Source organism: Xyrauchen texanus, chromosome 17 (assembly GCF_025860055.1).
Source record: "Xyrauchen texanus isolate HMW12.3.18 chromosome 17, RBS_HiC_50CHRs, whole genome shotgun sequence".
NCBI classification, from domain to species: Eukaryota; Metazoa; Chordata; class Actinopteri; order Cypriniformes; family Catostomidae; genus Xyrauchen; species Xyrauchen texanus.
Genome location: NC_068292.1, coordinates 25797771 through 26023673, shown reverse-complemented (window position 1 = coordinate 26023673; position 225903 = coordinate 25797771). Strand labels below are relative to the sequence as shown.

Sequence of the window (225903 nt, the reverse complement as noted above, 5' to 3'; positions counted from 1 at the left end):
CATATAAATTAATGGAGTGAACTGGAATAATGTTCATGCAGAATTATACCAGATCCTGCACTTAAAGTTCTAACATGTTAACCTGTTAAACAGTTAAACATGTTAACCTGTTTTCTGTTAAGTTTATGTTTCTGATTACGTAATTAATCTATTTTTGTGAGCTGCTCTGAACCATTCAACCAGATGGAGCAGACTTAAAAATATTCCATAAATTGACACAAAGACACTGCACTCAATGCACTCAACTAGTACACATAAACACTGTAAATAGATACAATAATAATAATAATAATAATAATAATAAAAACATTTATGAAGCGGATACATTTCACATGTTTAATCGTACACCATATATTTACACCAAGTATCCTGGCAGTGGGTTTGTACTTTGGACCGTGCTTTGGGATTGTGAAGTGGTGCTCTGAAAGGGAAAATGTAATGTGGTAATGTGATCAATATCATTATATGATTAAACGGCTCCAGAAAAATGCCTCCAGTGCATGAGCTCAGACATGCTGCAGAAATGATACTGCCCTGTCGGCATGGCAACCCAGCTGACACGCCCTTCCGGTCTCCTTGCTTACCTCCTCAGGGTTCGCACTCTTTTCAAGCCACATTTTCCAGGACATTTTAAGCACCCAACAAGTGTAATATTTAAGCAAAACACGTGTCCATTTAATTCAAGTGTTTATTTAGCTGTTTCTGTGTGTTTTTTAAAGACGTTTCTCACCTCCAGATAAGCGGTAGGGCCTATGCTCAATAGCATTGTTTTTTTTTTCCTGACTTTATTTTAATGAAAAGAAACAATTTGCCCGTTTTCTCATTGGAAATAGGTATATTTCAAAATATCACTGTCCTGGTCACAAAAGCAAATTTGTGGGTAATAATAGCCATTTTCTATACTTTTGAGGCAAGCAAACGCTTACTACCCAGGAAAATTGTGTTACTTAGTGTAATAGTGATCCCTTCTGGAGATGCCACTATCTGCCAAGAGACTTTATAGTGTTTAAGCATCGTAAGAAAAAAGCAGATCTATCATTTCCATTCAGTTTGTGAACGGCTGAGTGTAACTTTTAATCTAAAAAAACAACAATAATAATAATAATAATAATAATGAGTATCAATAACGTCCTTACCTTCTACATTATAAAAATTTGCATGTCAAATCTACTGACTTCAGTAAAATGTTTAAGCATTATAAAAACAAAGCAGGTGTACTGTATCATTTTCCTACATTATTTAAACTGCTGAACATGACTTTTATCAGATAAGACAACAATAGCGTAATAACAATAATTTTGAGTTTAAATTATGTCCCTTTGTCATTGTAAAGTGAATTTCACATGAGTTGAATTGAGTCGAGGCGGCATGCGGCGCTTTACCCTCTACATTAGGGTGCCTGTCACTACACACTGACTAGAGTTTATGCTGCGTCAGATAATGCTGCGAATGCATTGATTTCAAAGGGGATGGTACGTCGGAGGAACGAAGAGGGAAATTATGAGACGTTCAAAATCTCTTTCAACCATTTAAAATATTTAATATAGCTTTGTACTCTCAAAGACATCATTAGTGAGGCAAAACGTGTGTGAAAAAGACTTTGATGTGAAGTTGGAGCCGAGGTTGTGCTGACGAGTCACTTCATAGGCTTCAATGTATTCGGGCAGCACAGACACGAGTCATGTGACATCTCCTCTACGTGTAGAAGCATCAGACACTTTTACACATTATAGCTCTTCCACCCTTTTCTCTCCATGATGAACAAGGTACACTCACATGCTGATGCTGAAGTAAACGAACAACCAGCTCCTCTCATTCAGTCGGTCTGTACAAGTACCAATTCAGTTTATGAATGAGAAGTTTCACGAATTCCGCTTCTTTGCACGCGCAGCTGAAGCAAAGCACGTGATTGGTCGTAGCTGTAAACAATCATGAGATCTGCCACGATTGCCACACTCATGATTGGCTGCTGCTGTAATCAATCATGAGGGTGTAAGCGCCCTTAACCGCTGATGTTGTTACACAATGCGCACCCGCCAGCATTGAAAAAACTATACAAATTTGTATATTTGACTCCTATTCCGAGTCAAATCATTACCATGTTTTTGTGCTTGTAACGAAAACCTTGCTAGCAACACAGTCAAATGGTTATATTAATATTTTCCAGGACAGATCATTATTTTTCCAGAACATTTAGGTATTTTTTCAAATTTTCCATGACTTTTCCATGACTGGTGAACTGCAGTACAAAATTCCAGGTTTTCCAGGACGCGTGGGAACCCTGCTCCTTCACAACACCTTGCACAAATACACACAAATTAATTAACATCAAATTAAAATGATAAACACAAAAAACAGACATACAGTGAACCAAAATGTATTTGGAGGTATAGTTAAAGGTATAGTTAACTCAAACATGAAAATTCTCTCATCATTTACTCACCCTCATGCCACCTCAGATGTGATGATCCATGTCTTCAGAAGTGATGTAATAAGTGGGTGAGAAACAGAACAATATTAGTAATACAAGTCCTTTTTTACAACCCCAATTCCCAAAAAGTTGGGACAGTATGAAAAATGGTAATAAAACAAAAAGGAGTGATTTGTAAATTATATTCACCCTTTGCTATATTGAAAGCACTACAACTAAACATTATATGATGTTTTACCTAGTGAATTTCATAATTGTTTTATGTACACTAATTTAAATCAAATGATTACAACACACTCCAAAAAAGTTAGGACAGTCGAGTGTTTACCACTGTGAAATATCACAATTTCTTCTAATAACACTTTTTTCGCATTTAGGTACTGAAGACACAAGTTTAAGTTGAAAAAGTGGAAGTTTCCCCCCATTCATCCATTATGCAGGTCTTCAGCTGCACAATTGTAAATTGTCCTGCTGAAAATTCAGGGACGTCCCTGAAAAAGAGTGTGCTGGATGGCAGTATATGCTGCTCCAAAATTTTTACATATCTGTCTCTATTAATGGTGGCCTCACAGATGTGCGATTTACTCATGCCATGGGCACTGACACACACCTGGTCCATACAAACACTTGTTTTTTGACCTGATAACAGCTCGGATGGTCCTTTTCCTCTATGGCCCAGAGAACACGATGGCTGTGTTTTTAAAAAACTATTTTAAATGTGGACTCATCAGACCAAAATTAAGGGTTCTAATGATTTCCATCTAAGATGAGACCGAGCCCAGAGAAGTCAGCAGTGCTTCTGGACAGTGTTGATGTATGGCTTCTGCTTTGCAAAGTAAAGTCTTAACTTGCATCTGTGGATGCTGCGGTGAATGGTGATGACTAACAAAGGTTTACTAAAGTAATTCCAAGCCACTGTTCATGATATCCATTACAGATGAATGATGTTTTTAAAGACAGTGATGTCTGAAGCGATCAGAGATCACACACATTCAGAAGTGGTTTTCATCTTGTCCTTTACACATTTGACCATATTCCTTGAATCGTTCAAATATATTGTGCTCTGTAGAGGTTAAAATGGCCAAAATCTTCCACTTTTTCTTTGGTGAACATTGTTCTCAAAGTGCTGGATTATTTGCAGAAGTATCTTTTGGTAAATTGATAAGTTTCAAATGATCTCTTGGAGCTCTAGGCTGTTTTTGGAGGCTCCTTGTGTACTTTAATTACATGATTGCCTCACCTGTTTAACATCTCCTGTTTCACATTTCCTTGTTATTTGAACTCGCCATATTGTTATTAGTCTTAAATTGCCCCTGTCTCAAAATGTTTGGAGTGTGTTGCAATCATCTGATTTGAAATAGCTGTACATAAAAAAAAAAAACAAGGAAATTCAAAAGGAAAATCATCATATAATGTTTAGTTGTAGTGCTTTCAATAAAGTGTGGATTTAGTGTCCGAATACTTTTCGAAGCCACTGTAAATATGCATATGGAAAGGGAATCATCCAGTTCCTCAAGAGTGTGTCCAACACTATGTATATTATGCATTTATATACCTGGTGTGTTTCCATCTCCTGTGCACTGGCAGCCCAGAAGGCTATGAGTAAGGCAGGTGGTATCAGGATCAAAACTGAAAAGGTCCCGTAGCTCCTCAGAGGAAAAGCTAATGTGCTTTGCCTTCTTGGTAAGGTCCACCACTGTGCCAGTAAGCCTGTTTAATCACCTGCCTCTGATGAATCTTCTCTTCTATGGAACCTACAAGAGAAACATGCACACTTCTGCACCATCAAACTGATTTGCGACCTCTGTAAACAAATGCAATTTTCCATCCATGATTCATCAAACTGAAAGCCTTTTTAAAATAAAGAGTGCGTCTCATCATATGATGTGTCATAACACAGTGTATTGGTAGACGAGAAACAGTTTATGTGGTTTATGATATATGAAAGACAGCAAGATGTTAGTTTTAGGTCAAGTACTGCTTGTTATTGCACAGTTATAACATGGAGCTAAATTTAAATATTGGCTGTTACACTTCACAGAGGTCCTGATTACCTGTTGTAAGAAATCTGTAATTGTGAACTGTTTTCCTTTGTCCATATTGCCACACTTGTGCCATGGCCTGACAGATAAATATTAATAATTACTAGACAGTCAGAGCACAAAATGTGATCATAACAAATGCATATGAATGATGATGAAGTGCATTGCAGACATAAAACAACTTGATCAACACATAATGGGAAAGCAAAATGAGCTCAAGGGATTTTTTTTGTATTCACTGACATCTAGTGGTAAGCATTAAAGGTGCAACAAGGACAAACACGTGGAAATAAAAGGGGGTAGTCTAAATGCAATATGTAATACCTGATCACACTATTCTAGTTTTATTTAGCATTATGTAGTGCTATCTGGTGCTGTGTTTATGTGTACTTTTTGTAATAATGCATTTTTGCTTTGCTGTTACATGGCAAATTATTTTGTTGTTGAATTCCACTGACCTGATTGTCATTGACTGGATTCCGGTCTATATAATACATAAAACAAGATGGGAGGCACCAATGAGATTGATCCCTACCCCTCCAGCCTTTGAGCTGAGTAGCAACAGGAAGTTGGAGGAGTGTGTGCTGTTGCAAGAGTCAACATTACATAGACCATAAATACACTTGAAAAAAAAAAATTAATGGGTGTGCTCATCATTTACTCATGCCATCCCAGATGTGAATGACTTTATTCTGCAGAACACAAATTATGATTTTTAAAAGAATATTTCAGCTGTTCAGGTCCATACAATCCAAGTGAACGATTGCCAAAATGTTGATGCTCCAAAAAGCACATAAAGTCATCATAAAAGTAATCCATATGACTCCAGTGTTTGAATCCATATTTACTGAAGTGATATGATATGTGTGGGCAAGAAACAGATCTATATTTATGCTTGAAATTATTCTCCCTGCCCAGTAGGGGGCAGTATGCATGAAGAATGTGAATTACCTGTTTCTCACCCACACCTATCATATCGCTTTTGAAGATATTTATTTAACATGGACTACTTTTATGCTGATTTATGTTATATGTTGAGCTTCAAATTGGCATACATTCACTTGCATTATATGGACCAACTGAGCTGAAATCGGAGTCTTCTAAAATTAGAATTTGTTTTCAGCAGATGAAATAAAATCATACACATCTGGGATGGCATTAGGGTGAGTAAATGATGAGATATTTTTGGGTGATATATCCCTTTAAGTAAGCTATTTGGAGGTTGAATTACCAGGAAAGTGGCTGTGTGGCGCAAGCAATATATTGCTCTAATTGTTTAAACGTCCCAACCAGTCTGACATAGCAAAATTGTCTCATCCAATGGCATGAGTTTGGGATGGGGCTATCTGTCTGACAAACGGAAGAGTTCAGGAAAATTGTTTTAAATCTATAATTATTTTTACACTTCTGTTTTGATGCTTATGGTGTATTATGTGTATGAAAATTACACACTTTTTTTGTGTATGTAATATGTCTGTGTACCTATGTGTGATTGACTTGTATTGCTCAGAGCAGGTCTGTTAGAACTAGAAGCTTCCCAGAGTCTGTGGTGCTGAAGGCTAACCAGGAAAGAGTTCCATCATTCCACTCACATACATCTCTTCCTTCTTTTCCTGAGGCAAATACCACAAATAACTAAATAAATAACCTAGCACAGCAAGATAACAGCCCCTATTTCAAACATCCTGCCCTAGGCATACTACATTTCAGTAGAGTGTACCTGTAGAGTGCTATTGAGCAGACCGGGATGGTTGCAGAATTTCTTGAGAGTGTTGATGCATGCTGGGTGTGGGCTTTGTGTGAAAGTGTGTGTGCTGCCACTAGAGTGGCAGGCTCTGATGGGTCATGTGGCCAGCAAGACTACATACAGATGTAGCTGCAGCTCAGTGGGTTTGCAGATTACAGTCCACTTTATCCATTCTGATAAATACTGATTAATGATCTCCTGAGTACACCGTAATGTAAACACACCAGTTAGATAAAAGAGTTCAGCTGCTAGCTTCTCTCTGATACACCTATCTTCCTGAAACACACAGTGACTGTCAATGCACAACACTCTACATGTTGGACGCACACATAGACACTTAGTGGTAAATTCTCTGAACCCATCAGCTCAAGAACATTGCTGAGACATTGTACACGGAAGTCATATTCCTTTTACTAAAGCCAAGCGCACACTCCACAACCTGCAGTCGGTGCCCTGTGACTGTTTTCAGTCATCCTGGCATACACACTGCACGACTGATCGCAGACTAGGTGTATCAACTACACGACCATTCGTCCTCAACAAAGGTCCTGTTCACACCTGGTATGATGTGTTGGGTGATCCGATCACAAATGTACTGGAAAGACACATCAATCTTATAACTACTTGAGTTCGGATTTCAAGGAGAAAGTCTCCCATTTAATTATAGAAATAAGTGTATTACTGTATGACAATAAAGCACAAAAAAGTAAAAAGAGAAATATAAAGCACCAAAAATGTGCATTTAATGTGCACATTCTTACATTTAATATCAGCACGAACATGAATTATTTTAATGTAGAGTTACTAAAGTATTAACCAGGATTCTGATATACATGCTTATCATACAGTAGAGTCATTCTATGAAACGGGTGCCATTTGGGTCCGCAACGTTTGATGAGATGCATAAGGCACAAAACATTTCCCAAAGTGTGTTTTCAAAGCTTAAAGTTATTCAATCAAGTGTTCTTGTTAACATGATATATGATAAAAAAAATACTATTCTTAAAGAGTAACATACTATTTTTTATAATTTGTCATTAGTACATAGCTAATTTCACATGTCCGTGTAGACCAACATGACATTTGCATCTAAAATATCACCAAATAAGTTATATATTTTTTTTATATAAACATTTATTATTTTCAGGATTTGATGTGTGTCCCTGTATATATAAGATATATTTATTCAAAATAAATGTAAATATTTTATGATTTGTGTCCATCCCTCAGTTTGACTTACCACCCTGTCACACTAACTTGTTTTATCTATAAATAATGTACAGTTGCTTTAAATGACATCACAAAGTGAAAATTACATAATTTGAGCCTTGTAGCCACCAATAACAAAAGCAGGCAAGTACTGACATTCTTTTACTTTGTTTTTTTGTTGCTTTTTCATGTTAGGCAGGATCCGTCAAGCTCAAACCATCCACCCCGTCATGCTAAATAGATAGGGAAAACTGTTTTTTATTAAATGTTTTACATTATTAATGCAAAGAAAATTATATTTCAGATTGAATGCATTTATGCTATGTGAGGAACTTGACTACATGTGAGATCTGCAGCCATATTGAGATGAAATTTTCCACCCCGTCACGTTTTATTGATGGGGGGATTCTGCTTCCCGTTTGAATGTGAGTATGTGTGAAATCAAGGATTCTAATATAGACTAATCAATTTATTTTCTGTTAACATAACCCTGTTTGGTTCACTCACTCACACACTCACTATCTCTTTCACTCACTCACTCATGCACTCACTATATCTTTCACTCACTCACTCACTAAAGAATTTCACAAAGTTCTTGTGCATGTACATGTATTTTTTTTATTTCAGTTATTTCCCTTTAAAGCCATAAATAACTGGCAAAGTTGAAAAGTTTCATTGCGTTTTCGACTGCCTATGAATGTGCTTGAAGTGTTACAGCTGTCAGATGTTTTTAACGGATTGCCCAATAGGCATTTTAAAATTAAAATAACAAAATTAATTCACAAACTCACGCACAGTTTATTTGTGATAACATGTCAACATACATTAATAAATGGATTACGCCCATTTAAAAAACAAGAAAACAGCTGAAAATAATGATGATACAGCGGGCAGGGAGATGTTGGTGAGGTTTTATTTTATAATATTTTTGTCTCCTGCTTCCCAATACCTTGCTCTCCTTGTGCTCTCTGTCAATATTTCATTGGCTGTTGCTCATTGCCGGTCTCTCACTCGTTGGGACAGTGCGCACCCCTGGCAACTCATCTGCCAAATTTCAAGCAGGTTTGAAATCCATCATAGCATCTGCGACTTGTCAGAACGAGTCGCAGGAGAATGTACACCGCACACTACATGACCGTTGGTTGCGGGATCTGAGGCTTATAGTCGCAGACAATTAACTGACTGAAACATCAAAGCAGACAAGCTTGAGTTGTGTAGTGTGTGCTAAGCTCAAACTATGCTTTATTTAAAAATCAGATTTGCCTAAATTTGCATGAGCATGTTTAGTGTGAATTTACAATGGCCCCAAAAAATATTTGGATTATGAAAAATATTTGAATACTGCTGTCGATACAGCAGTGCTGATGTAGGGCCATATAGCACGATTGTGAGTGTGATATTGCTCATATACAACAGTTCAATGAACAAGTAAATAAAAATAAAATTAGGAAATACTGAGAACGGTCATAAAAACGCATTTGTGTATGGAACTACTTTATGGCGCGACCAGAATCTGCCGTTGCTGGTTCAAAACAAATTATGTGTTCAAGCCTCTGTTAAAAATGTTCACTTCAGAAATTGTATCATGGCTTGAGCTGTTTCTAACAAGTCATTGGATAAACAAGGATAGACAGATGGTTGTGTGTGTTTGTTTGTCTGTGTGTGTGTGTGTGTGTGTGTGGGTGTGTGTGTGAGAGAGAGAGAGAGAGAGAGAGAGATGGAGCGTGTGCGATCACCTGTTGCCACACCCAATCAGAGATGCTTACAGCTTTCCGAAGGTCAGCTTTCTCAGTGGAATATAGACATCCAAGCGGGGTATTCCTCTCTATTTCAAGGTAGCCGATGCGCAAATGTCATTCACTATAGAAACAGTGATGTCCTCCGCCATATTAAACAGTATGTATCCAATGTGGAAACTCACTGAGTGCTGTTCTATGTAAACGGATTAACTTTACGTCACCAACTGGCTCATATTACATACAAAAATTATCTTTTGCCACCACCTGCTGGCTAACATATGTAATTTAAAATAAAAAATACAGTAACTCCTAACACATATGCACTATGCTTACACTTTAGTTTAGAACAGCACAAACACAAGCAGAGTGATACACACACAGCATCTGAGTGCTGATGCTGTCACACCATCAGTGCTCATGGAACATCTCTCATCCAATCAGATTCGAGGACCGGAACTAACTGTGGTATATAACAAAATATAAAATCAAGTGACATATTTTAAAAAACAGCACAAGCAAAACATTTAACAAAAATATATTTGTTAATTTCAATTTTTAACCAACAGATTTGCTTTTGAAAATTAAGACAACATTTTTTGGATTCTTTCAGGTTGTCAAACGTTATTGGAACATGTCTATAGGTAATGTGATGAACTACACCTGGGCTTACTCTGCTTGAACACCTGTGTGAACTTAAAGGGGAACCAACTTTATACAGTACATCCACTAAAAATAACCTTGACACCTGATTGTTAAAAGTCATTGCAAAAAGGACAAGGAAAACTTTGATAATATCTAATGTAATGAGATGGAGTCATTTTAAGTGTAACTTAAGTGTCCAAGTTCTTTTTGGGATTTTGTGCCCTGTACCTCAGTGCAAGTGGGCTGGTGAGATCTGAGGATGGGCTCTTCATAAATCTAAAAGATTTACAAACTCAATGAAGTAATAATACTCCAGCAGGTCATTCTGCACTGAAGTACCTGGCAAAATAATGATTACTTTATTATCACTTAATAATTATTACATAATATAGTACTACTATGCCCAAATATAAACAGTGTGTGCCTGTGTCTGAAAGAGGAATAGGGAGAACAAACCCCTTAATATAAGATGCCATTGAAATGAGAGGACAGTGAGTGCATTGACCCTCATCACAGATGAACACACCGAAGTCCAGGTCTATCAATTTGTCCATGGAGAGCAGAAACATCTCGTAATTGATCACCATCACAGAGCAAAGAGGGGAGGACACAAAAGGGATCCTATAGAGGCAATACATACTTTTAATTAGTACTCTCCCTATTTATTATCATACACAAACAGTCACACATACACACCTGGTCCAGAGTGTACACAGTGATCCTCTCTCTGCCCAGCCACTTGTTGAAGTCAGCAGCCCAGTTCTTGACCAAACTTCCTGGACACTGCAACAGAATTTTACAGATATTCAATTTATACCATTAAGTATTCATACAGCAAGACCACACCCTCTTTCTGATGTAGCTGAAGATTATTGGTCAAGTGAAGGTTGACAACCACATCCACCAGTGGAGAACCGGAATTATTATACAGCCACTGGATATCAGTTGTTGGTCATGGCATCACCAGGGCTCCTAAGGACAAATACATAACTAGCTTTATTGAGACTGAAAGCAAGTACTGTATATCTTCTATATTAGGCTGTGCATATGCAATACCTGGTGCATTCATGTCATGTTGGGTTTACAGACCGGTTCTTCAGGCTGGGAATCACGAAGATCTCCTTCTTTGAGTGCTGGTCTGGTAAAGGATTTTTGCCCACTGGTCAATATATAGGAGCTTTCACGACCGTCTCTGCAGGAGTCCCAACAGCAACGTCTTGAAAACAACGGCCCTTGGCATTGTCCTCATTGGATATGACCCCATTACATCGATTTGCTTCCCTCTCACCACAAGTGACTGACCCTCACACAAGCTCTCCAACTCAGAAGCCTTGTAACCTTATCCTAACAAACACAAATTCAAATACATTTGAAAAAGTTTTCAAAAATATTTCATGAGTGAGATAAAATGATAATAGTGGAATTAAATATAAACCACAAATTCAAAAATAGAACTTCCTTTCTTAACAATACATACTATACTCCACAACAGTAGCTAATTTTACTTTAAGCATGTGTTGGGACAGGCTAACCTTGTTCAATGTCCCCCCCTTCCATGTCTTTGAGGACAACGATCTGCCCTCTGACAATCAGCACAGCGTCGCCATTCCAGCGCTTTTGCTTACTTGATGATGCCTTGCACCATATTAAACTACAGTAGCATGCTTGAAAATAAATAAATACATGAATGAACAGGGATACCAAAACATACCAAAAGCCCATATTGAATCATAAAGAGAGCTTTACAATGTCTTCATATTTCAACATATGTTTAATTCCTGGTATTGTTTTTTTTTTTTACTGTGTCAGATAAACAACAAAAATTAATGGCCAGGTGTGAAACTGTAGGATAAAAAATTATTCACATGAATTAATTTGCAAGAATTTCACATTAGCTTCGGTAAACGCATTACAATGTACAAACAAAACATTTTACTACACAAGTCTACACAAATAGCTTGAGAGTGAGATCTTCATTCTATGCTCCTGAGAAGAAATAATAAAAAAGATACACTCAAAACACTGAGATTAAAGGAACTACAATTTTATTAGTAACTGCATACAAAATAAAACCTCTTTCTTGTCCAATCAGACATTCACACTGAGGGGGGGGGGGTCTGTAACACTTTACAGTAAGGTTTTATTTGTTAATGAATTTTACAGCATATCTTAATTGATGCTGTTAATTTATACATTTCCATTTGTTCATTGTTCATGTTAGTTCATACTGCATTAACTAACTTTAAATGTTACAAAATGTACTAGTTTATGTTGAAATTAACATTAATCAAGATTAAGTGCTGAAAAAGTATTGTTAATAGTTAGTTTGTGTTAACTTTTGTAGTTAACTATTGTGAACAAATACAACCATTTTGTAAGTGTAAACAGTGGTCCTTGTAAAAATGTCAATAGAATAATATTATATATAAAAAAAATGAATAAAAAAAAAAAAAAAACTGTACAAACATTTCAACAAGCCCAGACTGTACAAACAAAAAATTTACAATGTCATCAGATCGGCCATATAACTGTGCCGTAGTTCCCTTTATGCAACTTTTTTAGATGCAACACTACATGTCACAACAATGGCAAACCATGGCGGAGTCTGGCTGCCCTCAGTTTCTCCACTTTGACCTTTGACCTGAGTAGCTCCTCCTCCAAATTTTGCTTTCTTTTAAGCCCCTCCCTCTTTTCCTCCAGATACAACCCCAGTTTTCTGTGATTGGCCAGAAGCAGCTCATGTTCCTCTTGCATCATCTGCAATGTTTCTGCCTCAAAAATTTGATTTTTGAAAGCCGAGCTGACCCTCTGATGAAGACTTCTCCTTGGGGCCGGTGCTGATGGCGAAGGTGAGAGGTGTACGGAGGAAGGACATGGAGAGAGGGAGGCCGCGTACACGTGGGAGACTACTTCCTCTTCCTCCTCATCTTCATCCGCTTCCACCACCTCATTGTCCCTGTCATTCTGTCCATGGTGGGCCTGACTGCTTGGGGTGGTGATAGTAACAGGGGAACCATGAGACGTAATAAGGTGGATATCAAGAGGCGGTTTCATGTCTTCTGACTCCACCCTCATAGCCGCAACAGGTGGATAGTCCGGCATTACAGGGAGGGACAGACTGCTGCCTGGCTGCTCTAATGGAGAGTTCCTCTTGAACTGAAGCCTAGCAGAAACACATACACATGTGAAGTCAACATTTGAAAAAATTTGATATTTAAAATCTCAATTGTATCAAAGTCCCTTCAAGTCAAGTCAGGTCACAGTAATGCCTCCAGACAACCTGCAGAACATTATTTTCTACGGAAACAAGAATAGCTTCTACTTGAATGGGGAAAGGCCAAAATCTCCAAAATGGTTGGTCAACAATCTTGAAATATATCAAATAAAATCTGACCACAATGGTATCATAAATTGTGCTACTTTAGCTCAGATCACGTCAAAAAACACCTTTTTTAAGGCATGCACATTCCGCATGCACATTCCCGATGATAACTGACAAGCAATGTTCTTATCAAAAAGATGATTGGCTCTTTTAACTATAAGGAGCTTCCATTCCTAGAGCAATCATATTCAGTATTATGATTTCTCTCATTAATAAGTACACCAGTGACCCATCTCATTCTATCCAGTCTCAAGTCAAGTCATTTTAATTTGTATAGCGCTTTTCACAACACACATTGTTTCAAAGCAGCTTTACAGAAAATCCTACATTAACAGAAAATGAAACTGTAATGGTGTATAAAAATAAATAATTAATTGTATTTAGAACCCCAGTGAGCAAGCCGAAGGCGACTGTGAAAAGGAACACAAACCTCCATAAGATGTTGGTTAAATGGAGAAAAATAAACTTGGGAGAAACCAGACTCACAGTGGGGACCAGTTCCCGTCTGTTTAAACAACATGAATATAATGCCAATATTACTTATTTATGTGCAGTGCAAGTCATGTTTTTTAAATGAGTAAACTAAGTATGTTTTAAGGGCCAGTGTTTAAACAAAGATGTTTGTATGTCTCTGTAAAGGTATTCAATGGAAAGGAGGAGGCGAGAACCGGCTTTTCAATATAAATAATAGTTTAATGATAAACTTAAAAGAAGACACAAACACACAAGACGGACATGTCCGTAAACAAGCTCTCTCTCCCGCACGATCCCCTGCGGTCAGCCTTTAACCCTCACTGAGGCATAATTAGCCTAATACGGGACCGCCCTGCCACAGTCTCTTTTAATAATCAATTGACTCTATGCACGGTCACTTCTGCGCTTTGCCTCGTGGGGCACAGTTACTTCTGGAGCAGAACCGGAATCAATTTCTTTCTACGTTGATTAATGCTGACTCAGGAGAAAATTACTTTTTAGGATGGGTTAAAAATTACTTTTTAAGTTTCTGCGGTTTACATTGGACAATATCCATCGCACATTGAGACACGTAGCTGTTGCTCTATACAGTAAAAGGAAGGGGTTTTGTTTGTTTGTTTGTTTCATTATTGTTGTTGTTGTTATTATTAATGATAATTAAATCAAGCCAAATCACCTACACCAAAAGTGTATTAAAAGTGTTGCCCATCTATTCACACTGGTCTTAGAGAATCATGTTGCTGGTACATCAAGCCAAAAATCCAAGGCACTCACATGGGGTATATACCTTAATATTAAAACGCCAGCTATGGGGCCTGGGTAGCTCAGCGAGTAAAGATGAGTAAAGACTACCACCCATGGAGTCGCGAGTTCGAGTGACTCCAGCCAGGTCTCTTAAGCAACAAAATTGGTCCGGTTGGGAGGGTAGAGTCACATGGGGTAACCTCCTCGTGGTCGCTATAATGTGGTTCTTGCTCTCGGTGGGGCACGTGGTGAGTTGTGCATGGATGCTGCAGAGAATAGCATGAAGCCTCCACACACGCTATGTCTCCGCGGTGACGTGCTGAACAAGCCATGTGATAAGATGCGCGAATTGTCTGTCTCAGACATGGAGGCAACTGAGATTCGTCTTCCCCCCTCCCGGACTGAGGCGTGTCACTACGCCACCACAAGGACTTAAGAGTGCATTGGGAATTGGGCATTTCAAATTGGGGAGAAAATCAAAAACAAAACAAAAAACTAAATAAGGCCGGTTATTATAATGGGGTGAAAAAATTGTGGCTAGAAGAGTTTTACTTAGGCTATGCACAACAATTATTTTACTTAATTCCTATTAAGTTTTTAACACATTCTTTATCCATAAATATTATTTTTTTGTGTTATGGTTGAACAAATATGCATATCACATGGTCCAGATGATGAAGAGAAAACTGCATAATAGATAAGGGTTTCATTTTATTCAATCAGTTCATGGTTGATGTTGTATCCTAAAAATAAAATGAAAACTATTTGTAGCCATTAAAAATGTAAGGTTCATTCTGTTCGGTTTAAAACATAGCCAACTGTATATGGACTCAAATTTACACCCCACCAATATTTCACTTTTAAAAAGGTATCCAGATAGACATGTCGGGCAAAATAAAGTCTTTTCTGACTAATGCTATGACAACGTGCGACCCAGAAACCGCATCAAGAGCACCGTATTAACTGTAAAAAAAATAGAAGCTTTGCGTTCACTATCAAAGTTTATATTTATATAATGTTTATATTTTCGCGGGAGTTTGGCACGAGCCTCTGCTGACGATTCACGCGCTCTTCCGGACAGGAGCTGCTCTGGTTGTCATAATGACAAAAAATTAGCATATCATGAAAAGGGTCTCTAAACGAGCTATTAACCTAATCATCTGAATCAACTAATTAACTCTAAACACCTGCAAAAGATTCCTGAGGCTTTTAAAAACTCCCAGCCTGTTTCATTACTCAAAACCGCAATCATGGGTAAGACTGCCGACCTGACTGCTGTCCAGAAGGCCATCATTGACACCCTCAAGCAAGAGGGTAAGACACAGAAAGAAATTTCTGAACAAATAGGCTGTTCCCAGAGTGCTGTATCAAGGCACCTCAGTGGGAAGTCTGTGGGAAGGCAAAAGTGTGGCAAAAAACGCTGCACAACGAGAAGAGGTGACCGGACCCTGAGGAAGATTGTGGAGAAGGACCGATTCCAGACCTTGGGGGACCTGCGGAAGCAGTGGACTGAGTCTGGAGCAGAAACATCCAGAGCCACCGTGCACAGGTGTGTGTGCAGGAAATGGGCTACAGGTGCCGCATTCCCCAGGTCAAGCCACTTTTGAACCAGAAACAGCGGCAGAAGCGCCTGACCTGGGCTACAGAGAAGCAGCACTGGACTGTTGCTCAGTGGTCCAAAGTACTTTTTTCGGATGAAAGCAAATTTTGCATGTCATTCGGAAATCAAGATGCCAGAGTCTGTAGGAAGACTGGGGAGAAGGAAATGCCAAAATGCCTGAAGTCCAGTGTCAAGTACCCACAGTCAGTGATGGTCTGGGGTGCCATGTCAGCTGCTGGTGTTGGTCCACTGTGTTTTATCAAGGGCAGGGTCAATGCAGCTAGCTATCAGGAGATTTTGGAGCACTTCATGCTTCCATCTGCTGAAAAGCTTTATGGAGATGAAGATTTCATTTTTCAGCACGACCTGGCACCTGCTCACAGTGCCAAAACCACTGGTAAATGGTTTACTGACCATGGTATTACTGTGCTCAATTGGCCTGCCAACTCTCCTGACCTGAACCCCATAGAGAATCTGTGGGATATTGTGAAGAGAAAGTTGAGAGACGCAAGACCCAACACTCTGGATGAGCTTAAGGCCGCTATCGAAGCATCCTGGGCCTCCATAACAACTCAGCAGTGCCACAGGCTGATTGCCTCCATGCCACGCCGCATTGAAGCAGTCATTTCTGCAAAAGGATTCCCGACCAAGTATTGAGTGCATAACTGAACATAATTATTTGAAGGTTGACTTTTTTTGGTATTAAAAACACTTCTTTTATTGGTCGGATGAAATATGCTAATTTTTTGAGATAGGAATTTTGGGTTTTCATGAGCTGTATGCCAAAATCATCAGTATTAAAACAATAAAAGACCTGAAATATTTCAGTTGGTGTGCAATGAATCTAAAATATATGAAAGTTTAATTTTTATCATTACATTATGGAAAATAATGACCTTTATCACAATATGCAAATTTTTTGAGAAGGACCTGTACATGCTGTTGATGGATTTTAAATATTTGCTTAAAATTCCCTATTTAGTTAGGCATTAAAATGCGATTGGAATTTGACATGCACAATAATCACGATTATCTCAAATAACCGTGGTTAAATCAAATTACCGCGATTAGGCCATAATTTAATAATCGTGACAGGCCTATCTGCAGCATTTATTAATCTTTCTTAATTTTAATTAATAAAAAAACATTTGTTCATTCAACGTCAGTTCATAGTGCCTAATGTTAACTAATACAACATATATATATATATATATATATATATATATATATATAGAGTATGTTTAAATTAACATTAACCAAGATAAATAAATGCTGTAAAAGTATTGTACGTTGTTAACTAATTTTAACAAATGGAACCTTATTTTAAAGCATTACCCTTGCATTTTTTTTTAAATAAAAAAAGTAACTTGCGTTTTACAAAGGCAGTACATTCACTCATCTGACTTATTATTATATAATCATTAGCTGCAACATCATCCAATTCCACAGCTCAGCTGGACTGAATTTGTGATTAGTGGCAATCTGAAAGACCAAGAACCCATATTTTTGACAACATTACAGAAAGGCCTAAGAGGGTGCAGACATGAAGATGACACTGGAAAGTAACTACTCTGGCACCCGATGGCAAACCTGGCTTTAGAACAGCGTCAGAAATATGGTTAATGACATTCAAATCCCCTCAGTGCTGCAGCTTACCTCTGGTACAGGACACAGAGTGAAAGGGCTGTGAGCGTGAATGTGTCTGCCACGAGTGTTTTGTCCACAGACTGTAGAAACAGGCAACTGGCAATGGAGATGTTTACTGTACATGTCTGTCTAACAAATTGGCTATGTGTAACACATAAAACTACAGCTATTTAAAGAACTTACATTTATGTATTTGGCAGACGCTTTTATCCAAAGCGACTTACAGTGCACTTATTACAGGGACAGTCCCCCCAGAGCAACCTGGAGTTAAGTGCCTTGCTCAAGGACACAATGGTGGTGGCTGTGGGGATCAAACCAGTGATCTTCTGATTACCAGTTTACCAGTTATGTGGTTTAGACCACTACACCACCACCAGTTTACTTTAGGGGTATAGATGAAGTTCTTGATTTGAATTCTCCATTGGATGATATTAATATTTTTGAGTTGTGGATGCACTGCTGAAGAGGCAGTTTTGTTTATGTGTCTGTGTCTGCATGTACATGCATGTGTGCCTGTAAGTGGTGTATGAGGATCTGTTTGCTCAATCTCACCTGTGGAGTGCACTCTGCTCTTTGTCTCCCACACGAAACAGTTGTGGAATCATTTCCATGATGTGTTTGGTTGGCTCCGAGATGCTGCCCCGGTACTCAGGCTGGGAGTGGCTTCGTTGAAGAACTTCCTGTTTGGCACTTTCTTTAAGTCGTTTATAGAGGGTCCGAAGGCCCTGAGCCGTTCTGGTGGGCCTCTCACCTCCTAAACTGTTATAGCGCTCAGCTATGCTGTCCCAGCACCGGTTCTTATCCACAATCACTGCATGCTTGTTGGTGTGCACCTCCAAAATGCGTATGTGAGGCTGTACCAGCCGCAGAAGATCCAGTTTCTCAGACAAGGTGAAGTTTGAGGAGCGGGCCTTGCCAACCATGCTGTTTGTCACAAACAAGGTTGACATCTTGGTTTTAAGCTGGTCTCAATGCTCTAGTCCCACTCTTCTTCTCTCCTTCTTTCACCTGTGCTGTGTGTCTGTCATTCTCTGGAAGACACTCACTTGTGTGAGCAGACTGCTGCACTGCTTACTTCAGTTAAACAACACACACATGCACAAACTGGATCCCGAGCACACAGACATAAGAAAAAGAATCAGGCTTAACTAGGCCAGCCTCGATTAGGCCCACGCCTACCCGGGGAGGGCTTTGCTGGAATTCCTTTTAGCTTAAGCTGACGCAGTTTCAGTAAAGCTGCTTAAGCCTGGCCTGACCTACATAACAAACCGGACTACATTAGACTGGGAACACAACAGAGCTCTCTTATGCCGGTGTAGACAGTGACATGTAATGCTTTACTTAGCGGGACAAACATAAAAGTGTGTTTTTGAGCATTTAGTCATATTTTAAACAGGAAGCGTCAACTCCGTGTTTAGACTGTATAGCGCGAGTCTGTGTCTGATGCTGGCTGGCGGACGCGGAATTGCAGGATTTTAACAAAGGGAACATTATTTTGAAGAATACGCTAATACTATTTGCGTACAGACAGCGCGCGCGAGAGAATTGTGTTCAGAAAAAAGACACCGGTTGCTGTAAATATGTTCTTAAACCAGCCAAATGCCGCACAGCTCGATGTATGAGGGAGAGTTTGCTTTGAATCTGATTGTGCGACTCGGTTACTCGTTCGCAATAGGACACATATCACCTGTCAATCAAGCGAAACTTGTGCACGGATTGGTTAGTTTTACTTAAAGCCGAAGTTAAAGGAGGGTAATAAAGTTCCAGTTTGTTCAGCCGGAGGTCTCGCTCAACCTTTCGGTGCTTTTAGATAGCCATATACTATGGATTTAAGTTAACCCTATTAGATATTTCTAGTCATACAATCAGTGATAATGGTTCAATCATTCTAGAATTATTTGCATATCCCCCTGTAGATTCTATTAGCATGTATTTATTGTTAAAGTGGTATACCAGTTTCCAGTACCAGTGTTCACAATTACATCATAAAATGTAAAACCATGGTGCACATATATCAGCGAGGCTTTTAAAGCACACGTTACCAGCTTGTGCTCCTGTTGTGTGGGACAGAGTTATAAAATATACAAATCTAAACTTTTTCCTTGGAGTTCTAAAAACTTCATGCATTTTTGCTCCTGAAATGTTATGCTTAACTAGGTCAAATCCAAATGTGTTACCATGTGGCAGAAGATATTCCTTTTGAACACAATACAAGATTTCAGCAGTTTCAGCCTCACATTACATATCTGTCATACATGTCTATGTTTTATTCTTAAAAAAGAATGCAAGCTCTGTATGTTTAACATAAATGTAATAATTTATAGCTTTGTTTTTAGCATGTAAAATTATAATGCACTCTGTAATCACTGATCACAGTTATTTTGAATATTACATATTATTCAAATCTATATACAATATAATAATATAAAGTTTATTTTATATATATATATATATATATATATATATTTTTTTTTTTTTTATTTATGCATGTGTATGTGCAAGGAATTATCATTTTAAATAAACTGTTTTTTTAATTGCTTTGCGGGACAAAGATGGCATAAATGTACATGAATGTAAATGTAATGTACACTTTAGTGCAATGTTGCCTTATAGGACAAGTGACAACTCCCATCAACTGCCTAGAATCTTTCTTATTCTGCCCATCCTTATAGTTAAACCCTAGGTTATTTGTTAACATTTCAGTAACCATGAATGTTAATGCCCATTTAGTATTTCTGTCACTGATGTATCTTACCTGAAGACACGGTGTTGGCATGCGTATTTGGCTGTATTGAGCAACGTTCTTTATCTGCCAGCTGCTTCAGGACAGTAAGATGATGAGCTAAAGCTGTTTTTCTTACATTTCCTTGAGGAACAGCGCTCAAGACCCTAGCTAAAGCTTTACTGCCTTCTGGAGCTTTAGAAAAAGCTGGACAATCTCTACTAGTCAAACACCTCTGGACCTGCTGAGAGAAATAACTGTTGAACACGCCAGCAGTGGAAAATGTAAACACTCATAATACTGAAGATGAAACGCCATTGTATAATTACTATTTTATTGGTCGCTTTCTCTATTCCTATACCTCTACTTTCAATTAAATCTTGCTTACAACTGTATTATTCTGAATACATTACTGGAAAAACATATAGATAGAAAATTAAGAGAAAACATTCATAGCAGTAATAATGCATATGCATTATTATGTATCTAATCAAAAACTCTGCATAAACAAATAACATTGTCACCATGTCTATTTTTTCAATTGTTCACGTGCTTTGAACAATTGAAAAATGTATTCATCACCTTTACCTTGTTGTTGAACACATTCCCTAATGCTAGAGTGGATGCTGTCAATGGTTCTGGTTGGGGGCTCGATATGGTAGGAATGTCAAAGTCCCGGAGGCATAAATCGGGGTTTCTTTGCAGCATTGACACTGAGCTGACTTGGAGCTCCAGACCAGTACATTCTGTCAGTGAGGATGCCACTTAACTGAATTGAAACATACAGGATAAAACTCAGATATAATGTCATTAACCTCATGTGAGCACGACAAGAAATAATATGAAACGGCAACTTTTTTTTTGCACATTAAAGAATTGTACTTCTTAAGAAATGAAAAGTAATTTTGAAATGTGTATAAATCAAGAGCACTCACATGAGATGAAGACTCCAGTCATATCATTAACCTTATAAAAGCTGTTTTATTCTACATGGAGAGAGTTCCTTCATGGTGGCGGCAGCCATGTTAAGATCACATGACCAGCATTATACGAATCGTTTAGTTTAATAATCGCCCTGTTATTGGACACTAGCACTCATGGATAAAACTAATCATGGCTAACTGTGTATAGTGAATTTCCACAATGACTTCAATAATTGCAACCTGTTGTGAATAAAAGTTGAATCCAAACCCCTAGGTGTCACTATAAGTCCAAGACTAAGGATTTGAAAAATAACTGAGTGAATAACTGAGTTCCCCTTTTAGAATAATATACTTGACCCAAAAATTAAAGTTCTGCCATCATTTACTCACCCCAAACCTGTACCACTTTCCTTTGTGTAACACAAAAGAGACAGACAGCCTCAGTCACCATTCACTTACAATGCATCTTTTTTTTCTATGTACAATGAAAGTGAATGGATACTGAAGATGTAATTAGGCCAATCATACTTTTTTTTTTTTTTTTTTTTTTTTGTATTACGTGAAAAAAGGTCATACGAGTTTGGAACAACATGAGAGTGAGTAAATGACGGGATAATAAACATTTAGCGTGAACTGAGCTATCCCTTAAGCTAAGCAAAACCATCAAGTAAACAGAGTACGTAGAGTTGCCAAAGTAAACCTCTAATTATTCTCCAAACATTGATGTAAAATGTATCTACATTTAAAGAACTTGTAGTAGACAGAAAAGCACATTAATCTCTTACCCTTTATTTGTCTACTCTTCCTTGATTTGTCGCTGACTTTTTCTGTTTTCTAAATCTCCCTCTTCTTCTTCTTCTTCTTCTTTAGAGTTTATCGGCAGCTTGCATCCATTAGCGTTGCACTACCGCCATCTTCCGGCTTTATTTCCTGTCATGTCCAGTTACATCATATTCTTCTCATCAGTCCTGTTCTTGATAAAAATAATAAAATATTTCCTCTGCTTTGTTCATTCTCCCCACTTTCCAGTATTTCCTTCATTCCTGTCCCTATTGCTCCAATTTTTCCTAACTCTTCCATCATATTTTTCCTCTGTTCTTTATATTGTCTGCAACTCAACAACACATGCTCTATAGTTTCTGCAACCTGACAACAACCACAAAAACCAGTTGGGTGCTTCCCTATAATGTGTAGTGTGCTATTCAAACTACTGTGACCTATCCTTAATCTGGTCATAACTACTTCTTCTTTTCTATTCCCTCCCCTATTCTTCACAGCCCCAACTTTACTTTGAATAGCATATAAATGTCTCCCTTTAGTTTCCATATCCCACTGATGTTGCCATTCTCTAATGGCTTCTTTCCATATTATGCTCTTTCCTTCAGACTTTGACAACTTAATATTTTCTTCAATATTCTCTTTTTTAACAGCTTGTTTGGCTAACTTGTCCACTCTCTCATTACCCACAATGCCGATATGAGCAGGAATCCAAGTCAATTGAATCTCATAACATTTTCCCCTTATTCTTGTGTATATTATCAATACTGAATACAGTAAATCCTGATGACTATTAGATATACCAGTCATGAGACTGTATAAATCTGACACTGAATCACTTCCAATTAAAGCTTTTTTAATTTTGTTTTCCTCAATCCATTCTAGTGCCATCTTAATAGCGTATAATTCAACTGCATACACACTCAGATCATTTGTGGTTCGTCTGCTTATCTCACCTCTTTGGTTGAAAATGTAAACTGCAGCTCCAGTCTTTCCTGTTTCTGGATCCTTTGATCCGTCTGTATAAATCTGAATATACTCTTTATATTTAAAATCTATATTTCTATAAAATTCCGCTACCAGATCTGTACTATTACTTACTGTTTTAACTCGAAGTAATTTAAAATCAACTAATTTCTAGCTTCCATACCGGTGTATCAGGCCATATTATAGTTGGGCAGAATTCCTTTTCATACACTCCCAAATCTCTAGCCGCCTCATCTCCGACCCACCCAAAACTGAACTTTTGTGCTCTCTCCCTTTCCCAATTATCTTGTAATATCATTATAGTTGGATGACTATCTCCATGCCCTTTTAGATTTACCCAACAATTTACTAAATCTCCCTCGAAAACCACAAAGCTGAATATACGCGCAAGCGTAAAAAGCGAATTGACGTGTCTCGACAGTGATTGGTCAAACCACGTCCACGATGTCGCATGAAGCGGATGGAGTGGAGAAGCTTATGAGAGGAGCAAAAATCAACAGACCGAAGAGTCACGCTGTCAGGAATGTGGATCAAAGAAATAGATCCGATCTAAAAACTAATAAATCAGAAGTAAATGAAAATACATAAGACGTCTCAAAGTTGTGATCCCTGTCAAGCATCAAACAGCCAGGCAAGTACTGACTGCTACCTACATACTGTACTACCCTTGCTTGTGTATAATTGATGTGCAACAAACATGTGACGTTTGTAGCATGTATGGCTTTACATTAAACTATTCACTGCTTAGAATGTATTTTTATGCAGTTGACACAATCAGAAATTATCTTTTTAGTTCATTTAAAATTCAGTGTTGAGATTGATAAAATATTCTACTGGATATAGTGTGTAGGATTTTTGTCATTTTCATTTTAGTACTTCAGTCATTTGTTACTGGCATGATTGCCATGCTATTTATATCATATGGTGTCAGAAGATATATCTCTTGCATGTGCACAGACAAATGTTTTGCTGTGCTGTGTCCAATTTTTATGTGGCTGCATTTCTGAAAGTGGATCTATGATGTTGCAGTGTAGAAAATAATCCAATCAGAGTGTGGGAAACTGTAATCCTGTCTAATCCCACCACATCCACGAAGAACGGAGATCATTCTGGCAGTAAGAGTGTCATTGACACAAAGGTCCTCTCCTGTAAAAACTCAGACTTGCACAATATTTCTCCTGACTGTAAATGTCTTGAATGGCAATGTGGATGTAGCAGGTGTGGATCTCTGAGCTAGGGCAAAGTAAAACCTTGTGTTACATACTTAAGAAACACGCTGATCTCACTCACATGCCCCTCACCACAGGTCACCAGCTACTTATAAGGCAAAGCTGTTGAGGACACTAACAGGATGTCCTTGGGAGCAAAATGCTTGAGCCTACTATTGTTCACAAGTATGCACTTTTTTGTATCAGTTTTGCATTTTTTAATTGTCCATATATATTTTTTAGTCCACTGAAACCACACACACAAGAGTTGAACAAATGTTGGAAGAATTATTTTTAAACTTTGTAGTCCCCTGGGCCTTGTACCTCTGTTTTTAAGGGTCTGTTTGTATGGATGGTTGCCAGGCACTACAGCTACTATGTATTTAATCACAACATGAAAAAATGTTTCCCAAAAGGTCACACTAAGGGGTTTTGGCAGGTGTGTGCCATGTTCTATTTGTTAGACATTTGATTGTTTGAAATATAAGTAAGTGTTGCACTGCAAAAGTGTCTCATAAATTTCATTTTACATAACACATTAAAGGGATAGTTCACCCAAAAATGAAAATTCCCTCATCATTTACTCACCCTCATGCCATCCCAGATGTGTGTGACTTCCTTTCATCTGCTCAACACAAACAAAGATTTTTTGAAGAATGTGTCATCTTATTTTACTATAAATTCTCCTCCCTGGCTGCTCTTTATGTGGCGAAACGCTTGAATATTGCGAAACCACAATGTGAAAGTGGACATTGATTGTAAAAAAGGACTTAAATATTGATTTATTTTTCACCCACACTTATCATATCGCTACAGAAGACATGGATTAAACCAGTAGAGTCATATGGATTACACCCTGTCAACACTAGACGTGAACGTTCTACACCTTTTAATTTGTGTAGTAGCGCCAGCGCAAAATGAAACGGGACACCCATTTACTGTCGGTGTGATGGACATGCCACAACAGACGCTTCCAGTGTAGACAGCAACATTTATTATAATGGGTTAAATGGCTTTTGACGTGCCGTGCCACTCGTGTCTGGGGTAGATAGGATGTTACTTGTATACTGCATTTGGAGCTTCACAATTTTGGTACTAAGTCATTTGCATTGTGAAAACCTACAGAGCTGAAATATTCTTCAAAAAATCTTTGTTTGTGTTCAGCTGAAGAAAGAAAGTTATACACATCTTGGATGGCATGAGGGTGAGTAAATGATGAGGTAATTTTCATTTTTGGGTGAACTATCCCTTTATGGAGTGTCTTTTCAGAGTTTAGCATAAATATTATATAAATATCCCAAACTGACTGCTGCTCCCATAGGCCCCTCCCTTGTGAATGTCAACCCTCTCAACCACACCCACTCATGTTTCTGTCCCAACAGCTGCAACCTGGCTGTCTCTACGATAACTGACCAGACCAGCTTCAACAACTGCACCTGAGAGAAAGACATCACAGACTCTCTCAGATAAAGTGTGTTATCATAGTGTATATATATATTTATATATTTCATATGATGCTGTTAAGCTTATATTAGTTCATTTATTTAATATGAAAAAATATAAATTATTATAGTTTTAGTTTATATGTATAATAATGTATTGTTTATAATGTACAATTATAATTTTAAAAAGTTATTGTTAATTCTGTATTCAGAAGTATAACACAAAAAAAAACCTACTAATGAGAGTAATATTTTAATCTTTATGTGCTGTTCATTATTTTTCTTTTAGAAACTGGGTCAAGATGATTGCGCCCAAAACTGTAAACATGTTATAACGACTCGGTTACTAACGTAACCTCGGTTCCCTGAGAGGAGGGAACGACTATTGCGTAAGTAGCTTACGCTATGGGAAAACTCCGTTTCTCGAGAAATATTGAAGTCTTTATGTAAAACACATTGCAGCTGCACAGCAGACAGTGATGAGCGAGGCAGCTCGGTCATTGGCTGTGCTGCGGCAACTGCTCTAACCAGTGACGGGGCGACTTAGAACGCGCGACCAATGAGGGCGCGTCCCGCATTCGCGCGCTCAGAGCCTGCTGAAATTAGCATATGAGGGCTATATAATGAGCGTCCCGTCACGCCAGTCCTTTTAGGTTCAATTGACTGAAGCGAACTGACCAAGCACAGACACGGCAGCTTACGCAATAGTCGTTCCCTCCTCTCAGGGAACCAAGGTTACGTTAGTAACCGAGTCGTTCCCTATCGAGAGGTCTCTCCTATTGCGTAAGTAGCTTACGCTATGGGAACACCATGTAAAACGCCGTGCGTGCTGACTTCACTCTATAAAGCCAGAGGCAGGTGCCTGAGCCTTAAAGCAAAGTGATATTCCACGAGCCGGCCAGCGGCGAGCTATATAGTGGGGTATGACAGGGCGCCCTTGCCTTCAAGGTGGGGCGCTCCTTGTACAAACACAAGCACATATCTCATGTACTGAGCTTTTGTGTACTGGTACGCATAATAAACCCTCTAAGTCGGTCAGAGACGGACCTTATAAGGGAGGAGATGATGCCCAGCATATACATACTCCAGTTCATTCCACAGTCAGACTGATAGAATGTTGGAATGCAGTGAGGGGACCTGTAGGTTATAAAACCTGATAAATGTCGAAGGCGAGGCCCAGCCTGCCGCTGCACAAATATCTTCAATGGGTATCCCACTCGACCATGCCCACGAGGAGGCCATGCTCCTCGTAGAGTGAGCTCTGACGCCTAAGGGGCATTGAAGGCCCTTGGCTCCATAAGCTAGCACTATAACATCCACTATCCAGCGCGATATTCGTTGCTTTGAGACAGCGAGACCCTTAGTTCGGCCGCCAAAGCATACGAATAATTGTTCCGTCTGTCTGAACAGGGCAGAACGTTCCAAATATACTCTGAGCGCCCTGACCGGGCAGAGTAAATTTGCATCACCTTCGTCTGCTGAGGACGATAGCGCTGCCAGAGATATCACCTGTGCTCTGAAGGGTGTAGAGAGCACCTTAGGAATATACCCGTGCTTTGGCCTAAGGACAACTCTGCAGTCGTTAGGTCCAAATTCCAGGCAAGCAGCGCTTGATGACAGCACGTGCAGGTCGCCCACTCTTTTAACTGAAGCGAGTGCCAGCAAGAGCGTGGTTTTGAGCGAGAGCTGCTTGAGTTCAACGGTTCAGAGAGGTTCGAACGGGGCACCTTTGAGTGCATCCAGGACCGTGGCCAGGTCCCAGATCGGCACTGAAGGTGGGCGAGGAGGGTTCATCCTCCTAGCACCTATTAGGAAACGAACGATCAGATCGTTTTTTCCTAATGAATGTCCTTTATCAGGATTGTGTGACGCCGCTATGGCAGCCACATAGACTTTGAGCGTGGAGGGTGTGCGGCCCGCCTCCAGCAGCTCCTGCAAAAAGGCGAGTACACTTGGTATCTCGCACGTTTTGGGGTTCAAGCTCTTGGTATCACACCAGTCACTGAACACTTTCCACTTTTGGGCATACAAGCGCCTCGTAGAGGGGGCTCGCGCCTCAGTAATGGTTTTCCGAACTCCACTGGGGAGGTTCTCGGGAACCCGTTGAGGGGCCATGCATGGAGGGCCCACAGATCGGGGCGGGGATGAAGAATCATCCTGCTGGCCTGTCCGAGGAGGTCTTGCCTCAGCGGAATCGGCCATGGGGCAGATTGCATCATCTGTACCAGCTCTGGAAACCACGTCTGGTTTTTCCAGAGTGGGGCTACCAGGAGCACTGCACATTTCACCTCCCTGATCCGACTGATGACCTGAGGCAGCATCGCGATCGGGGGAAAAGCATACAAGGGGCGGCTCGGCCAAACTTGGGCGAACGCGTCCGTGCTTTTTGAGAAGAAGAGAGGGCAGTGCGCGTTTTCCTTGGGGGCAAAGAGGTCGACCTCTGCCTCGCCAAAGGTTCGCCATAACCACTGAACCGTCAGAGGGTGGAGAGACCATTCTCCTGGGAGAACTTTGTCTCTGGATAGCATGTCCGCTCCTTGGTTCAGGACGCCTGGCACGTGCGCTGCCCTTAGCGAGCGCAGGTGGTGTTGTGACCATAGGATGAGCTCCCCTGGCCATAGAGTGCAGGGAGCTCGACCTGAGTCCACCTTGGCGATTTATATACGAAACTACTGTCATGTTGTCCGTTCGGACCAGGACGTGTTCGTTTTGCAGGTACGGAAGCAGGGCTCTGAGAGCCAAGGCGACCGCTTTCATTTCCAGACAGTTTATGTGTAGGCGCTTTTCCGGGTTTGACCAAAAGCCGGAAACAGGCCTGCCCTCGTAAAGGGCCCCCCCATCGTATTTTGGAGGCATCTGTCGTGATCATTTTCCTCCGCGTATTCACGCCCAGACTCACGCCGGTTTGATACCAGTTTATGGCTTTCCAGGGCGTCAGGGCTTTTATACAGCCGTGATTCGCTCTGATCAAAAAGTGGCCCGAGCGCCACGCGTGAGTGGGGACACGGCTCTTGAGCCAGCGCTGGAGAGGACGCATGTGCAACAATCCTAGCTGGAGTACAGCTGATGCCGAGGCCATGAGACCGAGCATTCTCTGAAATCGTTTGACCCGTTCTGAGCGATGTTGCAAGGCGTCGAATAGAGAGCGCGCGCTCTGATGAGAGGCGCGCTGTCATCTGCACTGAGTCTAGCACTATTCCCAGAAAAGAAATATTCTGGCTGGGGGATAGCACGCTCTTTGCAAAATTTATTCTCAGACCCAGGCATTGTAAATGGCTGATAGTCCAAGATCTGTGTGTCATTAACTGAACCTCTGATTGTGCTATGATTAGCCAATCGTCGAGGTAATTCAGTATCCGCACTCCCGCTGTCTCAGGGGAAAGTGCCGCGTCCATACATTTCGTGAATGTACGGGGGCCAATGATAGGCCGAATGGTAGTACTGTGTACTGGTATGACTGTCCCTCAAAAGCGAATCTCAGAAAGGGCCTGTGGTGAGCGCTATCGGGATGTGAAAGTAAGCGTCTTTCAAATCCACTGATAGAAACCAATCCCGGGCGAACTTGCGCGAGGATATGTTTGGTTGTTAACATTCTGAACGAGCGAATCATTAACGCTTTGTTCAGATGTCTGAGATCCAGGATGGGGCGAAGGCCACCGTCCTTTTTCGGGATGAGAAAATAACGGCTGTAAAAACCCGCCTCGCTCAAAGAGGGAGGAACAGTTTCTATAGCGCCCTTCTCTATCAGTTTGAGCACCTCGGTGCGTAGAACATGTGACACATCTTTCCTCACTTTCGTCTCGACCACCGCTGAAAAGCGGGGTGGTCTGCGAGCGAATTGAAGTGAGTATCCATGTTTTATTATGTTCAAAACCCATTTCGGCATGTCTGGGATTTTTTCCATGGCTTCTGCTCGCACAGATATGGGCTGAATGCCGGCTGGGGGCGTGTCGCAGTGACTGGGCCCCGCCGGCAAATCGCTTTGTGCTAACACAGAATCTACGGCTCTCAGAGGCGCAGGTGCGCGCTGAGCAGCCGTATTGAGTGCCGAGTGCAGAGGTGCGTGTGAGAGTACAGGCACATGCGCTATTTCCGAAATGCTCACAGCATGAGTCGGAGAGGTGCTTGAAACTGTATGAACAGTGTTTTGAAGTGGGGGTGCATTCATCATTATGGGCACGCGCGCCACATTCATAAAGCTTTCCGCATTTAGCGGGGAGTTTCTTAGCTCGCGCATTGCATCTGTGATGTTTGCGGCATAGCTGTTTGAAACTCTGTGGGTAGCTGTGTGTAGGGGTGCGTGCAATACGGCAGGCACACGCGCTACACTTATAGCACTTCCCGTTTTTACTGGGGAAGTGTTTATAACTGTGGGAACAGTGCTTGTGTGTAGTGGTGCATACATGACAATAGGCACACAAACTACATTTTTGAGACATCCAGCCTGAGCTGGGGAGGTGTTTGGCACCGTTTGGACAGTATTGATATGTGGGAATGCGCACTTTAGTGTGGACATGTGAACCCTTAGTGACACAGGCAGAAAATGACTCTTTTGGTGATTTCTGTGTGTCGCCGTGAAAACGGCGTTTGATTGCAGGTGAGCGAGTTTTATGACTGGCCCATTGACTGCTGTATAGACATTTCCAGCCGCCTGTAAGGGGACTGGGTAATGTTTTAAATGTTTGCGAGGGAGCGGTCCGGCATTTGTGAGACGCGTACTCCCTCTCTTTCTTCCTGCTGCTAGGAAGACTTACGAGGCTCTGTGTTCAGGGTGATTCTGGGTCGAGGGCCTCGTTGCTCCTGCGGCTTTCTTCGGCCAGCGGAATGCGAGCGGCGTCGAGCATCCTTTTCAGGTCTGCTCTTCGGCTGGGAGACGGGCGGCTCTGCCCTGGCTCGCTGCTGCTGCTGGGGCGGTTTTTGAGATGAGCTGGAGCGCTTAGGCAGGAAGTGATGCATAGCTTGCGAATCCTTCCGCACCTCAGTGAAGCGCTCCGTGAAATCTCTCACCGTAGGCCCGAACAGGCCGCTCGGAGTGACAGGTGCGTCAAGGAAGGGTGCCTTATCCGCGTCCTTCATCTCCATTAGCGTTAGCCACAGGTGGCGCTCAAGGACGATCAAATTAGCCATGGCCCGGCCAATGGATTGGGCGGTGGCCTTTGTGGCTCGCAGAGCTTCGTCCGTAGCACTGCGCAGGTCCTTAAAAGCGTCGGGTTCAGGTCCAGACTCGTCCATAGAGCGGAGAAGTTTGGCCTGAAACACTTGTAGAACCGGCATCGAATGCAGCGCTGACGCAGCTTGACCGGCGGCGGCGTATGCGCGACCGGTGAGAACTGATGTGGTTCTGCACGGCTTCGATGGGTGAGAAGCTCTGGCCTTCCATCCAGCGGTGGAGGGTGGGCATAGATGGTTGGCCACAGTCTCCTCTAGGGGCGGAGTTGCCTCGTAGCCTCTTTCTCTCGCGCCGTCCACTGAGGAGAGCGAAGAAGAGAAAGAAGGCTTTAGGCGAGCCGAGTGCGGGGCTTTCCACGACTTCGTGAGCTCGTCGTGCACCTCAGGGAAGAAAGGAGAGGGTCTCTGTCGGGGGGCCTGCTGGCGCCCCTGCAGGAACCACTCATCCAGCCGGCTGCGGGCGGGTTCTTCCGGAGAAGACCAGTTGAGCCCGAGGTCTTCCACGGCCTTAGACAGGATACGGATGATCTCCGAGTCCATGCTGGTGCCCGCGCTCGTGTCCGCTGATGCCGATGGCGCGGGGTCGAACGAGCCCGGCCAGTCGTCGGATGCAGCGTCAAGAGAGAGGCTGTCATCCTTTCTGTCGTCGTCCCCTGATGTGCCGAACGAGACGAGACCCACCGCTTTGTTGGAGGGGTGCAGGTCCGTTCTCGTGAAATGGACCGGCGGCGGGGAGACATCTGGTAGCGGTGATGCCCGCGGGGACTGAGCCGGCGTGACATCACCGGAGTCGGGGTGCTCTGGCAGCCTCTGTGAGCGGCGCTTTTTCTTGCGCGGCTCGAACAGAGGTGGCAGCACGGGGGCAGCCGGCTCGCTTGCGGTGAAAACGGCAAAGCGAGTGCGCAGCTCGGCGAGGCCCAAGGAGTCGCATTCAGGGCATCCGCCCTGAATGAGTGCAGCTTCTGCGTGGTCCAGACCCAGGCAGCGAGTGCAGATGATGTGCCGATCTCCGTCGGAAAGAGGGCCTCTGCACGAGGCGCAGGCTGAAGGCATTTGAAACAACGCCTGAAAAATAACTCTTTTACTTTCTTAAAAAGCGTCGCGGGGGCGAACGCTTGTTCAGTAAAAGGATATGCGATGCGCGCCGGATGGCGTAGCAGAAGGCTTCGAAGGCGGCTGAAGATGCCGGCGTCCTCTCAGCAGTCCCGCTGTAAGCTTGTCCACGGCGGCGAAAGACTCCAAAAATCCGGAGGATCCAGCGAAGAGAAGGTCTTCGCTGAAGGAGATTAAATCTAAAAGAACTGGTGTGACGGGACGCTCATTATATAGCCCTCATATGCTAATTTCAGCAGGCTCTGAGCGCGCGAATGCGGGACGCGCCCTCATTGGTCGCGCGTTCTAAGTCGCCCCGTCACTGGTTTGAGCAGTTGCCGCAGCACAGCCAATGACCGAGCTGCCTCGCTCATCACTGTCTGCTGTGCAGCTGCAATGCGTTTTACATAAAGACTTCAATGTTTTCCCATAGCGTAAGCTACTTACGCAATAGGAGAGACCTCTCGATAGGGAACCGCATAATTACTATTTAATGAATAGCATTGAGCTACTTCACATCACGTTATTTATTGTGGTTTCGTGCATGCTTGTGTGTCCTTTAGGATGGGCTACGATCTGGAACGCTTTGTGGGTTATGTAAATGAGGGTCTGCTGTGCTGTTTTTGTCGGGATGTTTTGGAGGATCCTTTGCAGGCTCCTTGTGAACATGCCTTCTGCAGCTCCTGCATTCATGGATGGCTCATCCACCATAACAGTTGTCCAGAGGACCGCTTACCTTTAAACATCACACAGATACGGCCATTATTCAGGTAGCAAATATAGAATCATGCACCTGTAACTCTTATACAATTAATATTGAAGACATAATCACTTGTAAATAATGGGGTATCAGAACTGATGTCTTTGTGCAAGTGAAATCCTTTTCATTACTATTCATTTGATTAATTTTCATTATGCTCTTCATTATACTGAATCATACCTGTCAACTGTTCTGAAAGGGATAGTTCACCAAAAATTAAAGTTGTCATCATTTGCTCACCCTTATGTTGTTCCAAACCTGTATGACTATCTGTTTTCCATGGAACATAAAAGATGTGAGGTAGTATGTTAGTCTCAGTCACCATTCACTTTCATCGCATCATTTTCCTACAATGAAAGTGAATGGTTGCGGAGTCTGATATTCAACTTAAGTTTGTGTTCCACAGAAGAAACAAAGCCTTACAGATTAGGAACAACATGAGGATGAGTATATGATGACTGAATTGTAATTCATTTTTTTGTGAACTATAATTTTAATAATGTAATGTGTAATGTGTGTTGCAGATACATGAGAAACGATTTAGCAAGGTTGCAGGTGAGGTGCTTGTTTCAGCCACAAGGTTGTGAGGTCATTTGCACCCTAGAATCTATTCATAGGCATGAGCAACAGTGTGACTATGCTCTTCTGAATTGCAGTAATGCAGGTACACATAATTTTACATTCACAGTATTAAAATGTATAGTTGTCTTAGTACCTGTACTTTTTGTGGCAGGGAACAGGTGGCATATACGCTGATCAGCCACAACATTAAAACCACCTGCCTAATATTGTGTAGGTCCCCCTCGTATTGCCAAAACAGCACCAACCAGCATCTCATATTAGCATTCTGAGATTATATTCTTCTCACCACAATTGTACAGAGCAGTTATTGGGAGATCAGCAGTTACAGAAATACTCAAACCAGCCCGTCTGGCACCAACAATCGTCCATGCAAGATTCAGCCAATCGTATGGCAGCAGTGCATAAAATCATGCAGATATAGGTCAGGAGCTTCAGTTAATGTTCACATCAACCATCAGAATATTGAAAAAAATTATCTCAGTGATTTGGAGCGTGGCATGATTGTTGGTGCCAGATGGACTGGTTTGAGTATTTCTGTAATGGCTGATCTCCAGGGATTTTCACACACAACAATCTCTAGAATTTACTCAGAATGGTGCCAAAAACAAAAAACATCCAGTGAGCGGCAGTTCTGTGCACAAAAATGCCTTGTTGATGAGAAAGGTCAACAGAGAATGGCCAGACTGGTTCGAACTGAAAAAGTCTACGGTAACTCAGATAACCGCTCTGTGGTGAGAAGTGTTGGTGCTGTTTTTGCGGCATGAGGGGGACCTACACGATATTAGGTTTTAATGTTGTTGCTGATCAGTGTACACAGCCTCATTCATTCACACATACAATACAATTCGTAATTGTAACAGCAGATGAATGAGCATTGTGAAAGCAAGATAGAGTGCCTACCTACCCAAGTAATCTCATCTATATTAATGAGGGACCCACTCAGGCAACCAATGAGGGGAAGCATTTACCTTTAGTGGTTAAATAATTGTGTCTTTGCAACCAAAAATTACAATTCCATCACTGTTAGCTCACCCTCATGTTGTTCCAAACTGAAGAAAACAAAATATTTTCGGCAGAAGGTTAGCCTGTCTCCATTCACTTTCATTGTAGGACAAAAGAGCAGCCAATCATACAGGATTGGAACAACATGAGGGTGAGAGAATGTTGACAGAATTTACATTTTTGGCTGATCTAACCCTTTAATTACACATACACTCATTGACCACTTTATTAGGTAGACCTGTACACCTATTTATTTGTGCAATTTTCTAATCAGCCAATCATGTGGCAGCAGTTCAGTGCATATCATCATGTAGATGCAGGTCAGGAGCTTAAATTAATGTTCACATAAACCATCAGAATGAGGAAAAAAAATTCAATTCATCTCAGAGATTTTGACCGTGGCATGATTGTTGGTGCCAGATTGGCTGGTTTGAGTATTTCTGTAACTGCTGATTTCCTGGGATTGTCACGCACAACAGTCTCTAGAGTTCCCAAAAACAAAAAAACAACCAGTAAGCGGCCGACAGTTCTGTGGACAAAACCACCTTGGTGATGAGAGATGTCAGTGGAGAACAGCTAGACTGGTTCGAGCTAACAAAAAGGCTACATTAACTCCGATAGCCACTCTGTACACTTGTAGTGAAAAAAATATAATCTCAGAACGCACATGTCGAACCTTGAGGTGGATGGGCTACAACAGCAGAAGACCACGTTGGGTTCCACTTCTGTCAGCCAAGAACAGAAAGCTGAGGCTCATCCCATGGTCAAAATCACTGAGATCACATTATTCCCCATTCTGATGGTTGATGTAAACTTTAATTGAAGCTCCTGACCTGTAGCTGCATGATATTATCCATTGCTCTGCTGCCACATGATTAGCTGATTAGATAATCGCATGAATATCTAGGGTGTACAGGTGTACCTAATAAAGTGGTCACTGTTTACATGAAAAAGTATCAGTTAACTAAATTTCCCTAATCCTGGAAATGTGTGTTTGTATATAAATATGCAGGTGGCGAGTACTTATGTTACCGCTGTGGTAGGTGTATTGTGCAAACTCTGTGTATCTTGCTAGATCCTTAGGTGAGAAGTTCTCAGTGATATTGTGCATGAACTTTTGCCATGTGCCAGTATTTCTTCATGTTTTGTTTGTGATTCTCTACCTTCATTTTCTATTTCTGTCTTTGGCAACATTCAGGCTGCCCAGTTCAGGTGTTGCGACGCTCTCTGGAAGCTCACCTGTGTGTCTGTGAGTACAGCAGTAGAATCTGTGCAAGTGGCTGTGGATACACAGTACTAAGCACAGAAGAAGCCCAGCACAATTGTGTATCTGAGCTCCGAGCTGAGCTGGACATGCTCAGGTATAAAAACACTTTACTGAAGCAATGAGGACTGTAACCATGTTATTGATGTTATGCTGGTCTACAGGGTTGAATGGAAAAAGTGGGGAAAATGTGTGTTTGTTTATAGGGCAGAGTTAGACTGTAAGGTTGAAGAGGCAAGGCATGAAATGGAATCTCGCTTGGATTCCCAAAGACGACACATGGTACAGAAAGAGAGTTTGCTGAGGAGTGAGGTGGATGAACTTAAGGTAGGATATGCAGAATGAATAATACAATCTCAGGCTTTTTTCTGATAAAAAAAAATGGGGAGACAGGTAACTGACAGATGTGTGTTTGTTTAAAGGGACAGCTTTCCCGTGTGATGTCAGAAGTCCGCGTTCTACTGGGCGCAGAAAGAGCACGCAGACAAGAGCTGGAGAGGGCGGAGCTTGAGAAGGCAGAGATTCTTGAACTGTTAAAGAAGGAGGGACTTAGACCAGCCACTCCCTCTGAACCAGCAACAACAACTGCTGAGGGGCCAAAAAAGTCAAGCCCCCGAAACCTGGCTTTGGACTGCATCAAGAGGAAGAATAGAGAGGTGACCGTTATTTGAGGACACTTTAATGAGATTCAGGGAGAACAATAAGGACGATTGAGCTTTATGCAGGTTAATGCAAATAAACATCACTACCCAACATTACTTATTCCCAACTCCTCACTCTTAAAGGTGCAATCTCTAATTTTTGCCCATGGTACAGACGTGCTACGGTTTGGCAAATTAGCCTGCGAGGAACAACGGATGGAACCTTTCTTCCATCGCATCAAAGCCCACTCACTCTACTTCTGTAACTCCCCCATTTTGTGACACTTTCGGGATTTATGGAATGAATCATGGCTGTGAATAATGCATTTTTATAATGGTATCTGCAACTCATAACTTTAACATGTTGCTGCATCCATGCTGCTAAGTGTCAGTATAATTCCAAGATGACTTTTAAAATGACAAACACAATGTAAAAAATTACTGAGTGCACCTTTAAGAAGCCCCATAATTGTAGATCCTCTGAACTAAATTGAATTGAGTGGATGAACCAAATTGTGTAGTAAAAGAGTTTGACATGTTACATTTGAACAATCCCAAGTTAGTATATTGTTGAATTATGTTTTAGGGTTCAAGAGTAATGTCTCAACATTTGGAAGAAAAAAAAAACAGCATTTAGCTGTGTCCATTCTCTGTAAGGTTGATATTAAAATCATTTTCTTAAAACTCAAGTTACACTGTGGATTTTTATATGAAAATACACTCAAATATATACTCACAAAAATTTAATCATTTAAACAGTTTAAAAAAAATTGAGAAAAACACAAAACATGACAATGACAACAATATCAGCCAATGGTTGCAAAAGACAAAGCAAATCCACATCCTGATTGGTCCTTTAGCGCCTGATGGCTAAGTTTGTTTTGCTCATGACAGCATCTAGCGAGTGAATGAGCGGACATGCCGGCCCCGCCCACCTCCACTGCTGAACTTCCCTTGACCACGTCCTCCGCCGCTTACTCCTCCCATATTAACTCCACCACCACTCATCCAGGACAGATTAGTGCCTCTACCTCTGGTGGCTCTGTCTCGAGGAGCCAACCGGTATGCACCTGAAGAGTTAACAGAGAGTGGTCAGTAATTAAACAGAGTTGCAGAATAAGTACTATTTGAAACATTTCACTAAATACAAAGGTAATCTTTCAAGGGTTTCCATAGTAATGGAAAAACTGGAAATGTCATGGAATTTTAAAATTCAGTTTTCCGGGCCTGAAAAAGTTATGAACATATATAAAATCTTGGAAAAACCATGGAAAAGTCTACAGTCAATATGCATTTTGTTTGTAGTTATGCTGAGCTCTAAAGCATTTAATCAGCTACTTATTGCTCATGTGTAGAGTAAAAAGTAGCTCACAATCGCAAGCCATAATGATGTATGCTTTGTAAGTGAATCATTCTTTTGAGTTCCTCAGTTTTTACTTAAAAACAAGACTTCATCTAATTCTAAAAATTCTATAAATAATTCTACAAATCCCTGTGCCAAACCTCCAAAAATAAAGAAAAAGACAGATAGACACAGAAAAATAGACAGACCCAGTCCATGCAGAATAAAATAACTTTTATAATGTTACTAAAATGGAGACTTTGTCTCATGTGAGTGATCGATTTTATACATGCATTTTAAAATCACTGTTGATTTCATTGAGTAAACATTTGCAATGAGGAAAACAATGACTGAGTGCACCCAGTTATGTTGATTTGAGTCACCATTTGTGTGTGTGGAATGTTAAGAACTGTGTATGCCAGCTTGATAATCTCAGTGGTAACTTTATTTACACCAGGCAAGTACGCTATTGTTCTGAAAGCAGGCTGTCATCTACTCAACCACACAGCACAACCAATGCAAAGCAGACGCGTTTACTCATGCAACCCTCCTCTGCAGCGGTGAACCTGATGTCTGTCACACTTTGAGCGGCTCGTGATGAGCAGCAAGCGCATGAAGGGTTTGTCCAAGCTGCTGCTGGCTAGTGCCGTTTAGTCACAATAAGATTTGGCATGCAGCTGCGAAGGACTTCAACATGTCGATAATTCATACTACTGTCTCTCACTATGTGAGTGAGTGATTAATACAAATGCCGCCAAGTTGGATCAAACAATAATTTGCGGACCCCCTGTGGTACCACCGTGGACCCCCTGGGGGTTGCGGACCCCCTGTTGAAGACCCTTGGTGTATTAAATAATTTGCTTAATCTAGACAATATCTGTATAAACCGATATTGTCTAGATTAAGCTAACTTAAACAAGTGTGTGTGGACTTACCTGCAGGTGGTTGTCTGGAGGGTAATGGTCGTGTGAAGTTGCTTTGTCCTCCGCGAGGTTCACTGTATGTCCCTCTGTGAGTGATGGATGTCACTGGAGTGCTCCAGGCAGAGCCACGTCCAACCTCACGGCGAGGGTAGTTACCTAAAACAAAATATTTTTAATAACATGTCACTGGTTTCATCAGCCATGTATAAAAGGAGTAATATATGCATGTCAACAAATATGTGCCTGTACCAGAAAGCAGAACACCTTTGGGAGCTGGTGGCGTGAAGAAGCGGGTATGGCTTTGGAAGCCCCTCCCTCTGGTTCCTCCAGTAAACAAGCCTCTGGTTGGAGGCTTGGCTCCTCCTCCTCCTCCTCCACCCCCTTTCGGAGGTCGTTTGGGCATGGCAAGGCCAGTGGGCGGATCCTTGAACTCTGCAGCAAGGAAATCGTCCACATGCATGGAAGGAGGACGACTGGTGTTCTGCTTGCGCTGACGGAAAATGTCATGTGGCCGACAGAGCTGGCCAAATGCACCACGACCCCGACCTCGAGGGGCTGCCATGATATGAGCTCGTTTTGCAGGCTCCATATAATCTGACTTGCCACTGCAAACAAAGACACTTGATTTGTAGCTATTAATACATCTGTCAAGATTATATATATATATATATATATATATATATATATATATATAAAAAAATGTAAGATTAAGCATGCATTCCCACATCTTGTCTATGCTATGTTTTAATTGTTGTTCTATGTAGAGGTCTGCACAGGACAGTTTTTTCCCTCCCACTCCTGCAACTAACGTTTTATTTTTCTGTTATTACTATTGTAAGATGCCATGAAAATTATGCCATTTTGCATAATTGAGCAAAATGGCATAAAATGTTCACAAAATAAACCATTTTCAAGTCCTAGTTTTACATCCTTTGATGACACAGTGTGCGCTATGCTCTGCCATTCTTCTAAAGCCACGTTGAATAACTGCCTGCTCTAAAAACCGGATAGGCCTAATTTAATTCACAAGCTGTGTGCACATTTATTTTACGTTATAAATTATTATAATGTTTTTTGCATTAATGAATTATGGATTTTTCAGGCTATTCTCTGACCTCCAGCTCCTGTCCACATCTCACGGAAGTACCGTCCGCACCCGCCTTCAACTCGGAAATTTTATCCCCCACCCGCAAGAAATCTAATTGGGGTCTATGGTAGTTCCACGGGAATGCAGACCTCTAGTTCTATGTACATTGATATGCACCAGATGTTTAACATTGCACAGCCTCTTGCTTGTCTCTTGGCATGAGTGCCACGTTTAAAGAACTTAGAACCTTGACATGCAGTGAAAAGACCAATAAAACAATTTAATACAATGGACAAATCTGATGAATCTGGGGGTGGGAAAAACATCTTGAGTGTATTGAATGTGTACATTAGCTACAATACATGGGAGATAATGTACCTATAAATGCACTTTAAATTCTGTTGTACTTCATTTAGCCATTTTTATTGCAAGAACTCATGGATGCTTGTGTACCTAGATGTGATGAAAGTCTCATGTTTGTGCTTGCCCAGTCTGAAGCCTTTGGTTGGTTTGCTGTGCCCTGGGGAAGCAGGTTCACAGAGGAAAGACCGTTCTAACTCCGCCTTCAGATCCAAGTCTGGACAACACTGCTGGGCCAGTGCAACTAGGTCTACTTTCACCTGCAATACATAAGATTACAAAGCTGACAGATAAACCATTAAAAATTAGCAGTAATCTATGAAATTTTTAGTGTCCAAAAAATAAATAAATAAAACTGTGAAAACCTTAATATGTACAAAAATGTTAACCCTAAAGTCTGCCACAGGCCAGCAGCTGCATTTAGCTTTTCAAATTTGTTCAAAAATACAATAAAACTACCTGCCTAATATTGCGTAGGTCCCCCTCATGCCACCAAAACAGCGCCAACCCGCATCTCAGAATAGCATTCTGAGATAATATTCCTCTCACCACATGCTCACTGGATTGTTTTTGTTTTTGGCACCATTCGAAGTAAATTCTAGACACTATTGTGTGTGACAATCCCAGGAGATCAGCAGTTACAGAAATACTAGGTTGTGGCAGCACGAGGGGGACCTACACAATATTAGGCAGGTGGTTTTAATGTTGTGGATGATCGGTATATTTCTCATTCCTGCAAAAACATGCTGTTACTCACCATGTCTACTTCTGTTTCCATCTCATCTGACTGGAATGGAGAGAACCACAGAGCCTTCAACTGCTCGTCCAAGACATCAGAAAGAACATAAACTGTCCTGAAGGCAAAGGACCAGATAAAAAACATTTCAAACTTGGTAATGCCAAGGACACCTCTTGCAACGGACCCCTGTCATAAAACATAAGGGCAGCTATATATTTTCATGTACAAAGACCCCTAGTTCACTGAATGAAACACACAGTTACTCTCCTTCTGTGTTACCTGTGGTTGAACTGTGTCTGGAGTGGCTCTGGCAGAGGCAGAGTAGGCTCAGTTTCAGGCTCTGCATTAGTAGGGGCTTCTCCAGAACTTTCTATAATCTGTCGCAGTCCAGCCACATTCTCGAGCAGAGTCTCCAAAGACTGATCTTCTTTGCAGAGCTCCTATGCACAAGGGGCAAAAATGCAGCATAAGATAAGGATTCGTATGAGTTTCTCCTTTTTTTGCAGGTAATAATAGGGCAGAGCTCAATTGTGATAACAATAACATAATTATCTCTGCCATATATACCGTGATATGTTTTTCCAGTTCTGGTAATGGATGCTCCCCTGATTCCTCCTTCCACTGCAGCAGGTGTTTCATATCACTCACACTAAGAGCCAATGAGCGACTGTCTATGTCTTCATCCTGTTATGGCATTAAGAATATATGTAGGCACTTATACACTGGCAGCCAAAAGTTTGGAATAATGTACAGATTTTGGTGTTTTGGAAAGAAATTGGTACTTTAATTCACCAAAGTGGCATTCAACTGATCACAAAGTATAGTCAGGATATTACTGACTTTTCAAAAGTAATTTTTTATTGAATCTAGACAGGCCCCATTTCCAGCAGCCATCACTCCACCTCATCCTTAAGTAATCATGCTAAATTGCTAATTTAGTACTAGAAAATAATTTGCCATTATATCAAACACATTATTTGGTTCATTAAATGAAGCTTGCAATAGACTAGTCAATATTCAAAGTAAAAAAAAAAAAATGGCAAAAAAGAAACAGCTTTCTCTAGAAACTTGTCAGTTAATCATTGTTTTTAGGAATGAAGGCTATACAATGCTTGATACTGCCAAAAACTGAAGATTTCTTTCAAAGGTGTACACTACAGTCTTCAAAGACAAAGGACAACTGGATCTAACAAGGACAGAAAGAGATGTAGAAGGCCAGATGTACAACTAAACAAGAGGATAAGTACATCAGAGTCTCTAGTTTGGGAAATAGACACCTCACATGTCCTCAGCTGACAGCTTCATTGAATTCTACCTGCTAAATACCAGTTTCATGTACAACAGAAAAGAGAAGAGTCAGGGGTGCAGGCCTTATGGGAAGAATTGCAAAGAAAAAGCCACGTTTGAAACAAAAAGAAAAGATTAGAGTGGGCAAAGAAACAGAAAATGGACAACAGATAATTGGAAAAGAGTGTTATGGATCTTAACACCATTGAGCTTTTGTGGGATCAGCTAGACTGTAAGGTGTGTGAGAAGTGCCCGACAGGACAGTCACATCTATGGCAAGTGCTACAGGAAGTTTGAGGTAAAATGTCACCTGAGTAACTGGACAGACTGGCAGCTAGAATGCCAAGGATCTGGAAAGCTGTCATTGCTGCACGTGGATTTTTTTATGAGAACTCTTTGAAGTAGTTAAAGAAGTTCTGAAATTTCTTTCAAATTGTAATATTAATATTTCAAGTTGTTAATGTCCTGACTATACATTTTGATCAGTTGAATGCCACTTTCGTGAATAAAAGTACCAATTTCTTTCCATAAGATCAAAATCTATACATGCATACACAAATAAATGTCAACAATTTCTCTCGCAGGCCTACCATAGTTTCAGTGTTAAGGATCTGTCTCAAAAAGTCAAACAGGGCTGAAAGGAGCTCTGCTGATTCTTTATTAAAGAAGGCAGTTTCTCTGCAGATCTTAGATGAAATGGCCAAGCTGTGTTTGTTCAGAGAGCTGCAACACAAACACTGCACGTTAAAGACACCATGAAATCTAAACTGGAGTTTTGTGGCTAGTTAAATGTCTGTTATCTTTGAAGCCTTCTATGTCCTAGTGTACTCATAAATGATGAACTTTTAGCAAATATAAACAAAATGTAGTCTTAGTCTTCTGGGAAAACAAACCACAAATATTGATGACACATGCTGTACTCCACAGATTTTTGCCCAATCTTATCCTCTCCAGAATGAGAATGCCCTCCCCTACAATCTAAGACTAGCAAGTCATGGTTCATGGGTGTGATGTAAGTAAGCCTAGTTTTTTTTGGACAAGCCCTTTGATTTGATATGATGTTCCCAAACTTCTTGTCTAGTAAGCATGTAAAAATGTACCAGAAAACTATTCTCGTAAAGCCATTTCATGTATCAAAAACATTTTCATGTTTAAAATTACTGTAAAGATGCAAAAGTGCCATCAATCATTTTCATACCTTTTCAGGTGATAAAGCCCATAGTCATGCTCTGTGAGAAACATCATGGTTCGTAGACATGTCAGCTGGAGTGTGTAGGTGCTGTGTGTATTTCCCAACACTTCCAACATTCCGTCACATATACACGTCAGCATGTCTCTGGTCGGCAATGCGTTGGCCAGCTGCTCTAATTCAGACACAGACGACTCGCCCGAGCCACTCACGACCAGTGACACATCCTGATCACATAGTGACTGAATGATGGAAGCTGTCAATTCAGCTTTCTGCTGTGCTGCTAGGCTGGCTTCTACTGGAAGGACAAGCATTGCCAACAGGGGGGAAAGAAGGTCTGGAAGTTTGTCCTCCACTTTCCCATCACTACGCACTTCACTGTGTGTAGATCCACCCAGAAGAGCCAACATGGCCGTCTTGCAAGCACGTTGAGATGCCAGTGAGTCGACAAGGGCTAGTAGCCTTATCAAGCGTGAGCCAGCTGCCTCTCTAAACACACAAGACACAATGTGTAATTTGAACTGTTCGATATACACACATTTTTACTGTATTACAATTCCTTGATTTGTAAATTATAATTTTTGTCTATTGCTAAGCACTGAAACTTAAAATTATTTTGTGACATTGTTTTATTTAAAAAATATTATTGAAAGAAAAAGCGTAATTTTTCAGTTGAATTTGTGGCATGAGCAGGGCATCTTTTTGAAAAAAGGGAAGAATGGAAGGTGTAAACACAAGGAAACGTGTTACAATCTAGTAAACTACTGAAGGTTAGGGGAAAATTCATCTTTCAACCAGACAATGAACCCCAACAATATACCAAATTAAAATCAGAGTTACTCAACAAAATGATTGAAGACAAAGTGAATGTCCAACAATGGCCCACTATTAATCTTCTTGAGAACTAGAGGCCGACCGACAATGGATTCTGCCGATACGGATAACTAAGGTAGCAGAAAAGGTCAATAAATTACTAATTGGTAGAAAGTTTTTAAAATTGGTTTATCACATGTTAAAAACCTTTTTAGCCTTTCCTTACTGTTTCGAGGACAGACATAGATGCTGCAACAGTCCAAAACAGGGCCAAAGATTTGGTGCCTAACGTGGGATTTTTTTTTATTAGGGATGCACTGATATGAAATGCTTTGGCTGATACCGATTTTGACAAAAAAACGACATGCCGATATTTTGATACTTACCTTTTTTGTCATCAGATCACTGTTTTGCTCAGGAATTATGCTTTAAACATTTACAAAGAGGTACAAAAGCCTTTTTATTGTTCTAACAATAAATAATTCCTATTGAACATAGATTGGATCTGTTGAACACATGACAGGCCAAAATTTTAAAGAGATCAAGCCAAGCCACAATGAAAAAAGGTTATTTTGTACTGCTAAAACACTTTTGTTTTTATTTTGCTGTCCAAAATAACAGAACTCACATTTTACATGTATGTACTGTATATTATTGAAAATTACCAATCAATTTGTGCGTATTTTGTGCAATTCTACTGAAATTTCCCTCATCATATATAGGTAAGTATTACTTTCACAACTGTCATGTCTGTAATGACAGTTTGTCCTCATTAATGTGAGAACGAGAAAGAATAAAAATGAAATATTAGATGTTCTTAGGAGTGCCAACCCTTCTACATTTTTATCATCATTATTTCTGGATTGTGCATTTGAATTCTTAAAGTGTGTTGATATTTAATTATAAATATACCATTGTTTTTTCATATCATAATTGTTATGCTTATAACTGATATGTCAATGGCCAATACATCAGTGCATCCCTACATTTAATTATAAACAACTCTTATTTTGTAATGTATGTGCTTCCAGCTAACATAGACACACAAGGGAAACAATACATGCCCTCTTATAATCATCTACAATGAATTACAACAGAATCATTATAAACATTGTCATATGGGCTAATACATATTGTATGAGCAGTCATTCATTAACAGTAGATCACCAATCACCAACAGTAGATCATTAGTGATCTCTAGTCAATTGTCATGTGTCTTTTAATAAAAGAAAATCAATATAATCATGAATTACACCAAAAAAAAGTCTTGGCTCTGTTACAATACATTATATGTAAATTTTTGCCAAATTAAGCTTTTTGAAGCAATTTATTCTTCAGGTTTGGCCACAGAGGAACACAGAGGAATTAAAAAAAACTTTTTGCAATAATTCCAAAAAGCAACTATCCGCATCAATTATTCAGCATAACTGATGTATCTGTCAACCCCTTCTGAGAGCCAATGACATTATTTTAAAATCACAGAGAACAAACCTGGAGCAAATCTGCATAAAATAATGGGCTAAAATCAGACCTGAATAGTGTAGCTTGTACATGCTAAACCACGGAAGGTGACAAAATATTATAATTATAATATATTATAATTTATTTGAACAAAATTTGTAAAGATCTTTTCAAACATTTAAACAATGTAACATTATTTATAATACAAAACATTATTTACATGCAATTAATACATTTGTGGTTTATTGCCAGGAACAAAATTTCAATGTAGATTTGCTAATTTTGTAAAATGATAAAATCGGTGAGGTTCTGAGCACTTTCAAGCAGTGTATATTTTTAAGCCAGATATAGCCAATACACAGTTAAATATGAATTCAAAAGACTCGTTGTGCATAATGGTTACAAAATGAGGTCTCAATAAAATAGGTGTATTCCGGGTTCTCACCCTTTCTGACCAATGAAAATTCCATGACCTTTTCTGTATGACTGATTTCTGGCAACTCATTTTGAAAAATATTTTTTAATCAGATTGATTTGCTAATTAACAATTCCGACCGTAACTAGATATGTGTATATTCCCTTTAGAAATTTCCATGACTTTTAAGATTTGGCTAATTTCATAAAAATTTAATGAAAGAGATTCAATTGGATGACATCCTTATTCATGCAAAATCATTTGTAATGTTGGAGCGTCACAATATTAAGTGTTCTCTGATTGTAATTGTAATCTTACTGTTGCATCTCCTCCTGCAGCTGCTCCAGCAGTGTTCTCATCACCAGGGTTGCAGTGGGTGCAGAGAGATCACAGAGCTGCACGCACACCCGGCGGAGCATGGACAGGAGCGGTGGACAGCTGCTCCCACACACGCACCTCAGCACTTCCTGTAACACTTGGGCCTGAGCGTGTAAATGCACACTCCATAACTTTCTTGTGTTCATCGCAACTCCAATGTCTTGCACAGAAAGTGCCTGGAAGAGAGAGTGAGAGATTGAGAGAGAGTAGAGACAGGAGTTTGAAGTCCTTTATGTGTGTACTTCACAGCAGCACAACTGGCTTTATAATTTAGGGATTCAAGTATATCTGAGCAATAATACTAAAACTAGGTCTCACAGATAAGTATGGTATTCAAGTGTACAACCAGTAGAAGGGCACACGAAAGATCAGTGGGTGGAATTGTTTGTTATTTATGCATGTTTATGGTTGAGTACCTGTGTGGTCTGCATGGGCAGAGGTAGAGGCAGCAGTTCAGACAGCAGACTGAGGCTGCTGTAGATGTTCTCTGGAGCAGCCAGTATAGAGTTCAGCACTTCCTTCAGCATCAGAGACCAGCTGTTTCCTGCCACAGTCTCCTCTGACCCCACCTCCTGCTTGCTAACTGCATGTGTAAATGTTAACAAAATCTCAGTCATGTCTCCCTGGATACGTAGCTCCTCCGCATCCAAGCGACCGGTTGTCGGGGTGGAGCAGAGAATCTTGTGAAGGGTGACACAGACGGAGGGCACGCGTGCGTCACGGAACTCGCAGGTTCCCCCACACAGCAGCTCTGTTAACATGGCTCGAATGAGTCTCAGCGAGCAGGAGGCCACTGACAGCACCATGAGTCGTTGTTCCGCGGGGCCTATAGCCCCATGTAGTCGCCATGGCAGCAGCAGCAGTGATGCAAGCTTCTGGAGGACTTTAATAAAAGTGTCCATTCCCTCTGCACTGAAGAGGGCTATTATGGCCTGGTTCCACTTCAAGTCTTTCTGCTGACCTGCACACACACAATGTGCCATGTGTCAGGACACATGGCAATATTTTTATTGTAGGACTTGCACAACTATTAATTTTAACTAGTCAACTAGTTGCTCAGAAAAGTTGTCGGCTAGTCAGTAGGTCAACAGCCTTATGTAAATAACTCAACATATGCTATGCAGCTTCAGCAGGCTCTGCTGTTTGCAACTCTGCATTGGCAGATTCAAGCTGTTTGCATTGTCGTGAACAGTGCTTATAGTTTCAGTATGCCTCTGGGCAACACTTGATTAGATTCTGGTTGGTTTATAAGTTTTTTTACTTTTGTGTGAACACTCCAAATGAACTCAGACTTGAACCCTATTCAGACAGGGCAAGTTTTTCCAGAGGGGGTTAGGGAAATTTGTGTTTCACAGGTGTACTTTGTGATTTTAATCCTATCCAAATCTGACAAGTCTGTGTTTTTCTCACACAACCTCTTTAAAATTTTCAGAGCAAATTACATACTGTTTTTCGGCTAACTCAAGGGTCCTCTGAGAAGTCTAATCACGTCCAAATGTCTGTGATTGCTGATACTGAATTTTCACAATGCTTCTCCACACGTACTTTGACCTACAAAAACTACCGACAAGATAGTACTTTTGTGCTCCAATCTTCTGCTTGCTGCATACCTTTCAATATGGATGTAGATTTTTTGCCATATGACAAAAGAAATAAGAAATAAATTCAACAAATTCAAATAAAAAATAAAATTAAATAAAAAAAACAGAAACTGCTAAGACTGGCCACTGTAATATCAGCGTCATATAAGATACTTGCCATAATTTCTCAGCTCAGTTACATAATGTTATAATTATATTATTTACAGATAAGTCCACTTCTTTAAACTTACCTGAAGTTTATTTTAATAGGGTTTTTATAATAAGTAATTTATCATGTATAATTCAATTAAAATTAAACAAAATGAAATCACCTCTGTAATAGACACAGAAATCTGAGCCCCCTCCGAATCTGTACATGAATGAAATCAATGGATTTGGGTGATAATAAATATCCACTAAGACCCAAGCATGACTGCTGTGTACATTTTTAATTTCTCCTTTTGATTTGTAACTTGCAAAAAATGTAACATGCAAAAAATACATATATATATATTTTTTTTAGAGCAAATCGTTTTGCAAAAAGTTTATGTCCTCATATGTGGACAGAGACATTTTAAATAATACCAAGTTATAGAAAGTCTGATCTTTTTTTTTTTTATCAAATTGTTTGTTTCTAGGAGTGTTGTTATTCCTGTTTTAAGACGTTACAGACAGTTACAGAAACTGAACTTTTGGTCGGATGTTAAGTGTGAACACACTTGGCTGCATAAGAAAGCTATAGGATGCTCCCTTGCTCCCTACGTAGTGAATGACTTAATCTCCAGTGTACTGTCTGTCTGCACTGGTCTCTGAACAGTTTGAAATGCACATTATTTTCATCCTAACTCCATATACAGCTTTTGAAAGCAACACATTTCAGGTTTTGGATGAATCCATTGTTTCTTAATATGATAATGCACACTGGATATAGGATTTTTAAGGGAAAAAAAGGCTTATAGACCTCTTAAGTAGTTATTGTGTTTAACAATTCGCCGTTTCACAATAAATTGCTCAAATGTTCAAAATTACATTTTGGATGAAACTAGAGACTCTGACTCAACAGGTTTCAATGTAGAAACTTAAAGAAGTTTCTTACCAGATGTAGTTTTGTTGCCATTTCTCCCAAAGACAATCTTTGCAGTTATCGGCGTTTTGTCATATGACTCGGTGCGTCAAAATTTTAACCCTTTACTGACAGCTCAGAGTGTTAGCGTATAGCGAAGACTAAACATATAGCAGACAAACACAATGTCCATTCAGGAGGACACGGGGTCACACAAGGATATAACTCAAACATTGATTAGAGTACTAATCACGTCCAAACAGGGCTGTAGTTTATTTGATCTTAGATATCAGGAGCACCAGCTTTGTTTACTTATAACTTGATGTAATCACAAAATGCTTTGGGTTCCCTTTATTTACACTTTTTCATATGTTTGGATATTACAGGTTATTACAAAATTAATGACACCACTAAACTGGCACAGTTTGTGGACAGGAATTTGTATAGAACAAGTGCAACTGAAGAACGTTGACTAGTGGCAGAACTTATCAACTAGGCATGCAAACAAATACATATTCAACAAAATACATATTTTTTAGGCATGAAGGTTACAATGCCCCAGTGTGTGTGTGTGTGTGTGTGTGTGTGTGTGCATGTACCTGGCAAAGTAGGTGGAGGACAGACAATGTGGCACAACACTCTGAGAGAAGTTACAAGACCCACCCCCTCTGCTGTCATCAGGTGCTCCAGATTCTGAGGGAAAAAACATAACAAACATGAGACATTCTACACCATATTTGGTCATACATGACTCGCATACCGGTCTTTGTGTTTATATGACATATTCTTATTAAAATGGCATCTCTTAATTATAGTGGAAGAATTAGTGTTTTTTTATTAGCTTTATTTGCTAATTGCAAGAGAGCATCAGGTTGAGTCTCATGATGAAAACTGAAAAGACAATCATTCCTTCAATGTCTTGATCAATTTCTAACATGCAGGGTTACCAGAGCTGAACTCTACATATTGTAAATCCTCCCCCTCTCCTCTAAAACTCCCAATAACTGAAGAAAAGTGCTCCAGAGGTTCTGTGATAGTTAAAGTTACCTGTTTTATGTAGTCAATAAGCGTAGGGATGCCACTAATGTCAAAATGTAATTTTTCAAGAGGTTCCAACCACTTCGACAGCTCTGAAATACATTTATGTAAAGATGTGAACAAACTTAAATTTACAAATATGATAGAATGGCTTTTATGCTTTGCTTATGAACAAATTAAAGACTTTGCGAAGCAGACTCACCCTGAAACTTAGCATTGTTTTCATCAGCTTTGCAAAGACTAAGAAGTGGAGTGGCATAATGCTCCATCATCCTCAGATCAACTGATGTCTGAACCATGAGCAGTACAAGCATGCATGCATAGTTATATGTCACAGACTTCCTTGCTTTGCCCTCTCTGGTAGAAAAAGTGTGAGGAAGAATCAGACATTGTTTTGCATTATCTAGATTTGCTGTGCGTTATTAGAATTTTCAGTGTGAGCTCTAATACATATTGATTAGAGGTCGACCGATATATCGGTTTTCAAGAATAATCAGCACCGATAACAGATTTCTGGAACTATTGGTTATCGGCAAAAAATCCACACTGTTTTTCCCCATTGCGTCCGGTGCTGCAGCGTTTGGGAAGGGGGCGCTGTCGTTATACAGTATGAGAGCGGCCTCTAGAGATGAAATAAAACTAATGCCTTTTGGCTTTTGTTTTGACCCGTGAGACTAAAGTCTGCATGGAGCAGAACACTACAGACACAAAGTATTCATTGTTGATTTAAACATCAACAACGAAAAGGTATGTATACAGTACACATTGTCATATCATTATAAAGTAATTAATTTGTTGACTAGATGCTGCATTAGTAGAGAACAGTGGTATGTTTGCAGACAAGGCTGAGAGGACACTAACATTAAAGCTAACCTTAAGCAGTTAGAACAATGTGAGAAAAATACACGCAAGTCCTACCCAAATATTTAAATGTCACGACCATCTATTACCATCTATTTGCATTCGTTTATATCCAGCTGGTCACATTTATGCATTCGTTAGCCAGCTAAATTGCATATTTAAAGCTAGTGACGTGAGAAACCAAATTAACATCTTCACGCAACTGAGAGAAACGTATAAACAAATCAGAAACGTATCTGATTTAAATTTAAAAAAATTATTCTCACTGTAATATGATGACTTCAGATCAATCACATTCTTGCGCTAATAAAGGCTAGAAACAGTGCACATGTTGCTTTTCTCAGATTAAGTAATGCGTTTCTCAGATTAAGCAATTAGTTGTTTAAATGCTTTTCAGGAAAGATGTTCAACTTGGAAATATGTGTGTGTGTCTCTCGAGATCCTCGCGTTCGGTTCCTGTCTGATGTGTTCCGTCTGTTTGAACAGCCCCTGGCCTGGGTTCATATTCTGAGCCGTTCACTACCGAGTTCAGCCGAATACCACTGCTGTTTGTGAATATTGCTACTCTACATACAAAATTAATGAATAAAAAACAATGTGCTATTTCGCTGAAATTATAGCTTGAGTCTGGGGTATTATACTGTGGCATCAGTGCAAACGTAACACCATGTGAACTGTCTATTGAAGCGTTTTCCCCCCTCATTTTACTTATGACTTAACATTGTAGAATATGGACCGACTACATTTTTTTATTTATTTTTATGCACATTAGTTGAAAATGAAATGCTACATTTTTAACAGCCAGGATAGGACTGTTCTATGCAATAATATAACAGTGCTGTATGGTTGATGTATTTATTGTGCCCTCTTGTGGACTAAGGAATCAACGGCAATTTAAAAATCAGCTGACTTTAAAATTCAAATATTGGTTCATATATTTTAATATTTATATATTTATTTCATTAACAAAAGTATGATAAATTTTCATGGTTCAGTCAGTACTGTTTATTGTTGGTATAAATTTCAGCACTATTTTACTTTGAGTGTTTTTTTTTTCATTCAGTATCAATTTTAAAAACTATCGGTTGGATTAATCGGTTTTCGGCAGGTACTGACCAAATTAGTTATCAGTATCGGTAAAATCCACTATCGGTCAACCTCTAATCTTGACGTTATATGTACGATTGGTGTACTGGTATATTCTCACCCGAGGGCCTCTTTGGCATGGAACTCCAGCAGGTTGACCAGACAGCTGAGGTTATTCTCCAAGCTAAATGCATGTGTGACAGCATTTCGGCCTGTGCTGCTAAAGCTAATGAGATACAGGCTGTGAAGTATTGCCAAAACATCTGGATTATCACCATCTTCAAGCTCTGCCCCATTCAGCTCAGCTACACCCTGCAGTGCATGTAGAGTTTGCATAAGCCACACCCAAAAACAATCCTCCATCGATCCCTCTGCACCTGCTGGTACATCTTCACCCTCACCCTCTGAAAGGGGTATGAGTGGAGCCAAGTGAACGGGTGGAGTAAGGTGTGTAAGGGGAGTGAGGAGACGAAGCAGCAGGTTGGTAGGTTCGTGGTGGCTGAGGAGGAAGATAAGACCCTGCTGAGACTGTGACAAGAAGCGCATCAATTCTCTGACAGACTGCAGGACTCCGATATGGGCACATGTAGCCGAATACGACAGAACAACTCCCAAGGATTCCAGAAAGTGGCATGCATGCATGTATCTGTAAAAAAAAAAAACATATATATTTTATTAATAATATTAAATAATTAAAAAGATCTTAGTTTAGTCTAAATAACATGCAAATATCTGGCAGTAATTGGGCTGTTACAAAGACAGCATGAAAACCACATTGAGTGGTGCTTTGCTTGCCATAGGTGTTGCTACACTCTTTTTAGGAGGGCTTCAGCCACTTGAATGGCTATTTTACCACTGAGAAAGCTGAACTTCAGAAAGCTGACAGCATCTCTGCTGGGGGGTGGCAGCAGGTGATCGCACACACTCTGTGTCTGTGTCTCTCTCTCTCTCTCTCTCTCACACACACACACACACACATCTATCCTTGTTTATCCAACTAATTAGAAACAGCACAAGCTGTGATACTATTTCTGAAGTTACATTTTTGAATTACTAATGAAGACTTGGATGCATCATTTGGTTTGAACCAGCAACGACAGATTCTGATCTGATCTGCCGCAAGAAAGTAGTTCCATGCACAAATATGTTTTTTATGACCGTACATTTTCCTATTTTTTTTATTTTTATTTACTTGTTTATTGAACTGTTTATATAAGCAATATCACACTCACAATCGTGCTATATGGCCCTATATATATATATATATATATATATATATATATATATATATATATATATATATATATATATATATATATATATATATATACATACACACACACACACACACACACACACACACACACACACACACAGGCAGCAAAAGTTTGGAAAAATATACAGATTTTGCTCTTTTGGAAAGGAATTGGTACTTTTATTCACCAAAGTGGCATTCAACTGATCAAAATGTATAGTCAGGCATTAATAATGAGAAAAATTACTATTACAACATTAAACTACTTCAAAGTGTTCTTGTCAAAACATCCTCCACGTGCAGCAATGACAGCTTTGCAGATCCTTGGCATTCTAACATTTTCATCATCTCATTTTGTCTTAGATACTCAAGTGACATTTCATCCCACGCTTCCTGTAGTCTTGTTGGGAACTTCTCACGCACCTAGCTGATCACAAAAAATCTCAATGGTTTAAGATCTGTTGTCCAATGTCTGTGTTTCTTTGCCCACTCTAAACTTTTGTTTTTGTTTTTTATGTTTCAAAAATTGCTTTTTCTTAGCAATTCTTCCCATAAGATTCTTCCCTAACACCCCGGAGTCTTCCATTAACTGTTTAACATGAAACTGGTGTTAAGCGGGTGGAATTCAATGAAGCTGTCAGTTGAGGACATGTGAGGCATCTATTTCTCAAACTAGAGACTCTGATGTACTTATCCTCTTGTTTAGTTGTACATCTGACCTTCCACAACTCGTTCTGTCCTTGTTAGAGCCAATTGTCCTTTGAAGACAGTAGTGTACACCTTTGTATGAAATCTTCAGTTTTTGGCCATTTCAAGCATTGTATAGCCTTCATTCCTCAAAACATTGATTGATTGCCCAGTTTCTAGAGAAAGCGATTTCTTTTTTGCCATTTTTGACCTAATATTGACCTTAAGACATGCCAGTCTATTGCATACTGTGGCAACTCAAAAACAAACACAAAGACAATGTTAAGCTTCTTTTAAAAAAAACAAATATCTTTCAACTGTGTTTGATAAAATGGCAAGTGATTTTCTTGTACCAAATTAGCAATTTAGCATAATTACTCAAGGATAAGGTGTTATTTTTTTTAAATAGTGATGGTGCTGTTTTCTTTACATCAGTAATGTTCTGGCAATATTTTTTTGATCAGTTTATTGCCACTTTGGTGAATTAATAAAAATAAAGTACCAAGTTCCTTCCAAAACAGCTAAATCTATACATTATTCCAAACTTTTGACTGCCTGTGTGAGTGTGCATATATATATATATATATATATATATGCGCCACACACACACACACACACACACACACACACACACACACACACACACACACACACACTACCAGTCAAAAGTTTTGAAACATTTACTCATTCTTTATTCTAATATTTTTTTCACATTTTAGAATAATATTAAAGTCATCAAACTATGAATTAACTTAAATGGAACAATGGGAATTATGTTGTGACTAAACTAAACTTATGTTATATTTTAGCATCTTCATAGTAGTCACCCTTTGGCAAGAATTTGCAGAAATGCACTCTTGACACTTTCTCAACCAACTTCTTGAGGTATCATCCTGGGATGCTTTTTAAACAGTATTGAAGGAGCTCCCATCTATGTTGGGCACTTATTGGCTGCTTTGCTTTATTATTCGGTCCAAGTCATCAATAATAAAAAAAAAAAACTATTTAAATGTTAGTTTTATAACTAAATAAATTAATATGGTGGCAAAATTATATTTTTGTCAACAAAACTAATTTCAAACATTTAAGCATACGCCTTCAGATCAAAAGATTTTTAAGATCATGAGAAACATTTCAGTCAAGTTTTTCAAAAGTTTTGACCGGTAGTGTGTGTGTGTGTGTGTGTGTGTATGTATATATATATATATATATATATATATATATATAAAATAGTGTTGTGAAAAAGTATTTGCCCCATCCTGATTTCTTTTATTTTTGTGTATATCTCAAATAAAATTGTTTCAAAAATTCAAACAAAATCTAACATAGGCAATCGGAGTAAACACAAAATACAGTATTTAAATGATAATGTTATTTATTGAAGCAAAAAAGTTATCCAATAACAAATGGGCCTGTGCAAAAGTATTTGCCCCCTAGACGCTAAATCCAGTGGTGGTAGTGTGATGTGTGGGGGATGCTTTAGTTTTAGTGCCAGGGTGACATGCAATAATTGAGGGAAACAATTCTGCTCTCTACCAGAATATCCTAAAGGAGAGTGTCCGGTCATCATTCCGTGAGTTGAAGCTCAAGCGCAACTGGATTATGCAGCAAGACAATGATCCAAAGCATAGGATTAAGTCTACCTCTGAATGGCTCAAAAGAAGCTAAATTGAAGTTTTGGAGTGGCCTAGTCAATGTCCAGACTTAAACCAATTCAGATGCTGTGGCAGGACCTTAAATGGGCAGTTCATGCTTTATCAGCATTGTGAAAAACTGATCTCCAGTTATAAGAAGTGTCTGTTTGCTGTTGTTGCTGCTAAAGGTGGCACAACCAGCTATTAATTTAAGGGGGTAGTACGTTTTTCACATGGGTGATATAGGTGTTGTATAACATTTTTGCTTCAAATTAAAAAAAGAATTCTGAATACTGTATTTTATGTTTACTCATATTGCCTTTGCTTTATGTTATATCTTGCTTGAAGATCTATAACAATTTAGTATGAAAAATACAAAAAATAGAGGAAACAAGCTAGAGTGTTGCCAAGTGGTTGCTTACTGACCCAAGTCATTCAAGAAGTGATGGCCCTGCCCCCTAGGTAATATACCGGACCCTACATATGGCTCAGTGCTCTCCTTCAATGCAGCATTTAACTAAAAGTGACTATGGAGTACCTCAGACCTCTGTATTTGGCCCTCTTGTGTTCACTAAAAACATTAAGATATGGTGTCCCTACATATAGCCACTTTAAAGCCATGGGATTTTTTTTCCGTCTGTTATACTGTCTGCCAGGTAAAACCTTTAGGTTTGATGGCTTTAGGACAGTAATAGCACACCATTCGTCAATAAGCCACACAATTTGATGTATCATTCATGTCCATAGCATGAATGATACCTCTAGGGTTATGGGTTTAGAACAAAGTGTGAGTATGCAAGGTATTCCATAGCAAGCAGCACTAATGATTGTCAAATATAGCTTTTATTATCATCATAAATAAACAAGATGTATCAGTTTTATAGCTATATGATTCTGACCTGTACAGTGTTGGGTAGGGATCATCTCGTTCTGGTGGCCCTGTGATGCGTGCACTGGTAGGAAAAGCTTTCCCCGGTGGCTGTACCATACAGTGAGGTGCTGTCTCCAGCAGATGGAGCAGTTCCTCTAGGAGACCCTGCAGCCTCTCCAAGTCACCCTCTGACAAAGAGGCAGATTCCAGCAGAGTATCGATGTCCATTGGGCTTTCCTGCTCTGCCTCCTGGGTTTCCCTCTCTTTCTCATCTCCGTCCCTCGCCATGCTTTCTCTGTCTCTCTCCCTCTCACTGCCCTCTCTTTCGCCCATCTCCCCTCCTGCATGATGCCGTTCAGCCCAAACGCTTGCCGTCCTCTGCAGATCAGTCAAAACCTCAAAAAAATGTCCCTTTTGTAAAATGGCTGCACCTGCCGTTGCAACACGTACGGTCTGGTCCAACAGAAAGAGATCTAGCAGACGCTGGTAACCACTTGTTCCTTCATTGTCATGGTGATGGTTTCTAAGCAGGGTCTCAATGCCCTGCGGCTCACTGATGATGCTGTCAAGGGAACGCAGCACATAGAGTTTCAGAGTGGATGAAACATGCTCTGCAAACAGCAAGCCCAACAGACTTGCAACAATCCCTCTCTCCAGAAGATCCTTCACAGGCTGTGCACCACATTCGGCCAGGGCAGAGGTTAGTTTGCTTCCTGCTTTGAGTTGGCGTAGATTCAGAGCTATGGGTTGTGCCAGAGCAGAGTCTAAACTAAGTGCTTCACAACTCCATTCGACTAACCGCTTTAACTTTTCTCTCTGTCCATGAGGGTCTTTAATAAACAGGAAGCTCATCCCTTTTACAAGGGAGGCAGGAATTTCCTCTAATGCTGTTATCCAGCCTGCCCCTCGCTCCGCCCCCTGCCCTTCCTCCCAGGCCTCTAACAGTTCTGATAATTTAGCTGCAGACTCCGCCCATGGAGAGGTAGAGTCCTGGATGTCTACCGTTTTGAGGCGTTTTAGTTCAGCCTCATATTGTGTGACGTGCGGTGGGGTGAAGTGCTGAAGGGGTCGGAGTTCCCGTTCATATGGATCGTATTGAACAGTTGGTAATGAGGCAAGGTCCTCGGCTGTGTAGTCCAGGTCAAAGGCAGGTAGCTTGAAAGCCCCACTCTCCAAATCTTCTTCGTCACTGGAGATCTGCTCATACCCATCATCACCTATGGACAGGAACAAGACTCATCACACTAGGGCTTGGCAATTTGTAAAAACTATTTTTGCAATAATTGCCTTTAAAAATACTGCAATATCCGATTACATCGTCAACCCCCCTCTGCAGAGGGTTGGTGAATTTTTTATGCTTTATTGATTTTGCTTTAAACATTTTATTCATTTATTGAAACACGAAAAACAAACAAAAGACATTTTGAATTTCAAAATGCACTTTAAACTAATCGTAACAAGCAATAAAATAACAAAGTAATCAAAAAATCTTATTTAACTACCTCCCCATATCCAAACATTTACCATCTTCAATAGCTCAATTTGCTTGATGGAATCCGCAATGAATGCCAACCACGAGGAAATAAAGCGTATTAAACTCACATCACCTCCCGAGATTACCAGAGATAATTTGCAGCATTCTCATAGATGACATTATTCTTGCAAACAGTTTTCAGACAAATAAAATGGAGAGAAAAAAAACAGGCTCGCGCTGCACTGCCCTGAACAAACAGAAAATCAGACACAATCATTGATGCCATTTTTTTTTTGTCTGTTCTTAAAAATAGAATTAAGTGTGTTTTTTGAAGCGCATGTCTTTGTGACTAACAGCGTATATTACCCGCCTGTTGCGGATAGATGAGCAAAATAACCTGTGTATGAAGTACATTTGGAAGAGGAGCTTGCGGACTGGTTTCAGACTCGTCGGTTTTGGCGGGTGCTAGTTTCACACCATGGCCATTGTTTAATATATTTGGCGGCTTCCCAGATCCATGGTTTTGCCATTTCCCGATATTGTCAATCATCGTCTGTTCGCAATCGGGATCTTTGTAAGACATCGTCGATATCTGATTACATAGTCATATTGCCCAGCTCTACATCACACTGCGGTTCAAGAGCACAAACAGAAAACCTGTTCCACTGTGTCTCCACTGAGTCAGCAAACATGGCAAGTTCAATCTTGATCTCAATAAAACGTTGTTGAAAGCTTTCATTGAGCTGGCCATCTCAGCTAATCTGAGTTTACTTTTTTAGTCTTGGTGAATGCCAGAGAAGTCTGCAGAGAGAAAGACATGCTGCACACTTACAAGGAGTGATAACTGTCTGGTCAATGGATAATGCACAATTTCTGTTTTCAAATATAGTAAAAAAAAATGTTTTTAATAATTTTTAATAAAAGCAATTGAGAAGTGTACATCTCAATTGCTATTGGCATAAAAATCACATAATGGCATTATATTGGCCAATGGCCACTCCATTCTCTAGTTTTCAGTATCGGCCATTGAAAAATCAAACCACTACTTACAACCTGGTTTAAAAGATAGCAGCTTGAGAAATACCAGACAGTTTAGCAGAGACGGACCACTGGGATTAAAATCAATGAGAAAAATTGGAAAGCCCAATGAATGTAAAGAAGTTCCACCTTAAAGTTAAATGAGCCAATCACCTTTTAGATACATCACCTGTCAGACAACTTGAAAACGTGCATGCGCATTAGCTGAAACAGCCTGAAAAATTACGTTTTTTTAGCATGATCTGAGCAAAAGAAGACATTTTATGATACCATTATTGTAATTTAAATAATTTTGAAATATGTTCTTTGATAGTAATCTTGTCCAACCGTTTTGGAGATTTTGGTCTTTCCCATTCAAGTAGATAGGACCTGTACTTTTATGGCACTTGTTTACATTGAGAATAGCGGCCCAGCCTGCCCTAGAGCATGCTGAGTAAACTGACTTGAAAGGGACTTTAGACATACCAACACACACTCATCTGATGAACCCCCCACTGTATTGTGATCCCTCACCTTCTCCATCTTCATCCTCCATCTCATCGCCCACTTCTTCCTCATCATCTTCCTCCCCCTCACTTCCCTCTGACTGTGCATCAACATCATCAACAGCTGGAGCCTCATCCTCCTGCTCAGCGTCCGAGTAGTTCTCATCAGCAGGAAGAGATCCTCGCTCAGGTGATACCGGCTCCAGGTAATCATCACCCTGTTCTTTGCACTCCTCATTAACTGGACCTACACCACAGAGAACACATAGAGGTTCAGTGGTCACCAATGCTATTTTACCAGTTAAAGGACCAGAATATTACTACAAGAGGCAAAATAATATACAGCGAGTTATAAAAGTCTGGATCCACTTTGCAAAACATTATGATCTGTGTTACACCAGCGTGATTGGAGAATGTTTCAAAAGCTAGTGTGTTTCAATGAACACAAAGAAATCTGACCTTTTGTACAAATGAGTTAACATAGTCAATATCACAAATCTGCTTTGTGATAATTGACCTAGAAATAGAGCAGATTGTTAAATATTTCTTATTGAGTTTACAACACAAATATATATATATATATTTATTTATTATTTTTTTAAGTTCCATGTTTAAATTAGATTTTGAATCACATATTTCCCATGTTGACTCTCTTGAACACTACTATATATGTACACTGACCAGGTGCAGGTAGAGCTTCCTCATCATCATCGTCTGGAGGTGGAGGCCCTGGTGGTGTCCGTGGCCCTCTGGGCTGCGGTCTGGGTGGACTGCCATTGTATTGCTCTTCATTGTCCCACTCTGAGAGAAATTTACACATGCTGGTGTTTAATTACATGTCATGAAGGATGGCAGAGAATGAAATATACGTGTAAAATGTTTGTGCTGACCATGCTTAATGTTCCTCTTGGAGCCTGGCTGTTGCTGTTGGGGAGGAGGAGGTGGAGGAGGGGGCGGAGAATCCCGCTCATGGCTGTGGGGACGATCAGCTGTGCCATACACAGCCAATGTCAGGCATGTGTACCATCCACGCAGAACTAAACCATCTGTGTTTACCTTCAACAATAAATTAGAGTTAGACTCACTTGACCCAAGTGTTATTATATAAACTGTGCTGCACATAATCACGTATATTATAGTATAATATTATAAATTACAATAAATCTAAAGTACATGTATTAATGCAATATAATACAATTATTCTAAGTATTTAGAAGAGCAACATATGAATAGTTGATATTAGGCAATGACAGAAGTGTGACAAGCTATTCTTTATGTAAAACCATTTTAAAATATTGTCTAATTAATATGATAATCCTGTACTGTGACAAATGCATTTTTTAAAGTAAACTGCAAAAAAGCTAAAAGGTGATAAAAAGAAAAAATAGCAAAACACTTACAGGAAATGGTGACCAGCTGTAGCACCTAAAAATAGTGCTCTTATAGTTTGGAATTTTTAATTTAGTTTTTACTTCTATTTTATATTAGATTTTTCATTACAGTTTAGTTTTCACAGTTTGTCTGTTAGTTTTAGTTTACTCAATATTTTAGTTAGTTTTTGTTTTAGTATTTTTTATGGCTGCCAAAGTTAAGCATTTACTGGTGTAATTTAAAAAGTCTAGCATCATTATGTTTCTCTGCGAAATCTTGTGTTACGTCTATCTAGTGGTATTTTCATGTTTAATGTGGATTGTAAGAGTTGCAAAATTTATAAAATAGGGCGAATATAGGCAAAGTGACAAAATACATTTAAGCTTGATCCACATTGTATCCATATATATTTAATTAAATGATTACAAATCATTACTAAACTAATCTTTGGGGAGTAAACAATTAAAGGGACACTTCAACCAAAAACGTTCTCATATCATTTACCCTACCTCAAGCCATCCCAGATGTATATGACTTACTTTCTTTTGCTGAACACAAATTAAGATTTTTAGAAGAATATTTCAGCTCTGTAGGTCCTCACAATGCAAGTTAAAAGGGGCCAAAAGTTTGAAGCTCCAAAAAGCACATAAAGGCAGCATAAAATGAATGCATATGACTCCAGTGGTTAAATCCATGTCTTTAGAAGACATATGATAGGTATGAGTGAGAAACAGATCAATATTTAATTCCCTTTTTACTGTATATCAGTAATCTCCTTGGCAATCATGATTTCAAGCTTGATTATATTTCCCAGCGCCATCTAGCACTCTGCGAACTGTACTAGTAAGTGTAATCACGCTTGAAATCATGATTGTACCTGTAGACTGTAATTGCAAGATTTACAGTGAAAAAGGAGTTACATTTTGTTCTGTTCTCACCCTAAACAGATTAGATCACTTCAGAAGAAAAAAGTCTTATGGATGACTTTTATGCTGCCTTTATGTGTTTTTTAGAACTTTAGAGCATTGTATTGACCTACAGAGCTGAACTACTCAACTAAACATCTTTGCTTGTGTTCAGCTGAAGACAGAGTGTGAGTAAATGATAAGAGAGTTTTATTTTTGGGTCAACTATCCCTTTATCTTTTTGAGGTTTAAAATTGATGATTTTACTTTGGAATGTGTGGCAGAACTCACTTCATGTCCACTGGTGTGAAACGCATTGACAAAGATAATGTCAGAAATTTGAGGTAAATCAGTTAAGCTTAAAAACAAGTAAAAGTTAACAATGTTTTGATGTGAAAGTGTCAATAAAAATATTATTTTAATATATATATATATATATATATATATATATATATATATATATATATATATATATATATATATATATATTTTTTTTTTTCAAGAGAACAATTTATCCTCTGTCCCACTTTACCAGTAGGCCCTGCTGCTTAAATATCTAGGATTTGGTCAAAAGACGATCTTCAAAGGTGCTACTTCCCAGTACTGCATATTTCTTAATTTTTGCTTTTGACTAAGGTAGAAGACATCCTAAGCTTTCTTCAAAAGGTATAATGTTAGGGTTTGTGTCGTTTGGATCATAAAAGTGTCAAGAATATACAATTTTCCAAAATTGTCCCACTTTGTCCATATTCACCATATGTCAAAAACAAAATATATATATATTTCAGTTAGTTCTGGAGTTATAAAAAAGTATTTTAGTTTAGTTTAATTTTTTCCAATAATTTCAGTTTTTATTTTAGTTTTCGTCAACCATAATAACACTGCCTGAAACATACACTTTCCCTTATACAATAATATAAATTCTAACCTAAAAGCTTGATGTTGAATAATTAAAAGACAAGTTTATGTCCGTGTTATTCGTCAATGATCCAAATATCTCTCTTTATCAAAGTAGCTCAAAGCCCTTCTGAGAATCTAGAGGGGAGGAGCAAGACTTCTCAAGAACATGAGAACAAGAGCTGACAACTTTAGTCATTAGAGAGGCATGTGGAAATACATTGTGGATTAGGAAAAATACTTTTCAAGTAAGCACTGAGGAAACCTGCAGTCAGAAGTTTTGGAGAAGCATGATGGTAACGATAATGATACCTGGTGTGAGTGAAATTAATTTCTAATATTTGGGTCAATATCACCACAGGTTTTAATATGGGAATTTTATGATGGGCTGTAATGAAACGGCTCTCTTACCTTTCCATTGGGTTTGAAGATGATTGATTTGTTCTCATCATACTCGAGGCTAGTGTGAAATTAACACTGGCATCAGTGATTTCAACAATCAAAGAATACATGAATCTATTCCACTAATTAAGTATAGAATTAGGAAAAAGTGCACTGGATTTCTTGCTGAGTTTGTCAAACACAGGTGTGTGTGTTTATACGTGTGTACATGTGAGTGCATGTAGTACCTGCCCAGCCTGTCAAAAGCTGGGGCGTTGGGTTTGGACACATTGTTGAAGAACAGGTCCAACTGGAATGCATGAGGGGCCGTCTCCCTGCAGATATACAGGAAGGGGCATTGTAACTGTCAAACCCAAACCAGAAACCCCATTTTCCATCAACAGCAAACCACTCGCTGTCTAATCAAACATCTGCATATTTGTGACATTATTTAATGAATCCCTCAATTTCAGCACGGCTCTCCTGATTTATTCTACCAATGGAACATGATCCTTTAAAAGAGATAATAAACTAAAATACTCAAGCCTATCAAAACAAACATTTTCTTTTCTCTAATTGTTCTTTTAAGGTCTGGAGACAAGACAGATGAGGGATGAGATCATGGGAAAAGCTGAGAGTGGTCGGAGAATAGGGGGTGTGGTGGATCTGTTTTTAAAGAAGGAACAATAGGGGCCAGAGAAACCTTTTCTAGTTTCCTCAATGTCCCCCAGCCATTTCATCAGAGGACACCACAGTATTACTAATTTACTTACATCCTATTGTGTACTTTAGAAGCAATAGGGCAGGTAGTACACACAAGCTTTAAAGATGATCGAATCGCTGTTAAATGTCACAATACGTCCAGTTAAAACACCTCTGGAGGTGCAGTGTGAATGGCAAATACAAATAACTTGTGCATATGAAGAGGGATTTTAATGTTTATAAATTAATTGCATGATTTTTCAAACACTAGGTACAATTGAAGATTGTTAAGATATACACTGTGTGTATATAGGTGTGTGTGCTCTCACCCAAATGCTCTGCTGTCAGGAAGGTTGCTGTGTGCTTTGATGCCAGGGGGAATGACCCGCACTTCTGTGATCAAGACACCATATGGAAACCGCACAACATCCACATTTGTCAACTTGTAAGAGGACAGACACAGAAGAATTTTAAGAAGTTCATCAAGATAAATGTTATCATGAATAGACTGATGAACTGGCCAGATCTCTATCTCTCTCTCTCTCTCACACACACACACACACACACACACACACACACACACAAACACAAACACACACACACACACACACACACACACACACACACACACACACACACACACACACACACACACCCTTAGGCAACCAACCAGAAAAAAAACACTCAGGCTTATTTGACCGTTTAATGTCTTAGAATTAAGATTCCAAAGGTTCAAGGACTTCTGAAACACAAAAGCATTCTCTGAACGTCTGTAATGAATCTACAAATGGCAGAACGGTGAATAGTCACTCTTTTCCTAACAAAATGTCATAGGGTAACAGGCTAGTCTAACCAGTTTGAACCAGGGCTGTTGGAATACACCTGTGCGGCAGCAGATGGGAGCAACAATACAAAGCACTCACCCACCACATTCACACACCCAACCAAGACAAGAGATCTTTTTCCAGTCTTTATGTAGAACACTGGAGTGAGGAGAGATTGCATGTGTAGAGATTCCCACATGTTTATTGTCAAAAAACAAAACATGATCAAAGTTGCACCTCTACCCAAGACATTTAATATGACAATTAATGTATCTGATAGGGCACTCTGTTATGTTTATGTTTAAATAGTTATTGGTTAGTAATCTGACACTCCAATGTAAAACAAAATATGCCCTATTCCTGATTTTTTTTATGTTAATTTGCTTTGTGATTGTGAGCTTCAAATGGTATATTTAGATAAAAACAGAAACAGGTTAAACATTGTTTTTACTCTGTGGTCATCTGTAAACATAAAAATAAAATGTGTGTGCACTGGTGGGGGGTGGGGGGGTTCACTGTAACTTCAAGAATATTTGTAAATATAGCAAGTAATGAATCTGGAATTTAAAGCTAGCTTTATAAAGTTACCCCATTAAACTGTGCTAAAAACATATGGGGCTGTTATCTCATTAGTTAGGGGACATTGATTTAGACCAGTAGAAGTAATGCATTTATAATGCTTAACATTAGGTCATATTCATAAGAGGGTGTTCACGTTTTGGAGAATATCAGGCTCAGGACAAATAAAACTGGTCAATCACAGGCCAGTGATCTGGATGAGCACAACAACAAACATCCAACCTGACTTAAGTAAATGTATTATAGTACATGATCATACAATTTAATCTTCATCCTCAACTGTCAAACATATGCATGCATTGAACAGGCAAACAATCATACAATACTCCAAACATGCAAAACATCCCCGAAGTCAACCACAATAAAAAATAAAAAAAAGAGATAGGACAAAATATTAGTTAAACTAGACAAACAAAACTAAAAAACCTGAATGACACACATATTAGAGAGGAAATATCAAAAAGGCACACACTTTAAACCCCGGCTTGCACTGTAACACATACGGACTCTGTATACATTCACACGCTTGTTTAAATGACAGCACCAGAGACGTTCCAAATTCTACTGAGCACCTGAATGGCTGACACATTTACACCGATATCTGTGCACATTACTGTTTTCAAAACACATGCTATAAATCTCAACGCATTGGTACATAACAGTACATTGGGCTTATTAATAACAACTGCACCGACGCATCTCAAATAATATTATAGTCATGAATTATCTTGTACATTTTACATGATAATGTAAGAATTTATCTTAGTCATAAAACTGTAGCCGGATCAATTCCGGGATAATGTAACTATCTCAAATGGAGGGTCTGAAGTGTAAATATGATATTCAGTATCTTGTCTGGAATGAACTGAATGTGTATGAAATCATGTGCTAATGAGCTACTGACTGTTTACTGCGCTCAGGGCGTTACAATTGAAACTTTAAAACCCGCACGAAAACAGTTAGACTATTCGTCGGACTTTAAAGTCTCTGCAATTTGCGGTGAAAAGACATGAAAGAAGAATGGGAAACACGACAAGTTTACCTCAGCACTTTGATGCTTGAACGTATCTAAAAAGAGCAGCTCCATTGCAGTTTCCCCCGCCATCTTTCTTGGTCACATTAGTACTTCCGTTAAAAGAAATACTTCCGGAGGTGTCAGTGACGCTGTAGGAATCACTCGATTTTTGCTAGAATGTAGTAATTATTCATTACTAGATTTAGATACTTCGTTTGTATATCAAACATACAATAGGATCCAATTTGTAATATAGATTTACTGTCAATCTGCCATTTTTGAGTCTCTGACTCCTGCACAAATTATTATTTCAGAAGTAATATTTTGTTTCTAAACTAAAACAAACTTTGGGAAAACTTGCATTTCTGGCAGGCTTCACCAGTTCCAGTATTAGTGGCCACCCACTAGTAGCCTACTGGAACTGGTGAAGCCTTTGTCTGTTACCCTTTTGTGGGTATCAAGAAACTATTTTTCACTTACCTTTGAGCTGCAAAAAATACTTAAAGTACTGAAGGGGTGGTGTTATGACAAGCTCAGGGTGAGAGAGAATCTTGCTTTGTTTATCTGTCCTCTCAGGTGAGCAAATACTTGGTTATCTCAAGGAAGGGTCATAACAATACAGATATGTTTATTTTGTTTTCATTAACTTCTCTGCACTAAATGAATTAGAAAGATTTAAACCTGCTACAGATTCACTTTTAAACAACAATGTCTATTCCCCCTCATTTTATCTTAATAAAGTTAGGGCAAAATAATATGTTGATACATTTTAATGAAAAGTTAAATCTCTCTCTCTCTCTCTCTCTCTCTCTCTCTCTCTCTCTCTCTCTCTCTCTCTCTCTCTCTCTCTCTCTCTCTTATTTTCTCTCCTTCTGTATCTCTCTCATTACAAGCTCTCTTCTGGGAAGGATAGTCACAATGCTGATGATGGTCCTATATGTGAAGGGTCCAATGGGGCTTAAGGCACATCTTAAGGAAAATTTACTTTTTCTGGTCACAAAATGTATCAAGATTCAAGAAATACATTTTATGAAATATTGATGGAGCAATATAATTTGTGTGAAAAGAAAGAATAACAAGGTTGTTTTGAACAAATTCATTTAATTAAAAAGGTGGCGAAGGGGCCTTTTACCTCACACCTAGGGCTACCTCACTTGGGGTAAAAGCCCCCAGGGGGATTATATCGATATTGTGTAGATCCCGGGCAATAGTTATGGGACACAATTTGTCAGTTTATGCAAATAGAGACAGCAAGATGTTTTTTTTTTTTTGTAACGAATTAAGATAATGTTTATTCAAAATAACCACTTCAGAAAAGGGGGCACAATTTCAATTACATTATACATTTCATTACATCTCAAGTATTCTATAAACAAATTATCTTTATTATGATTGGATCAGTCAGTGTGTGCCCACATTCTTTATCACAAATCTATTCCCCCACTTAAGAAAAATTATATGTTTTATGGGGACCTCTAGCCTCTGCAACAGGGGGAATTTGTACCACAAAAGTGCTGTGGTAGTTTTTGATGCTATTTAGTGTTTTGGGAGAAAATCAAATCAAAGGAGCCTTTTACCCCGCAGAGACTTTAGCCTACACTCAATTTTATCAGAGTGTTTACTTACTATTTACATTCTCCAAAAAAATAAAATCATAGCAAACTCCCTAAGGCCTAGTGTGCAATGTTTACAGTCTTAGTTCCTGCATTTTAAGGCAGATGAGCAAATGTTTTTTTAGATAGTTCTTCTACTGTCAGTGTGTTGTAAACATATCCAGAATTCCCTCACATCGTGTTAGATTAGCTCTTTTTTGGCATGCCATGCCACGTACTTGTTTCTCAGGAGTAGGAGGAGGGCTTTCGCTTTGGGCAGGTATCTGTATCACGTGGGTGTTGGCCAGGTAGGGCGCTCACAAAACCAGCGCGATCTGATCAGCCATTACGGAGCAGAGCCAGGGGTTCCGGACTGGATTGCATCGACACTCACGCGATTAAAAGTCCACGGAACACGTACCGGCACTGATCTGCCCGTAGGTGTGGGGTCACTGGGGTCTTCGCTTCTCTCTCACCTGGAGTTGAGCTCTAGGGTTTTCTTTTGGCATCGAGGTGGTGACAATAGTTTTTCCTTCTTAAAATGACGGTTAATCCCGATTATCTGGTGCTTTTATTCACCATCACATCTGGCGCAAGTGGGGACCAATTGGGATCGGATGAAAAGGAAATCGTACAGTTGATTTGGCAAGTCGTGGATTTGGCGACTAAACAGGTATTTTCATATTTCGTCCTGATGGTGTACCTGTGCGTGTTTGTGTATGTGTGTAGTAATTGTGGTGGGGGCGTTAGAGTTAAACATAATTAGAAATAATACTAATAGTTTTTCAGCCGTCTTCATTTTATATTGATATAGGCCTAATACCATAAAAGAAAATATGACAAGAGTCTAAGGCCGAGTGTTTATTTATTTAAGGATTTTTTATTATTATATATATTTTTTACAGTTGGATACTCTTACAAATATGAACCTAAAAAAATATGCTTTATGAGGTAATTTAAATAAACTGGTTTAAAGTCAAACATATTATTTAACATTTAGGTCACTCCAAAAAAAGTAATAAATTTAAGGGTTAGATCAGGTAACAATTGAAGGCCACTTTTTTATGTGTATACAAGAACTGATCATCCATCCTGTCTCCTTGCTCTTAGGCTGGGCCAGTAAATGAACTGCATGTCAAACCGGAGCACATTGAGCCCTCTGAGGAGTGTCAGGAGGTGAGTGGACTCACCGAGGAGGTCTTGACAACTGCTGCTCCACTCGAGGAAGCCATTGACCAGGTGATCATTCTCATATTTATCTGCAGAGAGAAAAGTAACCCAGCATTTATAACAAAACAACGGGGCTTATATTCAGTCACATAATACAGCTAACAAATGTCAAATATACAGTTATGAGGAATGTTTTTCTTGAATTGTGTCACTACTGTTTAGAAGTCCTATTTCATACTTAATTTGGTTGTTCTGAATGCATAAAGGATGTTTGCATTTGTGAGTTCTTAGTTCCATACTTAAGACATCTCCTTAAACCAATGGATTTCAATGGATCCTTTGAATAGACAGCTGAACTATTTGACTTGTCTACACACCATGTAGCATATCTTAGCAATAAATGATTAAAAACACATTATTAGACAGTTTGCGGTTTGATGCTTGCACAAGCAATAATTTGTTGGTGTAGATTAAACACCACCACATGAAAGTGGGTGACTTCCTTTACTTAGTGAGCATGAGCAACTTTAAATAGTTTCTACATGTGTGCAGTTGAATCAGCGGTTATGTGCGGAGGTGGACACAGGTGCAGGGAACACCTTCTGCTTCTGTATGGATGGACAGCTTCACATGCGTCAAGTCCTTCATCCCGAGGCCTCCAGCAAGGTATGAAACTGTAAACACTGCAACTGAGTGGGTGATATATGTAGTAGAGTATTAAGGGATTTGTAAGCTTGGTTAATAACCTTGTGTGGTTTTATTGTTTTTCAGAATGTTTTGTTGCCTGATTGTTTCTTCTCATTTTTTGATCTGCGGAAAGAGTTTAAGAAAAAATTCCCGTCTGAAGGGGAATTGAAAAACTTGGATCTTCAGGTCATGGCTGACTGTATCCTTAAAACATGTCAAATATAAATGTTTGTCTTTTTTGAAAATCTCAAATAGGTCAAAGTTGATTAAAGCACATGTTAGTTCTTTAATTGTATTTGCAACTGACAGCCAGTGTAAGGAAGTTGAGTTTGAGTGTGCATGAGAGAGAGAGCGAGAGAGAGAGAGGCAACAGGGTGTTGGCTTCAGGATCCCAAGGTTTTGAAATGCAAATAGACTCACAATAGTGTGGGCTCATTGAGACAGCAAGAGAAAGCCAAGAGTGTTTAGCCAACAAGCTTAACCTGTCACACCTACGCTGTAACATTTTAATGACTACACACACAATGCAATAGCACAGCCCTGTCTGCACAGTAAGAAAGGTTAATTGAAAGTCATGCTCTACTTCCATATTTACATTGTGCTTTTATGGAAGACCTTTGCGTTTCAACGGTTCTTTTACTTTTAAAAACCATGCCTTTGTTGTTCCTTGTGTCATTACTGTGTTATTAACAGGTAATTAAGGTGTCGACAGTAACTAAGCACTAACTCTGACTGTATTCCTTGACTGTTGTGATCAGATCTAAATGTGGTTGTAGATTCATCTCTTCATGCTTTCACTTCATACAAGGTTGAACAGATGTCAAAAATTGTTTTAGCATTCCTCTCTGAGCCTGTTTGTAAGTTCTTTTAACTTATAGAGTGTATACTGTATATTATCATCTACATATATGAATTTAATATCCTGTAGTGTTTTTGGTATGAACATGCTTTGTTCTCGTTCATAGGCCATACATTTTCCTGTCCTGAAAAAGTGAATGATAAGTTTGAGACTGGCACCTGGTAAGAGCTAACAAACTTTTGTTGGCAAACGTGTTCAATTTATATGAGAAACATTTTTTGCAGTGCTGCTTGTTCAAGTTACACAAAAGGATCATCCAAAAATGACATTTCTGTTATCATTCACTCACCCTTGTAGTTCCAAACCCATGTAGTTCCAAACCCATGTCACTCACAGTGGAGCACAAAAGGAAATGTTAGTCCGTGTTCGTCTCAGTCACCATTCCCTTAAATTTCATATTTTTTCATACAATGAAAGTGAATGGCGACTGAGGCTGCCAAACATCTCCCTTTGTGTTCCATGGAAGAAAGAAAGTCATGTGGGCTTGGAACATCATGAGAGTGAATAAATGGCTGAAATGTTATTTTTGGGAGAACTGTTCCTTTAATATATTTTTGTCCTATGTGTGATCTGTGTAGTAGTAAGATGGAGAGGGTAGATGATAACACAGTGATCAGAGCTCGAGGTCTTCCCTGGCAGTCCTCGGACCAGGATATTGCTCGCTTCTTCAGGGGTCTCAACATCGCCAAGTATGCACACAAAACCTGCAAACAACCCACAGCCAACATTAATGCATAATTATCATGCAGTCTGTGTACAATGGCAATCAAAAGTTGACTACCTTTCTAACGAAGAACTCTTTGTGTGTGTAGAGGAGGTGCTGCATTGTGTCTGAATGCTCAGGGCAGGAGGAATGGAGAAGCACTGGTGCGATTTGAGAGTGAGGAGCACAGGGATCTGGCCCTGCAGAGACACAAGCATCACATGGGCACCAGATACATTGAGGTGCGGCAACCCTATACAAACTAGTAATAAAGATAAAATTGTCGCCAATAGAGGGGTTCCTGAACTTTTTTTGCCACTGAATCCCTATGATCTAAATTTATTTGTATTATTCTGTCCATGCTCACTAATGAAATATTAATGTTGTTTTTTTTTCTTATTTTTATTTGCATTTAAATTAACATATCTTTTTTTTAACGTCATTTCTTGTTGTTATTATTATTACACATTTGTGTTTTATTTAATTCAGCATTACCATTTTTATCACAATCTCATGAGCTGCCTTTTCTAATGAAGACCTGTTTGGGAAGACCTGGTTCTTTAAAAACAAATATCCTTTTGTATTCTGGTGAACTGAAGTCCAGTTGCATGCAGCTTACATGCAGATCTGATTGTAGTAATATTGATGTGAACGCTTTTCACATGTATACAGTAACACTATTTTGCAATGCAGGTTTACAAGGCAACAGGTGAAGACTTTCTAAAGATAGCAGGAGGTAAAAATATCACATCTTTGTCCCTAAGTTTGCATGTGTGTGAGATGTGGATACATTATTTAGCACCTTCAATGGGATGAATGCAAATGTAGCATAAACTGCTGTCAGTTATAGTATATGGTTAGTTGACATGAAATACCTTAACAAAGTTTACATTTCCTGCGGTGTGAATGACATACTCCTTCTGAAACTAATTTAAACAGCATTTTTAAAATTCTCTTGTAATTATTATTATGCATAAAGCTTCATGACTTTAATTGAGATATTACATGGAGTATTTGTACTTTTAAAAATGATCTGGTCACATCAAAGAGCCATTTAAAATGCACTAGTGATGGCAAGAAGTTGTTTAAGAATTGTAAAAAAAAAAGTGTGTCCATTGTCAAAAGTCCATTGACACATTATGCAATTACCCATTTATCACATTATTTCCTTTGTGTTTGTGGTGAGTCAGTAAGATTTGAATGAGTTTTATTGTCTGTTTTGTATGTTTCTAGCTTTCATCTATTCTGAAAAAATGTTTACCTAAAAATATGCTTCATGTGGTATCATCTAAATTAGCTGGTTTTATTCATGTAAAAACATTATTAAACATAACTGAATCAACCTGAATACATTAGGTTTCACCAACAAAACTATTATAAGGGTTAGATCAGGAAGAAATAGCTTTTAAAGGTAACTGTTGCAGGTTTCAACTTTTTTCAGTGTACAGTATGTTGAGCGGCTCACTCATATGTGAATGTTTGACTGACAGGTACCTCTAATGAAGTGGCCAATTTTCTGTCGAGGGAGAATCAGGTTATTGTGCGCATGCGTGGACTTCCGTTCACTGCCACTGCAGAGCAGGTGCTGCAGTTCTTCTCCCCGGCTTGCCCCGTGACTGACGGCAGCAATGGCATTCTTTTTGTACGCTTTCCCGATGGCAGGCCCACTGGGGATGCTTTTGTCCTGTTCTCCTGTGAGGACCATGCTCAGAACGCACTTAAGAAACACAAGGACATCCTGGGCAAGAGATACATAGAGCTCTTCAAGAGCACTGCAGCCGAGGTGCAACAGGTGAGAGAGCAACGCGTCTTGTTTGGTTTGATTTACTGTGAGAAAAAAAAAATGGTCAGATAACCTAAAAACTATGCTTCTTGTGCTAACATCTAAATGAACTTGTTTCATTCAAGTCTAATAATATTAATATAAATATGATTTAATATGACTAAATGAAAATTAATACATTAGGTTACACCAACAAAAGTAAAATTAAGGGTCAGATCAAGTGGAATATGGGGCAGTCCAACCAAAACTGGAAATTCTGTTATAATTTACTCACCCTGATGTTGTTCTAAATCACTATGACTTTCTTTCTTCCATGGAGAACAAAAGGATATGTTTGGCAGAATGTCAGCCTCAGTCACCATTCACTTTCATTGTGTAAAGATGCAAAGAAAGTGAATGGTGACTGAGGCTGACATTCTGTCTAACATCTCCTTTTCTGCTCCATGGAAGAAAGAATGTATTTTGAGTATAGAAGTATGTTCATGAGGGTGAGTAAATGATGACAGAATTGTCATTTTTCAACTATCCCTTTAAGCTATTAAGCATTTATGACCTATTACAGTGTATGACCTGTTATTTAGATTGTATTTTAGTTTGTTTGAAATGTCATACAGACAGAGAAAGGTTGTGTGAGTGTGTGTACAAATACTTGAATGTGTCGCTCACTGAACAAACACTCGACTCGACAAACTGTAAAAAATTTGCTTTTCAATGCTCTCATAACATTATAATCCCAAGCCAGGTTCTCTAAATCCTCACCTTCTTCAGATTAAAAACCTTTAACATTGCATTGTGGTACTGAATTTGTAGAATTACTTGGAATTTCTTGTGTGTTAATATTTAGTTGTTGTCCGAAGTATCTGGTCAAAAGGAAGTGGAGGGTTAGGCAGGCCTGATCGGTTCCAACAAATATAAAACCTGAACCCCTACCTAAAACATAGTAGGAACATGGTCTTTTTATATTTGGGTGTGCTTGAAGACACAGACTAGAAATAGACCAATAATGGGTTTGATAATAGATATTGTTTTCCCAATGTTCACACTTTTCCACTTAACCAGTTTTCGGTTCCTTAATATTGAGAAAATAACTGATAAATGGCCAAATATGTTAAAAATCTCTGTTAGGAAACATTCTACTTTGTCATAATTGATTTTCGTCTGCTGTTATATTGTTATAAGGTTGTTACTGTTATAATAATAATAATGATTAAAATACTAGTAATGCACATAATATTTTTGTTGTAGTCTAATGATTATTTAGTTGTGTCAAAAGGCAGAAATAAGACAAATGAAAATAATTTTTGCATATGGCAGAGTTACCACAGTCACTCGACAGCATTTGTGGCATAATGTTGATTACCACAAAAATGAATTCCGACTAGTCTTTTCTTTAAAAAATGCAAAAATCTGGGTTACATGGAGGCACTATGAAAGTGAATTTGGCCAATTGTTGAAGGGTTTAAACAGAAATGTGAAGCATAACATTTTATAAAAGCACTTGCATTAATTCTTCTGTTAAAACTCATGTATTATTTGAGCTGTAAAGTTGTTTGAATTGTAATTTTTACAGTCATTTTAGGGTTTTAGGGTTTGTTGACATTACATTGTTTAAGTTGTAAAATTGTCTTTAACTTTACACAGAAAAGGTTAATAAGTGATTTTTATCTCACAAAAATCTTGTTTACATGCATATCCTTTATGTCTTGTGGCTATTACTTTTAAAACAGTGAGTATTTTAACGTAAAAAAATTGGCCCCATTTACTTCCATTGTAGTGCATCACTGTAACCCAGATTTTTTTTTTCTTTTAAAGAAATGGAGGGACGAGTCGAAATAAATTTCTATGGTAATCATATTATGCCACAAATGTGTTGATTGAGCATTAAATGTATTGAAAATTATGGAAATGAATATAATTGGCATTGGTCATGAGAAAGAATTCCAGATGATCTCTGCACAGACACGCCAAAGTTTTCTTATCATGTGCTTAAATGATCGGAAACATATGTCTGAACAAGTACAATTAAGTACAATTCATCCCTCATCTCTGTTCCTGAAGCTGTAAACAAGACAGAAGTCCTCTTGATTATATGTGTCTGTGTAGTATTGTCTCTGCTTTGGTTCAGGTCCAGACATTTTACTCTTGCATGTGTGTATTTGTATGTGTCAGGTACTGAACAGATACTCATCGGCCCCATTAATACAAGTGGCCCCCTCCCCCATCTTATCTGTGGTGCCACCGCCAACATTCATACCCCAAACAGCAGCAGTGACAGGTATCCGGGACTGTGTGAGATTGAGGGGTCTGCCTTATGATGCCACCATCCAGGATATATTGGTTTTCCTGGGAGAATACACAGCTGACATTAAACCACATGGAGTGCACATGGTGTTGAACCAGCAGGTAATGCTCTCGGATCCACTTATATTCTAATAAACGTATACACAGAAATCAGAAGTTACTGACTGTATTTGAATTCACATAGAATTAATTAAATACAATAAAGAATAACTCACCTATGTACTTAATAATGTGTTCTGTCAGGGAGTTTTCCCCCTTCGGCACTGCCAGAACAACCGTTCCATAAAAAAGATGATGAATCACTCAGTGCAGCTGCTTCTGTCAGGACTTGTGTTTCTTCATTCCTTTAAAATGTGTCCCTGATTTGACTGTCATGCCTCAATCCATATAATATCTTAAAGCACTGGTGGGTTGTGACCCAAAATTAATACATTAAAATGTTATGTGAAATCATATTATAAATTACATTTAATTAATTAAAATATGTAATTATGTTATTTAGATTTTAAGAACACATTTTTTTTATATAACATTTTGACCAAATAACAATTTGGTACTGTGTTGGGTCACCACTTGATGTCTAATGTAAAATCTAGGTCCCAAATAAAATACAGCATGCTGCATGCTCCACATGATGTAAAGCCAATTCAAATATTTTCCATATAAACCCACAGGAACCTAAAGAATAGGCTTGTACATCTGCAGTCAAAAACAAAGAAAACTTGCATGTAATACATTTAGTGTCAGGGTCCAAGCTGATGGCTTTGTGCTCTTGGTCTTGCATTTTTAATTATATAGTACACCCAATTAACAATCTCTCATTATTTACTCTCCCTCATGCCATCCCAGATGTGTATAACTTTCTTTATTCTGCTTAACACAAAAAAAAAGATTTTTAGAAGAATATCTCAGTTCTGTAGGTCCACACAATGCATGTGGATGGTGACCAAAAATTGGAAGGTCTAAAATGCACTTAAAGTTAGCATAAATGTAATTCATACGACTCCTGTGGTTAAATACACATCTTTAGAAGCAATATGATAAGTGTGAGTGAGAAACAGATCAATATTTAAGTCCTTTTTTACTATAAATTCTCCTCCTTGCCCTGTAGGTGGCGATATGCACAAAGATTGCGAATCACCTAAAAAAGGTGTGAAAGTGGAGATTGATAGTAAAAAAGGACTTAAATATTCATTTGTTTCTCACCCATACCTATAACGCTTCTGAAGACATGGATTAAAAAACAGGAGTCACAAGGATTACTTTTATGTTTCCTTTATGTGCTTTTGTAGCTTCAGAATGTTTGTACCTATTCACTTGTATGGAACTACAGAGCTGAAATATTCTTCTAAAAATCTTAGTTTGTGTTCTGCAGAAGATTGTCAAACACATCTTGGATGGCATGAGGATGAGTAAATGATGTGAGAATGTTTTTTTTTAACTTTTAAAATTGATTTGATATACAGGGTTTCATCCTTTTTTAAACTGAGTTTATATCAACAATTGTGTATGTGTGTTTGGTCAGGGTCGTCCATCGGGTGATGCTTTTATCCAGATGCGTTCGGCCGATCGGGCATTCCTGGCGGCCCAGCACTGTCATAAACGAAGCATGAAGGGGCGTTATGTGGAGGTGTTTGCATGCTCTGCTCAGGAGATGAACATCGTGCTGATGGGGGGAACGCTCAACAGGAGCGGCCTCTCGCCGCCACCATGTAAGTTACAATGTAAGTGCTGCTGGGCTCTGGGTCTGCTTCTCTCAGCTGTGTGTGCGGGTAGGTGGCTCTTCACATCTTCCTGTTTTTCCCCTTCTTCTCGTTCATTCATTTGGTGGGTGTCCTGTCCAGATTTTTTCAGTAGCAGTAGGAATCTCATTGGGTGAATGTTTTTGTCAATTCAGGTCTGATGACTGTAACATATAGCCTCAGTTACTAAGATGCTTTTCCACAGTAGGGGAACTGTGGGCTTTGAATTGGGTGATTTTGAATCTTTCTAATTTCGCATAAGATTTCAATCCACATCATAATGTCATATCACCAGTCACACTTTCTCTGAAACACATTGTGTAATGAAGGCACACGTGGAGCACATGTCTCTTTGGTGTAGTATAAATGTATCTCTTCTTCTGTTCTAGTCCTGGATAGATTGTCAAATCAGTAACTTTCCTACTGTAATAACTAAGGCTGGGTGATTTAAAAAAAATATTCACAATATATTTGCAATGGTTTTGCTTGATATATAAAATTAAGCAATGCCAAGAGTATTGCAGAGATTTTAATGCACTTTTTTTTAAGATTCCTAATGATTAGTTATTATACCACTTTTGCAATATCCAGTGTTGGGCAGTGTATTGAATAATCACAATATTTGATTTTGCAATGATTTTGCGTCTGATATCAAATTAAGCAACATAGAGAATACCGATTTTAAATGCACATTGCAAGGATGAAAGCATGCAGGGTTTTTCTTGGCTCAATTATCTTCGTTGGTGGTTGACGTACACGTTTGGTTCTTAACGATGCAGTTTTGTTGTTTACATAATTGCAATTAATATTTAGAATAAATTGTTGCATTTCATGTTTGTAATGAATACTATTTATTTTTGATCATCTGGAAATCAAACTAACTTAATACCTTTTTGTATAGGGCTTGTTATAATATTCATGAGAAAACCACTTCACTGATTTGTGACTGTGCTTCTATAGTATATATCCTTCTTTTTTCATTACATATATTGTTTTTGTTTTATCAGTCTCTTAATCATTTAGGAATATTTGAAGCCAAACCAGGCCAGTATGTTTCCTAATATCAAACATAATTAGAACAGGAAATATATTACAATATTACATATGACTTTCTTAATAATTTATATTCTACATTGTAGCCTACTTGCCCTTGTTTTAAGACCATGGATTGATCCTCAGTTTTTAGTTAGTATTTCTTAAAAAATAAACTGTAAATTTGTTATGAAAAAACAATAGCCTAAACAACAACTTTAAAAACTTACCTTTAATACAACTACCACAGTTGTAATGGAAAATATATTAAAGTTTACTGTGATAAATTTTAGTGTGTTGGGTGTGTTGATGTCACAAACAGAGAACGGACAGCTGCCCGTAAATGCTCTCTCTGTCGCACCACCATCCACAGTCAGCCTTTATCCCTCTCAGAGACTTGATTAGCCTGATAAGGGGCCGGGTGTGTAAAATCACGAACCGTGACTCCCCGCCCTCCACCCTGTCACATTCTTCCCTCGTTCTCTCAGTCCAGGGAGCCCCCGGCAGACGGGACATAGAAGCCCCCCCCCCTTTCCCTGTGCAGGTTATCTCCACCTTCCTGAATCTGGGAGTGGACAGGTGGGTTAAGATTAAGATTAAGATTCAACTTTATTGTCATTGTGCAGTGTACACGTACAGAGCCAATGAAATGCAGTTTTCCCAACTAGCTGGGGTCAGAGCGCAGGGTCAGCCTTGAAACAGAGCCCCTGGAGCAGATAGGTTCAAGGGCCTTGCTCAAGGGCCCAACATGTTGTCCTCCACTTCCTCCACTCCAGGCGGCCGTGCTCCTCCGTCCCCCGGCATCCTACTCCATTGGGGTGGATGGTAGTGGCGAGAACTCCATTACGGAGTATCCCTCCTGCTTCCCGGGTTTTCAGCACCAGTGTAAAGCAGTTAAATGGAAAGGAGGAGGCGAGAATGCTATCTATGCTATCCTGTCACCGGAGCTCACATATCAAGTGAAGCCCGGTTGATGCTTCACTTGATATGCTCTTTTATCATTTAATATTCAGATTTGACTATCCATAATTATGTTTTGACTAGTCAGAACTCCAATTTTAGAAACCTGTGGGGCATTTTTGACTAGTTGTAATTCACTTTTAAGAAATCTACAATGCATTTCTGACATGCATAATTTATATTTAAGATATCTGCAATGCAACTTTGACCAGTCATTTGTTTCCATAGGATTGCATTGAAAACTATTGTTAGAGCTTTTCCCTAGTAGAAATGGATATCTAAAATGTATTTATTACTAGTACAAATTATAATTTAAGGTATCTCTAATTAAGTTGTTACTAGTAATACAGGTGAAACTCGAAAAATTAGAATATCGTGCAAAAGTTCATTAATTTCAGTAATTCAATTTAAAAGGTGAAACTAATATATTATATAGACTCATTACAAGCAAAGTAAGATATTTCAAGCCTTTATTTGATATAATTTTTATGATTATGGCTTACAGCTTATGAAAACCCCAAATTCAGAATCTCAGAAAATTAGAATATTGTGAAAAGGTTCAGTATTGTAGGCTCAAAGTGTCACACTCTAATCAGCTAATTAATCCAAAACACCTGCAAAGGGTTCCTGAGCCTTTAAATGGTCTCTCAGTCTGGTTCACAATGAATTCACAATCATGGGGAAGACTGCTGACCTGACAGTTGTGCAGAAAACCATCATTGACACCCTCCACAAGGAGGGAAAGCCTCAAAAGGTAATTGCAAAAGAAGTTGGATGTTCTCAAAGTGCTGTATCAAAGCACATTAATAGAAAGTTAAGTGGAAGGGAAAAGTGTGGAAGAAAAAGGTGCACAAGCAGCAGGGATGACCGTAGCCTGGAGAGGATTGTCAGGAAAAGGCCATTCAAATGTGTGGGGAGCTTCACAAGGAGTGGACTGAGGCTGGAGTTACTGCATCAAGAGCCACCACACACAGACGGGTCCTGGACATGGGCTTCAAATGTCAAACGTCTTACCTGGGCTAAAGAAAAAAAGAACTGGTCTGTTGCTCAGTGGTCCAAAGTCCTCTTTTCTGATGAGAGCAAATTTTGCATCTCATTTGGAAACCAAGGTCCCAGAGTCTGGAGGAAGAATGGAGAGGCACACAATCCAAGATGCTTGAAGTCCAGTGTGAAGTTTCCAGTCTGTGTTGGTTTGGGGAGCCATGTCATCGGCTGGTGTTGGTCCACTGTGCTTTATTAAGTCCAGAGTCAACGCAGCCGTCTACCGGGACATTTTAGAGCACTTCATGCTTCCTTCAGCAGACAAGCTTTATGGAGATGCTGACTTCATTTTCCAGCAGGACTTGGCACCTGCCCACACTGCCAAAAGTACCAAAACCTGGTTCAATGACCATGGTATTACTGTGCTTGATTGGCCAGCAAACTCGCCTGACCTGAACCCCATAGAGAATCTATGGGGCATTGCCAAGAGAAAGATGAGAGACATGAGACCAAACAATGCAGAAGAGCTGAAGGGCGCTATTGAAGCATCTTGGTCTTCCATAACACCTCAGCAGTGCCACAGGCTGATAGCATCCATGCCACGCCGCATTGAGGCAGTAATTAATGCAAAAGGGTCCCAAACCAAGAACTGAGTACATATGCATGATTCTACTTTTCAGAGGGCCGACATTTCTGTATTTAAAATCCTTTTTTTTTTATTGATTTCATGTAATATTCTAATTTTCTGAGATTCTGAATTTGGGGTTTTCATAAGCTGTAAGCCATAATCATCAAAATTATATCAAATAAAGGCTTGAAATATCTTACTTTGCTTGTAATGAGTCTATATAATATATTAGTTTCACCTTTTAAGTTGAATTACTGAAATTAATGAACTTTTGCACGATATTCTAATTTTTCGAGTTTCACCTGTAAAATCAATCATAAAAATCTGCAATTGAATTTTGACTAGTCAGAACTTAAAGATATCTTTAATATGGTTTGGCAAGTCATAATTCAATTAAAGATATCTACAATTCTGCATCTTTAAAGATGTCCTAATTAAATTTTTTGATATCTGAAACTAAGATATGACTAGGCAAAATATAGTTGTAGATATCTTGAATTTGATTTATTACTAGTCAATTTTAATTTGAAGATATCTATAATGTATTTATGGATGTCTCAAATTGATTACAGACCAGGAAGATCTTTATTTGGAGATATTTGCAATTATTAATCTGAGTGGAAGAATTTTAAAAGTCAGAATTCTGTTGGAAGAATCTTTGCCATCCGCCATTTCATTTTAATGTTAGTCTTGCATGTTTGATTTATTTTAAACAGAATATAGAAAATAAAAATAGAATCCAATAATAAGGAACAATGATGATGGAGCACTAGTAAAATGTATTTGAGTCAGCCATCATTCCCAAATAAACTCAAATAAAATCAGAAGGGACCCCTACATTAGCTCAAAGGTCAATTGCACATTGCATGTCTACAGTGGGCATGTAATTATTAGAAACAAACTATATTGCTCCATATCTCATCACTGCAACACAGCAGTACTTCTCTCAGTGTTGCTATTACACACTGCCATCAAGTGGACTATAACGGTATTGGTAAATATAACACAAGCATGTTTAATAAATAAATTGATTTAATTGTTAGTACCATTAATTAATATATGTGGCAGGGTAGAGGCATAAATAGCCTAATACGGGACCAGGTGTGTAGGATCACGACCCGGCCCCGCCCTCCACCCTGCCACATTATACACTATGTATTAATTAATAATACAGAAGTAATATTAACTAGGACATCAGTTATGACTGATTATTTAAATTGTTGAATGAGGCTTCACTCTTTTTTTATGTTTAAGGAATTTAACGGATTTAAAATGTATTTGCCCAATTTCACATTTTTATAGATTGGATAATGATAAATTCAAAAGACCTGTTTGGGGTTGTCTGTCGGTAAATTGGTCCGTGCGTGTGATTTCTTTTTTTTTTTTTTTTTTTTGTGCATTAGTACTACACATATTACAGCATATTGCTGTTTTTATTACATTATTATGTTGAATTATTGGTGCATATAAATGAAAATTATTAAATCGAATTCTTGTATTCATTTTACTGTTGTTTAGTTTTTTACATTAAGCATTTCAATAGAATTTCTTTACTCACAATGGTGCGTAAACTTGTAATTGGATGAAATTACATTTGATTTTAAAATACTCAATCGGACTACAGTTACTTTTTTATAGATTATATGATTACATATTAACGAGGGAACAATTGTTAGTAATTGATCATTCTAATCATTCTCTTTTTTCAATCTTTTAAATTTTTCATTCTAAATCAGCACACCGCTGATATGCGTTCAGTAAGTCTTTGAGTGTTTTCAGAAGAGAGGGGGAGGGGACGGTTGTGTGTACTGAATTCAGAACCTCTACTAGCCAGCCAGGTGAAGATGGAGAGGTCTACCTCCGCATTTAACCACTGGATCTATAAAGATAATTAAATTTTTAAGAATGAAATTACACCAAATGTGTGCAGCTCACACTTTGAACTTAATTGCTTCAAAGGATCTAGTGAATGCCATCTCTAAGGGTCCTGCCTGCAGGGTACACAATTGTTCAACTGCATAATGTGCAGCAATATGAAACAAAGCCCATGGCTGTACTGTTGTTGCTGATGTTAGTGGAGTCCACGCCATGAAAACTGGCATAAAACTTGACACAATTGTTCCTTGTGTGACACGATGGTACACTGCATTTTTTTAAATAGTCTGCTCTTTTAGAATATTCTTGCTGATCAAAAGATAACATCTTGCACCTCTTTGGAATAGGTGATGGACTATCAATAAGCAGTAAGGGTTAAAAGTGTTTCAGTGTTTTTAGATGAAAGCTTTGACGTAGCAACATCATTGCTGTTGATTTTATGGTCGTTAATGTTTGTCATGTTGCTATTATTTTATGCACTTAAAACTAACTTAATGTCTCAGTGTTTTAAATTCTAAACTTTGGCGATGCACTGTCGTTGCTGTTAGATTTAATGTTTATGTCATTCATGTAATGTTTAATTTAAAAAAGGAACTATTTTTGTGAGATTCTTTTTGTTAGTAATAAAAAATGGAATACATTTTCATCCTCTTTGTACTTTTATGTTAAAATTATTATCCTACTTAAATGCATGTGAAATAAAATAGAATTAGGTTGAAAGTAATCCAAAAGTAATCACATTAGATTACTCCAAAAATTTAATCTACAAGATTATCAGTACCTGATTACAGTTCACATGTAATACGCCCAGCACTGTAAATATCTACAGTATATAAATATATATATATTGACTATACTGAGTAACATAGGCTGAAATAATATAGAGTTTTTTGCCCAACCCTACTAAAAACCAAAAGCCGCATGTAGAAGCCCCAGCATTCCACAGGCGGAATTCGATTAAAGGAGTCTGAATGCTGGCTGTTTGTGCAGGCACAGCCTGTGCTGAAGGGTGGACGGAACATACCTGACTTGTAGCTGAATTATAGTGGCAGATATTGATGGTTTTGGGTTAAGGTCTGCTGCATGAGTGAGCATGACACTATGATGAAAATAGAGGGTGTATGTTATGTAAAGATTGGGATTGACATTTTAATAGAAACTTGTTGGACAGAGGAATTTTTTTATTGAAGTTAACTGGTATTTTGCCAACTCAGTGAGCAAAATATTTTGGCATATTTAAAGGCTTCACACATGATAGATGAGATTTGAAATCATACCTGGAGTGTTAAAGGGATAGACCACACAAAAATTCAAATTCTGTCATTGTTTGCTCACCCTCACATTCAAAACCTGTATGACTTTCTTTCCTCCAAGGAACACGAAGGGAAATGATAGGCAGAATGTAAAGGACTGACTGCCTCATTCACCATTTACTTAAGTGAAGGGCGACTGTGTAAATGATGACAGAATTTTGTTTTCACAGTGTGACAGGTGTTTGAGGTGGGCTTTGAGGTGGCTACTGCTGGTGTTTTGGTTTCCCATGCTCTAGCTTGTTGACAGAATTGATTTTCCCTGCATTGTTCCTTGTTTGTATGATGGGATGACTGCATGAGCCACTGATGACCAACAGTGAACAGGACATGGAAACGTGCTATGAAGTAGTTTAAGAAAACTGTTCAATGCATAAAGCCCTCATTGTAACTAGCTTAGGTTCAGTCATTACCACACCCTTGACTGATCACTTACAAGTCTTATGATTGAAAAAGTTTGTAGACGGGAAAGCTCTACAAGCATGATTTCATTCAGAATCATGTCTGGTTCAGAGTTAAGCAGGTTTGTTTTTTCACTCAATAATTTTGTAATGTCCCACCTGCCCTTCCCCCATTTTAGGTTTGTCCCCTCCATCATATTCGTTTCCTCTTGGGACAACTGTCCTTCCTGCTGGAGCTGTTCTTCCAGCAGGGGCGGTGCTACCGGTTGAGCCAGCAGCTATCTACCCCTCCCAGTTCCTGCTGAGTCCCCGGCCCCTGGCCCCAACCACTGCGTTCTACCCTGCCAATAACCCACTGTACATGAACTACACCGCCTATTATCCCAGGTGAGGGTTTTTAAATTCCTGTTATTGTTGTTTTCCACAGGTAATCCAGAATAAGTAATGTAATAGAGCAATGTTATGTCCTGGATAAGAAATATAGTAAGCTAGAATTCCATTTACAGAATATGATTGCATTCCACTTAATGCTGTTTAATGCTGAAGTGTGTAATTTCTAGGTCACTAGCATCACTAATTGGAATTGGAAAATTAGTAATTTGCTATTGACAGTGTTGGGTAGATTACTTATAGTCACTTCCAGAATATATTTAATGAATTACACAACTAAAATTGTAATCAGTAACATAATCTTTTTACCCCGTTTACTCCTGGTATTAAAGGGATAGTTCACACAAAAATAAAAATTCTCTCATTATTTACTCACCCTCAAGAAATCTCAGGTGTGTATGACTTTCTTTCGTCAACAGAACATATTTGAAGAAAATTATAAAAAATATCTTAGTATAGTATATCTGTAGGTCCTTAAAATGCAAATGGATGGTGATCCGATTTTTGAAGCACCAAAAATCACAGACAGTCAGCATAAATGTCATTAATACGACACCAGCTGTTAAATTATTGTCTTCTAAGGTGATACGATTGCTTTTGGTGTGAAAAAAGATCAATAATTAAGTACTCTAAGTAACTCTAAATCATCGCTTCGGGTAAGCTTCACGAGAGGGTGGAGTTCAAGCGGTCTCTCATGTGACGTATTCCTATGGCATGATACAGAGGTAATCTCATGTTCTCCACTCAGTTGAAACATCCAGGTTAAGCACACAAACGCACCATTGTGAGTAAAGAAACCGATAAAAACAGATCTAAACCAAAACCAACTAAGCTACTATACAGTGTTCCTCCTTCTCACTTGTAAACAGCACTGCTCTTCCGGTTGTGACTCACATGTGCCAGTTCTCCTGTTTCAAATGCCAATGCGATTACGTCACACTTGCATACCTCTGCTGAACGGTAGCATGATTTAAGTTAAAAATATAAAAAATATACTTTTTTACTTTTAGATTTATCTTATTCACACCAAATGCAATCGTGTTGCTTTAGAAAACTTTCATTTAAAAAATGGTTCCTATTGATGACATTTATGCTGACTGTATGCGATTTTTGGTGCTTCTAAAGATAAATCTCCATTCACTTGCATTTTAAGGACCTACTGAGTTGCAGATGTTCTTGCTTTTCATAAGTGTGCATGCATGTTGATTTCAGACACACTCAAGAAGATTTGTGAAGTTCTCATTTGCTAATCGATAAATGTGGCAGGCTCACTGACTAGAAGGGCAAGATTAGCGAAAACAGTCATTCAATTCAAGTTGTTCTGAGTCTGCTAGTGTAGAGCCAGTTTAACCGGCAAAGTTTGCTGGGACTCAATCAGGACAGATTAGCGTTTACACTTCAAATGTGATGTGGTTAAACATGTTTTTGACTACATTCTTATGTAGTTTTTAATGATCCGATCACAAAAAGTTTAAGACCTCATTTCCTACTGTATTTAGCACTAACCACATGTGATCTGGTCACCAAAAACGCATCTTAATACCAGGTGTAACTGGGGTCTTAGATTACACTTTTAGACAATCTAATCTGGATTACTGATGGATTACTTATTGCTAATTTATTTGAGTCAAAACTGATATATTATGTATTCGTTATGCAATCATGTAATCCATAAAGTAGTTGTAAAAAGTAACTGGAATCTGATTACACACAGTTTAAATTGTAATGTAATCCAACTAAAAATACAAAATGTTTGTAATCCATTTTAGGCTATATGTAGTCCATTACTAACTAACATTGTCTTTTAGTCAGGAAAGCAGATAGTCCAGCCCCATACTTAAACCATTGGTTGAGACAATGTTGCTGTGTCTGACTGGTCAGGTTACTCAAACAGCGTTTTGATAGCGTCACAGAGCATCTCAGCCCTACAAATGCAAAATGCAGTAACTATTCCAACACTGAAAATGGCATAAACAGTTTTTGCTTGTCCAGCCAAATGTGAATGATCACATTGCACAATCTGTTTTCTGTGGATCTGAGCATAGTTAAGCCAAACCGCCTGTCACAGGACAGAACCTAGTCTGAGAAACCCGTTTTGGTGCACTAGACAAATTATACAGTTATGTGACATCAGGACACTCGCCAGTAGTTTTGGTATTATATTATATATTATAATTTTGGCATATAAAAGCAGCATAGATAGTTGTTTAATGGAGAAGTTTCATAAAGTGAGAAAATGTATATACATTACTTATACGTGTAAGCGTGTAATATTTTTGTTTGAGGGTAATGTATTTTGTGTTTTAATGTTATTTTTGTGTTAGATGCCTGTGTATTTTGTGTTAATGTAAATTAGCTTTTTCCTCAGGCAATTTTGATGAGCTGCTTAAATGAAGACATAATGACTTTGTTTTTAAGAAGGACTTGCACAACTATGAAAGGGTGTGTTCACAAGGCTAACAGACTGCACAGGTCTTTCAACAGAGCTATAATGCCCATTTTAGCACACTCCATTGTGGAAGAACTGGTTCACACACCAAATGTGCATACGTGTGTATGTGAGATATAACGACAGAGAAATAAGATGAACATTATTTAGCTTTGAGAAGGTCACATAAATGTAAAGACAAACTCCATAAATCAAACTATCACTGTGTAGCATCTACTTTAGTAGAAATCTTGGAAAGACTTTATAGTGGTAATATGTGGTAATTATTATAAAATTAATTCTATTTGCATGTCAGAACCCATGTCATTATGCTATACAAATGAATGGTGATGCGTGTATATTTTTGTTAAACGTTTAAAGACTTTTTCCATTTTCCTATCCCAATGTGCAAAAACTAACTATAAGTAAGCCATTCCTGGTTGATTCCTCCTAAAAGTGAAAAATGGTTCTTTTAAAACAATGCTCTGTATATTTAAACCTTAAGACACAGCAACATTGGCTCAACCAATAATAATCTGTTTTTTTCGACCTAATGGCGGACACCTGTTTGAAATGTATTCCATAGGTTTGCAGTTCAGTTTGTTGACTCAAATGGCACAGACATTACACCGTTTACCTTCAATGCTTTGTACACAAAATTGTGATTTCTGTTTATGTTTATAATTTCATGCAAATCTGTTGTCTAACCACAGCCCACCTGGCTCCCCCCCTAACATCAGCTACTTCCCTGCTGGCCACACCCCTTCAGCTGGCTCAGTCCTCTCAGCCCCACCCACAGCACTGATACGAATGCAAGGCCATGCCCCTTCCTATGCTTACAACAGTGGGGTTAAAGAGATCCTCAGCATGGTACATGGATATCAGGTGTGTTTAAAATACACATCCACCCACAAACGACTCTAATAGCAGTACTTTATGTCAGTGTGAATTCAGAAAAGGGACAGGAATTTGTGCCTGTAGGATATAATCATTTTAATCTTGAGTTAAAATGCCCTTCGAATTGCAGGTAACTAAATATTAGAAAATTCACTGAAAATTAAACCACAGTATTGACAGGCAGCTATTAATGTTATCTTGCAATGTTACTGAGCACCACTGATCCAAATAAACTCAGCAAAAAAAGAAACATCCTCTCATTTTCAACGGCTTTTATTTTCAGCAAACTTAATATGTGTACATTTTTGTATGAATATAAACAGATTCAACAACTGATACATAAACTGAACAAGTTTCACAGACACGTGACAAACAGAAATGGAATGAGCCCCTGAACAAAGGGGTATCTGATGTGGCCACCAGCTGCATTAAGTACTGCAGTGAATCTCCTCCTCATGGACAGCACCAGATTTGCCAGTTCTTGCTGTGAGATGTTATCCCACTCTTCCACCAAGGCACTTGCAAGTTCCAGGACATTTCTTTTAGTTGGAATTGTCCTAGCCCTCACCCTCCGATCCAACTGGTCCCAGAAGTGCTCAATGGGATTGAGATCCGGGCTCTTTGCTGCCATGGCAGAACACTGACCTGCGTGTCTTGCAGGAAATCATGCACAGAACGAGCAGTATGGCTGGTGGCATTGTCATGCTGGAGGATCATGTCAGGATGAGTCTGCAGGAAGGGTACCACATGAGGGAGGAGGCTGTCTTACCTGTAATGCACAGCGTTGATATTGCCTGCAATGACAACAAGCTCAGTCTGATGATGCTGTGACTCCACCTCCAAATTAATCCTGCTCCAGAGTACAAGCCTCTGTGTAACGCTCATTCCTTCGACGATAAACGGAGTCCAACCATCACCAATGGTGAGACAAAACCGCGACTCGTCACTGAAGAGCACTTTTTGCCAGTCCTATCTGGTCCAGCGTAGGTGGATTTGTGCCCATAGACACAATCCTGTGCAGGTGTTGTTACACATGGTCTGCCACTGCGAAGACGATTTCCTACCGTCTGTAAGCTGTTAGTGTCTTAATGACCGCTCCATAAGTGCATGTTAGTTAATTGTTTATGGTTCATTGAACAAGCATGGAAAGCATTTTTTAAACCCTTTACCTTAAAGATCTGTAAAGTTATTTGGATTTTTACAAAATTATCTTTAAAATACTGTGTCCTGAAAAAGAGACGTTTCTTTTTTTTCTGAGTTTACAAGCCCTAGATTGTTCCACACCATAAAGTGTGTGTGTTTATAGGCAGGGCAGGGCTGGATTGTAGGTAACATTAAGGTGTGTCTTGTACCCTGCGGTGTACAGCATTGAAGATTTAGATGCTTTTGTGGGTTTGAGTAACAGGGCCGCATAGTTGCATTGTCACACTTCCTCTGTATGCTGAACAGGTTCCACTGGTCTGAATTCCCTCACAGACATTGAGTTAAGGTGCGGTGCATTGGCATGCTCTAACCTGAATACTGTTTCTCATATGTTCAGTTGCTATGGGAGACCACTGTTAGGATTCCTCCGGTGTAGATCAGGATAAGGCAAAAGGACTCATAATAAATATACAATCACTTAAATGACTTCTTTTTAGTTAATTTGAGTTAGTTTTGGAGTTTGAGAATGTTTTTTTTTTACTTTAGTTTCAGTTTTTCCTAATTATGTTAGATTTAATTTTGACTTATTTAATGGAAGTATTTTCATTCAGTTTTCATTTTATTCAGTTCCATTTTGTTCATTCAAGTTCTGCTCATACATTCTTAAGGCAAAGTATACTTCAATTGTCAGTGTTGCTGATCACTCTGCGTGCAGTATGTGTGAGATGCAAATTTCATCATTTCGACTGTCCTCGTGCGGGACAGATTTTCTCATCTCTCTGATGCATGCCTCCACATTCACTCGTGGTCAAAGGAGTACACTTGGAAAGTGTACATTATTCCCTAAAAGAAAGGCAATACGGTCAACGAGCGCAAATCGATTGGGAACGCAGAAAAAATAAAAAGAAGCATACTCAGGTCTATAGTTCTCTTTTTGTACAAACCTACAGAACAATAGTATTCAAATATTTATAAATATATACATTACTGTATAAAAGTTTTTGGCAGTTGTAAAAAATCTTTTTTTATAAAGTGCCTAAATAATTTTCATTTATAATTTAACTTCAGATAAAGTGCAGTAAACCTAAAAAAAACTAAATCAATATTTCACGTGACCACCATATGCCTTTAATACAGCAGAAAGTCTCCTAGGTTCACTTGCGCATAGTTTTTCAGGGTTGTTGGCAGATATGATGTTCCAAGCATTTTGGAGAACTCACCACACTTCTTTGCATTTAGGCTTCCTCATTCTCTTCATATAATCCCAGATTGACTCAATACCTTTGAGATCAGGGCTCTGTAGGGGCCATAACATCTGTTGCAGCACCTCTATGTTCTACTTCTATTTTAAAAAATGAATGTTCGAAAATCTAAAATTCATATTTCCTATTGACACACTAAAGCAGATATAAAATAACCACCTCAAGACAAATGTTTTTGTCTATATATATATATATATATATATATATATATATATATATATATATATATATATATATTTGAACAAGAGGAGTGAAATAGGGTGTGTCAGTCTCTTCAAAATCCTTGCTTCAGGTTTAAGGGTGTTGCTCTGATAGTGCCATGTGTGCTTGTAACTTGTTTGTTAAAATTGCTTGCCGTGTTAACGTGCTAATGGTTTACTCATTAGAACATATGTGTATTTCAAAATTGGTACACTACTCCAGTATCATACACAAGTATTTAGTAATAATATTTATAAAGGTTTATATTGTGCAGTATTCTAAAAATGTATGTATTTAAGGTGCACAATGTCAATATTTGTTTATACAGTTAACCTTGATGAATTTATTCCTTGAGCGGAAGTGTCTGATAGCAGAAGTTATTGAAATAAAGATAGTAGCTATATTCTGGTCATGTGAGGGGACCCTCTCCATTTAGAATTAAACATCTTAGAATAAGGCTACTGATAAGACTTTTCATCCCATACATGATTTCCAACATTTCTTAAAAGTGCCATTCATTACTTGTAAAACTTTTTAATGAGTGCAACTTTCAGAACTAAACACCAAATATTTGACACCACAGGGGTAAAATGTTTTAAGTTGCATAATATTCTAATGAATAGATTATAAAAACAGCTGGGCTCCGGCAATGCACAGCCACAATGTGTGATTTTCTTCTATGCAGGCTGTACATTTTGCCTAAGGCAGTTTGCTTGTTAGTCAGTAGGAGTGCTATTACTCATTTGAGGTGGGGCTTATTACTAATAATGTGGCATAAGCATGTATCTCTTGAGTAAACCTAATTTTTTCTTTCTTTTTTTAGCCAGGCAACAATGATGCCTTGGTAACTCTCCCCCCTGTGCTGTCGGCCAAGCAGCCTATTGGAGACCATACTCTAGGAGGCGGGGCCTATATTGACTTGCAGTTGCTTTAAGCCAATCCATTCACAAGGCCACACCCCTGTGGTGGAGCATGGATTTAACAAACCCCCTCAAAACAAAGCAGTTTATGCCTTTCCTTAGATTAGCTATTTATATGAGAATTTTTTAAAGAAAGATATGTATTTTGACATTAATGTATATTGCACATTGTTTTTTTTATGCATTAGAACTAATATTCTACTCATATGGTTGTTTTGCTGAAGTCAGAAATGTGTTTGTATGTTTGTGTACATACATGCATGTGCAGTGATATTCACTCAGGAAATAGCTCCTCGGGTCTAAAAGACTAACTGCCGAATCAAGATTTTTTCTGATACCATAAATTTAAGCCAAAGGACCAAAAAAAAGTTTGTATGTGTGTGTGTTAGTGTCTGTTTCCCTGTTGATGTGACTCTACCATGAGTATGTGTAAATATGTGGAGGCCTTTTTTTCTTTGAAGGTTTTAAAATGCATGATGAAGTTCAAAGAGCTAGCTGTTTTAACATGTTTACAAGATTCGCCACATCCGTACATTATGCGCAATGTTGTGTGTGGATGGCTGCAACTTTATAGTTGTGCAGCCTCATTGTTAGGTGATTTTAACAAAACCTGTCAAGAACAATTCCTGGTCTTTTTTACTCTGAAATCAAAAGAAACAAATAAAAAATTATATTTTGCATTTAGAAAAGTAATCATATTTTTAAGGGCATCAATATTTTTTACATTGTGACATAATTCTCATTACCGCAATATAAAAAAAAGAAAAAAAGATGGTCATTATGATATTATTTTTACTGTGAAACATTTTTTTTTTAATTACTGTAATGAGGGGGGGGAAAAAAGGAATGGTAAAGCAACCTCAACTGGCAAAATGTGCTTAAGTGTCCTGAAAATAGTTTCTCAATGCAAAAAATGAAGTGTAGGCTTCAATTCAGCACAATATATCTTTACTTATGTGTATATATATGTATATATTTAGCATTGATTTGGGTTTAAATATGATCAGTACATTTTCTTAACAGGTTTCGTGAGAATCACCCTTTCGCCAAAATTGCTCAAATGCAAAATCAGGAACAATTAATTACTTTTGTGCTTTATATCCATGTCTGTGTGTCATGAATCAAAAATATGCATTGTCCTTACTCAATGTACAAAACCCTATAGATAAATGTACCCCAAATGATGGATGCATGACATGTGCCTGTATGTATGCTCGTGTGTGTGTGTGTGTGTGTGTGTGTGTGTGTGTGTGTGCTTGAGCGTGTGTATTATTTCACATGCACACCATAACCAAGTCAATGCATGTGTGTTTATTTAATGCACTCAGAGAGTGTTTCGAGCGTGCTGTATCGATTTTCACCCGTTGTCTGTGTATTAAGGAGAGTGTTTGTGTTGAATGTGAACAGGTTTATTTGTTACCTGCAGCTGAATCCCATCTGTAACCTTCTGTTTGTTTATGCCAATGTGCCTTGTATATTATACCCTGTGCTTTTTATTAAATACTAGTGTGTAATTAGCATGTTTAGTGTTTTATGAGCTGTAGGAGTAAAGCATGAGACAGTAAAATAGAGTGAGTGCAAGTAGTACCCACACATGCCAACAGGCAGTAGTAAAGCTAAGCACCACTCGTTCAAGTTACTGATCTGTTACCATCATTTCTATAGTTTATAAACATAAGTAGATGAAAAAATCATGAATTTGGCTGTTTGGAGAAAGTATTAATTTATTTTGATATTTTATAATAACTTTAAATAAAGAAAATGTAAGATATTTGAGGGATTGAGTGACTGAATCACTGATTATGTACACATATTTACATTTTCACACAAAAAAATAAGTGAGAAGTGCTTGAGCTAATAGATTTGACCATTTCAATCAGTGTGATTATATCAAAATATTATCACTGGAGTTGCTCTCCCTTATGATAATGTTGTAAACAAGAAAATAAAAAAGCTCAAATTTCACTTTGTTCCTGCTAACCAACTTCTCAAAGGCAAACCTGAAATGCATATTTAATGCCCTCTAGTGGGCATTGTGAGCTTCAAAGCTGGATTACTCAACGCTCTTCCTGAAAAGTTATTTATTTTTTTATAAGAGAGAAAAAGAAGGTTGTAGTATAAAATTCTAATTTCATATCAAAGAGTACAGTAGCGATAGCAGTCAAATATTTCACAAAATATAGAGTAAGTACCTTGACCATGACATGTAAGCACGGTCGGCATGTTCAAAATGTACGACTAGCATAAAAAAGCAAAAGGTACTATATTTTTTTTTTTAGTACATGTATTAAATGTTTAGTAAATGTTTCAAACAATAGTATGCTACAACATCTGACCTCATTAAATTTGCAAGTTCAGTGAAGTGTGTTATTTGAGAAACAAAAACAATTGGTTTGCCATTTTTAGTAAAGTATCTAGTTTTGTTAACAAAACAAACTTTTAGCAGTTAGATAATAATGAAAATGGGCTTAGTCAAAAGGGAGATGTTAAAAATATGCTTGATATTTCTTTCAGCTCATTCGTCAAGTAAATGTAGCTCAAAAATAAGGTAGGTCGAGTCAAATTAGGGTTCGTCAACTTTCGCCACGCAAATACTGTATCTGAGCATTTAGTGCCTTGAATGCGGGACTCAATGCCTTCAATACGTGACAATAGGCCTTAAATAAATAAAAATATTACGGTCAAAAATAATAATAATAAAGTCAAGCGCATTGCATTGTGGAACACAGCATCCCATGCAGTGTGCTCTACTGTACACTACATATTTTAAAACATGTAGTAGGTTAATCGGGGTAGCCTATACTATGCATGCAATGTGCTTTCTGCAGAAATAGTGGGAGTAGTATGCTATTGCGAACATAGCCAAATAAGTAGGCTTATACGCTGACAACTGAATGCCAGGCCTGATCCGTTTCAATTAACTCTGGCCTCTCAACTCCAAATCCCAAGAAAACCACAGATTTAAAAAATAAATAAATAAGAAAAGAAAAAATCTAAAGAATTATTAAAAGTAGCCACTGGTTATTTTAGTTTGCACAGTAGTTTATAGGGGCAATACTTATGCCATGCTACTAACAGAATAAGCAAACAAGCAAATGCTTTTGGAAACCATGTTCTGTGACTGCTTTAAACATGCAAAAATAACTTTTGTCATGGAGATTTGTTTTAGGTCCATATACAGTGAAAACAGCGCATTGAGTTAATGGTTCTGTTTGCCAATTAGGGGTCGTTGTCTGTAAGCAGTTGTGTTGTGTGCATGTTGTCTCAGAGTTCTGTCATTAACAGAGCCCTCAGCAGTTTTTCTCTCTCCATCCGTGAATCTTCAGAGCTGCACAAACACACAGACACATAACCACAGACGGATGAACAGAAAGGCAAGGATGGGAACAATCAGAAAAAAAACCAAAACAATGTCAAGACCCACATCAACAGATGGAAAGAAAAATGTACAAACATGCAAACCGAAAGAAAATATGAATAATTGAACACAAACAGGCAGACAGAGTTAGTAGAGAAAATAGTAAAAAAAATAAAATAAACAGATATACACAAATCATACAGGATTTTGGAAAGAGCCTGATGGTTGTGCATGTGTATCACCTTTCAGTGTGTGCAGAATAGGGTAGCAGGTGAGGTACTGGACTTGGATAGAAGAGTGGGGAGTTGTCACAAGGCTCCAACCGTGAAGCATCCTTCTGCTATGGAGAGAAAGTAAAGGTCTGTATGTTTCTCACTACAGTCAACCTACTCTTTTATAAAAGTAGTTAGCTACACTTCAGGCTACTAACATAAAGTAGCTATATACATTTAAGATATTTAAAGAAGAATATATTTTGTATACACTTTATATAACAATCAAATGATACTATTTCGATTCATTAGAAGAGCGATGGCAAATCTGGCTGATTTGAACTTTCTAAACTCAGAGGAGGACAAATGGCTGAGAAACAGACCAAGAGAAAAAGGTCAGACGAATATAAACTAAAAAGAAGGATTATGATAAGTCGAGGGCTAGGAGCCACATCAACATCGGCGAAGGTTTTCAGCGGTGGAGAGACCTCCGATAGGTAAAAGGCTTGAAGACAGATGCAGAAGTTGCCCTTTTTCTTCTCGATAGGTGGGTAACATAAATTTTGCTATGTTTCACAGAACCCACATATGCTGTTGTAGTGATGTTAGATTTAGTAGCAACAGAGTCGTGAGTGTCTGGAGCTGGTGTGCGTAAAGCTGTCTCGTGTGCAAGAATTTGGGAGGCGGAGCTTCCAAAGGAGCACTGAAGGGTGTGTTTGTTTTGGCAGTTGAGTTCGAATATCAACAGTTTTTCTCAGGAATCGCTGCACCTTTAAAGGCTGCACTGGGCTTTGGTGAATCAGTGAATCATTTACATGAACTAGTTCATTTACATTAACCATCCAAAATAAAATGAATCATGAAGCTTGTTACTGGAAAAGGCAAACCATTATGAAAATAGCCGAGCTACTGAAAAATGTAGTTAAGCATCGCCATTTATAGTTGTATACACTCTCTCACTAGTATCTCTGTGACCAAAATTGTATCCATATTAAAATATTATGGGTTAAACAAGTAAAGCTCAATCAACAATATTTGTGGCATGTGAACCCCAAACTACCATAATATGACAATATAAACAACTTAACAGATCAAATAATACACAAGTTTTCATAGAACAATTAATGTAAGTGCTTTAATAAAATTATAAGCTTCACATTTCTGCCTTTAAACCCTCCAAAATTGACCCCATTCACTTGCATTGTAAATGCCACACTGTAACCTTGAACATGGAATATTTGTTTAAATGTTTTAAAAGCATAGTTCACCAAATCAAAAAATCTTCAGTGGAACACAAAATTAGATGCTAGATCCAGAATGTTAGCCTCACTCAACATTCACTTTGCATATGAAACTGAATGGTGTCTGAGGCTCACATTCTTCCTAACATCTCCTTTTGCGTTCCACAGAAATAAGAAATTCATAAGGGTTTAAAATAACATGAGGGTGAGTATGGTTTTTTTCTGCGAACTATCCCTTTAAGAATAGTTTTGTCATCATTATACTTCAAGAGGGAGAATCATAAGTGTTACCGGTGGGAAAATTGGTGGCTGAACTTGTTTGTCCAGTGAGCTGCTTGACATGGATTTTCCCAAACTGCACTGGGAGGATATGGCTGCAAGTGCCTCTGGAAGGTCATCTTCATCACTATGGTTACTATGGGACAAATGACAATATGGTTCAAGAGAGGGCTCATTGTTAAAACAAAAACCTCCAGGGGAAAATACCCTTGTTGGAACCATAATAACATTATTAGATATTCATAATATTTGTATGATTATTTAAGATTTCTGAATATTACGAATCATTTTTGTAATGTTTATTATTTCAAACTTGAGAATATTTAGAATCTATAAACTCATCAAGTTAAAGGGATAGTTCACTCAAAAATGAAAATTCATAATTTACTCACCCTCATAGTCATTCCAGATGTGTTTGACTTTCTTCTGCAGAACAAAAATTTAGATTTTTATTAGAATATTTCAGCTCTGTATGTCCATATAATGCCAGAATTGTAATGCTCCAAATCACATTTAGCCACCATAAAAGTAATCCATATGACTCCAGTGGTTAAATCTATATCTCAAAAGTGATATGATCACTTCAATATTGAAGTAAATTTTTGCTAGAAATTCTTATCCCTGCCCAGTAGGAGGCATCTGTATGAATAATGTGAATCAGCAAAAAAAAAAAGAAGAATTTGAAAGTGAAAGTTGAAGTGGAGATTGACTGAGCAGGGAGGAGAATTTATAGTAAAAATGGACTTTTTTGTATCTGTTTCTCTCTCTCACCAATCAAATCGGTTTAGAAGATATTAATTAAACCACTGGAGTCTTATGGATTACTGTTATGATAGCTATATGTGCTTTTTGGAGCATCAAAGTTTGGCATCCATTCACTTGTATTGTGTGGATCTACACTGCTGAAACATTCTTCTGAAAATCTTAATTTGTGTTCAGCAGAATGCATACACATCTGGAATGGAATGAGGGTTTGTAAATGATGAGAACCTTTTCATTTTTTGGTGAACAATTCCTTTAATATTATTTAATTTGATACTTTGAATGAGAAAATATTTGACTTATTTAGATTGTTTTCCCCTAGGATCATATTACAAAAGTAAAGAAATAGTAAAACACAATACACTTTTCCATTTAAATATTTAAAATACTTAAATTATATATATATATATATATATATATATATATATATTTTATTTGGTCAAATGGAGAGTAAAAACTGTTAAATGGCTCCATGCAATTAATTCTAATGGCATCTGTTAAGTAAATTGGAGAGTTCTGTGGAATGGCTCAGATCATCATTTCAAACCTCTTCACCCCTAGTAACTCACAAGCTGAACTGTCGGACGAGGCGTTTGCGCCGATCAACTCTTGGCTTCTCTGTATTCAGACTGCTTGAGCCTGAATCCTGTGAGGAGTTGGGATACCTGAGATAAAGTCCAAGGTAAGTGAATAAAACACTGACTCAGTATGAGGGTGTTTGTACTGTTTCATATATCCTTGAAAGACATTTACCAACTTCCAGAATTGGCACCTGCTGTTTTTACCTGTCAGTTTGGTCTCCACTTGAAGAGTTTCCCTTTGAGGTTCCACTATCACTTTGGGTGGCATGCTACAGCAGAAGAGAGCAGAGCACAGACTTACATATCACTACTAGTGTCATATACTTATTCTGCAACCTTAACAACTGGATTTATATACTGTTTTATGCGGTCATATCTGCCCAATTTAAAGCTGGGTAGTGACTGGTACTGACTTTGCCCCCTTCCTAGACAATCCAGATAAATTAGCTTCAATTTGTAGCTGGTTTTACATGGTTTCAAGTCATTAGCAGGTCCGTGCAACCAGCTGGTAGGAGTGGGATCCAAGACTGTAACCACATTTAGAAATGGGTGTACCAAATGTACAAATTTAAGAATCAACCATTAAAACCAATATCAGTCACCCACTTATCTGACTATTGTGGGAGCACATCTCTCTTATTGACTATGGTGGATACGGACCTGCTGAGGTTGACATGGTCATGGATAACCTAGTTAGAGCTCTTAGACCACTTAGCTAAGCTACTGGGCACCTAACTGAACTAAAAAAAAAAAAGAAAAAAAAAAGGTAAATTGTCTGCACTTTATAGCGCCTTTTTCAACCTTAGAGGTTACCAAAGCACTTCACAATGTGTCCCATTCTCTCTCACTCTCTCTCCGCTCTCTCTCTTTCACACACACCCGCACACACACAACCACACCCCAATGACGGCAGAGCTGCCATTGGAAGCAACTTGGGGTTCAGTGTCTTGCCCAAGGACTCTGCGGCATGTGGGCCAGGAATCGAACCGCCAGTTAGTTACCCATATTCCAAACAAATTTAGAACAGGTTAAAGGAATGTTCAGAGTTCAATACAAGTTAAGCTCAATTGAAAGCATTTGTGGCATAATATTGATTAACACAAAAATAAATTGACTCGTCCCTCATTTAAAAAAAAAAAAAAAAAAAGCAAACATCAAGGTTTCAGTGAGGCACTTACAATGGAAGTGAATGGGAAACATTTTTGACCATTTAAATACTCACTTTTATAAAAGAATAGCCACAAGACAAAAGGATATGCATGTAGACATGATTTTGGTGTGATAAAATAACTAAACATTTCTGTGTAAAGTGATAGCCAAATTTGCAACTTCGTTACCATGACGATGCAATGTCAATAAACACTAAACTGACCAAATTTACAGTTCAGATAATACACAAGTTATAACAGAAACATTAATGCAAGTGCTTTTATAAAATTATAAGCTTCACATTTCTGTGTTTATGCCCTCCAAAAATAGGTCCCATTCACTTGTTTTGTAAGTGCCTGACTGTATTTATTAAATAAATGGAGGAACAAGTTGAAATATTTTTTGTTGTAATCTACATTGTGCCACAAATGCGATCAATTGATCTTAAGTTGTACTGAACCTGGAACATTATTTTAAATAGCTTGACCCTCTTAAGCTGGTATGACCTCTCTTTTTTTTTCTAGCAGGTATCTTAATGGTGATGTCCATGCAGATGGATAAATATAGATGAATGAACTTTGTATTAGCTTTAGTGAATACATTGTGTCATGTTTAAGCAGTCTGTCTGTGAGAAGATTTACTTTGGAGATTATGCTCTTGAACTGTTCCTGTAGAACCGCAGGGGAGGAAGGAAGACTTTTCTCAGACAGTGGTTTTTCCTTTGCCTGCATGTGGTTACAGAGGGACAATCGAAGAAATCACATGCTTATTCACAAGGCATTGATAACCTCATCAATTACTTAGTTTGTTCTCAGAAAACCTGATCTCTAATAAGCTGACCATGTCTATATTGATATGGAGGGCTGGCCAAGGTGCTGGTTCTGCTTCCAACTGGTTCTGACTGTGCAAATCTTTGCATTCAGGAGACACGACCCAAGCATCTGATGTAAACAAACTCATCAGTATATACATTCTGAACTGCATCTCATTAAAACATCATGATTTTAAAAGGATAGTTCATCCCAAAAATTTTATTCTGTCATATATTCACCTGCATTCAACCCTGTATGATTTTCTTTTTTTCAGTCGAATACATTTTCTTTTTTTATGATGAATATCCTTACTACTCTCTTACATTTCATAATAGAGAATGAGGACTGGGTCTGTTAAGCTCCAAAATGTCAAGAAAGTACAAAAAGTATCATAAAAGTGGTCCTTACAGCTCATGTGCTATATTCCAAGTCTTCTGCAGCCATACGTTGTGTGAGGAACACACCAAAATTTAAGTTGTTATTCATTCATAATCTTCCTCTTTGGTGGATTGCCTGCTGTGACCAGATAATTGAGTTCAACTTGAGAACCAGATCAGGGCTACTTAGGCTTACGATGCTTTTGGAAAACTCAGTGGTTCAGTGTAAATAAAATGCAGCATCAGAGCACCCATGAACTTTGTTGTCATAATAGAGAGCATATATTTATAATATAATTTTATATTTTAAATATTTATCTCATAACATTATGCATTTGTTACAGCTGTGTAAATACATTTATGCCTGCTCTGAACAGTATTGAACAGTCACTTCAGATGGCTTTAGTTCACAAATCGGACACCGTTACTCGTCTCATGAATGTGTCAAAAGAAAGTCAAGGTATATGTCAAGATTTTCAGTGAATAACAACTTAAATGTGGCTTTTTCCTCACCTTGACGGGATAGTTCACACAAAAATTAAATGTCTCTCGATTTGCTCACTCTCATTCCATCCAAGATGTGCTTGACTTTCTTCTGCTGAACACAAAGGTTTTTATAAGAATATCTCAGCTCTGTATGTCCATACGATGGAAGTGAAAGGTGGAACAGAAATTTGTAGTTCTTAAAAGCACATAAAGGCAGCATAAACTTAATCCATTAAACTCCTATGGTGTATTCAGTGTATTCAAAAGTGATATGATAAGTGTAAGAAACAGGATACAAATTTTTTTTTTTTTTGAAGTACTTTGTTTTTACTGTAAATCTCCACTTTCCCAAGCGCTCTTCTCTCCCAAGAGTTCTTCTTTTGTTTTTGGTGACTCACATTCTTTGTGCACATCATCACCTACTGAGCAGGGAGGATAATTTAATAGATAAAAAGGCAAATATTGATCTGTTTCTCACCCACAATTATCATATAACTTCAGAAGACATGAATTTAACCACTGGAGCCTTATGGATTACTTTTATGCACATGTTGGGCCTTCAGAGACCTGGCCACAATTTACTTGCATTGTATGGACCTACAGCGTTGAGATATTCTTCTGAAAATCTTTGTTTGTGTTCTGCAGAAAAAGAAAGTCATACACATCTGGGATAACATAAGGGGGAGTAAATGGTGAAAGAATTGTCATTTTTGACCATTTAAATGTATGGATTCAAGAGAATTGAAATATAACACACTTTTGGACCATGGACAGCCCCAGTCCTCAATTTCATTATATGAACAAAAGTGGCAAGGATACTCTTCAAAATTTCACCTCTTGTGTTCCACTGAAGAAAAAGTATTACTGGTTTGGAATGATATGGGTGCAAACAAATAATTAAAGAATTGTCATTTTAGGTGAACTTTCCATTTACTTAGACCCCAGTAAATACAGCTCAAGTGATTTTGTCGAGACATACTAGGTGAAGCTGTCGTGATGCACAGGGCTTCCTGTTTTTCGTATCCATGGTGATGGTGGCAGTGATGGATCTTTCCAGAATGAGGAGCTTCATTCTCTTCCACACTAAACCTCCGAGTGTCTGCACTGCTTAAAGGGAAACTACAAAACACAACAATGCTACATATGACAGCTTCACATTTGTGTTGTGTGCATTATAGGTTGGCACACTCATTGAAAAATAATGGAGAAAACATCTAAAACTGAGAATCATAATGCATGTCATGAATAACCATGGCAAAACGACATGCTAAAATATACACACACAGGTTTCTAATAGGATAAAAGGGTGGTTATGAAACATGTTTACAGAAATTATGTTATTACACAGAATTTGAAATGACTTTCTGGGTGCAAAATGTTAATACAAAAATTACAAAACAAATGTCAAGGGTTTATGTAATCAATAAAGTGAGTCGAATAGTGTAAACAACACATTTATTTAGGCAGGTCTCATTGCAGCAGTCTGTAACCATTAAAAGCCCTTGCTATGACTAAGTGGATTCTGACTTAAAGGGAAGGATCACGTAAAAATTAAAACCCTGTTATCATTTACTCACACATATGTTGCTCCAAACCAGCATTACTTTTTTTTGTTCCAAAAGAGAAAAAAAAAAAATCCAATGAAAGTGAATTGTGACTCATTGGAGTTATGTTTCTCATATCTCCAGTTGTGTTTTATGGATAAAAGAAAGTCATATGGTTTATACCAATAAGAAGGAGAGTAAATGATGACACAATTAAAATTTTTGGGTGAACTATCTCTTTGACACTTCTGCAAATATGTAATAATAATTACATTTCAAAAGTTTTAAGGAGAATTTAAATTACACAAAGCATGTAATAGAAGCATTAGAATGCTTAAATGCGCTGTTTGTAAACAATGAGGGAATTGGCATGAGATCATATTAATGATTTGCACTTCAAGTAAACTTTGACAAGCAGGCATACCAACATGCACAGATCTACCGTCAGCCAGATAATCCAACACACTAAAATGATAAAATAGGCAATACTCGAGAACAATGCTGCTCAATATAGCTCAGAGATTGTATCACATTTGATTGTAAGTTTTAAGAACTTGATTAACAGGGTCAGATGTATTAAAGCAGAATTAGAGCTTAACCTCAGCAGCACAACTGAGCAACCCTGCTCTAGAATACAGCACTACAGCAGCAGTTACCTATCCGGACATCATCATCATTATCATACATAATTAGCTAATTCTAGATTTTATCATAAGGCAAAATTGTAATTGTTGAATGAATTCAAAAACTCAAAGCTATAAACAACACAGGTCCACATATACAGAATATGCGTTTTAGTCTTCTCAGGATGCATTTGATTGGATGATATGCTTAACACATTGGATGATCACAGACAATATGACTGGATGAGTGTCCTGCTGGTGAGATGGGTTGGGACTGTGAAACAGAGAGTGATAACTCGGATGAGGGTGTAATGGTATGTTCAGTGGTCTCTTTTAGTGGGATGAGCGGCTCTCACACGATCTCAGAGTGCAGTCATAACTTTGTCTCTGTGCACCACAGACACACTCCTGCCACTGCACTCAATCACATTTCTCTCAAGCACACTGCTGCTCGTAGTGGGTCTGTCCATATTGGAGGTTCTAAATCAGACACACATTCACATGCAAGTAAAAAAGATGAGAACACACATGCACACTGGCATCAGCCTCTAATTTCTGATATTACTGGACCTGAAATACTGGTACAGGTTTAAGACCATATTTAGACCATATTTAAACCAGGTATTAAAGGGATAGTTCAACCATGAAATAAAATTCTGTCATCATTAACTCACCTGCATGTTGCTCTATACCTTATGTCTACATTCACTTTTATTGCATCTTTTTCTGTACAATAAAAGTTAATGGAGATAAGGGGTGTAATGATCCATCAATGTCTGTTTTTTTTTTTTAAGATGCACCTTTAATTTAACATTCTCATGCCAGCCACATCTGTATGCATTTCCGTCAGTCAATGCAGCAACCTTGTGATATTCATTTAGTTTCATAACCACTAAATATGCTTTTCATGTGGAACAAGGATGTGTGTGGAGTGACTGAAGCCTGAATTTGCGCTCTGCCATTCATCTCAACAGGGCTGCAAGCTCCGGTAAAAGGTTAGAGCAGAGACGATCACATGCGCAATTAAATTGGGCTTCCCTAAATATCGTGGCACATGCGACCCATTTAAATTCTACATGAGAATTTTCTATTTTAAAGTGCTATGGAGCAATTCAACCATGTCAAACAGTTAAACTGCCATGATATTCTGAACAACTCTGACGAGGAAAAGAGAAAACCCCTGCCCTGAACTGACATCAGTTACAAGACTTTTCACATCTTCACTTAAACACCCTTACTAACATTTATCACAGTAAACTGGAACAGAATTTTTGCAATACATCTGTGGAAGCTGTAGCCAAGAAAAACTTGGATCGCACATACTCTGCTGTCATGGGTATTTTGTATTGAAAGACTTGCTTAACTGTTGTAGAGATGACAAATTGTCATTGTAGTGTTTCCCTCATTCCACAAGGCAATGAGCTGTCATCAAACGATTGATCATCACGTGTATGTGACTTTATTTTTAATATTTTTATATTTCTTTGTGGATGTCCCAGTTTGGATACTGGATTTGCACTATTCAGAGATATTTTTTTATATTCCAATTATATTTTGGTTGCATTTGTGAGATAATGAGTGTAAATAATTGAGTAAAAAAAGCACATTATATCATAATATCTATCACAGGCCCCTAAATCAAATCAAAATTGCTTCGCGGCAGACTTGGCAAACATCGGATAGCTGGCTAAGGGAATCTATACAAGATCATATAGTGAGGAAACTTGCGATTTATATCCCAAATGGTGACTGAGGCAAACATTCTGCCTAACATCTATCTCCTTTTGTGTTCCATGGAGTAAAGAAAGTCATGCAGGTTTGGAACAATATAACAACATTTTCATTTTTTGGTGAACTATTCCTTTGAGATCAGTCTCGTGTGACCCAATTGCAAGTGGACAACGCTAAATGCAGGAGTAAACCGTCCAAAACGTTTTGTCATATGTTCACTCAATATAGATTTGGAGGTTTGACCACATCGCATTTGTAGTGTAAATGCTAATGCCTTATTTGCCCAAAGGTCAGTATTTTGGGGCATTTTTGACCTATGTGAGGGCATTATAAAAACACTGTGTCATATTATTATTTAACATACTTTAATAAATGTATTTAAATACATTTAAATTGAATTCAATAAGGCTTTCAACCTCAATTATTTTAATCACAATTTAAATCTGTCTCAACTCTGTTTTGTGATAATATAAATTAGGCTTTGAATAAAATACTGGGAAATACTGTATATCAGAATAAAAAGAATATTAAAAAGAGTGAATTCATTACAGGGGCATTTTTGGCTCTACATTTTAAATAAATTGGATATTAGTGTCACTTTCAGTGACATTTTTGCCCCAACCCCCCATTAATTTCGGACCCTGCTATACATACAGTACATGAACTAAACATTATAGAACTACAAGCTTGCACATCCTAAGTAAACAGGTACTGGTACTCCACTAAAATAACTTCTAATTCTGCATCAATTTTGTGCTTCGATTAAAATTCTAGTGTATCTCATTGAAACACTATGCTTTTTAGTGGTCACAAGAGACTCATTTGCAATGCTACCACTAGGTGTGAACAGCAATGTGAAGTTGACTGAACACTTCTGATCAGATCACCCAAGACATGTGTAAACTGGGCCTCCAATGCATACCTATGAGGGGGTGGAGCATATCCCGTTTCAATTGGCTGAATGTACAGGGGAGGGGTCAAATTGGACGGATGTGATCGTTGCCAGGGTTCCTGTGCAATTGGAATGTTGCACTTATACTAGAGGGAAACAGAAAAATGCTTTTATTCATACGAGTGAAATCTCTTGCCTTTTACTCATTACTTGGACATTAAGAACTTATTCTACCAAATATCAGTCTTTTTAAAAATCTCATCAGGTTGGATTATCTCCCCCAAACAATTTTTTTTTTTCTGCATTTTTTAAATTGTGCTTTAAAATGGGCAGTAAACCCACAGCTAATAAACCCCCACATCTATTTCTTAATAAGGTATGAAAAAGGATATAGAAAAAGTACCGGTTGTAAGCTTGGGTCAGGGCTAGTCTGGGCACTACAGGAGAAGAGAAAGTATAAGCTCTCATTACACAAGAACAACAAGGCAGCTATTAAAGTAGCAAAAACAAAGTATTACAGACTGTGTGCAGCTTTACCTTAGATGTGGATGTTTTGCTGGAGTGATGGCTGTGGAAGGTAAAAGCAGTCATATAAATGACATATGTAAGATGAGGTATTTGCACCACACAAGCATTTAAAAGCTAGGTTCAGATGCAGTGTTGAGATGGAGATTATGGTCAGCTGGAAGAACAATAGGTGGATTTTTGAAAGGAGAAATAGCATATTGCACACAGACCTACCCTTGCCCATTGAATGGGCCCGTGATGGGTATCTTTTACTTGGTCTTCTCTCAAAAGTGCTTGCCCTCCTGACTTTACCACTATGTGTGGCCTGATATTCAGTCCTTCCACTACAAACACAAGCAAAGCAAAACAAAACTTAAAAAATTTGCTATCACTTAAAATATGTTACCAGAATATGAGTGCATGTGTCTACTAAGGATGAGCATGAAATTGGGTTGGTGAAATCGTGAGCGCAAAGTGCTAATGGGCTGGGTAAAATTTAATAATGAGGTTCTCCGGTTATTGAACCGTTTGCATTCCATTATATATCCCATTACCTGTCAAGCAACACCAATATAAAAGAAGGCAGCGAATTCATAAGAATTTGGTTGTGTAAATGGGCTGTATGCAATGCCTCCCATGCTTTTTGTCACCAGCACTGCTCCGGACCGCAACTACATACAACATAATTCTGCATCAAGTTCTGTATCAACCTCTATAGGACCGTAGTCTCTCGTCCTGCACGGCCTTGTCATACTTGTTTGAAATACGTTTTGCTTCTCTCCACTGTGCATTTCTTTGCAATGTATATTTGGTATACTGTATGTTTCTCTGTTTAATATTTTACGTTTCATTTCTATATGGCATCCTTTACCTTTCGAAAGGTGCTATACAAAATAAACTTATTATTATTATTAATAATCATACTGATCTACTGACATGCAAATCATGGCTTGTAGTATTAAAAATGATTGATGTCTCTTTGATATCCTCTACTGGTGGAATCCCCAAACCAGCCAAAGATTTTACCATGCAAACTGTCCAATAGCCAAGCATAGCATGCTGTTAGCATGGTTATTAAAGCCTTCCCCTTAAATCTAGATAAACTAGTCAACCTCACTAATTGACTAGTCAGCCATGACCCACCTCTAGTGTGCGCTTACCTGAATCTGAAGCGTGAGCCAAGGCGTGTGAAGTCATTGTGGCTGTGCTTGCTTTGGGCTGGCTGTCTGAGCCGGAAGAAGGCATGGCTCTCAACAGCACACTTCCATAAGTGCTTACACTCCCGAGAACTCGACAGCTGAAACACAAAGGTATGCTCCTGCTCTCGGCCCTGTGAACAGGAATATACATGCGCACACACACACACACACACACACACACACACACACACACACACACACACACACACACACACACACACACACACGATGAGGGAAAAGTACTTTATAGAGCACTTTGCATTAGAGGAATGTGTACCTGGGTAGACGACATGAAATTCTTTTGGGAAATTGACAAGCTATACTTCATATTAAACCTCATATTAATTGAGAGACTACATTGAATATATGCACTTTTATGTGCCACAACACAGGTCCATTTAAAATTAAAGATCACACTTTTAATCAACTTTAGTGAGGGCAAAACATTTATTAAAAATGAAACTTGTGAAGATCAGTTATATGATCTAGGATGTATGCTTTCCCTTATACATTCTTTCCCAAAATCTTGATATTAATAATAAAAAAATGACATGCATGAACTACCCAGATTATAATTTGGAAACACACAGCATGAGCACATCCGGACGAGCAAGTACAAGTTTGTGCATGTTAAACTCACCTTCTCGTCATCCTCCACCACTACTAAAGTCAGTCTGTTCTTCTTGAAGTCAAGACCGGTTATTTTAGGCCTGATTGAACACATATACACATAGCATGAGGAGGAGGAATAATAAAAAACACACTGCAATATTGATGACCAAGCCACAGGTCACAACAACAGGGAGTGACTTTGAATCTTACCAAAAGAAGAGACCAATTTTGCTTGATCCTTCAAACACAAGGATACCAGTTGGTGTGAGTCCCAGGGCATATTCTCCTCCATCCCGTCCCTGCATAGAAAACACTGTTAGGGTGGCCTCACCCCATGGGTTACAAAATAAATACCTCATCAAACAGGTATTTTAACCCTGTAAAGCCTGACATATGAAAGAATTTGACATTAGTGTTTTTAGAACCACTTAAATTCTAAAAATACTTTTTTTTTTTATGAGGCCCAGCAATTCATTTTTGCATACAACATTTGTTATTTAAGTTTTTCTTTGCCCATACATGCTTTGGTTGTAAATCTTGAGGTACTATCAGAAGACACACTGGGCTTTTCAGGGATGCCAAATGTTTGAGAGTTTGGCCATGACAACTTCCTCAACTTGATATACAAATACGGATTGAAATTAGGGCTGTTGATTTAACATGTTAATTAGATACAATTAACGTTATAAAAAACAAGGTGTTAAAAAAAACATTAATGCAATTAATCACATGCCCGGGCTGTAATAAGGAAGATTCCAGAGAAATTCAAGCTTGAAGTACCACCTGTTTTCTCCAGGGGGCACTAAGCGAAATTTAAGCTGTATAGGAAATGTGCAGCTTCTAAAGAGAACAAAACAACCCCTCAGCAGACAGCACAACACAAATGATACGTACTTGTGTTCAAATCACAGCGTGATGGAGCGCCAATCCAAACTAAGGGACCTCAAGATGTGTTCTGCTAAGTATTAAAGAACTAATCTGACACAGTCAGCGACCTAAAAATTGTGTGAAGCAACCAAAGTGAGACGCTCCACAAGCATCCGTCTGACGCAGGTGTACATTGATGGGTCCTTAGACAAGACCTCGTAATAAACCTCTGATTCATTGACAAATTCACTCGCTGAAATGGATTGCTGTGAACTATATACTAATGATTGTCTTATGTTCAATAATGTGCAAATAAACAATACACTGGATTCTAAAGCCACTTTGTGTGATGTCTCAATGCTTAACTCCTCTGCCATAATAATGTAATGCATTTTAATTACCGGAAATTATACATATATACCAAGTTTAAATCTTTCTCCTATAATCTTTTGATAGAGGTTAAAGCTCCATCCCCTAGACTTGGATTTGGCAGGGAGTAATACACTGACGTCTCAAGCCCTTTTCCAAAAACAGTAATCACCACTCCCAGAATGTCTGCTGCTTTAGGGGGGTGCATGCTACTCCTAAAAATAGTACAGAGCAGATGGCGCAGCAGTAAATACCTAAAAAAAAAAAAAAAGAAAACAAAATGAGATCTGGCAATCCCAAAATGTTGAACCAAATTTTCAAAAGGATCTCAACACTCCACTGTTATATAGGTCACAAGTGTATTAACCTCCCTCACAATCCACTCTGACCAGCAAAAAGGGGACTTATTAATATATAATTTTGCAAAAGGAATTAATAATTCTGTGGAGGCAAGGCGTAGATTTAGTAGGTTCGGAGATTAATAATAAAATATAATCAGCATAAAGCAAAAGCTTATGCGCCACACCTCCCACCACTACCCCTGGAAAATCCTCCTCTCTAATCGCGGCTGCTAATGGTTGCTAAAAATTGGGAAAGATGGTGACCCTGCCAGGTGCCCCTATCCAGAGTAAAATAATCTGAAATTAATCCATTTGTTTATACCGCCGCTACCGGGTGTCTATAAAGTAACTTAATCCAACCAATAAAAGTATTCCAGTACATTTCCAAAATTTAAAAAAGATAATACAATTCTACTATATCAAATGCCTTTTGTGAGATGGCAGCGACCGGAGTCAGATTGTTCGCCACTGACCACATGATATTGATGAAACGCCTAATGTTATCATAAGAGCTACAGCCCAGAACAAACCCCACACACGTTGCGTGTTCTCCAAGTCCTCCAATTTCTCCCAGATGCGCTCCAAATCCACCTTGGTCGCTAGTGGATTAGCAGCTAATTCCCTCTCCGATGACTCCAGATAATCGATCCATTTCTTAACATCCCCCACTCTTGTGACCACCTCAGTGAATTTCGTCTCCATGGCAGTGATCGATCAACGTATTACAGCAAGATCCTCTAAGTCAGCAACAACCTTCGCCACCATTGCCGACAAGTTCAACAATTCTCGCCAAATTTCCTGCACTTCTCCAGCCAAAACAACTCCCTTGCTAGAGGCCTGCTGCTTGGGGGCATCAGCTTGAGCACGTAAATGTCTCCAGAGCCCTAGGATTTTGAATTATTTGACATATTGTCTTCCTAGAACAGTTATGGAACAGGGTGTATCGAATCTCACCAGGTTATGATATAAAAAGTATTAAAAGTGCACAGAGACAGCCATTCATTTTTTTAGGTCTGTTATCTAAACTGGCTGAAGAATAAATATGACCTCACACCCCCAACAAACAAATTAGATTAACTTCAAAATAAAATAAAATATACAATGTAGGGATACCATTTATGAAATCTCAGGAAAATAAGTAGATCTGCTAAAGTCTGTAAGAGAGCAATGGCAATTTAATGTAGAACTTTACTTTTACACAAAATAAATGTAGACTAAAACTGAAAAAAGAGCAGTATGTCTGTTTTTCCTTTTTTATTATTATTATCATCCTGCTATTCAATGAGGGGGACAATTGGACTTTCCTTGTCCTGCACAGATGATACATTTGCACACATGTGCCTGATACTTGTGCAGACAATCATGAGAAATGGCAAACAAACTGATTTGATGTTGTTCAGGATCGTGAACCCTGACATACATCAGAACTAAACACTGTCAGGATATATATGCGCAGTTTCAGTGACACTTCGCAATCTTTTACAAGCACTAGAGAAGAGAATAAAAAGCACATTTTCCTGTGTATTTTCTTCGAAGGTTTGGTTTTCATCATCGAGTTAACTTTGTGAAGAAAAAAAAGGTTGTGCATTTTAGCTGGCATCACTTCTGTAACAGCTTTGACATTTTTCTTTTTTAAGCCTGTAGTTTTGACTGTACCCAGCAGCTAAAGAATTTGCATAAATACATTTGACTGAATAAGAATGAATAAAATGGGTTGGAGAACTACGTGTAACTGAACTACGTCCCAACAAGCTTAAACATGCACGCTCCTCTGGAACTGGACCACTGATTTATGTGACTCAAAAGAACAAGTAGTCTCAGAGAGTGATTCTGTGTTCATTTTGTGTTGGCCGCGCATGCGCACTGTGCAACCTCTGTTCATTTGTTACGTGAAAACCACATAGGCGCTGTACAGGAAACAGAAATTATTAGTTCAACTCTTTTGGTCCGAGTCGTTCGTTCTTTTGTCACATGACTGCTGTATATGCAATGATTGCTCACACAGGAAACAGAAATTATTACTTTATAGGGGTGGACCGGGAAGAGAAATGGCATTTTCTGCATATCGCTGCCACTTTGGCATATCGTGGCAGCATTTTGTGGCCCATTCTGCATAACGCGGCGGCTCATTTCAGCTTATCGCGGCCCATTCAGCCCGGTTCCACCGATGACCAGTCCACCCCTGATTGACCCCAAAATGCGTCGGCCCACTGGAAAATGCCCGATATGCCAGATTACCAATCCAGCCCTGTTAGTTCACCTCTCCAGTCATCTGGTCCGAATCGTCACGTGACAAAAGAACTCGGACAAGAAGATTCCACAGGTGAACTAATCTTTCTCATAATTTGTCCTTGGCCGCATTATAATGTTTTCCTTATTGGGACTATAATCAAAGTAGACGTGTTGGGGGGATTTGACTATTATTATAATTTAATCCTGCTCAAATGAATGAAATTACGAATAAAGATTCGTTCATTTTGCTGAAAGAGACTCAAAAATCCAAGTCAGTTAAATGATCCGATCTTCCCATCACTAATCGCTTGAGTGTTGTTAAATTCACCGCTGAGTTTTCGCAGAGAGCGCTCGGATGTTTACTACGATTTTATCGAAGTAATTTGGAAGATCAGAAAAAAGTGATTGCCGGGCCTCAACAAATCCCTGTGTTAGATTAAATGAAGTCATTACATCGAACCGGGAGACTCTGAGAAGAGTGGTATTCAAGAAATACTGCCGGTACTCTGAATAAAATTAGAGAAGTGCAGGTACTGCATAGCAGTGAGTACCTGCCCACTTCAAGCAATGTATACTTAAGTTATTATGGAGGTATGATATCTTTGTAAAGATATAATAAATAAAGTGTGAAAATGTGCATACACTATTTGCATACTGGAATCCTTGATATCCATAAAAGCATTTAGAAACAAACTAAAATAATCTACATAATAACTATAGTGGAGTCAATAAGGGAGGTCTCACCTTCACAAAGTGCATGTCCACTCCATACATCTCCAGCCACTTGCACTTATTTAGAAAATTCAGTTCAGCTTGCGATGGAATCATTCCCCTGTAGAGAGATGTTTTTGTGAACGTTGTAACTCGTGATCTCATGAAGCACAACAAACAACAAAATTATCATTCAAGACACTTTCTAATCCACTACCTTTCATGGCTAGACTACAGTAACTCTCTTTGTCAGCCTGCCAATATCTGCCATATGTCTAGTGGTGGACTGATATGTTTTTTTTTGTTTTTTTTAAATGGCTGATGCCGATATCCAGAGAGCAGGGTGGAAGATAGGCTGATACAATGCTGATATATCACACACTTTAATATAGTAAATACAAACATAAAATTGCTAATTTTGTTTTTTGTTTTTCCAAAAAATGGTAGATAGCAGTTTCTTCAGATTTCGATTTAGTCATTACTTCATCAATTGTGAATATATTAGGCAGAAGGAAATAACAGTACACACAGCAGTCCAGTAACCATGGATGGCATGTCCACATTAGCAATCACATTTACTCAAACAATATCAAATCAAACTAATTGTACAGTGCATAGTGAATAATACAACACACTTTTACCTTGGGCTGCATCTGAAAACGTAGGCATCTGACTTGCTGCCTGATCAATTAATGGCCTAACTAACAGCTGTTTTGAATGAATGGAACTCTTTTGGAAACGGTCTCTGAACAGTTTGAAAAGCACCTTATTTATACCTTAAAATCACTCGGAATGAAACATTATTTAACATTATGAGTTCAAACGCATCTGCCATGGCTCTGATATGCGGATCGTTTAAATGAGACCGTGTTGCACACTGGTCAATTATTGCATTAACACGATGGCACGTAACAACAAAACCAACCGTGACTGGTCGTTTACATGTCTCAGTTGCTTCACATGCAAGCAGGCGATTTTTGGCGCCCTCAAGAAAGAAAATCGGCCAAACAGGAACAATTATCGGCCGATGCGATAATGTAAAAAAAGTATAACATTTTAAGAGAAGTGCTGAGTGCAGATATAACCATTGCCGTTACTTCTGTACTATTGTTGCTTTCATGTCTCATGTTCATATTCTATGGAGAATGTTTTGACTATCAAAAAGAAATTGCTTGTGATCCTTTAATACAAACATTGCAAGAGCCCTATTTGGAAAAGTTTGATTGCTGCACATTTAATATACAGTTTAGATCTAGAAATATGAGGTCAGGCACAATTTCTATTTCTTTTATTTTGGCAATTTTCTCTCGTAGAAGGGAGAAAAGGGTGTGTCTGTATTTTTGTTAACCTTTTTTTTTAATAAAAAAATAAATTATGTATCACTCTTTCATGTTTTTTATTTGATTATTTTGTTGTTTTGGTTGATCAGCTCCTGGCATAATGTGTGTTTTCCAGTTTGGAAATGTATAGTAAAACTGAAGAAAAATTTGCAGTCTCGCCCTGTAAACAACTGGACCTCAGTCCATATGCAACAAAATAAAAACTCACCTCTTCAAGATACAAAAAATTCTAGGTATCACACTGTGACTGACCTCAAATTAACTACCCATAAAAAATCTTCCTCCACATTGTAACAATAAAGCCCTGAAATCGTCGTACAGAGTCATCCTCAGAGATGGATCTGCAGCAGCTAATTATATACCGGTACTTGTACAGAAGCATCCTGTAATTGATAACTGCTCTTCTTAAACGGGGTCAATTGCACAACTGAAGATTTAATTAGAGTGATAATTCACCCAAAAATAAAAAGTCTCTCATCATTTACGCACCCTCATGCCATCCCAGATGTGAATCCTTCCTTCTGCAGAACACAAAGATTTGTAGAAAGATTTCTCAGCTCTGAAGGTCCATTCCATGCAAGTGAATGGTGGTCAGAACTTTGAAGGTCCAATTAAATGCATTTGAAATGCATATAAAGACAGCATAACAGTAATCCATACAATAGATGTTGGTGAGAAACACAAATCTTTTTTTATATAAATCTCCATTCTGACTTTCACATTCTTCTTTTGCTTTTGGCAAGTCGCAATCTTTGTGCATATCGCCACCTACTGGGCAGGAAGCAGAATTTATAGTAAAAAGCACTTAAATATTGAGGTGTTTCGTATCTAAACCTCTCAAATCACTTTCAGAAGGCATGGATTTAACTCCTGGAGTCTTCTGGATTACTTTTATGCTGTATTTATGTGCTTTTTTGAGCTTCAAAATTCTGGTCACCATTCACTTGCATTGTTTGGACCAATAGAGCTGAAATATTCTTCTAAAAATCTTTGTTCTCAGCAGAAGACAGAAAGCCATACACATTTGGATGGCATTAAGGTGTCTCTTTGAGTTTGCAAACATTTCACTAGTAAACAAAGGAGTCCAAATAAAAAAAAAGAGAGAACCTGAATGTGGGAATCTTCAATCCATTCTAAGGGCTTAATTCAAAATGCATACACATTCTTACATTATGTTCTAACCAGGCTTGATGTGAAAAAGCAACAAGCGATAAATCTCTTTCATGTTAACAGTTTCTGCCCTAACCAGCCGTGACTTGGAAATTATATTTTGTTGGTAACTCAATTTCTATTTTTAAATCGCATCTTGTGCGGCCCGCAGCAAAATGCAACTGATCCAAAATCCTGCTCCACACAGTTGTGTATTAAACGGCAAATATGTTCTGATTGGTTCTATTTTGTCACACTGCATAGCATTTTCACTTTTAGTGTTTCAATTTGCCACTGAGCAAGCTGCCTAGTAGTATAGTGGGATGCGGCTTACCTGCACTCAGCCCATTTACGGTAGATATCTGCCTCCATGATCTCTGTCTGTTTGGGTGAAAAACGAAACTCTGATACTAAAACAATAGAGTGTTCTAATGGGTCACAATCCCCAAGTTCACCTATTACACACACACAAAAAGAAATGTGCAATATAAATGAAATTGGCAAAATTCTGTACATTCCAAATATATTTTCTCACACAGAGACAAATATACATAACTCACTCTGAAGGCAATAAGCTCCAAGCTCCACAGACACATCATACGGACATTTTAACCTGCTCGGGGAAAAGGATAGACTTAATGACTAATAAAACAGTTTGTAAATATGTTTGTAGCATATAAAAAAAAAAAGTGACTTTTTAACCACACATTTAACCAATAGAGTATTTTAACAATGGTCAAAATCCACTTCCTTGAAACGTGAGATAACGAGATCCCATGTTTGCATAACCGCGCATGTGCCCCCTATGTGGGAAAGTGTGTCGGAGCAAATCTGTGCTCTTAAATTAGAAGCTGTGTGTTGTTTCTCATCAGAGATTCTTTTATTAAAAAGGAACAGAGCAGCACCCAGGAGACCAGACCCAGATTATACACTCTGAAACAGAGCTTTTATCGGACCCCAGTAGAAAACCCTGCTTCACTGCCTGCGTAACACAGAGGGAGGCTCAGAGGTGTGACAGAGGGCATTAAATAGGATATGAAAAGCCCTCTCTTTTTCACTGCGAGTGAAATGATTGTGTGTGTGTTTGATTGTGGGATAAGTGGAACTTCTTACTTGCCAGACAGTATGTCTTGTCTAAGCTGCAGTACAAAGAGATACCTGCAAAAAGCAGTTATATAGTTACAAACAGTCAAATATTACAGTTCAGACATTTTAAAGGATTTGTTTACCCCCAAAAAATTTATTCTATCATAATTTACTCATCTTCATTTCATTCCAAACCTGTATGACTTTCTTTTGTTGAACACAAAAAATTTTAAAATACATTTTGAAGAATGTACTGTTTGTTTTTCCCCCATACAATTACAAAGAATGGGGACTGGAGCTTTTTAAAGCGATAGCTCACAAAACATTTAAATTGTCTTATCATTTTCTCACTCTAATTCTATCACAGATGTGTATGAAGATTTTTAGAAGAATACTTCAGCTCTGTAGGTCCATACAATGCAAGTCAATGGATAACAAAATTTAGAAGCCCCAAAAAACACATAAAGGCAGCTTAAAAGTAATCCATTAGACTCCTGTGGTTACATCATACAGTACCGTCAGAAGAGATATGATCATAGGTGTGGGAGGAAAACATCAAAAACGATTTTTTTTCCCTGTAAATTGTCCTCCCTGCCCAGAAGGTTACATATATAAATGTGATATAAATGAAGAATGTGAATCCCCAAAACCAAAAAGAAGAATGTGAAAGTGGAGATTGTCAGTAACATAATTAAAAAATAATAATATAATAAGACTATAAAAATAAAAATGTATCTGATATTAAATCACATTAATTATATTGCTTCTGAAGATATGGATTTAACCACTGAATTTGAAGTTAAAGCTTCAAAAGTTTGGTATTAAACATAACTACTGAAATATTTTAACTGTGCTTTCATGTCAATATCATAGAAGTAGTCCATAAAACACCTGCATTATATTCCACATCTTGGATTCTGGCCATATGATTGCTTTGTGTGAACAGGCAGAAATTTAAGTTGTCAAATCCAATTTATGAATGGATAATTGGTTGATCTGGTTCACAAAAGTCTGAATGATTTGTTCATAAATAGGATTGATCCAGTTCTCGATTTCAACTCGCTGACTCAATGATAAGGTTGCCGTGGTTAAAAGCATTTTGGAGGGGAAGATTATCAGTGAATAATGACATAAATTTCAGTCAGTTCCTGACACAAAGCTATCACATGGCTTTAGAAGACAATTTTATGGAGACAATATATAATATATCTATATAAATGTACATGTTTTTTCTTAGTGCATAATATGAGAGTAACATGATAGTAAACAATGACAGAATTTTCATTTTTGGGTGAATTATCCCTTTAACCATACATTTAGAAATCTCAGTTTAATTAATTATAAATCTTTACAAGATCTGAGAACATTAACTATAGCAAAGCAGAAACATGATTTAAAAAGCTTCACAAGAAACCCACCCAACCAGTTTACACCTTTGTCCATTCTGGACTGTAATTATTTTTGGTTAGACAAAGTAAAAAATATTAATGACTGCTATCCTCCTTTACCTGGTGAACTCCTCATGGAGGTTATTGGGCTCTGATGAATAGAACTTAACTCTGAAAAACAATCTGTATGGAGGTCCATCTAGGACAGAGAGAAAGATTTTAAGAGTAAGAGACTGAAATGAGGGAACGAAACAAACACCCAATGTCAATGGCTCTGTCAGTGAATAAACAGTGACATTTGTACATAAAATGTAAAGGAAAAAAGACAAGACAAGAATAATCCTTGAAAGCTTTGAAAACTGTTGTCATAGAGACAGGCATAAATCAGCTAATGTTGATTCAGTGTGACTCGATGGCTTTTAAAAGTGCTGTAAAGGGTATACCGCTCTGAAGGGTACAACAGTAATTACACTAGAATACAGAAAAGACATAAGAGAGGTTCCATCAATGGCGTCTTTTGAATTGCCCAAAAGTAACAACAGATGGCAAGAAATATCTTGGTGTTGAAATCATATTATATTTACACTTTGAAACATTTAAGCTTTGTCACTGCTGTTACTCTTCAGCTATATCTTCCACTTTCTCCTTTAAGCAACTTTCTCTTTGGTTAGCTGCTTGGGGTGTGTAATTTACAACATACACTAGGATTGGCTCTAGTCACACCCATAGAGTATACACTCATAGATCCTCGTAGCAACAGAAGATTATGAGACCGTGGTCATTAGCCATCTGTGTCCAGTCAACTAAACAACTCCATGATCCCGTATTTTAAAAATATCAAAAGTTAATATCATATTAGAGGAAGGGTTAGTCTACTCTAAAGTATTAATAATTATCTTTTAGGGCTGCAAAATTTGGTAAAAAAGTTGTTGCGATTATTTTGAAAATCATTGCAACTGCGATTTGAACTACGATATGACATACATAAAAAACTAGTGAGTAATATCTTTTGGCCATTGGTAATGTTTTGCACATGTTCTACTGCCAATAAAGTCCACTCTTTGAGGGTTCACACTTTAGTCCTGTTAAGAATTTTTTTTTTACTTTTCCATGATATTCACATTTTAAGAGATGCACCAGTAGATACTTGTCTCCCCATTTCCTCCCGCATCTTCACAAGGCCATTTGCTGTTTTCCTGGGATTGATTTGCACTTTTCAAACCAAACTACATTCATCTCTAGGAGACAGAATGTCTGCATGGTCCCATGGTGTTTATACTTGCGTATTATTGTTTGTACAGGTGAAAGTGGTACCTTCAGATATTTGGAAAACTTTTTGGAATAAGACGTGTGGATGTCCACAATTTTAATTACAAGATTTATTTAGATTTTCCCATGATGTCAAGCAAAGAGGTACTAAGTTTGAAGGTAGGCCTTAAAATATATCCACAGGTACACCTCTAATTGACTCCAATTAACCAATTAGCATATCAGAAGCTAATTGTCAAAAGGCTTGACATCATTTTCTGGAATTGTTCAAGCTGCATAAAGGCACAGTTAACTTGTGTATTTAAACTTCTGATCCACTGGAATTGTAATATAGTAATATATATTAAAATTGAAACAATCTGTCTGTAAATAATTGTTGGAAAAATTACTTGTGTCATGCACAAAGTAGATGTCCTAAACGACTTGGCAAATATATAGTTTGATAATATGAAATCTGTGGAGTGGTTAAAAAATTAGTTTTAATGACTTCAACATAAGTGTATGTAAACTTCTGACTTCAACTGTAGATCGGACCCTGTTTACATGTGGTATTCAGATGCATTTTGGATGGTGTGATCTATTGTTGTAAAAAATACCAGTACTCCGGTACCAAGTCGATACTGAATCAAAAATTTTTTGTGATACCAGAATTACTAAAGGTACTGGAGTACCCATGCAGAGTCGGCAACTTTTGAACACTCACAACAAGCAAAAGATGATGACAAGCAAAGCTGCTGCTGAGACTTGTCGAAAAGAAAAGTGGAAAAAAGCCAGGTTTGGAAATTCTTTGTATTTGAGGCTGATGAAAAGGGAAACATCATAGATCAGCAAAAACCTATTTGTAAACGCTGCTTTCACAATTTTCTGACGAAAGGAGGAAACACATCGAACTCTATAAAGCACCTGAAAGACAGACACCGGGATAAATTCAAGCAACCAAGGCAGGTTAATTTAAAATCATATCATTTGCATTAGGGCTGAAACGATTAGTAGACATTATCGACAACGTCGAAAATAAACGTCGAGAAAAATGTTCATTGTCGAATAGTTGTTTGATCTCATTTAACGTAAAATAAAATCATATTAATCTGTAATGTAGAGTGAGAGCAGCACTGCTTCACGCCTGACTGAGGAGAGGAATAATTACACAGTTCAGTCCAGTTTTATAAAAAAAACAATAAAGTAAATTCAGAACCAGAAGCAGTCTCGTTGTGGAATAAGCGGAGCCGGAGCTCTTTAAAGGAAACATCCTGGCGTTACAAATGCAGTAATATTTAATTTGTTATAGCTTTATTAAAGTTCAAATAATACAGAAGCAGGTCATGTTAATAACTTTAAACTCAGAAACTGGCATTTCTCTGTGTGGTCGGTGCCTCTTCAATGAGTTTGAGATTGAAACTGCACCCGGCTGAGAGAGACTCTGCCTCGGTTGCTCATCCCTCGAGCGCGCACGCTTAATGCAGCTAGATTAGAACGTGATTGCTCGCGACTTATTTAATCATAATATGTCACTGTGCATTTATTATTGTGAAGAAAAATGGCAATATGCAGCTTTATTAATACAAGATCACTTTGCACATTAGTTTGGAAATTGTTTTTTATTCATTCTATTGTATGCTTGTTTATTTAGTTGTTTTTTTAGTACTTGGTAAAGTAAATGTTACAAAAGTTGAAGCAAATCTTATATAAGTGTTCAAAATTGTACAGTTTTGTTATAATTCAAAAAGAATATATTTAAATTAAAGTGTTGCTCAATGGCATATTTCTGTTCTTAGTTCTGCTGCTAATGTTTTGTAGACTTTGTTATTAAAAGTGTTGTTTAGTAACCTGTTTTTGCTCTGGTACCAAAATGGTATCGAGTACCAAGAAATTTCACTGGCATTGGTATCGACTACTGAAATTTTGGTACCGTGACAACACTAGTGTGATCACAAGTGGACAGGCAAGACAAAATCACAATTAAACCCAAATAAGCACAAACAATTAAAAGAAATGAAAGCACTAAATATTGGCACACTGTGTACTGAAGTACCAGTATCATCTGAGCCTCAGATGTGCATACGTATCTGTGTCCCTGCATATTAATACAAGGCATACTGAAGAAGTTCTTGCACATGTACATGTATTCACTTTTTCAAATTGTCAGATCGGTCAGTTATTTCCTTTCAAAGCCGTACATAACTGGCAAAATTTGAACACTAGTTTTAGCGCATTGTTTGATTGACAGGTGAGGAGGGTGAGCAACATGTTCTTTTCAAGCAAATTCAAGCGGATGAGCATTTACACGACGAGCCAAAGTGGCCACACCCATTTTCAACCATTTCTGAATGTGGTGTAAGTGGACAAATCTCAAAAAGTTCTGGACCCCATTAACTCATGTCTTAAGCATTATTATTGCAAACTAACATCCAAAGTCCCTTTCAAGGTAAGTCAGTCCACTTGGCGGCCATCTCTGAAACGCTACTGGTCAGCAAGCGGCATAAAAGTACAGCTCCTATTTACTTGAATGGGGAAAAATGCAAAATCTCCAAAACGGTTGTTCAAGATAACGATCAAAGAACATATTTTAAATCAGCAGTTAAATCTGACAACAATGGGAGTAATTAACTGTGCCTTAGCACAGATCATGCTTTTACAAAAAATATATAAATAAAAAAAATATATATATTTTTTTTTTTACAGGCTGGTCCCGCTAATGTGTATGTGCATTTGAGTTGACTGACAGGTGATATCTGCCGATAAAAGGTGACTGGCTCTTTTACCTGTAAGACGGAACTTCCTTTCTACATCCGCCATATTGGGCATTCCAATTCCTCCCATTAATTTAAATACCAGTGCTCCGTCTCAGGCTAAATAGTCTCTTAACTCATATGAATACCAGGTATGAACACGCCTTAAATAAAGTGTGTGTGAGAGCATGTCTCATGACTACTCACGTCTAATCTGCTTCTTTATGGGCTTGGCTGCATCCAACCAGTGCTGAAATCATGAAGGAAATATGAAATATAAGAGAGCAGAAAAAAGCAAGGAAGAAGTGGGGGTGAAAGTGGGAAGAAAAAAGAGAGGGTGAGAGAGAAAGAACAAGAAAGGAGGGAGAGAGAGAGTGTTTGTTATTAGTTTGAGTGCATAGGAAATGAAAATCCTGTTGTTCTGATTGATGTCGAGTGGCTGTTTCACACTGACAGTCTCTACTTCTCATTTCTGCTCCAAGAGCAGCAGCTTATTGAAAATCAGGTCACTATTGTGCACACACACACACACACACACACACACACACACACACACACACACACACACACACACACTAAGAGCCACTCACCGCAACCTGCTCTTGATCCATGAACTGCAGGCCAAAGTAATCAGCCTCCACCAGATCCAAATGATACATAATCTGATCAAACAGATCCTGTCCTTTGGAGTGTTTCTGAAACGCAGACATTTAGATCACAGATAAATCACTAAGTGCAGAAAGCTTGGGGCTTCACACTGATTTTGAGACAGTTTAAGGGGACACCTGTGGAGCATGTCATCAGCAGGAAGTAGCTCCAGAATGCCTGCAAGGCTCGATGGCTCTGATTAGACACCGCACCATGCACGCTACATTTATTTCCATATGCACTCACCCCGTTCTTCCCTTGCAAAAATTAGGTAGTCTCATTACAAAGCCATTTGACGGCATGTAAAAAGCCCAAAGCGCTTTGAAAAACCAAAGAGATGTCGATTTTCTATTTTGAGTTGTTTCATTTTGAGTTGTCATGTCTAGATGAGAGGGACTTTACAACCACATGCAAAAACTACATAAACTATTCTGAAGATAATCTCTTATTTGGTACAGTCCATTTGCTTTCAACACCAGCATTCACTCGAACGAATGCAGAGAATTTTTAATTAGTATTGGATTGGTCTCATTTTGTGGTGCCTGATTGAATTCTACTGTTGGTTTGAGGATGTCAAAGGAGGGTGCACATGATCTGAATGGATCATAGGAATGGCAGGAGCTCCCTGTTATAATGATTATGAGGAGTATCCCCCGAGAGGAATTCAGCCGATCACAGTGCTCGGAAACATGAATCAGTATCTCTGCAGGATAATACAAATTAGACAATTATGACACGGCCGAGAAATATATAATTATTTGGACATCCTCAACGATACAATCTCATTAATATAAAGAGCCATTAAAAGGAATATTCTGGGTTCAATAGAAGTTAAACTCAATCAACAGTATTTGTGGCATAATGTTGATTTCCACAAAAAAAGTATTTTGACAAATTTACAATGAAAGTGAATGTGGACAATTTTTGGAGAGTTTAAAAAGGCAGAAATTGTAATTTCTTCTGTTAAAACCCATGTATTATTTGATTCGGAAAGTTGTTTAAATCATCGTTTTTACAATCATTTTAGGGTTTGTTGACATTACATTGTTATGGCAACAAAGTTGCAAAATTGGTTATAACTTTACACAGAAAAGGTTAGGAAGTGATTTTATCACACTAAAATCATGTTTACACACATATTATTTATGTCGGCTGTACTTTTAAATATTGAGTATTTTTAGTGTAACATTCAAAATTGGTGTAACATTCAAAAATTGGCCCCCCATTCACTTCCATTTTAAGTGACTCACTGAAACTTTTTTACTTTTAAGAAAAGGAGGGGCAAGTCAATTAATAATTTTTGTGGTAATCAATACAATGCCACAAATGCTGTCGATTGAGCTTAACTTGTATTTAATCTGGAACATTCCTTTAAGGCTTTGGATAATTCTGCCAAACTTGAATGAATGTGTTTTATTTGCATTAGATTACAAAATATCTATCCATGTGACATCTGGAAATAAATGATGCTAGCTCTTTTCACCATTCTCGCAATTACTTTTAACCAACTGTGCCCAAGGTAAGTCCCCTCAAGTTCACAGATGTGTCCTATAGCTGAGTAACCACATGTGTAGTTCATTACACTAACTATGGACATGTTTGTCAACCAGAAAGTGTCCAAATATCTTGTGTCTTAATTTTGAACAATATATAATATCTACTGTAAAAACAAAAAAAGGTATTTTTGTGAAATGTTTTCTTTCAAATATATGCCACTTGGTTTGGTATTATTTGTCATGCAATGACATTCATAGATAAGTGTGGCCTACCATGTGAAACTTCTGTGAAAGAAAAAAGTTCAGCTGTCTTGATTGAGTTGACCGATTACCATGATACAACGACCCGAATGACTGGGAACACTGACTGACATTCTTGCGGTTTTTCAATTGAATTGCCTATTGCATTAGTAATTATTCTCAATAAAGGCTTGACACTTTGACATTTACAGGAGCACCACAAAAACACACACTGAATCCGTAAGACAGATAAAAATATACACATAAGGTGCACACAAAACTAAGGCTGTAGTAAAAATAGCTGAAGTGGCTGGATTTAGGACACACCCTGAGGGGGGGGTAGTTGGCTATTATTCTCTTTGATTCTAGTTGCTGTTCAAACTGACCTACAACCCTTAACATACATAAACCCCACACACATATTTTAGAGTTCTCCTCCAATAAACAATGTAACACTAACACTAGGAACTCAGATGAGAGAGAACAGACAGTAGTGAAACGAGTGACGAATTCATTAATTATTACGCTATAGCATTGACATTCGAAAGGTTTCTTATTAATCCTTTGACATGTTTAGACTTGTATGGAACCAATTTTGCCTGACTATGACATGCATATTTATAAAGCAGCAATCAGTACAACAATAACATGACACGAGTCATGACCTACAGGTGTTTACCAAGCCTATATTGAAAAGAAGGAAATGTTTACCGTAAAATCACTCAAAATTACACTGAAAGTCAAGAAGTTAGTCTAAAAGGATCAAACATTTTAACAGCGAACAGACTGTACAATTTTGTGATTGGGGATATAATAGTTTCAAGGTTTCACCATATACCTCGGTTTTAAAACGGATGGTTATCATACCGTCGAAATAGTCTAATTGACAGTCTTGCATGAAGATAAAGACAGATATTTTCAAAACTTTTCTAAAATCCAAAACAGTTTTAAGACATTTACACAGCATCATATAAACTTGGTGAGATAAAATAAATATATGCACCTTCCTCGTGATACATTTGACTGTTTTTGACCATTTTAAAGGTGACATGCAGGTGTCGCAAGCTCAGCACATCACGAGCACATCAGAAGTCAAGCACAAGTACATCAAACAGACATGTCAGAGCCAGAAACTTTATTTCCACTGACAAAGAGGTTGAAGTCTGCTGTCTGGGATTACTTTTGTATGTTATAGACCAACGAGGCACCGTCAATGTGATTACCCAGTCTGTAAAGTTTGCTGCAAATAAAAAAAAAAGTGTGAAACACTTGCACCATCTCCGTGAGCACCATTCCATGGAATTTGCGGAGATGAATGTAAGTGGAAATACAGTACACAGGATAATAAATTATAGCCCGTTTCATAAAAACACCAGATTCAGTGTAGTTGTACATGATATGTAATGTAGGCTAAAGTTATGTTTATGCTTTTGTCACATTCACAAATGCAGCAAATTGATTAAGCACTTGTTCAACATTACAATGTGCCAACTGTTTGTTCTTTTGCCTAAGTGGAGCATAACAGTAGGCCAACGTGTTTGATACTGCTAATAATATGTTTTATTTGTAAAACATGGTACTAAAGTGCATGGCTTTTGGTGTGCAGGAAACAGACGGTATTGGACAAATACCAATAAATAAACTGCCAATGTATAATATATTTTCAGTAGGTATTGTAGAATTGAACTAAATCCTAAATGCCACAAATTACTGAATGCATGTAAATGCATATCTTAAGTGTTAACCTGGGCAATAATTATTACAAATTCAATTTAATTTAATTTCATAAAATAACAATTACAAAACATTTTTTTTAGTTATCATAATCCGACTACTGTACATGTTAAAATGTATGTGTTTGTATATATGTATATATATATATACATTTATGTTTTATCTGTTTGTGGGTTTTTTAAGAGCGTCCTGATGTTCAAGATCAAAAGATAAAGGATAAAAGTTGAAGACATCCAAAATAAAGTTCAAGAATTGGTTATAACTGAAATATTTCTGTCTTTCAGACATATTTCATAACCAAATATTAAAATTCAAAAAATATTAACAATACAGTGGTATTTTTTTGTGATGTTATCATACTGTGAAAATGTCATACCGTTACACCCCTAGTTGTGACACTCATTTTGCTTTGTTCGGATCTATTAAGTAATTAAAAATGTAATTCATACAAAACATGCAGAGGCTAAAGGCTCTGCAGGGTAAAAGCTAATTTCATTTTATTTTCTCCCAAAACACTAAATAAAATCTCCTATTTGTCACTATACAATGCAATACATTCCAAATCGATGGGAACATTGTGTGTAATGTCTAATGGTTGATTTTGAGGCAATTTAATCTAATATTTAATATTTTTTTAATATTGCAAAATTACGTAGCTAATAAATATCATTTAAATCATCACATTTATTTTGAGACAAAATACAAAGCCATTTTAAATTTTGTTTAAGGTGATTATATAAAATAAAATGCAATATCTGTCCAATTAACTCATTGTTTTTCTTAAGTGGGGGAATAGATTTGCTATGAAGAATATTCAAAGTGGGCACAAACTGACTGATCCAATCATAATGGAGATTAATTTGTTTATAAAATACTTGAGATGTAATGAAATGCCAGATGAGATTGAAATGATGTACCATTTTCTTAATTTGTTACTCAAAAAAAAAAAATATCTTGCTGCCTTAAAAGTATAAGTTTCATATAAGTTAAAAGGATAAGTTGACATTGTGCCATATAACTACTGCCCCTGTATATACACCATATCAATATAACCCCCCGGGGGGACTTTTACACCAAGTGAGGGAGCATTTTTGTGGGGTTTTATTCAAAACAACTTCTGTTGTTATTTGTTTTTACATAAATTATGTTGCTCCATCGATATTCCATAAAAATATATGTATTTTTCAAATCTTGATACAGGTTGTAACAACCCTGTTTTACCCTACTTAAATCTCTACTGACAAAACAAAGTTTTCAATTTCTGAGAAAACATTTTGATATTTACTCTGGGGCTTAAAAGTCAAAAAGTGATAATCATCCAAAGACAGTGAATAAAAAATTATAAAATACAAGTCTCATTAAAAGCTCAAATTCTAAAAAAAAAGTGTTGCCATAAGTAGTAACATTAGAATAATCTTTTGTTATGTCTTAAAAAAAAAGCATTGATTTTTTTATTTATTATTACATTTTGAAAAATGTTGTTCACCAAATCAAAGTCAGGTGGAGTGACATTCTGTTGTCATGTGACAAGAAATAAATAAATGAAACAGAGAAGACCCTCTGTGGACCCTCATGATAGTGTGTAAAGCATTTAAAGGAAAGCTTCTTGATAACTCAATCTATATTTTTAAAAAGTGTATTGGTGCAAAGAAAATATTTTAATAGCTTTTGCTTGATGGATACACCACTTGATATATTAAAACCAATTCAATCTTTTATTTTTGTACTTAGAAAGATCTGGAGTCTCCGCAGTGTCATCCACAATGAGCCACGTGATAGGTTGCACGGATTGATGATCTCAGAAGCGGAGGCAACTGAGACTTGTACTCTGCCACCCGGATTGAGGTGAGTAACCACGTCACCACGAGGACCTGCTAAGTAGTGGGAATTGGGCAACTCAAATTGGGAGAAAAACATTTTTGGGGAGAATTTTTTTTTAAAATAGTGGAGATTATAGTGGACTTTAGTATAAACACCCCAACATTAACCCCGCTCACCATTCTGAACAGCACTGTGGCAGCAGTGTAGTCATTCAGGTTCCTGGGCACTACCATCTCACAGGACCTGAAGTGGGAGACCCACATTGACTCCATTGTGAAAAAGGCCCAGCAGAGGTTGTACTTCCTTCGCCAGTTGAGGACGTTCAACCTGCCACAGGTGCAGCTGATACAGTTCTACTCAACAGTCAATGAGTCTGTCCTCTGCACTTCAATAACTGTCTGGTTTAGTTCAGCTATTAAATCAGACATCAGAAGACTACAAAGGAGAGTTCGCACTGCTGAGCGAATTATTGGTAGCCCCCTGCCCTCCCTTCGAGAACTATACACTTCCAGAACCATCAGTCACAAGAACAGTTTTTCCCCTCAGGCTATCCATCTCATGAACAGTTAAAACTGCCCCGTTGAGTAATAATTATGTGCAATACACAGCTTAGTCCATTTATATTTATCCAACATATCCTAGCTCTTCTGCCACTACATTCCCTTGCACTATCTGTATATAACATATTTGTAAATGTGTATGTACAGTTGAATTCAGAATTTTACATACACTTATGTCGAAGTCATTAAAACTAATTTTTTAACCACTCCACAGATTTCATATTAGCAAACTATTAGCAAAGTTGGCATAAGCCAAGTCGTTTAAGACATCTACTTTGTGCATGACATGAGTAATTTTTCCAACAGTTGTTTACAGACAGATTTTTTCAATTTTAATCGACTATATCACAATTTCAGTGGGTCTGAAATTTACATACACCAAGTTAACTGTGCCTTTAAGCAGCTTGGATAATTACAGAAAATTATGTCAAGCCTTTAGACAATTAGATTATGATAGGAGGTGTACTAAATTGGAGGTGTACCTGTGGATGTATTTTTAAGTCCACCTTCAAAATCAGTGCCTCTTTGCTTGATATCATGGGAAAATAAAAGGAAATCAACCAAGACCTCAGAAAACAAATTGTGGACCTCCACAAGTCTGGTTCATCATTGGAAGCAATTTACAAACACCTGAAGCTACCACATTCATCTGTACAAACAATACTATGCAAGTAAAAATACTATGGGCCCATGCAGCTAGCATACTGCTCAGGAAGAAGACACATTTTGTCTCCTGAAGATTAACGTAGTTTGGTGCGAAAAGTGCAAATCAATCCCAGAACAACAGCAAACGGCCTTGTGAAAGAAGCTGGAGGAAACAGTTAGACAAGTATCTATATCCACAGTAAAATGAGTCCTATATTGACATAACCTGAAAGGCTGCTCAGCTCCAGAACTGCCACAAAAAAGCCAGACTACAGTTTGCAAGTGCACATGGGGACAAAGATCTTACTTTTTACTGTTAGACCTCTGGTCTGATGAAACAAAATTTTACTGTTTAGCCATAATGACCATTGTTATGATTGGAGGAAAAAGGGTGAGTCTTGCTAGCCGAAGAACACATCCCAACCTCGAAGCATGGGGGTGGTAGCATCATGTTGTGGGGTGATTTGATGCTGGAGGGACTGGTGCACTTCACAAAATAGATGGCATCATGAGGAAGGGAATTTATGTGGATATATTGAAGCAATATCTCAAGATATCAGCCACGAAGTTAAACCTTGTCGCAAATGGGTCTTCCAAATGGACAATGACCCCAAGCATACCCCCAAAATTGTGGCAAAATGGCTTAAGGACAACAAAGTCAAGGTATTGGAGTGGCCATCACAAAGCCCTGACCTCAATCCGACAGAAAATTTGTAGGCAGAACTGAAACATTATTGTGAGAAGCTTGTGAAAGTTTACGCAAAGCGTTTGACCCAAGTTAAACAATTTAAAGGCAATCCTAACAAATACTAACAAAGTGTATGTAATCTTCTGACCCACTGGGAATGTGATGAAAGAAATAAAAGCTGAACTGAACCATTCTCTCTACTATTATTCTGACATTATACATTCTTAAAATAAAGTAGTGATCCTAACTGACCTAAGACAGGGAATGTTTTCTACGATTAAATATCTGGAATTTTGAAAAACTGAGTATAAATATATTTGGCTAAGGTGTATGTTAAATTCTGACTTCAATTGTATCTATATTTTTTGTCTTTTGAGTATTTCTATATATACACACTTGCATTTTCTATTTGCCTTTTATTTTTATTACGTTTTTCCTTGTTTGTGTAGCCTACTGTAAGTTTCTGTCACCAAGACAAATTCTTGTATGTGTAGCATACTTGGCAATAAGTCTCATTCTGATTTTATTATCATTGTATGAAACTAACTTGGACACAAATCTTACACTTCAATTAACTTAATGTGTTTTAAAATATTTCTCATTTTTATCACCTCGGACAAGCTTATTTCTCAATGACCCAACAGTTGAACTGCCAGAATGTGATTGACACATTTAAGGTCTGAGGGCCCAAATTTGAAGCGCCCTAGTTCATCGTCCTCAGTGGAATTATTATTTTTTATATGTAATTTCTGGAAAACTCGAAGCGCTGGGAAAATCCGTGTCATTTCCCACCTCATGATCGTTTGATTTTCTGTAAATGCTCCAAGTACCCGTGGGAGTGTGCAGGTGATTGGTTTATGTGTGACAGGTTGAGTGGTCGCTATAGGTGGGAAGTAAACAGGAGGACGAGAGCCCGAGCACCATCTGTCCGCCTCTCAACTACCGGGACAGGACCCAGCACCGGGGAAATCCACCCGGCCACACAGAGCCAACTGATGGGATGCCAAAAGTGAACTTTGCAGACAAATACTATATTTAAAATACAAGAAACAATTTCCCCTGACGACTTGTCTCTCTGAATGTCTAACAACCAATCACTTAAAGCAACTGAACTCCTCTGAACACAAAAGCACTCACCGGTAACTCCACACTGACATCCGATCCGTCCAGCAGCAGGACTCTGCACGTGATGGCGTCTTTGCTGTTGCCTGCAGCGGGGATGTGCACTACGGCTCCCCCGGTCACTACAGTCGGCGCGTGAATCACCTGCTGCTGGTGCGCCTGAAGTACTGCGTTTCCGCCTCTGCCGGTCCCGTCCAGCTCGTCAGACGTCCGAAAACGTCTCTTTGACCGACGGCTAAACGTCCTGCGAAGAAAACCCATCATCTTTTCCCCACGGGGGAACAGCGCTTTAATCGATCAGTGAAAACGGCGCCGATACCGGACTGCTAACGGCGGCACTCAAAAGGAAGGCATCCAGCTGTTTCCCAGGCTTTCCGCGACGGCGAAAGCAGAGTCGACCGGAATTAGACGTGCAATGTAGTGGGGACAAGTCTGGATCCAACGACCAGTCACGAGCTCAGTTTCCTGGAGCACTCGTGGCGTACGGGCGAAACAACACAAGCACACCTGCGGTGCCAAAATCCTGAGAATATAGGCTACTTCCGTCCTTGCTCTTGTTTAATCTTAATTTTATAAATAGGATTCACGCTCTAAAATAACTTCTCCTCGCGCTTACCGGAGTCCTGATGAATGACGGCGCGTGACAGCTTCGCTGGTTTTTCGTTTCTGTTAATGAACGAAACTGATGTACCTCTCAGGTAAGTCAACCAGTGGAACTGGCCAAGCAACCTGTTCTGCGCAAGCGTTAAATCTCAGAGCAACACTAACTTTTTTCCCCATTCGGGTCAGCGTGCGCAAGGCAGCGCTACCTGCTGGCAGCTAAAAAATTATGATCTATATGAGCGAGGTTACCTTCATGCGAGCCACGATCACTGAATTCCCCCGCAACCACTAGATATCAAGGCAGCCTTCATGCTGTGCAGTGAAATTGCGTCAACTCTGACTGCTATTAAGACACAGTATGCATGCCAATCGTCAGCATTTCATGCACGCACATTTCCAAGTCAAGCATCCCCCATGCCATCATGAATAAGAGAAGAAGCACAATGTGATAAGAATTACACGTTTTATTATTATTAGCAGAGGTAAATTTAAATATTCTAGTAGTAGTAGTAGTGGCTTTTGTTTATGTATAGTGTGCTGTGTGTGTGTGTTTTGGAGACAGAGGAATAGAGTGTGAGTGTGCACTGCAGGATATCCTATAAGCTTTAAGTGTCAAAGTGTATCATGCTCCTTGATCCACACAGCTGTCAGAAAATACTGCAATAAGAGAACAGATTGTCTTTATCATGTCACGCCCCCTACTTCCTGACCCTTATTTTCTATTTTCATCAATCTTTATTAAGAGTCTGATCACAGTAGCGGGGCTTCCTTCTTGTCTGTATTTTCAAACACTCCAGTCCGGTCCCTCTCTTCTTATCAACTGTTAGGTGTTGGACCTGGTTTAAATCTCTCTCTGTACACCCTCAGAATGGCCTCACACACAAAGGTGAACTGGCACTGAAATACAAACATGCACACACAAATAAGTAGCAATAGCTGATCCAATAAATCAATCAATCAATAAAACTTTAATGAGTGTGAATCCTTTGATCCAAGGTCAAAACTTCAGTATAGAGTTCATTATTTATTGCATTTGATCTGAAGTTATGTTCTCACTAAATACATATGTAATAGGCTTGTGTGTCCTTGTCTGTGTGCATTTTTACCGATGTTTGAACCAGCATGGCCCTCTGTTCTCTCAGCAAGGTAATGATCTCTAGGGGATACACTGGCTTTTCCTTCTCCATCAGTGTCATGGCTGTCTCCATGGTGATCAACACACCTGTTCGCCCAATCCCAGCACTGCAGAAAAATACAAAACATTCTCTTATCGTGAGATGAGCGCCTGATGACATCTATGTGTGCGCTTGTAAGTTCGCTCACCTGCAGTGGACCATTAGAGGCAAAGACTCCCCTCTCATGCTTCTCATCGACTGGACAAAATCCAGGAAGTCGGAGGAATCTTCTGGTACCCCATGATCTGGCCAGGCAACATACTGCAAATGAGTGATCGAGCGTTGCTGTCCCAACTGTCAAATAAGGGGGTGGGGGGTAACCGAGGGAGAGAAATAGGGTGAGACTGAGCGAGAGCGAATGCTTGAACGAGTTTGCATAAAGGATAGACAAGTCTAAGCATGCCTGTGTTTTGCCTAATGTATATTTATATAATTTGTTTTAAGTGTAATACTACATATGAATAGCAGTTTAAAAAAAAAAACACCTCAACTGATGTTTCTATCAGAGCCAGTTAGCGGTCATCCCTTAAAGCTGATGTGTATAATTTTTTCAGTTAAAATACTTTCTCGTACCCCAGCTTAGTATGCACCATTCAAAGATTGATTTAACTTAAGTGTAGTTTAAAACATTGTTCTGTTTGTTTGAGCATCAACCAACCAGCTTCAACCAAAGGTGCAAGTTTGGACTGGGGCTTTCCGTTTGTTCGATCAATGGTGATTATTTTTGTAATTCCATTTCGGAACACTAGTGGCACAGAAATTATACACTTTTAACTTTAATGAAACCCCAAAAATAATTTACTCATGTCATACTAAAACCATGTGACTTGTTGTCTTATGTGAAACACAAAAGCATAATTAGACAATGAATCCCTGTCTGTCTTTTCAGAACACTGTTAGTTCATAAAAGACTCACTTTAAAGCCTAAAACAAGATCCAAAAGTATTATAAAAGTAGTTTATTTGAAAAAGTCTTTTGATTGCATTTAATAGGTTTTGGTGAGAAACAACCCAAAGTTGAAGTCATTTTTCAGTGAAAATCTTGATGTCTTTTGCACATTCATGGGTTCATGCCAGAACTTGCATTTTCATTACACACAAGCTGCATGGACTACTATATAAGATACTTTTGGGTCCTTTTTAAGCTTTAAAGAGGGTCATTATCAATTTCCATTGTATTGAAAAGACGGACTGGGATATTGATTTAAAAATGTTCTTTTGTTTTCCGAAAGTCATATTTGATAAAATTATCAAATTTTAGTAAGTTATTCATTTTTGGACAAACTATTCCTTTAGAACAGCATTTCACCTCTGCACTGACTAAATACACAGCTATTTTTGAAGAATTCCCCTCAGTTTTGTCACAATTTTGTAAGTCGGGGCAAAAGGAACAAGTGATCTTTACGTTCTTCATCTTGAATAAATGAGTCACAGTCTGAGGGCTGAAAATAATTCACTTTTTGTGACAAATTGGGTGGAAAGGAATCATTTGTTCGCAAGCAGTTGGCTACAAACATGCTCAAAGCCATTTTTTCTGTACCCTCAATCAGGGCCTTAAAATTGATTTCTAGAATGTAAAAAAAAAAAAAACATTTAATGTATTAGATGTATATTATTGTTCAACCAAAATTCAGATAATAACCGGTGCATAACATGCCTAAAAAAGCCTGGAACACACCGGGAACTGGTGAAGACCCCACACTATATGGCTCTATACAAGATATGAAGTTTGAGAAATGATGTGTGTTGATGGGGCATATTTCTTTGCATTCCCTCACTTAAATTTAGAACACTTGATTATCTAATCAAAATAACAAAATATGCACTGAAGCGAGGATGAACATTTGGATGAATATAGTCAATGATGAAAGATTTAGATGCAGCAAACCCCAACGAGTTGTCAGTAATTGTTTTTATTACATTTCTAGAGGCTGCAGTTATACTGCAGATTCAAGCAGTTTTAACTACATAGTAATCCAGAGCCTGCCACAGAGAAACATAGAAAAAACAAATATCTGCACCTATCTATTGCATAGATTTTTGCCAATAATCGATAACACCATAAAGCAACTATCGGTACAATTAATCGGTAAAACCGATAGATCTGTCTGCTTCTAATGAACACACACACACTCTAAAAAGGCCCAAAGTGATTGAAAGACATGTCTGCCAAATCATTACAGACAGATAGCGGGAAGTGTATATTTAATTTATTTATTTAGCAACATAACTAAAAAATAAAGTAAGGTTGTTTTGATTAACAAGTGTGTGTATATATATATATATATATATATATATATATATATATATATATATATATATATATATATAAAATGTTATTACTAAATATAAAAGTATTTTGTCTCAAAACAAATGCTACATACATTTGCAATATTTTAAAAAAATGTATTTGCAGTTGCATAGTTGCATAGATGTTTAGGGAAGTGCTGTGGTAGTTTTTGTTGCATTTATTGTTTAGTGATAAAATAATCTTAAAGTGCCTTTTACCCAGGGGGACCTTTAGTTGGTTCATTTGTTATGTATAATTGTAATCATACACAGCAAATTCATATTTTTCACTAACGTTTGAGGAAGCCTATTTGTACAAATTAAATATAGATTGATCCCACATTGGCTACATGATCTTCACCTCAATTAGTAGGCAAGATTCTATTAACATCACTCAAAACCTTTATCTCCGGTGTAATTTGGTTGTTGTGTTTTGTTAGTAATTGTATCCCTAACTAAGTTTACAATGATGAAAATGCCCTTGCGATTTTTAAAATACATTGTCTTAATTGTGACATGGATTGATGGCAGCATCCATGCGTTGAATCATTTGTGATTCATTCTTAAGGATTTATGAGTCTTCAGGACGAGGATGGGTTTAGGAGTTACATTTGCAATAAAATGCTCTAAAAAATACTTTTATATGAAACATTTATGAGTCATGACCTAAAATTAGAAGTGACAGGTCCATAATCTTTAAGTGTTGCTCTTTAATTTCCAAGTTAGGAGCTACTTTTAGATTTAAGGTTTTCTGTGAGTACAATCCACAGGTCTTTCCTCTCAACTCCTTTCTTTCCATTGCTTTATTTCTCCATCTGACACACACACTATATGGACGATGAATGTGTGATGTAACCTCCGTCTGCTGTCCATGCTGAGATTAACTCCCACCAACAGAGACAACAGATGGGTCTCCATTCTCCAGCAATGATAGTTTGTTTGTGTGTGTCAGTGAGTGAGTGTGTGAGCATGTATGAACATATACATTTGTGTACATGGTTCTGTGCTCTTGGCCACAGCATTATGTGACCTATTTGCCATGTTCACCATCTCACACACAAATGCCACATGTTTACATTCTCTTACACTCAAATGGCTTTCACATTAAAATGCCTAAAGCCAGAATACTTGGTTTAATACAAAACATTAAACTCCAGTTTAATGGGACTGACAGAAGCATGGCAAACATTTGCATAGGGAACGCAGAAAAATAAGACTAGGCTAAAAATGGAGGGAACAACATGTGAGTGAAATTGGTTCTAGAGCATCTGCACCAAAGATAAAGCTGTTGATTATTCAATCTATCCACTATTTTAATAGTGGATATTCAGTGAGGCAGGTACTACATTTGACTGATTGTATTTGCTGTTGTAAGTTTTACTAAACTTACTCATTGTTTTGCTCAGGGGACCTGTCCGTTATACTTTTTGTTACCTGAGTATTTGTGAGTGTAAGTTCTCTGGTTACGTATGCCAGGTAACACTCTTCTGAGTGACAGCACACTTGAAGATACCCATAATCCTTCACTTCAGGAGGATGAGGCCAGTATTGGTGGCATTTGGTCTGTGGAAATGGAAAAGAGATTATTGAGCACAGCAAAAAACAATTACACTCCTCCTCTCCCTCCCTCACACAGAGTTTATTAAATCATCCCTTTGGAAAAAAATACAGAGCGCTTGGTAACCAAGCAACAGTCAAGCAGAGCCGAAGAACACGATAGTCACAATAAGCTGTCCTTGGGGAGCTGGAGGTGTGTGATGGGTGTTTAATGGGTATCGTCTGATTAGGTAGTGTGTGTGTGTGTGTGTGTGTGTGTGTGTGTGTCAACTTTGTGAGCCCCTGGTTGTATGTGCTTGTTTGTTTTAAAAGTGAGTTCAGGTTATGAGTGTGTGTGTGTGTGTGTGTGTGTACATGTTTATACTACATGATTGAGGGGATCAAATGTCCCCACAAGGATAGTAAAACCTGAGATCACCTACCTTTTGAGGCCCAGTCAGCGGTCCCCACAAGGGAAATGGTTTATTAAACATACTAAACAATGTTTTTTGAAAATGTAAAAATGCAAAAAGATTTCTGTGAGGGTTAGGTTTAGGGGATATAAATTATCGTTAGATCTGTATAAAATCCATAAAAAGCATGGAAGTCTATGGAGTCCCCACAATGACATAAAAACAAGTTTATGTGTTTGTGTGTGTGTGTGTACAAAGAGCAAGTTTACTAAAGGGATAGTTTGCCTGAAAATGAAACTTCTTTCTACATTCCAAACCTGTATTATTTCTTCTGTGCAACACAAAAGTATTTAGCAGAATGTCCAAGCTGCCCTGTCCCTGGTCATTAATTGCTTTCATTGTCAATCATATCCATGCAATAAAAGTAAATGGTCACAGAACAGCTTGGACATTCTGCTAGATAACTCCTTTTGTGTCCACTCAGGAAAATCATAATAAACAAAGACTTAATTTTTTTTTGGTGAACTATCACTTTAATATTGCAGCACACTGTAAAAAAAATCTGGTTTGTACAGGTATAAACTGTAGTTACGATATAGTTGTGTGTGTGCAGATTTGTTGCAGTACCCGTCCTCTCTCGGTCAGTGTGGTTAGCATGATGATGACACTGACGTCTTGCTCCCACACACTCCTCCAGAAGTGTGTACAGGTGTGGGGCAGTGGACCTTGAGCTGCTATGTATGGCAGCATGCAACCTGCTGGTTCAGTCTGACACACACAAACACACACACACACAAACATACAAAAGTCTTCAATTTATCATCCAAAGTAACCAAAATTACATTACAAATACAAAAAACACCATCTAGATACAATAATTACTCTGTGTAATGAGCACACAAGCAACAGAAGTGTAAAGCAACACTCTGAGATGCACTTTATAGGTGCAATAAGTAATTTTATGTTTCACTGGTCAATACAACAGTGGTGTTGGACTTCAAACTGATGCCTATCTGCAAGGACGCAGCATCACAACAAAGCAGTTATAGTTTACTGATGCATAAAAGTATCCTTTTTGCAGATGGAAGTGTACATGTCAGATAAAATGGGAGTTAACAAGATAAGGTAAGTACTGTTCACTGGTCATGTGATCCCAACATGGCAGCAACCATGAGGGGCAACCACCCTTATGCAGAATAGTGTTTCCTCGGACACTGATATGACTTATTCTCATGTGAGTTTGAATAATTTTAAACATATTTTTGAATTGTAAATTTCTTCATGTGTAAAACGTTTTTGTAAAGAGCACTTCTGGAACACTGTAACAGTGGACAATTTAACACTTAAAAAAACTAAATCAAACAAACAATGAAATACTGATGAGTGCAAGGCAGACAGATTGAGGTCCATACTTTAACATGACTGGCGTTGATGTAATCATCCCCCTCCTCCTGTAGCACCACCCTGGTGATGTCATCTGAAGGGAATGGAGTGAAAGAGCAGAGAACAAGGAAGTGGGGATTTAAGGATTATTTGAAATGCCTCCTCGAACTAGTTTTAAAGAGCATTATGCCTCTCTCCACAATCGAAAGCTTGTACAGAAATTAATCAAATGATTTACTCGACCTTATCCCTGATCAATTTGTGTGGAAGCTTTGTTCAGGCAATCAAGTAACCAATCTCAAGTAAAAATAGAATCTTTGCATTAGAGTAAAAAATTAACCAGAGCTTGGGAAAAATGGCACGAAAGTGACAAAAATGCCCATGATGTTTAAAAAAAAAGCATTTGCACAACATGCTATGTGTTACATATTAGAAAAGATATGCCCTCATAAAGGTAAAAAAAAAAAAAAAGAAAAGAAACGTTTCCACAGGGTAAACATTACCCCTTTATTCATATATTTCAAAATGTATTATACTATATTATTTTATATAAATATGTATCTGTATATATTGTATTATATCATATAATATTACAGGGTTAGTTCACCCAAAAATGGAAATGATCTAATAATTTACTCACCCTCATGCAATCCCAGACGTGTATGAATTTCTATCTTTTGCTGAACACAAGATTTTTAGAAATCTATATCTCAGCTCTTTTGGTCCATACAATGCAAGTGAATGGTGACCAGAACTCTGAAAGTCCACAAAATACATAAAGGATGCATAAAAGTAAAGTGAAATTCACTTACACACTATAATGTGGATGTGGAAGTGAAATAAAAGATTTACAGTAAAAAAAAAAAAAAAGGACTTAAATATTGATCTGTTTCTCACACACACCAATCAAATCGCTTCAGAATATATGGATTTAACCACTGGAGTCATGTGGATTACATACTGCCTTTTGGGCCTTCAAAGTTCTGGTCACCATTCACTTGCATTGTCTGGACAAACAGAGCTGAAATTTTCTTTTCAAAATCTTTGTTTGTGTCTTGCAGAAGAAAGAAAGTCATACACATCTGGGATGGCATGACGGTGAGTAAATGATTAGAGAATTTTCATTTTTGGGTGAACTAACACTATAAATTAAATTATATTATATTATATATACACACTATCAAAGGTAGCTAAACAACAAACATATAAACCATTTCTGATTGTACTGATAAGTTGGCCAGAATTATTTTACTATGAGATACAGGTTCTTGTTTGGGTGTAAAAGCAATGCAACTTACATGGTAATACATCTTTGTATCGATTCTTGTCCATATTCTCAGAGAGCTTTGCGCAAGACATTAACATTCCATCTTTCTTCCTATACAACTTCTGTGAGTAATAAAACACATTCAGACACACACATGCATGGATACACTTATCAGCCGTGCATACCTGCCAACTGAGACATGCTGCAAAAAATTCCACCTCTCACAATCCCAAACCTCAAACTGTAGAAGCAGTGTTCCAGTGACCAATCCCTTCTCTAGACGGGCCATGGACTCTTTCAGTGTCTCTCCAGATGGGTGACTGGACAGCGGGGATATTTCACCTGGAAGGGTAAGGCCACCAACTAACTGTAGGGTGGGCTCCGCACGCAGAGAAACACCTGTAAAGAAACAGTACATGCCATCAATATGAGGTGAGCTGTTTAAAACAACAACAACCATTCCTGGCAGGACTACAAACAACACAAGGCTATTTAGAGTAGCTTCAAAGAGTTTGGGCAATTAAGCCAGACTTAAAGGGATAGTTCACCCAAAAATGTTAATTCTCTCATCATTTACTCACCCTCATTCCATCCCAGATGTGTATGACTTTCTTTCTTCTGTAAAACACAAATTAAGATTTTTAGAAGAATATTTCAGCTCTGTAGGTCCTCATAATGCAAGTGAATTGGAGCCAAGTTGAAATTAAGCTCCAAAATCCACATAAAGGGAGCATCAAAGTAATCCATATGAGTCCAGTGGTTTAATCCATGTGTTCCGACACAATATAATAGGTGTGTGTGAGAAACAGATCAATATTTAAGTAATTTTTTTACTAAATTCTCCTCTCTGCCCAGTAGGGGACGATATGCATTAAGACTATGAATCACCAAAAGCATAAGAAGAATGAACTTTCACTTCAGAAAGTGAAAGTGAAGTGGAGATTTACTGAGCAGGGAGGAGAATTTATATATATATAAAAAAAAGACTTAAATATTGATCTGTTTCTCACCCACAGCTTTCATATAGTTTCAGAAGACATTGATTTAACCACTGGAGTACTTTTATATTGCCCTTATGTGGATTTTGGAGCTTCAAAATTTTGGCACCCATTCACTTGCATTGTGAGGACCTACAGAGCTTTATTCTTCTAAAAATCTTCGTTTGTACTCAGCAGATGAAAAAAATCATACACATCTGAGGTGGCATGAGGGTGAGTAAATGATGAGAGAATTTTCATTTTGGGGGTGAAGTATCCCTTTAATGTATTAATATATTTGCATTATATAACAAAATATCAACATTTCATAAAAAGAAATGAGTGAAGACCTTTTGGCAGGCAAACTTTGTGGATAATGGCCATAACTGATGTGATGAACTAAACCAGTTGTTACTCTGCTAGGGCAAATGATTGAACCACTAAAATGACCTTGGGACCAACCAGTTGGTTAAAATAATTGAAAAAATATTGATATTTTGTATCTAATAAAATTACATTTAGACATCAAAGAGTCAATAGTGTCTAAACACTGTATAAATTTGTTTAAGTTGCCATATTTCCAATCAAACTCAACGTACTTAATAAAAACACATACAAACATGCAAAAAGGCATGCATATTTACTCAAAGAACTCTTACCTTTGCGGCGCACAAGCAAGGCGAGCTCCTTGCTGTGTGACTCTCGGCTGGCTTTGATGAACATGACCACCTGCTGATGTGTGTGCTCTGAAATGTCCCGTCCATTTATCAACAACACCTGATCTCCCTCCATCAGTGGAGGCACACAGAGACCAGCCTGTCAAACACATGCAATATTTGTACAAATACAAAAACAAGTACCCATTCATGTACAAACACAGTCTGGCTTTTCAGCTTACCGGAGATGAAGGGTTAACACGAGAGATGGCCAGGGGCATCTTCTGATCCACACCGCCCTAATGATCAAACAACCATGACCATATTATGCTACATGATCTCAACATCACATATGGCTACATGCAATGTGAACAATGATTATAAATAGGCAAGTCATATATATATATATATATATATATATATATACTCACTTTAACATTGAAGCCAAACTTCCCATCTTGGTCTGAGCTGATTCTCACAAGCAGCAAATCTCCATCAGCTGTCACACTCTGAGGTGAGCAAGCATACACGTTTGTTTTATTCCATTAGTGAGGACATCTAATAGATGTTTGTGTATGGAGGTAATGATATTTGCTATAGCAGACTTTTAACCATATCCATAAACCTAAGCCTCACAGAAACCCTTAGATTTAAAGTAAAACATAATTTGGCTGATTTATGAGCCTTTTCAAATGTCCTTGTAATTATTCCATAATATTTCACTACATCAGTAAAGACATTTTAAATAGTATGGCCCTCAAACCTGTACACACAAATACCTTCTGAGTAGGACAGAAAATTGACAAAGAGGATCAGAAAATGGAGGCAGCTGAACTCTAAGCTACAAAAATAGTACACATTATCTATTCAGATGTTTGTAATACAACATGCCATATAAGAACAAATAATCAAACCAGCAATGACTGTCTCAAATGTGATCTCTCCAGAATATTGCTCCTCTATGTCAGATCTAGTTATCTCCAGCCAGCCTCATTCTCAGCCGTCCAGCACACTGATAGTCTGACACTGTTTTATAATATTTTAACCCCCTGGACTTGTTATTTGGAAGATACATTTTTAGTGACTCATCAGATAACAGCATGTCTGTAGTATCATTAAAACTGGCTGGACATGTCAGAATGACAAACACTGGACATCATTTTTTACTTGTTTTTGTATTTAGCATGCACAATTCAACATCTTTTTGATAGGTTTTCTAAAATCCAATCATGTAGAGTTTCTGACCACATCACAGATTGTTCTAGACTCAAATCTGCTCCAGAATGAATCTTGCAAGGCCTGTCGAGAACATAATTTACCCCAAAATCATCATAAAAAAAAAAAATATTTGCAAAGAGAAAATAAAGCATATGTTAAAGGTTCATCGAGATGTTTTGCATTGACATTATTTGTCATAAGGCAATAAAGCACATTCCCCCAATTCTCATTTCTGTGATTTTTCCAGGTGTTTCACTTGGTTTTTTTTCTGATTGATGATTCATATTAGATTCTCATTAATATAATACAGTAATACAAATCACCATCCAGACACAATTCGTTTTTTTAAGCTATTTTAAAAAAATGAACAGCAGTACAAGAAATAATAGCATGATGTATAAATATAAATACATATTTTTCACATTATAGTAATGAGAATTTGGAAGCAAACATGCTTTTTGACCTTTCAGTCTTTCTGCTGCTTGTCAACACTTTGTGTTTAGACTTGAGATGTGAACCATATTTGTACATATCTTGCATTATATGATCATCAACCATCATCTCACACTCGCCTTATCCCACAGGTGGAAGTCGTCCTCTTCTGCAATGACATCATCACTATGGGACCAACTAATGCTCGTCTTCCCATCCTCTTGAGGTTTCCTTCAGTGTAATAAGTTTTAATAAGTTACAATTAGTGTTAGTGGTAACACTTTACAATAAGGTTACATTTAGTAAAATTAGTAAATGCATTAGCTACCATGATCTAACAATGAACAATAATTTTAACAGCATTTAATAATCTTTGTTAATGTTAATTAATAAATATCCAATTGTTTGTTGTTAATTCATGTTAGTTCATGGTGCATAAACTAATGTTAACATATAAAAAAAAATTACTTGAACAACACATAAGTATATGTTGAAAATAATATTAACCAAGATTAATATATGCTGTAAAAATTATTGTTCATTGTTAGTTAATGTTAACTAATGTAGTTAACTAATGTTAACAAATGGAACCTTATTGTAAAGTGTTACTGTGTAATTACTATTGAATACATATAATATTTGTGGTTCAGTGTGTGCCTTAATCTATGTAGAGTGAATTTGCCTGTAAGTATAGAACACGTCTTCACTCTCTGTCACATAGCTCATTTCATTGGTCAGGTTGTCCACAGAAGATGGGCGTGGCTTACGAATTTCATGTCGTAATCGAGGACTTCGCCTAAAATGGAAGATTTAATGACCTAAACAGAACCCTAAAAAATACTATATAGCAAAAACAATGAACACCTATTAGGCTCATCTAGTTGCAGAAACAACAAGTTTAACCCTTGTGCGACCTTTGGGACATTTTTGTCTTGAATTATATAAACAAAGGGTTGAAATCCTGAAAATTCATGAATATTTGGTAGTTATGATCAGAACTGATGTTGGTTAAAAAAAAAAAACTAATTCATTGAAAGTGGAAAATAATATTCATATATAATATCATTATGGCAGCTATTTGACATGGACATTTTTGCCCTGTAAGGACCTCGGAGTAAAAATATGTTTTGACGCACAAGGGTTAAGTTGAAAATCCTGATTAAATACTCAGCTTTAGAGTTTTTGAGCATGGTTACCAGTTGGGTGTGTTGGGTGGTGACCGGGAGGGTAGGCTCTTGGTTTCCAGGTGTTCCATTGAGTTGGACCTGACTGCAGGGTTCAACGTCTTCTCACCAATCAGCTTTCGGTACAGGGGGATAGATCTTTAACAAAAAGTTTTTGCAAATGAACACATACACACACATGCACATTTGGATGAGGCACCAATAGACATTATATATTTTGGGATAGTTCACCCAAAAATGAAATTACTTTCTTCACCAGAACATATTTGAAGAATTTTTTATAAATATCTCAGCTCAGTAGGTCCTTAGAATGCCAGTAAATGGAGAGATCTCATTTGAAGCTCAGTCAGACAGTCAGCATAAATGTCATACTTATGACTCCAGTGGTTAAATTAATGTCCTCTAAACAATAAATCACTTTTGGTGCAAAAAATATAAATATTTAAGTACAATAATCCAAAGTGAGGGAAAGCTTCAAAAGAGGGTGGAGTCCAAGCGGTCTCTCATGTGACGTATTCGCGTTGTCATGGATACCGAGGTAATCTTACATTCTCCACTCGGTTGAAACATCAAGGATAAAGCACACAAACACACCAGATCAATACAGATCTAAAACAAAACCAACCAAGCTACTGTACAGCATTCCTGCTCATTTGTAAACAGCGCTGCTCTTCTGGCTGTGATGCACGTGCGTCAGTTCTCACGTCTCAAGTGCCAATGCGATTACGTCACAGCCCTGCTGACCGGAGGCATGATTTGCAGTTAAAAAAGTATTTCAATATTTCTCTTTTTCACAATAAAAACAATCGTGTCGCTTTAGAAGACATTCATTTAACCACCGGTGTCATATGGGTGACGTTTATGCTGACTGTTTGTGATTTTTGGAGCTTCAAAAGAGAAATCACCATCCACTTGATTTTAAGGACATACTGAGCAAAGATATTTTTCTATTTTCTTCAAATGTGTTCTGCAGAAGAAAGAAGTCATACACACCTGGGATATTATGAAGGTGAGTAAATAATGAGATCATTTTCATTTTTGGGTGAACTATCCCTTTAATTATAGCCATATAACAGGATAAACAGTCATTTTTTTAGTATGACTTCATTGTGGCAATGCTTAAAATTTGTGTACCTGAGTTTTGACTCTGACTGAGAGGGCTTTCTATTGTAAAATGTATGATGGTCAACACAGGACTTCCAGAGGTTCTTACAGGCACGTGAGTTTGGCATGGAGAGAGAAACCACATGGTGGTCCAGCTCACCCTGTATGTGAAAACACACACACACTCGCATAAATGAGGAAAAACATCTTCAAACAAACACCGCAGAGATATTAGCAGGAAAAAAAAAAAAAAAAACAGAAAAGGATGTTGCTTTTGCAGTATTCAATATGCAGAATGTCTCTAAAGCCATCAAGTGTCTGGTTGTAATACGACAATGTATGTTATTTTGTATCAAAAGTGAAGGATGAGCATGATGAAAACCATGTGATTATGCTTGCGTGTCGTACATGTTTCCGGCGTATGTGGACGAAGAACCTTCTCCTTTTGAATGATATTTTGATGATGTTAATCCTGAAAAAAATTAATTCATTTAAAAACATGCTCCTCTTCAAAAATGATGTAACCAGAGTCAAATTAATGGTAACAGTTTGCAGTGGTGGTAATTATACTAATTACTGTTATTGCACTTTTTGTACCACATCAATGGTAGTGTGTGTTTGTTTCCATTGTACTGATAATAACAGCACAGATCCACGCTATCAAAGAGAGCCAACACACTATAATGTGTGTCATTATGATAGCTTTAAACATCCACGTACAAAGGTTAATATCTTGCATTTTACATTGCACAAAATCAAACACATTGCCTGGAAAAAAGCTGATTGGTCTAAACTCACCAAGGGAAGAAACTGGAGCAAATTAAATTGCAAAACAAGGCCACACCCCCTGAAGTAATACCCACCCAGAGGGCAGGGTTGCTCACATCCTACAACCAGGATTGAAGAAAAGTCATTAAATAACTAATTAAAGATTACAAACTTAACCCTCAACAAAACAACTTGAGAAATAATTTATTTGGATCTTGTAAGGAGTAAGATAAACTGCAGGCATTTTCAATCCATGTGTGTGATAGTGGGTCACCTGAGCATTGTGTAGCTCCACTCCATAGAGGTCTAATGTTCTCGCTGTATTCAAGTAACACAACTCAGCTTCACTCTGGGACAGACCTCTGAAACATATTCAGACATGCAGATTTAATAACTATATGTGCATGTATGAGTGTATGAGTGTGTATGCTTGCTTACTTGTGTTGTGGATGCAGTGACTCCACTTTAAGAGGGAACTCTTTGTCTTGATCAGGGAGAAAATGTGCCTGACTGAGGTATTCAGGGGGAGTTTCAGGTTCATAGTCTCCAAAATCAGCTGTTAATCAAACGTAATAAAATACTGTGTTTGAGAAACAGTGGATACTATTGGAATAGAGTGGAAGCAGTACAAACAGTAGGCATTATTCCTTTATAAATGTTTTAAACTGTAGTATGCTACATTGTCACCATATGACCTCTTTATATTTGTCACATAACCTAATCACATTGTGTATTACTTATATTGGAAATAAAAAATGGTTCATTTACATTATTCATCCAGGTTTGTGTAAAAATATCTTGACATTTGGCAGTCTGATCAAATAATGAGTCAATAAAGAGATGTTCAAAAGGAAGGTCAAGTCCACTGGAATACATGTGGGAAACATTATTCCATGTAATATGCTCATTTTGGCAGGTTATCCAGTTGTTCTATGCACACAGTGCTATATAAAGCAATAAACAATATTAATAGTATGGTAGAATGCTTTTCCGAACATAGCCAGTGTTTTTATGTGCACACGTAATTCTCCAATTTCGACAGCGCCATAATCCCTAGCTATTACCTGCTGAAGACCAGAGGCTCCTTCTAGCACACAATTACATTCTCAGCTGTATCATGGTTGTTTCTATGGCATGGCCACCAATTACAAAGCCAAAGCATGATTTCCACAACTTACACTGAACAGCATATGAAGCCAGTACCACTGCAGAACTCAGAGGACACTTTAATCTGCAATTAACAAAGCAACATGATATTACACTCTCCATCAGTCATTCAGTAAATAACAAAATAATGGACACAGAGTGAGTAAATGTTTACCTCCCCTCAAGAATGTCCTTCTTAATTTGTAAGAAATAAAAATGCCTGCAAAACCAAATAAGGGTTAGAATACCTCTTACTCTGTAATATATTTCATTTGCACATATACAGGGAAATGTACCTGGTCTGTTCATGCTGGAGGGAGTTTGGGTCAGAGATGAAGAACCGCACTCTAAATATTAAAATGAATGGAGCAGAACCTGAGGGAATAACAGTGGGAGAGAGAGAGCAGAGGAAGGAGTCAGAGGAAGGATAATCTACCAAAACATAATGCAGCCAACAGAGATGCACTGATCGGATAAAGAGTTTATAGGAAAGAAAATGAGGTTTTGGCAATCCTCCAGAAACCTAAACTAAGCTATAATCCATAAAGTGTTAAAAATGCAGGTGAGCAATGAAGCATGAGCTGCAATCATCTCTTACTGAATGCTCGTCACGTATGATGACTCAAGCAAGTTGATTAATTAAATCAGCCACCTTCAATTCTTATGAGGAAAACAAACATGTGGCTTCTGGTGTGTGTTTAGGGGAAACAATGTTATTTGCTCTCTTATAATAAACACATATAAAACATTCATCAGTCATGTGTGCACAAGAGAATACTCTTGCTAATAGTTAAGTCTGCAGTTGATGAGGAGGGCCACACAGAAACTACTCCCACAGAATTCTTCAGAAAGCCTAAGACATCCACAGAATTCAATTGCCTCTCTGGTGCAAAATACTACACAACCCCCAACTCTTTCCATATTTATTTGACTTTCCTTCCTTGTTTTATTTTTTTTCCTAGAAAGACATCTAAATATATATATATATATATATATATATATATATATATATATATATATATATATATATATATATATATATATATATATATTTATTTATTTATTTTTTATTTTTTTCTATTATTATTATTTTAATTTTTTTAAATAAAAAGGTAAAATGTTAATATTTTGGGCCAAATTAAGTGCAATCTCATCTCCATTTCAACAATTTTTTTTGGACAGTACATGAAAAGAGGCAGGATGTGATGTGAAATTATATGAGCAGGACCTTAACTGGGGCACCCACTCGAGCTACACAACACGAGCATGTGGATAACCGCTGTGTTACATCTGCAACCCGTTTAAAACATTTAACCACTTTTAAATCCATTAAACAGTTTTCCTTTCACAATTGGCCCAGAAAACATGAAACAAATTCACAGATTCCAGGTGGCCATACTGATAAGTCTGTGTGTGTCTACTTTCTCTCTCACCTTTCAGCTGTTTCTTAAAGGGTTTGTTGGGGTCCAACCACCTCTGAAATGACAGGTATTCATCATTAATGCATCAGCTAAATCAGTGTAGAAACATATAGTTGCTGCTAAAGATAAAGTTGCTTTATTGCTGGGACACAGCAATTAACGATTCCAAACAAACACATACACTGACTTACCGGAGAGCTGGAGGTGTCCTCACTGATCTGCAGGCTGAAGTACTGTTTCTCCACTATGTTTAAGTGTTCACAAGCCAAGTCAAACAACAGATGACCAGCATCATGTTTCTGTAAAGCAATTATACACACACACACACACACACACACACACACACACACACACACACACACACACACACACACACACACACACACACACACACTGTCCTATGATGAATTGTCTTTTACATTTATTTTTGTAATGATCACACTGCAAAAAGAATTTAACTTGTTTTCCAGTAAGAACCATTTGATAGAAAAGCAAAATGAATGTTTTTAGAGCAATCTAACAAAATTTGCCAATTAAATAAAAATCAACTTCAACTTAATCAACTTAATACAGCTTACATACCCCATTGGCAAATGTTTAGCATCTTGTTTTAGCATAAACGCCACTAAAAAGACTAAGCGTTCACATATTTTTACTGGAAAACAAGAGAAAAATAATGATTAAGAAAATTATTTTTGCAGTTTAAAATACAATAAGAAAGCAAAATGTCACACACCAATTAATAATAAACTGACTTTTAAATAAAAATTATACTTTGACATTCTGAGGCATCAGATTTAAGATCTTAAAATGTTTAAGATACTGTTTACAGTTGACTCAGTCATGACTATTGTTTCTGCCTGACGAATGTGTGCCTTTGTGTGCATGTGGGTGGGTGGGTGGGTGTCCCTCAATGTATCAAGCCAAGGTTGCAGCAGTGCAGTTTGGAACATGAGAAGAGGAGCACCAGTATAACATCCATCTCCACCCTCTAAATGCCAATAAAGGCAAGCAAGCACACACACACATGCACATAGACACACGCAAATTTCCCCTCTCTGTCTTTGGCTTCCTTTTTTGACAGCCACATTTCTCTCTCATCCTAAAATAATAATACTCATACTCACACTGACAGTAAAATTTTGGGTTGTGCCATCAGGGAAGAGCACCACACACAGTAGGCTGGAGCGTGGCATGTGTGTGTTTTTAGACAGATCGGCCCATCCAAGAGAAGTGATCTTGTTTCCAAGCACACACCATGGGGATGTCATCTCCAAACACTCTCACACATACGCACACCTGCCAAAACAAGGGCTTATTCCAAATGTGCACATAAACATAGAAGACAACGAATACGATGACTCCATGTAATACTGTATTGTGACATGCATGAATACAACTGTACATACTAGCATTCCAACATGTTTTATGAAACAAATGTATAAGGCACATTCAAATCCAGTATGCAACAGACATATCAATTGCATGTTGTGAACTGCATATGATGACAAGGCCACAGCAAATCCCTTTTGGGATCATAATCATAATTATATATCCCGTGCAGACAGCGTTCCAGCCCGACTGATGAATGGACAGGACAACACATAGACACTCAGGCTATGACACATTCATTGCAATGTATGAAGATACAATCACACACACCACCCAAAAATTTCAACATGAAGAAAAGAAAAAATAATCATATATACCAATTTAAGCGACAAAAGCAATAAAACTATTCTCAAGAGTGTAATTTTGATAAAAGTTGGCCTGTTTATAATTTTAAGAGTTTAAAAGTTTAAATGAGCTTTAACCATCCTGAGGCACTGTAGGGTTTGGTGATATCAGAACAGAGCAACATACTGGAAATCCCAGATGTTTGTCTTGCTTTCTTCTGCTGAACACAAACAGAGGTTTTTAGGAGAATATCTCAAACAAAAATGTGAAGCTCAAAAAACACATAAAGGCAGCATCAAAGTAATCCATAAAACTCCAGTGGTTAAATCAGCATCTTCAGAAGTGATGGGTGGGTGAGAAACAGATCAATATTAAAGTATTTTTTTATTTTAAATCTAAACTTTAAAACAGCCCTCCTAAGCATTCTTCTCTGTTAAGAGTTCTTCTTTTGTATTTGGCGACACGCAGTCTTTGTGCACATCGCCCTCATCACCTACTGGGTAGAGAGGAGAAATTATTGTAAAAAAGTACTTAAATATTGATCTGTTTCGCACCCACACCTATCATATCACTTCTGAAGATATGGATTAAACCACTGGTGTTGTATGGATTACTTTTATGTTGCCTTTATGTGCTTTTGGAGCTTTGGACCTGTTGGTTTGCATGGTATGGACCTACAGAGCGGAGATATTTTTCTAAAAACCTTTGTGTTACACAGAACAAAGAAATTTACATACATCTAGGATGGCATGAGAGAGAGAGAGTAAATTATGTGAGAATTTTCATTTTTTGGTTAACAATCCCTTTGAGGCCATTAATTTACAAGCATTTTGGTTTCAATTACACTCATCCTCATCTCCCTTTTCTCTCTCACAATCACTTTATACGTTTAAACATGTTCCTGCATTATTTTAACACTCTTCTTTCCTCCGCCCAGCACCTTCCAGGAATGTGAAATATTTTACTATCCATAGAGACCATTATGTAAATACCAAAACTCAGACACACATACGTACAAACAGACATAACCAAACTTCTATTGAGACACACACGTTGGCAATGGTATTACTATAGGACCATCCTACTCTTAAACTTAAATGTAGCAGAAAACTTTTGGCATATTTAGTTTCTAATTAAATCACTATTTGGTCCTTTAGAAACAGAATCTACGGTTTACTGTTGGTGACTTGACACTGAATGCTCTCTGGAATCCAATACTGCAATTCACAGGCATAGGCGGAAATCGCGTTGGGGGGGGGTCAGTGGTGTCAGGACCCCCCTATCTGAGGGTTGTCCCCCCCCTAAAATATCATTAAAATATGTGTATTGTAAATACTATAATGATATATTCTTAAAATAGTTGTTTAAGAAATAAAATAATACAAATGCAAAAGGGGCAACAACAAAAAACACTTTGGTGTCCCCTTCAAAAATTGCTCTTAAGAATTGTTATGTTTATTGTACCCCCCAACATTTTGATGAAATTTGCGCCCCTGTTCACTGGGTTTTAGAGTAACTTTACTGGTTTCACCCCTTCTCTAAAGAAGTATACCACACATGCATAAATACCTACTTAAAACAGATTTTGAACTGCAATATTTTACTTCAGATTTCTAAAGTATATATTTTTACTTTCAAGTTTGGAAACGGGTAAAAGTTAATCTTCACCTCAATAGCTCAGTTACAAGAACTGCAAGCTCGAGCTCACTTTTGAGATACACGATATGAAGGGAGCATGTCATTTTAGTTGACAACACTTAAAACAATAGCTTTTTCGACTTAAAATACGGTGATAGAAAGTATCTGAAACACGAAAGCAAGACTAGCCAGATACACGATCAAACAGCTCTATTGCAGAAGACAAGGGCAAGGGTGTGACGTCTTACATTTCTGACTCTAGTGAATGCTTATCTGTCCTCGAGATCCTACGAATCGGAACCGAACTGCTCCGAAAGTTAACGACTGCCTCCGTCCGGATCGGACCGAGTTGAATATAACCAGTACAGTCCTACACGAACATTTTGACTGAAATAAACATTTCGGCTGGAATTAAACTAACTAAACAAAATATCGCGTTCACAGAGTTCTTGGTTTTAAAAGCAGATATACAGTACGTCATAGGCATTTTCCCTCTCCATAGAAGCCCACAAATCTGGAGTCCAAACGGGACATATCTACAGTACAGAAACGTGTCTAGAAAGTTACCTGCTTGAGGTGTTCGCAATGTGTTTACGACGCTATATGTTCTTATATTCCCCGTGAAGAGAGCAAAGTTTCCATGTTAAAGCGATCAATGTTGCAGGTGTCTGTAAACTTCCGCAATGTTATTTTTTTTGTCTTCTTCTCCGGGTAATCACAGCGTCACTGCGCTGCCCAGTTCAAAAGAACTGTAACTTGAACTTGTAGAAAATGTATTTTATTGTGCTTCCCTTTCGTATTGGTAGTGTGGATTGAACTACAACACCCATTTCTCAAATTCCGTGCTATGCATGTGAATTGAATCCATATTAGGGAGACTTCCGAGTTTATAAGAGTCTTTATTGTTTGGCTAGTTTCAAGTTGAGCGTGAACTTTGAGGAATTCCGACGGGTGCGCGCAATCTCGGTTGCGCGCAATCTCAGGTGCGGGTGCCCGACTGTCAAGGGCGCTGTCTGCCATGGCTGAGTACCTGTGTCCAGAGAACTACGTATGCTTTACTAAGTGTATTTATCGTGGTGGACCCTTGAACCTTCAGTGTGCAGGAAGTGAATGGGGCCGTCTATAGACGTTAAAATACTCCCAATTTCTAAAGTGTTGCCACAAGACGTAAACAACATGCATGTTAACACGATTTGAATGTGATAACATCTATCATGAACCTTTTCTGTGTCGTTATATAAAATTTTACAACTTCGTTGCCATAACGTCATAAAGCCATAAACGCTTAAACGACCATATAAATGACGAAATGTTAAACAAATCCTCACTGCTCAAATAATATACAAGTTTTAACAGAAGAATGAATATCAAATCAAATCACTTTGTCACTCAACCATATACACAAGTGCAACAGTGGGTGAAAGTCTTGGGTGCAGTTCCAAGCAACATATACCAATCTTCAATAAACCTCAGATTTACACAACACAATTTACTAAACTAATATACACATAATTGCTCAACAAAGTATACAAATAATAATATACAATGTACAGTATACAGTACACACAATATAGAATACACAGTATACATTAAAATAGAATATATAAATATACAGTAGGTAGCATTGTGCTGTATTGACATTCAGGCTGTCGGCTGATAGTCAGTTGCCAGTGTGTTGTTAAGAAAGAATATAATTTATGACAGTCCAGTGTGAGGTTAATAAAGTGCAGTACTGATGCATATTGATCGTGCAAAATCAAGAGTTAAAAATTCTGATTGCTTGGGGGAAGAAACTGTCATGAAGTTGGCTGGTGTGGGTCCTGCCATAGGCCTGCCTGATGGTAGCAGTGAGAGCAGCCCATGGCTCGGATGGTTGGAGTCTCTGATGATCCTATGAGCTTTTTCACACTGCCTGGTATAGATGTCCTGGAGGGAGGAAAGCTCACCTCCGATGTGTGTCTGGCAGTTCGCACCAACCTTTGCAGGGCTTTGCGGTTCTGTTGCTGTACCAGGCAGTGATGCAGCCAGTCAGGATGCTCTCTACAGTACTGGTATAGAACCGTGTGAAGATGTGGTGGTTCATTCCAAACTTCTTTAGCCATCTCAGAAAGAAGAGATGCTGGTGAGCCTTCTTCACAATGGCCTCAGTGTGGACGGTCCATGTGAGTTCCTCAGTGATGTGGACATCGAGGAACTTGAAGCTACTGACTCTCTCCACTGGTGCTCCATTGATGGTGATGCGGCTGTGTTCTCGTCTTTTCTCCTAAACTCCACCACAAGCTCCATGGTCTTACTGATGTTGAGGGAGAGATTGTCAGTGATCAGACCTACCACCGTCTTATCATCAGCTAAATTAATGATGGCATTGGAGCTATGTGTTTCCACACAATCACGTTAAACAGGAGTGGGCTGAGAACACAAACCTGCGGGGCTCCAGTGTTGAGGGTTAGTGATGAGATGTTGCTGCCCATTCTAACCACCTGGCATCTGCCTGACAGGAGAGTTTTACATCAAGCTTTGAGGGCACTATGGTGTTGAATGCTGAGCTGTTGTCTGCATATATCATTCTCACATATGTGTGGGAGAGAGCAGTGTGTAGATGCAATGGCATCATCAGTGGAGCGGTTGTTGCAGTAAGCAAACTACAGTGAGTTCAGTGAGGCAGGCAGCACAGAACAGATGTAATCTCTGATTAGCCTCTTAAAGCATTTGCTGATGATGGGGGTCAGTCAGAGCAACAGGACGCCTGTCATTTAAGCAAGTGATTTTGGATTGTTTTAGTACAGGCACAATGGTGGACGTTTTAAAGCATGTGGGGACCACAGACAAGGAGAGGGAAATACCATCTGGACCAGTGGCTTTAACTGTCAGAAAGATCGGGTTACGTCCACTACAGAGACAGAAAGTGAACTAGTCTCTGCTGCTTCGAGAGCGGGAGCTCTCCGCGAGGGCGGTGTTATTTCCCTCGAAACGAGCATAAAACGTATCAAGCTCATCTGGGAGAGAGGCAGCGGTGTTCACGGTGGAGCTTTTATTCCCTTTTAAGTCTGTCATGATATTAATTCCCTGCCACATGCTTCTAGAGTCAGTGGTGTTGAACTGTCCTTAGATCTTGTCCCTGTACCTACTGGCTTTTGGCTGCTCTGGTAGTTTTGTGGAGGGCATAACTAGCTTGCTTTTACTCCTCGTTCCGCATTCCGCGTTCCCGGAATTAAAAATGGAGGTCAGCGCACACGAACAACGATATTAATTCACGGTTTTTGGTTAGGGTAGATCCGCATTGTTTTGGTTGGTCCTACATCATCTACGCACTTCCTGATGAAATGCGTTACAGTGTCAAGTGCTTGTACGGTATCTTGTAAAAGTATGCAAGTGATTTTATAAAATTATAAGCTTCACATTTCTGGCTTTTAACCCTCCAAAAATTGGCCCCATTCACGTCCATTGTAAGTGACTCACTGTAACGTCGAATTGTATTATTTATTTATTTTTAAGAAAAGCAGGGACGTCGAAAGAATTGTTTCTGGTAATCAACATTAGGCCTATGCCACAAATTCTGTCAACTGAGCTTAACATGTATTGAACCCGGAATAATACAAATTATTTTAAATGAGACATCTCTATATGGTGTTTCTTATTGTGATCAGACTTTCATTTGATTTGGGATGTGCCATACTGTACCATAGCTAAAATGTGACAATGTGATAGCTTATTAGTTTTGTTTTGAGAGATGCGTGGGTGGCTACATGCATGATGTAATTTGATAAAGATTCAAGAATCTGTGTGAGGCAGGATATTTGTGTATCCTGGTGTCATCTTTCTGATTCAGAAACTAATCAGGGCTGACTGTCCCTTAACCTCTAGCTAGCCAAAAATAAATTGATCTATAACTGCCTCCTATAGTCTCCACCCCACTCTGACATAGAGAGATCAGTGGATCAGTGGTGGATATTTCTTGGAAGGAAGCCTTCATAAATCACTTTGTGTACGTCAAAGTCAAAGTCAGTAAATTCAAGTTTAATACAAATCAAAAAAAGTGTCAACAAACACTTTTCATCCATTGTTTTTTGCTTCCTCCTTTTTTATTAAGTGACACTATACCTGTTAAGAGTGTTCCCTAGACTATTTTAACATCCTGTTTCAAAGTTTCAAGTGCTTGTATGTTTTTGTATGTGTGTTTGCACATGTGTATTTGGCTGTGGTGACAGGCAGACATTTCTGTTATGTAACCTGTAGTTGGCTGAATGAGAGGGTTTACATACCAACATGGCAATGAGAGAACTTTTCATTTTTAGTAGCTTGGACAGGTTGATGAGGATTTCTCCTTATGTGTCAGAAGGAATATGTGTAAGGCAGGCCTATCCAAGAACATTTATGTAACCCTCAATCCTCGAGGCCTACCACATTATAAAGGCCTCTGTGTTAAATGTGCAAGTTCATGTAGGAGCTTATAGTTTACATAGTAGACATTTCCAGTGAAAGGAAAAATATGCACCTTATGGCACTTTTCCACTGCACGTTATGGTTCGACTCGCCTCAACTCTACTCGCTTTAATTTTCTGAGCTTGCATTTCCATTGTAGTTTAGTGCCATCTCAACGTGGGTGGGATTATAGGCTGATCGTCATAGTTGCGCCGCCTCTACTGCCGTGACATCATTTTAAACATGACACAAACTGACCAAAACAATAACACGACTGCTAGCTGTTAGCTACTAGCTCATTGTGCTGCATAAAGCAGTTGTTGCATGGTGATTTTACTTAAGTGTAACAGTTAAATTGGCCTGGTTGTTTTAGAAGCAAGCTTCCAGTCGCTGGTCAACTGAATAAAGTAAAGCTTTCAAGCAGAGTATAGAGTTAACATAACAAAACATACCATCCTCCATCGTGGATGCCCATCATTACTCGCCAGTTTAGATAGCGTCTATTTGGTCGAACCACTTCCACTTTTCCTTGATGGTTCTGTAGTCACTTTAAGTTTTGTTTTAACTTTTCCCTATACTGGTGGTAGGTCTGGTGGTAGCCGTGTGTGGCCAACAGCTGATGCACTTCCTGAGAGACTTTTTCGTTTTGCTCATCGCTAACGAGTGGACCGTCTGCACCTCGTTTATTGAACATGGCGTGGTTTTGCGCACAGCCATTTTATTTTTCACAATTCGAAAATCATGTGAACAAATGATATTGTTATCACTGTTGCTAACTTTAAAACTAGCGGGTTGATGTCGCGTGTCGGAAATCCAGTGACGCTGGTAGTGACGATTCTCCCTGACCAATCAGTGATCTGCAGGATTTTGACATCACATTTAGTATCGGCTCGGCTCGCTTGGAACCTCGACCGAGGTGGTACTTAAAAAAGTATCAGGTACCAGGTACTATCCACTGTGGAAACCCCCAAAAAAGCGAGCAGAGTCGAGTTGATTCGAGTTGTACCGTGCAGTGGAAAGCCCCATTAGCTAAACGGCCTTATACAGTGGTTCTCAACTGGTGGGTCACGACCCAGAAATGGGTCTCAGGAATGATTTGTTCTGTACAAATTCTAAATTCAAATAATGTTATGTATTAACTAACTGTATTGTGTATAATTCAGAGGCTTATCAACTTTTAAAGGAGAGGAGGAAACACTTCCCATCATTTTGGAAAAGTTGTGTGGCACTTCAAGATATTTTGGTGTTCATTCATATCACTTGGTAGAAGAAAAATAAGGCAGATACCAACATTGAAAGATTATGTTTCATGCCCTCATACTATATTAAGGTATTATTTTTTGCAGTTTTGGTACTGTGGTTGCCATTTAATAGCCAACGTAAAATCTTAGTCCTGAAGCAAGACCAGTTGGGATTCTCTGGTCAAATCGAAATATATGAAAGAAAGAAAAAAATGCATTTACGACTTCCTATACCATTTTGTGTACTGCTTTGAGCTTGCATGTTAAAAGTTGGATGTTAAAGGTGCACTTAGTATACATCACATTGGATTTGACAGACACTGACTCCTAGCTAGGGGATTTGATGCAGCATCATTCAAATTCATTACTTTTCAGTTACTGATATCTTTATAGAAATGCATTTACTATTAAATGTACTATTCACATTTAGCCATTCTTAATACAATCAATGAAGAGCTAAAAGAATTCGGCTGGTCATGTGAACACAGTTTTTTTGTCCTGACATTTAATTGTAGAAAACATTCCCTGTCTTATGTCAATTAGTATCACTACTTTATTTTAAGAATGTGAAATGTTAGGATAATTGTAGAGGGAATTATTTATTTCAGCTTTTATATATTTCATCACATTCCCAGTGGGTAAGAAGTTTACATACACTTTGTTAGTATTTAGTAGTGTAATGGCATGCTGGTAGGTAGCTGTGCAGTGTGTAAACCTCACTCCCCTGGCTTCAAGAGGCGCACTAGCGACTCAAAGTAGGGGCTGTAGCCTATAGCCTCCTCGTTAGCGTGACCGCCTTCCACGCCGGAGATGTCGGTTCAAACCCTGCTTGGAGCTTGGTTACGGTATCGTTGCCTTTAAATTGTTTAACTTAGGTCAGACATTTTGGGTAGCCTTACACAAGCTTCTTACAACAAGTTGCTGGAATTTTGGCCTATTCTTTCTGACAGAACCGGTCAGGTTTGAAGGACCCTTGCTCGCACATACTTTTTCAATTCTGCCCACAAAGTTTCTATCGGATTGAGGTCAGGGCTTTATGATGGCCACTCCAATGCCTTGATTTTGTTGTCCTTAAGCCATTTTGCCACAACTTTGAGGGTATGCTTGGGGTCATTGTCCATTTGGAAGACCCATTTATGACCGAGCTTTAACTTCCTGGCTGGCTTCCTGAAGATGTTACTTCAATACATACACATAATTTCCCTTCCTCATGATGCCATTTATTTTGTGAAGTGCACCAGTCCTTCTGCAGCAAAGCACCCCCGCAACATGATGCTGCCACCCCCATGCTTCACGGTTGGGATGTGTTCTTCAGCTAGCAAGCCTCACCCTATTTTCCTCCAAATCTAACGATGGTCATTATGGCCAAATAGTTACATTTTTGTTTCATCAAACCAGAGGAAATGTATCCAAAATGTAAGATCTTTGTCCACATGTCCACTTGCAAACTGTTGTCTGGCTATTCTTAAGGCAGTTTTGGAGCAGTGGCTTCTTCCTTGTTGAGCAGCCTTTCAGGTTATATAGATATAGTACTCATTTTACTGTGTATATAGATACATGTCTAAATGTTTCCTCCAGCATTTTCACAAGGTCCTTTGCGGTTGTTCTGGGATTGATTTGAAATTGTGATATAGTCAATTAATTTTGAAACAATCTGTCTGTAAACAATTGTTGGAAAAATTACTTGTGTCATGCTCAGAATAGATGTCCAAAACAACCTGATTAAACAGTTTGATAATATGAAATCTGTGGAGTGGTTCAAAAATTAGTTTTATTGACTTCTGACTTCAACTGTACATATGTTTTGAAATTACTATTAATTTCTTTAGAAGTAAAACTTTTTTAATGAGCACAATTCATGCACCCTTAGAGAGAGAGTGAGAGAGAATTAATCTGCTAAACCTGGGAGTATATTTGTCTTTTTGTGTGTGCAAATTAGCCTACATAAACAAAGAACAATGCACACTGCATTAAAGAAGAACAGGAAGAAGAAAAAGTTACATTATCAGAAAACACATTGAAACATCATTCATAATATATATATAAACAGACATTTAAAAAAGAAATGCCCAATCAGAAAGCAAATCAAGGTCACAATACCTTATAAATGTGTTATGCATTATTTATTTAGTTTAAGAGATTGCATATGAGATAGTTATACAGACTAAAAAGACTTAATTTTATCTTATGCAGCAAGTATTTACACTGTATATTCAACAGCATGGTTGTTAAGTGAATATATATATATATATATATATATATATATATATATATATATATATATATATATATATATATATATATATATATATATATATATGCCCACAGGCTGCTGATACAGTTCAACTCAGCAGTCATTGAGTATGTCCTCTGTTTGGTTTGGTGCAGCTACGAAATCAGACATCAGAAGACTACAAAGGACAGTTTGGACTGCTGAGAGGATTATTGGTTGCCCCCCATGCATCCCCTTCAAGAACTATACACTTCCAGAGTGAGGAAAAAGGCAGGTAAAATCACTCTGGACCCCACTCACCCTGCCCACTACCTTTTTGAACTGTTGCCTTCTGGCTGGCACAACAGAGCACCAGAACCATCAGTCACAAGAACAGTTTTTCCCCTCAGGCTATCCATCTCATGAACAGTTAAAACTGCCCCGTTGAGCAATAATTATGTGCAATTCACAGTTAAGTCTATTTATATTATCCAACATATCCAATTCTGCAATTACATTCATTGCACTGTACATAATATACTGTGTTTTTGTTCTTTATATAACAGATTTGTAATAGATTTGCACTACGTGTGTGTATGTGGGTATGTATGAAGGTGAGTGTATGTACGTATATGTATAATTATTCATTTGTATTATTCTTTTTTTGTTTTTAATTATATATGTCTTGCAGCTGTTTTGTATTGTTGTACACTGGAAGCTCCTGTCACCAAGACAAATTCCTTGTATGTGATATAGGTCCTATGTATTCTGTATTCAGACAGGGCAGTATTTATAGCCTATAATATACAACCTAAAACACGGGTATCAGAAGGTGTCCTAACTTCCCGAAAAACAATCAGCTTTGCGAGCTTTCTGACTCTCCGCCCCATTCACCCCCCAACGCAGTCCTAAATGAATCCCTAATTACTCCAGCCCTGACACCTCCCCCCAATCAACAGGTAACCAAACAATGACTGACATCATTAGAAATAAAAAAGGAAAGGAGGAAAGCACACACACATTATAGTGAGGAACAACTGGCCTCGGAGCCACAGTTTATCAAGAAGGGAGTCTGTCATGTCATCTGTCGAAAAACGGGAATCGTGACGTCACATCTTTTCGGAGACACCACGTGTCCTGCAAAAATAGCCGGGTACGGTTCTCCTCATGAGACAGCGCTCGACCAGAACTGTCCGATAAGACACCAGCCTACAGACGGAATCACAACTCTACCGGTCCTTTTCTTACCTGTTGTAAATATGGTTAAAAAGGCTAAAAGTCCCGTCACTTACGCAAAAATGAAGAGAATAGTTTCATATTTTACTGGTAAGCTCAAAAACTTTCCCCGCAACTTTATAACATTGATTATTTATTTTTTTTTGTCAAATGTTCCCAATAACTTATTTGCACCATACATGTTGTATTTAAATGTTAGTTAAAGTAATTGTTTATAGTAACTATAAAATATATAAGCTATGTTTAAAGGTTGTTAAGGTTTCGTTGTATAGTAAAGCAGTTATATTCAATAAAGCGTTACTTTCTTCTTTTTAAAATGTAATTTTATTTTCTCAGCTTTAATAAAGGATAAGAAGCTCGGTTCCAGCCATCCGATCTACCGACAGTGAGTTTCATCAAAGTTTTCCGTTGTCGTAGGCTAAAAGCAATTGGTATGTGTGGTGCAGTCCAGGGTTCAGACGAATGACTGATTTCATTTTTCCACGCACTGTGATAATAATGCAAATCCGAATTTCCGAGTGACTGGCTTAATTGCTTTACACTAACTCTGTCGTTTTAGATTGAATGTCATTGCACTATACCATGACAACACAGCAGTAAAAAGCCATTACATGTGTTGGCAGACTTTGCTCAATTTTAGGAGAAAGCAGCTAGACCAAACTTTATATTTCTTTAAATTTATTTTAAAATGTATAAAATTGTACTTGATTTTTTGCCATAAATGATTTTTGTGTCACTCTATTTCTCATTCCAGGATGAACTTCTTGCGACCTGAGAATAGTGTCCCAGATGATGACAGAGCAGCAGCTGTAAGTGAGCTCAAAGTTGTTCAAGTCCATCTCCACTTGTGCTGGAGTTGAGCTACTGTATATCTTACTTAATAAAGTATTACTAGAGGTCTCCAGTCTATTAGAAAAGAAAAGGTCAGGACAGCTGCCCTGACTTGTTGTACCAGTTGACCTAGAGTAAGCTATGGATGTAACAAGAGGTGCGGTTCTACAAAAGTTCTTTAAGTTTCTGACTCTCCCTCTCCCGATGTCTCTCTTTCAGGTCTGTTTTAGCAATCCAACAGAGGAGCCACAATGTCAGTAAGTAGAGTGCTCATAAGATATCAGTATATGTGGACACAAACACATACAGTACTTATTTTTTTGTGATTTTAGGGTATCTGCAGCAGATTTTGACTATTTGAAGGTGATTGGGACAGGAAGCTTTGGCAAGGTATCTCATTTTATTAAAGCTCTTACTGCCATGTGTTTCCTATAATGTGTGCATTGAACTTGTTTGAACATTTTGCTCTGTTTGATTGTCTTTACTCAGGTATTCTTGGCCACACACAAGGAGGATGGCAGATACTATGCGGTCAAAGTTCTACAGAAGCACATTATCTTAGCAAGGAAGGAGGTAGTTATTGCTAAATGTATTTCATTTATAGAGAAATGTGTCTGTGTTTATTATATTTATGTAATTAAAATTTTTTTGTATAGGAAAGACATGTCATGTGTGAGCACAGAGTGCTGTTAAAGATGCTCAATTATCCATTCCTGGTGAAGCTCCACTTCAGCTTTCAGACCATGGACAGACTTTACCTGGTGCTCGACTATGCATGTGGAGGAGAGGTGCTTACACACACACACACACACACACAAACACACACACGTTGGTCTATCATTATGAGGACATTCCATAGACGTAATGATTTTTATACCGTACAAACTATAGATTTTATCCCCTAAACCTAACCCTCACAAAAAACTTTCTTAATTTTTAATTTTCAATAAAACATAATTTTATATGTCTTTTTAAGCTGTTTAAATTATGGGGACACTAGAAATGTCCTCATAAACCACATTTATAGCATAATATCCTTGTAATTACCAGTTTGTAACCTAAAAAAAATGTCCTAGTAAACCACCCAAACCCGCCAACACACACACACACACAGAGAGAAAGGGAGAGTGAGAGAGAGAGCCACAAGCTTTGAAGCTGGGCTTGTTTAGGGAGAAAAATCCATCATAAGTCAGATGGTAATAACAGAATTATCCAATCAGAACTCAGTGTGACAGAATAATTTATCAACTAGGGCTGAAAAAGATGCTCAGTATCTCAGCTCAACTAAATTTTAATTTAATGTGAAACATGAAAATGTTTGGTTGTTTGTGTCAAACCCAAGTAATGCTGTCTTTCTGCATATATGTGTTTTTAATGATTTAAAAAAATGTTTTTGCCTTTTTTATTTTTTTGCAGCTTTTTTACCATTTGCAGAGAGAGTGGGCATTTGGAGAACCCAGAGCTAGATTTTATGCTGCTGAAATAGCCAGTGCTTTAGGATACTTGCACTCCCTGAATATTGTCTATAGGTACAAACACTCTGAAAAATGTAGAAAAAAATGAACACTAACTTTCAGTAGACTTACAGTAATCCATCTCTCACGCATATTAATAGGGACCTGAAACCAGAAAACGTTCTGCTGGATTATGCTGGTCATGTAGTTCTGACAGACTTTGGCTTGTGCAAGGAGGGTATGACTGGACGAGGTACCACTAGAACCTTTTGTGGAACTCCAGAATACTTGGCACCTGAGGTCCTCCAGCAGTGCGAATATGACAGGACTGTAGACTGGTGGGGTCTGGGAGCTGTTCTCCATGAAATGTTTTATGGCCTGGTGAGTAAACCCACCAATAACTGCACATGGAAATTAGTAAACTGTTGTAGGTGTATCAAATAATAGGTAAACCGAGAGGACAGATTTACATGGTGTTTTACAGTTTCTCACTATTTCTTTCTCTAGCCACCTTTCTACAGTGCAGATCGTCTTGAGATGCTTAGAAATATTATTTCTCAGCCTTTGGCACTAAAACCTGGTGTATCTAGTTCAGCCAGAGATTTGTTGAAGAGACTTCTAAACAAGGACAGGGCCAAGAGACTAGGGGCCAAGCGTGACCTGGTAACCCATTATGCATGCCCACACATTCACAAACAGCCGCACTATCTCAAATTAATATATGCTCTGCGTGGCTAAATGTCATTTCGCTCTTTTTGGGTTTTAGACAGAGCTGCAGTCACATCCATTCTTCTCCTCAATTCAATGGGATGAGCTTGTTGCAAAAAAAATTCCACCCCCTTTCGTTCCCTCACTGGTAAGTTTTTAATAGACACATTTGTCTGTAAGCACTTTTAGGGAGATGAGCTGATTTGATTTAATGTGTAAATCATTTGTATCCATTTATATCTGTCTTTTAGACTGGCCCTGGTGACCTCACAAACATTGACTCACGGTTCACAGAACTTCCTGTTCCGCTATCACTAGGTGCCTGTGAGGAGTATGGAGCAACTTTTCCTGGCTTTACTTATATCAATGACAATATTCTCTCACTGTCAGCACAGAGTCAGACCTGTGGGCACTAAGACAGAAGAATTCCACCAGACCAATAAACATTTTGCCAGCATGTGAACACGTATCTACAAGACCGTTATCATTTGAAAAAAAGAATGGAACCAATTATGTTTACTTAGGCAAACACTGAATCACAGTTTTTTCAATGTTAGCTGGACCAATGCATTTGCACATTGCAAAGTTTATATCAACAATGACTGTTGTTCTAATATTCATATAATGTGTTTTAATAATTTTTTAGCCACATTGTGAATGAGAACAAATATGTTTGTACTGAAATACATAGTAATGTTTGTACCTGTTATCCAGACTCAGGTGGAATACCATGTTATTAAGACTTAATTCTCTACTTAAGTGAGATCAAATGTTGCATCAGATGTTTGTAGAAGTTGTAAGAGTAAAATTTGAAGTTTTTATGGAGAAGAATGCTAAATCTCAAGGTTAATGTTAAATCAAACCATTTTTATTTGTATAGCGCTGTTCACAATACAAATCTTTTAAAAGAAGCTTTACAGAAAATGATGCTGTAATATGGTTGTATGGTTGCATATCCTATAAAGAAGGAATTGGCAAGTGTTTGTGATTTTGTGTGTGAGCAGTAAAGGACTAACTGTTGGAATGTAAACAATTCAATAATGTACAATCATGTTGTCATGGTGTGTTATGTTTAAATTGCATGTAGAGGCTGTATCATGAAAGTTTTGTGTTAGTTAAAGGGATAGTTCGCCCCAAAATTACCTCTCATCATTTAGCCTACTCACCCTCATGACATCCCAGATGGGTAAGACTTTCTTTCTTCTTCAGAACACAAAGATTTTGGGAGAATATCTCAACTCTGTCAGAACTTTCAATGCAAGTAAATGGTGTCCAGAACTTTGAAGGTCCAAAAAATATATAAAGGCATCACAACCATAATCCATATGACTCCAGTTGTTAAATCAATGTCTTCAGACGAAATATGATAGGTGTGGGTGAGAAATAGATAAAAATGTAAGTCCTTTCTACTTTAAATCTCCACGTTCACATTCTTCTTCTTTTGTTTTTGCGAATCGCATTTCAAGTGCATATCGCCACCTACTTAGCAGGGAGGAGAATTTATAGTAATGAAAGACTTAAATAATGAACTGTTTCTCACCCACACCTATCATATCACTTCTGAAGACATAGAATTGACCACTGGACTGACACTGGATTACATCAATGCTGATTTAATGTGCTTTTATGTGCCACCATTCTATTGCTTTAAATGGACCAACAGAGCTGAAATATTGTTCTAAATCTTCATTTTGTGTTCTACTTAAGATAAAAAGACATACAGGGATGGCATTGGAATGAATAAATAATGAGAATATTTTCATTTTTGGGTGTTCTATTCCTTTAACATGTTTAAATAATAAATCAAGCTGTTATGGACTCACAGTTCTGCACGCGCGCTATGGTCTGCAGCTGTAATCGAGACAGATGGCATCAAGATACATTCATAGATAGGTATACCTATTAATTGTTGTTTCTATGGATGTAACAATGCTTCAATGTCTGACTTTGACTTGCACCTACTTTGCAAAAACAACGCCATCGAATTGTCCAGTAGTAAACCGCTACAATGAAATCGCCACTTCTAGGCATACAGCGGCATCTAGTGGTGTTTCCATGGCGTCGCAGTATCACTCTTAGCTCAATGCGACTGTCAGGCAAACTTGTCATAACATTCTATTTGATCGTTCTCTTTTGAGCTTCTGTTTGAAGCTCGAGACACTGTTGTTGCATAAAGATGCTCATTCATTTTTTTGATTCTCTGCATATGACCAAAGTATTCCATTAAAAAATGATCCGCAGTGTAAACCCGAGCACGTGATGGTTTACAGGAAATCAAATCAGAGAGGATCGCAACATGTTTCTATACTGAAAAGACACAGCAAAAAATCCACTCTGTAAAATGGCACGTTTCAATGAGCAACCACTTGCAAGACTGTTGAAAACGGAAACCTCTGCGCCCCAGCCTAATCACCGTTTTTGTTTGTTTGACGTTTCTTAGAAAGTGTAAATTTTCTTTTTTCTGCATTATTAAGGCCTTCAGCTGTTCCGTGCAACAAGCATTAAACTGATATTGCACAAGTACAATATAAGTTAATCTAAGGGCATCTGAAGGTTAAAATTTCCCTTGACCTTTCGTCGTGATTAGAGCACAACTTTTTCGACAGTACAGTTTGTTGCGATGAAGTTTATCGGCGCTGTAGAAGTTAGCCAGATACATATTACCCGCGCATGCGCACAAAAGCAACATCCAGCTCTAAATAAGAGTTACGAGAGAAACGAGGTGAGTTGCACCTTTATCAATAAATATTACGTTAGTGTCGTCACTCGCGAAGTAAACAAAGGTACTAACACAGAGTGCGTTTTTTGTTTAACAATTTTCAACCAACGCTATTATTTTCAACGACGTTCAAACCACGTAAAGATAAATAGAATTGACAAGTTTGTGCAGAAGAAATTAAAAGCATGCAATTTGTTATTGCACGAGTCTCTGCACATTCGAGTTGTTATGTTAATATAGTGATGAATGACAACCCCTTCAAAGAGCCACGGGGAATGTTTTTCTTTGGAATAAGCACGTGAAACTGTTGATTTGGTTTATTGTAGGCTGCTAATGTTACAGCTAGCCGGGGCTATCAGTCGGGCTAACGACATTCAGTGACAAGGGGAAAGTAAGGTGTTTATTGACGGAGGAGAAAACATTACGCTTTAATAGAACAACTTGTACATTCAGCCTCCCTGTATTGCATGAAGGTCCGAGCGACGTAAACCAGACCAGAGAAATGCAATAATTTACATACTTTAAACGTGTCGGCGGCCCTTTGCAGTCCTCCGCCATTTTGTGTGTCAGTCGAATGCTAATAATGGGCGCTCAATGCACTTTATTTATGCGCAGAATAAATGTCACTCTCAGTTGAAACATGCAAACAAACGTTTATGAGTACGACTGATGGTCTTTTGGGTGCTGCACTGTCACTGCAAATCCTGAGATTTGGAGAAAATCTTGATTGACGATAAACGACAGGTCAAGAACGTTATTACAGTATTACCCCAAATATACACATGGTAACGTGCGTAAACGAAGACTTTCCTCTTTGAAAACAAATTCATATTGAATATATGTATTTTAACTTATTTCCCTTACTATCTGCGCGCTTTTAAAGCTCAGATTTAACAAGATTCTTTAAAAACAAGGAAAAGCCGAACTTGTTCGTCTAACTTTACTTTTACTCGCTTTTCAGCAATAATAACATTCAAAGAAGTTTAAGTGCGTCAGTGAGATTCCACATACATGTCTAGTCCACTGCGATTAATATCGTAAACAAGTATAAATGCAGATTTTTGTCCTCGTTTAAGCGCAAGATGCAATCCTTACTACAAGTATCAGTCGCCCTCTAGCGGAATTGTGTGTGTAACTACAAACGATGCGCAGGTATTTCGTTAACCCGAGTTGCGGTCGTTTCTTCGGCTTCAGTCAAAACATGGTTTTCGAAGCGAGCTTTGTTCATATAGATCCAAACATCGTCCTTTTTTATATTAAAGACGTCAGGTTTGTTGTTATTAGTTAAACGATGCATGTTGAGCTCTTGTATGTTTGTTGTAAAAAGGTAAATCGTAAATTTTTCTCAAGTGGAAGTGGTCTATAAAGATTTCAGTTATAAATCTTCTGTTTATATTCAGTCTTCTTTTTTTAATGATCATTTAGAGCTTTGGTCGCTGAAGTTTTTCTATCAAACAGGCATATCGCGCCACTCATCGTCATGAATTGAAGTTTTAATTGAAAGTGTTTATCTCAAAAATGTCTGTGTCCCTCCTTTTCTGTTTGCAACAATCTGGGTTACACCGAGGCAAAATGTGGGTTAATGTGGCCTATGTGAACGTTAAAATGTTCACTTTTTAGCCACAAGACGTAAAAAAATGTGCATGTCTACATTTATATCCTATTTTATAACTTCGTTGCCATGACGATGTAACGCCGTAATCGCTCAAAAACGACAATTTAAACAACTTTACAGATCTAATCTTCTTTAACAGAAGTATTAATCCAAGTGCTTTTATAAAATCATAAGCTTCACATTTCTGCCTTTAAACTCTCTAAAACTAGGCCCCATTCACTTCCACTGAAAGTGCCTCACTGTGACCTCATTTTCTTCTTTTTTTATAAGTAGGGACAAGTCGAAATACATTTTTGTGGTTATCAACATTATACCACAAAAACTATTGATTGAGTTTAACTTGTTTGAACCCGGAATATTCCTTAAACACAAACAATTTTGAAGGATCTAGTCATGATTGTTGATTCAAATGGGTATATACTCCTGTTTTTATCCTCTGCTGGTTTCACTTAGTTTGTATAACCAATCGAAATTTGTATTGCCTTTTTTTTTTTTGCCTTACTGTCTGGTTCAGCATGTGTATCTCCATCTCACATACTACTGTTTGTTGTTACTAGTAAGTTCGGTTGTGAATGTTGGTTGACAGTCTTCCTGTGTAAAATATTCTTGTCACTGTTACTTTAGACATCTTTCTAGGTCACAATAATATCTTTTTCTTTTTTTGTCCTCACTCTCTCAGGCAAAGATGGGAGACAGATCTACCGGAAATGGCCCTGCCACAGGTGCAGATTTTGACATGATGAGTGCTCTTGACTGGAAGGATGGCATAGCCACACTGCCTGGGAGTGACATTCGGGTACAAAAGTATACTAAATATCTATTCTCAGCAGCAGTTCTTAGCATAGGCAATGTTGACATAATAATGATAATTTTTGTGAATAGCATTATATGTATATACTGTATATAAAATATATAATGCATATAATACGTATATTTTATTGCCCATTAAAAGGATAAGTTTACCCAAAAATGAAAATTCTCTCACCATTTACTCACTCTCATGCCATTCCAGATGTGTTTGACTTTCTGCAGAACATAAACAAAGATTTTTAGAAGAATATCTCAGCTCTGTTTGTTCATACAATGCAAGTGAATGGTGACCAAAAGTTTGAAGTTCCAAAAAGCATATAAAGGCAGTATAAAAGTAACCCATATGACTCCAGTGTTTTAATCCATGTCTTCAGAAGTGATCTTATTGGCTTTGGGTGAGAACAGACCAAAATATAACTCCTTTTTCACTATAAATATTGACATCTGCATTCTCTTTGGCAATCATGGTTTCAAGCTCGATTGCACTTCCTTGCTCCACCTAGCACTCAGCGTATGCATTAAGTGCTAGGAAGTCTTATCGAGCTTGAAATCAAGATCATGCCTGCAATGAGACTGCAATGGCAAGATGTAAAGTAAAAAAGGACTTCAATATTGATCCAGTTTCTCACCCCACACCTATCATAACGCTTCAGAAAACATGGATTAAACTACTGGAGTCATATGGATTACTTTCATGCTGACTTTTTGTGTTTTTTGGAGATTCAAATTTCTGATCACCATTCACCTGCATTGTGAGGTACTACAGAGCTGTAATATTTTTAAAAAAATCTTAATTTTTGTTCTGCTGAAGAAAGAAAGTCTTACACTTCTGGGATGGCATGAAGGTATGTGAATGATGAGAGAATTTTAATTTGTGGGTGAACTATCCCTTTAACTGCCATGTGAAGAGTCATGTGAGGAACTTGTTTGACTAATCTGCCCTGAATCAACATGTTGATATTAATATAATAAATATTGTATTAATATTGAGTTTGTTTGTTTTTAAAGTTTCGGATGACTGAATTTGGCACCCTGGAGATTGTCACAGAGGTGGGGCCTAAAGAAAAAGAGGAGGAGCCTACAGATTCACAGCCTCAAAATAAAGCCATCAACAATAGTCATTCCCCTGAACAAAACAAACCTTCAGATCAGACTGCAATGCCTCAATCAACTACAGATCAACAGACAAATACTGCAGGTGAGTACCTGTAAAATGCACTTATTTCTAAGAAATTGATCAACCTTGTTTACACTTTAATTTGTTTATGGATTTCTCTTGCTTTTGCCAGTTTCCACTTACCCCCGCAGGCAGGAAGAAGCCAATAACATTAGAAGCCCCAGCACGAAGGATAGCCCCAGCGTGAGCACAGTGCCTAATGCAGTGATTGCTCCCAGCACTGAGGTGGCAAACTGCAGGTCCTGTGGTCACTCTGGTTCACGGGAGTCTTTTCTGCAGGGGAAATTTTGCAGCGCTCCTTGTGTACAGCCTACCAGTGGCAGGTACATGCATTTATTGACACTCACAGAGATCAGTACGTTGCAAGTATTGCATGTTTATGGTGTATTTCTAAGTTTTTGAGTGTGTTTGCGCAGGTCAACCCCAGCTGAGGCAGTCGAAGGAGAGCGCTTAGGTAAACGTGTGAGGAAGAAGAAAAAGATGTTTATGGATTCTGGGGATGAAGAGGAGGACAACATAGAAGAGGAAGAGGTGGCACACATACACCTTCACACTTTTTAAAGGAAAGGAACACACATCCATTCAGAACAAGATGTACTAAAGTGGAATGTACTGAATTGCTCTGACAAGTTATATTTTTATTTTTTTATTTCCAGGAGAAGATAAAATCTTCAAAGGGCAGAAGAGCAGCTAAAATAGCTAGACTAGGTTGGTAATGTCCATGTAACACAGAAACACAGATTTGTTTTCACTATATAAAGGAGTACATCTCACTCCCATTGATTTCATACCAGGATAATGTTATTTTCTATCCCCTAAGACTACACTTAAACCTAACATCACCTGGCCCAGTTATAAGCCTTTTTTACTAGTGAGGTTCAGCTCACAAATCACTGTTTGACAGGTTTCACTGTATAAGTAAGGAAAGTTTTGAATAGTGATGACATTTTGGCTCTCACATGTATAGCAAAACCTACACACACACACACACACATAGAAACACAAACAGTGGCTGGTAGTATTGCATGCTTTGTATTGCTTTGACTAAATAAGTGCATACCCAGTTTCAATCTGTAATTTATCCCATGTGTTATTAGATATTTTATTTTTGTTATGTTATACCATTTGAATGCCTTTTTTAAGAAGCAATATAAAGTGCCTGTTTGTGATGCTATTTCCATAGTGACAGCACCTGCTGTTAAGAAGAAAACGTGGAGTTGGTCAGCTTATTTGGAGGAGGAGAGAGCAATTGCTGCTCCCTTAAAACTTTTCAAAGAGGTCAGACACATAATGTATATTTCTTGTGTTTCTGTATTAAAGTGATTTGAATTTACATTGAATGATCTTCATGATTAGTATAGTTAGTTTGCCACTTATCCTTAGCACTCACGTCATTAATCTATGATGACATCTATGATGTCTGAATTGCTGTTTGGTGAATCTCGCAGCAGAATGTCACTCGGATCCAAGTTTCTGTGATTCTGTGGTCCCCTTTTAAAGACTTCTCCATCTTATTCTCTACTTTAGGAAGTTTTCCACCCAAGCTAGTTGATATTGAGCAAGTGAAACAGTTATTTAAAAGAAAATAACACTTTCTGACCATGAAATCTAGGAAATCAATTACTTTGTATTTGTGTGTGTGTACAACAGCACCAGTCCTTTCCTCAGAGCAGGAATGGATTTAAAGTTGGCATGAAGCTAGAGGGATTGGACCCTTGTCACCCTTCTCTGTTCTGTGTATTGACTGTTGCAGAGGTAACCTAGTGTCAAATGTTACAGCATTTGTTTGTGATGCATTCAAACCAATTTTTTTCTATGTGCGTATTGTAGTATAGAAATGTATAGAGATTTGATCTTCATGACATATCTGACTATTCCAGGTGCAAGGTTATAGGAATCGGCTTCACTTTGACGGTTACCCTGAGTGCTATGATTTCTGGGTAAATGCTGACTCATGGGATGTGAAGCCGCCAGGCTGGTGTGAGAAAACTGGTCTCAAGCTATTGCTGCCAAAAGGTATTTAATGTGCTTAAAAATGAGTAACTGTGAATTAAACCAGTGTCTGGAATGTACAATTAGATGCAAAACACCCCATGTGCAGAGCTCTAATTTTGTGCTCCGTAACATAATAGATGTGTTCCATAAAATAGGTTTTTCTTTATGTAATAAAGGGATAGTTCTCCCAAAAATACAATTCTCTCATCATTTACTCACCCTCATGTCATCCCAGATGTGTATGACTTTCTTTTTTTCTGCAGAACACAAAAAAGATTATTTCAGCTCAGTAGGTCCACACAATGCAAAAGTGAAAGTGGCCAGAACTCTGAAGGTCCAAATATAACATAAAGGCATCATAAAAGTTATAACCAACAATCATGCCACACTCCAAATCACAGAGATCAAATTTTTTTCCCCCATTCTGATGGTTGATGTGAAAATTAACTGAAGCTTCTGACCTGATTCTACATGTTTTTATGCACTGCTGCCACAGGATTGGCTGATTAGATAATCGCATGGATGATTGTTGGTGTCAGATGAGCAGGTTTGAGTATTTCTTTAACTGCTGATCTCCTGGGATTTTCACACACAACAGTCTCTAGAATTTACTAGAATGGTACCAAAAACAAAAAACATCCAGTGAGCGGCAGTTCTGTGGACAGAAATGCCTTGTTGATGAGAGAGGTCAAAAAAGAATGGCCAGACTGGTTCAAACTGACAAAGTCTACAGTAACACAGATAACCGCTCTGTACAATTGTGGTGAGAAGAATATAAACAAAGCTGTTTTGGTGGCACTAGGGGGAACTTCACAATATTAGGCAGGTGGTTTTAATGTTGTGGCTGAACAGTGTATATATATATATATATATATATATATATATATATATATATATATATATATATATATATATAATAACAAAATCTTTTTTTTCTTATAAAGAAATTAAACAAAATTTACTGCACACACTCTTAAGCTGTAATAATTGTAACTGATATGTTTGCCTATAGGCTGCAGAGATGGCGAATTTAACTGGAACACATATGTAAAGAACTGTAGGGGTCAACTGACCCCCAAACATCTCTTTAAAAGTCTTAATACAGTAAGTCACCTTTTGTGCTCAATGCTTGTAGGAGAGAATAAGAGAGGAGGTTTTTTTGCTGATCATGTTGTCCTCCTTGATCCTTTGTTAAATGTAATATTTAGTCAGTCACACCATCAGGATTCCGTGCTGGGATGAAACTAGAAGCAGTAGACAGGAAGAACCCATCACTTATCCGCGTTGCAACCATTGCTGCTGCTGTCGACAACCGGCTCCTCATCCACTTTGACAACTGGGATGATACGTATGATTACTGGTAAGAAAGAAGAGTGTGTCTTTGTGTTTATAGAAATGTCCCCATTAGTGTGTGTGGGTGTAAATCTGCATTTGTTCTCAGGTGTGAATCCAGCAGTCCATACATTCACCCTGTAGGGTACTGTGAGGAGGTAGAGTTAACGCTGACCACACCTGCAGGTGAGACTTACTTTTAAAGAAGCTTTCACGCCTGTGGTCAGTGCATAATTTAGATTTTTAATTGTAGCTTTTTTAAATGTTTTAGGGATTTTAAATTTTGTACAGTATATTAGGGTTATTTAAAGTCAGTTCATGTCTCTTTCTCTTAGAGTATAAGCACCCAAATGTTTTCTCTTGGGAAAAATACCTTGAAAAAACTGGAACCCAGGCTGCACCAGCCAGAGCCTTTAAACAGGTTGGTTTCCCCCATTAAACCTCAAGAGATGTAATACAATAAATGAATGTCCTTTACAATTGGTAAAATGTACTTCAACCTTTTCATGAGTAGCGCCTAAATGCCTCTGCAGTGCCCCCTGGAGTGAGTTATTTTTGCATTTGACACTGTACAGCCGGTAGAGGGGGGCAGAGTGTAGACGAGTATTATTTGTATTTTTTTTAATTTAATTTAATTTAATTTAATTTTTTTATTTCTTGTCATAAAAAATACTGTATATAATATAGTAAACATGTGAACAAATGGGTTATGTCTGTTGTACTGTGTTTGTTTAATTTATTTAGTTTTTATCAGAATCAGAATTAGATTTATTGCCAAGTATGCTTACAAATACAAGGAATTTGTCTTGGTGACTGGAGCTTCCATTGCACAACAATACAAAAACAATACAAAACAGAAGCAAGACATAGATAATAATAATAATAAATAAAAAATAATTATACACATACTACATACACACTGACGCACATATACATACATACACACATACATAGTGCAAATCTAATACAAATCTGTTACCTGTTATAGCTGTAAAAAAAAAAACGATTGAACAAATAATATCAGCAGTACAGTTTGCCTATGCACTTTGACATCTCAGACATTGTTTGAGTGTAAATGCTAATGTAAACAGACTTGGCTGCGTGCATCGGATAATCATGTTCTTTCAGCATGTTTTCACTATGAGTATACAAGTTTTAAAATGTACACACCTACACTGTTTTGTGATAGTTTGGCAGAAAACAAAGTATTAAATGCCTGCATCTGCACCTAATCAGCAGACGTGGCTGCGTGCATGGGAAGATCGCATTTAGATATGATTTCTGTGCATATACAACTGTGACAATTTGTCTCTTTGTTACATAAAATAAACATAGTATATGCTTGAAAAGACTCTTTGAGTAGATGTTTGTTTGACGAATGACAACCACTACTAATGTAAACAAATGGCAGCATGCATCGGGGGAAGATCACGTTTGATGTATTGACTGTGCGTATAAGAGCTGTAAATGTTTTATCGTGGTACTTTGGTGGAGAGTTGGATGTATGTATTTCAAATAAACTTATTCTGTGGTTTAAAAGACTATGAGTAACTGTTTGAGCTAATATAAATAACAGACGCTTGACCAGCACTGCCTGTGTCTGCGCAAAAGCCAATTTGAATCTGGCAGCTTGTAATGTAACTGGCTGTTTACGAAAGGGTCAAAGGTACTAGAAGTTGGCATCATTCAAAAACAACCTGTACAACATTGAACATAGATGTTCAAATTTACATTACACAGCATATACTGTAGAGTGTTTCTCTGATCTGAAGTTTTGGGCAGTTTGATTGTAAATGAAATGAAAATGAATCAAAATCAGCATAAACAATAATAAATAAACAAATTATTTTTTTCAATATCATGCAATATTATCCTGTAAAAAGTGTTCCTGTTTTGATTCTCAACATCCACTGATCTCTTACCCTCCAGAGACCACCACATGGTTTCCAGACCTGGATGAAGTTGGAGGCAGTAGACAAACGGAATGCCATGCTCATCCGTGTAGCCACCATCTCTGACACAGAGGATCACAGAATCAAGGTTTAAAAAAACCGAGTGTCTATTTTCACCCCTGGTGTAAATAGCATCTACCACACAAGTCAGCTATTTGCACCCCAGTAATCTGGTGGAACCACTGAAAAATGCAACAAATTGATCATTAGATGTCACTGCAGTGGCGTAGGCTGCAGAGACTGTGTGTGATTGTGCAGTGCTATCCTAGCCACAGTGGATCGAATCCAACTTTTGTCACACCCCTTTTTATTATTTCCTTTAATACTAATTAAAATAATAGATAAAGATGTTGATTTTTATCGCAGTGATTTGGTCACAGTGAATGTCGTTGAGTGCAGAGAAGGGTTTGATCCGAGATAGGGTCTGTCGTTCGCATTCGTTCCGGCTCGGCATCACTTGTGTGTACATTGCATCACTGTATTACTAATATTGTAGTAACCACGTTCTTTGGCAGAAACCATAGTTTTAATGCAATTAACAATGGTGTTGTTAGTACAGTAATATATTGCTAATATAGTAACCATGGTTAATTTTGTGGTTAATGTAAATTGACAAAAAAAATACCTTGGTGAAACCATGGTTACAGTAGTAAAACCAAGATTATTTTTTTCTAATGTAAGGTTAAGGTTAGGTTTAGGGGTAGAGGTTAATGTAGTTTTCCTGTGAGACTCTAAATAAACAGTGCAGTGATGCCCATACTGTATGTTAATATTTAAATATGGGTGCAAATAGCATGACACTATTTTCACCAGGGTGCAATTATTATCTACAATTATTTGCACCAGGGTTGGGGTGCGCCTACTCCGCTGTCCTTCGTAATGAGACATTGCAAACGTTTTATGCCTCTGTTCAAATGACCTCTGGATTTGATTATAATGTATCAAGTCTGATGAGTCTCAGAGCTGGGATTAGCCATCATATCACTAAAAACAACATCATCAAGTCATACAATGCTGTCTTTAAATCAAATAAATCAGAAAACAAACGGATGAAGCGGATGGTTCTTCACCTCCACGTCATGCATTAAAATCATTTAATGCACACCTAGATGTGGATTATCCATTACATCTAATATAGTGAACAACCATGACAAAAAAAAAGTTATATTTTAGTGCAGTAGGTATACAGTATGTTCGCTAACTTTGTGTGTGTGTTTATAAAGATCCATTTTGATGGATGGAGTGATGAGTATGATTATTGGCTAGATGCTGATAGTCCAGAGCTGCACCCAGTGGGCTGGTGTCAGAAGACAGGTCATCCTTTACAGTATCCCAATGGTAACAGACTCTCCTACACACATAGATGCATACTGTATATACAGTGTTTCTGCGACATGTTCCTGGATCAACATTCTTTTTGGTTCTGGAATGACATTCCTATCAACCAACCCGATTTTAGGGTTAGGTTTAGCGTTAAAGGTATAGTTCATAATTTACTCACCTTCATGCTATCCGAGATGTGTATGACTTTCTTTCTTCGCAGAACACAAGTATGATCTTTAGAAAAATATTTCAGCTCTGTAGGTCCATACAATGCAAGTGAATGGATGCCAAAATTGTGATGCTCCAAAATGCACATAAAGGCATAAAAAAGTAATCCATAAAAATCCAGTGGTTAAATCAATGACTTCAGATGCGATATGATTGTGTGGGTGAGAAATAGAACAATATTTAAGTGCTTTTTTTGTTTGAAATTCTTCTCCATGCCAATTAGGGCCCGATATGCATGAAGAATGTGAATCACCAAAAGCACAAGATGAAGAAAGTGAAAGTAAAAGTGGAGATTGACTGGGCAGGGAGAAGAATTTATAGTAAAAAAAGGACTTATAGTTTGAGCTGTTTCTCACCCACACCTATCATATCACTTCTGAAGTCATGGATTAAACCACTGGAGTCTATATGGATTGCTTTTATGCTGATTTACGTGATTTTGGTCACATTCACTTGCATGGTATGGACCTACAGAGCTGAACAAATCTTCTAAATGTCTTCATACACATCTGGGATGGCAAAAGAGTGAGAAAATTGCGATTCATTTTTGGGTTAACTATCCCTTTAATATTAGAGTTAGTGGTTTGTGCTCCATCCTTAACAATCCATCCCTTATCTTATGGGTAGATTATGGTTATGATTATAGTGTTAGGACTATGCTTGTTTGACAGGAATGATGTTCCAAGACCATCAAAAGATGTTCATCCATGAAAATGTCTTACTTGGCAAAATTGCTGTTAGTATTTTGGCACTCCACTGGTCATATGTTTTTTTTTTCTGCTCAGTTCTCTGTGATATTGACTACAAAAGTCCCTTTATTATTATACCTTATCAGGACCCAGAGATTCTCCAGTCCCACCAGGACAAGGCTGCCCTACCCCAGGATGCAATGGTGTCGGACACATTAGAGGACCTCGATATGGGACACATTACACGTAACTTACTCACTTCACTCGATGTAACAAATAAAACTCTTTCTGCACATTCAAGTGCAAACCAGCCTCTCCCTCATTCTCTCTTTCAGGGCGGTGAGTTGTCCATACTCTGATCTGAATTTGAATAAGGACGGGCTGGTGCCAGACAGACTGATCGGGGAGAGACCCATCACGCTTAGTGGACCCCCACGCCACCGCCGTGCTGAAACCCTCACTCAGATACACCCTACCACACCAAGCGCCAGCACCCCAGAAACCCCTGACACCACCGCAGACACCTCTCTGCAAGTTCGGTCAGTGCGTTAGCTGAGTGTGTGAGCATCAGCAATTATACAAAGTAGCACTTCTCTCTTACACACACAACACGCATATACTCACAACCCATTCTATTTCTTATTCCTCTCTGTACTTTAGCTCTGGCACTTCCCCCAAATGTGCTAAACCACCTCAGGTGAAGCAGGAAGGTGACGGGAAAGGTAGAGATCTCTTTTTCAGTTTAGATTTTTCCAATTCAGTTTCCTATATAGGTGAAATTTTGACTTTGTGATTAATGTGCTCTCTGAGAATATTGTACATGAGAATGTCTTTAAAGCATCACTTGATTAATGTGTAGTGACAGGCCGATAATAATTAGATGAATATTTGGCCATTTTGAGATTATTATATGTCAATCAACAAAAGTGGTATATTGCTTATGTAAAGGCTAGTGTATACTTTGTTTGTCTGTGTGTGTTATGTCTAGCGCTCGGTCAAGCGCTCTAGCTTTTCAAAGCACACACTTTTGATCCGAACCCATACTGATGCATTCAGCGCATGCACTACAGGACAGCTTGTTATACTCTTTACTGCAGTGAACTCCAGATGCATGCTCAGAAAACAGGCACAGACATTGTCCACCTATCTCAGACATTGTTAGCCTAACCTAGTCCTGTGATCGAGCCCCTCTGTTACAGACTTGCTAACTTGTGAATGTGTTAATTTAATAAAAAAAATATCTTTTTTTTATTTGTACTTGTGCTTTATATTGGTCATCAACCACCCTGCTGTCTAGATGTTGGTATTGAAAAAAAACGGTCGACCACTATAAGTGTGTGTTTTTTTTTATTATTGTAGATTCTCTGCAGCAGCTCCTGCATGAATCTGTGTTCTGTGGATGGGAGCCACCAAAGTTTCAACTATGCTGGGAAAAGCATGGCAAACTGCTTCCTGAAGCCTTAGGTATTACCGCCAAGAGAGTAGCCAAGTGGAACACAGAGGAGGTAACACACACACACACACACACACACACACACACACACACGTTGTATGTATCTTACACCAATGTATGTTTCATAATCCTAGAAAAGTTAACGATGCCATATGTGTGTCTCCTCTTTTGTGCTGTTCTGTTAGGTTGCAAGTTTTGTGAGAGGGTTGCCTGGCTGCAGGGAGCATGCTGCCACCTTCAGGAAGGAGGTAATTAAACGTTCACATTTTTCTTTAGAAATCAGTGTTAAACTGTGTAGATTCACTGTCTCTTCTGAGTGGAGGAACAACTTTGCACAATGCTTGAGTAAGTGATTATTTGTCATTAATAAAGAAAAATAATTATTGGCCTTTTTCTTGCAGCAAATTGATGGAGAGGCCTTCCTGCTCCTTACGCAGTCTGACATCGTTAAGATACTGAGCATAAAGCTTGGCCCAGCTCTCAAAATCTACAATTGTATCCTCATGCTGAAGAGTGCGGATGAGGAATAGACTTGCTTTCTATCAAACTGGACACATGCAAATACCTAACAGCAACCTGCTGCTCATTCAAACAATGTGTTTGAAGATTATTCATGCCCCCAACAATGAATCCAGACCTCATATTACTCAAAGAGCAGATAAACATGACTCCAGTCATTGGTATCATAGTTTGATTTATGGAGAAATTAGCCAGTTGTACAGACAATAAGAGATCATAAAAATGACAGCTCTTAAGACTGATTCAGAGCTTTTGTCTTATGCTAACTATATTAAATCCTTATGGATTTACAAAACATTTCCACTTCAATACTCATTAACACGTCCCCTGTTTTTTCTGCTTTTGCTCTTAATAAGGTCTGCTCGTTTTCTTTGTAAATAGATAATCTGATTCATATTAGATTCTTGGAGGAGAGAGATTTCCATACTGAGGCACCTTAAATTGCTAAAACTGGATTCTTCCATTGTTAATATTTATGATTTTATGGTTACTGAAATTGGTAATTGAGTTTGGTGTTGGAGGCACGAACAAAAGCTGCAATAGTAGAGCTTTTACTTGAAATGTAAAAAGTTATTTTTATTTTTAAATGCAAAAAGACCATTTGTAATTGAGAAGACACTGATACTCATCTAGAATATCCCAAATTAGCCTGTTTGCGACCACTAGAGGGCAGTGTGTGTGTGTGATTCAGAATTTTGCAAGCATGAGTGTGTGAACAATATTGTATAAATGTATGCTTGCATCTTATGTCAGGGAATTTTTGCTTGGGGCAAATCTGGAATTGCATGTCTCAGTTTGTATTTACTTAAATGCAAGTTCTTTACAAATGCATTTGAAAAAATTTACTTTAATGTATAGCAAATTGGTCAGTGTGCTAACTTAACAGACATTGCAAGTCAAATTGGAAATAGATCTGTGAGTATGTGTATTTTAAGCCTCCGAAACCCTGACATTTTGCCTTGTTACAACCATTCCTAAAAAAAAAGTCACAAGCATTGTTTTGTTGAGAATTCAGCCTTGACCATCACCAAGCTAATTCTATTTTACATCAGCCATTGCTATGGGCATTTCCCTTGATGTTGCAAATGACACTGTAATCCACTGTCCCTGATTTAACCACAGCATCTTACTCTGTTTCCGTTCCTTTTTAATTTACTTGTTTGGATTTGCAGTGCTTTTCAATGCTGTCATAATCGTGCATATGCAGGGTGATCCATATTAAAAGGTTCTGAAAGGGTCATTGGATACTTAAAGATGGTTGTACAAACCTCCCTGCAGTATTAAATAAATACAGAGCATGGTTTACAGACAGTAATAGGAGGGCAAGGGCCTAATAAAAGCACATTTGCAGGCTACAGCTGACATGATCTACTAACTAGACTGAAACAAGCAAGGATGAAAACGTAAGATTATCTTCGGAAAATCCTAATCACAGTAGTGTGGTTAAGGACAGGGTTATGGCCACAGATAAGGCAAGTTAATGTCAGGTTGGGATTGTTTTCTTTGAGCGTGTGTGTTTGTAGATTAAATTGTGCTCTCTCTAAAAGCAGACTCTGTGTGTCGGATTATGTTTCCTGGTTTTCTTTCTTTTTTTAATCTAGTCATAATCTAATGAATGAATGGTTTGTTTGAGGGAGAAGAATAAACAAGGATTTCAAACAGAACTGCTTTCTTTATTACACACATTTAAATGTACTAATGGAAGTGAATCTTGTCTCTTAATATCCACCAGAAACTGCAATGGTGAGATTTTCAGCACTCAAGGAGGAAATGTTGATTGCTCTTTGTTGACATCTTTAGTTTAAAGGAATAGTCCACCCAAAAATAAAAATGCTCACCTAGATGTGTATTTAGACTTTTGTTTTCTGCAGAACACAAAGATTTTTAGAAGAATACCTCAGCTGTGTAGTTCCATTCGATGCAAGTGAATGGTGGCCAGAACTTTGAAGCTCTAAAAGGCACATCAAGGCAGCCTAAAAGTAATTTATACAACTCCAGTGGTTAAATCTGTCTTCAGAAGTGGTATGATAGGTGTGGGTGAGAAACAGATAAACAATTAAAGTGTTCTTTTTACTATAAATATCCACTTTCACTTCCACATTCTTCTTGTTTTGTTTTTGGTGATTTGCAATCTTCATGCATGTCGTCACCTACTGGGCAGGGAGGAGAACTTATAGTAAAAAAGGACTTAGATTGATCTGTTTCTCACCCAGACCTATAATATCACTTCTGAAGACATTCATTAAACCACTGGAGTCATATGGATTGCTTTTTGCTGCCTTTATGTGCTTTTTGGAGTTTCAAAGGTCTGGCCATCATTCACTTGCATTGAATGAACCAACAGATTTGAGAAGTTCTTCTAAAAATATTTGTGTTCAATAGAAGAATGTCATAGACATCTGGAATGGCATGAGGCAGAGTAAACGATGAGATAATTTTCCTTTTTGTATTAAATATTCCTTTAAAGGGATAGCTTACCCCGAACTGTGATTTATGTCATTATTTACTCACCATCATTCTGTTTCAAACCTTTCATTTTCTTTCTTCTGTGGAACACAAAAGGAGACATTAGTCTCAAGTCACCATTCACTTTCATTGCATCTTCCACGCATCTACTGTATATGAGTAACTGAATATAATACATGATTCACAGTCTCAGTGAGTCAGGGGGAAAAACTGAAATGGGCCCGAATCCCATAAGAATCTAAGAATAGGTTATTCTGCCCACCGTGGGACCAAACGGGTCTGCACAAACGTTCCCATGACCCTCTAACCACATCTCTCTCACTCACTCCCACGTCACTGGCCGGTTTAAAGAAAATGCTCCTCCCCCTGAAGGATGACAGATTAATGCGCGTGAAACAGTTTCTTGATCATGGTGTAAAGACTTGTTGGAAAATGCGCGCTCTCATATTATTGACACTGTTATAAGGGACCGTTATAAATGATGTGCCTCCAGTGGATGAGAATCAACTGAGGTAAGTTTACGAGCTAACAGTTTCAGGTGCTCACGTGTGGGACTCTGTAAATTAGCCACTGATGTTTAGAAACGGGAGGTGTTCTGAAAAAGTGACCTGCCACTCAAGATGCTCAAATGTGCGCTTGCGTAATGCGCTCGATATCGTCGTTTTAAAAGTCACGCCCATAAAGTTAGGTCCCCAATTGTTAAATGTAGTACAACATTGATTATCGTCTTGGTTGTTGTGATGTCCTGCTTGACAGTCAGTGTGTGTTCTGCTCTACCTATGTTTATAACGCAGTTATTACAGTGGTATGACATTCTGATATTTGACCAAATGTGGATCCCGTTTTTATAAAACATTTGCCACAGTGATTGTACATCCTGATGAAAAAAATATTCTGCCTGAAAAAAGTGCTACCCATGTTTTAACAATTTTTTTTAGTTTTTAACACAATGGTTGTACACCCAGATAAGATGTGTTAGTCAAGTTTGTATTTATGTACAGGGTGGTAACTCCACATAGATTAAACTTAAACTAGCCTACCAGTAGTTCCTGAACAGACAGATCTAGTTTTCAGAACAACAGCTGCAAAGGTGGGTTTTTTTATGTTTTATTATTGTATGCTGTAGTATCATAGTATTAGTAAAGTAACAGTAGTACAGTAATTGTTGCCAATTATTGTGATTTTAAGTTAAGTATATAGATGTAGAGAGATTGTATTGTCATTTTGACCCATGATAAAATATCAGACAATATATTTGCAGTAAACCTCTATAAGATATAAGAACAAAGTATTTGTAAAATAAAGGTTATGTAAGGATTTTCAAGGATTAGTTGTCTTCCCCACAAAAAAGGGCTTCCGAGAAACTGACTGGATTACTGTAATATCACATGTATTTAATATTAAAAAAAAAAATGGTATTGTCCTTTAAAATTACAATTTTTTTCCCAAAGGATCATCACTGTTCAGTCTTTAGATTTGAACATTTAAAGCAAAGTAATTTTTTTTTTGTTAATTTGCCTGTGCAACATGCAGTAACATGGCATACAACCCCTATCCCAAAAAGTTGGGACAATAGGCTATAGAAAATGCTAATTAAAACAAAAAGGAGTGATTTGTAAATTATTTTCTCCCTGTGCTATATTGAAAACACCACAACAACATATTATTCAATAGATTGTTTTTGTGCACTCATTTCAAATCGGATGATTGCAGCGCATTCCAAATAAGGTGGGACAGTCAAGCGCTTACCACTATGTAACAATCACCACAATCATAATTTTTTCTAACTACACTTAATAAGTGTTTGGGCACTGAATACATTTACGTTGTTAAGTTTAGCAAGCAGAATTTTCCCCCATTCATCCATTATGCAGGTCTTTAGCTGCGCAATAGTATGGGGCCTTCATTTCCATATTGTGCACTTTGTAATGTGCCATACATTCTCAATTGGAGATGACTGAGGACTGCAGGCAGGCCAATCTAGCAACCACACTCTCTGCTTACACAGCCATGCACTTGTAATCTGGGCAGTATGTGGTTTGGCATTGTCCTGATGGAAAACCACTTCTGAATGCATGTGATTTCCCACCACTTACACGTCACTGTTTTTAAACCATCCTTCATCTGGAATAGATTTCATCACATGGGCTCGGAATACTCTGGAAAGCCTTTGTCACTCAACACTATTCACTGCTGCATCCACAGATGCAAGTTAAGGCTTTACTATGAAAAGCAGAAGCCAAACATCAACATTGTCCTGTGGCAGACATCTCTGGGCTCTATCTCATCTGAGATGGAAAGTAGAACAGTGGAATTGGTGGAAGTGGTTTTGTGGTCCAACGAGTCCAACATTTCAAATAGTTTTTGTAAAAAAAGTTGTGTTCTCTCCCATCTGTCAGGGCACCATTAATGCAGAAAGATATGTGCAAAATTTGGAGCAGCATATGCTATCATCCAGATGCTGCATTTCCCAGCAGGACAACTTACAAACCACATACTGGCCGGATTACAAATACATGTCTGTGTAAGCAGAGAATGCAGGTGTTAGATTGGCCTGCCTGTAGTCCTGACATTTCTCCAGCTTTGAATGTGTGGAGCATTATGAAGCACAAAATATGAAATCCCTGTACAATTGCACAGCTGAAGACCTGCATAATGGATGAATGGGGGAAAATTCTGCTTGCTAAACATAACAAATTTTGTCTTCAGTGCACATTAAATAAATAAGCAAAACAGGATTTGGGAAAAAAAATTAACAGATTAAAAACACTTAAGTAATGCATCCTTAATTCAGAAACTTTTGCAGAAAAAATGCATATCTTTTCATGTATTATTTACATTGAAATGTAACTTTAAATAGGCTAAAGGAGTGTGTTCAATAACACATTACCATATTAGAGTTTGTTGGGATTTTATTTTAACTTAAAGTATCAGTTTTGGTCAAATTATGCACTAAAATGTATGCAAGTTCTTGCCTTGAGGAAAGACATTAGGCCTATATAAATGACTTTTTTTTTTTACTTCTTTGCTTCATTTTACTAGGATAATGTCTGAGGTGGCTGCTCCCACAGAATGTGTCTCTGTAACAGTCCCAGAGTCAGAGACTACTCTCCCTATACAGGATACTAGGCCTGTGATTGGTGGACTGCGTCTACGATCTGCACCAGGGGCTTGTTTGCTGTTTGCTGGTGTTTTGCTAATTGTAGGAATCAGCGTTGCAGTGGGAGGCTATTGGAACAGTCAGCCGCGCCGACAAACACATCATGCATCAACTGGACGCACTGCTTCAGAGAAACTGAAACTGATTGGTCCTGTCATCATGGGGGTGGGGCTATTCATCTTTATTTGTGCCAATACAATTCTCTATGAGAATCGTGACCGAGATCAACATCAAGAGTGGGTCAAGGAGCAAGAAGGAGCTCAAGATCAAGACAAACAAGAGATCCTGCCACTGGTACAAACTCTGAGACATGGGATTTATAACTCAGAACGATTCTCACAAATAGAAACAAATATGAACACACATACATTAAACTTGTCTGAACTCAACATTCATTGCTTGGAAGAAGGGGTCAACATTCCCACCCTACTGTGTTCTTCCCCATCCTCTGACTCCTGTCACTCCAGTCTGGTGAACTTGGAAGCTGGATCTCTCCTCCAAGATAACAGGAACATGGAAACACTGCCCTTGCCTGTCATTAAACTTAATGACTGCCTGATTGATTCCTTAGAACCAGAGCCTCCACCCCTCCCTGAACGCACATACAAGATGGGAGTGGAAGAGGTAACAAGGGCAGAGCTAGCACAAGGGAATCCCACAGACTCAACTCTTATGACCATGAGCAATGGAGAGCAAAAAGATAGGTAACTTTTGCTGTTCTTACTAAATGTCCACAGGATAAAGTGTTAACAGTGATCACAGAGGTTGCAATCTAATCATAGATTGATTGACACTGGCACTTCTCCATAAGATGACAGACACTGGATTTTGGACCGAATGTGGCTGATAACAGCCTAGATGGTGCTTTTCTTCTTTGTGTTGAGAACACAACGGCTGCTTTTTCCAAAAAACGATTTGAAATGTAGACTCCATAAAACATGGTTTCACAGTTCTACTTTCCATCTCAGATGTGACAGAGCCCAAAGATGTTGGCAGCGCTTCTGGAAAGTGTTGATGTATGGCTTCTGCTTTAACAGTAAAATATTTACTACCATCTGTGGATGCAGCGGCGAATGGGGTTGACTGACAAAGGTTTACCAAAGTATTCCCGAACCCATGTCATGATATCCAATACAGACGCCTGGCAGTTTTTAAGACAGTGATGTGTGAGGGATCGAGATAACATGCATTCGGAGGTGGTTTTCCGCCATACCCTTTACAAACAGAAATTTTAATTTCTTTGAGACTCTTTTAATCGTTAAATATATTGTGTACTGTAAAGGGTGAAATTTCACAAATCCTTCCAATTTGTCTTTGGGGAAATTGGCGAGCCTTGACCCATCCTTGCAGGACTAGGCTTTTTTACGGAGAATCCTTATATAATATAACGTGATTGCCTCACCTGTTTAACATCACCTGTTTCATATCCCCTTGTTATTTCAACTCATGAGATTGTTATTATTCCTAAAATGCCAATCTCAACTTTTGGAATGTGTTGCATGAGTCAATTTCAGAATAAATCTTCAAAAAGAAACACTATTGATTAGGTCAAATGGAAAGTACCTTGTCTATATGCTGTTTATGTTTGAATGCAAGTCAAAGTATATTTACAAATAACTCTTTTTATTAACATTTTGCATTCTGTCCCAACTTTTTTGGAATTGGGGTTGTTTACTTCACAAATAGTGTTTATTTATGTTACACTATTATATAGTTGTTCTATGAAATACAGAAGCAGTGTTGTGGTGTGGTGTTTGAGAGATAAAGATTGTTATCTGACATTTCTTGAGAGCTACTTTAGTGTGAGAGTGGAATTAGGCTCTGTCGATTTTTGGTCATGTGAATTTTAGATAATCAATAATACTTTGATGCTATTTTTTCTTTGATTCCACCCACACAAATCCAAAAAGAATAGAGACTGCACTATGTGTCATTGTGTTTGTAGTGCCGGTATTTATAGTTCACAGAAATGTCAGCAAATATGAAAGACAGCCACCCATGTGACAAGACAAACACACCCAAGCACAGCTTTCAAGGACCCTGCTCCTGTCTTAATTGGAAGACAAGCTTTTAAGAAGCCACAGTACATAACCATTGTAAGCCACATTCAAGCTACATCATAGAGGTCCAGATTGTACAGTGGAAAATAATGCACTGTTTTGATTACTCTGAGTTAATCTGGAAAAGCTAGCTGTGCGATTGCTGCAAAACCAGTACAGCTGTGTGGTACCCAGCAACAGAGCTTAAGAACATGGATTTGTTGCAAATCAAACAATCTATGCAATAGCATCAGTATAAGGAAAGCTTCTGTAGCTCATTTTACCAGCCAACACATTGCAACTTTAAGACCAGATTTGTTAAAAAGTTTATGATTGTTACTGCCATTTGTGCCAGTGGCAGTTATCAGAATGACATTCTACCATGCTACTACATTTGCCAAAATGTGCAACCAGAAGGCACTGCATTGAATACTGTATTGTACAATGCAAAGCACTCAAATTGAGTAAAGCCAGTGTCAGTTTTAATATTGATTTCCCTGGATTTAGTCCTATTTAATTGGTTTGCAAGGGGTGCAGCCTTGGTTGGATCTCCTCCTCTGTATTTAAAAAAATAGCAGTGGATTTTTCCCAAAATAATGAAAATATGAATACACATCCAGGTACACATGTGGAATTTCAATATTAAAAAGCCATTATTAGAGAGGCTACATCTTAAAAAAAAAAAAGCCCCCTATGTACTGTTTGAGGTCAAGCAGGTGACATTTCAAGAGTGGTTTCTAGAAGTAAAGTTTCCCAGACTATTCCTATACTTGGCTTTAGTGTGATAATCCTGACATAGATAAGCCAAGCATAACGGAAGCAGTATACAGGGTTGGGCTGTAACGGAGTACATGCTGATTGTTTTTCTAGTGTGCTAGATCAGTGTGACCCATATTGTCACATACAGGCATATTCATATAATTTCTCACTTTTTTAAAAACAAAGTGATGCACAAAAAATATAAAACAACTATTAAAAACCGAAACAAAGGATGAGTAGAAAACGTTAATATACTACATTGTTGTCACATGACCTCACTACTTTATGGCATCCAGTTATTATTCCAAAAATAAATGCAGTTTAATTTTAATCAATGTAACTTTGTGTCCAAATGTAGTATTCTTTGTCAGTTCAATCAAATAATTGGTTAAGAAAAATATAAAAATGCTGATAAAATATTTTTCAGAATAACAATTTGGATTGATTCACATATATGAACACCGTAAAACAAAACATATATACATAAAATCAATCTTAACGCCCATTTTGTCCATACTGAGTGCAAATTTGAAATAACAGGGTGTGATTTAACATCTCTGGTTATATTTATAGAAAGGCTTTGCAATGGCAAAATAGGGGCAAGAACTTCTTGCTCAATACAGAACCAGGGAGGGGCTCTTTCAGGGGAAGCGACCAAGGAGCCAAATGTCTGAGACAGAATGCATAATAATAAAACAAAATCTTGGGTAGGCCTAGCCCACCTTTGTCAATCTCCCTATGCAGTTTACTAAAATGTAATCTGTCGTGCTTACCATTACAAATGAAGGACTTCACTGAGCTCTCAAATTGCTTGAAATATGAGAGGGACATCTCTCATGAGAGGGAAAGACTGTAGCAAGTAGTTACATTTTGGAATACAGTTCATGTTCATAACAATAACCTTCTGAATCATCGATAAATGTAATGAAGTCCACCTGTCCACATCGCTCAAAAACCTTTTTATTGAAGGGTCAAAACGAACTCTTACTAAATCAGACAGATTTGCTGGGATTAAAATACCCAAAGACTTAATGCCCTGTTTGGGCCACTGGAAGGCGCCTGGCTGGAAAGCCGTTACTGGACAGTATGCTGTCACCACCAAAGCTTCGGATTTAGACCAATTAACGCTTTATCCTGAGAATTTGGAAAAGGAATGAATAATTCTGTGGAGGCAAAGCATAGATCTAGTAGGGTCGGAGACGAATAATAAAATATAATCTGCATAAATCAGTAGCTTATGCGCCACCACCCCATGAAAATCATTCCTCTTTCTTATCGCAGCTGCTAATGGTTGCAGGGCAAGACAGAACAATAATGGGGTGCCCCTATAATCTGTAAAATATTCTGAAATTAATCAATTTGTTTGTACCGCTGCTACAGGGTGTCTATAAAGTAACTTGATCCAACAATATATGTACTCCCAAACCCATACATTTCCAAAAATGTAAAAAGATAATCCCATTCTACCATATCAAACACATTTTCGGCGTCAAGTCAGATGGCAGCGATCGGAGTGTGATCATTCGCCACTGACCACATGATATTGATGACATGCCTAATGTTATTTGAAGAGCTACGATCCCGAATAAACCCCACTTGATCTATATGTATAAGAGATGTCATAGCTTTACTTAATTGGTTAGCCAAAATGTTTGACAATTTTTACATCTAGTTGGATCAGGGAAAGTGGACAGTAACTTTTACACTCGCTTGGATCTTTGTTCTTTTTAAGAATCCGACTGATCCGGGCTTGTGTCATGGTTGGCAGAAGCTTTCCATTCTTTAATGTTTCCATATAAACTTCCAACAAAAGTGGAGCCAGTTCTGTAGCATAAGATCCAAAAAATTCTGTGGCAAAACTATCTGGCCCCGGAGCCTTGTCTGTAGGCAAGGCCCTAATCACCTCTCCAAGCTCCTCCAAGGTTATCTCAGAATCAAGAGAGTTTATTTGCACAGTCATCAATTTAGGGAGTTCTAATGGATCCACAAAAGATGAAGACATGGAACTTTTAAGATCAAGATAGAATTCTTTAAAAGCATTATTGATATCAATGGTCGAGGTAAAAATTTCACCACCAGCAGATTTCATTGAGGGAATGGTAGAAAAATACTCTGCTTAATATATCTAGCCAAAAGTTGTCCTGCTTTGTCCCCAACTCAAAATATGACTGTCTTGCCCTGAATAACCAAAACTCCACTTTCCGTGACAAAATAGTATTTCATCTGTATTTCAATCAGGGCAAATCTCTGAGGCCATTAGACGAAATTCTGAACTTCAGCTCTGCCTCTGCACTTTTAATATTGCCTTCCAACTCCACGAGTTCTAGTGCTTTGGATTTTTTGATAAATGAGACATACTGTATGATCCGGCCTCTAAGAACCGCCTTAAGTGCCTCCAAAGTCACGCCCACAGAGAATACTGAGGACTAGTTTATCTCCATATAAACGTTGATTTTGAAAAAGGGGATACATTAAAGCGCCAGCTGTATGATTTCTTTTTCTCCATTTGTGGCAACACTTCAAAACTCACTAGGGTGTGAGAACTGAGACTAAAATTTTTCCAATTGAGCTATCGACAACAGATGGAATGAGGGACTTTCTTGAATAAATCTTATGGACTGATGAAAAGAATATATAGTCTCTACCAGATGGGTTCAAAAGTCGCCAATATTTTTACACATCCTGTGAAGCATCAGTGTTGCTCTAGGGGTCTTACACAATAGATAAAAGTCTCCTCCCAATATTATATCATGAGAGGTGCAAGCAGCTTGCAACATCCCTTCTAGATCTATAAAAAAGCCCTGATCATCTGCGTTAGGTGTGTAAATATTAGCCAAAATCAACCTTTGCCCCCGAATTTCTGCTAATACAATAATGACTCTTCCTAATTTATCTTTAATCTGTTTGATACATTTGAATTGTAGATGTTTATTTATTAATATAATGACCCCCCTGCTTTTACTTGAGCCAGCACTAAAGTAAACATGTCCACCCCATATCTTCACAACTTTTTCAGCTTCCTGTGAGGAAAGATATGTTTCTTGAAGAAACACAATTTCATATTTCTTACACTTTAAGAAAAGTAATAACCTTACTTATTTTTATGGGGTTCCCCAAGAGAGACAATCCACTCATATTAACATTTTTATATATTAGAAAAATTAATTGTGTGTCAAAGACAAGATTACAAAGACCACATTTCAACATCAGTGCAACAATCAAACCACGACCCCGCCCCATCCCACGACAACAGCACCAACCGGCGTCAATCCCTCTAAACTCAAAGAGTCCATGCACACCAACGAGAGCCCCCTCGACAACTTTGCCATCGGATTGCTCAACAAATTTGTGAGGCAGAATTACATAACAGAAAATAATTTGTACAATAGACACCAGCCAATAGGGAGAATTAACAAAAAACGTGTAGATTAATTCACATAATCATTCCATTGTCCTGCAAAAATACCCCGCAAAAACAAAATGCAGCCAACAGGAGGCATAAGAACAAAAAAGGAACAGATTCATCCAGAACTGTCCCGAAGCAGTGTTCCCCACAAAATAAGCTCCAGAACCAGCGTAAAAAAACAAAAATGACACACAGCTTCCTTAGACAGTCGAGTCAATGTAAAAACAGGCATCCCGGTTCCTTGGATGGTCAAGAGTCAAATTCACTTACTCAGTTGACAACTTTGTAAAACACATCCTTTGTGTGGGCATGTTGATATTTTGCGGTCATCCATAGTGTCCATTCTCAGTCTAGCAGTTTATGGCCTGTTATGTCAAGCAGACACAGGGAGACCTCGCCTAGGAATTTCATCATATCTCTGCCTTCTTCATGCTCAGGAATTCCAACAATCGATATGTTATTCCTTCGGCTCCTATTTTCGAGGTCTTCCAGTTTTTCCAAAATGCTTTCCAGGTCTGTTTTGGTCATGGGTAGATTAGCGGATCATTCCTTTTCCGATGACTCCAGATAATCTATCCGTTTATCAACATCTGCCACTCTTTTAACCAACTCAGAGAACTTTGTTTCCATCGCCGTAATCGATCGACGTATTACAGCGAGATCCTCCAAGTTAGCAACATCTTTCGTCAGCATCACTGACATGTTGGACAGTTGACGCTGAATCTTCCAGGCCATGCCATCTAAATCGAGTCCCCCAGCTTGAGCACGCAAGTATATTTTAATGTCTCCAGAGCCCGAGGAGTTTGACTTATTTGCCATGTTTACCTCAAAGAGCAAATATGTAACTGGGTATATCGAACATCACCGGATTATAACATGAAAATAATTAAAAAACTAGCAAAGTGCGCAGAGCTCACCATTTACACGTCTGCTCCTAGAATTGCGTCAAGTCTGTCTCCATGCTGATAAAACATTTAAATATTGTAGTTGACCACAAGCTGCCTTCAATAAAGTAGAACATTAGTGTCCAACTCTAATCTAATAATAAAAAAAATATTCTAGATTTACTTAGGTTAGTTAAAAGTAGAGGTGTAGCATTCAAAAAAGATAATAATGACATATCACACTTAATTCCTCCAATTGTGCTTTGCCTTTATAAATATTTATTTATAAGTATTATAAAAAGTACTCTTGTATTCGGAGAATGTTAAATTTTATTTGATGTATTCAGAATACTTTACTGAATACATTTAAGAGAGAGTATTCAGTATTTAGCCTAGAATACTTTCTTTAAGTAATCCGCCCAACCCTGGCAGTATTTTCACAGAAATCTTGTGAAGTTTGTAATTCTCCACAGTTAGAACATAAAAAGTAGAAAAAAAAAAAACTGTGCTATGTTACCATGTATCTACATGTATTTGTCTCTATGCCAAAGCCCAGCATTTGAGAACGCTGTATGACAGCATCTGTAAAACAGCATAGAAGATACCAGTATAAGCAAAAGATCTACCAGGCTAATACAGATGTGACTGCATGATTAAATCCAATTGTATTTCTCAAACTTCTAAACTTGAGCTGCAAATAACAAGGGAGTAAGGCTTCTCAGTGGTTAAACTGTGAAAACAGAATTGTTTGGAAATGGAAACTTGAGATTTCTGCCTCCAAAAATTGGCCAAATTCACATTTTTAGGCCACATTCCCTTCCATTGTAAGTGCCTCAGTGTAACTTCAGTTTTTTCTTCTTTTTTTTTAAAGAAAAGGAGGGATGAGTCGAAATAAATTTTTATGGTAATCAACACTATGCCACAATGCTTGAGCTTAACCTGTATTGAACCTGGAACATTCCTTTAATTCTTAAAATAAAAACGTAAAAATTGGCAGTGCATATTAGAGCTTTATTTGGTTTCATTTAAAAGGACTAAATGTAAAAAGTTTATACTAAACTATACGCAATCCCATTCAATTTATTCAGATTTTTAGCTTGAATATCTAAACTCAGCAAAAAAAGAAACACATTTTTTCAGGACACTATATTTTAAAGATATACTGAATATCATTAAACTAAGATATAGATGTAGCTCAGCAAGATGCATAGTGATTTAATGGCTGCTTCTATACATCAACAGTGTATTTTATAGTTTCAGTTTTCTAAAGAATTAGTGTACAGTTTGCAAGCTCAGACTCCAGTGTGATGTCCAGTACATCTTTTGAGTGTTTTTGTTATGGACACAGATAGTGTAGTCAGAGTGGAAGTCAGAGTTAGGTCAACTAGGATCTGTGGGTGGGCTTTGGATGTGGTCACTGGGGAAATAACAGGCCCTGTTGGAAGTGTTGGAACTAGAGCGAGAGAGATGTTTAGGAAGTCGTGGTAACAGATAAGTAATTATTATGAATTATTATGAATCACATGGTTCTGGTTTCTCTTGTCATCTTATGCGTGTCTGTGTTAATCTTTAACAGAATCTTTAAGGGAAACTCCCGTGAGGGTAAACCAGTCATCTTGCACTTCTCTCTGGAGCTGTACTGGTCTTCTCTCTGGTAAAACTTTTTTGGTGAAACATCAAAAAGAATGAACCAGTTGTCTTCCACTTCTCTGTGCAGCTGCTTTACACTTTGAACAGAAACAAATGCATGAGCTTTTCTGGCCTCCGACTCCTGTTTTAGTCTCCTCTCTTCATATTCTCTCACTCTCCTCTCCTCCTGCTGAATAATTCTCCTCTCCTGCTCTGTAATCTTGGCTCTTCAGTGCCCACTAAAACCACAGATCAAACATATGCGTGTTACTGATAAGAATATGCCCTTATCAGCAGTGCTGGGCAAATTACTCAAAAAAAGTTTGATAAATCCAAATGACTAATTACTACTCTTAAATTGTAATCAGATAACTGGCTTTACTGACTACTTCATCGAAAAATTTATCATATTACTAATTATTTTACGCTACATTCTAGATCACTTTTCACATAAAAGCTTTTGTTTTCCACTCAATTAATTCAAATCAAAATAATTTCTATTGTCCTCCTCGTTCATTGACTCATTTGTGTACACATGCCTTTTAGCGGTCACAGGTTTATATGAACGTAATTCATGATTTAAATATATTCTATGTATACAATATTATTTTACAAATATGTATAACCCTAGTAAAGTCATTAAAAATAATAAACTATTGAAAGAGAGTAACTGCAATCCGATTTAGTGGAATTGCGGCGGTGGGGGGTATTGGGAGGCATTCAGGGCTTAAAGGGTTAGTTCACCCATCAGAGTTAGTTCACAACATTCTCTCATCATTTACTCACCCTCAAGCCATCTGAGATGTGTATGACTTTCTTTCATCTGCTGAACACAAAGAATTTTTGAAGAATTTCTCAGCTCTGTAGGTCTATACAATGCAAGTGAACGTGTGCCAAAATTATGAGGCTCCAACATCCACATAAGGGCAACATAAAAGTACTCTAGAAGGCTCTCGTGGTTAAAGCTATCTACAATAGTAATTTGATAGGTGTGGGTGAGAAACAGATAAATATTTAAGTCCTTATTTTTCTATACATTTTCGTCCCTGCTCAGTCAATCTCCACTTCAGTTTCACTTTCACATTCTTCTTGTTCAGTTTTCAGTTATTAACATTCTTCATACATATCGCCCCCTACTGGGCAGGGAGGAGAATTTATGAAAAAATAATTACTGTTAAAAAATGTATTTGTTTCTCACTCACACCTATCATGTCGTGTCTGAAGATATGGATTTAACCACTGGAGTCAGTGATCATAAGGTTCTGGGTAAAAAAGCTGAAACCAGTCATCATCAATTTCCCTAGGTAAATTGACAATTTCCCTTTTTTGCTTTTGTTTGATAACTGCTTATTCTTGAGTGCTCACTGTCATCATTGGCTCCTCTGTTCTCACTCTGCTCTGAAACATATTATCTCTGGTCTCTTTAAAAAGCTCAACAGTTGTCCCTCACAGGAATGGATAAACTAAGGGCACTGAAACAAATACAATGCATGATTCATATTTTGATGTGTGTATTTAATTGTGTGTGGATGATTGTGCTTGGGAGTTAATGTGTGCACCTAGTTCTTTAGGAACAACATCCAAAATTATGAACCAGCCATCATCCATGTCCCTTTGAGGCTGTGCACTCCAAAAGAACTGGCTGTGGTCTGCTCTCTACTACTGAAACCAGCGTCTGTTGCTCTTTCTGCATCTCCACTTTTGTCCTCCTCTCCACAGCTCTCCTATCTTCAACCTTCACAAGAAGCCACATGGACAAAACGAGTCTCTGGAGTAACTGACATTAAAATGAAAAATGACATGTTATCCATAAAAACATCAGTATTGGAGTTTGTGTCATCTATTAGCTCTCTGCTTCATCTTTCAGGTATAATGTCCATTACATTACATACACAACATTAAAGGGTGATATTTTACCAAAAATGAATAATCTGTCATTATCTACTCACCTGCATGCTGTTCCTCACAAAAAGCTATTGCATAGCTAGAGTAGATTTGGCTGAATTGCTATTTTTTATGGTACATTTTTGACCTTTTTGGAACTTGGCTGTCACCTTGTCTGCTTCTCACCACTGTTTATCATACTGCTTCTAAAAACATGAGTTTAAACACTGGAGTTGAATGGAGTACATTTATGCTACCTTAATATGCTTTTTGGACCTTCAAAGTTCAGAGAGAGAGAGACAGAGAGAGAGAGAGAGAGATAGAGAGAGAGGAAAAAAAGAAAAATACTCTGGTTTCTGACCAAGGGGCTCCTCCGAACCATGGCGAACGGCAACGGGCTCCTCCACCCCAAGGCGAACGGCAGCGGGCTCCTCTGCCTCCTGATGATCCGCTCTAGAACCACCGTATCTTGTATCCTCAGTGTCACGATCCTACGTCAGCGGCGAGGGTTCTCTGTCGCCTCTTGTTCATCAGAAAGCAGGAACGGTGTTATCAACCAAAAAGACATTTGATAAACAAAATACAACATAAAACTGCTTTTCAGCATAACAAAACAAACGCTCACACAAACAGAGCTCCATGTGTCTCTCTACCTCTCTGGCATCTCCGGCTCCTCCTGATCTCTCTCTCCTGCTGGTTGAGGCAACTCAGTGCCAGGCATGCATTCTCATGGCCGGGCCACACCCTCCTCCTCGTCACATCACCTTTTGTGTTCCACAGAAGAAAGAAAGCCATATGGGCTTGGGATGTCATGAGGGTGAGTAAATAATATATTTTTTATTTTTGGGTGAGCTAAACATTGATTAGTTTAGTCTTCATAACAGACAAAACAGAATTGTGCAACATGACAGTTTTGGAAGAATTTGAGTGTTTATCTAAAAAAAAAAAAAATAGGTTTGATTATGCTTGCAGAGAGTTGCATGTTGTTTACCTGATAAGTGTCTCTGCTCAAGAGGCACTGGCTCAAAAATAATATACCAGTCATCACCAATTTCCCTGGGCATCACTGTAACCTCCTGTAGGTTTTGTATTACACTCATCCTCTTCTTCTCTGTTACTACTATTTGTTCTTTACTGCTCACAGTTATCACGTCAATTACTTGCTGCTCTGTTCATGCTCTGAGGCATCTCTTCTCTTGTCTCCTCATACAGCTCAACAGGGGTGCTTTGCAGGTCTGGATAAGCCAAGGGCACTGAAGCAAACACAATCTATGATGCATATTTTGATTTGATTGTGTATGTTTGTGTGTGTGTGTGCTTGTGCTTATGACTGAGCCTGTTAGTACTTGATTCTTTGGGCGAACCATCCAAAATGTTGCACCAGTCATCCTCCATGTTACTCTGAAGTTGTACTGCCCTTCTCTCAAAAATAAATGGTTGTGGTCTCCTCTCTATTACTGTATCCTGTTGTTCTTTTTGCTCTTTTTTTACTCTGCTCTGAAACACCTCATCTCTGGTCTATGCATGAAGCTCACGATTTGGATAAGCCAAGGGCACTTAAACAAACACAATCCATGATGCATATTCTCTGATTTGTGTATTTAGGAGTGTGCTTTTTTGTACTTGTGTGCAAGTGTGTGTACCTGATCCTTTAGGAGAAGCATCCAAAATGATGAACCAGTCATCCTCCCCATCATTTTGAGGCTCTACTGCTCTCTGCTTAAGCACCTACTCCTGTTGTTTTTACTGCTTTGTTTTCACCTCTTCTCTGCTCTGTGTTTTTGGATTCTCTGGTGGCAGCAGTTCCTGCTGTATTTTCCTTTCTGCTTATCTCCTATCTTCTTCAGCCCAGGCTTCTTGAGACATGAAGCAGATCACATCTGGACGCAGAAGCAAAATGCTATCAATTTACTTTTGTAATTTGATGTAAAATGCTATCAATTTACTTTTCAGACTTTATAATGAAGGGAGGACAGGGAAATAATTTGCTTAGTTGAACAGCTAAACAAGATATATGTTTCACTTAAACTTAAAGGTGCTCTCAGAAATATTTCCTGATTAAAAAAAGCATAACTTTAAAAGAAATGAATTGCAATATTGAAACATGCAAATACAATCATGAGCACTCACATAAGATGAATATTCCAGTCATATCAGTAACGTTAAGCAAGGTTTTTTATTCTACACGGAGAGGGTCCCCTCATGGGGACTGCCATGTTTGGATCACAAGACCAGCTGAATCTCGCTTAATCTTAGTAACCGCCCTGTTATCGGACACTTTAACTCTCGGATTAAATTAATCATGGCACTCTGTGAATAATTAACAATTAAATGGCATTGTTTACTGAAAATTATTTCATTTGAATGATGCTGCATCTATGCCCCTAGGTGTCAGTGTAGGTCCAAGATGACAAATACTAAATTACTGGCAATGACAGGCAGACAAAGATGAGATGATGTGAAGAACCCATCCATCCATCCATCCATCCATCGTCAACCGCTTATCCTGTGTACAGGGTCGCGGGGGGCTGGAGCCTATCCCAGCTAACATTGGGCGAAAGGCGGGGGACACCCTGGACAGGTCGCCAGTGTGAAGAACCCAAGTGCAGTTTATTACAAATGTGAAATCCAAAAACCGTAAATCCAAACGTGAACAGAGCATGACTTGATGTTACATGAATAATACCTGACAAGAGACAATAGCAAACATGTGGGCTTAAAAACACAGACATGGGTAACAAGTAAACAATACAACCAATCACAAGACTGAACTGACTGACTATAACCAATGGGAACAGAACACATGAACATGAGGGAAACAGGATAATCACATGACTTGACATGGAAACAGGAAATAACATGGAAACACTTTTCAAAATAAAAGACATTAACACAAAACATGAACAAAAACACATCTAGACGTTTTAGCATTTATGAACTGGCTCCATTCACTTCCATTCCAAATACTGTTGATTTAGAGTAGCTTGTTCAGTTGTTTAGTTTTTCATAGATACCTGGAAGAGGAGGTGATTTCTCTTTGGTATGTGGGAGCACCTCCAGTAGAGTGTACCAACCATCGGCCCACTCCATTGATTTCGGCATGTCTTCCTGTTGCAATTCTTCCTGGGCTGAAAGAATTACAATGTAATGTATAATCACCTGAAACACTTCGTAATGTTTTATTTTTTACTTATTTATTTATTTATTTATTTAAAATTTTCAGCATTTGCTAATGACAAGATTGGTGATATGCAATGAACAACATTTCTGGTTACAGTTCCAAAGCTGAAAAGATAATATACCTGTGAGGTTAATAGTGAACATCAATGGACTGCGATCTAACAGAATGTACCAATCAGCTGTCTCCAATTGTTGAAGCCCCTCTTTCTCAACTTGCTGCAGCCTTTGCTCCAAACGTTCCACTTTTTGTATTCCAACCCTCAGTACTTCAAATTCCTGCAGTTTCTGTCCAATAGCCAAATAGCCTCCACTACCTCTAGACTCCGTTTCATCACTTCAAAATGTATCATGGTGTTACACATTAGAGCAGGGGTACTCAATCGGCAGACACCGGTCCAGATCTGCCTTTAGACTATAACGTCTTTTTTCTTCTAAATGTAGCTTTATTAGTCAGCGTGTTAGGGGCCTTTCATAATAAACAAACAGATTTTGTTCAAATTTTATGAAAATTAATCAGAGATGTCATCATGGCAAGGAAAGCCTCTTTACACTTAAATTAAGCAAACACCTGTTTAATGCTTCACTGTTGATATGTCAATTGTTTATCTGTTGTTAGTAGATTCTCTAAGGAAAATATAAAAATGGTCCATTCAGACTTTTACATTTTTATAAATTTTCTCTCAAGGGACAACCTTGAACACACAGTAGTTTATATGTCAAAAGGCCTCCTGTGTCCCATATATAGGTATAGATTCTGAATGTAAAAATAATTAAACACAAAAAATGGACTGCTGTCATTCAGCTTCAAAACAAACAGTTGATCTTATCTTTTAATATTATTATTATCATACCCAAGTGCCCTCGACTGATGAAGTCTTGATGAAATATTTTGATCTTTTGGAAGAAAAGATCTCTCAGACCCCACTACTTTTGCTGTCTCTGGGCCCCCAATGTCCTCATCAGGATTTAGTTACATTCTTTTTTGTTTTTTTACAAAGTACTATTGCAGCCAACGTGGCAAGTTATAAAAACTATTAAAAAAAGATACATAATTTCCTAGCCATATACCTACTGACACCATGAAATCTACATATTATTATCCAGACTTTTGGTGGGAAGGAATATAGAGACCGGACTTCTTGGAACTTTAATTGTGTACCCCTGCATTAGAGCATTATAAGTGACTCATATAGGTTTCGGTCCAGGAGAACAAACGAATCATCAGCCTGCTGCTTCCACTCCCACAGCTTTTTGCTTTCAGCATCACATCGTCTGTACAGGGTGTTTGCAGTTTAACAGAAAATATGATTAAGTGGTTTAGTGAACTATAGATTAAAGATTCAAGAGAGGAGGAAGAGGAGAAAACAAAAAACAGACATCCCAAATATACAGTTGCAAATGATTATACTGTATATCTGTATGAACGAAACTTAAAATAATAAGTAAGCATTTTGTATTAGAAATTAAGCAGTTGTGGCAAGAGCAAATTGAAGATATCTCCCCATTCGTTTATCATGCTATAGCCACTGAGGTGAATCGGAGCCTCTGAGGGTAAAACAGATCAATAAAAATACAAAAAATATATATATATTTGTGAGGCAGTCAGTTTGTAAACTAAAAGCCATCTTTTGTAAAACACTCACAACTTCTTTATTGTTCCCATTTAGATAAAAGGGAATTCTTTATTTAATAGTTTGTCTTAAAGGGATAGTTCACCCAGAACTCAAAATTCCCTTATCATTTACTCACCATCATGACATCCCAGATGTGTATGACTTTCTTTCTTCTGCAGAACACAAACAAAATATTTTCAGATCTGTAGGTCCATACAATGCAATCAAATGGTGGCCAAAAATGTAAAGGACCAAAAAACATCAAAAAGGCACCAGAAAATAATTAATACTACTCCAGTAGTTAAATCCATGTATTCTGAAGCGATTTAAGTGTGGGTGAGACACATTCTTCTTTTGTTTTAGGCGATTAGCATTCTTCGTGTACATCACCACCTACTGGTTGGGGCTGGTGAAAGGTGGAGATTTATATTAAAGGAGGACTAAAATATTTAACTGTTTCTTGCCCACACCTATCATATTGCTTCTGAATATATGGATTTAACCACTGGAGTCGTATGGATTACTTTTGTATTTTTTTACTTTTTATGTGCTTTTTGAAGCCTCAAAGTCCACCATTCACTTGCATTGAATGGACCAAGAGAGCTGAACAATTCTGCAGAAGAAAGAAAGTCATTCACATCTGGGCATGAGGGCGAGTAAATGATGAGAGATTCTTAATTTTTGGGTGAACTGTCACTTTAAATTTGCCACAGGACCTTACCAGATTCAGAAATGTTCCATTTGTCTGAACCAAGACCAGGAACCACTCATCCAATTCTGTTTGGATCGGTTGCTTTAGAACCTCAAGGATTTCTTTATTTGCTAACAACAATGACAAAAAATACATTCAATCATTTGTACCCACAAACCAACATTTATGAATAAACATGATGGTAAAGCATGTGAATTGTGGAGGAGCTTGTGTGATGTTGGCACTGTCCTCCAGACACTCAGACTGATTGCACCAATGGCAATGGAACCTTGATCCCAACACAGGGAACCTCTTAGCTTTTTGTGTCTTGAATTCAGTTTCTGAGAAACACATTCAGTGGTATGGTCTTATCAAACTTGGTTGTACATGAAACCTCCAAAAAAAAGAATAATCTTCCTAAAAACTTGTTTCTCAGAAGTTCATATATGTATCTGTTTGCCTGGAGCGCCCTCTTGTGATCACATGGACACTAGTACTGTACCTTGTCAAGTGAAGTAAGCCATGAAAATGTGCAGATGTGGAAATGTATGCTGGTCAGCAAGTAAAATACACAGACAGACTCACCTGGAGAAAATATGATGCTCCACAGAGCATTTCCACAGTTGTTTGCAGGCACGGTATTTGGGTAAACTGAAGCAGATAACTCTCTCAGTCTCATCCTGCTTAATCAGGGCACAACTCCAGTTATTCTCTTCTCCAAACGAGCAAGAGAACATAAGACAATGCTAACAAAAACAGAAAACAAAACAAATGGGTTATAAAGAAAAACATTTCCATATGGTCTTGGTGAACAGGAATACCTCAGTGGGGCGCATGTTGAGAAGAAAGATGTTGAATATTGTGAGAGATTTTAAGAACCCTTGGCCAGGAGAAACTGTTTGTTTAGTACACCATTAGTCCCTCAGAACACACTCCAGGCATCACATCTGCACCACTCACATTCTGTAGACACATCAAACAATGTACTAAAGATGTGCACTTGTTCATGCCACACATTTGAACACACATTTAAGATTACCAACTACATTCCAACCAGTGTTATTAACAAAAACTACAAGCCAAACCACATACTGCCTGGATTACAAGTACATAGTATGGATAGTGCGGGTGCTAGATTGGCCTGCCTGCAGTCCTCATCTGTCTCCAGTTGAGAATGTATGGCACATTATGAAGCGAACAATATGACAATAAGGGCCCTGTAAAATTATGCAGCTGAAGACCTGCATAATGGATAAATGGGGGAAAATTCTGCTTGCTAAACTTAACAAACTTGTGTCTTCAGTGCACAAACACTTAATAAGTGTTATTAGATGAAATGGTGATGTTAGTTGAAAAACCCTTAACTGTCACAACTTTACTGAAGCGTGTTGCAATCATTCGATCTGAAATGAATATATTAAATAAAACGACAAATTTAAATCACAAAGTAAAACATCAAATAACAAATTGTCAGGGTTGGGAGGGTTACTTTTGAAATGTATTGCACTACAGATTACAGAATACATGATGTAAAATGTAATTTGTAATTTATTCCATTAGATTACTCAAGATCAGTAACATACTCTAAATACTTTTAGATTTTCACTAGTTTTGACTATAAAAACTCAAATGTTAAAATACACTTTAACAATACATTCTCTGAAAAACCTAAATATCTTATGCAGTGTTGTTTCTAAAACTAGATCAATCAAATTGATCTTGTTTAAAGGATTTATTTATATTTTTAAAGGAAAACAATAAAATAAATTATGATCAAGAATAAGGTTTTCACACTATTATCAAAGAAATTATGATCTAACGTGAATTTTCTTGATAAATATTATTGTGCCTAGTAACATGTGCATGAAAAATGGCTAGAAATAACATTTTATCTTAGCGTAAAGCTGACAATTTACACAAGGATTATTTCTATTTCTTCTGCAAACTTACTTCAAACGTACTTCTCTGTCTGCTCGTTTGAATGTAACACATCATAAGAAAGTGTTTCACCGCTGTTCAAATGCACTTTAGATCACATCATTTATATGTACAAATGTTTTCCATCTGAAAGGACTAAATATGAAATGAAACAAATGCCAATAAAATGCAAAGTAATCTCTTCAGTAATCAAAATACTTTTTGTATGTAAATGTAATTAGCAATTATTTCAATTGTAACGGTAGTGGAATACGGTTACTTATATTTTGTATTTTAAATATGTAATCCCGTTACATGTATTCCATTACTCCCCAACCCTGCATATTGTTGTAGTGCTTTGTATTTGATTTACAAATCACTATCATCTACATAGTGCATCATTCTACAAATCACTATTTGTAGAATTTTCTACACTGTCCAAACTTTTTTTGAATTGAAGTTGTAAATAAAACATTTTTGTTAAAAGAATTAAAAATTAAAACTGATATAGTTGACAAAAAAACTTAAACTAAATTAATATACATTTTAATTTAAAATGCATGACTAAAAAGTACTGAATATATAGTGTATTTATTTAATTTATATAATTATATAATTTATAAATATTTGGTATAGTACATAAAAAGTATATTTAGCATTAAAGAAATTCTAATAATATCAGTTAACACAATAACTTTGGCAGCCCTATAGTACTAATATAAAACTAAATATAGTGAAAACTCAAATCAATCTATAAAATACTGGAAAAGAGATCAAATTGAGACAACATTTTTCCCCCATTCTGATGGTTGATGTGAACATTGACTAAAGCTCCTGACCTGTATCTGCATGATTTTATTTACTGCTGCCACACAAATGGCTGGATAATCGCATGGCTAACTGTTGGTGCCAGATGGACTGGTTTGAGTATTTCTGTAACTGCTGATGTCCTGGGATTTTCACACACAACAATCTCTAGAATTTACTCAGAATGGTACCAAAAACAAAAAAACATCCAGTGAACAGCAGTTCTGTGGACAGAAATGCCTTGTTGAATGAGAATGGCCTTAAACTGACATAGTCTACAGTATCTCAGATGAACCTCACTGATCTCTGCCTGCATCGCCTCTGTCTATTGATGGACTACACTCTTGAAGTGGAATACATAGACTATCAATTGCCAACAAAAGCCTTCATCAGCCAACTAACATGGACAATTGCATTAGTCATTAATCTTACAGTGCATATACAATTTTGTTTAAACACTGTCCCTTAACACTTATTAGTTTAATAATTTTAAATCATGACTTGCACTATACATAAGTTATATTGGCATTATATTCATCTGGAGTTTTGTGTTCCTTGCCACAGTCATTTGCTTTGAAACGATATGTGTTGTGAAAGGTGCTATACAAATAAAATTGACTTGACTTGACTTGTACAATTGTGGTGAGAAGAATATAATCTCAGAATGCTATTCTGAGAGACAGGTTGGCTCAGTTTTGGTGGCACAAGTGGGACCTACACAATATTAGGCAAGTGGTTTTAATGTTGTGGCTTATCGGTGTTATTCAGCACTGCTATAAATGAGCGTATTTTGAATGGGGTAATGTGACATGCGGAGGGTGGGGCTGGGTCGTGATTTTACACACCCGGCCACTTATCAGGCTAATCAAGCCTCCGAGAGGGATAAAGGCTGACTTCGGACGGTGGTGCGACAGAGAGAGAACGTTTACGGGCAGCTGTCCATCCTATATGTGCGTGTTTGTGTCTTTTGGTTTTCCATTTTCCATTTTCTATTATTTATATTGTGAGAGAACGAGGGAGTAATGTGACAGGGCGGAGGGCGGGGCCGGGTCATGATTTTACACACCTGGCCCCGCCCTCCGCCCTGTCACAGGTAAATTTTGAACTCAAGTGGCATTTTTGAGATTTTTATTTATTCCCTAATATTAGTTTGATCTGTTCCCTAATACAATTGAAAGGTTTTTGTTTGGGAAATTATGAAATAATGTAAAACTGAAAAATAAATAATGTGCATAATGAACCTACCTTTGCACGTGAGGTGTTCGTGTGCCTTCTTGTAGCTCTCACCAACTTTCTATGAAGAGTAAAGGATCGACGCAAGTTCCCATGACGTGAGCACTGAGATCATGAACTGTGCTCAAGAAACAAGGCCAATTACAAGGATCCTTATTCACTATATTGCAGCAACTAATATATACAGTATCTCACAAAAGTGAGTACAAACCCCAAATTTTTGTAAATATTTGATTATATCTTTTCATGTAACGACACTGAAGAAATGATACTTTGCTGCAATGTATAGTGAGTGTACAGCTTGTATAACAGTGTAAATTTGCTGTCCCCTCAAAATAACTCAACACACAGCCATTTATGTCTAAACTGCTGGCAACAAAAGTGAGTACACCCTAAGTGAAAATGTCCAAATTGGGCCCAATTAGCCATTTTCCCTCCCCTGTGTCATGTGACTTGTTAGTGTTACAAGGTCTCAGGTGTGAATGGGGAGCAGGTGTGTTCAATTTGGTGTCATCGCTCTCACACTCCCACATACTGGTCACTGGAAGTTCAACATGGCACCTCATGGCAAAGAACTCCCTGATGATCTGAAAAAAATGATTGTTGCTCTACATAAAGATGGCCTAGGCTATAAAAAGTTTGCCAAGACTCTGACACTGAGCTGCAGCACGGTGGCCAAGACCATACAGCGGTTTAACAGGACAGGTTCCACTCAGAACAGGCGTCGCCATGGTCCACCAAAGTGCACGTTCTCAGCGTCATATCCATTGTCTTTGGGAAATAGACGTATGAGTGCTGCCAGCACTCATACGTTGAAGGGGTGGGGGGTCAGCCTGTCAGTGCTCAGACCATACGCCGCACACTGAATCAAATTGGTCTGCATGGCTGTCGGCCCAGAAGGAAGCCTCTTCTAAAGTTGATGCACATGAAAGCCCGCTAACAGTTTGCTGAAAACAAGCAGACTAAGGACACAGCACATGTCCTGTTGTCTGATGAGACCAAGATAAACTTATTTGGTTTAGATGGTGTCAAGTGTGTGGCGGAAACCAGGTGAGGAGTACAAAGACAAGTGTGTCTTGCCTACAGTCAAGTATGGTGGGGGTGTGTCATGGTCTGGGGCTGCATGAGTGCTGCCGGCACTGGGGAGCTACAGTTCATTGAGGGATCCATGAATGCCAACATGTACTGAGAGATACTGAAGCAGAGCATGATCCCCTCCCTTCAGAGACTGGGCAGCAGGGGAGTATTCCAGCATGATAACGACCCCAAACACACCTCCAAGATGACCACTGCCTTGCTAAAGAAGCAGAGGGTGAAGGTGATGGACTGGTCAAGCATGTCTCCAGACCTAAAACCTATTGAGCATCTGTGGGGCATCCTCAAATGGAAGGTGGAGGAGCACAAGGTCTCTAACATCCACCAGCTCTGTGATGTCGCCATGGAGGAGTGGAAGAGGACTCCAGTGGCAACCTGTGAAACTCTGGTGAACTCCATGCCCAAGAGGGTTAAAGCAGTGCTGGAAAATAATGGTGGCCACACAAAATATTGACACTTTGGGCCCAATTTGGACATTTTTCCTTAGGAGTGTACTCACTTTTGTTGCCAGCGGTTTAGACATTAATGGCTGTGTGTTGAGTTATTTTGAGGGGACAGCAAATTTACACTGTTATACAAGCTGTACACTCACTAATTTACATTGAGGCAAAGTGTCATTTCTTCAGTGTTGTCACGTGAAAAGATATAATCAAATATTTACAAAAATATCTCACAAAAGTGTGCTCACTTTTGTGAGATAATGTAAGTGAAAAGTTTTTCAAACAAGTAATAACTAGTAGCCTATATAACTAGTAATAACTTTTCTACTTTTATGTTGCAAACACCAAAGTGAATAGATAGGGTGCCCCAGGGTTAAAAGCACATTTGATTTTCTCACAAAACACCACTACCACAGCTCTTTCCTAAACACATATTTGTGAGTATGCACTGCAAAACTTTTCCTGATCCACAAGATCATTGTGTGTAAGGTCTAAAGGTTGATTTTGATTTAATTTTGTAATTTATGTAATGAAAATCCTTGAAATTAACAAGTTTATTTTGAGACAAAATTCTTTATTTTCAGTTTTGTTCAAAGTTGTTAATTAAAAATGTATCAATGTAAAAATGTATTAAATGCCCAATAAGTGAAAGGATAGTATTTGGGGTAAAAAGCACCTCTGTTGCAGGTGCTAAAGGCCCCCATTAAAAATTGTCTTATTTTCTTAAGTGGGGGGGAATAGATTTATTAAGAAAAATTGGGCTCACATGGACTGATCCAGTCACAATGGAGATTCATTTGTTTATAGAATAATTTGTTAAGAATGTTAACAGAAAACGTTTAACCCTTGTGTGAAGCGGTTATTTTGAATCAGCATTACTTTAATTTGTTACTACAAAAAAGTGTCTTGCTGTCTCAAATTTATTTGCATTAATTGACAAATTCTGCCGTATAACTATTGCCCCTATACACTAAAAAAAAAGGATTTTTGCAGATTGTTCAGTTTACTTAATTAAAATAAATTAAAGCAAAACAATTCTGCAACATTTTGTCTTAACTTGATTTCATTACGTTATATACAATTAAATTAGTAAAACTGAATTTTACTTAATCAATTTGAGTTAGGACTATTTGAATACCTTTTGTAGCATTGAAAAAGCTGGGCAGGGGATTTCCGTTTCACAGCATGCTTTGCAGGGGACTGGATGGGGTGAACAAATTATGAAACTAAGTGTTATTTTATGCATTTTAGAGTAAGATGAGAATAGGAGGAGATTTGTTAATGTTTAATGTTGTGTTGTATTGGCATTCAAAATGATTGTTTGTTAGGCTGGAGTTTTTGGAGTTACCATTGTAGTGAAGATAGTCTCTTGTTCTTTTTGAGGATGTACTACTTTTCAATTGTGATGGGAAGATCAAATAACTTTACTGGTTTGGATCTTGATCTCATTCAGCAAAATGAACAAACCTTTAATCAAGTCATTTCGTTCATTTGAGCAGGATTAAATTAAAATGTTACATTTTCAATATCCAAATCCCCCAACAAGTCTATTAACGCTAACTTCGATTAAAGCCCCATTAAGGAAAAATTATAGTGTAGAAACAGAAAGATTAGTTCACCTCTGTGACCCTGTTTCCTGTGTGAGTAATGCATAGCGTTTACAGCTGTCACGTGACAAAAGAACGAATGACTCGGACCAAAAGAATTTAACTAATAATTTCTGTTTCCTTTTACATCGCCTGTGCTGTTTTAACCTAACAAACAGAGGTTGCGAAATGCGCATGCGCGGCTAACACAAAATGAACTAATCACTCTCTGAGACTACTCGTTCTTTTGTGTCTCTTAAAAGATTTGTTAAAAAACAAATTTTTCATGAACGACCCATCACTGCTTGTCACCATAGTTTGATTTGAATGCTGCTTATCTCGAATCAGTTGTTATTAAACTGACAGTGCAACAGTTTCAGTGTAGTTACACATGTTCACCTGGCATATACTAATGGTTAATAAAATAAATTTCGCTGTACCAACTTAAAATTATTAATTAGATGTTATGTAATTGCTCTGACAAAATTAATTTAAGTTTGCACAACTTGAATTAGAACAAGTCAGTTCAAACCAATTCCTCTATTCATTTTTGTTTATGTGTGTGTGTGTGTGTGTGTACCGTCCTAAACGATATCAATATAAACCCCATGGGGGACCTTTTACCCGCAACGTGTGAGGTTTTTACGCCAAGCGTGAGGTGAAGGATTGGCCTCTAACTATCAAGTCAGGTCTACTGTCTCTGTCTCGATCTGGAGAAATGAATGACACACACTTAATATGCATCAGCGATTTCTCGTATTTTATTGTTCAGCACAGCATTATATATCTTTGCAAGAACAGGAAAAGCAGTACACTATCCAGTTAAATCAACCATTACCTTATTTGAAAAAGACACTTACAGATTCTGCATTAAGTAAATAAAAAAAGTTTTAGAACTGAGGAGTGATGTTCAACTTTTGAAATCTCAAGAGTGAAACCTTTCCACATGATTTCCGTTACTGACACACACACTATGAAAACAGGAACTGAGGAAAGGCCAGCATGCTTAAATATACACACTGGTCTAAAGTTTTGCAACACATGACTGAACATTTTCTTATGATCTTAAAAATCTTTTGATCTGAAGGCATATGCTAAAATGTTTGAAATTTGTTTTGTAGTCAAAAATATAATTGTGCTACCATATTAATTTATTTCATTATGAAACAAATGTGTTTTTGAAACTGATGACTTGGACTAAATAATAAAGAAAAGAGCCAATAAGTGCCCAACATAGATGGGAACTCCTTCAATACTGTTTAAAAACCATCCCAGCTTGATACCTCAAGAAGTTGGTTGAGAAAGTGTCAACATGTCTGTAAATTCTAGGCAAAGGGTGACTACTTTGAACATGTTTCAAAACTTTTTACCGGTAGTCTATATCAACTGAGAGGTCAACATTTCTCACAGGCCCCCTCACCAGCTTTTATGAAAAACTTAATTTTAATCAAAACAACCTTCTTTGATTATTTATTTTCACAGATTGTGTTGCTCTATCAATATTTAATAAAAAGTTATCTATTTTTTTTCAATCTTGTTACATTTTGTGAACAGGATTAAAGCTTATTTTCCTTAAGGTGTGCCTTTAGCCCCATTGTACCCTACTAGCTCCGTAGGCATAACTCCATAAATATATATTCATACCACATATGTATTAGGAACACCTATTAATGTTAACTTATAAACGTATTGATGTATTGGATCAAGCAGTTTTAACAAGCATTTGTATATAACAGTGTACGTGCAATATATTATGTATATGTATCTTGGGCAAAGGAATCCCATTCCAGTCTTCATTCTGCTAACTCTCTTAGTGCAAGAGAAAGCACAATGAACTCTCAGAAGCAGCACAGATAAGACTGTAACTGTCAAACTTTTGCTCAAAATATGTTTAGTCCAAAAGGCATTTAAGACCATTGGATACATTCCAAAATCAACAAGCATCTAATGAGAAATTCTATGTATCACATCACTTTTATTGAAAGTCCAATATTTGAAATACTTGTAGATAAATGTGCAACTCCAGACATTTCTTCAAAACATGGACTTTCACAATAATTTAGAAATGAATCTTGGTATATCCACTACCTAATGTGTGAATGCTCTGACAATCTTGGTTAATATGAATTAGATTGGTGAAGTGAGTGACCTTGTGAAGAATGGAATTTGTATCACCTATTTTTTTTATTTTAGTTTAGGGACTGGTTTAGATCCCATTATTGGTGGAAGACCTTAAAAGTTCCCCTTTGAATATATCAGAAATGTGTCAAATATAAATAGAAGCATTATGTCTGTTTAGTCAGATATTTCAGATCTGTAATTTTGCTGATATTACTGTACATACAATTCTGCTGATACTGAAAACAGGTAATGAAACAAATATGGCACAAAATCAAAAGACAGTCATATTAAAGAAAAAACAAAACAAGATTCAAAACTGAAGAGATATTTTTGGTAAAATGACTAGTAGGACACAATAAAAGACACTGCCTTATAAGTTGAAAAGTTGAGAAGTATTATGGTAAAATATATTAAGGTGATTGATATAAAATACTTGTTTTGCAATGATGTTTTGCAGCAATAACTGAAAGAATTTCTCTACCCTGAAAATAGACAGTCAATATGTTTCGTTTGGAAGGATTCGTCCTCCGGAGGTCGTAAATGTTGCCCATAAATATGATGTTCAATAGCAAGGAATGTTATTAAGTACCTCAGTAGACGGGTGCAGAGTATACAATATGTATAATGATATTAATATATAATTAAAATAAAGTATTTTAGACTGAAAGTACACCTTAAAAATAAATTTTCTTTTCTCATTACATCATTATAACCCTCCTAAAATGTACCTCATACATTCCCTTCCAGAGGGAATCTGTTCCCTTCTCACTCAAAGCCCTCTTACTTATTAAAGAGTGGTATGCTGTCATAGCAACCATGTTACGTTACGTTTGTCCTACGAAGGCCGTCTCGTTTAAACAAGGCTTGTTTAATAGAGGACACTCGGTATACTTATGCAGCCTTCAAAGGACGTGTCCAACCTAGCACGCAGCCTTCGAAACGAGACACAGCCTATGTATGCATATAATACATAGTGTCTGTGTGAACGGCCCATAACTCTTCTGCATTAACATGCTTGTATTCTAAAGACACAAACTAAATCTACTTATTGTTTATGGATGGTCACTTTGGCAGGCAAAATAGTCATTGGTGTGCTGTGAAGGCCTGGGCCAAAGATGGGGAAAAGCTTTCCAGAGAACTTATCATTATAAGTGCAAAGGTGCTTGTTGTTGCCTGTATCCCAGAAGGATACCTCTCCCTTTTCCATATTGAGCTTTATCCTGATGTTTTCAGGCCTTCTTTCTACATTTAGCATAGTGCGTGGAGTAGTCAGGGCATTGTAGACCCCTTTACTCAGCCCAATGGTCCATACACCTGCTGTTGTTGTCATGGTAAACTTCCTCTTCCGAACCACTGACTCCTTACACACTCCCAAGATCCATTTGGGGTTGTCGGCAACACTGACCTCCCAACGGTGGCGCCCTGAGGAGAAACCCTCTGAGCCAAGGATAAAAACACAGGGGTCAAACCTCTCAGGGTTGTCTGGGAAAGACTGCCTCTCGAGACTCTCTTTCACACTGGAAAATTCAGGAGACATGGACAGCCAGGGAGAGACTGTGTTGGGATCCAGGATTACAGGCACTGTAAACAAATCAATTAGTAAGAATGACTGAATGTTACGCCAATATTTAACAGTGACCTGCAAACCTCTCTGTGGTTATATGGCATATTCATTACACAAAGTGAAATGTGCACTCACAACATTGGACATGAAACTGCATTTTCTCCCAGACTTTGTAACCCAGACCACCGACATGCAAGGCCATGTTTATGAGAGCTCCATGAACCTTCGTTGGATCCTCACCAGTCCACTGGGTTCTGCAGTAGATGTAAAGAAATCATCTAAAGATTCCTACACCCTCTCAAACAGCAGAATGAAAGCATAATTTATTAAAATATATCAGGTACATAATAGAAAAATGAGGCTAAGAAAAACATACCTTCTCTTTAGCTTCTGGAAATTCTGAAGGAGTAGAAGATGTGAAAAGTTGACTTAAATGAGGTGAATGAGGGGTTCATGTCTGATTTAGTTATTTATTAGGATATGGTAAACAGAGAGTAGGTTTTTCACCTAGATTACTATTAGTAACTCATACAGAACTAAAATCTTACCTGCAGGAAAGTCAAATCCTCTGCTCCCATTTCCCTCTTCACTGACTGAATAAGTTCTGCGAGAGCTGAAATATCACGAGTGATGCTCTCAATCTTCTTGTCCAGCATCTGTTTCTTCTCGGTTTCCTCTTTCTTCAAAGCTGTTATTCTATTTGTTTCTTCATCATTTAGGAACTGATGGAGTCTCTCAAACTCCATTTTTAATAGATTTTCTGCCTCCCGAGTCTGGCTCTGTAACAAAACGTAAAGGTGAGAGAAGCATATGGTGTAATTTATTAAAGGGAGAGTTCACCCAAAAAAAATTCTCATCATTTACTCACCCTCATGTCATCCCAGATGTGTATGACTTTCGGACTTGCTAGGCTCTATTTTACCGTGCCATTTACATCTTATCCAACACATTATCCTCATCTTATGATTTGTGTGTCAGTATGTATATAAAACTGATTAATAATACTAATATAACCTATAATTTAATGGAGCGTACATCCAAATTCCGACAAGAACCACATTTTCCATGTGTATAAAAGGAGTGTCACTGTCATATAAGTATGGCTGACATTAAAGGGGACCTATTATGCAGAATTCACTTTTACATGGTGTTTGAACATAAATGTGTTAGCAGTTGTTTGTTTGTGTGTGTTGTTTTGTTATAGCGCACAGAGAACATTGTAACAGTATTTGTGTGTGTGTGTGTTGCTCATCCATCATTGCAAAACTGCTGAAAAAAACTCTACAACAAATAAATACATTTATAAATAACCATTCGGAAACTTCCTAGTTCATTCTCAAAGTTGTTACTTCTGACGGAGTTTCTCCCTCATCAGTGTCTGACTCCGGTTCAAACATGTAGGGCTCAACAACACTATTTTCGCTGTCAGTAATATTGCTTATGATGTCTAGTTAACTGAAGCAGAGATGTCAAAACTCTGCCCCATTCTGGATACTGGGCGGGGAGCACCAGCTCATTTGCATTTAAAGACATGCACAAAAAAACAGCTCGTTTTTATTCCCACCCAAATATTGCCATTTTCAACATGGTATAATAAATTATCTGTAGAGTATTTTGAGCTGAAACTTCAAAGACACATTCTGGGGACACCAAAGTTTTAAATTACATCTTGTAAAAAGGGGCATAATAGGTGCCCTTTAACAACAACGCAGTCAATGCACAAAAGAACTTAAGTCGATATTTCAGTTCTTCTAATTCACTGCGTAGTCCATTTACATAACCAACTTCTCTTGAATATGCTCTCTTTGTTGGTACTTGACAGGGATATATAACTATATAATAACAGGAGAAGAACCTCAGCATGAAACTGCACTTGACCAGCCCATTAGCACTTTGTGCAAGAAATTCCACCAAACCCACTTGCGCCTATACTTGCTAACACGAAAATACCAAAACTTCATGGCCATGCTGATTGACTTTGCACTTATGATTTAAAGCAAAGCGCTGCTCTTAGCGCTATTAAAATAGGGCTCTCTGTCTTCTGCAGAATACAAACCAAGGTTTTTGGAAGAATATCTCAGCTCTGCAAGTCCATCCAATGCAAGTGAATGGTGATCAAAACTTTGAAGCTCCAAAGCACATAAAGGCAGCATAAAAAGTATCCATAAGACTCCAGTGGTTTAATCCATGTCTTCTGAAGCGATCTAACCAGTTTTGGGTGAGAACAGACCAAAATGCAACTCCTTCTCCACTGTACAACTTGCCATTGCAGTCTCTAGGCATGATCATGATTTCAAGCTTGATTAGACTTCGTAGTGTTGATGCGTGTGCAGAGCGATAGATTGTGGTAAGAAGAGTAATCAAGCTGGTCTGTTCTTATCCAAAATCGATTACATTTCTTCTGAATACATGGATTAAACCACTGGAGTCATATGGATTACATTTATTCTGCCTTTGTGTGCTTTTTGGAGCTTTAAAGATTTGGTCACCATTCACTTACATTGTGTGGCCCTACAGACCAGAGATATTCTTCTAAAAATCTTCGTTTGTGTTCTGCAAAAGAAAGACAGTCATATACATCTGGAATGGCAAGTTGGTGAGTAAATGATTAGAGAATTTTCATTTCTGGTTAAACTTTTCCTTTAAGCTATTCCTTTAAAGCAAACTATTAAATAAAGCATTCCCTTCTTCATAAATAAGAACAATAAAAACTTCTGAGTGTTTTACAAAAGATGGCTGATTTGATTGTGTTTGGCCCCCAATACTGTAAATTCTTGACTGAGACTGTTTACCTCAATAAAAGAGATTGTGTCTTTATACTTTTTCTTCATTCTTCTGAATGAATCCTGCTTGCTTTCCAGTATTTTGATTTTCAAGTTAAGCTCTTCCTGTAAATAATATGAAAGGTATGCACGTAAGAATGCGAAACCAAGGCATCACTCCATCACATAATTCCACAAAACCCAGGAAAGACAGCAGTTTATTTCAGTGGATTTAACAGGAAGTTGGCTACTTTATGGTCAAATATCAGTATAGGCCTGTACATCACACTGGAAGAAAAATAATACATAGCATGACAGTAGACAGTTTCTCCTCCTGGGCTCACTTTACAGAATGGCACTCCTTGGTCTATCGGGCACAGCTCGTGTCCGGGGTGAAGTGTCACGCAATCCACGCACACAGGTTCCTCGTCTTTAATGCAGAAGAGCTGAAATGGTCGCTGGTGCAAACCACAGATAATCTCGTCTAAACCCGTCCCTCTCCAACTTCTCTCTTTTTTATAGGATGCGCAGGTGTTCTTCAATGCGCGGTTGGGAATCGGTGTTTCTCCGTCGCAGCATTTTCGGCACATCGGGCAGAGCCGTTTCGACTGATTTTTCCAGCTCGCCTCCAGACATTCCTGACAGAAACTGTGGCTACATGAGAGCAACACGGGTTCTTTAAATATGTCTTTGCACACCGGACAAGTTAAATCAGACTCCAGAAGAGATGGTCTGTCTGTGATATCTTCGTCCTCGTATTCTGCCATGTTGCACCGACGCGCGTTTTACTTTCACTTTGAACAGGCAAAACAACTAAAGCGATAACAGTGTTTTCTGAGATTTTTTTTTAGAATCGTAAAGCTCCTTAAAACGCTAGTCCTTCTGCGTTAAAAACGTTACAAACATAATACATGTTTAAAAAAGGAGAGAAGTTTGTAGCGATTTGTTCCTCATGAGACGTCTTGTCTTGTCAATTTATGTTTCAGTTACTTCCGTGTGAGGGAGAGGGCGGAGAGAGAGTTCAGCGGAAAAAATAATAAAAGAGAAAACGGGCAAACAAGTTTGTCTTCAGTGTTGTTAAAAAAAAAACTGACCGTCCATATCGCCTCAGCTCACTGCAACACCAATTATCACACGTTATGGTTAACGAATTATGGAAAGGAAAGATGTTTTGTCGATTCATGTCTTCCCAGCTAACACACGACGTAGGCCTACCAGTTACGTAATTTCCCCGTACTTTTTGGTAATTTCATGACTTACTCACTGGTAACGTAACTACAACGTCGCAGGCCCGTAATTTCATTACCATTAAATGACCAATTCACAACGTTGTCATACGGGTTCCTAATGTTGCAAGATAACCAAGAACGTTCCAGTTACGTAATATATTCGTAATTTTGTGTGCAATTGTATGACTTGCTGGCAATGATAGGCCTACTGCAATGTCCCAGGCCCGTAATTTCTATATGTTCTGTATGACACAATGTATTTTGTAATCTATGTAATAGATGCACACCCTGTCCTGACCTGGGTTCCAGATTCTCATAAATAAAAAAGATAAAAAAATAATAAATAAATAAATAAATTATATATATATATATATATATATATATATATATATATTATTATTATTATTATATATTATTATTATTATTATTATTATTTAATTCACTCATAATTTACTCAAACTCATGCTTGACTTTCTAATATTTTCTTCAACACAAACGAAGTTTGTTAGAAAAATATCTCAGCTTTGTTGGTTATCGGTGCAGCACATCCATATGGGCAGGCATATGTATTTAAAAGCATGCCAAATGTAAAAAAAATATTTTTTTAGTCATAATGTAACTGAAACCTCTTACTGTTACACTATATAGAAAGTCGTATGGATTACTTTTATGCTGACATTATGTGGTTTTTGGAGCTAAAATTTTTTTTGTACTGATTCACTTGTATTTTGAGGACCTATATAGCCTACATAGCCTACAGCTGATATATTCTTCTAAAAAATCTTCCTTTGTGTTCAGCAGAAGAAAGTCATACACATCTGGGATTGCATGAGGTGAGTAAATGATGAGAGAATTTTCATTTTTGGATGAATTATCCTCTCCATTTTAATTGCTTCTGTTAGCTGAATGCCCTACCTTTATATTTTCACACATTGTTCTCAAATGCTTAACTACCAAAGCAACTGACAAGAGTAGATAGGGTAGGAGGCAACAGCACAATTTCCATTTCTCCTCACACTGTTCCTGTTACACCTCCAAATGTATAGAATTGTCCCTTCAATAAACCTGTAAATTCAACACAGCTAAAAAAAACAGTAAAAAACTGCAATAAAGACATTTCTCAACGCGTCAGTCAGGTATAAAATGATAGGTATACTCTTCTTATTAATATTAAACTTTAATAATAAAATATACTCTGAGACTTTTTTGTTTGCAAAACATGTTTATTTAAAAATAAGTAAATAAACTTAGGGTTTTAATAACTGAACTGGGCCAAACTTTATTTCCATATTTATCTTACCTATCACTTTTATTGTAACTAACATATTATCATGTAAAAACAAAACGTATCGGTTACCTAACGTAACCTCGGTTCTCTCTAGATGAGGGAACGAGTATTGCGTAAGCTAGCTTACGCTACGGGAAAGATTAATCTTTTCTGAGATATTGAAGCCAAAAAATTATCCTTAATTTTTGTATCCATTGTCAACGCAGTGCGGCAGCTGCAGACCTTGAGCGGGCTATCTAGCGAGCTCATAGGTTGCTCTGCGGCAACTGCTGCAGCCTATAGACGAGCTTGGGCGAACTCGCATCCAATGAGAGGCTTCCGCGCGCTCACTGCATCAAAGCCCGCCAAAATGGGCGTGACTTGAGTGCATATAAGCGTAGTTCGTAGGCTTTGCATTGTTGCCAACTTAGCGACTTTGTCGCTATTTTTAGCGACTTTTCAGACCCCTTTAGCGACATTTTTTCAAAAAAGCGACTAGCGACAAATCTAGCGACTTTTTGGACAAACCTTAGCAACTTTCCAAATTTCCAAATATCGCCAGTACTGCAAGCGTGAGGTCTTACTTCCCCACTGCGTCTGCTCTGTTCAGTGAGCGGCTGAGAGGAGCAGCACATTCCGTTGACTGCACGCCAGCGGACATAGACATGAATCAGCTGCGCATGTGCACGCTGTGTTAGCAGGAACAATCAGAGATCACATAGCAGCTGCCTTCTCCTTTTTTTTTTATTCAAAACATTTAATTTGACCGTTTTTTCTTGGCATGCGCTTATATCGACTCGGTTACTAACGTAACCTCGGTTCCCTGAGAGAGGGAACGACTATTGCATAAGTAGCTTACGCTATGGGAAAACTCCGTTTCTCGAGAAATATTGAAGTCTTTATGTAAAACGCATTGCAGCTGCACAGCAGACAGTGATGAGCGAGGCAGCTCGGTCATTGGCTGTGCTGCGGCAACTGCTCGAACCAATGACGGGGCGACTTAGAACGCGCAACCAATGGGGGCGAGTCCCGCATTCGCGCGCTCATAGCCTGCTGAAATTAGCATATGAGGGCTATATAATGAGCATCCCGTCATTCCGGTTCTTTAGGTTCAATCGACTGAAGCAACTGACCAAGCACAGGCACGGCAGCTTACGCAATAGTCGTTCCCTCTCTCAGGGAACCGAGGTTACGTTAGTAACCGAGTCGTTCCCTTATCGAGAGGTCTCTCCTATTGCGTAAGTAGCTTACGCTATGGGATACCCATGTAAAACGCCGTGTGTGCTGACTTCGCTGTATAAAGCCAGAGGCAGGTGCCTGAGCCTTAAAGCAAAGTGCTTATTCCACGAGCCGGCCGGAGGCGAGCTATTTAGAGGGGTATGACAGGGCGCCCTTACCTACAAGGTGGGGCGCTCCTTGTACAAACACAAATACATATCTTATGTACTGAGTTTTTTGTGTACTGGTACGCATAATAAACCCTCTAAGCCGGTCAGAGACGGACCTTATAAGGGAGGAGATAATGCCCAGCATGTATATACTCCAGTTCATTCCACAGTTAGACTGACAGAATGTTGGAATGCAGTGAGGGGACCTGAAGGTTATAAAACCTGATAAATGTCGAAGGCGAGGCCCAGCTCGACCATGCCCACGAGGAGGCTATGCTCCTCGTAGAGTGAGCTCTGACGCCTAAGGGGCATTGAAGGCCCTTGGCTTCATAAGCTAGCGCTATAGCATCCACTATCCAGCGCGATATTCGTTGCTTTGAGACAGCAAGACCCTTAGTTCGGCCGCCAAAGCCTACAAACAATTGTTCTGTCTGTCTGAACAGGGCAGAACGTTCCAAATATACTCTGAGCGCCCTGACCGGGCAGAGTAAATTCGCGTCGCCTTCGTCTGCTGAGGACGATAGCGCTGCCAGAGATATCACCTGTGCTCTGAAGGGTATAGAGAGCACTTTAGGGATATACCCGTGCTTTGGCCTAAGGACAACTCTGCAGTCGTTAGGTCCAAATTCCAGGCAAGCAGCGCTTGATGACAGCGCGTGCAGGTCGCCCACTCTTTTAACTGAAGCGAGTGCCAGCAAGAGCGTGGTTTTGAGCGAGAGCTGCTTGAGGTGCACGGTTCGGAGAGGCTCGAACGGGGCACCCTTGAGTGTGTCTAGGACCGTGGCCAGGTCCCAGATCGGCACCGAAGGTGGGCGAGGAGGGTTCATCCTCCTAGCGCCTCTTAGGAATCGAACGATCAGATCGTTTTTTCCTAATGAATGTCCTTTATCAGGATCGTGTGACGCCGCTATGGCAGCCACATAGACTTTGAGCGTGGAGGGTGTGCGGCCCGCCTCCAGCAGCTCCTGTAAAAAGGCGAGTACACTTGGTATCTCGCACGTTTTGGGGTTCAAACCCTTGGTATCACACTAGTCACTGAACACTTTCCACTTTTGGCCATACAATCGCCTCGTAGAGGGTGCTTGCGCCTCAGTAATGGTTCTCAGAACTCCACTGGGGAGGTTCTCAGGAACCCGTTGAGGGGCCATACATGGAGGGCCCACAGATCGGGGCGGGGATGAAGAATCATCCCGCTGGCCTGTCCGAGGAGGTCTTGCCTCAGCGGAATCGGCCATGGGGCAGATTGCATCATCTGTATCAGTTCTGGAAACCACGTCTGGTTTTTCCAGAGTGGGGCTTACCAGGAGCACTGCACATTTCACCTCCCTGATCCGACTGATGACCTGAGGCAGCATCGCGATCGGGGGAAAAGCATACAAGGGGCGGCTCGGCCAAACTTGGGCGAGCGCGTCCATGCTTTTTGTGAAGAAGAGAGGGCAGTGCGCGTTTTCCTTGGAGGCGAAGAGGTCGACCTCTGCCTTGCCAAAGGTTCGCCATAACCACTGAACCGTCAGAGGGTGGAGAGACCATTCTCCTGGGAGAACTTGTCTCTGGATAGCATGTCCGCTCCTCGGTTCAGGACGCCTGGCACGTGCGCTGCTCTTAGCAAGCGCAGGTGGTGTTGTGACCATAGGAGGAGTTCCCTGGCCATAGAGTGCAGGGAGCTCGACCTGAGTCCACCTTGGCGATTTATATACGAAACCACCGTCATGTTGTCCGTTCGGACCAGGACGTGTTCGTTTTTTAGGTACGGAAGCAGGGCTCTGAGAGCCAAGGCGACCGCTTTCATTTCCAGACAGTTTATGTGTAGGCGCTTTTCCGGGTTTGACCAAAAGCCGGAAACAGGCCTGCCCTCGTAAAGGGCCCCCCATCCTATTTTGGAGGCATCTGTCGTGATAATTTTTCTCCGCGTATTCACGCCCAGACTCACGCCGGTTTGATACCATTTTATGGCTTTCCAGGGCGTCAGGGCTTTTATACAGCCGTGATTCGCTCTGATCAAAAAGTGGCCCGAGCGCCACGCATGAGTGGGGACGCGGCTCTTGAGCCAGCGCTGGAGAGGACGCATGTGCAACAATCCTAGCTGGAGTACAGCTGATGCCGAGGCCATGAGACCGAGCATTCTCTGAAATCGTTTGACGGGGGCGTGCGCGCCCGTTCTGAACGATGTTGCAAGGCATCGAATAGAGAGCGCGCGCTCTGATGAGAGGCGCGCTGTCATCTGCACTGAGTCTAGCACTATTCCCAGAAAAGAAATATTCTGTCTGGGGGATAGCACGCTCTTGCAAAATTTATTCTTAGACCCAGGCATTGTAAATGGCTGATAGTCCAAGATCTGTGTGTCATTAACTGAACCTCTGATTGTGCTATGATTAACCAATCGTCGAGGTAATTCAGTATCCGCACTCCCCGCTGTCTCAGGGGGGAAAGTGCCGCATCCATACATTTCGTGAATGTATGGGGGGCCAATGATAGGCCGAATGGTAGTACTGTGTACTGGTATGACTGTCCCTCGAAAGCGAATCTCAGAAAGGGCCTGTGATGAGGCGCTATCGGGATGTGAAAGTAAGCGTCTTTCAAATCCACTGATAGAAACCAATCCCCCGGGCGAACTTGCGCGAGGATATGTTTGGTTGTTAACATTCTGAACGAGCGAATCATTAACGCTCTGTTCAGACGTCTGAGATCCAGGATGGGGCGAAGGCCACCGTCCTTTTTCGGGACGAGAAAATAGCGGCTGTAAAAACCCGCCTCGCTCAAAGAGGGAGGAACAGTTTCTATAGCGCCCTTCTCTATCAGTTTGAGCACCTCGGTGCGTAGAACATGTGACACATCTTTCCTCACTTTCGTCTCGACCACCGCTGAAAAGCGGGGTGGTCTGCGAGCGAATTGAAGTGAGTATCCGTGTTTTATTATGTTCAAAAACCCATTTCGGCATGTCGGGGATTTTTTCCCAGGCTTCTGCTCGCACAGATACGGGCTGAATGCCGGCTGGGGTTGCGTCACAGTGACGTATGGGCCCCGCCGGCAAATCGCTTTGTGCTAACACAGAATCTACGGCTCTCAGAGGCGCAGGTGCGCGCTGAGCAGCTGTATTGAGTGCCGAGTGCAGAGGTGCGTGTGAGAGTACAGGCACATGCGCTATTTCCGAAATGCTCACAGCATGAGTCGGAGAGGTGCTTGAAACTTTATGAACAGTGTTTTGAAGTGGGGGGTGCATTCATCATGATAGGCACGCGCGCCACATTCGTAAAGCTTTCCGCATTTAGCGGAGAGTTTCTTAGCTCGCGCATTGCGTCTGTGATGCTTGCGTCATAGCTGTCTGAAACTGTATGGGTATGTGTGTGTAGGGGTGCGTGCAATACAGCAGGCACGCGCGCTACACTTATAGCATTTCCCGTTTTTACTGGGGAGGTGATTTCTGTGTGTCGCCGTGAAAACGGCGTTCGATTGCAGGCGAGCGAGTTTTATGACTGGCCCACTGACTGCTGAATAGACATTTCCAGCCGCCTGTAAGGGGACTGGGTAATGTTTCAATGTTCTACACTGAGCTTACAGCTCTCAGAGGCGCGTGCGCGCGCTGAGCAGCTGTGTTGAGTGCCAAGTGCGTGTGAGATTACAGGCACGCGCGTTATCTCCGTAATGCTCTGCAGCAAGAGCCGGAGAAAATGTTAGAAACTACAGTGTTTACGGGTGGGGGGTGCATACATTGTAATATGCATGCGCGCCACTTCCATAAAGCTTCCCGCTCTAGCGGAGAGTTTCTTGGCTCGCACGTCGCATCTGTGATGCTCGCGCTTTGTTTGGAACCGTATGGGCAGTGCTCATGGGTGGGGGTGCATACTGTAGTAGGCACGCGCGCTACTTCCATAGAGCTTCCCGCTCATGGCGGGGTTTTTGGCCATGCATACAGTGTCTGTGTGTAGGGGTGCGTGCATGACAGCAGGCACGTGCGCTACACTTATAGCATTTCCGCTTTTACTGGGGAAGCGTTTATAACTGTGGGAACAGTGCTCGTGTGTAGTGGTGCATATATGACAATAGGCACACGATCTACATTTATGGGTCGTCCAGCTGGAGCTGGGGAAGTATTTGGCACTGTTTGGACAGTCTTGATATGTGGGAGTGCGACTTTAGTGTGGACACGTGACTCCTTAGTTACACAGGCAGAAATGACATTTGTGATTTCTGTGTGTTTCCGTTAAAACGGTGTTTGAGTGCAAGTGAGCGAGTTCTGTGACTGGCCCATTGACTGCTGTATAGACATTTCCAGCCGCCTGTAAGGGGACTGGGTAATGTTTTACACGCTTTGCTCGCTGCTGCTGAGGCGGGCTCTGGCAGCTCTGTGACGAGCTGGAGCGCTTGGGCTGCTGGTGCCCACGCTCGTGTCCGCTGATGTCAATGGCGCGGGTCGAACGAGCCCGGCCAGTCGTCGGATGCAGCGTCAATGGAAAGCATGTCATCCTTTCCATCGTCGTCCCCTGGCGCGCCGAACGAGACGAGACCCACCGCTCTGTTGGAGGGGTGCTGGTCCGCCTCGTGGGCGGCGGGGAGATCTCTGGTAGCGGTGAAGCACGCGGGGACTGGGCCGGCGTGACGTCACCGAAGTCTACGTGCTCTGGCAGCCTCTGTGAGCGGCGCTTTTGCGCGGCTCGAACAGAGGTGGCAGCACGGTGGCAGCCGGCTCGCTTGCGGTGAAAACGGCAAGCGAGCGCGCAGCTCGGCGAGGCCCAGTGAGTCGCATTCGGGGCATCCGCCCTGAATGAGTGCAGCTTCTGCGTGGTCTGGTCCCAGGCAGCGAGTGCAAATGATGTGACGATCCCCGTCAGGAAGAGGGCCTCTGCACGAGGCGCAGGCTGAAAACATTTGAAACAACACCTTTAGAACATTGCTCTTTTACTTAAAAGCGTTGCGTGGGGCGAGCGCTTGCAGTAAAAAGGATATGCATGTAAAAGGATATAGCGTTGCGCGCCGGATGGCGTAGCAGAAGGTTTCGAAGGCGGCTGAAAGCGCCGGCGTCTTCTAGCAGTCCCGCTGTAGGCTTTTCAACGGCGGCGAAAGACTCCAACAATCCGGAGGATCCAGCGAAGAGAAGGTCTTCGCTGAAGGAGATTAAATCTGAAGAACCGGAATGACGGGATGCTCATTATATAGCCCTCATATGCTAATTTCAGCAGGCTATGAGCGCGCGAATGCGGGACGCGCCCCCATTGGTCGCGCGTTCTAAGTCGCCCCGTCATTGGTTCGAGCAGTTGTTGCAGCACAGCCAATGACCGAGCTGCTTCGCTCATCACTGTCTGCTGTGCAGCTGCAATGCGTTTTACATAAAGACTTCAATATTTCTCGAGAAACGGAGTTTTCCCATAGCGTAAGCTACTTACGCAATAGGAGAGACCTCTCGATAAGGGAATCACTACTAATCAGTTCATTCCGGTTCGGTTTCTGAACTCTCCGACTTCAGATCGTATATTTACAGACTCTATACATTTTACTTATCCAAACACAACAATAAACCTTCTTCAAACTCATAAACATGTAACGTTAGCTAAGTTCCGTTCCGTTGTCTAACAGAAAATATGTAATTGAGAACCGTTTTACTGAACATTCGGCTATATACTTATATAAAAACAGTATGAGCACGGTTTAGGGGAGATAACCGTTATTATAAACTGAAGTAGGCTACAGTACCGACAAATTAGGCAGAATGCAAATACGACGCGATGACGTCATTAATATGCTAATAACGCATGACGTCATCTGGCGACATTTAGCTACTTTTCGAGCAGGCTTTAGCTACTTTCCATTGAAAATAGTTGGCAACAGTGAGGCTTTGTAAAAACAAAACTGTTTTTGATACCTTAAAAGAGGTATTTAAATAACATTTTCAAGGTCTGGTCGTAAATTCTTTTTTAAGATCTGGCTGAAGAACAAATTTGACCTCACACCCTCAACTAACATATAGGTTTTTATTAACTTTACTTTGAGAAAAAAAACATACAATGGGTTATTTTTTATGAAAACTGAGAAAGAATATTTAGATCTGCTAAAGACTGTATCTTTTGAGGGAAAATATTGCCTTCCTTGTCCAGCACACATTAATTTGCACAAAGGAGATAATAATAATTAGAAATGGTGAACAAACTGATTTATGAAACAGGTATATGAATAGGCAGGTCCAATGACACTTCACCTAATCATTTTATGAACACTACTGAAAATAATGGAGGATAAAACGCCAATTAAACCTATATGTATTTTCTTTGAAGGTTCATCACTGATTTGCCTTTTGTGAAAAAAGGTTGTGCTTATGAGCTCACATCACTTCTGTTACAGCTTTTTTGAAGTCTGTAGTTTTAACTGCACCCAGCTAAGTAATTTGCATAATACATTTGAGTTAATAAGACACGATAAAATGTGCTCACCTAAAAGTTCATGTTTTGGCGAAAAGTGTAACTGAAATATTTTGCCCCAGCTCACACAAAATTGAACCACTTAGTTCATTCGTATACATTATTACGATTAGACAAGCTTAAATATGTGCGCTTCTCTGGCACTGGACCATGTATAGCTTGACCATGCACCGATGCTTTTACATGTGTTGAGTGTTGTTAAACTCATCACTGAGTTTTGCGCAGAGAGCATTCCGATGTTTATAGCGATTTTATCAAAGTAATTTGCAGTGTTGGGTGTAATGGATTAGTAAATAATTAATTACTGTAATGAAATTACTTTTCAATGAAAAAGTAAATTAAGTGATTACTCTTAATTTTAAGTCATTTAATTACAGTTACTTCTGATGTATTTTTGTTAAATACGGTATAGATATAGAATAATTCTATATAAAAAATAGTTAATTTAATTAAGTTAAGTTATTAAGTTTAATTTAGTGCAGCCTCCTTCAATTCTTTGACCGGTTCATGAATAATTCATTTGATTTTGTATTATTTATTTGAAAGAATTAAAAGAACATTTCATGTCTATCCTTGTATTTTTCATCTGGTAGAGGTTGATAAGGTTTTTAGAGAGTAATTAGTAATAAGTTATGCAATTACTTTTCAGACAGAGTAATTAGTGCAGTAATCTAATTACATTGTTGAAGATGTATTAGTTAGTAATTAATTACTTAATTTACGCAGATAATGACAATAAGGCACCTTTCAAACTGTTCTGAGACCAGTTTCCATATGAGGTCCATTAATATATATTTTTGTATTAGGCTATATATATATATATATATATATATATATATATATATATATATATATATATATATATATATATATATTAATAAAAGCTGTTGGTTAAGCCAGATGTTTGAAACTTTTTAATGATAAAAAATTTCATAATCCCCTTGCGAGAGACCCCCTGTGTGAGAAAAAATTGTAAACATTATATTATGAAAACTTCTTGTTTGCTAAATTAAATTATTGCCGTTTATATTGTCATCGTACTAAAGCCAAAATAAATTCTTAAAATATTATCTGTAAAAATATTTACTTTTTATTAAGTTCAAGGTGTATTTTTTATTTATTTATTATTTTTTTATTGGAGAAACCCAAAGAGAAACATTGTCAGTTCAATTCAATTTAAAAAAATAATACAATAATAATAAAAAAATATATATTTTAAATATTTATATTTTTTGTGAAAATCTTTATATAAATACATTTGTAAAAGAATACAAAACACAATAGCCTAAATATTGTTTCAAAACAGCTTTACAGAGAACAGTAGGCTAAATTACAACCTTTACAAAAAAAATATAGATTTTTCGTAATATATGAAATTACATGCCAGTCTATTTTTATATCTAACTATGGCTGTCAATACAATAAAGTAATCGTGATCAGTCTAATGATTTCAGAATGAAACTAATAGTAAACATTTTTACACTTTTTTTTTTCTCAGAATTTGTATTGTGGACCCTTTAGCAACCCCTTGAGTGGCCCC

General features: G+C 38.3%; 10 protein-coding genes and 2 pseudogenes across 15 annotated transcripts; 5 read left to right on the top strand and 7 right to left on the bottom strand.

The window, feature by feature from the left end:
• Positions 1–355: 355 nt before the first annotated feature.
• Positions 356–10879, bottom strand: LOC127657655 (DNA repair and recombination protein RAD54B-like; annotated as a pseudogene).
• Positions 10880–11016: 137 nt separating this feature from the next.
• Positions 11017–22487, bottom strand: LOC127658331 (fibrinogen silencer-binding protein-like). The gene is made up of 5 exons (XM_052147567.1): positions 22088–22487; positions 20968–21148; positions 20413–20620; positions 18210–18761; positions 11017–12973 (listed from the first exon to the last, which is right to left on the bottom strand). Exons 4-5 carry the CDS (start codon positions 18605–18607, stop codon positions 12388–12390), a joined length of 984 nt encoding a protein of 327 aa, XP_052003527.1. The 5' UTR covers positions 18608–18761; positions 20413–20620; positions 20968–21148; positions 22088–22487; the 3' UTR covers positions 11017–12387.
• Positions 22488–23544: 1057 nt separating this feature from the next.
• On the top strand, positions 23545–36271 carry LOC127658333 (RING finger protein 151-like). Of its 3 annotated transcripts, none has more exons than XM_052147571.1 (8): positions 24093–24204; positions 24373–24460; positions 25657–25745; positions 32541–32747; positions 33262–33401; positions 35520–35682; positions 35792–35912; positions 36008–36271. In XM_052147571.1, the coding sequence occupies exons 4-8, from the start codon at positions 32542–32544 to the stop codon at positions 36254–36256; spliced, it is 879 nt and encodes a 292-aa protein (XP_052003531.1). In that variant the 5' UTR covers positions 24093–24204; positions 24373–24460; positions 25657–25745; position 32541; the 3' UTR covers positions 36257–36271. The 3 variants fall into 3 exon arrangements, with proteins under 3 accessions (XP_052003529.1, XP_052003531.1, XP_052003530.1); XM_052147570.1 differs by lacking the exon at positions 24093–24204 and adding an exon at positions 24257–24284; XM_052147569.1 differs by lacking the exons at positions 24093–24204; positions 24373–24460 and adding an exon at positions 23545–23697.
• A 2-nt stretch (positions 36272–36273) lies between these two features.
• On the bottom strand, positions 36274–66062 carry LOC127658325 (protein virilizer homolog). 2 transcript variants are annotated; one of them, XM_052147558.1, is made up of 23 exons: positions 65994–66062; positions 63878–63990; positions 63095–63181; positions 62877–62925; positions 60183–60348; positions 59974–60093; positions 59321–59539; positions 56324–57512; positions 51970–52494; positions 50104–50258; positions 49911–49993; positions 49463–49556; positions 46637–47181; positions 46161–46396; positions 43163–43642; positions 42555–42687; positions 41245–41361; positions 40957–41117; positions 40696–40792; positions 40032–40198; positions 38756–39096; positions 38504–38647; positions 36274–37296 (listed from the first exon to the last, which is right to left on the bottom strand). In XM_052147558.1, exons 1-23 carry the CDS (start codon positions 66054–66056, stop codon positions 37124–37126), a joined length of 5457 nt encoding a protein of 1818 aa, XP_052003518.1. In that variant the 5' UTR covers positions 66057–66062; the 3' UTR covers positions 36274–37123. The 2 variants fall into 2 exon arrangements, with proteins under 2 accessions (XP_052003518.1, XP_052003517.1); XM_052147557.1 differs by having other exon boundaries at positions 36275–37296; positions 38741–39096.
• A 1836-nt stretch (positions 66063–67898) lies between these two features.
• LOC127658328 (epithelial splicing regulatory protein 1) lies at positions 67899–92859 on the top strand. 3 transcript variants are annotated; one of them, XM_052147561.1, is made up of 15 exons: positions 67900–68231; positions 68669–68797; positions 69281–69394; positions 69500–69614; positions 70174–70272; positions 70381–70435; positions 70853–70963; positions 71087–71219; positions 71671–71713; positions 72468–72769; positions 74930–75163; positions 76587–76785; positions 84170–84377; positions 87522–87693; positions 91135–92843. In XM_052147561.1, the coding sequence occupies exons 1-15, from the start codon at positions 68100–68102 to the stop codon at positions 91243–91245; spliced, it is 2157 nt and encodes a 718-aa protein (XP_052003521.1). In that variant the 5' UTR covers positions 67900–68099; the 3' UTR covers positions 91246–92843. The 3 variants fall into 3 exon arrangements, with proteins under 3 accessions (XP_052003524.1, XP_052003521.1, XP_052003523.1); XM_052147563.1 differs by having other exon boundaries at positions 67902–68231; positions 76587–76773; positions 91135–92838; XM_052147564.1 differs by lacking the exon at positions 87522–87693 and having other exon boundaries at positions 67899–68231; positions 91135–92859.
• Positions 92860–93091: 232 nt separating this feature from the next.
• On the bottom strand, positions 93092–130908 carry epb41l4b (erythrocyte membrane protein band 4.1 like 4B). Its single transcript, XM_052147560.1, has 23 exons — positions 130047–130908; positions 121668–121772; positions 121285–121327; positions 117200–117278; positions 115719–115763; positions 115166–115218; positions 114940–115060; positions 112150–112237; positions 107807–107895; positions 107625–107694; positions 106946–107115; positions 106020–106129; positions 105816–105846; positions 105682–105715; positions 105309–105424; positions 101468–101607; positions 99654–99754; positions 99455–99538; positions 97869–97933; positions 97653–97748; positions 96334–96457; positions 94832–94929; positions 93092–94559 (listed from the first exon to the last, which is right to left on the bottom strand). Exons 1-23 carry the CDS (start codon positions 130293–130295, stop codon positions 94496–94498), a joined length of 2175 nt encoding a protein of 724 aa, XP_052003520.1. The 5' UTR covers positions 130296–130908; the 3' UTR covers positions 93092–94495.
• A 181-nt stretch (positions 130909–131089) lies between these two features.
• Positions 131090–151850, bottom strand: ptpn3 (protein tyrosine phosphatase non-receptor type 3). The gene is made up of 26 exons (XM_052147022.1): positions 151485–151850; positions 148730–148901; positions 147794–147901; positions 147615–147657; positions 146478–146556; positions 146357–146401; positions 146214–146266; positions 145474–145591; positions 145310–145397; positions 145066–145154; positions 144676–144739; positions 144298–144428; positions 143176–143301; positions 142662–142775; positions 142120–142210; positions 140761–140838; positions 140572–140628; positions 140333–140489; positions 138932–139095; positions 138728–138818; positions 137459–137523; positions 136674–136814; positions 135532–135660; positions 131958–132103; positions 131741–131876; positions 131090–131531 (listed from the first exon to the last, which is right to left on the bottom strand). Exons 2-26 carry the CDS (start codon positions 148871–148873, stop codon positions 131451–131453), a joined length of 2538 nt encoding a protein of 845 aa, XP_052002982.1. The 5' UTR covers positions 148874–148901; positions 151485–151850; the 3' UTR covers positions 131090–131450.
• Positions 151851–159994: 8144 nt separating this feature from the next.
• On the top strand, positions 159995–163818 carry sgk2b (serum/glucocorticoid regulated kinase 2b). Its single transcript, XM_052147194.1, has 12 exons — positions 159995–160118; positions 160365–160413; positions 160783–160837; positions 161079–161116; positions 161192–161249; positions 161349–161432; positions 161516–161647; positions 162276–162388; positions 162475–162694; positions 162821–162976; positions 163080–163169; positions 163273–163818. Exons 1-12 carry the CDS (start codon positions 160052–160054, stop codon positions 163435–163437), a joined length of 1227 nt encoding a protein of 408 aa, XP_052003154.1. The 5' UTR covers positions 159995–160051; the 3' UTR covers positions 163438–163818.
• A 1833-nt stretch (positions 163819–165651) lies between these two features.
• l3mbtl1b (L3MBTL histone methyl-lysine binding protein 1b) lies at positions 165652–180590 on the top strand. Its single transcript, XM_052146980.1, has 21 exons — positions 165652–165743; positions 168035–168151; positions 169174–169363; positions 169455–169665; positions 169759–169873; positions 169999–170050; positions 170526–170620; positions 170993–171097; positions 171223–171358; positions 172350–172441; positions 172546–172697; positions 172779–172855; positions 173005–173090; positions 174599–174709; positions 175845–175959; positions 177008–177107; positions 177197–177400; positions 177522–177583; positions 178221–178366; positions 178500–178562; positions 178716–180590. The coding sequence occupies exons 2-21, from the start codon at positions 168041–168043 to the stop codon at positions 178842–178844; spliced, it is 2352 nt and encodes a 783-aa protein (XP_052002940.1). The 5' UTR covers positions 165652–165743; positions 168035–168040; the 3' UTR covers positions 178845–180590.
• Positions 180591–181691: 1101 nt separating this feature from the next.
• On the top strand, positions 181692–186101 carry LOC127658341 (transmembrane protein 200A). The gene is made up of 2 exons (XM_052147581.1): positions 181692–181811; positions 184342–186101. Exon 2 carries the CDS (start codon positions 184346–184348, stop codon positions 185165–185167), a length of 822 nt encoding a protein of 273 aa, XP_052003541.1. The 5' UTR covers positions 181692–181811; positions 184342–184345; the 3' UTR covers positions 185168–186101.
• Positions 186102–196212: 10111 nt separating this feature from the next.
• On the bottom strand, positions 196213–201519 carry LOC127657654 (protein 4.1-like; annotated as a pseudogene).
• A 6849-nt stretch (positions 201520–208368) lies between these two features.
• LOC127657920 (zinc-binding protein A33-like) lies at positions 208369–215280 on the bottom strand. The gene is made up of 6 exons (XM_052146913.1): positions 214414–215280; positions 214100–214195; positions 211856–212086; positions 211684–211706; positions 211443–211561; positions 208369–211324 (listed from the first exon to the last, which is right to left on the bottom strand). Exons 1-6 carry the CDS (start codon positions 214834–214836, stop codon positions 210789–210791), a joined length of 1428 nt encoding a protein of 475 aa, XP_052002873.1. The 5' UTR covers positions 214837–215280; the 3' UTR covers positions 208369–210788.
• Between the last annotated feature and the right edge of the window lie 10623 nt (positions 215281–225903).

Excerpts from the sequence above, each read along its gene's own strand:
- LOC127658331 (XM_052147567.1), bottom strand. The coding sequence starts at position 18,607 with ATGTCAACCTTGTTTGTGACAAACAGCATGGTTGGCAAGGCCCGCTCC. Across the intron at positions 12,974-18,209 it reads GAGCAGAGTGCACTCCACAG|GCTTCAGTTCAAGAGGAACT; the intron begins GTGAGATTGAGC and ends TGTTTCTGCTAG.
- LOC127658333 (XM_052147569.1), top strand. The coding sequence starts at position 32,542 with ATGGGCTACGATCTGGAACGCTTTGTGGGTTATGTAAATGAGGGTCTG. Across the intron at positions 35,683-35,791 it reads GCTGAGCTGGACATGCTCAG|GGCAGAGTTAGACTGTAAGG; the intron begins GTATAAAAACAC and ends GTTTGTTTATAG. Across the intron at positions 35,913-36,007 it reads GTGAGGTGGATGAACTTAAG|GGACAGCTTTCCCGTGTGAT; the intron begins GTAGGATATGCA and ends GTTTGTTTAAAG.
- LOC127658325 (XM_052147557.1), bottom strand. The coding sequence starts at position 66,056 with ATGGCGGGGGAAACTGCAATGGAGCTGCTCTTTTTAGATACGTTCAAG. Across the intron at positions 63,182-63,877 it reads CCTGACAGCAGAGCATTTGG|GGAGACGGCCCCTCATGCAT; the intron begins GTGAGAGCACAC and ends GTATATCTGCAG. Across the intron at positions 41,362-42,554 it reads TCCTTAACACTGAAACTATG|GATGAAGACATAGACAGTCG; the intron begins GTAGGCCTGCGA and ends ATGCCATAACAG.
- LOC127658328 (XM_052147561.1), top strand. The coding sequence starts at position 68,100 with ATGACGGTTAATCCCGATTATCTGGTGCTTTTATTCACCATCACATCT. Across the intron at positions 68,798-69,280 it reads TCGAGGAAGCCATTGACCAG|TTGAATCAGCGGTTATGTGC; the intron begins GTGATCATTCTC and ends ACATGTGTGCAG. Across the intron at positions 70,964-71,086 it reads AGGGGTCTCAACATCGCCAA|AGGAGGTGCTGCATTGTGTC; the intron begins GTATGCACACAA and ends TTGTGTGTGTAG.
- epb41l4b (XM_052147560.1), bottom strand. The coding sequence starts at position 130,295 with ATGATGGGTTTTCTTCGCAGGACGTTTAGCCGTCGGTCAAAGAGACGT. Across the intron at positions 107,116-107,624 it reads TGGTGGAGGATGACGAGAAG|GGCCGAGAGCAGGAGCATAC; the intron begins GTGAGTTTAACA and ends TCCTGTTCACAG. Across the intron at positions 105,425-105,681 it reads CTGACCCAAGCTTACAACCG|TATAAGTGCAACATTCCAAT; the intron begins GTACTTTTTCTA and ends GTTTCCCTCTAG.
- ptpn3 (XM_052147022.1), bottom strand. The coding sequence starts at position 148,873 with ATGACATCCCCATGGTGTGTGCTTGGAAACAAGATCACTTCTCTTGGA. Across the intron at positions 144,429-144,675 it reads TCCACATACGCCGGAAACAT|GGTGAGCTGGACCACCATGT; the intron begins GTACGACACGCA and ends TTTCACATACAG. Across the intron at positions 140,839-142,119 it reads ACTTCCACCTGTGGGATAAG|AGTGTGACAGCTGATGGAGA; the intron begins GCGAGTGTGAGA and ends TGCTCACCTCAG.
- sgk2b (XM_052147194.1), top strand. The coding sequence starts at position 160,052 with ATGGTTAAAAAGGCTAAAAGTCCCGTCACTTACGCAAAAATGAAGAGA. Across the intron at positions 160,119-160,364 it reads AATAGTTTCATATTTTACTG|CTTTAATAAAGGATAAGAAG; the intron begins GTAAGCTCAAAA and ends TTATTTTCTCAG. Across the intron at positions 161,433-161,515 it reads TTATCTTAGCAAGGAAGGAG|GAAAGACATGTCATGTGTGA; the intron begins GTAGTTATTGCT and ends TTTTTTGTATAG.
- l3mbtl1b (XM_052146980.1), top strand. The coding sequence starts at position 168,041 with ATGGGAGACAGATCTACCGGAAATGGCCCTGCCACAGGTGCAGATTTT. Across the intron at positions 171,098-171,222 it reads GTGTATTGACTGTTGCAGAG|GTGCAAGGTTATAGGAATCG; the intron begins GTAACCTAGTGT and ends TGACTATTCCAG. Across the intron at positions 175,960-177,007 it reads TCCTTTACAGTATCCCAATG|GACCCAGAGATTCTCCAGTC; the intron begins GTAACAGACTCT and ends ATACCTTATCAG.
- LOC127658341 (XM_052147581.1), top strand. The coding sequence starts at position 184,346 with ATGTCTGAGGTGGCTGCTCCCACAGAATGTGTCTCTGTAACAGTCCCA.
- LOC127657920 (XM_052146913.1), bottom strand. The coding sequence starts at position 214,836 with ATGGCAGAATACGAGGACGAAGATATCACAGACAGACCATCTCTTCTG. Across the intron at positions 212,087-214,099 it reads ACACAATCTCTTTTATTGAG|AGCCAGACTCGGGAGGCAGA; the intron begins GTAAACAGTCTC and ends GTTTTGTTACAG. Across the intron at positions 211,325-211,442 it reads GCAGTTTCATGTCCAATGTT|TGCCTGTAATCCTGGATCCC; the intron begins GTGAGTGCACAT and ends ATTTGTTTACAG.